Source organism: Anopheles nili, chromosome 3 (genome assembly GCF_943737925.1).
Source record: "Anopheles nili chromosome 3, idAnoNiliSN_F5_01, whole genome shotgun sequence".
NCBI lineage: Eukaryota > Metazoa > Arthropoda > Insecta > Diptera > Culicidae > Anopheles > Anopheles nili.
The window spans coordinates 65,596,272-65,874,315 of NC_071292.1; the positions used below are offsets into that span (position 1 = coordinate 65,596,272).

Sequence of the window (278,044 nt, forward strand, 5' to 3'; positions counted from 1 at the left end):
CGCCCCCGGACTGTTTCCTGGAAGGGATATTTGTTCACTTAATAACATAATCAAATATCTGTCCTTCGCATGCGGCCTACGCACGAGGACATGTGGCGGCATGTGCGTGGGTGCACGTTACGCCTGAATGTGTCCTTATCCAGTGTCCTTTTGCCTCGCGTTTCACCGTCGGCAAAGGCCCGTTGGTGTAGGTAAGTGATTGGGCCACGGTAGTTATCGGGCTATTGAGTGATGGCATTCGTTTATTTTCGTCTCGGCGGCTGTACCGTGTGTTTGTGTGTGCGTGTGTGTATGTGTGTTGTGCTTATCCTTTGCTAGCGAGCTTGTTCCGTGTGTAGATGAAGTTTATCATGCGCTTATGAGCCACGCCGATTGGAAGTATCCGACGCGCTGTCTGGCACGTGGGACGTGACGGCTACCCGGGTGATGGGTTTCCTTCCGAGGAACAACACTAAAATGAATCGAAAGACGATGGCCCATGCCCGTTGGGTCGATTAGATGGGCTGTCTTCTGCTGTGGATTGATATGGGTAGCTTTTAAAAAGCTGTAGCAGACATTTCAACGATGGAATGTTACCTGCTGTTTCCGGGGAAACTAACGTTAACATTTTGTGAAATTCTTAACAAACATTTGATTGTTCGTCAAGCTGCATTAGAGAAGCACGTTTACCCATAGTACATAGTGTCACTTTAAGTGATTTACTCGTGATTTACGAATAAGTTAAACCCAAAAATCTAGCAAGAATGTTTGTCAGGCTGACATATTTGAAAATCTTTTGATCTCCTGAAAGCCACCAGCATGCAGGATGACTGTTGACTTTACCAAACAGATTAAACCGGTTGCATCATAAAGAAGCCGTTTGAGCTGGAGAAAAATTCATGCAAATCCACCATCGCATGGATTGCCTTTCTGCCGGCGCATTTTCATCGCGACATATTTTTACTCGTGAAGCCGACTAATGGGGCGCGTGTGAGCACGGAAGGATGCACGGGACGCCCGTTTCGTGTGCTGCGTCAGTAGAGCTCATTAAGAGGCCCTCGTCGCATTACTCCCCTAGCGCACGATGAGGACCGGATTTGAAAGTTTCGTCACCAACCTCATAAATCTCTGCCCCGATTTAGCCTTTTCTTGCGCACACTCATACGCTCACGCTCGGTCGAAGATTGATGGAAAACTTTCGACACCTCGCCATGGGTTGGCGGTTCCTTTTTTTCTCTCATTGTTGCCCGCCATCCTTCCGGGGTTGCGGATGGTGCATGCATGCTTTGATGCATACCGTTCCGGGATTCGAGCTGGTGGTCGAGTTGTGAACCGGTGAGGTCGAAGATTTGCATACGAAAGTGGCACCTTACTTCGGTTTCGTGTGAGGGGCAACCCGGGACGACTTTGACGGTTGCAACGATTATGCGCTGACGTAAACGCCATCCAGCTCCAGTTTTCCACGGCCTCCGTCTTTAACCGGGCAAGCTGACTCGTCCCATCGGAACTCGTGGCCCCGAAGAGTACTCGTGGAGGCAAAACCCAAGCGCACTTATGAAGATATCCTGTTGCACGAGCTCATAAATCTTCCACCACCGGGGTGAGCCTTTCCTTGTTCTGGCAGGGGCACATCCGACCTTCCGCACCTTCCGGGTGACTGCTTCCGTTTCGGGTTTTCCTTCGCAAGATCCTGCCCGGACGCCGAGCGTCGAGTTAAAGCATGTCCCGTGAAAGCACGTCGAGCGATGGAATTACGGCCATGCATTGACGGCCGGGAACTCCGACCGGATGATGAGGGTTTGATGAGACTAGGCTGCGTGGATGAGCCTGACTAACCTACATTCACTGTTCATTTGTTCGAAATTGTGCGCCGAAAACTTGCCGAAAATAACACCGCCGTGGGGTTTTCCGTGTAATGAGCCTTGCGGGAAGAAGTTGGTTGCGTGTTGGTTTGGTGGAAGGAATCTGCCGAAGAATTTCCCTGCTGCAGCAAACAATGTAAAGCGTTTCAGCTATTTCGCTGCTATTGGCTTCGTCTTGGTTGCTGCAACGTGCTTGATACTATCTTGGCAACTCTTGACTTTGCTTAGATGAAATAGTTTTAAACCGTGGTTTTGGACGTTCACGCTGTGTAGAAATTGGTGAAATTATTCACAAGCTGAACTATGCCTGATTTTACAACGTTCGTTTTATTATATTCTTACAAATAAACTAATCACGATCAAAATAATATAGAGATTTATTAATAAATTTTACAAAATTTACAAAGAAGAATGAAAACTCATTGCGGCATGATGAAAAGCATTTGGAATATACTTCCGCATAATGTATCCTTCACTGCAAGCCGTATAATGGGAATGGGAACATCTGATAAAGTCGGCGGAAACTACCGAGATGAAAAGTGGATAATGGTTCTTTTGCTTCTCCCACTCATCGGTGCCTTTTTATTTTGCTTCATCTCGCCACCCCCAGCAAGCCACCTTTTCTTTGTGCGATCGCCTGGTTTTGTTACTTACTTAATTCAGGCGCTCGTGGCCGGCAGTTTTCACCGCCGCTTGCAGCGACTTCAGAAACAAACCGACTTACAAGGGCACGGTTGTAAGGGCCGTTAATCATTCTTATGGTTCGCTGCCGAGCCGGGCCGGGCAAGGGAGCGAATGGGCGATGAGCGAGGCGAGCTCGTTTGGCTCCAAATTTATGACAAAGTTGAAAAGTTATTCGACAAACTTCTTCTGCCGCGCGAAACGGCATGAATCAGCTGCATCCGTGGGATAGAAATCCACGTGACTGGGGTCTTCGTTGACGCTCTTTCTTCCCTTTCTTGGTACGGCCACCGTAAGCTGGTAGCCCCAACCGACCGGGGGTGAGTTTTGGGCCGTTGTCAACGAGCAGCAATTTAGCTATGCTCCGATGGAGCTGCCTGCTGATTGGAGATATCATCGTCCCCGTTTGGCATCGGTATTCTGTTCGAGGGTCGGCTCGTGTTGCCAACCGCCTGAAAGTCCTTTTCTCCCTTTGCTCCGTAGCGGCTCAAGGTGAGCTCATCCTTGACGGATTCCACTTCGGTGAGTGTGTTTTTCATTTTCCTTGCTGTCCGATTTTTATCGTCCCACTCGTGCAACTCGGCGGTTAAGAAGGTTCACCCCGAGAGCGGCAAATCAATGACGGCTACCAGACACACTCGTCGAGTTCGAGTCTTCGGTCTTTGCTACTTTTCTTACGCCACGGATGATGACTGTAGTTTTTCAATTGTTTCTCGGCACTGATTGCCGATGAGCGACGTGATTTCCGTGAATCGTGAATCGTAAAATGGAATGAAGCGGTCTTTGTGAACAACTTGCTTGATTAATGATTTACATCAGGCGGTGCAAATATTTGACGGGAAGGTATATCGTCTCGAGGGCGATTTATAACGGAGTGCGATTGGGCAGCAATGAACGCTGCCATTAATTAGCCGGAAGGCCATTGTTGCATTCTCCTTTGACATGGTTATGCGGGTCAGTAAGTAACGTGAAGGGATAATGGCTTGATTGAATATGAAAATGTAGCGTATTTTTTTTTGTTTCAATCAAAGGCCTTCCAAAAAAATCCGCTAATAATATCTATAATACACGTGAATTGATTTAAGCTTCCACAGGAGTATATTTCTTTCACAATCTCTACCCCGGCCGTCAATCAATCACTCGCTCTAGGTGGGTTGCGATAACGTTTACACCTTCTGCTCCACGGTTGACGTAGCGCGTCGACATCCTTGATGGCAACAGAAATGTCTCCCATGCCGGTGCGGTAAAAAATCGAAAGCAAATTTATGCACAAAACACGTTACCAAAGTCTAAAAGCTGACTGACTGCGGGCTTGACGAGCAGCGGAAGGAACCATTTTGCTCCGTTCCAGCTTCCCGGCACTCCACCGATCCGGCCTCGGGTTCGGTTCGCTTTTCCTTTCGAACCCGGTACACTTGTACCGCTTTCCAGTTCGGTCGAGCGCCGCTTTTCTTTCCTACGGCCATAATGATGATCTTTTAAGTTATTTATTATTCATGCATTTGTTGAACATCGCGCACACACCGAAGAAGTTACAATGGAAAGTGCGCCTTCGCCGGGCCGATCCGTCGTTTTGTCGAATCGGGTCCGTGGAGGGATGGTTTTGAATTTTTGGGATTTTCCTTGCGAAGAAAAGATGATGGCGCACAGCCAGCATATGCACTCACCATCGGGTTTGCTAGCCCGAGCGGTGAAATGAGTTTTCTCGCACGTTCACTATTGTGCCGCTGTCTTGCCACATTATGCTTTCCGAAAACGGCCTCCGATAGAAGATGAAAGTTATCGTTGCATTCTCCAAGCACCGTTCGCAAACGTTCACCTGAATAGAGAGGCGCAAAAGGCAACGCATTCCCGTACGTGGACGACCGTCCGTCGGTTTATCAAAAGCGTCCCGACAGTTTCCACGGGACCGACTCGTCAAGACAATGGCCACCATCGGATGGGGCCTCAGGTTTTTTTTTTGTGAATGCCCGAGAGGACGAGCGAGAAAAATGAAGCTAAACCAATAAAAGATGCTCTCGATGCGAGGGGATGCCCACTCGAGACGGATGAAAAAACGGAACGAACCAACGAACGGGTGCAAAGGCTTATGATAGTAATTTTAAACCTTTTGTTTCGCGGGTGGAAAGCGCCGGTGGAGGGAAGATAAGCACGGGGATAAGAAAAATAATCTAAATTATGATGAGGGTAATGCCTTCTAGGAATGGACGAAATTGCGTTTCATGCCATTTAGAAAATGAAATTCGGCAAAGTAATTCCGTTTGCGAAGTTTATTTTGCGTGCATAAGAAATGGGAATTTACAGCGCGCGCGCGCGCTCGATCGTTCGCCTTCCATCCCCGTGGATTTACGAGCTGCTTTTGTTTTCGTTTGCTAAACCTCTCAAACCACCTCACAATTAACATTACCAGAAACGGGCGTGGGTTTCATTTTGTGTCCTGTCGCTCCGGTTCAGTAGGTTGATCATTCGTTGCGGGTAGATAATAATTCCATCACGATTAACCACAAATCTCGCTCCTTTTTCTTCCGTTTACCTGCAGCTTCACACACACACACATACACCAATGCAGCCGTAATCAGTGCCGGAAGATGAAAGTCAATTTGCTGCAGCATCCGTCAATCAAGTAGAAGAACGTCTGGCGTCCAGCGATGACGTCACAAGCTGTGTACTGTCTCAGTCTTCAGATACGTAAGTATTCGCCCTGTGATTGATTATTTGCGTTTCCTCGGGTTGTAATGAGCGTCGAAAATATACTGCCTTGGCCGCGATCGCCGGCGCATCGGTCCATATTTCAAAAAGGATCTTTTATGGTGCGCGTGTTTTTTTACACGCGCTCAGAATCGATTGGAATTTCTCAAAAATAAAAACCCACTCCACCTTATATTTGGCACAGAGCTCCCTTGCCCCTAGGAAGAAGAAGTTGATTCTTTGTTAGGGATGCATTGCTTTTTTTTTCTGTCGAGTGAAAGCTGCACACACACGCACAACGCCAGCAGCAGAACCTTTCGCTTTGTGCGGAGCGGTCGTGGAAAACGACACCCGCCAACCGTTCGGTAAACAACGCGCGTAAACAACCGAAAGCGGAACGATAATTCGTCCCAAGCCGGGCTAGCCGGAAAGGTTGTTTACGAATTTATGGCACTGGTTTATGGCCATCGGCAGTAGCAGTGAGCCCTTCCACTCGCGCCAGAGCGCACCAAAGCGAGCGTTTGATTTGCGCTTGTTTTCGCTCGCCAACATCAATCTCCGCTTGCATGGTGCTGCTGCTGCTGCCGCTTGGGTGCTGTTTATGATGAGGTGCTGTTTATAATTAGACGGAGCTGCTGGAGCGGAATCGGGTGGTCCGAAGGTGCCACGAGATGGATGTTCGACAAATGATCAGCCGTAAAAAAGTCAACGCTGATTCGTGGTTTGCTTCTGATTAATCGATTTCCATGCCTCGCTGGACAGGAAGCGTGTGAAGCCGATGGATGGTGGGATTTCGATGGGATATGGGGGTGGAACTCGTGTAACTTCCGATCGTTGATTGGTTTGTTGTCGCGATTAGAGAGCCATAACTGTTCGTTCGAAGTAGCGTGCTTTATGAAGTGAATGCGCAATGGAAAAAAAAGGTTATTGCGGCTTGCAGCATTGCAGCAAATTTAAATTTGGGATTGCGTAGAACTTTAACAAATCGGAATAAATATTTGATGATTTAACGTAATAAACCTTTATCAAGGAATGGTTGATAATCCGTTTTCTGTAGCTGAATAAGGCGATGATTAGAGAAACAGCCTCTTGATCTTGCCTAATGGATGTATATAAAATGTTTCATCCACAAAATTCCATTTAATTTGGCTTTTTTGGTAAATTGCTCCCCAGAAAAGAATTATTTGTTAGCAACACACACAATGTATTGGCTGCCCATCCCGCGGGTGGGTGTTTCACATTCTGGCATTCGGTTCGAAGTTTTCCACTAACCTTGTTTGCTCACGTACCGGTCGTGGGCGCATCTTGGGCCCGAGTAAACAGCGCGCCCGGATCCCGACGCCTGTTACCAACCGTACGTACGTGGCGGCATTTGCACGTACACCAGGCTCCGTATAAGCCGGCTCAAGTCCCGCGGCTTCGCACATGCCGTGCCGTGTGGTAAACGCATCGTAAATTACTTACGAAAGTGGGTGGATGCACTCCTGCAGTGCCGCCCGGTCGGACGGCACGGACCGCATTTTAACTGCTTTTCCACCCAACGGCTGCACTCTCCGGGCGTTCCAAGACCAGGGCGCACGAACAGCTTAAAAATATTAAACGATGAAATGGCTGCCTCGCTCCACGATGTGCCTCATTTTCCACCGTCAACTCGGCCCAAAACGTCGTACGGTGGAAACCAGCCCAAAAGGGCACACAAAAGTGCCGAAATAAAACAATGAAACTTTGCCCCCCCCGAAAAAAAGGGGGCGTAAAACTCGGGGAAAAGTTATTTAAAGTAACAAAACGGAACGGAAAACAAGCGGCACAAATGCAAAACAATTGTCATTAGTTGTTGTTAGCGCTGGGGCCGCGGCCACGGTGCAGACCGGAAGTAGGCTTCGTGTTGCAAGAAAAAAAAAAAAAAGCTGGCTAAAGAACTTGTCCAAAGTTGCTCATTACGCCGGGCGGCTAGGGTGGCTTGCGAAACCAATCTAATTTTGCACGAGAGTAAAACGCAACAAAAACAAACACATTCGTACAAACGCGAGCGAATGCGATGTTGTGTGCAGTTTGGCCCCAAAATTCCACTCCGTTCGCCGATCCGCTGAAAGGACGGTAATGGCAAAGCAACTGCAGCTTGTTTATAGGAATTCAGTCCCGTTGTCAGTTCCTGGAACCTTTCTCGGGAGTCGAGGAATGGGCTTTGTTTTCGCGGACAAAAATAATTAAAATAGTACTGTTGGGTTGGAAATGCAATGCAAATTGTATCTGCCTGACGCTATCGGTTGTAGTAGTATTGGAGTAATAAATTAATAAACGAAGAATATTCGTCGCAAAAACATCCTAACAAAATTGCAGGGGTGGATGAGTGCATTTCCCCACAAAAATTGAAGAAATATATCCTATTCAGCGCTCATAAAAGATGCAGTAAAATAATAAGGTAATGAATGTTTGCAACAATATGCTCTCTACTCATGATAAACAATCGGTGCGGGTTGTTGATAACGTTTCGTTTCTTCTTCTTGATAACATCTTCTATCCGCTACTCTCCTTGCATTTGGAAATCCACGTAATACCCTTCTAAATTTCATCCTCCTCAAGACGTCCAATTCTCCCATGCTATGGCGCTCGTGCCCTTGCGTGCCTCGTTTCCCAAACGAAACCCCTCACGAGGGAGTGATTGATTTCATTACTTACGCTCAATTTAATGCCAATGAGCTCGGTCTCGGGCGGGCGGAAAGTGAGCGGCCGTCTCACCGCGCTCCGACGGTTGACGTTTGCGATTAGTCCGTTAAACGAACGTCCCGGAAGACGCAGTCGCTTCCAGTCCCACGGTTCGTACGGCGTGGCATATTGGCCGTTTAATCCCAACCCCGTTTCGTCGGCATTCAGATTTTCCTCTCGCAAGAGCGCCCGGAACGATGGGAACGAACGGACGATTAGACGATTCCGATCCACCGCTGAAGCACCAGCTCAAGCAGCCGACACACTGGCTCACGTCGAAGGCGAAGAAGTTCACGATAACGACAACGACGACGACGACAACGACGACGACGACGACGACAATCGTTTTGTTCGTCTTATGGGGTGTACCAATTGTGAGGGTGAATAATAGGGCGTGTGTCGGCGTGGCTTCTGTGTGGCGCTATTGTTTGAGAGGAAAATCATTCGGTCCTCATCGTACTCAATTAGACGGCAAAAGAAGCGACCCTCGGGGGTCTAGACTTTATATATTTTCCCGGCGAAAGCGGGCCCCTTTCTCTGGGGTCTTAAGGGTCTTGCAAAAGAGTGAGAAAGCAAGAGAGACCGAATGGTTGGAGACGTTCTCTGATGACTGCCAGGAGTCGATAGGTATCGTTGATATGATTCCACGCTTGACTTTCCCATGGGATGCAATGCACACGGGAAATTGCGGGAAAACCCTCCCAAGACAGCGTAGGTGTGACCGAGCGGAGCGAAGCACGAACCCGATAGATGCCAATCCATGGGCAGTCACTTGCAGTGCGAAACCGGAAATATGGCATGAAATGGCTTTCGCTCAAGAGCAACTTCGGTGCAATTTATGGCTCTCGTTTTGTCTTTTCATGTCCCGAAGGGGGCTGGTAAAAGAAAAAGAAGAAATCTGCCGGAAAAGCCATTTCTAAGCCGAGAACGAAAACGCTCGTCGGTACGTTTTCCCACCGGCGTGTCCTTCCGTCCCGTTCCGTGCAGGCTTCCCGAGCGGTAAATAAATGCGATCTGCCCCAGCACCGGCGCCGGTCAGCTCGTGGGACCCACGGATTAGTGGAGCTTTTTTTTTTTTTTCGTCTGTTGCTGCCTCTCACTTCTTGCACCATCGTCCTGTTCGCGCTCCCCGAGCTCCCCCAGCGCTCGGCGTTCTGTGTAACGTTATTTTTTTAAGAGCCTCATAAAAGAAGTTAATTTTCTGGAGTGGAAGTCGGATGATAAAAATATCCGTAAATCTCATCCCCACCGTCTTGGGTGTGCTTACGTGTGTGTGTGTGCCTGTGTGTGTGTGTGTGTGTGAGCATTACATCGTCTTCTGCTTCTTGGGTGCTGCTTGGAGGAGCAAAAAGAGAAAAAAAATCCACGGCTCACACGGGAAACGAAACGCCATTGGGAAGTGGTACTAATGTTTTTCCTTCTCGGGAAATTGTGCAAATTATACACACACACACATACCCACACACGTGTCGATGCTCGGATCTGTAATGGGGTGTGAAATAGTGAGCGTAATGTTCGAGATCAAAGCCATACCGATAACGCTGGCCTGGCGCTTCACGCTAGGGTGGAAATGGCAGCGGAAGTGCGCTCGTACGAACAAATCAAATCGCTGCTGCCAGATTGTTTGCCATTGTTCGAGCCAAGGTCGTTAAATTACTCCGATAGCTTCCCGCCCTGGCCAGCAGCGCCGAAGCAGAGGCCAGAGGGTTGTTTTCGTTTTTCCTAATGCGATGATTACATTGTTCGGGTGTTGTGTGGTGGCTTTGGATCGGTGCAAATTCTTCCTCATCGTGCGTGAGTGAAAAAATGAACGCTCACCTTCACCTTTAAATATGCATCTACTATATGCGGTGGGTTTCCTTGCGATGGGTAAAAGAAAAAAGGAAAGCAAAAAGGCGTGACTGAGTCCGTCGTTTTCGCATGGACACGAAACAAATAAAGCTAATTTTCATCCCTACTGACATATCGCCTGCCGTTTACGTGGCCCGCTTCCCACTGCTCAGCAAAGCCAGGCCGCATCCATCAACCGGCACGAAACTGATGGTGCCGCGATGGTGGTTATGAATCCTGGCGCTCATTTTCGAGCGGGAAAACTAACCCTCGGGTTTTTTTTTATAAATTACACCCTGTCATGCATCGTACATCATCGTAATGAACACGAGGAAATCCGTTTTTTGCACAACCCAACCGAACTGGGTTCCGTTTCCATGCGAGTCGGGAAACATGTTGGGTGGTGAGAGTTTTTGTACGCTTCCTTTTCTAAACCACGCCGTCGGAATCGAAAACTAAACCACCAACCTGCGGAAAGCGTGGAGTAGTTTCTACGCTTTGGGGGGGGGGGTTTTAAATTACCACTTACCGCTGCAAACATTGAGCCGAAAAGCATCGAAATAAATTACGGATACCCCAAATGGCGGTGTTCTAAATGAGCACAAACTAGCCCTTCGTGGTTGCATGCATGTCATGCAGGAAGAGCGCCACCTGTTTTAAAAGCATATTTTAGGTGTGTGGTTGTTGCGATGTTCCTGTGTTTTGTAATGAAATGGCACATAAAAACATACTAAATGTTTGGTGAAAATGGTACCCTTTAAAGGTCTTCTAAAATGTCTTCTAAATTTCATCAAACCCTTTGTTGACCACTGGCAAGAAAGTGCTGATTTAAATTGCATTTGGCTTGTCACCTGAATGCATTCTAAGCCCTCTCCAGTCCAGGACAGCCCAAATGCTGCTGCGATATGGCCTTAGCTTCCGTTGCCTTTCCCAGCTCGGTACCGATGCCGGTCCCCGTGGGAAAAGTCAGATCAGATTGCTGTGGAAAAGTGCACCGACGCCGTTCCCCGATGCGGCAAGGTCGGGTCACCTTCTACGGACCAAACCACACTGAATCGTGGTTTCAGTTTGTATCGAAACCGGCCGGAAACGCGGCTATATGACTCTATCAAGCGCTGTAAGCACCGAGACCGTGTCGGTTTGTTTAGCAGGCTGGCTTACGGGCAGGTGGCAGCCCTTCGGGAGAGGGATGTTGTAAATGTTGTAACACTTGATTTCAGACACTCGTCTTACTCGCCCCTGGCCGATGAGTATCCTTTCCAGGGGGTTCCTGGGGCAGCGTATTGATTCGCTTGGAAGCCGTCCAACGGGAACGGCAGTCGATGGTAAAGTAAAAACGCAAACAGTCGATCGGAACGAGCTGCTCCGAGTCAGTCCGGTCGAATATCCTGCCCACTCGAAGGGGCGTGGGTTGGTAAAATGTCGAATTTTCGACGGGCGGCGTACGAGCTTGAGCATGATTTATTATGCACTTTGATGGTGTGTAGTTGCTTCCGGGTGGACGCACGTATGCGCCGTGAGTGGGCTTTTTCGCCTCCCGTGGGCTTTTACCGCTCGTGCCATTTTGTGATGAAGGCCGCGCTCGATCGCCCTGTAGGGTTTGATCCTAACCGGAACGTGAACGAGACGGAAAAGCAGGCCGTTTCGCAATGCAACAGGGAACGGTTTCGGTTGGAAGAAAACTCCATCGAGGGAGCTGGTATGAGGTTTGCTCTTATCGGGCGATCCGTGTGGAACATACCATCGAGCTACGTAATGAGCAATCGCAGTCGAATGAAATGGTGTTAATACCGTGCTTTGGTAGTAAGTGAACGATTGCTGCTTCACCGAGTGTGAGGATTCCGGGTTGGGAAATGTGGGGATTGATTTAATATTCATTAAAATGTGATCCTATAATCCAGCACTTTGATTTGCCATTATTTCCAGAGCCTCGCTCAGCCCTCGAAAGCCTTTTGACATAACTTTGGAGAGGTTTCAAGCTCCCGGTTGGCTTACTTTACACTGATTATGCATGTCTGCTGGCGCTCGCATGAATAATTGGAAAGTTATCATCGCACGAATAGAAGAAAAAAAAACGCTCCACCCGATGTAAATAAACCCCATAAATTGAATTGATTTACATACACCACCACCGTTAATCGATCGCGGAGGGTGAGATGTGCGCGACCCGACGCAACCTTGGGTGAAGGTCAAACCTTCCCGAGCCGTAAAAGAAGCCGTAAAATGTCCTCCCGGCGGTCGGAGCTAGGTTCTGTCGGAGCGCGTGGCCCTTTGCTGGTGCTTCGGAATGGTGAAATATGTACATAAATTGAACCGATTCAACAAATGATAAATCACTTAACCGCCGATGACATACACACTCACACACACCAATTCCTCGGGCTCCCCCGAAAGCGAAGCGGTATTGATTTATGGCCAAGCCTGGCATCTATCTGCCGTTTTATCCGGGTCGTTCCCGGCCCGAGCCGAGGCTGAGTTTGATTTAATTTATTTATGCACACGGCTCAGTTCGACAGCTCGAAAGCAAATCTGACCTCCGCACCCACGCACGCAAAATTATCCTTCATGGAGCGTGTGCGAACGCAATTTCCCCGCGTGTTACACGGAGCGGCTGTGGGTAAGGATGCATTGCAAGCATAGCCCTCCTTGAAGCCCGGGAGCCTCCTCAAGGTCCACTGTAACACGAGTCAATACCCCATTCGGGACGAGCCGAGGGAGCGCTGGTGATTGCCCGTTTTTGCCCCAATAAAGGCTAGGGGACGCGATCGCTTCGTCGTCCGCACGGGTCGCTCCATAAAGCCCAAAATCCACAATCCCACCACCCGTGCCCGGAAATGTGAGCAACTTGCGGAACGAAGCCCGCGCGCGCAACCGGAAGCGGAAAACCCCGGACGATACCGTACGCCCTGCTCCTGTGTCTGTGCCCTGGCAAGACAAATATCGCCGGAGCACATAAACAACAACAGGTACTTATGGCTGTATTATTTATCGTTCCATTTTCCAATTGGCATATTTGCGCCTCGCTCTTATCGGTGATGTTTCGTGGGTGGGGAAGGCAGGCGCATCGGACGCGCCACCGCCAACCATCAGCTGGGGTTTCGGTTTTCGGTCCCACGGAAAAGCTCGCCAGCGAGCAAGCGTCACGAGTGGGCGTCTAGCGTTTCCGGGTGATGACTTCGTTTGGCTACCTTCAAGGAGCTGCTCACACACGGCGGGCACCATAAATCATCGCTAGGTAATTGCACGGAATCGGTTTCACTCACGTCAGGTTGCGGTTTTGCGCGCTGCTCGTTGTGCTTTACCGAGAGGGATGGCCGCAAAAGGGCGCGATAGACGGGAAGACGTCCCAATCGGGAAATTGCACAACGCGCCGCGGGAGCGTTTTCTTCGAATCGGTTCAATTACTTCCACGGGGTTCGGTGCTGTGAGCAGGCAGGGGTATGTTTCGGAGTGCAACTGCACAAGGGCCGTGCCACCGGTTTCGAGTTCGGCCATCAATCAATTAATGAACTAATGATAATGAATTGGAACATAATACGCCCGCCGCCTGCACTCGACACCTGCGCGTGGGATGGGCGAATTAGTTCGACGAACGCATGGAAACCCTGGCAGATGCGTTTGGTTGCGAATCGGTTTCGAGAATTAGCGATTGATTAGCATTTCATTCGAGTAGTTAATCCTTGGGAAGGCGAGGAGACGGTGGCATTTGGTAGGTGGTATATTGGGATGGCGTGACGAGAGCGTTTGGCGAAGTGGAAAACGTCTTGTCTGAGAAATCTTCTCGATGGTTTGATGTTTGATTTCGTACCGAGAACGAAACGCGTCATTTACCGTGCAGGTTGAAATCGTTTCATCTTTATTGCGGTACTTGGTATAAATTACGCCGTTTAGTATATTTCACCAATAAATCGAATCACTCAAGTCTCTGTTTTCACGATACGTTTAATTTTGTTCTTATTTTTTAACCGGCCATATTTGATTCGTTTGTAAAGTAGTTTTTGTAGTCTTCTTCTTCATCTTCTTCTTGATTGGTTCGACAACCGGTGTACGGTCATGGCCTACCTTGCTATGCCTATAGCCAAGGCTTTCATGACTTTTTTATTACCCGTTGCTGGATAGTCAGTGCTGCGTAATTTTCATAGTATTTGAGATTTAAATTTTCCACAAAATTGTATTGAATGTTTTTCAGACGAATTCGAATCGCCGTTTAAGCTTGTCGCGTGTCGTATCGAGTGGATCCAATTTTCGTCACGTGCTTGATTTTCCATTTTCAATTCCAACATCGACCAGCGGAGGAAAAGGATGATTTTACATTTAAATAACATTTCGGTGGAGCGGAGGGAAACGATTTCACTTGAAGCAGAAATGCAAAGAAAAGTGACAACCCCAAAATCATTCCACAAGCCACTGGAAGGGAACGATAGCCGGTCGGCAAGCAAATCAAACCAAATCAGCCCAACCAACCAAACGAATCGCAACCAATCGCCCTGGACAGAAGCGGAGCGCGTGAAAGCAACCCATTACTTGTCGACTTTATGGCACCGCAATTTTTCAATTTACATGAAGAAAATCTGTTCCTGAACAAGATTAATCTGCCCGGGGCATGCCAAAACCCACCCACTCTGGAATGCGCTTCGTCTTCGCGTTCGACCAAAGTGATGGAATAAGTGTTTCCGATGCCGTGCGCCCGCTGCCCGGCGATGGTGGGTAGTAAATATTTGTACTTTATTGCGAAAGTCCAAAAAGATCCTGTAAAACGGTACGGTGTGTCCCGGCGTCGGCTCGCGTCACCACGGGTGGTGGCGCAAGGGGCCCAGCGAAACCGAGCGGATTCGTGGGTGCCAATTGGCACAAATCGTGCACCGTGGCGCGGTGGAATGAATGCCATTTTCCAGCGGCATGAATAATGCCACGAGTATGTTTAACATTTTATTGCCCCATTTTCGGCTGACCCACACAGTCGTGGGGTGTTTTTGGGAGGGGGGGAATGGGAATGACGAAGGCCTGGAGCGCAGGATGCATATATTTTGGGTATGCGATTTCAATTTTCCTCGTTGCATGTTTCATGGAAGCGCGAAACCGGTGGTGTTTGGTGGCACTGAACAGCGAGTTCGTTCAGATTATCTTGATGAGTTGAGCGTTTGTTATGTTTTAAATACCACGCAACGGCTGGATGGTGACGGTGGGTACGGTCGTTAGAACACTGGAAACGTGTTAATCCGGCTGTAAAAGGGTGCAAAAGCTGTTTAAGTGTCGCACTTACAACGGTGACCGGTCTTTGGACCAGGATTAGGGCGATTAAAGCGAATAATTGCGCCGGCATATCGTTTGATAGCTTGATGGCGATTAAAGAGACGGTGTTTGTATTGTGATTTTTGTGAGATTTATTTTGAAGAATAGTTTTATTAGATCCATTGATAGTTCTCTTGATAAAAAAAATACTTAATCTGTTTCAAAAAAAAAAATAATACACATCTGGTATAGGTCTAACACCATGTAGATTTAGCCATCGAAATTGCTCTGCTTGTTCCACAACAATCGGTGCCTTTCTCCGTTAGGACGTAATTGATCCTCTGTCGCTTTGCGAGCGTTTTTTCCGCATAAAACCCAGCTGCCATAACTTTAAAAAAGAACACCCAAACACCGATAGCACTTACTTTTGGCTACCTTCGCGCGCCGAGAACGTGTCAACTTATTATTCGGTGCGGTTTTTGCGGGCTCGGGGTCTCCCGGTGCGACCAACCAGTGCCGCAGGTTTTGAGCCCCTACATTTTTTCCCGCGCGCACCATCGCAAAGGTTTCGAAATAACTCCACGGGTGTCGTTTGACGGGCGAGCAAAACGCTCTCCGGCACGAAAAGTGGATAATTTTGTCCGCGCGCACACACACACACACACAGAAAGACTCGCGCACGTGCGGTTTCCGCGGAGAGGGGTGAAAGCGTGCGTGGGGTCCTCCGCGAGTCCCCAGAGTAGTTGTTAATTTTTTATTAACTTTTCCGCAAAGTTACTGAATCAGTGCCGGCACAGGCAGGACGTTGTGTCCGGGCGTTGGTGCGAGTGAAAGTGTGACAAGTGAATCCGAGGGAGAATGGTGTCTTTCACCGCCTCGTCGCTTCCGGGAAATTTGATGCCTTTCTCGTGGGGGTGTGCGTGTGTATGTGTCGGTTGTGTCAGGATCAAGCGGACGATGCGAGACGTTCGCTGCCATCTTTCTACACAGTGTCGTCCCATGGGAGCTTGAAGTTGTTTCAGACGCGAACCAACCCAGCTGGGTACTGGGTATGGTGGCGAGCATTTTGGAACACATTTTCTTCGACAACGAAAAACCGGTGCTGCTAAACCACAGCATCGGCTATGGTTCGCGTGGGACGAGCCAGCACGCAAGCGAGTGTCCTTGCGTTTGAGTGCTGGTGTTTGCGACAACGATCAGGATTTGAGCGATTAAGCGTGTGCGTAAGCGTGTAAGTAAGAAATACGACTGCTAATAATTTCAAATTCTACAATATTTCGTCCCCTGGTGGCGTTCAATGGTTTGGAAGGACATGGGGAACCGAACCGTGGTTGGGGACATTTTTTCTTTCGCTCTCTCCTTTGCGTCAAACGGTGAATCGAACCGCGAGTTGCTTGTTCAGCTGGCGTCAAATGGAGGCGCATAAACAAAGCAATCGCAGAGCGAACCGGGGGGCTGCGAGATGAAGGCATCGAGATTTATCTGAGCTTCGCGTGGTGGATCGCTAAAATTCGAACCAAGTGGGGAATGTTGTGTGATAATATCTTGTCCAAACACGAAAATGCTGGATGCCGAACTATGGGAATGGTGGAGCATGAGCGGATGGATATTTTTTGAGCATTTAAGAAATAAGAGACCAAAAATAAGACTATGAATAAGATATTCACGAGCCATTGCATTAATACTGACTAGTAAAATTATGGCGGAAAACTGTTAAGTTTTGGAAGTTAAAACCCCTTAAAATTACAAGACAAAAATTTTTTCTATAATTTCAAATTTTCTGCTCATTTTCTGGACATGAAAACTTTCCTTTTATCCCGCAGTGTGATTTGAGGAAATGCCACGGTGTTTTGAACATCGGCAGCTGAATTCGGAATACAAATCGCTGATTCGCCGCCGGGGCACTTTACGGAGTGAGCGTATTAGAACATATTTTCGTTAAGGGTTACGTGAGGGGTAAATATTTAATTGGCGAATCGCTTCGCCGTGCCATTAGGGTGCGACAAGATTTGCGAGGATGTATTCGAGCCAAATGGAACCCATGGGGGCCTTTTTCTGTGTGCTGTGAATCCGAAACATGAAAACAAAACAGTTCTTGGAGACCTTTTTGAGTATTTGTCGATGACGAGCCTAAACGGAGCAGCTTAGCAGAATCATAAAGTGTCAAGCTTAGCCATAGTCTAATGTACCACATTGCATAGCATTCGTTGTATGAGCTGTGCTTTCCGAACCAAAAAAAGAAACAATTTTTAAACAATGCCACTATTGTAGCAACAATAAAGTTCCATGATTTATGCATGATACGCTGGCCGAAAATTCATTTCGTAGCTACACACGCAAAAGGGGAAAAACCTAAACGAGTTAAATTTGTGTTTCCCAAGCACTGCACGGCACTATCCATTCCGCTTCCATTAGCAGCAGGAATAAAATTTCTATTAGCCATCTCGTAAATGTCACCATCTCAATTTTCAACCGATGCCCTCTCGGGCTAGTGCTCGGGGCCCTTTCGGAGCCACGTTATTTATGGTGCATTCTATTTATTAGCCATTGGTTTATATTATTGGTCAGCAATAAATTTTCCCACACCGGCCGAGCTGGCAGGCTGGCGAGCTTACAGCGATACGACAACCGGCCGGTTTGGTCGCAAGAGTTTTTTAATGTGACTCAATTATGGAAACAGATTACAGTTTATGATCGTTCACTTTCTATCTATGCTTGGGGTTTTTTACATTTTTATTTCCCACCGGAAATGGATGGGTAAATTGTTTCTTCCGCTCAGCGTAGAGTGTAGATGTGTTTGTTCCAAAAAGATGATTTTGAAGGCACGAGCGTTGTACGGCTGAAGAAAATGAGGCGAAAGGAAAAGCGATATTGAAAGATAAGGAGAAGCTTTGATGCTGGTTTTCAAAACGAAGCACGTAAAGGATAAGAAGTTAAAAATTTAGGAAATTCACTTAAACGTGTAACAAAAAAAGACCTTCCATCCACGAGGGTTCCCGGAAATGAATAAGGATACCGTAGAAAAGGAAGGAATAAAGACCAACACCAGCTTACAACGTTTGTTGCGGTGCAAAAGATACGACGACAGGCAACAATTGCCAGCCCATGCATTTGCGGTTCGTTCGCCTTTCAGCAAATTAATAAAATAACAAGCCCGTTCCATTTATCACCGACCAAAACCCGTGGGTCACGTGAGTGCCGTCCGACGACGTTTAACGCTGACCAACGGGTGTTTTTCCCCACGGTTCGTGGCTGTGGTTAAGCCGGACACCTCGAGTGCAGCGGTATCCTTTTTGTCCGGCAGCCGTACTCGTAACGTGTACGTTGTCCACTTTCTGTGTTTTTTTCGCCGTGCATTGTTTTATCGTGCCGCTGGCTTAGAAAAGGTGCCTTTTCGATTTCCCTGCTACAGAAACGACACCGCGGAAGGATTCGCGGCCCAACGGAAGGGAAACGATGTCGTTGCTTTTTCCCATCCTTCGGTGGTACGATGTTGCTGTAGCAGCATACGGCCACTCTCGGGTAAGTCCAGTTTTTGATGCAAACCACCTCAAAGCGGTATGGTCGGCGTGGAACAACAGATCCGCCAGGATCTGCTTCCCATCCGCATGCAGCATCCTGCGCCGCGGCGGGTGTTCATGTTTGTGGAAAATCCTTACTTTTAGTGTTCAACCCCTCGACGGGCCGATATCGAGCGGCCACCGGAAGCACTGGAAAGCGACGCCATCCTTAGCGAGCCACGAAGCTAGCATAGGGGGAGCGCTATTGTTTGATTGCGGGATGGTGTCCTTCTAGCAAGCATCCGGTTCGTGGTGCTGAAAGCCATTGGCTAGGAGTGGCAACTAACCGACAACGGCTCACCGACGAGTGGTGAGGATTCCGAGAAGCGCAAAAACCGCACAAAGTCATAATTAGTAGAACGCGACGCAGGCAAGTGGCTAACCAGGCAGGCCATCCGGGTTTGCTTGCAGGAAGTTCGTGATCGTTTTTTTTTCGACTGCTGAAGGTTCCATATTCTTATTTCCGAGCGGCCCATTCAGAGCCCCTAGCAGTGCAAAATAAATCCATGTGGACGTAATTTATGCGTTTAATTTCTTATTAATGCATTTATTGCTGACGTTCTTCCTTTCAATGGTGGTACGCTGGTCGAGAGCTACCGGATTGAGGGGAGCAGATAGTGTGGCGATAGTTGAGTTTAATTAGCTTGTTTAATTAATATTTGAAGCGGGTGTGCTATGGTGAGGTTAATTTATTCGAGTTACAGCCGTTTATGTATCTTCCTGGCATTTTATATGAATGTGGTATTGTATAAAACATTTGCAGAAACATTTTATCGTTTTACAGCTCGTTTACAAAACCGGTTTCTATTCATTCGACTGAATACTTGTTAAACAAACGCACCGTGTTGAAGACGTGTGTGGTTATGTTTTTCGACAAAATCATTTCATAAATACAATGAATGGTTTTGTTTTGAAAATTGGATTGGATTATCACTTTACATGACTCGAATATTGGATTCTCAATATCTGGCAAACGCTTCACAAAACCGAATATGAAACACGAAACAAACACGCGTAAAGGAATTTGTCATGCTGAATAATTGTCGGTCTGTTTGCTACGTGAATGCTCCGGCGAGCGAATCTCCTTCCGTTTAGCAGTTCACGTGAGTAGGGAAGAGTCCTTCAAAGCACACCATGCTTTTTCGTTTAATGCTCGCATCGCAGTAGGCCGAAACAGCGGAAAGCAAGCCGCCGAGTGGTGGCTAATAACGGTGAAGGCTTTTTTCCGGTGTGCTAAAACGATGGGATCAGGATCGTAGGTCACGGCATAACGGAAGGCAACGTTATTGCTACCCATGGTGTCAGTTCCGGTCGCGGGTTTTGGGTAATATTTTTCCCCTTTCCCCACACGACCCACCTCAATGAAACAGCAACATCCTTGCCGATGCTCATACGAGCATCCCGTTTGGGGGGCATCAACCGCACATTCGGAAATGACCAAAGGATGCGAGCCTTTTTTTTTGCTTGCGCATCGCCATGGATGCTGTGGGAGACAGTGCAAGAGAAGAGGAACTGACGAAAAAAAAAACTGGCGTTCGTGAAATTCCCATATATGGCTGTGAGGCGAGCAAAAAGGACGAGAAAAAAAAAACAACGTCGGCGATTTCAAAGTTCGCGATGCTCTTTATTAAATATTTTTATGGCACTTTTTGCGGCATTCCGTCCGGATCGTGGGAAGCCTTTTCCGGGTGCTGCTGCTCCTTTAGGTCGCTGTTTCGTTGAAGGAGTGAGCCTTGCTCCCAAGCTGCTGGTTCACGGTGTGCGTGTGTGAAATTTCGTGTACGTGTGGGAGCCTGGCTAAAACCTAATGTGGGTGAACGAGGCGCGCGACCTTCAACGCAGTTGCGTTCGGGGTTGTTAGTGCTTCGTGGCAAAATGAAGCCTGCGTTTTTGGTTACTGTTTTCCCTTCGTGAGGCTTTTAGCTGTCGGGAAAATGCGTAAATCACATCTTTATTTTGATGTTCTCGCAAAAATGATGCTTTGGAGCATTAAAAAACATACGAACGGAGATACGCTTTAAAGCCAAAATAAGATAGGGTTGTTTGTTGAAATTGAGGGTACGTAGGTCGTACGTGTTCAACGAATGAACGTAATCAGATACGTTATTAATGGAACGAAACAAATAAGGATTGTATTCGTGGATCGTTGACTTTTGTTCGATGTTGTCGAGGTGTATCTCTTGTTACCTTATTTGATTCGGATAATTCCTTTAACAGAACACACTCTACGTTGCAGTATGAAATTATGATCGAAATGCTTCTGAAGCACAACTGGTTTAGAGCATACAAATTCGCAAACCTGTTTTTTCTCGAATTCGGCTTTTTCAGCATGCAAATCATCAACGCTCTTCTCGCGGAACCGATAGCGCCAGTTCCAACTGGGAAGGGGAATTGACAAACAGAAAAGTCCTATTAACAAACTACTCCACACTACAACTACACTTGCCGGACACAATTTACCACACGTGTTTGAGTTCCCCGTCCACCACATAGTTTTTCCCTGCTTACCATTGCGACCGCACCACTTGTTTCATGCATTCAATATGGCACTCCAAAAAAGTAGCAGTAAAACACTTAAAACAGCGACCATAATTCAGCGCACAGTGAAGCCGTGGAATTTAATTTTCCACCCATAACTTTCCTAGTGGTCGCTAGTTGTAAAGCAACATCGCTAAGGATGTGTGTATGAGCAGCTTTTTGTTGTAGTTCTTTTTATGCAACTTTCCTTCGCCACGTGCCACGTTCATAGGTGGTTTGTTGCGCGAGAAAACACTATCGTTTCCTTTATTGCATCGTGTTTGAGCAGAACTGAGGGGTTTGGAGGATTTTTTTTTCTAAACTCTTGGTCGTGCTTTCATTTCCAGCAAACGATGGCACATCTGTCGTCATTATCCATTCATCTCGAGGTCGAGCTTAGACAAAGTTTACGACGATAAAATACTATTTCAACTACTGCTACTGCTGCGCCGGAGAAATGTTCCCGTTGGCGGTGACGAGTGTTTACGTTGCTGTTTTTGTTTCATGTACACGAGTTTGCTAAATGTCTCGCAGGATATCGTGGAAAGGATTATAGCACTGATAAAAAAAATGCCTTCTCGCATGCAGGAGGAGCAGTTTTTTTTCATTATTCTCTTTCCTTCTCTTTCTGTTGAAATTTTCTGCAACAAATCGTTACCCAGCAGTCGTATTTCTCGACCGAAATAATTACCGAAAGTTCCCAATTGAAATCTGCGCATATCCATTTTTTTTGTCTTGATCTTTCTGTCGTGCAGTTTTAAGGGCAGTTCCTTATTGCCAAATCCTCCCACCGTCCGGGCTGACTTTGTGCGGAGCGTAAGCGTCTAGCGTCTTTGTTGTATTTTCTCATTTTTGCATAACATTCACTATGCGAAAGCACGTACGCTACCGTCCCGGGGGCCGCACGAATCGTGGTCGGATTTTTGTGTGAAGTTGACTCAGGCTAACTAAACTCGGCGCCTAGGTGGAAGAGGAAGCGAATGAAGCTGCAAAAGAAAAAACGAACCTTATACGCTTCGTGATACAAAACCTCGAAGCGGTGCATTACGGTTAGCCGAGGGTTTTCCCGATTTTTATTTAATCCCGTCCAATCCGCCCGGGAAAGGACTGCTCCGGGGGTCCACATGCGACGACCAAAGCGAGATGAACGGGTGGATTGGAACTCGACTCTTTCGATCGGCTAACTCGGGGCCCACCCGGGAAGCTACTCGCAGCTCTTAGATTCAATTATCATATTCGTGATGATTGCCAACGGCTTTGCCAGGTCGAAGCGAACGGTCGGTGTGCTTCCTCCTGGCAGGGAACAAAAAAGAAAAAAAAAATAATACACACACACAGCGTTAGATGACCAGAGCGACTGAGCCTTGATATGCTTGTCGCGAAGAAGAAATAGTCGTGCTTGTGTTTTTTTTTTGCTTCAACTCAGCTCAGCTTTTCCCGGGGTAGCTCATTTGCGTTGCGAATGTATGCGACTCGCGGACACCGATGGGGTCATTTAGTGGTGGAAATGAGAACGGATGCGAGTGGTGGAGCAGAAAGTTTTAATTATAACCCTTGAGAAGATGTTAGGCAAGCCTAAAGGGGACATTTCTGCTCGGTTGGTCGGGAACCGAGCGCACAAGCCGCTCGTGTAGGCAACCGCACTAAAGAAAGCGGTGCACGTTTAGCCGAGCCACTGGACCGTTGTTGCCGGTGGCTAGCAAAAGGAAGAGTCGCCGAACACCGACACAGGCCTATGCCCGGGGTGAAGGTGTACGTGACCTGCAAGAGAATGTCTTATTTTTAATAAGTGACTTACCCGTACCCGTACCAACTCGAGCCGTTCCGGTTGCCGTCGCGTTCGAAAGGATCGATTCGTCCTTCGGTTTCATGGCATGGCTCAGTTGACAGAGTGGCAACCGGAGGCCTCGGAGTCGATGGTTCATCATTGAAGATGCGATCGGTATCGGAAGCGTAAATTTTCCGCCAACGATAGGACAGAAACGATGCACGGCGGGTTTGTGCATGTCCTTTGGAGCGGGCTGCGTGACCGCGTCGGTTTCATTTCGGGATGCTCATGACGCGGTATTCATTACCGGTTCCGCGTCGAGGCACGGTGCGACGGAGAAACTAGATCAATCTTCGTGCAATAAATCTCCAGCCGATGCTAGCTTTGCGAGGGACAAATTTTACCGAAACAGATTTTATTGCCCAGTTTCGTATGAATATTCATTCACGAGAGCCACTTGTGTGGAGATAATAGATGGCTTGGGTGATGGGGAATTCAAGTTATACAGAGCTGGTCGATGAGATGGATTGCGTAACAGTGCCAGTAATAAATGCAATGAGCTTCCTGCTACCACGACTGACAGTGTAGTGTGTTTGATGCGGAACTGAGATTAATACACGGCTATTAATATTCATCTTCTGCACGGGATAGTATCGGATTTCATAACGTTGAAAGAGAAATTTTCCAGCTATGTATTGACGTTCAGACTTACTGCAATTAAATTGAAATAATAATTACCAAAGATCAACTCGCATTTTTTACCACATTTTGGAATTCGTTCAGAGAATGGTGATGGTGTAGAAGGTATTCCAACATATGCTTTTCGTTCATGTGCAATTAAATTTATAGAACGATGCGAGCCCAACCTCATGGAGCTTATTCAAACTGTCTAGTTGATAATTTTTCCATGCTCATCCGGTGACCAATCGGAGCGTAAATTGCATCCCCGGAACTCAGTGCATGCACGATCGTGGCGTAACCCCTGGCTAGTTTTCGAACCGAACCCACTGCCCGGCCACATCCCACGCGATGGACGCACTCCAAACGGTGCGATATTTATTGGTTGTTTGTATCGTAATTTACTTCCTCGGCGGTTTGAGAAAACCGGTGAATTCTAGTGTGGGGTAGCCACCCACGAGCTAAACGGTCGTTCGAAGCGATAGTTTGTTTTGGGAAAACATTCACCGTCCACCGTCGCATCATCGGCCCTACGTTCATGTTTGCACACCCAGGGCTGAGTCCGGCACCGAGAAGGAGTCCAGCAACACTTCACTCGTCCATCACTCGTCCACCGCTCGAGAACCGGAAGTTTATCGATGCTAACTGATTTTACAACCTGCCACGGGAGCGAAACTCGTTCTACCGTTCTCCGAGCCGGCTGCAGGGATACCAGCGATGCTGGCCCTTTCGTGCCAGGGTGATGATGATGATACCGGCACATCGAGTTTTCCCGTCGCGTGGTCATTAAATCGACCTCGAGCACCGGTCCGACAACCGAGCATGTGCTCCGGAAGGCGGGTAGATAGTTTTGGGGAAATTTTATAGCCCAACGAGCTATTTGTAAATGATCGAAATTAGTTAAATGTTCCATTCCGGTGGGAAATTAATTACCACCGGTGTGGCTATATTTTGGGCCATTTACCTGTTCCGATATCCGGTCCGTGATCGCCGTTTTCCTGCCGTTTATTGTGCGTTGGAGCGTGTATGCGTGTAGGGTTGATTTTTCCACGTGGTAACTCCCGTTCCACTTGCTGGGATAGAAGGCTTGACTGTGGGTAACGTATCGAGCGATGGTATTTGATTACAGACGGATATGGGAATGCGTATCGGTTGGTATCGGTAAAAGTGCGTAAACGTGCCAAGTTTGAGTAGGCTGCGAATGTCTTTTCCTGATTGATTTTCCCGTGTAGCTGTTGTGTGACGAGAACTAGTTGCCATCCATTCATTCTTTGTAGATTAAAATTGATAAAAAAAAGTTGAATTCACATTGATTTAAAGAAATTTGGAACTATAAATTTTTATTGAAATTTCCTCTTTACTCGCTTGAATGATTTTTAAATGATTTTTCCCCATTTCTGGCTCCTTACGCAGGTCCAACGGCCGAGGAGGGCAATGCAACGGCAAACGCAGGCAACGGTGGCAGTGAGCAGCAGCAGCAGCAGCATCTGGTCGGTAAACCGGTGGCGTCGGCCCCCGGGACGGCTACGGTGGTCTCGAGCACCCCAACAATGGTGAGCGCAACCACGGGCGGGACGCTGTTAAGCGGGCTGGAAAAATCCGGCGTCACCATCTCCGCCGAAGCGTCCCGAGCCCTGCAATCCCACGCCATCCAGATCGCCCACTCACAGATGGTGACGACGAGCTCGAGCCCGGCAACGGTGACCGTGGCAACGTCGCAACAGCAGCAACAGCAACCTCACAACAACATCATCCTGGTGCGTGGCTCTCGATCCGAGAACGGTCAGATCATTCTGCAGAACACGCACGAGCTGCTGAGCCTGCTGAACGACGAGGACAAACCGATCTTCCTGCAGCACCAGCGCCTGACGACTGCCACCGCCGGAACGACCACCATCGGGAAGGCGCACACCGCGAAGGCACTGAGCGAGACCTCTGGAGGGACTGGTGGCGCGAGTACGATCCTTTTCCAGCCCGCCATCAAGGGTGGCACACTCGAGGGGCTCAGTGGCGTGGGTACGGGAGCCAGCACGATCCTGCTGCAATCGGATGCACTCAAAAAAGGCACCACATTGGATGTCGGCTCGACGACAACGGTTGGTGGCGGTGGTGGTGGACCGATCTTTCTGCAGCAACGTCTCAGCAAAAATGGCACCGAGGGTCCGATTTTGTTGCGCACGCTCAAGCGCCTTGATAAATCACAATCGATTCTGGTGATACGCAACGCGACGACCGCTGGAACGGTGACGACGGCCGGAAGCACGGTGGTGGCAGCTTCGGCGGCTGCCGCTGGAGGACTTTCCGTCTCGACGGCTGGTGGAGCCACGCTCGCGAAAGTGAAACCCATTTCGACGCCCACGACGACAGTGGTGACGGTGACGGCTGCTCCGGTTGGTGGTGCTGCTGGGAGTGTGGCTGCGGTGGCCGGTGGTAAGGTGCGACGTGGACAGGATGATGCGGAAGAGAAAAAGGAGACGGTTACGGTGACGAAGGCCGTTCACAAATCGAGCAATATGCCGTTGGGAACAGGTGAGTGTGGATGGGTTGTTCGAAGGATTTGTTGGATAAAAGGGATTAGGATTCGAAGTAGAACAATCACTCGAATTGTTCTTTGCATTTTAGCAATTAACGTTGATATAAATTAGATTCAACTTTCTTGAGCTCAACTTTTACAAAAAGCAGTCATAATCCTTCCATAAATAGGTTTATCTTACTCGAGCTTAATCTTAAGGTTGGTTCACTTATTCCACGAGGATACAAAGCATGATAAGTGATGATTAAGAGTTACACACCTTCGCTCGGTTTGATGAATTTATTATAATATGCACGGTGCAGATTAAGCACATTTACCAGGAAAGTCCCACCATCAACGTCGAAAGGGTAAAAAAACAACCGGTTTGACGTATTGAATCGCCATCATCCACTCGAATCACGTTTCGCGTCCGCAGGTGCACGGGATTAATATTTTCACTCTCGACTCAAAGCCGTTAATAATGCGCCCATTTTGGGGACGGGAAAGGACAGAAATATTGATCACCCTGCGAAAAAGCGCACGGAATGCGTCGCTTAACGAACGCCGATATCGACGGTTCATCATTACGGAGCTCGCTACGATTCGGACTGCTTTGCTGCGGGACTGCGAGTGAAACACCTCATAAATTATGAGCCGTTTGCCCGAAAATAAATAAACGAGAACCAAATAAAAAAGCAACTACACTCGTACAAGGCCAGGAGACGACATAAATCACCGTTGCACCCGCGTGACGTGTCGGATTTGGAACCGAACCGAGCGATTGCTTTTATCTGGGCTCGTTCGGGAAGTGGTTTTTCTCCGTCCTCGGCAACACGCCGTTAGGCGCCGGTGGATTGGAAAGTAAAATTGATTTCGTTTTCTTCCATCCACTTCCGGGTGGACGGAATTAATTCAACACCTCTTGTTGGGTCGTCGAGGATCGCAAGGAATCGCGCGCTTGTTGTGCTACATCAAACAAAGCAGGGTGACCGTTGGAGTCGACGCAGATAAATCCTTTAACGCCCCATTTCCACCCCAAACCCATCTACCGTGGATGGGAAAGCATCGTGAAAGTTAAGTTTTTGCGCCACGACCTTTCGCATGTACAAAGAAAGCAAGCACCCACAACTCGCTTATTTTGTTTTTTTGTTTTTGCGGTGAAGCTCGTAATTTGGAGCTAGGAAATACTTGCCGGGGAAGTGATTTTCCGCTCTGCGGGAGTGATTTGCGATGGAAAACAAGCGGGCAAAGGCTGGCAAGTAAGGCCAAAGGGCAAAGAATAAATTGAACAAATCCTGAAGCCGACCAAACGGCCCTTGGAATTGGAAGAGACTGTTGAGTCGCGCTTAACTCATTGTTTCCGGAGTTTGTTTGCTGACGATGAAGTTGTGCCGAAATAAACCAACAAAAAAACATTTTCTACCCCTGTCAAGCCCGGGTCTGATAATGAGTGTTGTACGAGACAGTAACCGTGCTGGTTTGTTTTTTTTTGCTATCGTAAATGCGAAAACGATTGATTGAGAGAAGAAAATGTTGTGCAAGTCCCTCCATCGACAAGGGTTACATTTTTCAACACGACATTTTTCAAACCCTTCGATGGGGTGAAAGCAACCGTTAGACGTCAAGTGAAAACAAACGCCCGAGTAGGCGTATTTTCCCCAATGAATATCCTTCCACCATCGTCCTAGAACGGGGTATGGATCGGTACGGGAAGTGAGCGAAAGTGGAAGAAATATGGTGCAACCGGAAGAAACTTCGGCAATACTCTTTGATCCAGCGCCACAGCAAGATGCTCTTTCATGTTATGCAAATCGAGCGTTACCCGCGAATGGAAAGGTGAGCCGGATTTCGAAGGGGGTGCGAAATGAAGCGACAAATGAGTCCGTAAATTCGACAAATCGGCGATTGCTGGTTGATTGGAAATGGGTGTTTTTGGTGCCGGGCGAAACATCGATATGGCATAAATTTATTGCCCCTGCCGCTGGGTGACAGTAGTAATTTGATTTGATTTTTCGTTCGATGAAAATCAGCCCTCATGAGGTGGTTGCAGAATTTTTAAAATAGAGAAGTATTTCGAGAAGTATTTTTAAAAATATATGATCACAAATAAACTAAAATCAAGATTTCTAGTATTTGCTATAAATATGTTGCCTGCATTAAACAGCTTTAATGTATTTTTCCATTTTTCGTCGCCTTAAAACTTACTTAAAATATGTTGTGTGTTTAAGGTATTTCAGATTTTTTTTACCCCATGTTACTATGCCTTTATCGTATTGCAACCGTTGCACTTGTTAAGGTTTCATCGTTCGGACCCTAAAATTTGTCTATGTGGCCATTTCCAAATTGCAATAACACCCGACTGGACTCGAAATGCGAACCCATATTTACAACATCAATCCCTCCAGTATCGCTCTACTCATCGTTTGTACAGCGCGGGTTGCTTCGATTGCAACCGTACCGTGCGAAGGACACAAATATTATTAAATAAAATCATCACGAGAAACATCTTGAGCGGTGTCGAGAGCTTCCCATCTCGTTGGTATCGCTGGTCGATCGGCCAGGATTGGGGGGACAATTTGTCAGTCCCAGCCCAGCCAAGTGCAAGTGCAAAAGTTCAATTGCAACCACTTGGCAGGATGGCAGCCTTTCCCTCGTGCGCTTCGGCAGAGCAGCAGAAATGGCGTCAAAATATTGTACAATCATCGGACTTGTATGTGAGGGTTTCCCGAGCATCCGGGTACTCGATGGTTTTTCCAAGCGAATGTTGAAAAATCAGGGAAAATAAAAAGAAAAGTAACGACATGCCAATACAGCGACGTTCGTTGCAATTGAGCGGGAACGGAAAGGTGTTAAGGAGTCAGCAGTTTTTGCTCTCTTTCGTTGCGTGTTTCTGATGCGCTTGCAGAAAACATCGTCCTTGCTTCCTGGGAGTCTGGAATTTTGCCTGCTTGTGGTAAAATATCTCTTCGGAAAGAATGGAATCAGCCATTCTTATTCCTGCTGAGAAGTATTGTAATTTTCCCGCATTCTATGATTTAGAGCAATGAATTCTACAGTTTGCTGTGATTTTTTGTATCTAAATTTGCGTGTAAAATGTGTCTTTACATGAAAAAATATCAATTTGAAACCTTCCACTCATTAAGCTCATAGGAGGATACGAATGTGAATTGATTTCACCGAATCTCCGACCATCCAGCCTGTGCGCGTCAGAGGGCCGAGGCGGCCCATCTTTAGGTAGCCCTCTCACGTATGGGCAGAAAATCCTACTTTATCAATTTTTGAGCGTAAACCATAAGCACGGCGGGCGGAAATTGAATTACTAGCACGACACCAAAGGGCCAGTCAGCGTCCGGCCGTGTGACACCGGCCCGAAGGCGAAACGATGCTTCGTTGCCCATTTTTCTTCTGGCCCAACCATTCCGGGCCGGTGGCAATGGACACCATCGGAGCGGCGCAATAATCTTCATCATCGTTGGTGTCATTATCGACACCATCATCGATGGAACCAATCACCAGGATACCGGACCCGGCGGGTCGATTCGCCCTGCCGGGAACCGCCGTTCAATTGGTTTCATCAATTTCGCTCCATCGCATCGGGTATTTTTGCCACCCCCTGTTTCGATATTTTGGCTACTATTTGTCTATCTCGTTCCCGTTCGCGACCGCTCGGGATATCACGTTCAAGGACGCCAGGAGCTTCACATTGGAAAGCCGTCCTCATAGCGCCAATCGCCTTACGCCCTTGCCCTTTCGGTGTGCTAATGAATTAACTTGTCTAAATAAGAAATAATTAGTGCATGCGATCGTGGTCTCGTGCCTACGTTCCGAGAATCGTTCCGGTTGGACTTTCTTACACTTCCGGGCGAGTTTGTGGTTCGAACGCGCGCGCTTTCGAAGGGATGGCGTGCCCGAACCGGGTTTTCGGCATGCCATCTACCCTCGGGGGCAAGGAATCAATTTGCGGCCGACCGGTCGGCTTCCCGGTTTGCCGATCAATAATTAATTGAATTTCGTTTGCCTCCTTTTCACGCCAGCGCTGTGGGAGGGGCGTACGTTGGCTAACCGTATTTGGTGGGTTGTTTCCAAGGGATGCTAGTTCTTTATTTGCGGTTCTCCCGACTAGGCAATCCTGCGAGACTCCCCTGGCACGAGCCGCTGAACGACGGTGTAGGGAAAGTCTGAGGAAGCGTGTGGGACCGGTTGCTAATTACGTGTTCCTGTTTTCTTTTGTCACCTGCGATAAACCTATTTTCATGCTAGAAACGTGCATATTTTATCAAAATTATTTGCTATTCTATTAAAGTACATTTGGGAGGGCATTTCACACTGCATTTCGTTCAACTAGACGCAATTTTTCTTTTAATAGAAGAAACTGTATCGTTTAATCAATGTTAAAAACCAATTTGTTACATTGCTTTTTTTACCATTTGCTTTTATCATTACCTTCCATGTTTATCAGAAATGTTCAACGTATTGTAGAGAACGATCAAACTATTAGTGTGAAGAAAGGTTTTCTGTTACAATAAAAACCTTTCTACATCAAAAATGTTTGCTTTGAGTCAGGATAACAAAGGCACCTACCAAAAATAGCGTAAACCACCTTCCAAAACCCCATGAATACAAATTACTAAGCGCAAAGTTTACATTTGGTCGAAAATTAACACTGCAGTCTCGTAAACAACTCCCTACACTGCAGACCCATGAATTGTGATTGATTTCATTTCGGTGTGTCAGGACAATGCTTGGAGAACAAAAACGCAAACAACAACAAAAAAAATACCATCACGTTAAAAAACTTCTTCCCTGCTGGCTTGAGCCCACCCAGAGTCAACTCGTTGACGTTGCAAAGTCTTAATTTCTTGTCAACATGATCTCGCCGGCACGGTCGACCGTCACCCGGCGAGCGACCGTGTAAACGTTTCCAAACAAATCGGTGAAATCCCTCCAGGACCTCAGGGTGCTGCTGGAAGGATACCGTGCCAGAAGTTGACCCATGCCACCCGTCAACGGTTTGACCTGCAGTTAATTTGCGATCATCATCTGTATCCCTCCGCTTACAACGGCCTGCCGGGCGCACTTACGGGCGAAACGTTGTACCGGCGTTCTGACAAGGACCTTTCGTCACTTATCTGTCAGATGCCGTCATCATTCATTGGGTCCGGGTCGTCCGGGGGGGGGGGGGGGGGGGGGGGGCGAGAAAACGACCTTCGCATCCGCTGCGCCACGGAAGATGGGGTTTGTATTTTTTTTCTCCTTCTCCTGTCTGTCTGTGTGTTTGTGTGCTTGTTTGTTGCCTTTCGCCTCATCTGGAGCGAATGAGTTTACATGAAGACATTCCCTGACAATGGAGCAATTTCAACCTGTGTCTCCCGGCGTCATCCGCCCCCGACGGCCAGTTAATGGATCCGGCGTTTGGGTCGACGGGTGAGCAAATTTTCCCGGCATCTTTTCGCTCCCTCATCTCGCTCGTTTGCAAGGTGTCTATGATTTTGTCTCTTTTGCTCGCATTGTACGCAATCTTGGAACGCTGGGTTCGAACGTAGGACCACTCTCCGGGATTTCGCCTGCAGGAAGGCTAGGGTTGGCCGATGATGATGCAATCCGAAAGGCAATCGTCATCGGATTCGCTTCATCGCACCCTCGGTGCCTTCATTATCGGGGATTTTGTCATCTCCGCGACGGCCGCTGGCCACTTTTGACCTCGAGTGGGAGCTTCCTATGAAATGGGAAGCCGTATACTACAGCGCTGGGCGGGATCGAGGATCGTTTCGGTTTGGGCAAAGAAAAATGAGAAACGTTCCGGTGTGGGAGTCAAGTGACGCACGAAAAGGTGAAAAATACAACAACACCAAAAAACGGAAAAACACGATCAAACGAAACGCGCTAGAGGGCGCTTCACGGGCAAGGTGCCCTGAAGGAAGGACATAATAAACCGTTTCACCGTGACAAAGCGTGAACAAGCGGAAGAAGCTTATGACATTACTCGCTCCCTATTAAAGGCTAATTAGCTTTACACTTTTGTCTCGTCAACCCTCACGAGTGGTTGGGCGAATTTAGTGCCAGTTTACGATGCGCCACCCGCTGGCGGGTTGCGTTTTTTTTGGATGAAACGACGCCATCTCCGTGCGAGATCTCGTTGCAACCGGATACCTTCAGATGGAGCGAAGGTACTAATGAAGCTGGCTCCCGACCGCCGGAAAGAGGTGACGCTGTGGAGCTACATTTATCAATTATCCGCGGAACAGGTGCAAAAGCCTGCTCCCCAGCTCGGTACTCATTATGCGAGCGCATAAAGCACGAGATGAGCAGAATAATGAAGGTGGATTTTACAGAGCGACTTTTGGCAAAATGTGGAGAAACATTTGGTTTTGTCTCACCCGGGGGTTTGGGAGAAAATTTTTAATGATTTTTCTTTATAATGAACCATCTGAAGGATCCAGTTTCTCTGCCAATTGTGTACCATTTTGAGCAGTGCTTGACAAATGTTTTACAAACGAGAGTTTTTTCTTCATGCTGGAACAAAACGGTTGCTAGTGAACGTCCTAAACGTCGGTTGCTAGTGAACGTCCGTTGCGGTTGTAAAAACGCAAACCAAATGTAAAATGCAAACGATCTTGTCCGTGAACAAAACGCGAATGCAATTTCAAACGATCGTTGAACCATCTTGAATCCTTTCACGGCTTACGATGAGACGATGGGCGCCATTAAAAAGGACCGCGTAGACGAGTCGCGATAATATTCCCATCAATCGTGGGACCCTCGTGACGTCCAGGATCCTTCCGTCGATCTCGTTGCCTCCTTCAGCGTTAACCGTGGATTCATTTTCCTATCATCTCGAGCAACCCAGTGCCTGAGGGTTCTCTTTTTTCTTTCCTAAAGTCACTCGTGCTCTTTTGTGAGCTTTTGTCGAAAATTTGACCATCATTTTGCGCCACCATAGCGGGAACGGTGGTTCCCTGGGGCGGGAAACTGTTTATAAAAATGGGACCACCCGGGAGAAGGGCACCCAAGAAGGGAGACAAATTAAAATTCAAGTCGCATCTCGAGGACACTAATTACTTAAGCCAGCAGCGTGAGGCATAGGCCGCCAGCGACGGTGACGACGACGGCGGCGATGATGACGATGGCGAAATTTCGTGTTTCTCTCCGGTGAAGTGGCGATAAAAAAAAGACGAAATATAAAGAGAGAAAGAGAGAGAGAGCGAGACAGTGGGAGGACTGAAATCGTTATTAGTTTTACCATCCTCTAAAGGTTTCCGGTGCACTTTTTTTCTTCTTCTTTTTGTCCCTCTCGGGAAAACGCTCCGGATAAGCACCCCCCCAGAAAAAGGTGATGGTGAATCCACCGACAACAGGGAGGATATTTCTACCCTCGTGTTCGGTAAATCGTTGTTAATTAAATTATCAACTCGTGAACGGAAGAAAAGAAGACATGACTCCGGGTCGGCCGACGTCGCGTTTTATCGCTTTTACATTACTCGCTCACCTTTTTCCTTTTGCGCGTACTTTTCGGCACCACCGGGCCAGCCATTTTGACGGGGCCATTCCGTGCATTTTCCCCGAGGCTCGTGTCGCCCTAGCCCGAGCCCATTCCGCGAGGCATTTATCTTTTACGGCAAGCGGATGAGGCAGTCGTTTGTTCGCCCTCCCCGCCACAGGAAAGCCGGTTGGCGATGGGAAAACGCCGCGACATGATGACGGTGCTTAACGAAATTGAACGGAATAAACGGACGGGATGAAGCGAAACGAAGCGGGAAACCAAGCAATCTTTCGTTCCGCTGATAGGGCTGTGTGAAGCGCGGCCTGAGCAAAGGGAAATGACAAAGAAAATGGGAAAGAAAAGCCCACCGGTTTCCCAAGCATCGGGAGGTGGTCATTCAATTTTCTCTCGCAAACCGCGTGCCGCCAGTGTCCACGTTCGAGTGTCTCGTCGACTTGGGCCTTCAGCGAAGCAAAGCACTCTTGTTACGCCACGTGAAAGCCTACTCGTTACGTCTTCTTCACCGGGCCCGAGGGAATGATGAACCGGAAAGAAATAGATGACGATGGCGAGAAAAGAACGGCGCAGCATCGCTGACGGACACGGTGTGTGTGTGTTGTGGAAGACGGAAACCATCGAGTTCACGAGCTTTTGGGCTTTATTTTGATTTATGGCTACGGTTTTTGGGGAGGGTAGAAAAGCAGCACCAAAGGACATGCAGCCGTGTTCCGCAATGAGTGATGAGTTTTCCATTCAGCACACCGACAGAATCGCTAACCGGAGAACGCGCTTCACGGAGGTGAACTGCTAACCCGAGCCTGCTTACTGCCCCGTGCCAAGCGATGGCTAATCTTGGTAGAAATGGGAAAGCCTGCCTTCGGAAAAACGGTGCGAGATTATCTAAGCGGATAACGGTATCGATCGAACAGGTTGAAAAGGTCGCTCGGTTGCTTCCGCAAGCGGCGTGTCGAGCGGAGTTCCGAAAGGTTTCATCTTCCCGGGGAGGTAATTGTTTGAGATGGTGTAAATCTCGTTAACTTTGCCGGAAGATAAATGTTTGCCTGTTGATCTTGGAGTTTCCGGCGGTGCGTGAACTGGGCGATGATTGAACGGGTTGATGCATCATGAAGCCGTTGCGAATATTCTCGAGCGTAAATACGATTTCAGATTAGAGAGGTGGCTGTTGAATAGGAAAAAGGAATCAACGTGAGGCTAGGCGAAGATTGCGAGAGATACATTTGAGATGTTCTTCCGTTGCCTGTGCTTTACCGAAACAATGTGCAATGACAGATAGGTAACTTCCGGTAGCGAACAATCAAAAACAAACGAAGTTAGTAGTTTTGCTGTAGTTCACGCGCTCTGCCAGCTGCGCAGGAAAAGTTTCAAATTAAGCAATAACACAAACATTTGAAAGGAACAGTTTCCCGCCTGCGAGCCTCAGAGGTCACCGTTTCCGCTTCTCGGCGGGAAGACGCTCGTGCTCTCGCAACAACTCTTAGATGGACTGCACTGCGTTCTCCGTGTGCATACTGATAGGGCACCGGAGCCCAGTGGTGGCAGCAAACGGAATCCGACACAAACCATGCCATCTCGTACACGCCGGGTGTAGTTTTAGTTACCAGAAGTGAGTTTGCCATTTCATGTTTTTTGTCTTGCCTCTTTCCGGCCGGTTAAACTTTCTTCGCTTTTGCTGCCGGTGAGCGTGGTTTGGGGTTTGTGTGGAAGGAATTTTCAATTCCATCAAAAGACCTGCTCAAGTTAAACCACAGACTTTCAAATCGGGGGGGCCTTGGGTGGACTTTTTGCGGCCAATTGCGCCCTCGTGTGCGGTTGTGTGCTTCTTTCATCTCAAAAATGCATCAAATTGGATGGGAAGCCAATAACAAACGGTTTTCATTGGTTTCTGAGAACCGAAAAAAGTACTTCAATCGGAAACACACACAGCATAAAAACACGACCAGCAGAGCATCAACAAACTGGAGGAGGTTTTATTTTGTGGCAGGGATTTAGCAGGTAGTTTGATCAATGACCTTTAGCTTGCTTATAAGCATAGACATACGTTAACTCACAACGGTAGACCTGCTAACCCATCACGGAATGGATGCTTGAGTTCAGCACCTAAAGTAAAAGAAAGATTACTTACGCTTTACGCTGGATAACCGCTTTATTGTGTACCAAACATCCCAACATCGCCATAAACCGTGGACGAAAATACGATCGACAGTTGATGTAAGAAATTTTGCAAAACAATATGCGAGTTCTACGGGGCATTGTTCTTGCTATCGTTTCAGAGAGTGTGGGGGTTTTATGAAGCGTATTTATCATGCTCGTCTACCCAACCGCCAGACGACATCGTTAAAATGGATGTTAAACTCCACGTGACCCTCGTTACGCACCACTTTCGATAAAGACATAAAGTCTATCCCCGGTCTATTGTCAGTGTCGCAGGAGGCTGTGGAAAGAAAAACGCCAACCTTTTAATAACTTGATAAAAAGTTTGACTTTCGTGCGGTTGAAGTGCGGGAGGCGACACAAGCACAATGATGATAAACTTTATGTGTTAACGCCACGGCTAATAATAGCTTTCGATTGGTTTGATGGCGTGGGCGCGAAAGGACAACAAGAGAAAAAAAAGGAAGATTGGAGCTTTAAAAATAACCAACGGTCGTGCGTGCTTGGGAGCTTGGAGAAAACGGCAACCATTGCGTTGGTGGGTCCACCCCTCGGTCGGCTCGGGTCCGGAAGTGTTTGTCAATTGGTTTTTCGTGCGATTTTCCATCCACTTTTGGGCAGTGCCACGCGTGCAAGCTGCGCACCCGGACAGGGCAGGGATTTGGTTTGAAACTTTTAGCCACCACCACCACCACCACGGTCCATCCGGTCGTGGAGGATGTCGCGCAATAAAATAAGTTATCCCCCGCACCGCATTCTCACACGCCGGTTGACCTTTTTTTATGAGTTTTCTTCTGATGGAAATTCTTTCACACTTTTATCTGCACCCGCACCGTTTCCGGAGAGCTGAGCCTTAGTGTCTTTGCAGTGCCATCTTCCGTTGGACGACGCAGGCCATGGTTTGGTGATTATTTGCATTTTATTTCGTTAATTTTCGGAAACATCATTAACGTCGTGCAGGTCAGAGCATGCCATGGTTTTAAAAGGGGGTTAAAAATCGAATCTCCTTTTCGAGAAACCCTATCACGATGGAGACTCATGGAAGCGTGGTTTATTTTTAGAATGTTTATTGTTTCACCACGAGCCCTTTACTTCACACGAGCATCGATTGTGTTGAGGATGCCGGTGACAGATGTAATTTACCCAACCCCCGTGCACGGGCAACGGATCGCGCTGACGTCGTCAAAAACGATGCCGTGCCAAGGAAGGAATGCCTTCAGGAAGGAAGAAATTTATTTTATCAGTTTCAAAAGTTTACGACTCTAGTTTCTACTCGGGGAAACTTTCACCCACTCACGCTTCCGAACCGACGAACATATGCTGTCGAACGGAACGGTGGTCCCCAGCAGGAACAGAGCGCGAGAACGCTGTTGCAGCCGGCTGAAGTCGTGAAAAGATGTGTCATTTTTCCTCTCGCTTTCCACCCTCGGCTGGCTCGGTGTGACTTCCGATGTTGGTTGGCGCGAGGAGGAAATCAGATTTGTGATAAACGTACAGGACGGGATGCGAGACGAGTGTGGTTCCACCCTCGTTCAAGAAGGAGGTCGCATTTGGCGTCCAAGTCAAGCGTACACGCGAAGGACGGAGCGGCAAAAAAAAAAACGGATGCTATCGAATTGATTGCACTTTAACGTACGCCAACCGCAACCGATGGCAGTTACGACTTCGGGCGGTGAAAAATGTCGGAAAAAATGTAGTCGGTAGCAGAGGTGGAAAAGCAAACTGTTTGCTTTACAAACTTCACTCCAGTGTGTGTCTGGAAAATGGTTAAAGCGCTAACTGATGCTAATGATTTGTCTTTTTTGTTTCTCATTTCAGGTGAGTTTCGAGTTCGAGCTGAGGGTGATTCCAACGAACAGGTTTGTATCACATTGACCCCTTTGGCTACCTCAAACATAATGCAAACAACAGGAAATATGAGTACCCTTTACAACAAATGGCCATCCATTTGAGAATGGTTCCAACCACCATTCGCAAACAGTCATTAAAACGTTGCACGTTATCCGTTTGGCATCTGGGGTACGATTTAATCACCTAATGCCTGCACAGCGTTTCATGCCAATTAATCATCATGTGGCGGCGCGTTTCCTGTCGCTTTCCCACGGAAAGCACCAAACCGGCTGGCTTATCGGCTGGCGGTAGTGTCAAGTAACAAACAAATTAATTTCGCCTGCTATCGGGATCGAAATCGCGATCGGGAGGATTCAAAACTAGCAGCAAAAAAAAAACGAACGCGCACAACGAACGCTGTGAAATGTTTTCCATCGTTGCGATACCGGTCAATGGACCAGTAAATCATTAAACGAAGGGAACGAATTTTTATTTTGCCTGTTTTGCCTTTTTGCCGTTTTTTTTCCTGATCCTGTGGACTAATGCGTGAAAAAGTCCATCGTCCCCCAGCCCCGAAAAACCCTTTTGTTTGGTCCCACACCGGGAATGGTCGGGGTGAAGGCTGACGCGTGGCGTTCCACTTTTTACCACTAATTGTCGGTCGTTTATTATAACCGAAACCATTACCGGGAAATAAATTAGCCAACGGAGGCCACTTTCGACGCCCAGCCGTGCGCTGACCGCAACCTCGCGAATTTGGCGACCAATATTTTACCGGTAGCACGAGGTACAACAAAATAAAAAGCCAACCAACCGATGGGGTGGTTTGCATAGAATGCCAAAAAAAAATAATAATAAAACAAGGACCTTCTAGCCCTCACTGGTACTCGGTCTCCGCGAGCCGTGTCGTGTCGATCTTTCGCGTATCTAATTTTTATGTTGATGTTGGTAAATATTTCATAAGCAGCGTGGGTGAAGGCGGGCGTCAGCCTATTCCTTCACTCCACAGCCCTTTCCGGCATCGGTTCACTACCTACCTAACACCCTAACAGGGCCTGCACTGGATGGAAATACCAAAAAAGGGGTTCGGATGAGGCTAATGGATGGGCCTTTTTGGGGGGTTTGCCCGAGGTTGGCGATCCGTGGCGGAAAAAGTTTGTTTGGTGTTTGATAAGGGATCGGCGTTTTATAATCTGAGGCGTTTACCCGGGCACGGGTAGGCACTATCGGATGATTCAGACCAACCCCCAGCTTGTGGGTTGAGTTGACGGAACGCTAACAGACCGTTTAGAATCATGGCTACACCACGGAAAGGTGGCATTAAACATTAACCAGTGGTGGAAGTTAAACCATCAAAACGCACTGAATAATATAGGAACTTGAGCGAATAAAACAAGCAAACACCAAAAAAAAAAAAGAAAGACTCACCCGCACTGCGAGTACTCGCACCACGGGCACGGGTGAAAAAGATTTAATGACCTTGTTAGCGACATTACGCCCATTAAAATCTGTCCCCGAGTGGTCGTTGCCAGTCGCTGCCGGGGCAGGGACCGCAAATGAACGGTGCACCTGCCAGTGCGCGAAGAAGGTGGCGTTTAATTTGCTATCATAAAAGAATTATGCTGTCCGCAAGCACCCGCCAGCTAGGCAACGGATTTGTGTCCGGTGGTTCGTGTGTTTTTTTTTGTTCCACGACTCGCTCAAACGCACGTGTGACAAATAAAACAGTACGATGCGACTGCCCGAGAGTCGGCTGCCGCGTGAATCGTAAAAGCCGTCAAATCTTGTAATCATAAAAATCAACCCCAGGCCCTCCGTTTGTACAATAGAGCGTCGCGTTTGGTTGGATGTCCCCGCGTGGCGACAAAATATGTGCCAGCGTTAACGAGAACCGGTACGAAAATTCATTGCCTTTTGATGTCCGGCATCAGCACCGCGGGAGATAAGAAAACCGAGGAATGAACTGGCACTGAGTGGTTTGCGGGTTATATTCGCGGAGCGATTGACCAAGCGAAAGGAACTGTAATACTTACCTCTTGTACAACCTATATTTATTATGTCACCTTTAGTTCCTTCGATTCAATACGAAATCATGTAGGCTACAGCTTCGTATTAATGAAGAATTTTACACATTTTTTTTGAAAAAATATTCGTTGGAATTAAAATAGAATTTACGAAAATTTTGTCATTATACTTATTAATCGTGTTGAAAGGATTTATTTTAATATCTGGAAGCATATCACTTTGATTGCATATATCTTACTCAACTCTTAGCGCGAGTAGAATATTTAGTCTCAAACAACTCTGCAGAATCGAGTGTATCGTCCAACAAGACCAATTAATATGACACTCTCCAGTGGCAACCGTCCACGAGAAAGACGGCTCGTGCGCCCCATAAATGACCGATAGCAATTATCTTTCGTGCGTCTCGCGTGGCTTATCATCACGGCTGCCCATCAACCGAAACGATCACCAGCTTGATAAGCCCACCATCGTGGGCTGTTGTCTTGCGATGGCGATGACAGGGCTCCGGAATGACAGTTCATGTCCATGACGGACCGCGGTTTCCGTTAGTTCATTTCAAAACCCACCAAAAAGACGGGCCGGAAATGGAAAAAAAAATCCACCAAGTTTGAAGCTAATTTGCCTCCGAAGAAGCTCGGTTTATTTGATGGTGGTTGGTTTTGAGGTTAGGAGATAGTTTGCCGCTCGGCTTGACATGTTTTAAAGCCAGGCAAGGTGCAGTACGTTCGGTGATGGGCGAAGGACATTCCAACCACCCTTTTCCGGACGGCTGTCGCACGACAAACCCACCCAAGCCTGCCAGAACCCGGTGTCTAACCTCCGCGAAATCAACCGTCTCGACAGCTTACCCAGGGCAGCTGAAGGCAGGTTCCGTTCCAGCAAATCCGGCCCCTCGGTGCGAGGAAAAGTTCGGGAAAAGTTCCCTTCCGCGCGGAGGCCTGCAACTGAGCCGGTTTCAATTATCATTCCTCAGACTTATTATTAGCTCGTTTTACACGAGATTATTTGGGGTGTGGTGGCGTTTCAGGGTTGCCGGTTGCCGGTTGCCAGCGAGCCCCCGTTGTTTGACCTGACGATTGTTGCTATCCGGCCAACGATGAAGGGTTAATTTTCCCAGCCGAGGTCGAGCCACCGCGAACACAAGTACTAGCCGACTCGGTGGAACGGACGTTCACGGTTCATTTTCTGGCGCGTTCGGCGCGTGCTACGGTGGACGGAAGAGCAACGAATTTAATTTATTTCACCCATTCAAACCGGAAGACCGATGGCATCCGCGAGTTTTCCGCGAGTTTCCAGACGAGGCCGTTTGCCACGAGCCGGTCGCCCGGAATGATGCTCTTAAAATAAGCCAAACAAATAATTTACCGTACATTGTGGTCGAAAGTTTTTGCCTCACTATCACTCGTGCCCGCGTGGTAGATGACGGGAAAACTTACTCAAATCGTACGGTGCGTTCTTGGGTCGTCATTAGCATAACCGACCGGTCAGCCGCCCGAGCATAGGGAACGGTCTCGTGCGTCGTTCGCAGAACCATTTCGCTGGGCGTTGTTCACGGACGGGTGGGTTTGAATAATGAGGAGCTCGTTGAAAATTTGTAATAAATTTCCTTCCATAACGAGCCACCGTTCTCGGTTTGGGCTTACGTTTGAGAGGCGCTGGATCCTTGGCGTTAGTTTTCAACAAGTTCCCAAGTTCCCGTGGACCACCACTTGTGAATTCGGCTGGCGTTCATCGTTCGCTTGCCAATCAATCAATCAATCGGTGCAACTTGATGATGGTACAATATTTCGTTGCTAATATGCTGGCTGTGTATTTTTTCACGCACTCGCAGCTGTTTTTCATCGTTCATTTTGAGTGATGCTGAATCCAAGTATGCCCTGTCTTTTGCTGTGAAAAAATTCCTCTCACATACGCCTGGTAATGAGCTAATCGTACCGAGCAACTCATCACCAGTGCGTCATTTGTGCACACGCTTCTGGTTCGGAAGGGAAATAAAATATCACCACCGATGCCATCAAGCAGCAGCAATGAGCTGTCGCATTCCGCAAATCACATTCCGCGGCCCACAACCGGCTGCCGATTCGCGTAAATCTCTGCAACAATAATCAAATTATCGCACACTGATGAAGGGATAATTCGGGAAAATTGCTCCACTAACAAACTCCACGCTTCACCGGTCGGCGCTCGGCGTTTCAGTCACCCGGTGGTCTCCCAGTCTCAGGCCAATGCTTATGATTTATGATCGAAATTGGATCCGTCGCGCTGCCTCGCGTCCAGCAAACGCACGTTGGCTTTTCGGCTTTCGTCCTTTGCGGGGGTGGAAGGACGCCTGAGAGCCGTTGATAATTTATTGCGATGGGAATAAGATGGGTGGGCCGCGAGCACACCGGAGGAATTTCCCGACGAACACCTTCGACACCGTGGGCACATTAATACACCCCCGGAACGACGCCTTTTCGTCGTCGTCGTCGTCGCGCTCGGCCACACGGCGGCGAGGGTGGCGTATTTCCGTGTCGTAAAGTATCCGTTTTTGGTCACCCGGTGCAAGTGATGGTGAGGTAGCGAGTGCGACAAAGTTTACTTACTTCCGCGGTTTATCGAACGGTCGCATGGGTCGTCCGGAACCGTGGTCGTCCGGGGCGTGGAGTGTTGGTTTTGTCGCGCGGGCAAACCGGATTACTGGCTAATTGAGTGACACAAATGATGAATCGCACGTGAAAGGTGCAAATTGTTCCGGTGGCTGAGGCGATGGGTGGTTCGAGGAAAGCGCCAGGAAGGCGCACGAATCGAAAGCTGACATCTGGAATCCGGCGGGGATTATTCGATCATCGGCTGGGGTTTTGATGGGTCGAGCTTTAGCCAGAGCTTATCGTAAATAATGCAACGCGTGGATGTTCAAGGGGATTTTGGAACAAATCTTTTGAAGGCTTCCTGAAGAAGGATGATTCGCAAGGTGGGCTGTCGCTTACATTGATCATACTTAATAGGGACGATACTGGTGGCGTTATGCTGCTAGCTGGGCAGTGTGAAAGAAGTTAGAGCCCGTGGAAGAGAGCTGATTAGCTATTCAATATCAATTAGAACTTGATCCATTAGATTTGCTGGGTCAAAGCTTTAATATCATGGTAATAACCACATTTGAAAATGTTTAATGAGTAAGTATAAACATATTCATTGAAACAGCGTATATTAAGCTTAAGAGCAACATAAATGTATTTATTGAAAGTTCAAAACTACTAATGTTATACAAATTCATTAGCTATATTTATGAAAGGAACGGATTTCGATCTGACGCGATGTTACTGATTAAAATCATCAAATTCATTCTTGAATGCTGTGTTTCGTTTTGATCTAAATAATTTTTAAACTATTCACGTTTACGTTAAACCAAGTATTACGCAGATAAATAAACTCAATGAATTGAATCACAATCTCCTTTTGCGCGACCAAAACAGCAAAATCTACAAACTTCAACTCGTTTTCTTTTCTTCGCAACGTAAAGCAGAAAGGAAGTGATAACAAAAAAATAACGAAATTTCCTTTTTGGCAAACAACTTGCCCGTGCTTTCGTTGCCTGTGTTGTCACGTAAATCACCACCATGCGCACCCTTCTAGCTTCTTTCGGCCCTCAAGGAGCCTTCTGTTCAAGTTGCAACCCAATCGTTTTTCATTTCACTACCAAAGTCACCGAATCGATGAACCTCAAACGGTTGCATGCAACTTTGGTCGATTTTCCGTAAAACGCTTGCGTACAAGTCGCGTACACCAAATGGACTTCAAGCAAGGATTCACTAAGGAAAAATCGACGAAACCGAACCACCCGAACCGTTTGCTACACGAACGCTACCGAAAACGCACGAGTTCGTTCGCTAAGGAAAAACCACAACAAAACAGCTGAATGTGCCGTGTCGGAATCCTGCTCAATCGTTTCTTCCCCACCACACGCGGTGGAAAGCGAATCCTTTCGGGTTTGGTGGTCCACATGGGTAAAAAACCGGAAGCTTGTTCTGTGTATTCGCTCACTCGCTCCTCCTGACATAGCGCGAACGATGGTGTCATCTTACTCGGTCACTCGTAATCGTTGCTCCCCAGGATAATTATCCTCGCAGGCAAATAGAGACGGTCCTTTGACGATCCACTCGTGCACGTACGGTTGGCTCACTCGAGCACACGCCAATTTCCTACGGACGTGCCGTCGTCCTTGTTTTTCGTCCCCTTTTTCGAGTGGTTCTGTGCTGCTAGCCCCACCCTGCCCATCCAAACCCGTCGCCGAAGGGGGGAAAGTTGGTCCTGCTTCGGAATTTCGGGACCGGAATGCTCGGGCTGGCGAGAAACTGGGCTTTTGTCAACCGCGGGCCAACCCGTTACTTTCAGTGCCGTTTATCCTGCCGCCGGGATAGGAAGCTCTTAACGCCTGGAGCGTGCGCGTGTTTTCGCCCACCCTTAGTTTTTTCCTCGCGTCTTTCCACACACAGTCTCTCTCTCTCTCTCGCTCTCACTCTCACTCTCGTGCTCTCTCTCAACCTCTCTCTCTCTCTCCGTACATGTGTGTGTGTGTGTATGTGTAGTGTGTACGTCGTCGTCTCGTGTCCGTGTGTCGATCGTGTGTCCTTGTTTGTTGGTGTAAATGTGCCCGCAAATGCAATTGCGTGTCCAGTGACGGGGATACACTGGAAAGAAACCCCCCCCAAACAAGTCCGGGAGTCACCTGGAAAAGACCTCATCCAGGGGTCCTTCAGGAAACCGGAGCAGGTCCGCCAATGATCCGAAACTAGGGCTCGGTGGCGAAATGAAAAGTATCGCAAATGCAGGCCAATCTGTGCCCTTGAAACTGCACACATATTTTAGGGGTCGAAGCAGCCCTTCCAGCAGTAGCAGCAGTGACCCCTAGAGAAAGCCAAATCCAAGCAATGGATGGAATGGACCTACCTTAAGACCGATAGGAGTATGGAACCAATGAAAGCGAACTAATCGTCGCCGAAATAATCCTCGCTCTAAGCCAATCGAGCGCAAAGTCCTGTAAATATCTCGATGTATTTGGTTCGGTTTACCGGGTGAGAGAGAGAGACCCTTAGTTGCGATTCGATCCTGTTTCGTTTCGTGTGTTTGTGTACTTGTGCATCGATGTCGTGTGAAAATCGTAGAACGTCGGTGTTTCCGTGGTCTAGATGTGGTTTACATTGATTTTCCAAGTTTGAATGTCGTACCACTTGATGTCACTGTCGGAGTCGTTAGTTTAGAGCTGATCGAGGAACGTTTGAACAGAATCGAGCATTCAAACTGGACCTGGGCCTGAATAGAAATAAGCTCTTAGCGACCGTCGTTAAGACCGTTTACTGGTAAAAGCAATCTTCTCTGGACTGGAGGAGTTTTACAATAGATGTTCGTAGTAAAAATGTCACCAAACGAACGAAACCCACTAGTTTGTCGCTATGGGACCCCAAAGAGGCAAGAAGTTTTTTCTTAATTGTGGAAAGGTAGTGAAATTCTTAAAGTAAGTGTAAAAGGAAAACCAATCCCCATTCAAAGTCGTTGATCGTTCGCATTCACTGTATAGAGCAGATAATTCACGGTTAATGAAGCAATCAATTGCTTATTACTGACCCTGATAAGTATATCTTTTGGACCTTTCGAACGGTTTACTCGCATTTGTTACCGAACGTATGTTAGAAATTCTTTTGAGAGATGGATCAAAATGAAACGCTTTCCTTAGAAGCTGGAGACTTGAATATGCGCTAAGAGCAGGAAAAAGATGAAACGCTCTTATGGCGGGTGGAGAGCTAGTTTAAATCAGTTTGCAAATGAAACACAATCCATTATTTTGCCCGAAAATTTCACAAAAATATATGAAATAAGGCACAAGGATGCTGTAAATGATATACAGTTTAAAGATAAACGAAGATCAGTTATTAATTGGTGAAAGGATGTCTTGATGAAGATGGTGTTTTTTTATGTTATGTATTAAAATGCTACGAAACTGTGTACAACTTGTGCTGTATATTTTCCCCGTTTTGTTGTGAACGGATATATAGAATAACGGTCAAAGAACTTAAACTCTGCTTTTTCATACCAATATATCCCCGAGTGAAAAATCCTCCTCACAGAGGCCAGTTAATTACGGTCGCAAAAAAAACTCATACCGGAATTAGGTGAAATAAAACCCGAGTGCCACCGTTCAGCAAACTCTTGCGGGACTCATTAGTGCAAATCGGTTTCACCCAGTGGACCCCAATGATTGGCCCCTGGGAACCGAAACCTCGAACCGATCGGCGTAATTTTCCCACAATTTTATCTCCACCGCAAACAATTTTCCCAAATCATCACCCGAACAACACCGAACAAGCCCGAAAATCAAACCTCATATTTGAGAGTCAATGAAATCGAGCATATGTTGCATCTCGTCCCACAAAACCGATTTGACCATTGCAGCCATTGGGGAAGACCCACCCGCCGAAGGGTGAGATGGTACCGGTGTGAGTGACCAAACAGGGGGGCAAAATCTATCAACAAATTCCCATGCACAACAATTGATCTAATTTATCATCCGAAGCCAAGTCCGGCCCGTTCCGGTTGTTGTTGGGGTGGCTGGAGCTAGAGCTGTGCGTAGGTGACGAAGGGCCGACCGGGAGTGGTTTGAAAAACGAGAAACTAATTGCTAGCATGTATTCCGTTCCGTTTACCAACCGACACCCGGTTGAGTTTTCTCGCTCCCCCGGGATCAGGATGATGAAAAGCCGACGATTCTTCCTGATGATGTCAGGAGGAGGGCAATGTGTAGAAATCATTGAGCTCGAGCTGGTACTGGTGGTGTTGTTTTTCGGTGTGTCCCAAAATCACTTCGTTGGATGGTTGTAGCTAGAGTGACTACCTGCCTGCCGAGTGCTCGTGTACGTGTGAGCTCAATCGCGCCTCCACAAACACTCGATAGTTGCCAAATTAAATAGTTTGTCAAATGTGTACCCTCTTCTGTTCGTGTGCGAAACGGATTGTGGGGCGATGATTTGTTTCGCGCCATTAAAATGGGTCTATTTATCACATCCATTTGTCGGTCGGTTCCACCATACGCCCATATGTGGGTTTCGGTGACGTTGGGCTGCAGCGCAGATGCGTCCCGACAAAGGCAAGCGGAATCAAATTTGGAATATTTAAATTGAAATTGAATTTCACCGGGGTGGAGGAAAAATATTTATCCACCAGATTCTCAGCGCGAACGGGGTAGCCGGAAGCCGGCAGTTCGTGCCGAACGAGGATAGTGCCGGAAAAGTGTAATTGGAGACCCGTATGATGTCCTGGAGGGGGGGCTTCGTTACGGGAACGGATTCGAAATATAGAGTTCCCGCAAAACCGGGGGTGAATCGAATGGGCACCAGGCTTTGGGGCTTTGTCGGATTTTTGTCGTGCTACTAACACTGTTTTAATGCACCAGATAAATGCTCATTTTCATTTGTCTAATTGAAACCAAACACCGTGGAATGTGTTTTATTAATCTTCGAACCACCCCCACTGCCACCGTTGGCTGTAGATTGGGGGTGTGTTTTAAGCCCTACACGTTTCAACCTACCCTCCTACGAGACCCACTCAATTTGGGCATCTCTATCATTGAGATAGATTGCGAATAATCGTGGGCCACTGGGCGCCTCCATCGGTGCGTACGTGCGTGCTACGGATGACCCTTTTTGGGCAGGTGGGGGGCGGGGGGGGGGTGGAAAAATCTCCCACCCCAATCAGACCTTGGGTGAGGCGTAGTGTACGCCACCGTTCAACTGTTGTTTGCTGCGAGGCACTTTGTGCTAAACATTTCAGTGATTTATATTTACATATTATTTGGGAGGATATTCCAAATTTTCCAAACACTCCCCGTGCCTCGCCCCAAATGGCCCCCTCCGGGAGACTGGGTCCTCCCCCCCCACAGACCCGGTAAAGTGGCCAGCCGTCGAAGGGGCTGGCGGGATGTTGGGTGAGTTTCCCGATGGGGGCACACCCCAGGGTCGAGTCGTCGAGAGGAAACGCCACAGCATATGCTCACGCAGGGTACCGTCGACGGTGGGAATGGTGTTGCGGAATGTAAACGATTTATCCAATCGGCTTTGTAGGCGGGGGGATATCTCGATGTTCAACATTCGAACAAATGCTGATAAAGCACCGCACAGATTGGTGCCGTTGGGGGTGCATGGAACGAACATACCAGCGGCGTTGGGTTTGCGTTGGGGAGAGAAGAAAATTTGCTATTAAAATAAATTTTTCACTTCATCCACCCACACACCGCGGCCCTGTGAACCTCGGCCACGAGTGCGATGAAATCGTGAGGGAGGAGAAAATTAGAAAATTGTTTATTTATTCTATGTAGATTAGCTGGTGATTTGTGGTTTTTGTCGGATTTTAACAGATTTCCCACGATGGTGCTGGTTGCGCGGTTGGCGGACAGACCGGCTGTGTGGGTGGGAGATGAGGCTGGAAGATGAGCGGCAGCGGCGAAAGGGAAAGAATTTATTATTGCCCGCAAATGGGTCCATGATTTTGGTGTGGCGAGCGAGCAGGAAAGAAAAATATGCTCCAGCAATGATGCTGGGTTTAGCAATTTTGTCCCATCGGAAAGATAAATATGTGGCGTACGCAGCTTGGCGTTGATCGATGTTTGGCGGAAGAGTTTTGTTTTATTTCGTGCCACGTGGAGTTATGCCAGGCAGAGCGAAAAGCACAAACACGTGGAGAATGTTTGCTGTGGGCTGTGAAAAATTAAGCTTTAGCCAGACAAGCGATTGAATGTCATACAAAACAGGGCGTTGGGTTCATATTTCGATCCTCATGCTGGATGACAACAGCGCACTGTTGTTTGATGAAAGTGGTGACTTTCCTTTTTGTCCGCAAATATGGCCTTCGTCCTAAAAATAGATGCAAACGAATGAAGCAAAAATAAAATGAGGCGCAATAGTTCCAGCAAATTTGCGTGCACGCGCGTACCGTACCAATTAAGATCCCATTTGGGAACTTGTTGACAAACGATTGATATCGCATGCACGAACCGAGAGGAGCGTTAAATGAACGAACAACCATTTGCGAACGGTTATTTATTAGCACATGTTTGCCCGGCACGTCCCGAAAACGACAATAAATAATTCATCCAATTTATAATCCTCAACACGGAGTGAAGGTGTTGGCACCGTGACCTAGGTAGGTCGCAGGGTTCAGCTCTCGCAAACGGGAAGGTTCGCGGAAAGGCCACACCGGCTTGGTTTCGCCAAAAACATATCGACCCCGCACGTGAAGGATGTTATAAATATAATTAAATTTTCGCGTTATCGCCCTCCCACCAACGGCGACCCAAGAAGCGAGCTGTTTATAACGCTGACCCAGTCCCAAAGACCTTCTTGGGGTGGAGGTGCGTGTTTTCGTTTCGCCGTTTGTTTGTTGGTTGGATTTCGATTTGTTTTGGGGCGCCTTTTTTTTTCCCGGGGTTTTTGACTAACGTTGTTTTCCGGTTTTGGCATCAACGAACCTTTTTTCCGGGTCCGAACGCGTACCGGGCGGGCGAATTTGTGCGCGCCTGAACCGAATAACCGAAGCCCCACATCTGGGTGAAGGCATGCAGTTGGCAGCGAAAGTCAGGCTTGAAGGAACACCCAGCGATAAGATGCACTCGTGTGAGGAATGCAGCGGGCTAAAAAAAAACGGGGTGCGTTTTTTGGCGAAACACCAACCCTGAGGGTGAGCGTTTTTTGATCGATTTTGGGATGTACAACTGCTCGCGCGGGGTTTTGTTTTGCTTTCTTTCTTTTTTTTTTCTAATTCCACTACCGCCCGGAGATTCGCCATTTAAATGGGAAAGCGATGGTGGTAAAATAAATATGAAAAATAAGACAAACCTACGGACGGGAGCATTTTGCAATCGTTATTTCGATGTCTCGGTGGAAGGGCCAAATAATTTGCTCGCGATGTGAACGCACCCGCAGAATGAGGCAGCAAGGGTGTGTGGCAGATATCTGGTGAAGGGTGCCGACATGTGTTGACATATCAATGGCTACGGCCACCCGTAATATGTAGGTCTGCGGCGCGTTGAGGCGCGACCGATCGACAGTCCCGTTCCCGAGCCAATCAAACGTGGGACGGAAGGCTGGATTTGTGTGTGTGTCTGTGTGTTTTTGGTATGTCAATTCGGTGTCGTGTCGGTCGTGATGATTTTTTGGTTTTCGCTCATACTTCGCGGTGATGTGGCCAACGGCATGTGGCAGTTTTTTTTTGTGTTTGTTGCCACACCGTTGTTGCACATGCCAACCATATCGTGACCAGATGGGCCGGCACAAACGGCGCGAAAATCGTCCGCTAAAGCTAAAAGCGAACCCCCGCACAAATGGCCAAATGTGGGTCTCCTGCTGGTGGCAGCGGCACAAGCAACACCGAACGGTGACGCCAACTGAGTGAAAGTGTGGGATGACGCTAGGGAAACGGACGGTGGGTGGGACCGTGGGCGCGGCATCGGATGATCGAAATCGGGCGATTGTTTGTCATTGGAAGCCCTTTTTTTTTTGGGTCCGTGGGGTTTGGGGGTGTTCTCTATCTCGCGTACGTCGATGTGTCGAAACTAAAGCCACCGATCGAGCAGGGCGCTCTGAAGCGCTCGAAACACACGAATGCGGTGTTGGGAAAAACGGGCCCAAAAATGGCAGGTTATGTGACACCGAATCATTATCACATGTAAATAGAATGGCTATCAATGCGGAGCGGAACTTCACCGCGTGGTCTAAATTTGGGGATGTGTTTTTTTTTTTCCTTTCGGAGGTTTCCAACCCAACTTACCGATGTTTGACACTTCCAACAAACGGGCTGGTTCTTGTGAGCAGCTGTTTCGAGTGTGAGGGCAGGACCATTAGGCGAGAAGCAGTATGGGAAGAGCCAGAAAAAAAAGAAAAATGGCTCCAAATCAAACTGACACAGCCACTGACACACGGTGCAGCAGTGAAGCCGATCGGTGCGAGGACATGCCCATGGTGGTGCACTTGTTTTGGGCACTTGATTGAAACCTGTATGATAGCCTGGCACACTAACACACCGCCCACACGCTGCACTCACGCCACGCCATCGGTGACTATTGAGCTGCAAAACATGCGTCACATTTGCATTCGCGGATTCACCATGTGGTGAGTGAAATCGTGTGAAGCCGAGCAGGAACTGGGACTGGCGCGAGTCGTAAAAAATATCACACTTTTGTGGATCGGGATGGCTTTTCCTTCTAGGGATTGGCTTTTCTCGTGGTCGAACACGGTCACGTGGGTGTGTGTGTGTGTGAATGCGTTTCGATCGTTTCCATTTGTTGGCGGACGTGAGATGGGATTTTTTGTGATGCTCTCGCGGCTTCGCTCGTTCGATGGAGCTGTTTGCGGCAAGCGAGCCACCGGGCTCAACGTGTGACATATTGAGGTTTTCCGATCTGATTTGTGGCTCAGTGTGGCAGTGTGAGAGCTGCTTTCTGAGGATGCTATGCCATGTGCTCGATGCTACGGTGTGGATCCTGCGACTGAGATGTTAAAGTATAATGCAATGTTTTATGTCAGTTTGAAAAAAATTAAAGCTTTTGTTACAGAATGTTAAGGAAACATTCGAACTTGGAGAAAACCATAGCTCAATATGGAGGTAAAACTGATTCTCATTCAGCCTTTAAAAATGATTTAAAAATCTGTTTGTCCTTCATTCTTAATGTGATGTGATGCGTAAGGCTGCTTTGATGATGATGAAACATTCAAAAATCCTGAATGCAAAGCTGCATCTCCAAGGTCACAGTTGACGGCATCGAAGACAAGAAGCAAGACACAATGCTCCTTCCATTATCCCTTGTGGTTTTCACAGGCTTCTCCCACCGGCAACCGATGTGACAAATCGGTCACCATTTGTCTCGAGGGAGCGCTCTAGCTCAACAACCGGTTGCGTCGGCTTCGACTTCGGTGGGTCAGGCGTACCGTTACGCTGATAAACGACGCTCCTTAATGTGGGCCATCGGGCCCGTCGGGGATGGCGCACGTGTGGGTGTTGATAATACCGATAACGATGATGACCCGGTCCCATCCGGTCGACCGTCGATCTCCCAACCCAGCCGGGCGACACCAGATTGTGGGTGACAATTGATTACAGCCACTTTAGTCCTCCCTCAAACGCTTCCCACGAAGCAGGAGCTCGTACACTCGAACGGATATGTTAATGGACAATATCGTTCCGGCGATGGCTTCGTCTCGCTCGAGAAAGACTCGTCCGCGCGACGCATAGATCAAAAAAGTTTTTCAATAAAGCCCACCCGAAGTTGGTTGTTACCTTTTGGGGGTGAGGAAGAAAATCAAAACATGAATGGCCCTCCCCCCCCTTTTGGGGGTGTTCGTTCCAGTGACATGTGTTCGTTGCCGGGATGTCGGATGTGTTTATCGAAATGGGCTCATAATGTTGCAAATGCTGACTATGGCTCGCCGGGTTACGGTCAGTTTCACTTGCACTTTGTGCACATTTTGAAACGTGAAACGCACCACCACCGATGCTGCCGGGAAAACATTGGCGAGTGAAAGAGAAAGGAGGCATGAATGGAAAAAAAAAATAAATACGGAAAAACCTCACAACCACCGAAAAATCCCAAAATCGTCCCTGATAAATGGCGGCCATTATTCGAGGTACTTATGGCCAAGTGACATTTATCATACGGGCTCAGTGCATGAATCAAAATAGTTGTTGATAAATATTTATCATCCTCTTGCCAGCGAGCGGCGAGCTGATTTTTGTGCCACCGTTTTTCCCTCCACATCGCCGTGATTCGGCATTTGTGTCCAGAGCCGGTTGTTGGAAGGGCATTATTTTCTCGTGTTGGATCGGACTGTTTGTTCTTGTACGTGCTGCCACTGCGTGCCCTCGTCCGGTTCAGGGTGAAAGGAAATCATGAGTTATGAAATGAACGCCGGATTATGTTGCCTGTCCAGATTGTTGCGTAATGTAGTGCACTTGGCCATTCCGTTGCACCTCGTGGCTTTATTCTGCCGATGTTCCGCGCCGTTTGCACACGAAACTCTGCACAGAAATGCGTTGTTCGCGTATGTCAACGAGCGCCAAAAGCTTGTAATGCTTATCAACCTGGCGCAAGTGGTATATGGGTATTATCAACCGTACGTGGGTGAGATAACCGCGAGCATGAATAACGATGAGTAAGCGCCGTGGGTGGAATATGTATCATACCAGCAACAAAATACTTTTTATCTGGACGTCTTCAATGCCGATGAGTAATTATTCGCATCAGATTTTGCGGGATTACCGGAAATAATTCGTGTAACAGAACGATCACCTTGACCGCTAAAACCTTCAGCTAAGATTTCATGCAAAGGCACAGTTGTTGTAAATTTGTATGAACCTGGGCATGATGTAAATACACTATTGCGCAGTACTTTTGGGCTTGTTTTAGGCGATTATTTTATCACCTTTCGTTGAACTGTGCCTGAACTAGTAACTGTAATTACTGTTTGCCACTTTATCAGACACCTGCTGGTATTTCAATATTTTTTCAACCAACATACCGCGCCATTTAATTTTATATTTAGCGGCACCTTGCCAGAGCTCTGTACCAGCGCATCACTGAAGATAGTGGGTACACCGGCTGTGAATTTGCTATTACCAAAAACGCCGCTTCGAAGCACGTAGACTAACGCGACCCCTTTTTATGGTGCGTACAAATGAGGCGATTCTGGTATCTTGCCGCTGGCGCTGGAATTATCACTCACCACAAGATTCCACGGTGTTTGCTTCAATTAATGAATTGTGTTATCTTTTTTATTTATGGAGAGTCGAAGGGAGAAACACCAAAAGTAAATACTTCCAACATGATGTTCCCCTTGAATGTTTCGTGCTGTCTTATGTTGAGACGGATTAGATATAGATTTTTTTTTGTAGCTCACATGCAGGAGTCAAGTCTTTTTTTTCGGGGCACATGTTCGAAAGCCGGATTTTTTCGTATTAATCACCATCATCGCAAAAGTACATGATGGATAATGGACGCAATTATCAGACGAGCTGGTTTTCGGTGGTTTTCGTTCAAAAACGGAAGCAATGGTTTTTGTTTTGTACGATCAAACCTCACCTTCTTAGAGTGACAGAGACACATTTGACGAAGGTTCTGGCGCTTCGTCGCTTTATCGTGACTGGACGGCCGGCTAATGGGTTTTGAGTTTAAGCTAGATACACGTACGATAACAGATAAGGTCAGCAGTGATGATGCTACAACTACAACGCTGCACAAATCGCGTAGTATTCTTCGTTGTAAAGTCACTTACAGTGTGGAAAATTTGTCGAAAAAATATTCCAAAAACACAATGTGTTGTGATGATTGTTTTGCTAATTTTCCATTACATTGTTTCTTTACATGTAAGCTTTTGATGACGTTTTGGATGGTTTTGTTTTGGTTGAAAATTGATTTCGATTCTATTCAAATTGGCTATTTTATTAGAGTAGCTAAAATAGAAATACTGAAAATATCATCCACGACAATCAAAATATTGAAAAAGCTTGTGAAGATCATTTTTATTTTGTCGCTTTGATATTCGCCTGCCAGATGTCTGTACAACACTGTGCCCATCTTCATCTGCCTTCGTGGTTTTCGTAATCGTAATCGTCTGATGCTCCTTGACCGTCGTGTAGAAGCTCCAGCGGCGCTTTCCCAGTTTTGGGCGTGCAGTGATTTTTGCTCAGCCGTCGCGTCCCGTCGATATCGTACTCCGGATACTGTGTAGTGCAACCATTGTGGAACAATATTTCGGATTTGTTTATACCAATACATTCATATGGGGTACGATAGGCAATAAATTAATTAGCACAATATCGTGGCATGATTGGAAAAGGATTGGATTAGTCAAATCAGCTCAAGGGATTTTTTTGCTGTATTTTTTTTTAGAGTTTCAATAGGCGAGACGTTCTTATTCAAAGAGCGATAAAAATGTCACTTGTGGTGAACATGAAGCCAAGCAAAGTGAAGCTTCGAAGTATCCCCTATATCGCTGGAAAAGGGTTTCGTGAGTGGGGTGATAAAACCGAGATTCAAAGCTTAGCCGTGTCCTTCCATTGAGGATCCCTGGGGGTCACCGGTGTCTGGCATAAACCACCGTACTTTATGCTCAACGAATAATATGTCCGAGTGGTCGCGCAAAACGAAAGTTGAAACTAGTGCGAAATCGATACAAATCGTGTGAAGTGGAAATCTTTCGCTTTCATATTCAACCTCCTTGTGGTGTGAATGCTTATTTCAAGGGAGAAGTGCACAAAAAAAAATGTGTCCGCCAGTTGGATGAAACCATCTGGTGCGCCTAGCGGGCTCGTAAAGCATAAATGGCCCATCTCGGGACCCCAAAATGTGGGTCGTGTTCAAATGAATTCGATTTCGATGGTATGCACGGTAACGGCAGCCACATGCAAGCCCTTTTCATCGCAAAACTTAAACATAAAATATCGGGACCGCTCCGTTCCGTTCAGGGAAAAGGTTCGTTTTCCATGGCGGTTTTCGGTGGCAGAAGTCACCGGAACGCACGCCAAGCGAGGGTGTGCAGGATCATTTGCTGTCTATTTTTATGTTGATGTTGCAACATTGTTGTGAGCGTACGCCTTTTTTTGTGCTTGCGTTCCGGTTCGCCGAGAGCGTGTAAATAGAGCAATAAAATTTGAGCGAAAAAAAAAACTGTCACCACTGAACGGGCGAGGCGGATGGATAAATAAAATGAAATAGATGACATAACCCCTGGATCCGTGGGTTCGTGGTTCTTTTCACTATGCACGGGCTTGTTGGTCATTCTCACTTACCACACTTTCCCAGGCTCGTTTTTTGTTCTTCTTCTTTTGAGCATGCCCTACGGATCGTGGGTGGTTTGAATGTGAGAAAATATGACTTTAGGCCAGTGGGGGTGAATTATCTTTTCGCACTCGGCGTAGTGCTGTTTTACACACCCACGTCACGCCTTACTTGTTTTGCGATACTTTTGCAAAAAAAAAGCAGCTGACGTACCAAACGAGAACCCTCATTGATATCGTTCGGTTTCATTTATCTTTTTTTTGTTGCACTCGGCAAAATTTTAATTGAAATCGACTGCACCGGGAATGCTCCGGGCACTAAATCGCAAATGAGGCGCCGCAGTGAGATGTCAGCAATTGATACGGGCGTTGAAATGGGGCACACCACCCAAGCCATCGGGAAAGCTAATTGAGCAGGATGAATGGTGCGGTTTTTTCGCGATGGAAGGGTGTGTTATTTTATTTCGGGGTTTTTATTCTCCGCCCCACAACTCCACATACGTTTTATGGGTGAACATACGCGCTCGCGTTAACACAATCTGAAAGGGAAGTAAAAAATAAAAGCGACAGCAACCACACGCATCATTCCGTGCATGAGCTAGCGGCAGCAGGTGGCGATGAAAAATCAAAGCCATTTGGAAGAGGGCAGTGAAAAAGGCGTAAAACTTCAGCAAGCGAAGAAAGTTATAATAAAGTAAAGTCAAACAACAAATAATGCATAAAAACGGGGAAAAATATTAATAATAATAAAGAGTAGAGCAGTAAACGTGCAACGATTTCACGGGAGAAAGTGAAAGCGTTCGAGGGGACGGTGTTTGACGACGTATCCTCGGTCGTATCCTGTTTTTGGACAGTTTTAATTTTCCCCAAACTGGTACGGTTTGGGTGCGGCGGACTGGAAAAACGAGAGCGAAACCGGATCAAGGGAAATTGTTGCAAATAAACAAGGATCAGCTGCCTGGCAGGAGGAGAGCCTTGTGAATGTGCGTAAAAACCGATGTCACGAAGCGCGCCGTGCGTAAATGCAATAAAATAAAACTTAACAAAGTAAACACCGTTTCGTGACAGCCTGACACCGGGATGATGCAACCGTGCGGCCTGTGGCCCGGTTCGATGCGCGTCCTGCCAATAAACATATTTTATCTGCCCGTGCTTCAGTGTTTTTTTCGCGCTCCGTTTTCGCTGCCGATTGCGCGTCCGTTTGTCCGCGAAAATCAAACTGGTCAGCGAATCTGGTACCGAAGCCCGAATGCTGCCCATTGCGCGCGGTGCTGATTATAAATTTAAGGCCAGTGATAAATTCGTTCGAGTACGGCGCAGAATGAAAGGGGTGCAAGGATTTGTTTTCCCCTCCGATTCGGTCGTGGGGCGCTTCTAAGCTGGCTGAGCGGCAGTAATAAGGTTGTATATGACTGCTGCGATTTTAGATATTTATGAAACGGTGGGGTCTTACGTACGTGTTTTGAAGCGAGTTTGAAAGTTGCTTAGAGGTTGGGAAATTTTACGATTAGCCATAATGTTTGCGCCCATTTCTGTGTGATGTGTGCATTAGAAATATAACGAAGCTCATTTAGCTGCTTTTAGCGGATCGTTGTTAATTTTAATGATATTTGTTTCAATACTCATAAGTTATCACAAACGATTTCTCTAATTGACTAACGAACTAATGACGTGGTTTCCGAATCTAAAACGTCATCAACTGTTAGCGGTGTGAATAATATTTGTACACCAAAAATGTGATTTATGATTTCTAATCATGCACCGCTTTTAACCTTAACACTGGTTAATCTTTTCGCATGTCACATATTCTCTTATATCATATCTTCATGCGATTAGTTCTAACCGGATTTCAAGCTTCGGCTAAGCCGACTCGTGCGCTGCTGTTATCTTATCCGAGATTTTATTTTTGTTAAGAAACCTTGAAACCACCGTCCAGGTGAACCCGTTTATTTTTTCGAACGCTTTTGCCGAAAGCGACAAACGGCGCGACACTGAATTCACGTGCGTCGCTCGCACTTGGTCGGCGTGTAATTAAATATCCTGACCATTCCATGCGAGTGCACACACGCGCGTCCGCGTGTACGCAGCTGCCTGCGGGTCTTTGGCACCCTGGCAAACCGTTCGTGATCGAACCCAAGCCGTACTCGTAGCGAGGTCTAGCGAGGTGTATGCGAACGACCAACGGACCAACCGATGACCATTAGCACCGGTGGCGCACCTACCCAGAGTCACGGGTGCTAATGGACAAAGCATAAACATAACCAGAAATGAACGGAAGGAAGTAGGGAGCAAAAAAAAAAAAACAGTCCACCAACCGACAGCAATTAAACGAACTTCCATTTTAGATTATGTTAGATCGACCGATAAACGGTAAAATAATTATAAATCATCCCCCGAGCGCACGGGCGCACGGAAGCCCCGGGAAAAGAACGCTAAGTGAGAAAGTGGAGCCGTGAGCCGTCACGGTTGTCGGTGAGCGGATTTGAAACAATTAGCAAGTGGGCGAACGGAAAACAATAAAGCCGGTGCAGGCCACCAAGTGAACTGTTTCAAAAGTGAAGACATTTTCCGACGATTGTCGGCGTGACAAGAAGAAGAAAAAGTGGAAAGCGTGACACCCCTGGTCGAACGAGAAACGCGCCCAGGTTCGATGAAGGTGCCCTTCAACTGAACGCCTCAATAGAAAGGGTGCTGGTGGTGGTCCCAGAAAGTGCATTTGCACTTTGGATGCACGCAAGCTCGCTCCTGGGAGAGTGCAGAAAGAGTGCAGAAGCGAAGAAAAAGAAAACCTCCGTAGCAAACACATAAAAAAAAAATCCTCCACTCGACGATTCAACGGACACATCACGTGCGGCTTAGTGTCACGCGTGTCACGGCTCGCAATTGGCCGGTTTCCGGTGTGCTGGGCAGCATTGGCACCGATTGGTCGACATAATAACATAATTATCGGTCGAAGTGGTTCGGCAAAGGGGGTAGAAAAAAAACCACGTCCTCTCCCACCAAAGGGAGCGGTTTCGTCGCTTTTAACATAATGATATTATGCCGAAGACAATGTGCGCGTAATTTATGTGAACGGTTGCAAATGGATGAAGCGGCGTCCGTATTAATAACACAATAGTAAAGTAATATTAATGATAATCGGCTACATTATCCGTCGGGGCGCGTACGTGACGTTAATAGAAAAATGATGCGATATTGGGGTGGGGCAAAAAAAAGCGCACGAACAAAAATAAAAACACGCACCCCCTGATTTATCGACGGTCACCGGTGATCGTTGTGTGTGAGCTCGTGCGTGGATAATTGTGCCACCGGTCAGTCACCGAGGTTCTTAATTGAACGTGTTGAAATACTGAACAAACGTTAAAGTGGCGTTGAAGTGTGGCGCGTAAAATAGAACATTTTACGGAACAAATCGAATCGAGTGTGTGTCATCGTGTGATGTGAATTAGTAGATGGATGTTCGAGCATAATATCCCACAAAAAAAGGATCACAATCGTACAGCGCGCAAGGACGATCGAGTAGTGGTGTGAAACCACACGCACTGGGAGTTTCGATTTGCGTTTTCACCATCGAAGAAACATCGGAAAGCTGGACCACGCACCGGTTTCAATGATGGCCGGGTATCGGCACCTGCCGCCACATCACCAGGCCCGGCCCGGGATGTATCATCCGCTGGCCGGGCACGGGATGCTCTATCCGCCACAACCGGCCCATGGTGGTCCCCCGATGAGTGGCTTGCAACAGCAGCAGCAGCAGCAACAGCAGCAAGCACAACAACAGCAGCAACACCAACAGCAGCACCCGCAGCAGCAGCAGCCCGGTGGACAGCCACAGATGTCCTCGCACGGTCACCACGGACCGCAGCAACAGCAACAGCAGCAAGGTGGCTCGTCAGTAGGCCACCATCAACCACCGATACCTCCACCGATACCTCCGATGCACTCGATGCATCCGCAATCGCAGGCGCATCATCCGGCCGCGGCACATGCTCATCCACCACATCCGCACCATATGCTGACGCGGCACTACCTCGGTATGCATGCGGGCCATCCGCGGCTGCACGGGCTCAACATGACCTCCAGTATGCCACTCAACGCAAGTAAGTGTCGTTTGGGAATCCTAATCACCGCGCGCGCGAAGATAAACGCTCCTTGAAACGACAGTGCAGTGCAGACACCGTGGGGTTGCACAGTGATTGCGAGGCGTCGACGTCAGGAAGTCAAACAATCAATTACTAACGATTTTCCCAGCGCTTCCTAACGTTCAATAATGGATGCTCGGGAATGGAGCTGGCCGGGGGGAAACTTAAAGCACAAACCGTGGAGAAAGCGAAAGAACAAACAATCCATTCGAAAGAAACGGAAAGTTGAAACTCTTGGCTCAGCCATCGGGGCATTCGCTGGGTGTGCGAGGATCGTGCTCAACGATGTGTTTGTATGGCTTGTAAGTGAAAAGTCAACCATTTCCATTGCCATTGGTTCTGTTCCGTTTCGTTTGTCGGTTCGATTTTTCCAGCCGTCATAATCCATTCTATCGTCCGGATCGTCCCGTGGGTCTCTCGTGGGGAAAAAGTTCTCCCCGTTTTTTTTATTCCTGCCCGTGGACAAAAGCACTAGGGCCGAAGTGCGAAAGGTTGCGCGTGTGTGCCGGGAAAGGGAAGTGTAACAACATAACCTCCTTTCTTTGGGAAACTTTGTTGCAACGGTTTTTTTGTCGAGCGCTCTTCGCGTGCCCCATTCGTTCAATTGGTAGGGTTTTTTTTCTCTTTTCCACACAGTCGCTAGCGGCTTTAGGTGAGGATTGATGAAAAATTGCAATTTGTAAAGTAAATGAATGCGAGTCAGCCCTCGGACAGTTGCACGGAGCGGCTTAACTTGGGCGGGAGTTTTCTTTTCTAGTTCGGTAACAGTTTTGAACCCGAGCAGGGCGCTAAACTTTCCATCCTTTTTTTTCTTTTTCCTCTCTAACTAAGAGTTTGAAAGGTGGCCCAAAGAAGCGGTTGTTTACTTGCTCCCGTTTTAACGCAATTTATTTAAGCTTTGTTTTTCCGAGCGACGAAAACATGTTAAACTAGGTTAAGAAAGTTATTGATTTTTGAAGCCGGGGATTTATTGCATTTTTCGTTGCATTTACTTGATTGTAGAGTATTTAGAAGTTCTGTGCTCTTTTGTGTAGTTGAGTAAAAAAAATTGGAAAACATCCCATCAGGAGCAAAGATTTAAACGCTTGAAATGTTTGAACAACATCTTTACATTAGAGCAGCGTATTGTGCCGTTAAGTTGTTTAAAAACATTGCACTTGTATTAGCAAAAAAACAACAACAACCCACAAATATAAAGTCGCTGAATGTTTAATGAGCTGGGAATGTAATGCCCTGACCGTATCTAACCAAAACCCATGCACCCGATGGTGGTGTGATAAAACGAACGCAAAAGTCCAACCGACAGGCTCGGGCTGCAAAGCAAAGTAAAGCAACTGCCAGCACGGATTTCCGCGGTTCCCCGTTCGAACATAAAAGCGTTCCGGGTTGACGGACCGAAGCCACCTCACTTGCGAGCGTGAGCCGCGTTTGCTAATGCCGGCTCTATGGTGCTTGCGCTGTATAGCCGCCAGTCCCCGAAAGGATCGACAGATCGGTCGGACCGTGCACTTGTCGGTGGCGTTGGATGTCGGCTTTTCCCAAGCCGCTTGCCAGCAAGGGAATCCTCGCGTGGAAGCATGCATGACGGAGTGCCCGTTCCGGACCCCGGGCCGGTTCCGTCGACACATATGCGACCAATAAATGTCACCGGCATTCGCAAGTTGTGCTACTTCCGCTTATGCTTCCGAGTGGCGTTCCGGTTTGGCTCGCTGCACTCTGCACTCGCGTTGTAAGTCCACCTCCATAAGTAGTTTCGATGGTGGTTTGGTAGCGATGGGTTTTTTTTTTGCTTCTCTTCCTTCCTTTTTTCGCTTTCGAGTATCCTTCACGAAGTGTAGCTACCACTTTCTTTTACCGCTTTCCACGGTTTCCACCGTTTAAATAAGTATTTGTAAAGGAAGGTCTGTCTGACGCCGGTGGGAGAGCCTAATCGATATTAAAAACCCACTCCCATCGCTCGCAGGGAATGGAAAGAAATCCCATCCACTCTGGCTTAGAAGGTGGCAGGCTGCGACAGCTCTCGGAAACGCAATCGACATTCTACCCCTAGCCGAAAGGCCACCCCTGCAGCTCTTGCGCCATAAAGTGGCCACCGGCACCGGTACGCCGGTGGAAAGTGTCACTTCGGTCGGATGCTGTTGCGTTCGAAAAGGGGGACTTTTGCAACTGGTCAAAAGGAGTCGCGCTGTTCACTTAACCCGCTCGCTGACGCTCTTTTTTTTACCCACAGTCAGCGCGATCCGCCCGTAAATATAAAACTAAAGGCAATAAACCTGCGCCGTAAGTAGGTTTATATATATATATTGGAGAAATATCCGCTTCCGCTGCACCGGTGTCGGAAGGACGGTGCCTTTGCTCACGACGAACGATGGTGGGTCGTTAAACGAGGCAGCATAGTGCCATCGGAAAGCAAATGCCGTCGTCCTGTGAGCCGGGTGCCGTCTGTCGACAGGATTCACTTCCGATCTACCCATGGGAAGACACCATCTATGGCAAGGGTGACACCCTTTTCGGGGTGCGATGGTTGGGTGACGGAACAATAAAATCGTTAACTAGCTGTGAGCGAGTCGAAGCCGAGGGGACGAAATGTTTGATGCACACCGTCCTGTGCATACACAATCGATTGCTATTTTAAGAGTCGAGTTTTTATCGTTTGAACTATCACGTAAATGCCATTGTTTCGATGTCAACTGTGCGTACGGAAGGAGATCTAATTTGCACATCCTTCCGTTTAGTACTTGATTCGTTTCATTCGACTTACCGGGGTTGGTTCCGTTGTAACCATATTGATTAGACGTAGGAAATACAACGAAAAACAATGCTATTATTACGAGGAAATGAAAATTCAACTCTTTCCCTACACTCACATAGGTCAGGATAAACCTAACCCCTACACGTTGGTGCATTGTAATAAATCTTGCCGTTTGAAAACATAGATTACCGCGCGGCGAAACTGACGCTTTTTTGCATTAAATTCTAGGAGAGTCAGTTTTTTTTTCCTCGCCAGCCAACACGACTCCAAAAGCCGTCTGAGAAAGCTTCCTTTCGCGATTTACCACCATACCAGCTTGGTGGGTGAAATTCGCCCTTTTCACTGGGGTAGTTTGGGCAGCAAGTTTGTGTCTTTTTATTTTGCCAACTCACACGGCCAACGGAGAACGATCCATTTGATTTTTTTTTGTCTTCGTACGCCCTCGACCACCCTCACTACCACTATTCGAAACTATCGAAGCACGAGAATGGGCTTCGTCCGGCAGTCCCCGGTCTCTGTTTTTCCCATCTAGATAAAAAGTAATTAATTTCATAAATGTAATTTGTTAACAGAGTGTTCTGCGTCCGCCTATCGCACGGTGCCGTCGCTTGCGGCCGGTTTGGAAACGTTCGACTGGAATGGGCGGTAATTTTTCTGCTTTTTCGCCGTGTTTCGCCAACCACGGCATGGTTGCGATTTGTAGAATAGAATGCATTAACGATGAAAAAAATAATTCAACAGCCACCAATGCCGTTTGCAGTCCGAAAGACACTAAACTAACGGCATTTTTTCATCCTTTTTTCATCATGAAAAAGTTTAAGACCGTACCAAAATTGAAGTTGCTATTGATTTAATTATTATGTTTATATTAGAAAAATGTGTTTACTTTCCTAAATAATTTTATATTTACAAAGTTAACGCTATTAACGAAACTATCAAATGTTATATGAATACCGTCAACACTAAAACGAAATAGAAGGTATTTTCTTAATTTATGTGCTTCAAATATACGAACTCAACGAGGATAGTTACGTAGTGTTTCATAAATCCGCAACACTTGCCTTTAATTTTGCGTTCTGGATTGTCCCCTAAGTACGTGCGGACTGGTCTGTGTTTCTGTCGTTCTGTTCTAATTCAGTCCAATGTTTAATTAAAACCGTGCGCGCTGTGACCGAGGGGAAAATGGTCGGGAAAAATAGTGGTCTGGTAGTGAAAATAATTACATTAGGCAAATGTGTTGCCGTTTTGCCCGCGCGAACAGTTCCTACCAGCGGCGGGAAAGCCAATTCCATCCTTTTTTTTTCTTTTCTACGAAACAGAAGGGCATACAAACAGGCCCATCATAACGAGCATTTCCACTGAACAAGGTATGTTTTTCCACTGAACGAGGCTACTTTTTCGGTCAAGATTTTACCTTCCCTCGGTAAGCCGGTTGGCTTTGAGGATGCATTAGTGTGAGCCCAAATATAGATAGACATGATAGAAGTGATAGAATAGGAGCAAAAAAACGGATTGCATACCCAAACAAACCCATCGCAGTGGAATGAATCGAAATTTTTCCGCCCATTCAATCACGCTTTTTCCCACCCGCCTTAAATCGTACAAACCCCATTCCCAATAAGCGAGCGCCACGAATGAAGGTGGCAGATTGGAATTGCATAAATAAGACGTTTCAAAAATTGATGTGTGACTATTTATGCCCGTCCTTCACCACGGGCTTTCCTTACACCTCTCGCAAACTTTGGCTCGCCCGTGACAATGGCGGCGTGTCACTGGAGAAATAGCTGTTTCCTTGGAATACATTTCTCTCCGCCTCTTTCAGCTGGTTGAAGGCGGGCAGCAAGTGACACACACAAAAAAAGAAAGAAAGAAACGGTATACCGTGCATAATTTTCCACAAAAGCCAACCCGATAACATTCCCCGGTCGGGGAATGCTTCTGGTGGCGTGCGTTCGCGAGCCCTTGCTTAAGCATTTCGACGAATTTCCTCTGATTGCATTACATGCTCGAAACGGTACGGGACTTTTGCTTCGTGCGGCGATGTAACCCGTTCTGTTGTTCCAGCATAGTTGAACGATGAGTGAGCGAACGGTTTGACGAGAAATAATGCAAAACAATAATGCCACAGCTCGAACGAAGCTCGAACAGCGCAGGGGAAAATCGAAGAAAAACTGAAGCTCTGAAGCGTGTAACCTTCAGTACGCTAAATCGTGTACGGTTAAAGTGGCCCGAAGATGGGCTCCCTTATTCAGTCTCGTACTCGTGCCCGTACGTTTGCTTTGGGCCCGGCCCTTCGATGTGCTCCGGCTCCAATCTGTCCACCCTTCATTTTCATTTCAAATGTAATGCATACGATCTGCTTTTCGTGTTTGCTTCCAGTGCTCTCCTTTGCTCGCACACCCCAAGCGGTGTCGAATTAGAATTTTCCCTCCCAGGATGGCTTATCGTTATATTTTATTTGTCTCAGCTGCAAAAGGTTCAGGAGCCCAAAAGAGGTTTTTTTTTCGTACAGTGCATATGCAACAGCACCGATTTGGGCTTGAGGCGAAATGCGAAAAGGCAAACCAGAAAACGAGTTGAAGATGGAAGTGTGGTTGTAATTTTGGTTGCATATGGAATCAACAATGTCGTGGAATAAGTGCAATATTTTGACTTTCGATTGAAATCCACTTTAAATCGAAATTGCTTGTTGGAATGATGTTGAAATGACACCGAAGCACTTATGCGATAGGTAGTAATTTTTATTTTTCATTTTTAAAAGCATGTTAGTTTTCCGAACGTTTGTATCTAGGAGAATTCCTGCTAGCATGCTGCACTGCTTAATTATCCTCATGAGCGTTCCGTAATTACCTGGCGTAATTTATTGGCTCCATCAGAGTAGCATTTTTGAACGCGCTTACATGAAAGGGATTCATTCAAAACCCCCCAGGTCTAAAAAGGTGCCTTTTTACACCCTTCAACCTAGAAAGGTTTCCAGCTTTTGCTCTTTCCCAATGAATAGCTCCCAGGACGCTCGCTTGGTTCGAATCCCTCCGGCAAGCTCGGCAAGCTATTGCTAAACGTATTGTTCAGGTGACGGTCCGGTGCTTCAACCCGTAGAGCCCATTGCCGGCAAGACACACGCCGCTAAAAAGTCACAGTTCACTCGGGAAATGAATTGTCAAGCCGCGCCTCGAGACTCCATTCTGCGACCGGTGTGCTGGTCCGGTTAAATGCGTCCTATGAAATATTAACTTCACACCTCCCGAGCCCAAATGAGAATGTATAAAATATGGCACGGTCCATAACCGAACAGCGAGCGAATCAAGTGGCGACGTGCTTTGATAGCTTAATAAATCATAATCGGTAACAATAAAACTGATGTCGAACCGTGCCGAAACCGGGAGCAATCCTGTGGCCGGCCTGGACGGGCCTGAAGAAAGGGCAAAAAACATCGCACGTCCACACGCCACAGCCCGGAACAGGAAGGAAGTAAATTTATGGACCAGAATCGGGTCCACCGAGCATGTGTGAGCGGCAAATAGGGGAGGAAAAAATCATTAAAAACCGAACGCAGGTCCCCGAGCCAACCCGAGTGGCCGGCGTACAAATAAACAAACATTGACCGGCACCCGGGCATCGGTCCGGAACCGGGCACGATCGCTCCAAGGATCGCTCGCTAGCCTTGGCTCGTGGTTGTGGCCGTGCTCCCGGTGCAACTAATGTGCCGACCGAGCGTGTCCGTGTGCGAGTTCAGGCGGCCGGCAATGGCACGGGATGAGTTATTAAAATGAATAGATGTAATCAGCATTGAATTATGAAAATGATTAATTTCCACCGTTTGTGTGTGACCCACGCAACAGCACCCGTTCGATGGAACGCACGAGCGCCATTCGTGCACGCCGTGGCGCTGAATGGCGTGCGTGCGTTTTCGTGTGCCGGCGTACGAGAGACCATCATCAGAGGCCGAGAACTTGGGGTGCACTTTGTCGCACAAGCGAGATGCAATCGAACGGCAACCGAACGGTTTCGTTCCACGGGTGGTGAGGTTTTCGACATTTCCGCGCCTGCTGGCTGTGACCAAAAAATCACTCCTTCCCCGGTACGGAATCCCGCGCGTGTAGAATATTTATAACGAGAAAAAGCCAATTTATCGGAAAGCAATTCCGGGGTCGTTTGATTATTTATTTGCGTTTTAACCTTCCAGACCCCGGACGGACGGTCCGAGCCGGCAAGGTCCTGATTGCACCGGCCCGGGGTGAATCGTGCCCGTGTTGATACATTTTATTGAAGGTGTCCCGGTTGGGTTGGAGCACTCCCTTGCGCACGCGGTGTTGGTGCGTTCTAATGGCAGAAGGGTTGACGAGCCGCAGCAACGGGTGAACCGTTGCCGGGGTTGGGCTGTATCGGTGGATAATTTGAATTCGATTCGGGTGTAGTAGTTTCAAGTGAAAATAAAACTAAACTGGCTTGCTTCTGGCATGGGGAAAAGAGGGTTTTATTTTTAGTAGCAAAAAACGTCCTTTCTAAAGAGAAGAAAAAAAAACATCACGTCGAAGCCAAGCGACCAAGCGACAGGATTACCGCACGATGAAACCAAAACAGGTGAATGTAGGGGTAAAAAAAAGAAAAAAAACCACACCTCACACGGCAGCTTGAGCCCGTTTGTGGTCCTCGCCAGCAGCCAGGCTGGGTGCGGTTAACCGTTGGTGCGATTTGAAAAATTATAGCCTAGGCTATAAATTAATCTCTCCTATCTATTTGGGGGGTATTTTAGGTGATAAATTTGATTTGCAGCACCCGTAGGTGTGGTCGTTAGGTGTTTGTTTTTTTTTTGTTTTCGTTCATGTGGTATAAACTGTTTTTTTTGTGCGCGACCTCTGAAGGATTACGAGATACCGCAGGTATCAGCTACAGTGAGGCGGTTTTTGTGATAGATGTTGAAATCACCCATCAAATGTTCGAAGGGTTCGACTTTTTTTTAAACACATGACGAGCTGCGTGCAATAAACCGTATGTTACATGGTTTTCACCTACTAAAATTGGCTTTTTCTATCTCTTTTTTTGCAGGTAAGTGCCATCGTTCGTTGACCAGCACCGGTAGCATCGCTCCACAGGATGAGTATTTACGCCGCAATGTTAACAGAATGCAACGATGCACGCCATCGGTGGAGAATAATAACATCAATTTATGGCAATAAAAACGCATGTAGGACACATCAGCCACTTGACAATCTAGTGGCACTTTCTGCTCAAGTGTCGCTCACACTGCTGTGCCGTGCATGCTAATTTGCACCGTTCACGCACTCCTTGTGTCCCGGATCGTTTCAGTTTTTCACTCGATGAGTTTCCTTTCCAGTGCGAAAGAGAGGGCTAACGAAAAATGGGGGAAAAACAAACTCGCACACGAAAAGAAACCTCCCCGGAAAGGATGACCCCATGCATGCGGTGGGGCGAGCGAAGAACGATTGCTAAATGACATGCAAATGAAAAGGAAAAATATGCCACCCGTTATCCTTAATATCCCTGTCCGCCCGGCGAAGGGGCAGGTGCCGTTCGGTGCCAATAAATATGCGCTCGGCCTTCGCTTCAGCCGGGCATAAAAACAGATAGGACACGTTGACACGAAGCAATACCTAGGACCTAGGTGGATAAAGGACTCCACTCCGGGCCGAGATTTTATTCCAGCCGGTGTGGGCTTTTTTTCAGTTCTTCCGCCTGTCTGTGGGTGTGTGTGTGTGTGCGTTGACCCGTTGGTGTTGCCCGTTGTAAATGGTGCCGGACGTTCTTCAGATGTTGTAAACACTTCCAGCTCTCCGGTGGCGTTCCGGAAGAAGGATTGAGAATGAAAAATTCAAAAACCCACCCGTTTCGAGCCCGAATGGCAAATACCAAACGAACGCATCGATTGTGCGGAGCCGCGGTGCTTCCGGGCACACACACAGAAACGTTCGAGGTGGCCACCAGTCGACGCCATACGCTCAGGTCAACTGCAAATAAACCCGATCTTCGTGGGGCTGCCTGGGGAGGGCCAAAAACAAAGCAAGAAAAACTGAAAAGAACGAAAACACCCCGGGCCGGGTTACTGATTCCTGGTCCCATTCGCTACCACGCGGGGGACTTCGTGTGAAAGCGGAAGTATGACCTTTTGAATAAATATCCGACTTCAGTGGAAGCGCTGCGAAAGTGTCGGGCGTTTGTGATCCTTGCGCGTCTTACGGCGCGACGACAGGGGCGGACCGGCTAACCCTTCCGAGGAACGGAAAAAAGGAAAACGCGCCATTTCCCGAGGAGTTGGAGTGGGTGGGCATTTCGGGTGGTGTAAACTTCACTTTCCGGTCACCCTGTTGGCACCTTTATTTATTTGCATTCGCGTGCTGTGCCCGTGTCCGGAAGATGGCCCCCGGAAGCCCCGAGGTGGTGGCCACCAAAAAATGGTGCCTCGTTTGGAAAGGGGGACGGAACAAACCAAAAAAACAAAAAAAGCGAAACAAAAGCAACCCACCACTGGCCCACCGCAGCGACTGTTGACTGCGTTTGGGAGCAGAAGGCAAACGCCTAGAGTCTGGCACACAAGGACGACTCCCGAGCTCGGGACGCTTCTACCGTGGGCAAACGACGGAACCGGTTCGCAGGGATAAAGAATGAACAAAATGTCGAATATCGGGGAAATAAATTGGTGGTCACTCTCTCTCTGGCCCTCGCTGTATACCTCGAAACGCTCCGGGACGGGATTCTCGGGAGGTGCTGGCTTTTGGCTGATGAAAGAAAGCCTCAGTTACCGCTCCGTTGGGAGCCTCACTATCACACCCGGGGCTGCAGGATGTGTGTGAGTTAGTGTGTGTGTTTAACTTCACCTTCCGGGACGGGAAAGCTGTTGAAAATTTTCGGCGGTTAATTTGCATACCGTTTGACTTTACTTACCGGTATTTGGATCATTGTATTCACTGGGTTCTGGGTATGTGTTTTGTTTTTTTTTTGCTGCTCCACCAAGTTGCTGTTGCTCTTCCTTATTCATTCGCGGTAATCGTTTTCGGCTACATCCGGTTCTAGCCCTTTTTTTTTGGCTACCCGGTGGCCACATTTTTGGCTGTTTGGTCCTTTTCCTCGTTGGTGGTGGTTTATCACCACGCGGCAGAAGGTGTGGAAATGAATTATTCTCAACAAGTGGAGTTTATGTAAATTAGAGCCGAAATGGGAACACAAAACACTATCTTTAGGTTAATAACAATAAAATTATCGTCACGACACCGTGGGCTGCGTATTTGCTTAGGAGAACCCGCCAACAAAAAAAAAAACATCGCAAATTTGAACATTTTCCGTACCTTTTTTTTGTCCTGGAAATTTAAAAAACCAGGTCGTAAATATCTGCTTACATATGAAGCTACGCTAGCCGTTCTTGAGTGATAGCTTTACGAGCACAACGTTTTGCGGTGGAAATTTAACTAAACGTAGCGAAAAACATTCCCGAGGTGATGTATTGTGTGTAGATATTTAAATTGCTTTTCCTTTTCCCCCCGTTTGCGAGGCATCATTTGCACTCAATAAATATTCCGCGGCCAGCGGAATATACCCGCGGATAAATCAAAATAATTGGACCGACAGTGGCACACGATCGGGAAAGGAAACGGAAACCGGGAAATGTAGAAAGAAAAAAAAGAAACAAGATAAATACACTCCACCGAAGGATGCAATTGAAATGGACGCTGGGTTTGCATGCGAGAAGCAAAATGAGTACAAAATAGCGAAAAAGTAAACATCAAGAAACCGAGCCTCGGAAGGAACAGTAACGCTTCTCGATTACGCTACCGATCGGAGCCGGTGGAGGGGACGAAGGCACCGAAAAGAGACAAATTTATGGTCCCATTTGTGGAGTCGCCGCGGTCAAACAACGACAATTCTGGGGGCTCTGAACGGCAGGACGGAAGCTCAAAATTGAAATTCGAGGTTTTTTGCAAGGAGTGAAAAAAAAACCACATTTTAGTCCTTTTTTTATTCCCGCTCTTTTTCCCGTTCATTGGGGTTGGGAGCTGAAAATAAAACCCAAATTTCGGAAAAGGCATTCCCACCCAAAGGAGGTGACCGGGTGGGTCACGAACGGGTTTGCCCGGGGTCTCAAATTACAGAATAATTGCATTTCATCGTGTGGCCAGCGGGCAACGGTGGAATCACGCTGCGATTTTCCGGCAGGAAACAAAAAAAAACCACCCATGCAGGCGACTTTCTTTTGCGAGGATGGCGTTTTTCGTGCTAAATAAAAACAAAAGTAACGGCCAGCCAGCGGTGTCCTGGGCGGGGGAACTTGAACCGAAAGGATGGCCAGCCGCAGGTCACTTGTAGTGCCGAAATTTTCGAGGCCGGTTCATGAATAAAAACCTTCTAAACATTATGTTAAATAGATATCATTAGAAACCAGGCCGCTTAGGAGATCGGAGGTTAGAGAGAAAGAGAGAGAGAGAGAGCTGCAATGGTTTGTTTCCGCGGGAAGTCGGTAGTGGCAAATTATGGCAAATATCCGGACAGGCACCCGGAAGGCCAAACAAACAAAAAACGCCTAACCATATACACACACACACTCACCTTGGCCAACCCCGAAAAGGAACAGGAAAAGCGGCCTAATCGTCCCGGTTGGTGTTTGGAGGAAATAAATTACACATCTTGCATTTGATTACACACCGAGTGGGGCGGTGAATGGACGAGCTGGCAAATATCGGACCGATGGAGTCGCGCGATGGCAAAGGTTGTCTTGTTTTTGGCACCAATAAATTAGCAGTTCAAGCAGCTTGTTTCGCACCTACCATGGGTAGAGTTTGACTGGCTGATGGATGGGAGATGTCGATCGCGATATAGGACGCGAGTTTTTCGATGAATGACGAGTGTCGTTGTAAAGGTTGAGGCTCCATTTTGTATGCCACGCCGATATACCTTCAATCGTGCACGATGTTGCCTTTGGGTGAAGCAATACTCACCGACGTGCTGTGATGAATTACCGGCGTGTTGTTGTATTGTGGCAAAAACATAGTTAATGATGCATTTGAATAACTAATCGCGCTCTGAACGGCTTGAAGGCTTGACCTAGATGGTGAAAAATTCTAATGAGATGGCTTGACCTGTTTCATGTTTTGGAACTAATTTCTTTTAAATTACAGTGCTTTTGTGCAGCAAAACTCACACCACTAAATACGACGGCATTCAAACAAAATTAAAGCTAACAATCTTGTGCTTGTTAACGTGACTGCTATAAACTTTACGGAGGACATAAAACCCTTTTAAAGTTATTGTTTTTTTTTTATATTTTGGTCATAGCCTCTTAGTAGAAGAGTGATATTCTTTTCAAGAGATATGGACTACACATTGAGTTAATCACAGTGCGTTAATCATAAATCAGCTAACACATTCCTGGGCCATAATTATGCCACTCGCATTGAAAACGTACATCGCGCAATGCATTCGTGCTGTGGTAAGATTCATGATAAAATCGAAGATTGATCACAACGGTCGATTGCCGGAACATCAAGCAATTTCCGAGCGGTGTTTGTTTTTTAACTGTGTACCTTTACCAAGGCGATAGCCCATAAATGGGTCCCCACCACCCATTAACGGTACTGCCCAAATCGAAGTACCTCTCGGTCCACGGAAAGAAGTAATGAAACATAAAAAGGTACTACATTACCGGAGCATAAAATAAACATAATTTCTTTTTTATGTTTACGACAGCAAATTAATCGTACGGATAATTGAAACTGTCACCGGATTGTGTTCCTTTTTGGGCGTAAGAAAGCCCGTTCGGTGCGTTGCACTTGTGCCTGGATCTTGCACCCGAAGGTGGTAGTAAACAGCGGCAAATAGCGGGCTCAAAAAGCAGTTGAGCACCATAAACGGTAGTAATCGTTAGGGGGCTTTTGTTTTTTCTTTATTATGGCCCACTCCAGCGCGCGCGGGAATTACCGTACGTACCCAATAAAACCGTACTGGGCTCGGTGGGGGCTCAAGAAGCGATTGGTGAACCGTTTGGCGTTCTTTATTTCCACTTTCACTCTCAACGATTGCGGTTGCGGTGGGTTGCAGTTTGGCCAAAGAGTCGATCGACCGCTGGGAGTAGACTACCCCCTTGGGAATGGCATTACGCATTTCGCGTTTCAAGCCGCTTTCTTCCGAGTGATCTTTGAGGAATGTGGAAGGTTTATGCGATTATTGTTCAAATGAAATGGCGTTCGCCTGTTCTCAGGCCATCGTGTAAGGTTGGGAAAACTACCCCTAATGACGCCTCCTTGGATATGATACGCGCAGGTGGAAACAGACCCCGATCGGAATGTAATGAAGCGGTTCGTTTCGAGGACGTTCGGAAAAACAGGGCTGTTCCGAAGATTTAGAAGCGCCCATTTTTATGCGATGGTGCAGTGCCGCTAGTTTATTTCGATCGTCTAATAAATAAGCGCGATCGGAACCGTGCCGACATGATATTGGATCGTATCGCGTGGTTATTAACCACAACCTTTTTTCTGCATACCAATTGTGTGCCTCCCAGTGAATGGTTGCGTTTGTATGTCTTTTTTTCCGCTGTGCTAAAAATCTATAAGACTCAACTCACGGGCTTTTCACAAGCGATGAAACATTTATTGCAATTTATGTCGTGCAGACACGTGGTTCGACGCAATGTGCTAGACGCGCATTTAAATCATAAATCGCGCAAACTCTGGCCGACGCATTGAAACGAAGCCATTTGTGGTGGATCGGATACACCTTTGGTGGGGAGTAATTCATCCAAAAACGCGGATAATCGTTAGCATTATTGCTTGGCGCTGTCTGCCGGGGAGTTATTAGACGTTTTGTTCCGTGACGCGACCTACATTAGGTTTTTTTTCCCTATCTTTTTATAAACGACAAAGCACCTGCTTTTCAACATTTGCGTACGTGTGATATCATTCTATCGAACGGTAACACCAATCATACCAAAGATGCGAATCGTTTTGCAAATAAATGTACAAAAAAAAGGCGCGTATCAACCGCGTAGAAACCCCATAACCGGCTGCGAGCTCCATGTCAGCCTATAAATCAGCCGTAGATTAAGCAGACCCATCCATAACGCAACGTTTCAAACGCACCCATTTCTTCGGTTGTCAAATGCATTAAAAAGTGGCTTGATGTGCCTTTCGGCGAGGTCGTCAGAAGCATGGACGGATTAGGTTATATTGCATTGAAAGCAACGCCCAAAAAGGAGCCATGCGTGCGTTTGGCGAAATCGGAAAATCGGTTCGCCCTCGGCCCAAGCTGGGGTGGATTTATTAGGCGGGGTTCGATTGATGATTGACTGACACCGAACTGAGCCGGGCCGGTGTTCCTTTCAACAAAATACACATTTTTAGATAATTTTTCACGCTCACAATGGCAAGCGTGGGTAGAAACAGCACGCTAGAAAACAAAAACCTGTGGCCATTTCGCTATCAAGTGCAGGCATCCATCGATCGTGTTTTCCGTTTGAAAATGCCGGCCGCCAGGAAAAGTGCATCGTGGCTTTCCCAGCGCCAAGGTACTAGTGCTACGCTTCGCTCGCGTACATTCGCTAGCCATTTTCGTAGACGTTTTAGGTCCCTTGTCCGAAAAAAGGCTCCCCGAAAACTGGAAAATCGGCACACAAGACGAAACGCCGGGTGCCCGAGCGCCTGTCCCGGGCAGGTTTTTCGGAAGGTTTATGATTTATTTTCTATAATTTGAGTGCACGTTTAAAATATTTTTCACACATCGTCCATCCTGTCCGGATCGCGGCCCCCGCCCAGTGGTTGGATAAGGCAAGGGATTGGGGTTAAAGCGTCGTGACCGGTGACATGGCCGGCATCGACGGGTAGGCTTTGGTGGCATGGCCCTTTCAGCTTCTACGTGGGCGAAGGCATGGCAAAAGTTGGACGCGCAAAGAGGAGAGTTCTTGCAAAATTTGTTCTGCTCCCCTTGGGCCACGCGGACGCGGTTGAATGATTTATTGGAAATTTATTCTAACTCGTTTGTGAAAACGGGATCAAAATAATTGAGCTAGGTGCAATGGTGAACACGAATCGAATATTCGCCTTTGGTGTGGAGCATTTTTAAGTGTTACGTTGGGATCAATTAATGTGAATTTACGGCTATTTTCGCACTAAAAATAACTTAGCTTAAGCTCCAAAACAGTTGAATAAGCTCGAAGTGCTGGAGAGCTATTTATCTTCATCGTAAAAAAATAGAAGAATTCTGCCTTGTGTATTGTCAACCCAACGCCTAATCGATCAAATACTGCCATCAGTTACCTTCGTCACCTTTCGGCAGGTGGGTGAGTTTGTCGTGCACCGTGATTCCAAAAACTGTCATCGACATGTTCGCCTCTGTCAAACGGTGACTGCGAAGCGAGAATCGCTTTGACTGGCGAACGCCCGGGCTGGCCGAATAAAATAAATCGTCGACTATTTTTTCCCACCGTATCGAACAACGTCGGCAACATGTTGGGAGACTTTTTGTATGATTTATGGAGTGCATCTAGCGCTCCTTTTGGCAGCGGCAAATGCAAATCGCACCGATCACATCGCTTGCGCGTCGGATAGCTGGGTGCCTTCGGCGATGGCAAACGATTTAAATTCAATTATCCAACCACCGGAACCGGGTTTCGAGAGTGGAAAACCAACGAAGGAATTAAATAAAAACAACAGCACACGCTTCTCAAAGGAAGGAGGATATTCGGTTTCGGGTGAAATGATAGAAATACGAGCCACGAACCCTCCCACATTGGTCCAGGCATGATGTTTGCTTTCCCAACGGGTTTCCCAAATCTTGCCACGCTTCGCTTTCCAACCACGTAATTATGAGCGTAATCAAATTTGAATTATTTAGCCGAATTCGTTTTCCAACCGGACCGGTAGACTTCGTTTTGAATTGACGCTCCACTTTCTCACCCCGAGACACCCCGTGAAAGCATACTGTGTATAAATTTCGGAATAAATAAATTACAGCTCGCCGTTACTCGGCTCGTTGTAAAGTTGGGTCGACAGTGGCGGTACGCAAAAAAAACGGCCATACTTCTGGACGTTTGCTTCGCGGAGTCAGTTTAGGGTGGCTGGTGAAAAACGTACACGTTCCGTCGTTCTATACCGGCTCGGGTTTCGGTTTGTGTTCGGGGAAAATTGGTGATCGATGGGCCACGGCATGACACCGGCCTTTGCCTCCTGGAATGTGCCATTTCCAGCACCGGGTCTTGCGAATGGGGAACGCAAGCGGTCTGTTGAGTTTTCCGTTGCAAGCGAAGGGCTGTTTGTATCCGGTGTGTCAGGTTTGATTTCAACCAGGCGTGGATTGACTGTTGGCTGGAAAGGAAAAGCGAATCAAACTTGACCGAGGAGCGTATTAGGCAGGCGGGCTAGCTTCAATGTGTGAGGGTTGTTTACCTTTTCGTAAAGTGGAAATTTCCGGTTCACCCGAACAATCGTACAGGAAAGTAGCCTGAAGTCGACGGGGGTGAGAGAAATACGCTTCATAAGAAAGGAAAACAGTCAAACGTGAATATTTGTTTGGCCATTAGTATAAGAATTGCAAAAAAAAAGTACAATTCTGTTTAAAAGATGTAATAAGTGTTTAACTACATCGTTTAATTCATACGTTTTCATCATGTTCATACACATTTGAATGTAAATTTTGTACCACGATTCTGTTGCTCAGCTCGAAAATAGCTTCTTTCGGCTTACGACTTTCATGAATTTCAAACAATTTATACGAACCGCTTTGAAATGGCGACGCTGTCATGGCAACGCAGCCCATCCACGCAGTCGTGGCATTGTTGCTCATTAAAACAATTCATAAATTTAAATTGAAACTCTCGCGCACCGTGAGAGCAAATGCGTTCAACGCATCCGACGTACCATAAACCGAAACTTAACTCCGAATCTCGACCCTTGGCCAGCATCATTCGCAGATTGGGATGAATTTTCCAACCCACTGGAGCCATACGCATGTTCCTTGCCCTTTACGGGGGCTCTATTTTCCCAAAAGCACTCCTATGTGGAAGAGTTTTTTTACGCGTTTGTTTCAACCTCGCAAATTTGTCACCGCTTGCAACGGATGCAACGCACGCCGTGTTAACATTCCCGTTGATGGCTCGCGTTCGTCCTTCCGGAGGGCCGAGATTTTTGTCCACTCTGTCAAGCCACGTGGTCAGGCGAGAGTAATAAGCAGCATTTTAGTCACAATTTAATTATTTTATAATTAAAGTAAATGATACGGTCGGTATAATTTCATATTAAAGTTGCATTAATATGCACGCTGGGCCGGGAAAGTGGCATAAATTGTGCACGAGCCAACGGCCATCGGTCGCCGGGATGCTGGTAATGGCAAGCTTGGGATCTGGGGGGAAAATGTACGCGGAACAGTTAACACAAAGAATCCGACCGGGGTAAACGAAACTCTGGTTTATCTGGGGATGAAAGCGGTGGTGGGATTAAAATTGGGAAAATGTGAAAATTGATATTGAATAATGCCCTTTTCAGCGAACCGAACCGAATCAAATGCATCCTGTTGAGCAGATGCTCGCAGGTCCAGGGTCGTTAAATTAAAGTATTCATCCTAAAAATATTCAATTAATAGCACCAGAATCGAGTGAATTGGTAGAGAAATGTGTGTGTTAATGGACTGGCTGCTTCAATGCTGGACGTATAGAATGGGCGGAAAAACGGCACGAGAAGCATCCTTTTTTTTTGCGCGTGTGTGTCATACCTGGTGTCACCCGCTACCCGCACGCGTGAAATAAACAAATTGTATAAATTATTGATGGAGCTTAAATTGTTATAAACGATCGGTGGATTTATTGCTGAATTTATTATAAAAATAAATCAAATCATTAGCTAGCTAGCTTTCATTGCGCGGTGCCAATTAAAGGGCGAATGGAAATTAAATTTCCGTTGGGCTCACGCATGGGTGCAGAGGTGTCCCGTGCCTTTCACATGTCCTTTTCCAATGGAAAAGCGTGACATACATTAGTTCAACCATTCAATGGGACACGTGGGGCTTAAATAAACGAAAACCTGACATGAAAAAAAGGCCACACAATTGCTTGCTCGCTCGCACTCATCGTAGCGGATCCTCGTGGGGTGGGTGGGATTGGAATAAATAACAAACAAAAAAATGCGTGTGTAAAAATTTGCCACCGGCCAAGTGGTGGCATTTGCTGATAACTTAATTAGCATTAAACTACCATCAATTACGCCGCGTCAAAGCGCTGCCTCATCGAGGGGAAATAGAATCAAAGCCCCTAGCGAGTGACAACCCGGAAGTGGGAAAACTATTGGCCCCCGCGTTACTGCCACAATCCCAACCACCCACTATCCCACGGTACAGGATGTTAAATGAGAGAGAAAAAAATGCCTAAAGCAGTGAATGCAAAAAAATACGGCAAGCCATTTCAACGGGAAATTAGTTTTAGTCTGTGCTCCGAAAGGATCAGTGAGCCGCGCGAAAGTTCCTACAGGGTTTTTATTCGATCTCGGATAAGACTGACTCGCGGGAGCGTAATGAATCAAACCCTACTAAAACACACGATTTTCCATAACTAGGCAAAGTAAAACTCACCAGAACTATCAAAATAAAAAAAAGGACAAAAAAGGCCGCCTAGCCAACTTTGATCATTAAGCGAAGTCCTTTTGGCTTTCCCGGTGGGTTTGTGTTGCTTCCGAGGCAACGAATTCCACGAGTTTCGCGAACCGGCTGGAGGGAACGCTTAAAATTTCGCCCACATTCGCCAGGTCCGAGGGAAATGGAAAGGACCCGCGGATACGAAATGCTTTCATTCGACAGCGTGGTTTCCCAGCCATGGGCTGCGGGAAGTTAATAGCATTTTTATTTGAATATGATAATGTATACAAATTAAAATTGTTTATTATAGAATTTTAGCATGCGAGTTTTAAAGCCTCGTGCCCCGCGGAGGTCTCCCGCTGGCCGACGCCGGCCACCGGGTGCAAATGGAAATGGAAATGCTCGATCGGCACGGCATCCAAAGGGGGTAGCGCTTGTGGCTGTGTGTATGGCTGGTCAGCGCGTGTCGACCATGGAAACCACGGGTTGGGTTTTCTTTGTTTGGGGCGGAAAATTAGCCACCGGCGGTGGTGCCCGTGAGTCGCCTGAAGTGGCCCGCGGACTTATGGCGTCACGTACGCTGGAGCAAGCGATTTGGGAAAGGGTTCACTCGAAGAGCCTGTGATGTTTGCCAGCGGTGCTAATGATGGGTCTCGTAATGACGGGTGAAGAGCAAACAGTTAATTTGGCCCCCATCGTCATTGGCTTGGGAAAACTAGTGCCCACTGGTGTTGGATCGCCAGGATCGTGAGTTCAACAGGAGCACCGGGCTTTTTTTGCCCCCCCAAATACCCGGATCGGCTGTTTCCGGTTTTCCAGGATAAATACTGCGAAAAGTTCTAAAGTCTTTCGAATGAATCATAATTCATTTTAATAGATCAATATATATATATATCTAGCCACCGAAAATGGAATGTACATCGCTGCACTATTTCCTTCGACAACGAATCTAATGGCTCGTAAAGCCATTAGGTCGGCGTGATTCACAGCTGACCTTTTAAGATAGTGCTGGCCCGGCGAAATGAACCCGCCATTACGTCGGCATGTACTCAAACATCGTAAAGAAAGAGCAGCTGAAGCAAGTAAAAGAAAAACAGGTTAAAAAACCCCCAAGATGTCCATCAAACATGCACTTTTGTCAAGCGGATTCCTTAGCCCTCGGCGGGCAGGTTGGACCGCGCTCTAATTCAATTATTTTACGATGTCTTATCAATTAAAAGTGGCAAACAAAAGTGACCTTCCGCTGGTTTATTTTCGGTAGCGCTTGCCTTTTACGGTCCCCTGCACGAGATGCCCCCGGGGGCCGCGAAGTCGTGACCGCTCGTAAAGGCGCTTCCTAATTTTACGCGACCACCACACGGGGTGGTCCCTTCGCCCTTGCTGTGCGTGTGTGTGTGTGTGTGTGTTAGTGGGTCCACCCAGGGAGCCACGTTTTGAGGAGCCGGGAACCGGATTTACGACCGCGAGCGGCATAAATCATCGCCTATAAATTATGGCATTTCTTACATGCAGAACAGTAATCTGTTATAGTTGGGCTCCGGTTCGCGAGCCGTGCGGCCAGATGGGGTATTATGTCCCGCTTTTTTTTTTTTGCTCTACCCTTCTTTTGTTCCGTTTTTAGTTTCGGCTCATTTTATTTCCCAAATGGAAAGCCTCTCTCTCTCGCACCACGACCGCGAAGGGAATTTAGTCGACCGGGTCTCCCTCCACCCTCGCACTCGCATCAAACAAAGTGACGAAGGAACCCAGCCCCCCGATCCGATGTGCTCGTTTTTTTTTTTGCGTCTCTTTCTGCTTCACTTTCACCTCCCTGCGAAGCAAGGCATCAGTGATAGTGGAACGCTCTATTAGAGGTGTTTTTTTGTTCCCTCTAAATGACCTTAATTAATGAGTCCTCGCAATGAGCGCTCGAAGGGAGGCGACTTTTCCCCCTGGGGCAGGGATAACGTGGCTCTATCTGTAGTTCGCACGTTTTAAGTGGCTTTCGTTTTATGGTGCCTCGTTTTCTCCTCGGGATAATCTGCCTGTGTGCTGTCGAAAGTTATGACCTCGGTGGCCCTAGAGGGAGGAAAAAAAAAGAAAACGAAAGAAAACTCCACCAGGAAGGGTGCGTTAAGGACCCGCGCTAAGTCAATCGGTCACCGAGGGGTGAGATTTACAACTCCCCGTGTCGGGTGGGAACCGGAACCAGGGAGGAAACGTAGCCCGCGCGAGGCAATAAATGTAAAAATTACGAGCCCTTCACGCGCGGGTCCCAGTGCGCGAGTAATCCATCGTCGGCGTGATTTGGCGTGACCATGAGACCGGATGGGACCTTAACGACGCCATCGCTTTGACAAACGGACCTCAACCAGCCAACCAGGTGGATGATAGAAATGATGAAATCCCACCGCCAATGCCGGATAAGGATTGGCATAACTTACCAGGGCGCTTACCAACCGCTCGTGGGGCAGATGAAAATTAATAAATTTAATGCCACCGGTCACGATTTTCCGATTTGTCGTTTCGCGGCACCGCACGCACTCGCAGTTTCTTTCCCGCACTTACCGTGGTTGTTTTTCGTAGGGTTGCTTCCTTGTTTTACGACCCTCATTGAAGGATATTTAGGTGGGAAAATGACCGAACCATCGATGGAGCTGCCTTCGCATGGGGTGCCGAGGGAGCAAAAATCCTGACACACATCTTGCGCGCACGGCACAATCGGCAATCGAACCCCGGCCTAAGGGTGATTTGTGGCGGCCACCCCCTGCTGAGGCACTCGAGCAGTTGCGGAAGTCAATCTCGCGAATGTGTGCGACCACAAGATGGCGTCGTGGTAGGTGGGGCCATAATTTCGAGCAATAAAATTAGAATCAAGTCGTTAAAGTTCACAATCGAAAGCTATTAATCTGGCTCACCGTAGCAGCACTGTTTTTCGGCTGGATTAAATGTGTCTTATTAGTTTTTAACACGTTTTTTGTTTGTTTCTCGGAAACAGAGGGAAAATGCTTGTTGTTGTTGAGCGTTTTACATGCGGTGAACGTGATTTTACTTCCGCCTGCTAGCACTACGGGGTGGTAATAAAACTGGGCCATCGTTTTATAACTGTTTGTTGAATTTAAAACAACCGTCTGTGATGGAATCTCGCGGCTGTAAACTTGTTGAATGGGATTGGAGAAATTTCTTAAATTAGTTCTACTTTAGCCGAGAACTATTGTGAAATTTTGTGAAAGCTGTATACGTTCATTCCATTTGAAAGTATTCTCCTAAAAAGTTATCTATCACCGGTGATAAACTCGGTAAAAAATACAAAAAACTACTTAAAAAAACTACAATATGTTTAAGCCGCAAAAAAAAAGCAGGCCATAAATCATGCCTTGTTTGACATATGACAGTTAACAGTCTCGCGGAAAACGACGGAAATGATAACGACAAGTGAAAATAAAACTTTCCCCTACCGCGGCCCGTAAGACGGAAATAAAAGTGGAATAAAAGTGGAACTTGCCCTTTCACAGCGCCCTTCCTTGTCTCGCGGACACGTTTTATTGTCATGTTTGCCTTTCGCGTTTTTATCCCACGGCGTTATCCGTTTCATCATTTCTATCCAGGCCGCGAGCGTGCCCTTCCGTGGTTTCTGCTGCGGTGTGGATCGCTAGCACGGGCAAAGGGCATGCAAAATGGCCCCGTAATAAATGCGATCCTTCCTAGTCGAGCCGGACGAATTTTCCCGCAATCCACTGACCCACCCGTTCCAGGCCGGGGCCGTAAAAAGGGGTGGGTTTCGTCAATAAAAACCCGCTAATTGTGGCAGCCAAAGCCAATGGCGGGTGAGCGAGGGCCGTAAACTTTCATTTCACGACCTCCGCCAGCCACCCGGGGGGTTTTCGGGTACGCGAAATAATTCAAAACTTTTCCGTACACCCCAAAGCAGCTAGCAGCCAGCCAGTGATCCGATCGGGTGGCTCGGAGTTTCATCAGCATAATGCATACGAGCGCGCGGTGACGGTTCAGGATAATGAAGCTAAAGCTTTGCGATCTGAGCCCCGGTGGCTCATTTCATCGACGACCACGACCCTGGCCATTCGGCTGGGGTGACGATAAACGATTTGAATTCCGTGCCAAATTGCGCCCGCCATAAGGAGCCAGCTGGTCGGAAAAATGGGGCTCGTTTTCTTTTCGCTCGAGCATCCATTTACCGGATGAGTTCTCAGATTAATTCGGGCCTCGTAATCCTGCCCGTCAAAGGGGGCTTTTCTCTCTCACTCGCCTTACCGATTGCACAACGCTTAGGGATTCCGCCCGGAAAAGAACGAAAGCATCCGTCAATCGTGTCACGATCCTTCCGTAAACTAACAGTGCGTTGTTGTATGCCGCCCAAGTGCACGAACGCATTACCGAATTCATATCGCACATCAACCCGCTCTTGGGACGCTCTTTTTTATTTTCGCAAACAACACACCCCTATTCGGAGACCGGCAGGCCTTTTCAATCAATCTTCGTTCAGCCTGCTTTAGAATTCAGCGTACCAGCTCCATCGTAAAGTGCGCCCAGCCACTGGGGGTCATTTTGTAATTGTGTGCAAGTTAGTTTCAATTTAGAAATCCGCTCCCATTCTCCATCCCGCTTGGCCAAAGCAGCCAATCAGCCGGAATCAGAAGGCCGGACCGTAGGACTAATTTAGTGGGCACCCGGATTGGTTCGTCCTTCGGCGTACCCGGCGTCACACACGGACCATGTAGGGCCGCGTAAATCGACGTCTTTCGTAGCGGCGCGTGAGAGATTTACAAGTCTAATGCCATCCGTGTCGCCGTGGGGCCGTTTCTGGCCGGCAAGGATCAAGCATTCCAGGGCTCTCGGTGCGATTGTCAAGTCTTTGCCACCCCGTTCCTGCCCTCGCATAATGGATCGAATAATAATTTGCTCCCTTTCGCCCGGGTGAGTCCTTGAACCATCCGTTGGCGATCGGGGTTTGATTTCGAAACGCCGATTTCGCTTAACCCGACAGCGCTTCGTAGGCTGACGGGCTTGAGGCGAGCCTTCGCCCCGGTGGTATTATTTATTCCGCTCAAGTGTGTATATTTTACGATTATGGGAATTAGAAATAGTAAATTTCAGCCCCAAGCCTCCGGTCGGTGGCGCCCGGCTAGCCGAGCCGACGCGTCGTTCCGGCCGTCGTCTCGGGCCTCCGGGGAGGTTTTCTAACCAAACGGATGGGTTCCGAATCCAATCTACAAATTCCCGCCAACACCGGCACCATGTGTGTGACGACGGGCACGGGCTCTGCTCGGAAATGTACAACGTGCGACATTCGGCGTTCTTGCAGTTGGTGTAGGGTGTTTTCTGGGGTTTCTTCGTTGTTTTTTTTTCTCGTTTTTGTTCGATTGCATACGGGCTCGCGAACCGTGCCGTTGGGTGGAATGCAAGCCTTTGAGCCGCTTACGGCCCTTTTGTCGATGCACCGTAGGATTGAGGGGAAACACAGTTACATTTCCCAACAGAAACTAAGCTAACATATCGATTAGTATGGTGACGGTTTCGGTTAAAATTACACACTTAAGTTTGAGAGAGAAACAACAAACTTTTGCTCATGCTATTTTACTTATGGTTATGATTTAATTTTTTCTTTTAACTTTCTTAAACTCTGTTGTTTGTGTGCAAACAATTGTTTCTTCTTTTGAAACAGTAGAGTTTTGTAATCTTAAAATGCTCATTTCCGAGCAAATCCTCACTATGCACCTCTAGGAAGTTTTGCGAGCAACACATGTCGTACCGTATGTTGCACAAACGTGAGTCAAAAATGTGTTGCACTTTTGCACCGAATTTTGGAATCGCTTTGGTTTCTTCCTGTATTGCTTCGCAACTCCAGTTCCGCCCCCGAAAGGGCACACGTTACAATGAATTTGTCCCTAATTCAACGCCGTCCAACCGACACTCGACGCATACGTGCATTCCACGCGCCCTAGCTTGGGTCGTGTTCGGGTTCGCGTTGGAGAAAAAGAACCTACCGTCGAGCGAATAGCGCGACACGGGACATTAAAGCACACAAGGCTCGCGGGCCGCACATAAAGGATGTCTTTAAGAGTGCCGGTGAAAGAATGGCTTTAGAACGACACAATGCTGGCTGGTGGAAAGGACGATTCGTCCTTTCACACTCGCGAAAGGATACCCGTGGCTTTTCGGCCGTTTGAGTGCGAGTGCTGCCACCGTAAATGCACCCTTAAGCCGCACGTTTGGTGGAATTTATATTTCCCGCTTGGTCCTTGTACTCGAGTACGTGTATGTGTGCCTGAAGCGAAACACAGTACTTGGATTTTTTTTCGACTTCGACCTCTGGCGTGCCACACATATGCCAAGCAGGAGAGAATCGACCAGAGCCATATGTGTTTCGGACTTGTTGGCCACACTCGGTAGGAAACGTAACAGCTAGGGGTTGATCTTGAAGCTATTTTTAATATGAACGTATACTGTGCTCCTAATTCGGAGCGATAAATACTCTTTTGTGGCCGGCAGATGCTAATGAGAGCGCTTACTTCGGCGCCTACTTAATGACCATTTATGAATCGTTTTATCAGCAACATGAGCATGCCGTTAACATGTGAGATGTCTCTAGTATAATCTTCTTAAAGCTATTCATTTGCCTCCGACAATGATTGTGTGTATGAGAATGATTTCCATAACACACATAAAAATATCGTTGGCTTTGAAATGCTTTAAAAAACCCCAAACTTCCTGGAACGATTGCATATCCTTCGACGTATCTTTTTGCATCTGAAAGAGCTCGTATAACAACCTCGCTCGCTGGCCGAATGCTACCCTGCACCGATCTTGAAGCGGCTGCTCTTGCATAAGGGTTCTTTTGTGCAGCAGCAAAAAAACTAACACACACACACACACCGTGAAAAGAATTAGCCACCTCAACGGAGATTGGTTTCGTGACCGAAAGTAGCCGCCATATTTCACGCCTTTAACCGGTGCGCGCGAGTTTATGGGACCCGCTATCTGTTTCGGCCGGGCAACGGCCCTCCGGATGGTGCTAATGTTGTGTAAACATGCTCCCGTGCTAATAGGGGCAAGCCATTTCATTTGTCGTTTTTAATTCGCCCCGGAACGATAGCCGGCGCTCCACCGACACGGTGTGGCGCATAAATGGCCCCGAGAAACGGTGGGAAGCAAAAAGCGAAACGAAACGAAGGCGCGATTGCAGAAGATCGCACACAAAGCACTCCTTTCACGAAGGGCTGGACGAGTGGACGAAAGTTTTTGGTGGAAGGAAAAATTTTACACCAAACGAAAAAGGAAAGAAAAATCGCCCGGTACACAGGGAGCGTAAAATCAACACGCCGAGTGGCGCACGATATAGAGCGCTTTCTCGCCCGTGACCCGCTCATTATGAAATAATAATAAGTTTTTCCTCTAATTTGTAATGTTTTGCTTGACGCTTGCTCCGAGGGCAGTCTGTTCCGCACGAGGCGGAAAAGCCACCGTTTGTGGGCGCGAGAAAAAGTTGAATTTCTTTTCACTCGCAAACACCTCCAAACGGTCCCCCGGAAGGAAGTGGAACATTGAAACTCACCGCAAACGGGAGGGCCGTAAGGTGACGAAAGGGAACTTGGCCCTTGCGCTGGGACCGTGAAAAGGCTCAGGCTTGGATGTTCGCTCCAGATGGGCCACCAGATGGCCAGACGGAAATTAAAAGAAAACCCACCGGCCAGCAGCAAGAAAACCCGACAAAGGTGACTGGATTAAGCCACTTCCTTCGGCGTGGCGCTTCGGGTGGGTGGACTGCGAGAGTGTGGGTGGAAAATTTGCTCAAGAAATAAAAGACTCTCAACCAGCTCAACCGGCTCAAGCACCGTTGAATGAATTCCCAGTGCCCAGAGCCATGGAAAAGTGCTGGTTCGTTCCTAACCGCACGGAGCCACATTCCGGTCGGTGTCGATGCATTAAAAATGTATGTCCTTTTGGGGGCGACGAAGCACGGCTGGTGGCTTGCCTCGGTGGGGCCATCAATTTGTCATCTTTTCAGCTTCCGACGATGGCGTTCGTGGCCAATCGGATGAAATGTGCCCGCTGGGACGATGCCAGCACCGGTTAGGTGCTCAAAATCTGACCCGTTCTTATGCGATTTTTCTGCTCGCGGTTAAGCTACACGGGTTACAGGAGTTCTTTTTTCCTTCTCCAAATCTTATCATCATTTTTTCACCCCACTCTGAACTGTGGGTGTATGGTTAAACTTTTCCGAAGCAAAGCGATTTCCCAGCGGCCAGTGAGCTTGTTTAATTTGTGCTCATTTAACTGAGGGATCGATTTTTTGCTCTCCTTCACGAGCAAACTTCTCGTTGCATTCACCGTTACCGTTCTCGGGTTGAGTTGTTTGGCAGTATGTTTGTGAAAAGTTTCCCCTCCTGAGAGTCAGCTCCCGATGTGAAGCTGAACCAGCGCGAATCAAGATGCAAACAAATTCACACACAGAAAAAAAGGGCAAGCGGAAGGGTTTAGCAATCCGACGACAAAGTTCCATCGTTCGGCGACATTTTCCGGGCGTCTGTCACGGCAATTACAGCATCAGCTACAACTGTTTCTGATTGTCGGGAAGTCATCGCATCGCTTGGCATGCGAACGGGGAAACTCGTTGAAGCGACCGTGGCTTTTGAGGCGGGAAGCAAGTCCTTAGCAAGTCCTGGCACGCGCTGCGAAAGACAGCGGAATTGATCCTATCAATTATACTTCCTGAAGTGGAAATGACGATTTCTGTGCTGAGACAAATAAACCAATTCAAGAGCAGTCAATCGATTTGAAGAATATGTTTTAAGGGGTTTAGATTGAGTGGAAGAAACGCATCAAACAGCCGACTAACAGTTAATGAGTTTTAAGACAAACGGCTTGAAGATAAATGTAGTTTATTCTAACCTATTATCATTACTAAAAATGCAAAAGTAGGCTGTTAATATGAGACACTGTCACAACAATTTAAGAACCAATTGTTCATTTGGCGCCCGTCATCGTTATCGTCGAACGTCACCTTCCCTAATCGCTAATGCATCGCTAATGTGAAACCTATGCCAAGAGCTGTTCAAAAATTCATGGCTTTCAAACGACGGCGCGTGACATGTGAGGGACGTGCGGTCTAGCATCATTAGCCCTTCGCACTCGGCGTTTTCAGTCGTTCTCACACGCCACACATCCGTCACATTCGAACCGGCACTCGTCCATTCAGCGGAAGCGAAGAAATTTCCGCTCATTTGCATCGGAATCGGTTCGCATCGACGCGAAAGTTTGCCCAGTCTGAGTGGTGGTGCCCGTTTTTACACGAGACCCAGTTACATCATAATCAATTATTAGGGGCTTTAGGGGAACGATTTGACGTCGAAAGTGGCCGTCCAAGTGGTGTTGACACAGTGACATAGTTGACACGCAGTGCTAGGAGCGTGCAGTGGGTGATGCTAACTAGGTTAAGGCAGTCCAACACCCGCCACAGGACATCAATCACCGTCAAGGAATGGTTTTGGCGTGCTGCACCTGACAAAAGGACCTCAGCCTGCTTTCCCTGGCGCGCTGGAAATCGTTTCGAAATGAAAACGAAGTGTTAAAATGAAGCGATGTTATTGATAAAGCGAATTAACGGAATACGCGCGTGGAATGTGCCGGAAAACAGGGGAAACACAAACGAAAGCGATCGGTACCGTACGGGTCCGGAAGCGGAAGGAAATTTGCTAACGATTCGGGTGGGGATTAGCCTCGTTAAGGTGGCAAGTAAATTAGCCGCTTGTGTTGTGTTGTCGTAGTGGAAAGGAAACGAATTGGTTAGGCACCGAATTGCGTAGCATTCTGCCCAATGAATCCAATGAGCTAGCTGACCCAGGCTCGACCGGAAGCATACTTCGCCTTATCACATCCTCGTTATCCTTCGCTGGCTGCCGGAAGCGAGTCGACGCCTAAAAGTATGCCATTGCTAACGGTTCAAATTTGGACCGGTTCGCGTAGGATTCGTGTTTAACGGTTTCTATGCCACTCTGTGGAAGACTCGAAGTAATTCATCATGTGGCATCGAAAAAGGCACCGGAAAGAGCAGGAAATTTGATCTTATCATGCAAATGAGCTGAATGGTTCTACTAACGAAGGTGTTATTTCTTTTTTTTTTGTTAAAATGCGATGCATTTTTCTGCAACTATCTGCGAACCCATTGTTAAGCTTTTTTTTGTAATTTAATTTAAAATGACATCGCTATTTTGAAATCTACAACCATTCAATGTTATATAAGATTAGTTTCCTTTAGCTCCCATTGAAACCATGTCTTATCGAAATGTTTTCCCTGTTTTTTTTCGGATTACGTTCGTTACAGATGGTGAACCGATCAAACTTCCGGATAATTTGGAGAGTTTACCCCGGGCGGACCATTTCCCAACCCAACGACACCGGTGGAATACTAATGAGGTAAGTAAAGGGCAAACAATTCTCCGCAAATTTCAACCATACCGCTCGAACCCTGAGGGAACGAGATGCGTTTTGCAAGATTTCACTGCACCGATAAGTTTTCGTTTCGTTCGCGTTCGTTTAAAGACGAAAGTAGATGCTACAGAGTGTATCTGCGCTTCGCTCGATCATTTGATCGTGATTGTTCGCCATTACGAGTTTCGCTTTTATTTCATTTGAAATTGAAAACGAGCGAAACAATGTCACAAATGCAAAAAAGGAAAAGTATGCACCCGCTCGTTCGGTTGTTTTAAAAAAACACCTCGAAAGCTTCCACCCCGAGGAGTGAAAAAAGGTGAACCAAGAGTATGGGCCCATTTCAACTTCAAACCAGACACGCTCATGTGCACCCTCGCGTTCGGTCTCGTCGGTCTCTTAAAATAATCAATCCCAGTTCCGGCAGCAAAGCGGTGTGCCCGGTTGCACTCGTTTTGTTTGCTTTCCTGCCCACAACCAGGGCGACGTGTGGTCGATAAAACTGGCTGCCGGCAGGGAAGCGGTTCATATTTTCGAATTGAATTGTTTTTATACAGCCCGCTCTTATTGGATTACACATCGCCCTTTGGCGCGTTTTTAGGCGTGATCGGCATTATTTGCGCCCGACGAAAAAGAAGCAAACCGACACAACGGAGTGAGAAGCACAAACATCTTCCCGTGCTGGAGGCCCACTTCTTTCGAATCAAAGGTGGAAATTGTTAACTTTGTATCCTTTTTTTTTGCGGGTTGCGAGTGTGTGCCACCCCCCCAGTCTGGAGCGGTGCTTTCTTCAATGGCTTCGTTTGTGTTCACGTACCAGCACCGAGGATGCATGGTTGCTGTTCGACGTCAGCATAAGTGACAGGCAGGCCGGAGGGATCGCACGTTTCAACCCATTGCCTGCGTTTGTGGGAGTGGGTTGCGAAATTTTCGGCGAAGCGCACGGGAAAACTCCAAAATCGGCGTCTTGCCGTGCACATAGCCGTGTGTCTCAGGGCTTCGGTACAATGTTGCTTGCGATCCACGCACGCGGCTTCCGGAAGTACCCGACGTTCAAAAATACGTCCGTCACATCCAACTTGGATCGATGCACACAGTCGTTGACGAAACATATGCAACTGACGTGCAATGCAAGATGATTTGTTCTGGTTGTGCCAATTAATTTATCGCTTACCCACAAACAGCGATTGAGCGATGTGAATGTTTCGCGAAAGAAAAGTCCCTTCGATGGCTGTAGGGGGTGTTTGGTGTTGTCACTTTTTTATTTTCAAACTTATTTTGGGTGCTGGGAACAAAGTTGCAAACATTCGGCCCATTACTCTGCATGCCGCTGCAGAGTCACAGTTTGGTCACGGAATGTGCATGCCAGAACGTTCGAACGAGCGGACGGAAGCAACTCGAACCCCGAGTGCTGGTATTATTGTGAACCCGGGGTGGAAAATGCGCTCCTATGCTTTCCGCCCACCGGGAAAGGTAACCCTACCTACCGAAGTAAATAGCCTCCGGGGGTCGTTTGGTGTTTCGCGGTCGGCTGGAAAAACCACTGGCACCCCATCCAGCTCAAACGCGATTCTAGTGCCGCGTGAAGTGGCTGTTGATTTTACGCCCGGCAACCTTCCGATGTGGGTGGAACGAACGAAAGAGGGATGGGAGGGATCTGAAACACACGAGGGGTGAACCCGAATTTTCACCTCCATCTCGCCGTACCAAAATATCTCCCAGCCCGAAGGGACGGAACGTGAGGGGTTGCTTATTACGCGAGTCGAGCCGGAAAATGTGTGTACGCGAGCAATAATAAACTCCTGCAACGGATTACTAGCCGACAGCCAAATACAGGGGTCGTGATAGAGCGAGAGCGAATGCTAGTGAGAGAGTGAAAGAGAGAGAGAGAGAGAGATTGCGAGAGATAGCAAGGACATAACGGTGCTACGGCAGGTAGCAGCTTCCAAAGGGCCGTTTTCCAATTGCTTGATCCCGGGATGCGCGCTAGACAAGCTCACCAATGAGTGTCCTTATGTGACCGAGTGTGGCGTGGGAGTTTGGGCGAAAGCGTTGCGAGGTGTAGAGCGGCTCCCACAATGAATGGCTCGATAGTTTTCCACCGTTCCCGTGCGGGAGCATTCACTGGGATGTACGGACACCGGTGGCCGTGCCTCGGGTACTTATGCAATATCGGGCACGCGAACTCGGCCAAGAACGGGTGGCTTCCCAAACACCGAACGGTTCCCGTGGGGGATGATGATGTGTGGTTTAATTTGGTGTCCTTCAACAAATCGCACGGTGGGGTAACAGCCACCGGGATGGTGCTTCCGGTTTCCCGGGTGGTGATAAAATTCATATTTTATATGCTCATTTAGGCGCGAGATGGCCACTGGCCGCTTCCGCGCTCGGTACGAGGCTGGATTGTGTTTGGCCACTCGGGTGCTAATATAATTATTTGTCAATGTGTGGTTGGGCTGCTAGTGCTGGTGCGGGAGGAAGTTGCCAAATTTACTTACGTTTGCGTGTGAGGATTTTTGAAATGAGGGCAAACTGCTTCGCTTTACAACACGCAAAGCTACTCAGGAGAAGATTGAATTATTTATTGCGGATGAACAGTGTGCATTTTTGCAACAAACATTAACGTTTGCTTTCTTCTGGTTCTGTTAAGCGTCATGTTTTGGACGTCATTTAATTTTCAAAGGTTCTTAATAAAGTTTATATTAGTTATAACACAGAAATGCAACCATGAGACATGTTTTGAACAAAGGTTTCCAACAGTAGTTTATAGTGAAATAGCAAAACCAGCGGAGTTGTCTGGCATAAAGGCAAAAAAGGACTCTTGCCAGCAAAAACCACACCACTAACATATCATGCATCCAGACAACGTCATAAACGTCACACGGGCGAAGGAATTTTGCATTTTACAGCTCTTGAATAAGAGATCAATGGGATGCTGCTCTGTTTTGTCTGTTTCCCCAAAGCGGCACAGTGGCATTCACAAGGAAACAAACAACAAGGAACCAGGCGTTTGTGCCACGCCAATCGCCAAGAAGCCACAACTCAACTCCCAGCACGTTTCCGGCGATGACTGTGGCTTCGGTTCGATTTCCACATCCGGCGTCCAGGCGTTCGATTTAAGACCCACCGAACCAGGTTCGGTTGGGCTGCCATGGTCCAGGGTCACCGCAATCGTCCACCGTCCCGGTACGATAAATATTTAGCCTCGGGAGAAAAATTGTCTCCCAGCGCGGCGTAAACACAACGAAACGAAGCACTGTCCCCAGACGAGGTCTGGTGTTTGCGGGATAAAGTCCTTACACAAGGAACGACCTAGGCTTGTGGATACGTGCAACAGCCGCCGAGCCTGCGTTGAAAACCGACGTGAAAAATGTCGCCTCGCTTCCGGGAAACGGGGCGAAAGTTCACATAACTCTCACTTTGTTTGCATACGAGTCAGAGAAAGTTATTCTCCGGTTCGTTCGTTTCGTTCGAGGCTCATCGATTTGGGTTCATCCTTCTATCCGCGATCCTGTAACACCCCATGCCCAAATCCCAACAGTAAACACACGATACCAAGGACCCGGCTTTTGGAAAGATGGCTTGCGGCCAAATGAGCAAAAGTTCCGTCCTGCTGACCTTCGGTGTTGGGGATGGTGCTTGTGGTAACGCAGCAGGGTTGTTTTCCTTTACGCATGGAAGAGGCATTCATCCTGTTACAAAAGTGGCGATTAGCTGGCGTTGAAGTGGATGATCCGATTTCGATTGGAGTAATCGTCATTAATGCTTTTATAATCTGCTAATCTTGTCGAACAAGGATTTTTGCATTACTGTTTGATGTTGTGGCGGAACCATTCGGTGAAAGGATATCGATAACAAAAGATTATTGAATTTTGATTCATTGATCGCTTTCGAAATTGCATTTTTAGACTGAAACTTGTCTATTCATATTATGATTGGCAAACTTATTTTCTTCTATAGAATTAAATTGAATAAAGGTTCAAGATAATATACAGAGCTGCTTAACTTTGACTTCTGCATTTTACTAGCAATCAATGAATGAATACTCTGAACGATCTTTTCTAGGGAAAAAAAAGATTCCAAACGTTCTAAATGTGTATAAAAAACGCCACCAAATGAGTACATCTCTCCTGTTTCACGACGCACAACGATTCCCTTCGTTATCAGTAATGCAAACATTAGGCATCCTTTGTCACACTTTCCGAAATAAAGAGCAATACTTAACGAGGAGTCCCCGTGACTGCACAAGGATATCATTTGCGCGCCTTGATGGCAATTTTACGACCCGCTGACCCGACGAACCGTCTCACCGACGTGTTTTAGAAGCAACGTATCAATTTACCGGCGGAGAGGTACTAAACACCTTTTGCTAATTAAAATTTACACACCATAAATAACGTCGTTTCGAAAAAAAAGGCAACAGAAATACCTGAGAGGTCGGTACCATTTAGCTCTGCTTTTTCTATCTCACCAGGAGCAACGGTCACGGGCACGACGTGGCAATGGTGCAGTTAATTTCGCACTTGAAGGCACTTACGAGACACCAGTTGAGCAATAGGAATGTGATTTTAATGACATCTGTCCGGTCCGGATCTCCCTGTTTTTGTTTGGCGTAAGCACTCTCCTCCTCTGTCTCTCAGAAGCTCGTTAGCTAATCCCGCTTTGTTCGGGGGGGAAAAACAAGGTCGAAAACGTGAATGCGGAAAAAGGATAATCCCAAACCACTTCCCCCTTTTTCCCGGTCTCACAACCTGGCCACAGGTCAGCAGGCTAAAAAGCAGGCTCCGGACAAAGTTTGGTTTTTCCGGGTGGGTTGGCCAAGCGCAACTAAAAACCCTTCACTAAAACCCGATGGCACCGAGCCGGGAAGATTGTGACCGTATGTTTAGATTGTTATGTGGTCATTTCTGGGGTACGTTTAGGAAACACACAGGGACACGTCGTGCGACCAAACGGGTCGAGATTGCATCGCTATCACCGTTGGTCGTGGCTCTTTCCGTGCACGAGCTTTGGCTCACTTTTCCGACCAAGCACTGAAAATGAACCGGTTAGCATGAAGCTACTCAGCCGGTGGCTTTTCGAGTCCAATTAGACGATACCCGGGCCTTTCATCGTGATAACCGAGGCGCATAAGTTTACGAGCGGGTTTTTCGCACGCGCATGAAACCATTCGAAGCTTCTCGGTGCTTCGGTGACGTGGAGATGGCTTCACTCAATGAAATGAGACCGCCGTTCGCCCGGCACCATCCTTGCGCTAGCTTGGCGGGCAAGTGCATGTTACACTAAATGATCTCATATTCATCATCGGTCCCCGAAGGGAGATGATGTTTCTTGGCAGCCTATGGAAGGAAGCCCGTGTGGTTTCATCAGGCCCGCGGCTGACTTACGACCATGCCAATACGTTTAGTGCGAGTGCCGCGAACGTGTTGGTACACTGAGGTACGACATTACAGCAGCTCGATGTGGAACGGTAAGGAGAAGATTTAATGCAACTCTTGGGTTAGTTTCATTACTCTTTATGTACTGTTCAAAAGGAGTAGTTTGACAATTGACAGAATTGAAACATGAGGTATAAATCAATTCCAACAATTCGTCAGTGCAGCATGCCATGATGTTTCGTATTCAAAAACGCTTCACGCTAGTTGCTCCAAATGTTGTGCGCACGACTGTGAAGTCAATCGTTATCGCATTCGATTTCCAGTTACCAAAAGCGCCCACCAGAAGGTGCATCAGCAGCAGCAACCCACCGACCATCGGAACGGAGTCGATTTGTGGTAGTTAATGTCGGTGCCTTTCGGGACGCTCCTTCGCGCCACTGCACTTTGGAAGTCATGTCGTAAAACCCACCGCAACCACGATCGGGCGAGGGAAAACACCTTCGGGTGGTGTCCTTCCGTCACCGTCAACCCAACACCACCCGTCCACCCCCACGCAAGGACACCGCGAGAAAGCGCACACGAACGCGAACCGCATGCAAATGAACCTCCAGCGCGTCCGGGCCGGTTCCCGAGGCCTACTCCGTTCGAAATAGCTCAACCCGAGTTGTCCAATTTCGGTATGATGCCAACCCATCTCCGGTTGACGAGCGTATGGAGCGTCTGGGGGTGGAAATGTGGAAAACCGCGTATGCGCGCCCGCGAAAAAGGATTTCCGCCCCGGGTCGGGGGCAGATGAAACAAGATAAGGTAATCAACCATGCGCCTCCATATGTACGGGTTTTTCTCTTCTCTCTCTCTCGCGCGCTCTTTCCTCGTTTGTTGCTTCGTGCGAGCTGCTGCTGCTCGCATAAAAAAGAAACACATTTCCCTCGCGAACACCGGAGCAGCCAGAAACGGGGCATGGCGATGGCTCGATGGTGAAAGTTTAGTTCCGAATTAAGTTATTCTAATTTGATCGTAAAAATACACGAAATTGAAATGGTTTTCGTTTGCTAAGGGCATAAAATTCGGTAAAATATGTGGAACGGGCCCTTGGCTGGGGCCAGACTAGGGCCAAATAAAAAAGAAGAAGCACCGAACCACACACACACACACACACATACACACATAGTCACACGCAAGGACATAAAAAGCTAAACTTGGAGCAAAAATCCATTCCTCATCGGGAGTGAGAGCGAGTGGTAAAGGCAAAATAAAAAAAAAAGCAAACCGCACAGGACACGGGCCAGGAAGCTTGCTTAGAGCGCCGAGTGTATGAGAAAGTGGATATGATTGTGTGGTTTCGTAAGAGGTTTTCACGGTTGAGCATACTCCCTTGTCTTGTTGGTGTGTTTCTTTTTCCCTGCCACAATACTTCCTCCGCCGCTTGGTTTGTGTGGGTTTTTGTTGCTTCTTTTTCGCTCTAGTTGTTTCTCTCTCTCTCTTTCTCTTGCAACCCTTTGCACTCCTTTACCGGAAGTGCTTCCAGAAAGGGTATGAAGTGGAAAATTGAATGACCACGTACTGTACTGTTTATGATAGTTTTTTTTATCTTCCCATTCCTTCATGTTCTTTTTCTTCTTCGTTCTCGTTTCCAAAACATTCCGACCTCACCGGTTTTTTTTCTCTCCAAATAGGAGCCGGTTAAAGTTTGCCTTTTGATGCTGTTGAGTTTGGCAGTTTGTTTGCCCTTTCTGCCGGTCTCCTTCGGTTTCTTCACCCTCCGGAAAACCACGCCATGTTTTGATCGGTGCCTCGGAATGTCTAAGAGTGGCTTTTTTTTCTCTTTAAAGAAAAATTTTGCCATTTTTCCTGCCCGTTTGGATGAGTTTTCGTATTTCTTTATCAACGTAAATAATTTAGTGCAGCGAGCATGAACGGTTCTCCGGCATGCAAGGGTATCGGGAGTACGGGACTGACATGGGAACAGTCTGGCCACCGGGTCGATGGGTCTGCTTTTTTCCCTCTACCGTATACCCGTTTGTGTGCGCCGGGATAAAAGAATCTCGAATACGATCAGATAAAAGGCAATGAATGTGTATATCGACCATCGTTTCGTGACGATCCGAACGCCATCCAGACGTGGAAAAAGCTCTTCAAAGGGCGCAACACACGGACACGCTCGTGCCGGGCCATCTAATGGAAAAAAAGAAGCGAGTGAGTGAGTGAGAGAAATATTTAAACGAAAAAAAAAACGCTCGAATCTCCACGTCGGAGGCAAAGAAACGCCGAAACGGTCGCAGGGGTGGTCCATAAATTTCCACCAAACAAAAGGATGGTTAATTTTATCTCTTTATTTTTGTTTGCCCACCTCTTCGCCACGATGTCGCGGGATGTCCGTTTACGGGCGACAAGTGCTTCATTTTTCTCATGCCTTTTCTCCCAAGTTCGTTCTCTTTCGCTTCTCCTTAGGGTGGGTTTGATCGTAGGTTAAGTGATTCTTCGCCCGCGAGAGAGAGCCGGTAAACATCGCCGAGTGAAATATTGGCCGAGTGGTCGCGTCTCCGAACGAGTTCTTCCTCAGGGAGCAGAAGAGGCCATCTTGTGGATGGTTGAAGCCAACCCCCATAGCCAACGAGCATCTTATCTCCGGCCTGGCCCGCCAAATGGACACATCTATTTGCAATTTCGCCTGGCGGTGCTTGTTGTTGCGCACCGTTCGGTGCCAAGAAAAATGCCCAGATTTTGCCTCGGCCAGCTATGGCCAGCTTCAGCGCGAAACCCCGGAAGGGTGAATTATGTCTTAATTTATGGCGATCCGTGCTCCCCCGTGCTAGCCATCCGGTCCCGTCACCAGCGAGGGAGCAAACATTTTTCCACACTGACCTCGGGCTGGAATTGTGTGGGCCACGAGCCCGAATAGGTGCCCTGAAATGGCCGTCGATGGGACGGGGACCGATTTTTATGGACGACGTGAGGTGCTTTATTTGCCTCGCTCCGTTGCCACCGGCTGCCACGGGGTTTCCGGGGCACTCCGAGGCACTCCGAGGCACCGGTTCCGGTTATCGGTCGCCATCCAGCACCGACGTGAAGCATATCGCATATGGGCTACGTTGTGGGCCGAGCGATTCATTTGTGCTGTCATCATGGCCCTGTGGCCGGGGTGTGGCCACACTGGGGTGCGGGTCAGAAAAATAATCTAGGAAAATGGATATAAATATAGGGACACATTAAAATAAATTTCACATAGCGACCCCGACAGGCCCCAGCGGGAACTAATATCAAAGGTTGCAAACGATGCTAAACGCTTCGTCCTCGATCGGCGATGGACACACGCAAGGACATCACTGGCAGCGTCTTCGTAGGGGTGACGCTGGGACAGCACCAGCAGGATTAGCGGAAGAAAGCTGCTGAGGATAAGGCTTTCGACTCGTGTAGGCGTAGGTCATAGCTGTGGCTGGATCGTGTAAGCGAGCTGTACTTGTCGTAGGGCATTTACTTCCAACCACGAAGAATGCACCCTTGAGAAGGGATAAGCCGTGTGTTTTATGGGAATTGACCGCTTCTCCACGCATTCCGTTGGGATGGGATTTTGTCAAGTTCAGAGTCCACTTATGATGGAACGATGGAAGACTCGTTCCATACAGCCGCACAAGCTTCCAGATTGTTAAAGAGTTATGCCATTATGTTAGCATGTTAACCTTCTCATACCGTGGTTCCATCCAGTAAGACGGCAAAGAATCGAGTCGGCTCATCGGTGAGGTGTGAAACTCAAAACGACCCTCATCCTGACGCTCATCGACCTCTCAACTTTGCGCGCTTCTCTGTGAGGCTGATAATGAACGCATAATGGACACGAATCATTGTTCGGTAATAATTTATCGCCCAAACCAGGTCTCATAATTGACCTCAATGGTCCGATGCAAAATTTATGAACTTTCCCTGTGCTCACTTTATCACCACCGGCGATATCCTTCGCTAAGCGTTAGGAACCCGCTTTTCGCTCGGCATCCCGAAGGGACGTATCTCCTCGAAGCTGTGGAGCTGGGAGTTTCACGCACGAAAAGCGAAGTGACAAAAGCAACTAACACGGAAGAGAAAGAAAAAAACATCACAATGCCCAAGCGACCTGGAGGCGAAAGGATGCTGCCAACGGTTCAGGCGAAAATTTACAACGTGCAAACCGGATGTGCAAGTTGATTTTTATCAAAATTCTCATTATGTAATAAATAAAGTTTGCCCGTTCCGTGGCTCGATTCATGGCGTCCCGGCGTGTGTCCGGACGCTTCGCAGGGGGTTCACACCCCGCCAAAGGGTCCAGGACCTGGGACCTCGGGTCGGGACACAAAAGTCGAAACGAGGATGAGCAAAAAATAAATAAGAGTAACACACGCCACCATACCAGGCAGTTGATCCTGCGACGAGGCACTCGGTCGAATCCTCGCATGGGGCTAGATTTGGCGACAAGATATGTCAGCACCGTGGCCGTAGCTTCTCTCCATTCTCTGGTACGGGACAAGTGCATCCTACAGGTCAGCGGCCACGAGCAGTACGAGCGGGACTCATCCTTCCGGAGTTGCTGCTGGTTGTAGTTTTTTTTTTTTTGCGTTTCGCTTGGTCTCGCCATTGACTGAGTGAACTAGCTCGGTATCCGTTTGTTCGAACACACGAGGCTTTATCTTGCTCGCTGGAGGAAAACAACCCCATTTCGCTGGGTTTCATTTTCACGGCGAGGCCTTTTTTTCTCTGTCCGCTACAACACTGCCTCGTTGATGCCATTGTGTGTATGTGTGATTTTTTTTTGTTCTACTGTTCTTGCTCCTTGTTCAGCGTTCTCGTCCGGTGGTTTTTTTTTCATCTGCTTCTCAAACGACGACGATTTTATGCGTTTCCTTGCTAGCTGGCAGCGTTTGGCTTTTGCCGCGGGATCGTGGTGGGATTTTTTTGTGTGTGCTGTTGCTTTCCTAGCTCCCTAGGTCCGGTTCCGGCGAGTGTCAGAATGCTTCACGGGATGAAATTTATGCGACTTGATGTCGTCACAGCAAGCAACAAACAGTTGCAAACGGTGCCGATTCCGAAGCTCACTGCCTGCTGGGAAGCCAGCTGGGCGAGTTGGTCCCCTTTTTTTTACAAATGTTATTCTACATACACATGGTTTTAAAATTGAAGAACAATCGAAATCGGAATGAGGAAACAACTATGGTGCAGTCGATTCATCTTTATTCCGGTGTTGTCGCTGCCGTTAGCTGGGAATGATTTAGATGGAGTTTGACAAATTTAAAACAACAGCGTCGTTACATTCTAATGAGATGAAAATTTCTCATTTTTTAGCATCAAAAAATGGAATAGAATAGTTCATCCGATACATTAGAATAATAAAATTCCTTCGTTCACCGGTGTTGGACTCGGTACAACTCAATATTCCGCCCTTTATCTTTCATTCACCCAATTATGCTACCCGTAAAAAAGAACACAACCGTCTCTCTCTCTCTCTATATCAATCGACTTCCGGCAGACAAAAAACACTACCCACGTGGTCACGTGCCGCACCACGAACGGCCAGGGCCATTAATTTATTAAGACATTTTGAGGTAAATCTGTTCTGACGGAAGTATTCGGCCGCGAATCACGATAAATGGCCATAAATTAGTGCCCGATTAGGACGGCCCGTGGCCGAAGGTGACGTGAGCCGAAATACGCGCACGTGGGCCGCCTTTTCCATTCTTTACGCGATGGGGCTCAGGATGGGGCCGGTTCGGTGGCAGAACGGAAAACAGGAAAAATTAATCACTGCGCCCTTAACCTGCCGCTGCTCACCGGTCGAATTTTACGGCACTGGTTGGTCAGAAGAACGGAGCGATACTTTCGATTAGTGGAGCGTACCCAATCCGGTGGGGTTTTTTAAGGGAAACTTAAGAAAGACCGACCGTTTCTTGAAGGCAAGTTTCACGTTCCTCACAGGGAAAGACCGAACAAAACGCTGTGTCCTTTCCTTGCGCTGGTCCGAAAAGGAGGTGCGGAAAAAACACCGAACGAGTGGGAAGAAAGTAAAAACAGGCAAAAACACACCTGAATGACTGCAACGCACGGCAGGAAGGCTTAGTGCAATGGTTGTAATTTTTATGGGTTTTGCGATAATTATCGAAGCGGAAGAAATGTGCCACGAGCCGGATCGGGGCCGGCATTTCACGCTTTCGTTTCACAGTGGCCGTGCAGCACGAGCTGATCTTGGATAAAGTGATTAAATTGATTTCGATAAGCCGTCCGGGCGGCGGTTGTGGTGAAGTTTACGGCACGAGAAACTGTGAGCAGGAGTTCCTTTTCACCCCACAGGACCGTGTTATCGGGTGGTAGTTTGTAGCGTGGGGCCGATTGCCCTTTGCTACTGGACGGCCCTGTGAAACACGTCGTGGGTGCTTTTGTGATGGTATTTACATAATTTCGTTATGATTGTTTACCGATAAGTGATAATTAAACACACGCAATAAGCACGTGCACGAGTTCTAGAACCGACTACCATTTATCGAAACCCTGAGCGTAGTGAACGAACCTTCTAGAAAATAATATGGCTAGAGATTGCTAGCAAATCAGGAAGATTCTTCTACTCACTAGATGTCGTCAGGAAAGTCCGTTGGCAGCAATGAATTTTAAAATAAACTCCATCAACCTTGGGGTGGCAAAAGCCTAACAAACACACCGATCGATGTTGATTAGTTGAAGCGCAAAAGTTAGAGAAAAATGATCCCTTGCTCCAATGCGCCCAATTGAAATTCATGCCTATTCGTGGCCAGAATTAGCAACGCATACCGGCACAGAATCAGGCCACCGGCACACGTAGGATACCGGGCGCACCGTTTTATTGCCGAAGCGAGAAAATTTTCCTAACGGTGTGCATTAAAATTCAGCTGAGATCAGCTTTGGTGCATGTGAAATTGGAACCACCGGCGAATCGATCAAAATTGCATCATCAAGCGAGCCCCTAATGCTGCGATTGAGACGATGAGAAACCAAAAGCAAAAAAAAAAACACGACTGGTGATCAAACAAAACGAATGGCTGGGGCTTTGGTCGGGTGACCGAATAATGTGCCGATGTTCGATTTATTCGAAACTCGAAAGAAAAATGTGCCCAAGGCAAGGGACTCCCGATTGAGCCATCCATTATTCGGGCTAGCGATGATAACTATTTATCACGACGGCGTGGGTTTGTCTTGCACTCTTTAATCACACGAAGTGCATAAAATACATCTATTTTTTTCTGCAATTCCACCCTAGCGGAGGGCACCACGCTAGATCGGAGTGGGGAATTAAATACGACGTGCCCGGGAAAGCAAACGTTCGGCGTAAAGCGGCGAAATGGGTTTTTTTCCGAGCGGTACCCTTACATGGCCAGTCGTCTGCACTTACTCTCTCTCTCTCTCTTTCTCTTCGTGCATTAAACGACGGATTGAACGGTGTGGAAAATTCGCCGAAAACGGTCTACCGGATCTAGCGAATGGGTTGGAAAATGGGAATGATCCCTCGTCCCATCGCACGCCATTTTCGGGCATCGGTGCGCCAGCTCTAGCCCGCTCTAGTTGGCATGCCGCTTTATCAGATTTATAAAATCCATAAAAACAATAATACGGTTTTAATATAATCATACATTAAGTTTTATAGGACATCATTCAGCGTGTTATTATGTGCGAATGCGAGCCAGACCGGCGACTAACGGGTGGCGTGAGCGCGAGGAGTCGGAACCGGGGTCCGATATGGCAAAAATAGAGCCAACCGGCGCTAACGCGGAACGAACGTTGCACTCTCGCTCGAGCAGAGATGCCCGTTCAAAGCCGTGCCTAGCGGAGAAAGCCGCACGATGCCTGGCAGCACCCGTACCCGTCGGACGGAGGCCCATTTTCCCGACCCAAAAGGTGCACGAAACACCGATCCGATGAAGATATAGCCCCGGTTTATGCCATCGGGGAGCCAAATTGTTATGGCCGTTGTTTGCCTATTATTATTGTCGTACAGTCGTTGGCTTTTCTCTGCTTTGGTCGCTAGCAAATTGTTGATGCCACAGGAGAAATTCCTGAAGCCGGAAGAGGCACGAAAGAAAGGCACACACCGAGCCCGACGTAAATGGTCAACAATTCCTGGGAGGCTGGATCGGGACACGATGTATTACATGATTTATTTTACTGTTATTTTATTGTTCTTTCCCAAGCAAGGGGTTAGAGCTCTGTGTTGGTGGAAATGGTAGCAGAGAGTACTACTGAGAGTACGTATGATTACGTTGCCGATGATGTGGTGATTGGTAGGGCTTATTGTGAGATCTCAAAAGGTTATTAACCGGTCAATAGACAATCCACAAATGTGCAAAACCTTCCTCAAACAAGAAGGTTCAATCACAAAGTGCATCGTGGTTGATATCAACATCCTAAAGGAATACGTACAGTTTTTAAAACAACTCCTTGAGGTGCGCTAAATGGAAAATTTCTCCCTTATCTATTTGAGTAGGATAATCTCGTAAAATGATCATGTTTTGTGTATAACAAAATAGCGTTTTTGTAATCTCTCAGCACTCTGCAGAGCATAATCCCCATTAAACGTTTGCATGAGCCATTCAAGCGTCCTTTTGTCGTTTTCCATTCTTTCTTTCTTCTTTGTTTGGAATAAAATTAAATTACCCCATACGTTCGCTTTGCATTTCTTCCCGTTGACGATCCGTTCACTTATCAGATTACTAGCGTTACACGACCGGGCAGCACCATGTAAAACTGCTCCCGACGAAACGCAACGCATCCTGTAGCCCCTGGAAGTGAATTCCGTTGAACAAAACCGATGGTCGTTGAAATGGAGATGCTTTCAATTTACCCGATTGCACTCGCATCGTCGCAACACGTTAGCTTTGCTTTTTAAGAAAGCGAACCGAAGCGGACCATCATTTGCATCGGTTCATCGCTTCTCAGCGAGACGCATGCCTTGCGATGTCCCATTCCACCGTCAAGATTGCCATTTGCATCTCATTAGCCCGGGAACCCGGTGCGAGCAACAAGCGCCATATGTGAACCCGGAAGCTTCCTGATAGCTGACCGGATTTGGCGGCCGAAATCGAATTTCATGCTTACAAATGCACACGGCTAGTAACTGACGCTTACTTTTGGCAACCAGTCCCGACGTCTCGGAGTCCTTTGAAGGTCCGGGGTCTTCGCTTCCGGCGTCCGCTGGCACGGCCAGTAACGGGCATGGGTTTGGCCTGCTTCCGGGTTACTCAACTTACTAACTTGCCAGGGCTAACGGGAAATTTATTCCATCTCCTTTTCCCGTATTCCCACGGTTACCACACGACCAGCAGAAGGCGAGATGTTCGGTGGTGCAAAATTGTAGAAAAAGGATCATTACTCCACCCGCGAATGGAAGAAAAAAAACACGAAAGCAGCACGAAAACTGCACCCTCGTGGGGCGCAAAATCGTTGCCCGTGCGCTGTTATCGCTGGCCCCGTTTCGGTGGCCGATCGTGTCGCGAGTTTCGTACTTCCCACGCCCATCCACGGGCGGTGGGCCGGAAAATGCAAGAAAAATCGTGAGAGAGAAAAAAAAACAACCCTACGCCACCCCCAATCGCAGCCAGGTCACAGGTCGCTCCAGGTTGGTCGTTCCAGGATCTGTTTCCGCGTGAGCTTACGAACCGGAGTGGCTCGGCAGCGCATAAATTTACCCGTGCGCCGTTCCCACCGAGATAATTAGATAAACGGTTCCTTTGCACGGGGTCTTGGATCCGGGCGGGACGAATGAACAAAAAAAAAAAACACACGAACGGGCAGAGGCAGCGGCTTTTCATTCCTCTGCGCAGCGCAGAAAAGAGAGCTTCGGCGGAAAAAGCTCCAACCTATTGGTAGGGGGGAGAAAAAAGTACCCCAAAAGCACCCGTGCGAGAGCGAGAAGAAGAGAGTGTTGCATTCGGTTGAACTGAAACGGCACAAACGCGCAAAAAAAGGATCACTCAACACACACACACACACACACACACACACAGCTCTACACGAGAGGCTAAGCGGTAAAGATAACGTGGGCGAGAACGAACGAATCGAGAGCCGAGAGCGAGAGGTGACGTGTTTCGCATCGTGGGAAAAAGCTGCCCCGAAAACGGGACGACCTTAACGACGGTGAAGCTGATAACGACGGACGGCAGCGTTGGAGTCGTTTCGCCGAGCCCCGAATCTAGGACGTGCTCATCGTCTCGTCTTTATCGTGTCGGGTCGGCCACCCGCGCCGGCGTCGGTGGGTGTGTTTGCGTGTGGGGTGGAAGCAAATAACACGACTCGTCGGGGAAGGAAATGAAAAAGAAAATGAAATGACATCCCCCTAACAAGGAGGTGGCGTGAGAAAAGCGTGTTGTTGTAGTGTTACGGAAAAATGTGACCCCACTTGCGAGGGTGGATGCTTCGGGTGCGCGAGCAGGATGGCAAGATGGCGAAGAACTCCCGGCTGCGCAATGAGAAGCGAGCCTTAGCGTGGGTGGGTGGGTGGGTTGGGTTGGGTGGGGCTCCCAAAGGGCTAAACTTTGATGAGCGCAGAAAGCAGAAACCGAAAAATAAAAGTAAACCGAAGCACGGATCCGTGCCAGCACGTTGACAGTGTTTTCGGGTCGTCGCTGTTTTTTCCTTTTGTATTTTTCCCACGCAGAGTGTATTTGTGTGCATGTGTTTGGGTAAATTGAACGCCTCCAACTGAGACGAACCGCGCCAGGTGGACAGATGGTGGACGGCTCGTTAAGGCAGCACAGGGTGGAATGGTTTAAAGAGAGCTGTTTTCAACCCATATTTTAAACAGTCGTATTTTTCAGAAAGTAAGTTGATTACTCGCTCACGTCGTTAGGCGCTTTATGAAAACAGCTAATGAATTTGAATGTTGGCTTTACTTCAAACACCGGGTTCATGAAGTGGCTTTCCAGTTTATTCAAATATACTTCGTAAGAAATAGCTTCAATATAATTATCATGCAAAACAAATTATATTTCTCACCTCGCTTTAAAGCTCGTTAACTCGTTGATAAGCTTTCCGAAATTCGTCTACGACAAATATCTACAGTTCTAAAGATGTTTAGTACAAAAATGTCAACATAAACTTCACATACACCTTTATGCCTCTACCCAAACGACAATTATGTTCATCGTTTTTATCCCCCCCTTTTCATGCTTGCAGGAAATCGCGGCAATCCTAATCAGCTTCGATAAACATTCCGAATGGCAGTCGAAGGAGGTGAAAACCAGGTAAGTCACCAACCAGGCCCGGTCCCGTTTTGAAACATCCTAATTCTACAGTCACTCCCACCATCCCGGCACCGGTTCGTGAGCATGAACAAATTAATAATAAACCGACGAAGGCGGTCCCGTTCGTAGGGATCGTAAACGGCAAACGAACCAAAACTAAAAGAACCCGGGATGGGTTGACTACGTCCATTGTACGGGAGCTCACGGTTTGTGGCCCGTGGGAGAAGCATGTCGGGCATAAAACGAGGACATTCATAAATTTGTCAGTATATGGCCGTGAGCGAGCTCGCGAAGATGATGCCTGGAGGGAGCGAACGTGTTGCGTCCTGAGCGCGCGACACGGTAAACGGTTTATGATGATTTCCTTTCCTGGCCGTAAAAAAATCCATACCGAACTCGAGCGTTTCGGCGCACAGCTAGACAGGTGCCATCCGCCAGAAAAGCCCACCCTGCGGAAGATAAACGACTCACTCACCATCTTGGGACATCTTGTTCGTCGACGTTTCGGTTTCGGCTTTTTCGAGCTCGATGCTCCAGCTCTCTGTTTCGGCTTGGCGTCACCACCCCCGAGGGAAGATTTATTCGCACAAACACATATTAATTTAATTTTATCACTCATCTCACCGCCCACTGGGCGCCTCCATCGAGCACGTGGGTGACCCTCCCGGGGCTCATTTCCCGGTGGGAATCGCACCGTGTTGGGTCGTCGGGCCCAGGGCACCTATTTATGATTATTGTGTGATGTAATTTTAAACATTTTATTTCCCATCCGACGTTTTCTGATGATGCTCGGTCGTTTTGTCAGGATGGACGCTTATCTTATCCCTTGGCTCGACCGCAGACGACGATGCGCTGATGAGGTGTAAATAAAAGGATCAAACAGACAAGAGCGGCCCACCTCGGAGGGCTTGCTCGCAAAACATCGAGTGTTTTATTGGGTGTTTGCATTAGTTGACAAATTTATTGCCCAGTCCTTTTTTTTATAGCTGACGTAGGCTCCGACCGGACCCGATGGGCACGTCGCGCCGTGGTCGAGCCCGATGGTCACCCCTCAGGAGACAGGGCGACCTAGTTTTCCGGACACCGATAAGGGTTGTGGGCATTTTCACTTTATTTTTTTTTTGTTTAGCTACTCCCGTCGTTATGCTGTATGCCGAGCTACACTCCATAACTCAATGCTGCTGTTTGTAGTGAGGGGATTTAGATAAAAAAAGCAGCATCCGTGGCATTTATCGTTGTCCCTTTGAACGAGATGTTTGTGTTGGTTTCCATGATGGGAAAGTGAGAAAGCATCAGCATAAGCCATCTACGTGTCGAAAATCAACCATCACCTTTAAAACCACCTATCCTGGTGTCGTCGGTGGGCAATTCATTCAAAAATTAACTCCCTTAAGTGGTCACGCAGCGCAGAGCCACAGGTTTTCTTGCCAATCAACAAGCCGTGCGGGTGCGATCGACCGGAACAATTACTCAAAAATGGAATGCAAGCCCCTGTCACAGACCCTCAGGGTGGCGTTCGTCCCGGAAGCTCTACGCCCGGCGACACCCGATGCGATGTCCGACATGCACTTTTCCGCGAATTAATTAAAGACCGACGCGGCGTGGCGAACTTTACCAACGCATTCCAGCACTCGCACCATCGCAGAGCCGAACGCCAGCGTCCTGGTAAGGACCGTTTGCACGAGGCCAACGCGTACCGAGCGTAATTTATATCCTTTCGCGCGCTCAGAAATCCCGCTTCACGGTGGCGGGTTCGCGAGCCACCCAGCGAGGTCGGCCGTGGCGTGATTTTCTCCGACCGTATTTTCGTGGGAGGGAAACACCGCGAAACAGGGAAAACTATGCGAACCGAGCGGAGGGAAAACTACGCGCCCACACGTGGCTTCTTTCGCTTCTGGCGCAAATGAACTGGCGTGAGGTGCGGCCGGATGCGTTCGCTCGTGCGGCTCGTGTTGGTTGGGAAAAATATGTGAGAAGTTAATTATTCGCTTCCACCCGGAAGTGTGTCTTGGCGTACGAGGCCGCGTGGGCTGGTGCGTCGGTGGGATTGGAAATTTATTAGCATCGCTGATAAACGGTCGGCCTTTTCACGTTCGGTTGACAAATAAATTGGGTTAAGCCAGCAGAGCCAGCTCGGTTGGCGTGGCTAATGTATGCAACAATAGTTTTGCGTGTAATACGCCACAAGACACCGACATCGCTAACGCTACACGGAACGGAACGGAACGGAACGAAGCAGTTGAAAAATGGCACCACTTCCGGCTGGAATGGTGTGGGATCAGAGTAAATTAACGGCGGCAAAATAGATGAAGATAGTTCCCGGTCGTGAAGAAGTAATTAAACGAAAAAGGCTTGCTGCTGTAATTGCGGCACAGGCGTTGTGAGCGAGTGGTTAAACAACTGCGAACCTTCCGGGAAGGTGTGCGAGTCTGTTCGAAACCGGAACTCGTTCGTTTCTCTGTACACCCATCGTCCCATCGTCGGTCTTGATCGGTGTAGTAACATTTTTCACGCCCGATAATTACAACGCTCTCCAGCTAAAGACCATCTCCGTTTCAATCATCAGCCACATCAGTGTGTGGGTACGTTAAATTGAAACGCTCGGGTGTAATTGATACTCGAACACCAGCGTGCCAGCAAGAGCAATTGATAATTATGTCATTACCAGTGGCCTGACCCCGAGATCGTTCCACCTGCGATAATAGCCACCGGGAGATTGTCTCCTCGTTGGTCCGTTTATCGCCCGACCATCGGCCATCGGTGTCAATATGATTAAATTTAACAACACCCAACCCCACGCGGCCCGTGGGAAATTGCCCAATTTTCACATTTTTACTGCCCCTGCCAGGTAGCACGTGCTCGTAAGCATAACCGCAAAACCCCGAAAACCCCCGAACGGAAATACATTCCCGTGCGAACCTGCGTGGGGGTAGTGGTTTTTACTCCGACACTGGGAGCAGAAGGAAAACGTTAAGGATTATCATCGCCACGTGCCCGGGTCCCCCTAGGAAGCAGGGGCAATGGAAATTAAAACGGGCCATTAAATTTCATTCGACGGTAACGATGCGTTTCTTCAGTTGCTGCCTGCTCGTTGTTGCTGGTTCAAGAAATCACCCCCAAAAAGGGATCGTACCGTACGCTGGAAGGGAGTTAATACGGTGAAAAGGGCTGTTAGGCAGGATAGAGGGTGGATGTCTGGAATACGGTTCAGGAATTCAATCAGTTGTAGTATGTTAAATGAGGGCTACGTTGACAAACTCCAGATATTTTAAAGCCGTTTCTGATTACGAGCAATCTTCTTTCTATGGGGTTTTCTTGACGAGTGGGAATTGAAGTCCTGTTGATAAAGTTTGATTGCAGGGGTTAGAAATATAATCACTCCAAAGGCTATACACTATGCTATTTATATAGCATACTATTTCAGCTTTTGTAGCAGTTCTTTATTGCAACGCATTAGTACAAAATTGAAGGGGAATCGCACTGGGTATAGCTGATGAGGGATTCACGTAGCCTATAAATAGCAACATTTGGCAAAAGACTAAACTCGATAAACTAAACTCAAAACAGTTTCCTAACCTATAACGGGTTTACTTTGCCGTGTACGATTTTTCCTATAAAGCTGCTATGTTTCAAAGCTAATTACAGTAAAAGTTATTCAATTAGAGCTCGTCAAGAGCAACAACCACTGATAAATTTTAATGCATCGAAAGCTAGCTCAAAAAACGTGTTCTTTTCGGACATTTTCTCGTAGACCCAAGAGCGGCTCGATGCTGCTGTACTCTCGCAAAAAGGTACGCTACCGACGCGATGGCTACTGCTGGAAGAAGCGCAAGGACGGTAAGACAACACGCGAGGATCACATGAAGCTGAAAGTGCAAGGCACGGAGTGCATCTACGGCTGCTACGTACACTCGGCCATCCTGCCAACGTTTCACCGGCGTTGCTACTGGCTCCTGCAAAACCCAGACATCGTGCTCGTGCACTACCTGAACGTACCGTACCCGGACGACAACAAGATGGCAGTCATCACACCCAACCTGGCGCTGTGGGGTGACAAGAAAGAGTGGACAAAGGAAGAACTCGTCAGCCAGCTGAAGCCCATGTGTAAGTAAAAGCCCCTCACCGAATGGCCGACCCGAAGCGTGCTGACACGCACTGACGGAGCGCTTAGTTTTTCCCACAGTTTTCAGCGAGGACGAACCGGACGCGGCGAACGAGATCGAAATCTCGACGGCCGAAACGGTCGAAGCGATCGTAAGCCAGCTGATGGAGAAACAACGAATGGCGCGCCAAACGGCGCTGGTGAAGCAGCTCGAATGTGGCTGCCCGGATGCGAACTGTGCTGATGGCAAGTCCTGTTCCCATCCGATGAGACGCATCAGTGCGGCAAAGGGCGCTCAGGAGCTGGGAAAACGACCGGATGGACATGGTACCGGAACGGCTCCAAACGTGCTGATCGGCTCACGGGTAAGTGTGTTGGGTGGCGTTCTAGGACGTTCCGCTTAGCAATCTCAATCTCAAACTGCTTCGATGCTTTGGCAGATGTATCCCCGTTGGTTGGACAACCGACGGATGGCCACTGGTCGGCAGGTGGAGCAACAACAACAGCAGCAACACTCGCAACAACACACCATCCTCGATCCAAACGGAGCTCGCGCCATCACACCCAAGACGCTCGATTCGTCGATACACTTCCAGGTCATTCCTACCTCCGGGCAGAACCTCACAGGACCGAATGCAATTAGAGCTGGCCCTCAGCCGCTTGGTGGCGGCAATGGTGGCTCACAATTGACAAACGTCAGCAATCACATCACCAACGGCACACCGGGCAATCATCTCGCGGCACACCGATCGGCGATGATTATCACCAGCAATCAGCACCAGCAACAGCAACAGCAACAGCAACAGCAGCAACAACAACAACACCATCACCCACAGCAGCAGCAACAGCATCCTGGCGGCCATCCACACCAACATGGGCTCACGATGAATGGCAGCAGCAGCAGTGGTTCGGGCAGTAGCAATCAGCTGACCACCATCGGGCACGCAGCACAAGTGGGACCACCAAATGTGGTCCAAAATGGGGCAGGATCGAATGACCAGCGTACGAACGCACCCGGTAACAGTGAGGCTCATATATCACTCATCAGCCAGAGCCAACGTACGGCGAATGGGCTCGCGGTGAGTGCGCGTCTTCAAACCGTTGAAGGACCTGCTGGAGTGGGTTCGAACGGTGTCAATGGAACCGGTGGGTTGATGGCGAATGGAGCCACCAATGGGCAGACGAACGGTGGTGGTGCGACAGTTCATCACAATCGAATTTCGGTTAATAACACCGTCAGCAGTGCGTCGGTCGTAACGTCTACACCACCGCTGGTGCTGAGTTTGGGTCAGGTCAGTATCGTGTTCATGAAGGATAATCTGCTCCTTGCGCGGTTGTGGTTGTGCTTTAAGCTCCAAGCTTGGCATTGTGATTGAGCTTTGCCTTTTTCATTCTCTCTCTCTCTCTCTCTCTCGCTCACAGAACATCGGAACGCCGGGAAGTCTGCTGATCCTGAACGGTCAACAGCAGTCGTACGTGTGCCAATCGCAGCACCAAAAGGCAAAAGATTCCGTTGACTCATCCATCAAGACGGAAACCGGATCCGGAACGATCGCGAAGCAGGAAATGATGGACGCATCGTCCTCGCCTGTTCCATCGCTAACTCAGCAACAGCAGCAAGTTCGCCAGAACTCAACGCAACCGTCCAGCGGTTCACCATCGTCCTCGTCGGTTACCACCGGTGGCACATCCTCGGGTAGCTGCTCCGACAAGCAATCGTTCGAGAGCATCTTCGGGTATCAGGATCACACACCGATGGCGAGTCCTGGCCAGGTCGGTCTCGAGAATGGTGGCACGACGCATCAACACCAGCACCATCATCATCAGCAACAGCAACAGCAGCAGCAGCACCAACATCATCACGATAACTTGCCGTTCTTCAACGAAACGCTCGATCTGTCACAGGAGGACATCCAGAAGACGCTGAGTGCGAACATGCCGCTAGGTGGGCATGTCACTGGTCATGACACGACACCGACGGATGACGCCATGAACGGTGAGATCAACCCGATGGACTTCATCGAGAATTGTGGTGATAACCACGGTACGGTTGATGACGATGTGTTCGTGAATCTGGACGCGTTTGACATGCTGGTGGAGTTTCCCGAGCTCGAGCTGGATGCTAAGAGTGAGTTTTTGCGCGACGGAACTGATGATGGTACGGATGACGGTACGACCGACGAGCTTGCTAGAGATGGCACTAGCCGGCTTGGTCAGTACAAGCACGTCCAGAACGAACAGCAATCGCAGCAGCAGCAGCAGCAACAGTCGCTCGCGAATGCGTCCACCATAACGGACTTTAGCCCGGAATGGGCATACCCGGAGGGTGGCATCAAGGTGCTGGTGACCGGACCGTGGAGTGCCAGCTCCACCTATACAGTATTATTCGACTCGTTTCCGGTGCCGACGACGCTCGTGCAAGATGGCGTGCTGCGGTGCTACTGCCCGGCGCATGAGGTCGGTGTCGTGACGCTGCAGGTCGCCTGTGATGGTTTTGTGATATCCAACGCGGTCAACTTTGAGTACAAATCCCCGCCAAAGCTCGAGACGAAGTGTGAAGCCAACGGTAACGATATGCTGTTCAAGTTCAACCTGCTGAATCGGCTCGAATCGATCGACGAGAAGCTACAGATCAAGGTAGAACCGGGGGAGTTGGTGAGTAGTCAGCTGGGCTGTTTGCCGTGTTTAGTTCCTATTACATCTGGCCTCTGCCGCCATATTGCAGCCCGAGGACACGCTCCTGTTCAAGCAGAGCAACTTCGAGGATCGGCTGGTGAACTACTGCAAGACACTGACCGCGAAGATGTGGCGCTCCGTCACGCCAGGTCCGTTCATTGACAAGCACCAGGGTGGAATGACGCTGCTACATCTGGCTGCGGCGCTAGGATACGCCAAGCTGGTGCGTACGATGCTCACCTGGAAGGCGGAGAACTCGAACGTCATCCTGGAAGCGGAGATTGATGCTCTCAGTCAGGATAAAGAAGGCTACACGCCACTGGTGAGTGCGAGAGTGCGCTCTGTTTTGGCAGATCTCTTGCTAAAGTTTGTTGATCCTCCTTATTTCAGACACTGGCTTGCGCTCGAGGCCACACCGAGACGGCCATCATGCTGTACAAGTGGAACCAGAACGCGGTGAATGTTCGCACGATCGCACAGAAGAGTCCGGTTGAGGTGGCCCGAGATCATGGTCACACCGAGCTGGCCCGTGAGCTGGAACGTCAGGAGCAAGAGCGCGTACACCTGCAACAGCGCACGCCTACGAGTGCTTCCATTCCGACGCTTGCCTCCATCGCGTCCTCGACGACATCCTCCGCCATCGGTACGACGGCCGCATCCTGTTCCGCTTCGCCAAACGTCCTGCCAAACGCCGCCCGCTCGAATCACTCTTCCAGTGCGTCCTCACCGGCCGCATCACCCTCGCAAGCGTCCTCGGGGGTTGACGGTTCCAACGGGTCAAATCGGATCGCAGGTACCGAACTCCTGAGCAACCTGAACGAAAGCAATAGCAGCAACAGCAACAGCAGCACGAGCTCTGGCAGTGGTAAAACCCCGGATGGGAACAACAACAACGTGCATCCGTGCAACACCTCGAGTGATCTGGCGTCTCTTGATGGCGGTTCGATGCACAACTTCCTGAACCTGAATCAGATCTTCAGCTACGGTGAGGGCCTGCATGGTGCCAACAGTGACAGTTGCAGCAACGACAACTTCGGTTTGGTGGCGGCCTTCAATCCGTCGCTTTCGCCAAACGCCCTTTCACCGTACAGCGACATGAAGGGTTCGTGCTCGTCGAGTAGCTCGCAACCTGGTGGGCTTCATTACGGGCTGGAGAACACCAACTCGAATCCGATGCTTTCGAACGCACTCTCGCCCAATTCGGACAGCAATCGGAGCCACGATGGTGTTTTCCTGCGACCCGGTGCCGTTTACTCGAGGTAAGCTGCGCACGCTTTGATCTGGAAAACAAGCTTCGTCCTTACAGACACGTCTCTCTCTCTCTCTCTCTCTCTCTCTCTCTCTCTCTCTGTTCACTCCACACAGCCAAAGTCCTCCCGGTGCGCGACTTTCGAAGCGATCCTCGATCGACAGTGGCATCAACATGGACAGCCGATCGTCGGGGCTTGGTCGCACGGGCAAAGCGTTTCGTGAGGCGCAACGTGGAACACGGATGGATCGCAGCATGTCCTTGCCGTTGGCATCGGGCACCAGTGGTCCTGGTGGAAAGAGCCAACCAGGCACGCTGTCCGGTGCTGGTGGAAACGATCGGGACACGGACAGTTTCTCGCTATCACTCAGCGAACGCACCACGGAATCACCGTCGCAGATCTCGAGCAACGTTTCGCTGCTATCGCCGCTGCGCAAGATGGACTTTGCACTGTGTAAGTAGCTAGTTGGGTTTGGATGGCATCAGATCTGATCCTCCGGGGCATCGATTTGTTTGGTCTTATCTTATGGCTGACCCTTCGGATATCCCGAGCAGGGCCATCCACACGCCATTCGGCTTCATTCACGTGGCTTGGGACACGTGTCCATCTGCGTGTCCTTTCACGGGTGCCATTATGTCCTTCCTAAAAAGTAACGTGTAGCGCAGTTCTATTCTATCTCAATTCATCAATTCGTTCACCCACACGTACCTACCCGAAAAAATAAACACACATACACACACACATCTCTAGCGATAGGATGCGCTTTTTTATTGCATTGCTGTTTGTGAAATGTCGTTTTGGGTGGTTCGAGCTACATCACACTCGAGCTGGAACGTTCTCTGGATGCGAATAGCCAGCAGGCTCCATTGCATCGTTTCCTTCGAATTCGAAACTACCATTATGCATTATCCTTTTTTGCTTTTCCTCCGTTCTTAGTAGCCAACATTGTTGCATCGTTCGTTTTCCGTTCCAATTTACACATTTATTTCTCGTCGCTTTATTCCCGCATTCGTTCGCTGGCAAGTAGTAGTCCATCCCTAGTGCATACCACTCTGATGCAGATTGATGACAGTCAAGACATGAAATCCTGCAGACGAGCCTAATTTCATCCACCCCATCTTGCATCACTTTCCTTTCCACGTGTTCGCTGCTCGTTTCTCGATACTTACCTACGATTGCTGATAATGATTGCGTTGATATTTAAATTTTTAATTTTTTCTACGTATTTCTTTCACAACCGATTTTTTGCCAAAACCTTCCTACCTTTATTTGCGTTTGACAACAACAACAACAACAACAACGACTACTACAACAACAACCAACAACATACAAAAATGACATACCAAAAATACGTTTGCTCACGCAATTGAACGCGTGCGTGCGTGCGTGCGCGCGCGAACGCTTCCACGCTGGACAATGTGCGCCGTTGCGTGCAGGTGAGGTTTCGGCCACGGAAACCAGCCCCATGTGCGAGGACGCGGACTCCCTGCAGGAGGACGACTGCCACCGACCGCACCATCAGCATCCTGATAGCATGGAGCTGGGTCAAGGGGGCAGTGTTAATGGTGCGGGCGCCGTTACGAGCGCCGTAGGTCAGTGAACACAGCCCACTCGGTTTAGTTGTTATGTTTTCGTTCATTCGTTCGTTTGTTTGTTTGTTTGTTTGTTTGGTTGTCGTGTTTAGTTCTTCCGATCTGCCCTGTGTGTCCCATTTTCCCGCGTATTTGATTTGTTTTCGTGCGTTTCCGTTTTTAGAAACACTTCTTCTCGGTGTGCGCGTGTGTGTTAGATGTTTTCTTTGTTTCCTTCCATTTGTTATTCCGTTTTTCCTTTCGTTTTTCCCAATGTGATTCTCCGTTCACGTCCATTTCTCTCTTGCGTTATCGGTGCTGTTGTAATGATTCTCTCCCTGTTCTATCGATGTGTACTATTGTTTTCTACTAGATCTCCGTGTTTTTAGTCTCGATCTACGGTTAGCTTTCGTTTCACTGAACCTCTCGATGTTAGATGACAAGCACCTTACGTTTTCTCAGTTAATGATTTCTTACATCAAACTTTTCGGTTCGGTTTTGTTCGTTTACCCTTCGGGTGATGTACATACGCTGCGTACGTTTTTGTGTGTTAGAAATCCAATCTCCGATCGAGTGTTCAATTGGAGCATGGATCAAGTGCCCAAGTCGACTAAATTTCTGCCACCAGGCGTATTGCTCGGTGTTGAGCTGAATTTGGTGGAAGTCTTGTACAAAATGGATTTTATTCGCGTGTCTAAGTTGTAAACCTTTTGAACCAGCGTGATCGTCATGGAGATCGCCGAGATCTCTTCACGATAACCAGCACAATGCTAATCATATGAGACTTGTTCGACTCGATAGCTAGCAGAATGTTAGCACATCGTAAAAGGGTCACCGTACAGAGGTATTTATATCCTTTCCATCTTTTTCCCGACCACCGCAAGGTAAGTTCGGCACGAATGCTTGATTGTGTTTCGTTTCTTTTGTCGCTTTTGCTTGTGCTTCGTAGTGGAACGTTTTGTGTGTCGTACGTGTTGTGAAGGATGTTAGATTTATACGCGTTTTCTGTCTCCGTTGGATTTTGCTTCTAATTTTTGAACGTTTTTCTTCTCCCACTCTACCCATTCCTCAACTTGCAGGGGAGTCCGATGCGAAAGTGCTCACTCTGGCGGAGCAGATAATAGCCGCCATGCCCGAGCGCATAAAGGTTTGTTAAGAAGCTTCTCTGTGCTGACGATCAGCGTAAATAAGCAGGAATTTGTTTCGCATTCTAATGCCTTCCAGAATGAATCTGAAGATACCATGTACCTTGGCAGCCCACTGCCAGAATCACTGAACGAGGACACGTCCGGAATGGGTATCCTGAACGACACGTTCATGGAGCCGCTGCTCGATTCGCTGCCCTCATCGCAGTTCGATCAGGAGTTTAATTTCGAGTTCAGTGATCACAATTATCGGTATGGAGCTCGGAACTCGATTCATTCTATGCTCGATTGCCACTGGCGTGATCATACGGGTCTGTTTGCTTTATTCTGACAGCTATCACGACGTCGGTACGCCCTGTTCGAGTCTTAGTCCCGCATCCTCTGGACCGTTGCAGTCGCCCGCCAGCTACTCGATACCACAGGATCATCCCGTAGGATCGCCGAGTCCTCCGCCTACCACGCAGGACTTTACGGAGTTCTTGCAGTCCACAAATAGCACCGTGCGCCCGTTCGAAGCCGACTTCTCTAATCTAAAGCTCAATGGTGAGTAACACTTCAGTGGTGTTTTTTTTTTTTGCTTTTTTGTAACAATTCCATTTGCTTCATTCGTAGATCGTGAACAACGCGAGCTCTACGAAGCGGCCAAGTGCATCCAGAAGGCGTACCGATCGTACAAGGGCCGTAAGAGCCGCATGGAGGAACAGGACAAGGAACGCACGGCAGCCGTCGTCATACAGAACTACTACAGGCGCTACAAACAGTACGCCTACTACCGGCAGATGACGCAGGCCGCACTCGTCATCCAGAACGGCTATCGGTCGTACTGCGAGAACAAGCGGTTCAAGAAGTCCCAAAGCTCCCAGCAGGGCCAGCAACCGGTGACGAGCAGCGAAGAGGAGAAAGCCTCCTCGCAGTGCATCGAAACGTACTACCAGAACTTTCGCAACGAGCAGAAGCAGCAACAATCGCCTCAACAGCAACAGCAGAACAATCAGCAGGGTGGTTCCGCCTCAAAGGAACCAAGTCCATCGGGTCCCTTGAAGTGAGCAGTTCTTGCAGCGACTTACGTGAATTGTGGTGACTAACGCCTTTTTTTTCTCTCCTTTCTTCATAGACGAACTTATTCGCAACGAACTCAAAATCAGGCCGCCAGGAAGATACAGCAGTTTATGAGACAATCGAAAAACAAGTAAGTGTTCGAGCGACCTTCGCGAACTCACCGGAACCGGCTGGAATTGTGCTCGACTAATCACTAACATTCACATATATCGCTTCATTTTTTACGCTTACCATCAGTACATGGGATGAGCAAATGACTAACTTGGTGAGATATTCATCCTAACGTCGTCTTCGTCCTTTTCTTTCGTTGATATGATTTTTTTCCCCACTGTCTAAGCAAGTAAAATTTAGCTATCGACATGAAGAGACCTCTCCTGGATTGTTTCGGGAAATTATTTCTTTCCATTTTGTTTAAACCCGTTGAATTTTCGGTTATTTGTGTTATCATTTGTGTTTCGTGTAATTTATCAATGTCCTGCCAAAATGAATTACTGCAACACTGATGATTAATCTGTGCTATCGTTTTCCCCGGACAGGCTACAGAGAGAACGAGCAGAAAAAGAGAGGCTGGTCCACCTACGCAGGGTGGAGTACCTCCAAAGCTTGCAGTGCCCCGAACCGCCCGAGGTACCACCTACCAGCGCTCGAAGGTGAACTGAAAGAGGGTCCGATGTGCGTGGCGCTCCTCGCAAGGATAACCGTTCGCCTCGGGCGCCGATGAAGCCGCAACAATCAGCCAGTGAGCGCTGCAGGACGCTCGATTACAGCCCTGCGAGCTCGGAAGGAACGATTGTTAAAGGCATTCGGAAGCCGCCCGCGTTAGACAACCGTCATTCTGCCGTTTGTAGGGCCTTTAGGATGTGTTCGTTATTGTTTTAGTGCCATTCGATTGTGTTACTCGTTTCTGGGGCTGCTTTCGGCCGCAGCAAGCAGGCGTTTCGGTCTCGCTTACGCAGCTGACATGTAGATGGCGCTGTTAAGCGGTTCGTTGCACAGCTGAGCGAGCCAGGCAGGCAGGATCGGTTAAAATGCCATGCTTCAAGGATCAGTTAAATGAATCGCACAGTATTAGTTAAATCGTTAATTGTTTAGTTAGTTCATAGCTTGTTTTCGGGTTTTAATGTGTTTAGAACAATATTTTCTTCCCTGTTTAGTAGCTGTTAGGCGATGAAACCGTCTCACCGTTAAAGCAATGGTTCAGTTTGATCGATTTGAACATTCAAACATTAGTGGCATTGGTTTTGGTTTCTTCTCACGGCCGACAAACCGAGGAGTAATATACGCTAGGCAATTTTTATCAGCAATCTTTCATAAGCAAACGAACGTGAATGAAGACATTGTTAAGCAAGCATATATGCAGCAGTCATTTAAAGCAGCAGTTAATGGGAGTGTTTAATCTGATACCTGAATTTTTAGTAGAATTATCTAGACGAATAACGCCCTATCCGTGGGAGGAAACGGGTGGCACTCACACACTCACATGAAAGAAGAAAAAGAAGAAGAAGCAAAAATGTAGAAGAAAAAACAACGGAGGAACACTGAAAAATAATGTGATTTCAACTCTTTTTAAACTCTTGTAAAACACTCGCTATCTCGAGTACTGTTATTGATGGAGGCTAGTGGTGGTTTTGAGCAGTAGTCGGTAGCACGAAACCAAAAGTGTTGCCAATGTACGCATTAAGCAGAGGACTTATTTTAACGATCAGTAGAGAAAAGTAACGGTGGCAGTGCCGCGCGGGGCACCGTAACGAAACGAAATAGCTAAAAGAAGGAGGGATACCGAACTGCGGTACAAAGTAGCATTAGAGTCGATTATTTATAGACAATTTCCGGATGGCACAATCCTTGCGATTTCCACGCCCGTCATAGGTGATCGGTAGTCAGGCCAGCCGAGGGAAGCTAGCACGCACGGAGACTGCCCATAAGCTGTACATAAACCGAGACAGTGGGTATCATTTGTGAAGCAAAGCATAACGGGCGCGAGAAGCTCGAGTTTAGCAGCGTAAGGATACAAGTTAGCGCAGTTGTTACGGTTCTTGATTACTTTTAATGATGAAACCCTTTTTTCCTTTACCTACTAGAACACGTAGCAGTTGGACAGCAATCTAGCAATCTATTTATTAATCTATTGAGATGAGATCAACACAATTTACAGAGCTCCCTCCCTTGTGCAGCACATGGCAATGGGTTGGCTTGGGCGAAAGATTGTACAGCATGTTACGCGGCACCTTGGCAGGATTCCGTCCCGTTCAGGTGCCGGGTCAAAGTGAGTGTGATTGGTGGGCTGAAACGAAACGTAAAATGTGAAACGGTGATTTTCTATTTGATTGTTAACTTTTGTTAAATTGATCTAGTGAGCGACTAGTGATAGGGTGTGCAAAAGCACACAAACAACACACACACACGGACATACACATTAAACCTAGCAAAGGGGGTGCAGTGCCACACTGCAGGTCGATAGGGACGTGCGTGTGAAAAATCCGCACGATCCGCGCCGGTAGCAAAATGCGACGGTAATGGAACGAAAGCGATTAAAGCTAACTATATATATATATACATATACATAAAGTGACATATACATATATATACACATTAAACTATTTATCTCTTTTTTACAAAGTCTCGAAACGGTGAGGAAAGCAGTCACAAACCAAACATTCACGATCACTCAAAAGCGACAAGCGAAAACCCTTTGCTAAAGCCCGCGCCGAAGAGGAAGCTAAAGCTGCTGAAGCGTGCTGGTTTTTCGTCTCTCACGGTGACACTCGTGTGCGTCCATCTTATGACTTTCAAGGAGTTAAATACAGAAACCTATCTACAGCAGACGGCCGCCGCCGGAATCAAATCAATGCACTGCTCTCACCTGACCTAAGAGACCGGGCGTTCCGTACCGGAGCGGGTTGGTTCCCGTTGGGAAGGTTGTGCACCGTGAAAATGGGCTACCGTAGCGTGGAGCAAGTACTGATAGTTTGCAACCGTTTCGCGGCACAACGCCCGACGCCGGGCGAAGGACGGAAGGCGTAGAACTAATGTGACAAAATTTTGAACTTAAAACAATTTACACTCTCAGCTACTGGCCATATTGCACCCCGCTGTAAAGCGCGCATTCGAACTTTCCAAGCCACTGCGATCGCGGGGCGGGCAACTAATCTAGACAACTAACCGCAGCAAGGATGCAGCAGACTCATGCGTACGTGTAAAAGAACAAACTATATATTTGACACAACGTGGAAGGATGAGAGCTATATATATACATACATATATATACATATACATACCCATATACGGTTTAATGAGTAAGGCGAGTTAAGACGATTTCCAGTTTAAACATTTTCTCCATTTGCAAAAAAAACCCACTAGCAATTGATAGATGACAAATGATAGGTACGGTTAAGCATTCTTTGCATTCTTTGCGAATAGAGTAGAATAGCATCAACAAAGTAAACGCGATACCAGAGGTACTACAAGCTATAACCAGCATCAAATCTAAAATGCATTACACACGTCAGATTAAAACAAAACAACAAAAACAGCAGCAGCAGCAGCAAACACATATGAAACCACAAATAGGATAGCGCTAGGATAAGGTGAAAATTACGGTTGCGGCACGGAAGGAATTGCCGAAGTGGGAGAGGATTTTTGAATTCAGTTTCGTCTGGGGCTCAAAACCGGCCTTGCGAAGGCGATGGTTTCTTTTTCCTTTCTCTCTTTGGTGTTCGATCAACGCCCGCAGCACAAAACTATCTCTTATCTCTTGGAAAACGCTACCGCAAAAGCACGCTAGGATAGGGTGCTGGCACGTTCGGAATCAAGTTCGCTTTCTAAATACAAAACCTGCGGCCCGTTGCTGCACTTACTCTAGTAGTCGACTACTTAACACAGATTAGCGCGTAGGAGCAAGCGCTGGGAGGGAAAAGATGGCGTCCGCCAGATGGGAGGAGCATTGCGGGAAGGGAGTGATCTCTTCCACCATGGTGATCGAGGCACCCGGGGACTCAGGGTGTCCAAACTGCTTTAAATACTTACCACTTTTTAAAAACTCTGTCTGCTTCTAAAGCTCTCGTTCGCCGTTCACGAGGATCGATTCTGATTACTTCTAGCTAGGATAAATAGGTGATCTCTACTCGTAGACCAATCGAAGGTATGCTAGTCACTGACCGTCGGTGGGGAACCAGGGAGGAGTATGGAAAAGGAGGGAGTTATCTTAATTTGCGGGTCAGTTTTCGTGCAATAGAAGAGCACATTCGATCTTGTTTAAGGCTGCTTCCGAACGGGGTTCGGAAGATGGGGGCGTTCCCTACCCGAATGAAAATCAAAACGATCACGCTCCGCCATGCCAAAGCACAGGGGTTGAGGGAAAATCCTCTCTCAACAAGACGAAAAAGAACATTCCACCATATCAGAGTGTGTCGCGCTTCGCTGGCGCAATGGGTCATGGCGTGGCAAAACGCGCGCAGATTTTTACTTTCACGCGTGTAGGAAATCGAAACGAAATGGTTCAAAGTCAGCCAGCCCGGGCAGGTGAAAAAGCACCACCAAACCCCAGCGGGGCCATCCCTAATTGGGTGGCGCCTGTCGATGAGACAGAGCCTCCAACGCAAAGGAAACGCGACCGCGTGACAGCACGTTGCGCAAGCACGTGCACTGTGGCGTGACAGCTGAGACGCGGCCAGGGTGAATAAATTTATCGTATCGAGTTTTCCATCGCTCCCGCTGCCTCGTTAATGCCGATTCGCTGGTTTTCGATGGCCAGATTACATCGAATGTTCGTCCTCGGGTGCGTGTTTTTTGCGGCAAAAAAAACCACACGCAGAAAAACCAGTGGCAATTGATAAGTGCGCGCGTGATCGATGGGCTTTACCAGGCGGATGGGTATGAGCCGCAAGTTGGATAGCTTTTGTTGGATTAATGTTACTTTTAGCTTAAGAGAAGAGGTGTAAACATAGGTTCATTATTTCGGGTAACGTAGAGAGTACCATATCAGGGATTCAGCATACGCAGGCAGGTGTTTGTTTAGTCCGTTCGAGTGAGACGGAAAAAGGATTCGGCCAGGATTCGGTTGCTGGTTGCAAATTAAACTAAACGAATCAGCAGAAGAAAAATCAACAACATACGTCCATGAGAGGTACAAACTCTCAACATGTAAACATTATTAAACAAACAAAAAAAAAATCAACCAGATGCAATTTCTCAGATACAATCGAAGAGAGAGGCGTGATTGGGACTAGCCCCAGAAACCAAAACTCAAAGTAGACAAAACGAAACAAAACACAAAAAAAATTCATAAATATACTTCAACAGCAAATGTGTGATCGTAGCGGATGCGGATGAAACCGGTTGTGGATGATTGGGGGATGCACTTTTCCGACACTGTTTTTCTTATCGAACAAACCCTTACCTAAGATGAGTAGAAAAATCACCACAAATCATAAATCGAACTTCCTTCCCTAGCTGCAAGGCCTAGAATTGAAAGAAGCCATGATTAGGAGGCGTTTGATAAGGGACACTCCGCGATCGGAGGCAATTTCCGGCAGCACCCAGGCACACCCTTTTCCCAGCTGCGCAACTCTAGAGTGATCTATTGATGAATTTATCTAGCTAGGTCCCGGGTAGTTTTTCGGGCGAATCGTGAATCGGGGAAATAAATTTACTAACCTTTTGCGTAGTTGAGAGCAAACTCTAGCAAAGCGGAAGCAAATAAAAAAGTGAGCATACACAAATAAGCACATTCGTACACTCGTAGAAAACAAGGACTTGCCGACACGCCACGTTACACTCACGTTACACAAGATTTACATTGGCGAAAGGCGAAACTTCATAGTGGCATGCGTGCAAATTTCTTCACTTTTCTTCTTGTAGGTACCACGCCAGGTAGACGTAGAAATGGGGGGAGGGAAAAGAAAAACTCCCACACACAGCCACACACACACACACACACACACACACACACACCCACAAATGCCCGTATCTTTTATAGTCGCTACTAAATCTCGCAGGGGACAGAGAAGGTCGCATATATACACGAGCATATATACATATAAACATATATTTTTATACCGCAAAGTAATAGTTCACTGCGCAGCGGGAGGTTAGCGATCAGGCGTAGAACGTTCAATCGCTCCAATCTAATCTGCACCTTCTTACTAGTCCAGTAGTTCGCTCTGTTAAAGCAACCACTACTTTTCCCAGGCATTGGGCTGATGATCTTACGTAGTGTAGTCACATGAACCACACGACACCTGTTCTTTCTCTAGACTCGCACCCACATTCAACACTCGTTCTCGGTCCTAATGTTAAGGTCCGTTGGTTGATCCTATTTTCCACACAAACAGACACGCACTCTCAGTCGCACTTTTTTCCCTCCATTCGCTTGGGTACTGCGATAAAGCCAAAGGAAACGATCGTTCAGAGTAGTAGGCGCTGAGTAAAGCAGTGGTGCGAATAAGCACCACAGGTCACTAGGATCTAAGTAAGCTTCTTTAGCTACTTACTATGAGAGGAAGCAAGAGCACAACAGAAAGGACAACAGATGCTGGTATAGAAGGGTTTTGAGAGATTAACAAGCAAGCTTTAAGATATTTTTAAATGAATTCAACGGTCATAGGATATCCACTGTCGGAAAAGAATGCAAGTACACAAGTAAAAGGACTTCTTTTCTTTAGACAACGTGTATGTACTCAGACTATTTCCCCTCGAGATGGTGGTGTCGATTGCGTTGGTATATTGATTTCTGCGCACCCTCAAGAACAATGCTCCACACCTGTGTGTTCTTCAACTGTGCGCTTTCCTTTGACTCTGTCTGCCAGTTACCTGTAGATTGCTCAGTCGTACATTTATGGTTCGTTTTTCACAAGCAAGAGGTACTGAAGGTGTTGGAAGAAAACCGCAAAATACACGATCGCCAAACCAAAAGCGCAACCACACACAAAAACCCTGACGGCGGCATCCCGCAATCACCGGAGAGAATTTTGAGAAAAGTCTGATAGTTTTGGCGGTTTCCCGCTGCTCGCCCCGGTAAGGGAACCGCGGCTGGAGGCGTCCGTGGCATTTTGTCGAATGCCATCGAATGCTTTTGGTTGTGATGATTCTCGTTTGCTACTTTTGTTGCTTTGGTTTGGGTCTCGTTTCGTTCTCCTTTCAACTGGCCTTGGGTTCATTTGATGCGGATGCGATCATCAGCTGCGATTACTCTCCGACGTGGGGGATGACGTTTTCTCGTTAGATACTGTTGATGATCCGACCCCAGTGGGAGGGAAATGCACACTATTTACTAGCGGAGCAGTGGGTGTTGCACAGGAGTTCACGCGTTCCCGTTCAAACGAATAGTTAGACTCTCTTCTCTTTCTTCCATGAGCAAAACGAAAACAAATTTAAAACAAAAATCAGCATTAATAATATGAAACAAGTAACGAAGGAAAACACACACACACACACATTCAGACAAACAAGTAAACATCAAACTCGTATAAGATTGAATGCAAAACTATAGCTTTAAGAGTTCTTCGACACTGCACTCTAAAACTGATCTTCGCTCGGGTGCAGCTTACGGGTGAGGGATAGTGACTGCACTCCTCTCGTTCGCAGCGTCACATGCTTTATCGTTAGATGGGGAAAATGAGTTCTTCTTGTCTCTCTCATTCCTTACTGCTGATAGGGACGATCGAGAGAGAGAGAGCGAGAGAGCGAGAGTTGCTCGGGGGGAAAAACCAACAGCTGAAGCCATGCTGAGTGGAAAAGCAAACAATTTAAATCTTCTTCTAATCTAGCAGTTTACGTGCAAACCGTGTTAAGATTGGTAAAGTTTAACGAACAGAAATTAAGCGACCGTGTGGAGTAGCTTGTGCCGAGAGACGTTGAAGCCCATGTACACTCAAACGAAGGAATGCGATACAGTAAAATCTCCCGTTTCTTACTAACCCTTAGAGCATTATGGTAGGAATAGGAAAAGCAGGACGAAGGTGAAACCAGGCGTAAAGCACCCAGCTAGTGTGTATAAAGATTTAAAGCGAGCGAACAGCAAAACAATATGATCCAGCCCCATTTATGCGCGATATGCACTTAAACGCACCGTTAAGAATTAAACAGAGAGCACCGGAGGTGGAAAACTATCGGCAAAAGAGCCACCGACAGTGGTTTGATGAGGAATAACTCGAACATTAACAGAACAGAACATAAAAACACCAATCTAAATCCGCACGAACGCTGGCGCGTGCTTAATTTAATAGGAGACATGGCAACGGCAGCCCAAGGCAGGTTCGGGAGCGCAATGGAGGGCTGTTTTAAAGATTTCCCACGCCCCAATAGGGGTGCAGATGGGGCACAAGTATTATGTTTCGGCTCCGAATAGCTCGTTCCTGCCCATTCGCAGTTCCTTCCGGGCGTGTTCGATGTCCGAGGTGAATGTTTTTAATTTCGTTTTCAACACGAAAGGCAGAAAAAAAAGCACCCAAAATATCCTAAAGACATTCGACGAACCGCGGAGTACGCTTTTGGGGTTATATAATCGAAACCAAAAGCAGGCAAGAATGCATTCAGCATTGCACGATTGCGGGTCGCGGGTTAACTTGTGGACATCGGAGGTCAATCAAAATGCATGTGAGAACCGAATAATTAAACTGTGTCACCAAGCGAAGCAACTTGAAGCAAGAGAAGAAAAAAAACAAGAAAAAAAGACAAAACAAAAATGGGTACAATTTTTTAAAACACAAGATGAGTTTGTTGATAATAATGAAATTAATAACGATATACATACATATATATTATATATACATAAAAAAAGAAACAAACACTCAAACACACACACGCAGCAAACAAAAACAATGATTCGCAATTGGCATGATATGCGCGTTTACATTTATGAATACTTTCTTCTGCTTTTGCTACTTCTTGGAGCTTGGTATGTAAATAATGAGAACCTAAAGGACGGGTCTAACTGGTACAGCAATACAGAATGGTTGGAACGAGTCGTACTCAGCCTCACATGGTCAAAGGTACTCGATGTCCTTACTGTGGTGAAGGATTGGCGATTTTAGGGCTCGCTGTAGGGCTAAACAAGATGGTTGCAAATGTTAGGGTCGATTCGATAACCAACTACTGAAAAGCATATCCTTACACCAGCTTCCTGTGGCAAAACGTGCAATAAAAGGAACGAAATACAAACAAGCAGGAGTAAAGCAACGTGTGCAATTAAGGATGAACGGATGAAAGAGACAAAGCGAGAGAACGGAAGCGCGATAAATGTTGAGAATGAGAGGCAAAAGTCCATGTTGACCATGTTGACCGTTGGTAATGTGAGAGGAAAATGTTGTAAAAATAATCTGCATATAAGCCCCTAATACACACTCAAACACAAACCATTCAAAGAATGACTAATCAATGCGCGAATGCGTGCCAGTTAAGCGGTAAAGTTAAAGCGCACGCGATCGAACGCTTCTTGATTCTATCGAAGAGCCATTTTCCATTTTTTGTATTATAAAAAAAACACACACACACACTCTATACAGAAACACACACACACACACACACACCTACACAAAGAAACGCTTCCACACGGCACCAGTCTGGCCCCGTCCGGTGTGTGCATCCGCTTCCGAGCCGGACGGTGGCTGGGTTGGGCGCGGGTGCACGAGAGATTCGTTGGCGCTGGGGTGATTTATCATGGCTACCGATTTATGAGATTAACCCCCCAACAGCCCCCTTCTACTCTACGATTACTGTGAATTAACTTGGAACTCAAACTCTACTATAGATTGTTTTATTATTTAATCGCTGCTGCCGAGCGGAAACGGTGTGGGGTAAAACCAACAAGTGAGGAATAAAAGAGAAAAACTAGCAACAAAACAAACCAACAAAAAAAATCATTACAACAATTTTAACGATTTCAAAAATAAAACACATTTAAAATGAAGCTACGTTGGGTGTGAGTGTGTGTGTTTTTTTTTTCCTTCTTCGTTTTCCTTCCTTCCTGCGATGAAGGACATCCGATGTGGGTGGAGCCGCGTGGTAACTGCTCGACTGAACTGCTCGAATTGCGGCTTGAGCACGTGAGCCTTCAATATTGATACGCGTTGGAGGCGAATATAACATCTTTATGCAACCGGAGAGGCATAACAGTTTGTCGGCTAAACATTTCCTTATTACTGAACGATAAAACAATAGTTAAACACACAGACACGGTGTACGCAATCAGCAATACCAGCACTCGGCGGCATTTTACCAAACACGGTTGCCTGGCAACCGAAAAAAACGAATGCAGGTTTGACAGGTGACCAATTTTACGCCATGCGTAACGTTATTCGGGCTGCTCGAAACATTCTCAAACTCCCAATGGCCATGATCGTGGCCTTGTTGATTTCAATTCATTATTCATCGATGGAAAGAAAACAAAGACACATTTTAGCTAAGTATATCCGTACACGCCTCAACCGAGTCGCGATGGCGCATCATCTGCCTCAAGGCAGCCCACGGAAAGAAATGCCTCTAGGCCGTCGGGCCACGGTCGAACCGGTTATTTCCGTTCGAGCAGCAAATCTTTCATATCTGCCGACGAATGGGCTTCCTTATCGGAAACCATGCGATGGACCATGTTCGACTTCATGTGGCTCAAGGACATTGAGACACACCACCCGCTGGGCTTACGTTGTCTATATGGTTTTTCTTGTCCATTTTCTTGGTACATACTGACGTTTTTTAAATGGTCCGATTGCACCGGGCCATATACGAGCCATAAATTGTACCGCGAAACAACTTAATGTTTTTATTGCAAATCTAACTGCTGCAAAGCTTAATTATTTTACAGACCAACAAAATGGAAGGTCACTGGACGAAAGGGGCAGTTAACATCGATTTATGCCTCATCTTGAGGTATCATCAATGTTCTCACGTTTCACGAGTATACATTTTTGGGATTTTTTTTATAAATTTACATACCACCTCACATTGCGTAAAAAACACCTTTTTCCCCCTCTTTCACTCATGCAAACCAACGCCTTCATCTCCCCGCATGCTAGTGTGTGGAAAGAAAATGGCTCCATTTCCTCCCTGATCGCTGGTCCTTGAAGCGCCGACGCCGCCGTGGCCTCTCATGGTCTGAAGCAATCGGAACGCTCTTGCTCGAAACTGCACTTTGGCCCCACGGCGACCTTCCTCTGGCCAGAAAATCCAACCATCGTGCCACCGAACGGCGCTATAAATATTAATTAAAGCACGATGCGATGCACGCCTCGATCAGCGTGCCCTTCGGTTGGACTGTCACCCGTCGGTGGGTCCCATTTTCGGGCCCACCCTTTCGAATATGGGCCAGCCGAAACCGCGTAGACGAGCCCGGGTGTGGATGACGTTCCGATTGGGTAATGTGTTGGATTAGGCATGATTATGGGCTTCAAGATGATCGCACACCTCGTTGGAGCGTGGCTCAGGGAGTCAACGTCTTCAGGCTCTAGCGTAGGCTGATGCGCGGAAGTGGAACGCGTGCGCTGGTGTGGGAGAAAACGCCAATTGACCTTGAGGCTAACGAGAAGGTGACATGATGGAAGCGATGATCACAGGCTGGGCTATGGTTTCATATCGTGCTGTTGGAAGAACGCCTCTATTTGAGACTATCAAGGTTTGATCTTGGTGAAATTGATCCATATGATCGATTTCTAGCTGCCAATGTAACAATGTATTATTATCGCTTATTCGTATGGGAATCATTTTGTGGGTTGTTTTATTATACGATTCTGTGTTTTCATCGCTTCTTTTGTAGATACATTTTTTTCCATTTGGCAAGTCCATTTGGCAGCCAAAAACCATACGTTTCCTGGTTTTGAAGGAAGATTGAGTTAGTCGAACGTGTTTTCAATCCGTTTTTTTAGCGAGTTTTCCTTCCCGGCTACAATGAACATGGCAAATTAAACGCCGTCAATGGAAACTCTGCCAATCGAATCTGAATCGATGGCGTAACGAAGGCTTCAGCTTCCTTTGTAAAACGTTCGATCGCGTGTTCGATGCGGATCGGTAATATTTGAAATCCCATTCCGCTCAGTTACGCATCTCGCGCCGGTGTGCGGTTTAGCACAAACGCGTGGACGTGGATAAGTCGCCCGGTCAATGCCATCCCTTTCAGGGGTGGCTTTCATTCGCCCAACCAACGTGTGACGTCAGACGACGGGTGTCCGTCAGCGTGATCGAGCAGAAGATGAATTCGAGCCGGTTCTTAATCACGCCCGGGCTTAATTACTAACTCGCGGTCCGGAACATTGCGCGATCGCTTCCCGAGCTTCCAAGAACGTGCGCTCGCGAGGCGCATGAAGCTAATTTCCTTGTGCCTCCCTTGGGCACCAGTTTCCGCACACGGTTCTGTCGCCGGAACGCGGCCGGTGGAATCGCTGACCGGGCACATACCCTGGGTGCGTTCAACACCCACCGAACGGGTCAACACTGCAACACTGCACCTGGCCCAGCCGAACAGCCCACACTGAGCGGGTTTTCTTTTCTTGCCGAGTGGCCTACTTTGGTGAAGGTGTTTGTTTGTTTGCCCGGCTTGGCTCCGGCCGATCGGGTCGGATTGAAGCGCAACATGGCCATGTTTGCCGTCCATGAGATTGAGGCGCTGGAGGAGTGCTGAAACAAAAACTGATATGAAAACAACAAATGAGCCGGGAAAATGGGCGCGTGAAGCAAATTTGTGCTGACCCGGCGGAAAAGCGTTGGACTTTTGGGCTCAAGAATGGCCTGGCGGTTCCAGTGGGTTGCAAACCGAACATAGAGTGCAATCGATCGGCGTTATCGACGAATCAGCTGGATGGATTGTAAAGTTACTGGAACAAAGTGCTTACGATCATAGAAATAAATATCCAGCTGAATACGAATGTGCTGCCGGTGTTTGAATAGTTTTAAAGCAAAAACATTTTCATTGCATATTCACAAGCTATAAATTATTTATATATGTTCCTTATCAGAATCTTTCCTTTCAGTTTAAATAAGCATTCTCAATAAATAGTAGCACACAAAAATATCAAACTAGGCATGCTTTCCAGTTGCCATTTCGTTGCCAGTATGCACATTCTACAACCACTAGAGACGACATAAGTCAGCTATAAACTGCTGGCAATCTGCTGTAACTTGCTAAGACTCTCTACCGGTCGGAAGCTAATCGCAGGATCACTCGAGAGCATTATTTTGGCCTTTCTCAGCCAGCACATCCAAAGAGCTACGTCCGTACAAGCGCAGCAAGTCAAAGTAGTCAGCAGCATGATGCCTGATTGCTTAACGATCGTGGCCTAACGCCTTCCCACCACCGACCGCGGTCCAGCTCCGAAGGACACCACTGAACTTGACGCCGAATGCCATCTCGCTCTTGATGCCATTCATCTCTCTCTCTCTCTTTCTTTCTCTCTCTCTGTGTCTCCTTCGCTTCCTTAGCCCCATCACGGATAGCGAGAGCTTTCGTTTAGACATCTCGACTAAACGATCACCGCACAGACCGAAGAGGGGACTTGTGTATGTGCGTGTGTTGGCTCGCGAAAGCTTTTGTCTTTTCCGTCACCATCGTTCGCCACCGCGCCCCGTAGCTTCGGTGGGTTTTGGTTGTGTGGGGGAAATTCGCGACTGTGTGTGCGCCATCCGTATGAACATCTCACACGGGTCAGATCGATCGATCTGTCGCAAGATCGGCACGCACGGTGTGTGTTACCGCATCCCAGCGCCTCGGGTGGGTTGGAACCGAAATTTTTCCCTCCCCAGACCAGCACCCAGCCCTCGCCCTTTCAGCCCTCGGAGCTTTGGGGTGGTCGGACGAACGCACGTCAACTCCGTCCGATCAGTCGTTGGTGTTTTGTCGCGCGGGACGGTCGCGAGTCGCCTTTCGTTCGGTGTGCATGTGTCCTTTCTGGTCCTTCCGCCGTGTGCCGCGTGACGTTTTGTCGGTCTGTTAGAGTGCGCTTGTATTCTAGCGAGAGCAAGAGGCGAAGAAGCGAAAAAAAAGGGAAAGCGATAGTGCTCCTTGCTCAAAGGATTTGCAGCGATCGTCTAAGTGCCGGCGAAAATGCCCAGCGCTTCCGGCGCCAACGGAACGCATTTTGTGAAGCGAGTGTGTGCCCATCGCAAGTAGGCCATCGCTTAACGTGTAGTGATCGAGTGTCCTTACGGTGGAAAGCGAGCCAAACAAAAAAAATAAAGAAAGCGAGTGTGCTGGTGTACGCTTCTGTCGGTTATCGCGTACCCACTTCCGGGATTTACATCCACGTCAGCGTTGTTAACCCTCGCGGACCCACCCAGTGTTCGTTGTCCGTTTGTTCGTCCGCTCGAGCCAACCAGCAACATGGGAGTCGCGGATAACTTTACCGACTTCTACTCCGGCACGTCGTTCGTCTTTCGGATGGCGGTGGACGAGTACAACACCGAGCGCAACTGGACCGGTCTGATCGATCGCTACTGGCTGATCGTGGAGGAGCTGATCGCCGGTAAGTCACCGACTGGTCTCGAACAAACGGGCGTTATTATCAACGACCTTCCGCCTGGTGCCACCGGGGGCTACACTTCGCTCAACGCCACCTGAATGCCGGCTGGCAAATTATACCGTTCGTAATACGGGTGGGTGAGTGTGAAGAAAGGGCCACACGAGCAAACCTTTGAACCTTTTCCATTGGCTAGACCTTCAACTGGGAGAGCAACAAAAAAAAGCGTACCTTCGCGTGGGTCTCTCATCGAATGGAGATAGTTTCGAGACGAACGATCGGAGTATGGGTGCCGTGGAGGGTTTTCTAATCCGCGTGCGAGCACAGCTTCTTCGCCCAGGAACCTGTTTTGCGGATCCCTTTTCAGCTATGCGTCTAGCCGACGTGGATTGGCTTATCGTGGCGGTGAGCTCGATGAGAGAAAGTGAAATAGATGGTTTTTGGTCAATGGCAACGCTAGAAGGTTTGGTGATTTCTTACGGAGTTTTGCATTGCGTAGACTTTTCACTGATGAATGCGAATTAAATTTCGATCATACGTTGGATGTGATAAAAGTCAACTACACCATACATCAACATGTATCCCTTAATGATCGTTTCAGGATTTCCCCTTGGATCCATAGACTGTTGTAATGCTTTGATCCGTTTGCAGGATCTCAAACGAACGTTGATTGTAACATTTTTGCGATCCAAAGGAAACAGAAATAATCAATGATGTTAATATATGATTAGAAAATGGGCCACGGCCTAATTTTGCAGAAATATTACCATAAAGTGTCGAACGAGCATGAGAACACGCTACACAAGCTTGAAGCTCTTGCAATTGCACGCGTAGGATTTTAAGATAAGTAAATTCCACAGACAATATAAGTATGCTCTTTTAAAGGATGATTTGTATTTAGCTTCATGGATGCAAATGTATGCTTGCAAATGCAATTGAACCAACTAGACTAACATATTTTGCAATCAAACCACCGAATTGTGACGGCGTGCCTTGAAAATTACTACGCTAAAAGCCATACCACAAATTAGCGACGGCTGTAAAACGTACGATTTCGAGCCAATTAGGCGAGCGGCGCGTGAGCTTATCGTACCGCGCACTTGCTTCCTATCCACTCACGCATTCCGCTGATGTCGTCATAACCGTTGATAACGCGAACAATTTCACATCTTCCAAAATTAATGCGCTCAAAAATTAATAACGAAACCAGCGCCTTTTGCAGTGACACAATCCGCCCGGCTGCGTGATCATTTCGCTATTTCCATCACGCTGGGGAATGTCGTCACCAACCCGTGGGTGGTCGGAACGTTATCAACGGCCCCGCGGGTGAATGGATGATTTTCCGCGTTTTCACTTTCCATGCCCCACAATCCGGTGGGGCGCACTTGACCCAAATGTATTCGTTCGTTTTCATTTTCCATTCATTTCCACGCGATCGTTTGAATGCGTCGCAAGGCGTCGAATGCGTCGAATGCGTCAGCTGGCCGTGATCCAATAAACGAACACGGAACCACCCCCCAAGGCTGCCGAAGGGCTGAACTACACGCATTTGAACAGGCTGTCGAACAAGCGAGCAGTGGTCGGTGCTGAAGCAGAAAAAAGAAACAAAAAATATACAATCAAATGATTAGAAATCGTTAAATGGCCTCAACGCAGTCTTAAGGCGTGGAAACAAGAGCCCCATACGCAGATCCAACCGAGAGCCAACCTTCCATTGGTGGCCTTCGTCAGTGAGCCGATGGGAGGCTTTTAAAGACCTAAGCGGAGACCGAAGAAGATGTGTCATCTTTTCGTCATAGGGGCTATTAATTTTGGTAAGGAAGAGAATAGATCACTTCATGATCGCTTAAAATAGGTTTCATGGCATAAAATCAACCTGAGGTTCTTGATTTGTACGATAGATGAGCTTTTCTTTCCGCATAAACGAACGGTTCATTCGAATTAAACATCATAAAAAGTCGACTAGAAGCACGATCACTCATGCTAGACCTTTGGAGTCGCAGCAAACGAGCCAATAAACTTTTTCCCTGAACCGAGCAGAAACTCCATGCTGCAATGTTTCAGGTTGGCACCACAGCCTTCTCCATGTTGACCGATCAGCTCGATCGGTGGACTAAACGATTCACTTTTTCTTACCAATGCCTACCACCAGGAAGCCGGACCGACGACGCTCGATCACCTGGTGCCTCCGGGTCGTTATCTCACGGGCCGACCGACCTTCACCCAGAAAGCGAGACCAGAGCGGGAAGAAAAAGAAAAAGTTTCCCCAAAGTTCAAAAGAAACATACGATCAGCTCTCGTGAAGCCAAGCGGACACTGCACCGCTCCACCGTTGCGTGATGGGCTTTTGCGTAGTGCGACGCGTTACGGCACCCCCTTTCGGTCGGTATGCGGTTTGGGTTGGCGCAAAGCAAGGTGGGGACATGTTTTTATAATTTGTTTTTCCTCCGCTTTTTTTTCGCTCCTTTTCTCTCCACTTGGTTGTTGCTTCAAACGTTTTTAAAATGGTGCCGGTTTGGCGAGAAAGACCGCCACGTGACGGCCCTTATTTCATGCGTACGCGTGGGCTATATTGGGTTTAGCCTCATCCCTGACCAGCCGTGCTCTAGATGCAAGAGGAAAAACAAAAAAATGGAAGAAAAATCAAACAAAACCCTCGCATGGGACCGTTTCGATGGGTATCGGTGCCGGTTTGAAATGGAACCGAAATGAAACACATTTGAAACATAATACATCACGTAAGCATACCACACACTTGCGCATTACAAAGTGCAACCGATGCAATTATGCACCACCAAAGCGCGCAGTCAACACTGCGATCGGAAATTGTGTCGCAGGTCGGGGTTTTGGGGAGGAAATTGAAAAACAACCCTAAAACGGATTTCCAAACAGGACTCTGATCGTGAGCTGGATGCATTGATCGGTGGACCTTCTCGAGTGGTGTTTATAGACAAAATGTAACACAAAAAAGTGAAGGAATAGTGTGAGGTAACACGTGCGTGGCTGGATCGATTGGTCGATTGGTCAACGGATCGGCCAGGGACTATGGGCATTTTCTTTTCTTCAAAACCCCCAAACTCGTCGATACGTAAATTGATTGATTTATGAACATGTTTCCATTTGCTCATTTGCTTATCACACTCGATCGCGGGTGCGTTTCGTGTGATCAAACCAATTGTGACCATCGCATCCAGCCTGTGTGTATAGGTGTTTCATGCTGATCGATCGAGCATGGGACCCCTTGTTTGAATAGCGATGCAGTTGACATTGAACTCACCGATCGGTTGTGTGCTCCCGAAGACCCGAAGATTTCCATCAAGCGGTGTCCATCGATTTGAATATCGTTTCCGCCAAGGAAGGCCACAACGTCAGCGTCTGGTGTCGTCAGATTCGACTCCTTCGGCGCTGCTACGTAACGGCACACTGGAACCGGTATATTCGGTCGCATCTCGCGCACCGTGTCATTGAGCGTATGATAATGATGTGCCTCGGTTGCTGGTGTCTCAGCTGTCGAAACTACTGCTGCTGTTCTGAGACGCGTTTCTTCAAAGTATGGTGCGGGAAAACGAAACGAACCCCCCATCCGTGACGGTACGCCGGTAATAAAGGCGTTAATTTATTGCGATCGATTTGTCGGAAAGATCGATTTGGGGCTTTTTGTTTTTGCTTTTGGGCGATTTGGTTGGTTTTATTTACCTACCAGACCAGACCTTCAGCGTCGTTGCGCAATCCTGGCCGTGGCGGATTTAGTGCTTTGACGGATCGCAAATCGCGCTTAGGAAAGCGATGCCTGGGACACATGTCTGGCACTGGGGCAACCGCAACGGGACCAAACACGTTCGTCTACTTTCGCTGGCCACGGGGTCGTAAATAGAGCAAACCGGGCAACAAATGAAAGGGAAAACCACCCCAAAAACCTGTACGTTGCGTTTGCCGAAAGCACTTTTTTTCGTGCGTTCAAACGTCCCGATGAAAGGTGGAAAAAGAAGTCCCTAAAACAACCAACCAGGGCATTATGTCAAACACCAGAAAAGATAAAGAAGAAAAAAAAACCAGCAAATAAAACGATCTCGTTTGGTTGGGTTAGCAATTTCATGCCCGCTTTCCGGCTCAACCGCCGGCTCGACTCGAAACGTAATCTCGTTCGATCGATCCGTGCCATTGGCCGGTGCGAAAACGTTGCGAGCTCAGTAAAAAGCGTCAGAAGAATGATCTCTCCCAGCGAATGATCGGCAGCAAATTGCTGTCTCGATTGGGCAACGCGACCGTCTGGCGACTCGCGCGCCTTCCAAAACCGTTATTTTGCGACGCTACCGAGCCTTGAACTCTCGAGGACCCTTTTATAAGTGCAGGTGACCTTCACTCAGGAGACCCCGCACTTGAAGGCTCGACCGTCTGTACCGTCTCATTGCGCGCAATTTCACCCTGACTGGCCATCCATCTCATGCCGCTCGCCACCGAGAAGCATACTTTTTCAAGACCATACGGTGTGGTTGCGTAGTCGAAGCCACAAACGATGGTGGGGTTCGTCGCTACCCAAGCGCGCGTTGAAGTCTTTCGTGTGTGCCGTTCGAGCGCGGGTCTCTCCGACGACGATCGGATTGCGCAACGGCCCCACAGCATCATGGCCGTTGGCGGTGACGGTGCCGCATACCGGACCGCATGGTCCGTTGTGTCTGCTCTCGCTTGGACCCCGTCGGTGTCGATGGTTCACATTTTTGGCTCTCCGTTTCGGCTCTCAAGAAAGAGCAAGCGAGATAGAGAGCCAGCAACTGTGTGTGCCCACACACGGTCTCGTGCGAAAGGCGAGTGGATGAATGAAAGTAAAATCGATCTTCCACCGATTACGAGCCGGCGGTTTGTGGTGAAAATGGGAGGGTTGAATTTAGTTGGGGCTGCGCGCGCATGTTTGCAAAAGCGCAACCCTCGTAGCGTACGATACGCGCCCGGTACACTTGCACCAGGCGAATGATGGTGCACTTGACTTTAAACAGCAAGCGTAATGGTAAAGTGAGCATACTTACCCACCGGGAAACCGGTTTCGTACACCGTACGCACACGCAAAACACGACGCGTACTCTCAGTTTCATGATCATTACCACGCGGTCGAGCGGTCAATTACGGTGTGATCGTCCGCCCATGTGTGACGTAGGGATCTGCTTCTCCGCGTGGCACCGGGAAGTAGGTTCTGCCTACGAGCACGTGGTGGTTCGCTTGCTTACCTGTTTGCGATCGCGCACACTTCCTGATCGTGCTGGGTGTTTACTTTTTAAGAGAAGGTTTTACAGGACTTGGATTTGCTTGACAGCTTTAATTTCATCACACTAAATGTGAGCTTCATTGAACAAACTAGCTCGATCAGTTTAAGATCACTTTGTTCAAGCTAGCCGTATTACTCTCTTCCGGACCCTTTTCAACACATTCTTTCGCTCGGTATTTGCAGCAATGAGCCGTGGCAATCATTGGAAATCAATCTCACCAAACAGCACGTTGCCGACGATCTCAGCTGCTCCACTCGGTGCGTTTTCTCGACCATTGAGCAACGTCGCTAGCAAACGAACCAAAATGATGCCGGTTTTTGGCCAGCCAATCGGTGACCTACTTTCGCAAAAATATTATAACCATTTCAGTCCTACTCGGTGGCGTCTAACTTTACGCCGTCACAACCACGGCTGTTTGGAAATGTTCGTTCGGTGAGCGTGGATAGTGAGTGATTTGCTACACGTTTTCACGATTTTCTTGTTTCACTTGGTTTCTTTTTTCAAAAGATCCATCTTTCGTTAGTGGCGCTTCCTTGAAACCTTGAAAACAATCCATAGGCCACGGCTACCTTACAGCCTCGTATGCGTTTAATAAACACGATCACAGCGAGCTTTAATCTGCGCGGTCAGCCAGGGCTTCCTCAAAGGAGCAACCGGTTAATGGTACCTCTGTTAGTGTGATGGCAATTTGATTAGCCTTGCGCTCGCTTCAACAGGCTGCCGGACAGACGTCACACCACAAACGCTCGCGGGGTGCTATTTTGCAATCCGTCACGGTCTGCGCGATCAGGGTGCGTACGATCGCAAGCTAATAACCAGGTGGAACGCGATGATCCACTGGCAATACGGGATGGGCAATCAATTATCTTGCCTGCAGTAAACTAATCAACGATCGCAATCAATTCACAATACCGATCCGCGATGGGTTTATACCACACGCACTCAACACTCCGGAAAATTCATCTATTTACTTTTATCACTTCACACGTTGGTGTGATTGTACCGAATCATTGTTTTACGACACCTCTAAGTGCACCCGGTTAATGGTGATTTTGCGCACCGTAAACCTCTCAAACAAGCGCTCGATCGTTCAGCCATATCCGTTTTGATGGAAACGTTTTTGAGGTAGACCTTGCCGGAAGCCCGCTGGGAAAACCGTCCGGTCGCACTCGAGCTGCGTTGCGAAATACTTGTGAGGTGCGTTTCACATTTGCCTCGCGTACGGCGTAGGCGGCTCGTTATGCGGCTGCCACCCACCGTAGATTAACATAAACGCCAAGCCATAATGCCCCAAGGGGTGGCTCATCTCGCCCGCGTGATCGTCCGGTTGAATAATTTCCATTTTCCACTCGATCGCCCATCGCGGTCGCGCCACTAACGAGGGTTACCAGCGGGTCCGTTCTTGGCGCAGGTGCACCTACACCCAGCTGCTTTCAAGTTCAAGCTCGAGCTCGCCCGCAAGGGTGGAAAGCTTGCGAAAGCTGGCCCCCAACCGGGTGCCCTGGCGTCAATTTTCCATTGCGTGCCATCGCACCGGCCAGCCAGCCGTTTTGTGAGCCTCCCTACTCTGGTTCTTGCGCGTCGGTTCTACCCACAGCTGCTTCTAGAGTGGGTGGTGGATGCTCGAGCTCGCTTATCGATGCGCCGAATATAATGACTCCGTACGCACCAGTTCGGCAGGATTCAGTGCGTTCGCTTCCGTGGCAGTGTAAGGAGCGTGTAAGAAGTTAAACCAACCACCAAACGAACGCTGGTGTGCGACTCGTTCTTATCATCATCGGTGAACTCCGCAAAATGGCTGCGCTGATCGACCAACTCACTCCGGTCGAAATGATCAAATCGGAGGTGTTGCTGACGATGGACGACTACATGCGAGAACCCTCCATCTCGTCGCTTATCGCGCACTGGTTTCGCTCGATAGTGGACCTGATCGCCGGTTCGTATAAGGGTTGATGCTGCACAGGGATCAACACGAGGGCCGTTGATGATCCTCCGCGCACGAGGCCCGCGTTCAGGGAATTGATTGATGATGAAGGTGATGCTGGGTGAAGGACTGGCAGTCGTAGCTCGTTCGTGCTTGTCTAATGGTAGGCAGGTGTTGGGATGGCCTCCGATCGGAGAAGCGAATAACAACGGGCAGTGACTATCAGCGTGGCTATCGTAATCGAAACACACCATTGGACGAGGTGCTATTTTGCTGAGGCGATGATGAACGTTTTGTTGCTCAAATCGAGAGCTGAAAGGGAAAGGATCGACATTGTTGTCTAGTGACATTTCGATACCAAAGAGTGGTCTGGGAGTGGCTAATGTTTCTATTCTTTGCTGTGTGGCAGACATTAATAGTGGTCTTGAATTTTCGTTTCTCGTCAACAGATCCACGAGCGAAACATCTTCCCTTCATGGACAATCCACTGCCGACGCTCGGAATGATCATCATCTACCTCTTATGGGTTCTCCTGATCGGTCCGATGTACATGCGCGACCGGAAGCCGATGGACTTGCGACGAGTGATCATCTTCTACAACCTGTTCCAGGTGCTGCTGAGCGGTTACATGTTCTACGAGGTAACGAAGCGTGGCGCTTTACTAGCGTAAAGGCTCTAGATAACTGATTCCGTGCATCCTCCACAGCATCTGATGGCCGGTTGGTTGCGAGGCTACAGCTTCACGTGCCAAACAGTGGACTACACCGACAGTCCCCTTTCGCGAAGGGTAAACTCCATACACAACCACACAAGCGTGAAAGGTCAACACCCTAACTGGCTGTTTTTTATTTGTGCCCTCCGTAGATGTTCAACCTCTGCTACGTGTACTATCTCTCGAAGCTGTCCGAATTTGCCGACACGGTGTTCTTCGTGCTACGCAAGAAGCAGTCGCAAATTACCGATCTGCACGTGTACCATCACTCGTTGACGCCAATCGAGGCGTGGATTCTAACGAAATTCATTGCCGGTAGGTAATCGGGAGCAATTTTCGCACATAATTCGCTCGCTGCGGGAGCTACGTGAATCAGCAAGTGCGAGTGGAATGGTAGAAGAAGAAAAAAATGAGCCCGTTGAAAGGATAAATCGTTCTGGGTAATCCACGGTGCGGTATTATTTATGATTCAGTTGAATTGATAATGAAAAAAAATTACGCCACGCATGATTTAACCGGAACCAAAGAAAGGAGGACCTTCGTGAAGGAGCAGGAGGTGGAAAATTACGAAACCACCGTGAACCGGACACAATTGGTGCTTAGCATCCGGTGTCGAGCGCAACGAACGTTCGCTTTTCCACGGTTGCGTTTCGCACGACGTCAGCGCCATCTGTTGTTCGCTCCCGCAAGCACTGCTGGTTTCGTTGAAACGCACCCGACAGAAGGCTGACAGGAAATTAATTTTCCATTTTCCCATTGCATCTGTGTGTGTGCTCTCTTTCGCTCTCCCTCACTCTCTCTCTCTCACGCATACATTCTATCTCCGTTTCACACATTTACTCACACCTTCGAGTTCTTTTATGTTTGCCCAACAGGTGGTAACGCGACGCTGCCGAACGTGATTAACAACTTCGTGCATGTGCTAATGTACTTCTACTACATGCTGTCGGCGATGGGACCCCGCTACCAGAAGTACCTCTGGTGGAAGAAGTACATGACTGAGGTGCAAATCGTAAGTAACCGACGATTTCCCGGGACGATTTATGGCCGCCCCGCAAACGGCACCGGGCCTGCTGTCTCCTTCCCGTGGAGGAATTAGCGGTTGATTGCCTGATTGGAGCGCGAGATAAAAGATGCTATCTGGGAAGGGCGCTTTCGGGTGGCACTTGTTGGATTTCGTAAGCGTGCACGGAGCACGGAATCGCTTTCCGGTTTGGTGAACGAATCGCGCCTAATGCCGATTACGGACGGATTCCACTGAACGTACGGCGTACAAAGCGAGACGAATCGGAAGCGCACGGTTAGGGAGTTTTTTGTGTGTGTGTTTTTGTTGAGGGTGTGTATTGTTCTCGCGGGACCGCCACATTGGCATTCAGCGTCACTTGGTTAATCCGCTCATTTACATTCCACGGTTTGGGGGAAGTGAACATTTTTTGCAATCAAGCACAGCCCGCTTTTCCTTCGGTGCTTTTTTTTTCTTTTGTTCGCAGCACATCTTTTGATTTATTTTTTGTGCCGCGGATGCGATGCGAGCTAGCGGTACGTGGCACGTGGCACGTTTGTCTTCAGAAAGCAGACACAGCAGCTGTGCTCAGTAATATACGCATCAGGGTTTGAATAAATATGCTTTATTTTAACATAAAAAGCACGCTTCAAAGGCAATGTGACGGTCCTTTGAAATATTTCAGCGGAAATATTTCATGAGCAAACGTAACAATGTGTGGCTCTTGGCCGATTTCAATGTCATGCAATTGTAGCCGCATTCAGCCGAGGTCTGTTCTAATGATACTAAAGCAAACTTCACGAGTGCGTGCCTCTCATCGCATTGTAATCTTCTTTCAACTCACCTGAAGAGTTGTTCGTACACCGTGCGGCCCTATTTACGCAACTTCGCGAGGTCTCCAGGAGTTTGCTGGCGCTTCAGCACGCATCTACTTGACGCGCTCCGTACGCTTGCCATTATTGTAGTAAGCTTTGCTGGGGGGGGGGGGGGTTGGTTGGTTCGCTGGAATAATGGTACACTCGGTAATCAACTACTACAACGCTCACTTCCCTTTTTTGCCTGCAGATACAATTCATCATCTGCATCGCGCACTGCATCAACGCCCTCGTGACCGGATGTCCGTTCCCGCGCTTCATCTCGACGCTGCTGCTCATCAACGCCACCATCTTTCTCGCTCTGTTCATGAACTTCTACATCGAGAGCTACAAGCGCAAACCGAAGGGTAAGGTCACAACCGATGCGGCACCCATCCCGATGCCACCGAAGGCAATCGAGCAATCCGGCGTGCAGGAACTGCCAGCTGACCTGCTCCCGGTGGTCGCACTCAAGGACGAAACACCGGTACCCGCACCCGACGGCACCCTGCCCGAGGACATTAACAATAACCTCAGCCGGACGGTGCTAGAGCTCGAGAAGCTCCCGGCTGGGGATGCGTCGATCGATGCGGCTCTAAATCTTTGCACGGAATCCACGGAACTTTCTGCGAGCGAGTGCACCGAGGCTGCCACGGATGCTACGCAACAACAGCAGCAACACATTGAGCACGGACACTCTGGCGGGCTGCGGCATCGGATAGTGGGTGTGGAGCAGCTGGCAGAAGAATCGCGGACGGGGTCCGGGCAACCCGTGGAGCTGGCCAGCGGATGAGCTGAGGTTTGCGGGAAAAAAAAAGGGCGTACACCCTGACACCCTGACACCTAGCGCCACGGATCGCCACCCCCCTCGAAGGGGAACCGTGCTTAATGTATGTGTATGTGTGCGTGTGTGTGTGTTTTGTGAGTTGCTGGTGCAGTCGCATTTTGTTTGTTTGTTTGTTTGTTTTTTTTAACCAATTAAATATTACTCTCCACTCAGTTAGTCAGTTAGTTCGGAGCTCGTTTGGAGCCTCCAAGGCAGTGGTGGAACCGCTCGAGATTAAGGTAGATAGGTAGATAACCGAAGCATGCCATGCTGAGAGGCAAACCAGCGTGGTCCGCCAAGTTGGCCATGGAACAAACAGAAAAAAAAAGCAAACGGCGCCTTCCGTTTGAGTAGGGCTTGCGACAAGCGCGTTGCTTAACGATGCACGAGAGAAACGGGTCGAAAGGCGAATGTTGGCAATACAAGAGACGATGAAAATGCAGTACACGTTTGCGTTTGCACTTTTTGCGTTCCCAGCAGCCTCGGTGGCCATTTCGTTGCACCCCGTGCACGTTCCGAACGTAGAGCAGTATCGATCGGGGCCTTCTTTTTTTTGCTTGCTCCTTTTTTCCCCCCTTCAACCGTTTTCCAACTGTTAGCCACTTCAAATACAAATTATCGTTCGCTTTTCTTTTGTAAGCCACGCTCGGAGATGCATTAGGGAGACGAGCAGGCGGAACGAAAGATGCAAAATTGCACATAAACACACATCCACATGTACAATGCCCACACAGGGATGCTTTGGGTTCGTCCTTCCGGTCGTCGCTCCGTTTAGAGCGTTTTATAGACGCTTCTCGTTCGCGTTGGCAGTCCCTTACAGTGGAGTTCTTTTACTGGCTCTGTCGTTTCTCTGTGTTCCAAACCCTCTCAATCTACCATTCGTTTGTGGTTGCTTTAAAAAAGCCCTAATGAATGCAGCCTCACTACACACGCCACTTGACGAGCGCTGGATCCGCTTGAAGAATGCCATTTTATTTCACCAATTTTTACTCGTTTCCAGGCTTCAAATTAAGAAAAAAAGGAGCACTGCCTCCTGCGACACAGGAAACGTTCCCCCACATAAGTCCCCATGCTTAGCTTTCTGTCTGTCGCTTTGCGCTTGGTGGTATGCAATATAACAAAAAAAATGCACCGCTCGATAGCGCTGGTGGTGTTAGCACTCTGATTCCGGGATTTGCTCTTTGCATCATCCGCGGAATCCATTTTGGCTGGCGCACATGGCCGGTTATCATGCAGCCAGCTAGTCGCGCATCATTCGTGGTGCAATCAGAGACACAGAAGGAGAGAGATAGAGTGAGAGAGAGGGAGAAAGAGAGAGAGAGAGAGTGTGTTTGTGTCGTGGAGAGAGAAACTTAGCCTTAGCTCGTAGTGTAAGCAAAAATATACGTACATGTGTAAGCAGTTTAGTTTGATAGAAAACGTTTGTTGGCTCGGGAAAAGTGCGAGATGGAAAAGTACTTGAACGTGCCCTGTCCAGACGCTGTCCAGAATGTACCCATGCAGTAAGGATGAAGCAGACCCTGGAACTGAGAGCGACCGGTACTCCGAAGACTGAAGGTGGCATGCCACTCGATACGCCGGACGGAAAAGCGTAATCACCAGCGAAGTGCTGCTCTTTGTCCCGAGTGAGCTCAGTTATTCCTCTGCGCCAGATCCATACATATTGCATTAGGAATATTTCGTACTTCTTCCGATGATCGGGCAGCTTCATAGACGCGCTATTGATTTTACCACCCTGAAAAGACTACAAGTTGGGGGACCATTCGATGGTGCGTTACTACGCCCCGTAGCATACATGGTTAGGACTAGCAAATACATAAACGAAATTGTATAAAACAGGTAGCTGCGGTACTTATTTTAAATAAAGAATTTAACAGTTTTGTGCCTACAGAAAGCATGTTTCGGTGTACATCATGTTTGGTGCAAGAATTGTGATGTAAAATTCATCACACCCAATCAAATACCTTTTACTCCTGTTGGGATGCAACACGCAGTACACTAATGGCGTAAACATTATAGCCGAAGTAATGAATTACTAATGCGGGATGCGTGCTGGAATGGCTCGTTTGATTCGAAACACAAATGAAGCTGGTAATGGCAAATAATTGTTTACTGTACTGTGGTGCTTCAGTCCTTTCTTCCCTGCACAATATCGCTCATAGTATGGGACGGCCAAACGACATGTGCGAAGTTTGCGAGTATCATCATGGATCACCTGCGATGGAATGATAGATTTCCAGAGCACATGCAAGGGAGCGAGCATCTGCTGAAGAGTGCAGCATTTTTTATTATACATCCTTGAAAGAGGGAAGAGCATGCGTTTCCAAATTAAAATTCCATTAATGCAAGATCCTATACAAAGCTCGAGCGACGAAGCAACGTCACTGAAAACGAAAAAAGAAATATGCAAAGAAAAGTGTTCGAAAGCAAGAAAGATGCACTTTTCGAAATTAAAAGGCACATTCCGTACGACTCAGTATCATTTTATTTCTTCCATCAAACACTTTGTCCCAGTGAAATGTCAGGTTTCACCATACAAATGAAACCGCATTCTTAGCACACAGGTAGGATAGGACACATCCTGTGGCATTCCGGATCGCCGAAGAATAGTGATGCCATTCTGGCACGTTGACGATTTCTTTTATCATCGTTTCGTTCATTGGAAAGCTTTCGAGGAACGCTTACCAACAGGTATGAAAAAAAAAAATGTGAGCATAAACCGCACTTGAAACGAGATTTCGAAAGGCCACGCTACAGCAAACAACAATTCCTGGTATTTTCACCGATGCATTTCTGGGCGGTAGTCACACACGGTTGGTTGCGGAACATCCCACGAAATCGCAGCGTGTGGTACTGCGGGTATCGTACATCACCTGCCATTTGCGTGCAACCAGAACGAGCGAGATAAATGAAATCGATGGGTGACATTACCCCGGGCGGGATTAGTGGTTAGTGATTGAATTTCGGATGCATTCCCGTGTTGGTGGATCCTGCGCGAAAGAGCGAACGATAGTGCAATCAACCAAACGAGCATAAGCACACATGCAGTTAAAAACACACTCGATCGCATTGACAAACTTCAGAAGAAAAAACCTTTATTCCATCTAACTATATCTGCGCGGAGCCACTACAATAATATATGGCCATTAGTGGCAATGGGCGGCAGAGCTTACATTACATTTTATTAAACTAGCAAGCATGGTCGGTGTCGGTGTTTATGGTGTTATCAAAACATGCGCTCTTTACCGGCGCGGGTGTTTGTTTGTAGCAGATAAAGCTCAGCCACGCTCAGCCCACTCACCGGTGGTTTAGGTTTTCCTGCGGTTCCACCAAAAGCAAAAAACCCCCACCAAAACCAAACCGCCACGGTGATTTTGGATCCCGCAAAGCTAGTTTCACGTTCAAATGCGACTGGAGCTAAATTTTGAATAAGCAAAGTCTTCGAGATAAAATCAAAAAAAAAAAGGCACACACAGTCACATAGAGCAGCGCTACAATCAGCTCGATGGATCGGTTGACTAATTGACGTTGATGAATTTCCACCGAAAGAGGTTTGCGGTTTTGCGGACCTCAAAAGACCTGCACGCGATGATTTTCGCGATCGCACACCAGGATGTTGCCGTTCGACATGATGGCGACCCCTTCGAGCCCCTTGAACTCGGCATCTCCGGAGCCCCAGGAACCGAACGCACGCAGGAAGCTGCCATCCGGGTGGAAGATCTGGATGCGGTTGTTGCCTGAATCGGCCACGCAGATGTAGCCCTGGTCATCCACCGCTACGCCCCTGTTTTGTGAGGAAAAGAGAGAAGAAAAAAAACAATGTAGAAATGAATGAAAGGATGTCAACAGTTTGGTGCCAAAGACGAACAAAACATCAGGTGTTCAAGCATACAAAATGTCCAGAAATCCCATCGATATTTCCTTCAATGAATTTTAATTATGTAGATTCATGCAACGCTTTTGCAGGCGCTAATCAATGCGAAGCGTTTCCAACTGGAGCTCGGCTTCAGCACGCCCCAAATAAAATGCTCTATTCATTACGCTGGAAACTGCATATTTTCATCGCTGGATACTTCCACCTGGCTCCCGCTGATGCCATTTCGTGCACTTTTCGATTAGCTTCCACGCGGATTAGCTCTCTCTCTCTCTCTCTCGTGCGCGCGCGGAAAGATGACACGAACATCGAGAGGGACCAATTTGAAAGTGTCTCTCCCGGGGTGAACCTTTTCGTGCCCGTGTACTCGCACTCGCAGCTCGATGACATTGTGCCTATGAAAATGAGGAAATAATTTCCAAAAGGCCAAATTCAATTACCCACGCAAATTGGATCAAACCAGCAGCGGCCCGGAAACGTGCCATCGTCGGAAGGCTCAGGGGACCTCAGGGTGGAGAGCGAACACCAACAACAACAACAACACCACGGTAATGAAGGAGCGCTCGAGAACCGGGCCGCGAAGGTCGGGTAGTGGGCAATTTTCCGATACCAAGCTCGGGAAATTGACCGCTCCCCCCTGGATGTAGCCGGGAATGTAGCTTAAAGCCGACCCGGTGATGGCTTTATTTTCGTGTTTGCCCTTGATACTCCCGAACCAGCGGCCTTATTCCGGGGTTCGCTGGTTTTTTTTCTTGTCTTCTCGTGGGAACAGACACACGCCCTTGGCTTGGGCTCATTGCAACGAGATTTTCCTGGCCGCCGTTCGCCGTTTTGATTGAATTTTATCGCACAAAGTAGGCACGCGAGAATGTCGCGCTTACCGAAATTAAACGCCAATGACAATCATCAATCATTTCACCTTTCGCTTCGTGGGCACCTTGCGTAGGCTCCCTGGTGGGAACAAAGCGACACGCTTTACACGCGCGTAGTGATGAGGGAATACTCCCACTCCCGTGGGTGGTGGGTGGCAAAATGGGCCACATGGGCAATGTAAGGCGTTTGCTTACTTTTTTTGTGTGTTACCTTTCGTTGTTGTGCTGACGGAAAAGCCGTCGTGGAAAACGCGAACAAGTAAGTCCCGGCGTGCATTTAAATGTGTGTGAGAGCGAGAGAGAGAGCTTTGCGTGACTTTAACCGCGGGATACAAAGCCAAAACACCATTCATCACTGGTGGATGCTTAGCGAGCAGGGCTTTAGAAACTCTCGGGTTCGTCTTTTGAGCTTCAAAAAGCATTTTCAGAAGGTTGATTTTAAATGAGCCCTTTAAACCGAGCGGAACACCCAGCTCAAAGACAAACGGAAACCAGCAGTAGCCATGATACATGGAGTATTATCACACTGCGTTATCGATAGCGTTTAAAATAACGATTGATTTCGTACAAAATAAAAAGAGGGGGAAAAAACGGAGACACTAAGTAGGATGATTGGATTGGTTAGACAAACAAAGAATCCTCTTGCGAGCTTCGTGGTGTAACGAGAGACAGAGCAACGGCGAACGAGAGATGGAGTGAAGGTATTGTGAGAGTTAACCACGCCGGGAACATGATTGAAAAGCATGCTCTTAGATTGGTACATGATTTCATTTCAACATCACGTAAACCTGCCTGCCGCCTTGCATCACAACGTAAACGAATAAATCCGCAGGACCCTCTGCGAGGCGCTTTTCTGCGCTACCTTTTGTGCTTTATCGCGCAGAAATCCGGCGACAGTTTCGCTCCGGAACAGCTCGAAACGGCGAACGAGACACGTTCCATCCGTCGCCTCACAAACACTGGCTGTACGCATCGTGCAGCGTGTAATTGCATTTCGATGGGCAAACGGCGGCAAAGCAGAAACAAAACCACCAGTGAGCCACGGTGCTCTATTTTCGACGAAAAATGCGATTTTCGGATGCTTCCGTGAGGCACACGCGATAGATAGATGCCAATCAGTGGTACCGACAGCAGCTGCCGCAAAAGAAGGTTGTCCTGTCCCTGTTTTTTTTTCATTCCCTCGAGCTCGTTCATCCAATATCGATCCGTTCTCTGACTTCAGCCGATCCTGCAGAGCTCACCCTGCAGAGGGTTGCGTGGATTCAAAAATGGAAGCGACTTCGAAAAGCACAGCAAACATAAAAAGTAACAAAAAAAGGAAAAAGAAAAAAAAAACACCCCCTAGCCCATAATGCGACCTCCACTTTGATCTCCGTCCGGTCCGAAATGGAACAAGAGATGGATCAAATTATTGCTTAAATTTAATAAATCATTCATTTCGGCTGCGAGCCGTGGCACAGCTGGACCGAGGTAGCTAATCGCCTATGGCGAAAAGCCCCCGGCACGGAGTCTCTTCGACAGTCAGCAGTTTCAGCGGCAGGATATTGCTCCCGGGATGTGCCCGGGAGGTGGATCGGGTATCGGTGACAAAATGGATTCTGTGGATTTTCACGGACTTGCGGGCACATGGCGGCGTCCATCATCGAGCTCACATTTGCTCGAACCCGCGACGGCCTCCCATAATCCGGCTGAGTGTGCTTGTAATTGTAAAACTTTCCCCTAACTATCGCACTCACAAGCCACCGGCAGGATTCATCGCTTTGGCCGAGCTGTCGCAAACGATAATCCCATTGCTCGGTGGGAGAATTAAGCTGACTGGACGCCATCACGAGCAAGCAATCAGGCTCGATGGGCGATTCGTATTTTTCGCCTATCCAGCGCACTGTGCCATGAAAGTGAGACGCTTCGTTACAACGCCTCAAGCCTCGTCCCCAACTCATCCAACGGCACCGGGGCTGGTGATGAACTGCTGGTGGCATCGGTTGGAATCGATTAAGACCGAAACACACCGTAAGCTTGTTAATTTGTCCGCGCAGTCCTTCTCAGCTGCTCGAACAAAGCATCATCCGCAACGCCATCGGTAATCAACCCTCGTGGAGCTTTGTAATGGTCGTGCGAGTGTGAAAGAGACCCACTGCAGAAGCATCCGATCCGCGTTGGGGTGAGTTTCTTTCGTCGGTTAGGCGTTTCACTTCAAACTCGTTTTGTAATCGTCACCGCACAATCCATTTATCGTTGTGAATGCTTAAAACGTGGACGGTAAAATGGACAGCGGCACTTGGCACTTTGTATGGGTTCGATTTAATCGAGTTAAAAGAAAATATAAAATTAGTTTAAAATTGTCCAACCTTGAGTGGGGCTTGCATGCGGACGGCCGTTGCTAAGCAACCGCGAGTTAACTTTCTGACGTTCCCGAAGCATTTATTTTTGCTGTGACAGTTGGTCCTGTGCTTATGCCCACTGTTTGCTCCTTCGTTGGCTTCTGTAATCCTGCGGCTTGAGCGTTCGCTTTTATGTTCAGCTCTACACTTTGCTTGTTCGACTTCAAACGCCATCCTAAAAGCCGTCCACGAGCTCATTTGAGCTTTTTTTGTGACTGCAATAGGAGTGCTGTTGAGCTTTGTTTTATTTTTTTCGTCGCGTTTCTCCGCCTAATGTGGTGGTAAAATGGATTCCAATTTTGGCCCATTTTTCCAACACACCCTCCTATCCCACCCACCCATCTGCCCCTTCGCACGGCTTCATCCATCATTTAATTCAATGTTGCCAGCAACCGTGCAACATTCATCAAACGTAATCCATCAACCCGGCGGCATTCGAGGGGCTTCCGAGCACCGTGCCCATTAGATGACAAATATTTGCAATCGCGCAACGCGGCCCCGCACGCAAAAGCGCTACACCAAAGCCATACTGTTCCTTTTAAAAAAGGCAACAAAACACCAAAACAGGGCCAAACTTATGTTGACCCTCCGCAAGTGGGAGGCGAAATCGTAAATAATTGGAATACGGAAATGATCGATCTGTGTTGCCCTGGCTTTAGATGCGAGAGGAGTGCTACCGAGTTTTTTTTCCCCAGCTCCCCAGCCATCCTCACAGCCATTACAACTTCCCACCCCCCCGGCTCGTGGGAGCTGATTTTCCCGAACCGGAAGTGCCGGAAGTGCGGGAAAGTTTTCCGTTTTTGCCCCGCTCACCAAGGAGCCTAATGAGATTCGGCATCGGCGTGGTTTTTTGTTTCTTCTTCTTCTTGTTCGCCTTCCCGGTCTGCGTTCCCGTTTACGCGAGTCCTGCCGTACGATGGCCTCTCCGAGTCTCTCGTGTCGCCCAAACCATCTAGCGTTATTGTTTATCGTTTTTGTTTTCCACCGCGCGCGCGGCTCGCACCATCACCGCGTCGCTTGATTTGTTTCGGTTTAGTTATTATTGTCCTTTTGCTTCCCTCTCTTTCTTTTTCTTTTTTTGCCCATTGCGGCTCACCATCCCACGAAACAACGAACGCACAGAGTCACGTCAGCCCTGGCACTGGATTACGATGCGTCCCGGGACATCTCGGGGCATCCTCGAAGGGCATCCGAAGGGCACTCGCCCCTCTGGTACGGGCGAGAGGGTGACAAAAGTTTCGTCCACCATCTTGTGTGCACTTGGCGTGGACGAGTTCACGTGTCGGCCGGGCGTTTCTTCTCTCCTGCTTCAATCCCACCGCCTGGAAGGGGAGAGCCCGTGGGACATGTGTTGTAATTTAGCGGAAAATTAATAAACAACGGCGCTCCGACGCGCTGGCTGCGGCTGGCTGGCGCGTTTTGGGTGGCTAATGGGGCGGCAAAGTTTGCCGATAAAAATATCTTCGACATGGCCCTTGGGGAAGGGCGCGAGCCCACGAGATGGATTGGATGGGAAATATGCGGAAAATGTTGTAATGAAAAACCGTGGCCTTTTGGGTTCGTTCCGGGGAGAATGTTGTGTGTTTTGTTTTATGTTTTCCACATTTTCCTTCGCTAAAACATTTTAACCAAACTTAATGAGGAAGCGCAAATTCTTATCCCCACCCACGAGCGACGTAAGCTCGTTAGCTTTCTACTCGGGATGTGACGCATCCACCCGATTGGGACGCTCACATGGTGCGAGTTTTATCCGGCAAGTCCTTTTTCTCTTTTTTTTTGGTGTATCCGACTCGCTGCTCTGAAACCAATTCGGGGAAATATTTGCTTCGGCTAATAGACTTCCGGAGAAACCCCACGCCGCTTATCGCCGGGGTCCGTGCAACAAAAAAAGGGGAAGAAATAAAAGGAATCGAATAGTGAAAATTCCTCCCACTTTCACACACACACACACGCACCCATTCGTTGTACAAATATTGACTCGTTTCGATTGATGGAATCCCGCCAGCAAACAGCAAATGGCAAATCATCTCCGTTCGCATAAAAGCACTAAGCGATGCGATCGATTTTAAGGGGCCGCTTTTTCGGTGGGTGTGTGTGTGTGTGTGCCTGCATCAAAAGATATCCCGCCCGCCATCCACCACCCGGCGAGGGTGAATCCCCGCGCAACGGAATGAAACTTTGGGCCGGTGTGGAATGGAAAAAGGATTTTTCGGTACCGGGGGAGCCCCCGGTCAGTTTTGGGCGGTGTGGGTTCGAATTACTTCATAAAACCCCCCCCCCCCCCCTCCCCCGTAGACCCCGAAGGTTTTATTTTATCTGAACTTTGGCCCCAAAAACTCGGCATTGATAAAATACCGGAGCACCGGTATGGGTGGCGGTGAACGGATAGAAGGGGGTGGGGATGGGGGGGGGGAGCATACCGTGTCCGTTACGGACCGCTGGCCGTGTAGGGTTTTGCGGGTTGAAGCAATTGCTCTCAACTTTGGCAGGCGGCTTTGGTTTGATGATCCCTTTTTCGACGCATGATGAATAACTGTGGCAGGAATGCGTGAGCCGTATCGGAGCCTATCGGTTAAGGGGGAGGGGGAGTACACGGGGGGTGGAGTGGCCCTCTCCCGGAACGAAACCCGTTGGCCCGCTGGCCGTAATTAAAGCTTCCATCAGTTTGGTCGAGCCAAGCTACCGAAGATACCACTTTATGGCAGAGAGTTATCTTTATGCATCGGTTACAGCTCATCGTGCGCTCGTGCAAATAGTCGAGCAAACGGGTAGCACCTAAAAAGGCATTTTACATTTAAACCACGCAAAGCGAAGCTCGCAGGAAGCTCGAGCGAAGGATCATGCACCACATGTACTCGCAAAGGTTGTTTCGTGGTTTCGTTTTACCGCCCGTGATTAGTTTTACCAGCGCTCGTGTTTATTGTGCTAACAAAAGGCAAGCAACACTACATCCGTTACATTTCCCAGGCATTCCGATCCGTTGACATTTGACGCTCGGCTGGAAATTCGGCCACAGCATCCGAGCACCACCGGCAACAAAAGACGGTGATCGTTGCTAGGCAACGCGTTGCAACCGGAGGCCATATTGGGCGTTTTAATTGGCTTTCTGGTTTTTCATTGTCGGAGTAAACAGTCGCGTTTAAATTGATCCACGAGAAATGTGCAAGCCAACGACGTGCTGAAGCAACAAACGTGCTGGGAACCGTGTATTCGCGAATTGCAGGGATTAAATTACACACCGTAATTGATGCCCTCCGGTGTGCTCCCAGGAAGGTGATCGAAGTAGCGCGCCAGTATCGATCGAATGCTTGACAAAACAAGTTGCCACCGGTGCTATGGCACGAAGCCAATAAACTAGCTGCTCAAGAAGCGTCCGTTCACCGTTCGAGGAGAAGTGGCCGCGTTAGGATGTGAATTTTGATGCAGGAACGATTTTCAAGAATCACCCAAACAGGCCACCTGTTCCGACCTGTACGCTGACGCTGATTGAAGCCAAAACGAGGTCCATTGCTTGGGCCACCCGCGTGCGTTGATGTCTTTGCTCGCAATACAAACTTTACACCAATTACAATCACTCCCAATCCCCCCTATGCAGCAGGAGATCCGTCAGCGGAAGGCCGTTAGTCATTGGCGAAGAAAGGGGTTCCTCAGCGCAGGCAGAAGGTTTTTGGGCCGCACGTCAACACGCGGATGCCTCTCGACAGCTTCCAATTATCGCCCTGCCAGTGGCAGAATGCCGGTGTAAAGGAGTTTTTGTTTCCGAATGGAGATGGAGTACCAGAGCGAGTAGAAGAAAAAAGCAAACGAGAAACCAAAGCATCCTGACAGCGCCCGACGCATCATGCGACCCCATTGAGCCACACTTCCGGCGACAAACAATTTTCGGGCCTCGTCGGGTGCCTTATTCACGTCGTCCTTTTTCGCTGCCCTGTGATTGACAGCTGGGTGAGACGCAGATTTCTTCAAAGAAAGGCAGCACTGATGGCGCGCTGTTTGTTCGCCGGTACACGACGGTACAAAACTTCAGTACACGAGAAAGGATTTGGATGTTTGGTGTGGCATAATGGGCGCTTCCTTTTTTTTTGCCCTTCCGGTGAACGCAAACCGTTGACGTCAGGACGCACTGCCGACGGCGAAAGGGCCAAATGAAGTGTTTAACATCCCACCGAGCTGCCGACGAGTGTCTACTAACGAGCCGAATTTGTCTCGCGTAGATGAATGTCGCGTAAAAGCACACACGCACACACACACACACACACACACACACACGTTTCAAAGGTGCTAAAAGGGCCATAATTTTTCGCAAATGATCCCCGTAACCACCAGCATCGGGTGATCGATGCATGCACAGGTGACTCTTAAATGCCGCCCCGTCGAACATTGCTGACCCGATAATGTTGTACGCCGGAAGCATTAACGCCCGTTGGCGCTCGTTGGCACCCGTTGGCATAACCGGCGCGAGATAATTTATTCCCTCCCTTCGAATCGAAACCGAAGCGAACCAGCTGGTGGATCCCTGGGAGCTGGGAATTTGCTGCTGGCGGGCACGAACATCCCTAACATGCTCGTGTAATTTACTCGGTCACAAATTATCCGACCTTCGCAGTCTGGGCCGGGGTGCGTGTGTTTGCGAAGCCAAATTCCGGCACGTCGCCAACGTACGATGGCGCAATCAACGCCACCCCGGGTGACGACATCACCGGGCTGGGTTGGGTTGACTTTCCGGACTCACCCGGAAGCGCACATTGGGCGTGATTTCGACTTGGTGTGACCATCAATGGCCGTCTCTCTCTCTCTCTCTCGAATTCCAGTTGCTTTCCGTTCGACTTCTTCGTCGTGTGCGCTTTCACCTGTGACTGATTGTGGCTCACCAACCGGTTGGTGGGGTCCTTCTAAACTCGATGGGGTCCTCTTCGTCTCGCCACAAAAGAGAGCTGAACAGAAGATACCACAAACGGCAGGTCCGAAAGGGTTTGCTGGGTTTTTCTTTTCGGTCAGCAGGTCAGCGTTTTCACGCACGGAACGAGCAGGAATGTCGGGCCCTGGTTTGGAATGGAATTGGATTCAAAAACTACCGTCTTGTCGGCACCGGTTCGAAACCCACCCACAGGACACAGCCCGGAATGTGGCTTTGGCTTCCGCTGGCGCTGGGATCGACCAACCCGAAAGCTCAATGTTTATTGTGCCGTGGTACAAACATTTTCATTCCATTCTCCGTCCACCCACCGAGTTGGTTCGAGTGGACCCGACCTGGTTCCGTTTCGTTTTCGATACCACCCATGCCAGAAGGCCTCCCAGTGAGCGTGGGTTTGTGTGTGTTCGAGCGCACGCGAGAGAGAGAGAGAGCGAGAGAAAGAGAGATGCTGACAGTGGTGTCTTAATTAATGTTATTTTATGTGATTGTAATCAGTATTTTCCCGGTGGACAGGGAACAAACGATAAAATGCGACCTCGGTGGTCAGAAAAGTGAAAAACTACATGGGGTTTGTTGAAATTGAATACCCCATCATCTCACCCGAGCAGATGGGGGCGATTTTTCGGTGCACATGTGCATGCACGTATGTGTTTTCTGTTGTTGTTTTTTTTTTTTCATTTCATTTCCAGAGCATTCTCCGTGGGAAAGTTTTCCCTTAGTAATTAACGGCATGCGATATTCGTTTCGTTCGTAGGACCGATCGCATGTCACTTCCGTGCCATCAGCAGAAGAAAAAAAATAGCAAAACAAAAAGTTTTACTAAACCAAAAAAAAAGGTTCCCCCATACGCAAGTGAATACGTCAAAAAAGTTTCGCCTTCGCCCGTTCCGGACAGCGGAACGTTCCGTTTTCTATTTGCCCGTGCACTTTTCACACACGCTTTACTCCAAGGATCAAGGATGCTGGGTGGGAGGAGAACGACTTAAATAAACACACACACCGCGACAGGGACGGTGCGGTCTGATTAAAACTTCACTCTCCCGGCGAGACAGCCAGCCGTCAGCGGATGCGTGTCTTAATAAGGCATCCGTCTCGCGGGAAACACGTCCTGCATTTGGCGTGTCCTTGCGAGCCCGCGTTTTTATTTCCCCCCATACTGTGCTTCTATCACAAACCGAGGCAGGGGTGACGTTTACTCTCCCAGGGGGGGGGGGCGGAGGACTCTCCACCCAAGGGAATCGGGGTTCATAAATCAAATCTGAAGCCCACCCCGCGTGGGTTCGTTCGCGTGCCCGTGGCGGGAAAAATGTTTCCATCACCCACCAGTTTTCAAGCAACAGCAAAAAAAAAACAAGGAAAAACAAAATCTCGCTGTGCTGTGGAAAACTGGCCATTACCGTGGGCCGCAAGGAGTTTTGCAAGGTGGTCCCCGGTGGGTTTTCCGGGCGTTTGTTTCGAAAGTAAGCCCAACTCTCCCAGCTGCACGGTAGCGGGTAGATTCCGCAGGCTCACAAGGACGCATGTGGTTGAAAAATGGGCAAATAAATCCCGAAAAGAGCCGAAAAAAGAAAGCATCAAAGTTGGCTGAGAGAAAGAGAGTGAGAGAGGGATCGTGTGAAAAACAAAACACATCCCCATTTCGAGTACGAGTTTGCAAAAAGAAGAAAAGAAAAGAAAAGAAAAGGAAAAACAAAGACCCCCTCAAATCGTTCCGGTTTTGGAAGGATACCGAGCCGGCCGACTGGACCGCTGCTGCCCGACACACGTGTGGAAGGGTCACAAATGCGGGAAAATAAAAGTTTAAAAAGTACAAATCCCCGACGTGTTTTTGATAGACAGCCGAGGGGCTGCCGTAAAATCGTACCGCTCGCATGCGAAGGGATGCACACGTTTGATTTATTCGTCGCGTCCGCTCTGGGGCGGCAAGGGTGAAGCAGTTTATCGAGAAATAATGCGGTATGATTGCGGTGAAGGCACTCTGGGCGGTAAGTCTCGGTGGTATCACGGTGGTTTTTTTTGGTGTTCCTGTTTTTTTGTTGTTGGTGTTTTTGTTGTTGTAGCTTCATCCCTTGGCAGGCAGCGATCGCACCCGGTGGTATATTAAAAACTTTACGCTACCATTCTGCTCACCCTTGGCCGGGGTTTCGTTTTATTGATTCGCCCATAAATTTCCCCCGAGATGTGCGCGAACTGCTTAAAAGGCACACACACATACACACACGCACACACCAATTGGCACACCCGTTATCGATCGTGGGCGCGATCCTGGTACTCATTCCACGCTGCAGCACGAGCACAAGACCGCGCGCTTCGGAAAGGTAATCAAGGGGTGGCGTAAAAAAAGAGACGAACAAAATGGAAGAAGAAGAAAACAAAACAAAAGGAAAAGAAGAAAACCGGTTACGTTCCATTCGCCATCCAGCGAGGATTGTGGGGGAGGGGGGGGGTGGTGCAAAACACACACACACACACACACACACAAACAAAAAACCCAAAACTCCCACGGATGGGGCTCCATTCCCGAGATTTCCCTCGACAGGATCGAAGTCGCTTTCCATACCACAGCATCGAATCAAAAAGAGCGAGAGAGAGCGAGAGAGAGCGAGAGAGAGAGATGCACAGACGGCTAACACAATCACCCACTCTGTTCCACCCACCATCAACCCCATTCCTCCCGTTCACCCTTCTTGCGAGGCGCCCGAACGAAGGGCCCAGGATACCTTTCGCCTGAGGCGCGCAAGCAAACGCGCGGTCTTACTGCTTTGTAGCTTTCCTTACCACCCTATGCCTTCGCAACAACAACCCTACTCCCATTGCGTTGCGCGAGAAGAACGATACGTGCGAAAGCCTTCGCTGGGTTGCTGCGGTATCGGTGCGACGAGAAAACACCGCTGTGGGTGGAACCGAAAGTAGCTCGAGCGCGAACACAAGGTGAAGGATTATGCTGGCAAACTTCAGCTCTTTCGCTCTTGAATGAGGTGGGTGAGTTGGGTGGGAAAACCACCAGAAGAGAGAGAGAGAGAGAGAGAGAAAAAAAAGGAAAAAATGAAAGCCCCCGTAAAGCATTCGTTCTTCCAGCGTCGCGCGAACGGTTTTGGGTTGTGAAAATAAAGCGGGAATAAATTGCGCCGGATCCGATATTTCCATGGTTGCCCTTCAGCGTGCGTGGTGGCCGCACAAAAGGGCGCACCACGGGGCGTAAGTTTGTGCGCAACAAATACGACGAATGCAATAATAACAAAGCACAACCTCTCCTGCGGCGAATCAATTTATTAGAAATCCGCTCGTGATTGCTGTCGGCGCTTGTCTGCCGCCGTTGCCAGAACCGACGTGACCGGAACCAGGAACACCGTTCCCGAAGGACGAATGGAAGCGACGAACTCCGGCCGTCGAAAGGCGCCCGAAGGAAGCATCCGTCCGACCGACGCGCACACAATTGCTCGTGTGCGTCCCCATCATATTGACGTTATTTCCTCATAAAGACAGCTTGTGATGATAATCGGAAAATTATCAACAAACATGTACGCGACCACGGTGTGTGGGGGATTGTTATCGTCGCAATTGGACGCGGCTCGTTGGCCCGTTTGCTTTCCATTCATATTCATAGCAACCGTGGCATGGCGTGTGTGAGTGTGTGCGTGCTCTAGGGTTGCGAAAAGCTTCAGGCTTAGGGTGGCATTCGTATTCGCTTGCGAGAAACACTCATAGCGAGTTTTGAATGAGGTTAAAGTCACCCCCGTGTGGGGTTCGGGCAACCGATTCCTAGGCAACCGCTAGCTTGTGACCGCTTGTGCATCGCATCGTTCATCGCAGCAATCGGCTTTAACAATGGAGAATTCGCGAGCTGTTATTGTGCGGCGAGTTTTGCGATACATTTGCGCCCAAAAGGCGTTCGTAGGGGGTCCAAACCGCCCCTAGCCGGAGAAAGCGCGCTTTCATTTGCAACATCAGAGCGTGAAACGCAACTCATCGGCTTCGCTTGGAACCGATCGGATGATATGGCGTCCTTTTTTTTTTTCATGCAAAGCACCACCATTCATCGATGGAGTTTAGCTTGTTCTCGAGTGGTTTTTTCCTCTTTTTTTGCTCAACAAAAGCCCCAGCTAATCCCACCGGAACTATGGTTCCGTGTAATGTTGGAGAAGTTTCATTCTGTTCCAGTGGTTGTTGGTTTCTGGTTGATCCTTAGTGGAACAGATCATTACGCTGATGATGATGATGATGATAATGATGCTGATTTCCACTCCAATCAGTCGTGACCAATCTGATGGATGGATTGGCAAAAAAAAAAGCCAACGGTAAAAACCTGAACCGTGTGTCGATAAAATGTTCTGCAAAAAAAAAGCCAACCGCGAACCGACACAGCAGGCGCTGCCAGGTGGTTGCATCGTACGGAATGGTAATTTTTGTGGCATTACTGCCATGGAAAAAGAGGTTAAAAATATCACAAAAAAAAGGGCTTGAAGCTGTTGACCGACGAACCATTGAGTGCTGCAGCGCAACGAATTCCCACGAATGCCATTTTTTAATATGGCATTAATTAGCTACATTTATTGAACACACAGACCGGTATGGTTTCAGCGGTTGGATGGTTCCAGGCATTCGTACACGTTACACACGATGCGCTTGTTGCTGCCGGTGGAGTGCCATCAACCACAAATTACTGGCACAGCTACAATGCAATGGTTTGTGGTGAGTTTCCAGCTACATGGACAACCCTCCTTTGCAGCAAAATGAAGAACACCGACCATATCGTGCTTCGGTTGCCGTTCGGTTGAGTTTGGGGTTTTTTTTTCGCCTCACCAGAAACGACACAAAGCATGCAGCAATCTGTGCTTGCTTTTCGTTTTTTGCTATTTTCCATGTATATTACTCCCTCCTCAACACACACACAAGGACGTGTGTGTGTAATTTTCTCGCCATTTTCCTATTCAGCCGTGTTCGTGTTCGAGTCTTCGTTGATAACCCTCGCTAATGAGTTGAGCGCAGGTAATTTATCGCCGCTTAATCGCCGCGGTTTTTTTTTGCTTCATCCGAGCACAAAGCGTTCCCTTTTGCTGAACGCTTTCTGCAATGCGCAACCCATAATCGGAATCGGTAGCGGACGAAACGCATCGCTACTGCAGCTGCAGTTCGGTGGCGGGGTTTTGCTTCGACAAACAGAACCCTGCTCCGTGATAATGGGATTACGCGTTTTCGCGCAAAAGGGCGCACTGGATGGGAAATAAATAGTTCCATGTTGGTCCAGTGGAAAATTGCACCTGCAAAAGCAAACCATCGGACACCGGTTTTGAGACGGGGGTGTCCGCGTGCCCTACGGCAGAGTGGAATTATCTCAACGAGCTGCGACGCTTATCCGGCACTATCGCATCTCGAAACCGGTAAGCGTTCTTCCAGCTGACGTGCGCTGCCGAGAGAGCCGAGAGCCGAGAGGTTTTCAATTCTTTCCGCGTGGTATCTCGTGGGCGATATCCTAAGCCGGACCGGCTGTCTAAGAGCAGGGTGGTTTCGCGCTGGTTTCGTGAGGCCACACAAAGGAAAAGAAGCCGGAGGTTTGGAAAAATGAAAATTAGACCCACAGACCGGGGCCGTTCGTACCGTGCGGTCTAACACGGAAACGGAAACGGAATTTCCGCCCTTGAACCGCTGAACGGGACCAACATCGTACGCCAGACCCTAGAAAAAGGGGTCTGAAATGTGTAGCATCGGGGCCTCTTTTTTTTGCTTATTTTCCATTCCAAGCGTGATGGGGTTTTTCCCTCGCTTACTTACCTGGGGAATTTAAATTGACCTTCCTCGGAGCCTTCGCCCCCAAACGTCGTCAGGACGCGACCGTTGACGTCAAAAATCTGTTGCAAAACGAAAAAAGGTGAAAGGTATGAGAGAGTGAGCGAGCGAGAAAGAGCGAGTGAAAGAAAGGGTGAAAAAATGGTGCAAAACGACACGAACTCGCTCGTGTCGTTGGGTAAACGTGAGCGAATTTTCCGGTCCGTTTTCTGTCAGCGTCGTTGGAAAGGAGCATGAAGTCCCAGGGTGCTGGATCGAGGCAGGTGGGTCATAATGTGTTTCGGTTTTTCCGACCCCCAGCCTTCCCCAAACCCAACTTCTCGTTGCGCACGGTCCACCGAGCGCTGACGGGCAGCTGTCAGCGACCGGAAATTCAAATGAGCAGGTTCGCCGTTCACACCCGAACCACTCGGCTTCCGGTTTGCGCTCGGGAACCCGGGGGTAGAGGGGTGGGAAAAAAAATATGGCGAAAGAAAAACTTCCGCCGAACCGACACCGGAAATTACATATTACATGACCGCCCGCGCTTCCGGTGCAAAAGCGAGCGTGTGCCCGAGCGCGCCCATTCGCGGGATCACGCCCTGACAAGGGTCTTCCGGTTGGGTGGACAATTTACCCCCCCCCACACCCCCACCCCCCCGGTGGAATGCAAATCAGCACGCTTACCTGCACACGGTGGTTGTTCGAGTCGGACACGATGACGCGGTTCGTGTTGGAGACGGCGATGTAGTGCGGGTGCTCGAGCTGGCCCTTTTCCTTGCCGCAGCTGCCAAACTTGCCAATAAACGATCCATCGGATTGGAATACCTTGATTGGGAGAGTCGAACGCGGGTAGAGGTTCGGTTAGAATGGGGTTTGGTTTTGGGCCGCCTTCGCTAGGCGATGCGGCAGTTGCGGGACCCCTAGAATTGGGTCACTCGGAATGAAAGATCATCAGTGTCATGCTCCGCAGCAGCAGGTCGGGCGACATTCTCGCTTACGCGAAACGGCCATCACGGTAATCCTGGTTCGCTCTCGAGTTGCTTATCGAGCCACGAGTGAGTTGGGGCTGAAGAAATATCGGGTCTAAAGAAGCGGCCTGCTTGATTAAACATGATTACATGCCCGTTCGGGTGACCGCTTTTTTGTGTCGCCTTTCCGAACGAGCCGTTTGTTCAATCAAGCAATTTCGATTTGATAACCAATTATGGTCGATCAAATGAAGGTACCGTACGTTTGCCGGTGTTTCACGAGCCCTAGGAAGCAATTTAAACTGCCGATGGGCTTAACATGCGGATGAAGTTTGCATAACGAGCTGTTCCGGCCGATGTGGTCCTACACCTCAACTGTCGGCTATAAACGAGCTTGCGGTAGCTTCGGTCATCGAACGGGCAGCAAAGTAGGCCGTGAAGCATCCCCAGCTTCTCAAGGCAACCCCGTACTCACCTGAATTCTGTGATTTTCCTTATCGCACACGTAGATGAACCCGAGCGCATCCGTGGTGATGCCCCAGGGATAGTTGAATTTCCCATCGGTGGTACCCTGCGAGCCGAACGATCGCAGAAAGCGACCGGCCGGGTCGAGCACCTGAATCCGGTGGTTGTATCTGTTTTATAAGAAAACCATGTGAATTGTGAGTGTGCGAAATGCAATGCTGCCCAACTCACCTGTCGGCAATGATGAACTGGCCGATCCGGTTGACCGCTACACCGGCCAAACAATCGAACTCGCCGTCCCCGTTACCGTACTGGCCGAACTCGCTGGCAAAGATGCCGTTCGAGTCGAACACCTGCACGCGGTGGTTGGACGAGTCCGCCACGACGATGCTGTTATCCGGGCCGACGGCGATACCGCGCGGCCACGTGAAGGAACCTGGTTCGCTCCCCCGACCTCCTATCTGGAACAGCTGCCGGCGCTTCTGCAGGTACTGTGTCCTAGGGGACATACCTGCTGCCCCGGGTATACCGGCTGCTGCCGCTGCTGCCGTAGGAGAGGTAGGGGAGCCTAGCCCGTTTTTTGAATCGTCATCCGAGCTAAGCAGATCCGTCTGCCGCAAGGGCAGCCCGAGGCTGAGCCGCCGAGCGGCGGCCGAAGCCGACGCACTCGACGTGCTCGCTGAGGATGCGGATGGTGACGTCAGCGAGGACGACCCAACGCCCGACGAGAGGCTACTGGAGCCGGGTGAGTCCTTCCCGTCCTTCGTCGATCGGTTGCCGTACTTGTTCTTGAGGTAGCGCGCCCACGAACTGAGCGCGGCACCATCCTTATCGCCACCGGAAGTCGCACTCGAGCGTTCGGGTGAGGGCTCGCGTGATTTCAGCGCGTGTGTTGAACGACTGCGTGACAGATCGGCTGGTTGTGAGGCGAGCGATGAGGACGCACCGTATCTGTAGGTGGGATGGGGGGCAAAAATACCCACAAAGCGTCATTAATGGAGGCGCCCAGTCTTTGATGCACGCGTGCGTTGACATATTGCCTACATTCAGGCGCTTAGTACGTACCTAGCCGCCAGATAGGCTGACGGCGAGTTGGTGGTTGGTGAGACGGGTTCGTCTTCCTCGTCATCGTTGCCAAAGTTGTGCGAGGAACGACTGCGAGCCAGACGCGTACGTCGATCCTGCAAAGCGCTAAACCGACTGCGTCCACCGGCACCATGCCGGCTGTCCGAATCATCCGTCGCATCATCATCCGGGGCCACGACTGCCGTGCTCTTGCTTTTGTTCAGGAACCGGCTCGTGTACCTGTAATTAAGCTGCCACCGTGAGTCACCCCGAGGTCACGCAAAAGGACACCCCTACTTTTTGATTGTCACTTACCCCGAACCGGAACTGCCGTATTTGTTGTCCTCGGGCTCAGCCGCGTGGCTCGTGGTTCGCGATCGCAACGCTGACGAACCGGAACCAGTTGAACCGTACTTTGGGCTCTCATCCCGCTCGTAATGGTTCGCGTGGCTTCGGTAGCTCGTTGGACTCGAGTATCCGCTCGTTGTGCGTGGCTCATCACGCGAAGTCTTGCGCGTGCTTTCGGACGAGTCCTGACGCGACACGCGCCCAAACAGCGGACTGCTCGGGGAACGTGAAGCCGAAGCCGCCGTTGAGCTGGCCGTCGGAGTGACACTGACCGGACTGGCCGGTTTCACCGCTGCCACCACTGGTTTCTCCTCTTCTTCTTCCTCTTCCTCCTCGGAGTCCTCCTCGGAAGAAGTTTCCTCCTCGGAGCTGCTTTCCGATTCGTCCTTTTTCTCAGCGGCCGCCGGTGCTGTGGCCTGCGGTTGCGGCAGGAAGCGACTCTGGAACGGTTTCTTCACAGCCTCGGCAGTGGTGGTCGTGGGACTGGCCGTTCCATTTCGCTGCACCGACGATTCGTTCGCGTTTTTAAGGATCGTCTTGGGTTTCACCTCCGTTGCCGGCGATGGTACCGGTGAGGCGCTCGAGCTTTCGCTGGACGAGTTTGATTCGCTACTCGCGGATCGAGCCGCCGGCTTTTTGGCACCGGTGGTTTGACGCGAGCTGCGTCGGTTCGCTTCCGAATCGTCCTGATCACTTTCGGCCTGCGGGAGGACAGTAAACGAGCATGGTTAGTATGGTGAACGGTAAGGACGATGATGCTTTGAGCGAGCTGGCTGTCCTGCTCGAGCAGGCACGAGGGCACGATCTAATTACAGCCGGGATGAGAGTGAGAGCGAAACGATCGAGTGGGAAGGTGTTAAAAATGCCCCACGCGTCGTATTACGGCGTAAAAGGATCGTTTAGTGAGCCATTGTTTGTTTGTTTTTATTTTTTGGCACAGGAAAATGGCGGTGCGCACGCACGAATGGAAGGAATGTGCTCATGAGTTTGTGTGTGTGTGTGTGTGATGTTAAAAAAGAGGTTCGAATAGAAATGAAAATTAATGTCCCCTAACATGATCGCGAGCCTCATTCGTACGACAGTATCCCACTCCCTTTCCCAAAAAACAAATGTAAAACAAACGATTTAGCGTATGAGAAAGACAAGGCGCGAAAGGGACGATGGCAGAAGGACACGAAACATCCCTCGAGCCCACCCCCGCCCTAGACCAATAGCATGACACCAACCCGCATCCGTCCGCTTTCCTGGCGCTTCATCGTCCTGAGGGTCCACGCGCGCACGCTCTCTCTCTCGTTTGTGTCAGTGTGTGTTTGCGACTGTGTGTGACCGGGATGTCCTTTTTTTATTTGCATGCATCCCGAGGCTCGTGGTCCGGGCGTGAAGGGCGGTGAAGGTGTTCCGCTAGTTTTTTTTTCGGGCCGAAGTGACTAAAGGTACTGTGTAGACGTTTTTAAGGGGCTAATAATACACTCTCGTTGCACGTGGAGCGTGGAGCTTCAGCGAACGAGAAAAAGGGGGCTAGAAGATAGAGGACATGGAGCCGAGATCCACGGACGGACCCCGAACGAAAGGGCGAAGGAGAGAACGAAGAAAGAACGGATGGCTGCCTGCGGGAGAGGAGACGCTTCACTCCTCCTCGGGTCTCACCTCGACGTGGGGCGATGAGCGGCGTGCGCCAGGTGACGCCGGGCTGTCACTGTCATCGCTCGCGGCCGAAGTGGGTGTGGCCGTACGGGTCACCTTGAGAGCGGACACACGATCAGCGGTGGGTCGCTCCGGTTCGGGAGCCTGCGATGAAGGGGGAACCACACCCGTGGCAGCTCCAGCACTCGATCCAGACGCACCCTTATTCTGGCGCTTGATCCTCGCGATCTCGTCGTCCTCGGAAAGCTGACGGCCGGCTGCTGGAGCCTTTGGTTTCACACCCAACGGCGAGGGCTTGGCTGGGGTGGGTGTAGCGGTGGTGGCCGCCACCGGTGCCTTCTTTTTGCCCTTCTCCTGATCCTGCAGACGTTTCATGACACGCGGTGAGTCCATCAGACGGAAGATGCCACTGAGAGGGCCTTTGGCGCAGTCCTCCGTGCTTGAAACTTTGTTACGTTCGCGCTCGAGCTCAGCCGCCGATTTGGTGGCCGGTTTTGACTCCCCATCGGAGTCGTTGTCGAGTTGGTGGGATCGAGCGAAACGTGACCGGAAGCGGCCTTTACCGGCGCGACCCGACGTCGTCGAGTCATCGTCGTAATCGTAATCGGTTGCGCCACGACCATAGCGTGACTCACCAGCACCATATCGATCGCGTTCGACCGGTGGCTGAGGTTTCTGTGGTGGCCGTTCACCGAATCGACGCCCACCGAGCAGCGGTTCCTCGTCGGCATTCCACGGTTGGGACTCCTGCTGCTGGCGGAACTGGGCCGCTAGCCGGTGGTCACTCTTGGAGCGCATCAAACCCGGCCCAGGTGGTGCCTGCAGCAAACCCTGGCTCTGGCTTGTGGCCGCTCCGGGACCACCGTGGTTCGGGAGGTTTAGATCACCGTACGACGAAACCTCCGCGATCAGCTTGCCCGGGTCGATGTTCATGATGAAGCGCACCTTGCGGCTGTAGTCCATCGTTTCGCAGTCAAAGTTCCGGATGAAGTCGACCGTGCGCAGGAAGATCTCCTTCGCGTCCATCAGCTCGCAGTCGTCCCACTCGACCGTGTCGTTCATGTACTTCTCCGCCAGGTCCGCGTTGCTCTGGATGTTGGCGATCTCCTGCTCGAGGTTCTCCTTCAGTGCGACCACGTTCTTCAGCTCGGTCGACACGTACTTGTCCATCTCGTGGCGCAGGTGATCGGTGCGGTCTTTGAGTGCCTTCTGCAACCGCCGGTAGATCTCGTCGATCTCCTCCGACACGCTCGTGCAGTTGTTCTGCAGGTTCGAAGCGTTCTTTTCGACCACCGCAAGGACCTCCTTCAGGCGGTGCAATCCGCGCCGGATCTGGTTGTTGATGCGGCTGATCTCACGCCGCAGGATATCCATGTGGGCGCCCTTGCAGTCGCCACAGATCTTCTTGTCGCAGTGCACACACATCGCACAGTACGCCTTCTCCGAGCACACGTTGCACCGCTCCATTATTTGGCCTAGAGAGAGAGAGAGAGAGAGCGAAGTGAGACTTGAGCGAATAAGGTGGTTCTTAAGCAAGGGAAAACGGTACACCTACCGGACGTGGGATCGGGTAGCTCGCCTGTGATCTCGATGTGCAGCTCGAGGAACCGCTGCAGGGTGACGTTGGTCGGGAAACCCTGCACACCCTGGTACGGTATCCGATGTTCGGCACGGCATTCTGGACACTTGACCTGAAGCGAAGCGTACGAGATGATTATTATTAGGTTAGGACAAAGCTGTAGGCTTCAGATTTCAAGCGAATGAGAGCCAGAGAGAGAGAGAGAGAGAGAATATTTCAAATCGCATCACCATCTCGATGTTGCGATGCACTTCCATGAAATCGCATCACCAGATCGCTCCATCCAACTATCTTGCATTTTTCTCGATACCGCACAAAAGAGCTAATATCATACTCCAAAAAAAAAAATACACCCACTCGCACACAAAAGAAAAATCACATAACGGAAACGAATGCTGAAACGCATGCTGAACGCCTTTAGGTATCGCTGTATTGTGCTTCTCTCCATTCCGAATGGCATTTCCACGGGTTGGGGGAGAGCGAAAAAAAAAATCACACCCAACTCCCAAGCCGACGATACATATTGATGCCAAAACGGGCAGATCGAGCGGACGTGCTGCAGCGGATTCACAAAATTGGATTCCGACCCGTGTTCGGCGTGGAACGTGGAACGTCCTGCTCGCGGTAACGAGCTGAACCGGGTTAGCCGTCTGCTGCGATTTTTCCGACACTCGCAAACACTCGCAAGGCACATCACACAGAACGGTTGGTGCCACTGCGCATTTATTTGATGCTTATTGCTGTTATCATTCGCCGATGGTGCCGGATGCAGTTGCCCGCCTCGCAGGACAACTGGCTGGGCAGGATATGCAGGAGGTTCTCTAGCTCTGCGGTCGCTAGCTCGAAAGTGATTGCGACAGGCAGCGGAATCGCTGGCGTTTCCATCAAACGCAACGTCGTCAAACGCAACAACAAAAAAAACGCATCCTTTCCGGGCTTTAGATCTGGCGCTGATCGACATGCAGGGAGATTGAATGCAGACACCACAGTAAGGTCAGCATGCTAACTCTCTCTCTCTCTCGAGAGAGAGAGATTGTTTACTTATCAAATTCGAACAGTGAAAACGCTGCTCGTGTGTGGGGACTTTCGCGAGATCTTAAAATAAAACGAACACCAAATCGAACCGTATCGTATCTACTATCCCTTCTCCTTTCCCCCCACCCCCTTCATCCCTCTCTCTCTCTCTCTCTCTCTCTCTCTCCATCTCTATCTCTATCCTTTTCTCTTTGTTTTTACGTAAGATACAACAGCGAAAACAGAAACATCGTAACTCTGGAGGAGAAACCCGGTTTGAAGAATTTCCCAGAAACTCTCTCCTACTCCCTCACCCCACCCACCACCCACCACCCACCGCCCCATGGGGTCGGGTTGGAAGACGTCACCCTACTCACCTGTCGCTTGACGTAGTCGATCAGGCCGTCCATGCACGGCTCCATGCAGAATGAATGCTGACATGGCAGCAGCTTCGGGTTGCGGTATCGATCGAGACACACGCAACACGTCAGTAGTTGCTCAAACTGCTCCATTTTTCACTGCAACGAGGCGAAAAAAGAAAGGTAAAATTTAACGAGCGTAACGCGGTGCGGGTGTGTGTGTGTGTGTGTGTGTGTGCGTCGGAGAGAACATGACTTATGAACTACAGGCATAAGCACACGCACCAGCGCATGATGGTAGCGGCAGATATTAATATTGAACGGTATAATTGAGCAGGAAACCGAGCACCGAAACAGCACGTTTCAGCGCTCGTTTGTTTCTTTTTTTGTTGTTGCAGAAAGCGCAAGGCACTCGAGTGCAGGCGAGCAAAAATGCAATAGTGCCAGGACGAAAGAAGCAACCAAAAATCAGCCACCTCAACATGGCACGGCATGCACGCGAAAGGCATGCAATTAATTTTCAATCAACCCTCTCCGATTGGGGGACACGCACCGGCCCCGGTGTATTTTGTGGGATTTTTTAGTGGGTTTATTATTTAAATTACACGCTTCTTTTTCAGCCAGCGAATTTTAGCTGATATCAATTTTCCCCGGAAAATCTCGCTTTCCTTTGTGCCGACCGGGGTGCATCGATTGCTCGAGCTCGAACGAACAACGGAATGATGGTACGTTTGAATGTATTTTACCATTTCGATGGTTTCCGCTTCATCACGCCTTCTCAACAGTTGGCCGTCGCTTCTTTCCATCGCTCCGTACATTTTGTATTTAATTAATCCCTTCACAGTTCTTCAATGTTGAAACAAAGGGTCAAAAAGTTGTGACCCTTTTTTATTTGTGGTTTGGAAAAAAACCGTGCTGTAAAATTCATAAACTTGAAAGCTTTGTATTCTTTTTTGATGAGATTTTTTGCGAAAAAATAATCTCATTGGTTCAGCGTTTGAGACAATTAGTTAAAAACTGTTTGATTGCATTCAGTATCAAAGTATTCTTTATTTTTAGTTAGAACATAATTTGAATTTCATCATAGTTTTCTTTTGCCTGGAGCAAGGAATTCTATTCAAAGTCTATTAATAATAAACAACTCAACAAAACCTTTCCAAACGCCCCACAAAAAGCACACAAATCCGTCAATCCGATAGTTTTCAGTCATGCCAAAACGCCGGCCGAGTTGCACCAAATGCACAAAAATCAAGCCCACGTGGCTCTCGTGTCGCTAAGCGGTGTCGATTCGGCGTCGCATTTTGAACGCCAAAATCGCCAAATCTGAATTCGCTAGTAACAGGAGATCATGCGTCGAAGAGGTTGCATGTACCAGCTGGATTTCGATCCAAACATCACTTGTCACTCAAGGGTTACCGAATGTTATCAGTACATATCGTCGATCTTTCCGGCGCATGATAATCAGCATCCCATCTCGTTTGCTCTATTTGCACACTGTAGGATCTTTTTGAGCGTCGTATCTTTCCGGTCATAATTCGGTCGCAGTATTTTGTCGATCATAATAAATTGTCAGGCTGCATACATTAAATCCATTTTCGATACAAAACAAAGCAGCAAACGGTGTGCGATAAATTTATATTATTTAAATCACTGCTCCACTTATCATTGAGCATCTTTTTATCACAAAACTATATGAAAATAGTGGGATGATCAAACACGTTGTCCATTACGCACGCATCACTCCATAGTGCAAGCAATGTCACCTCCTACGCGCGCCTGGTACAAAATATAGTAGCTGCGTTCCTTGTTACGCTCACGTGCTGCTCCCTTTATCCGAAATAGTAATCTTTAAGCCCATGCCGCACGTGTTTTATTAGCAGTGCCAAATCCGGTGTCGTTGCGCGTGGTTCATGCGCACGAGGATTTCGCAAAATTCTTTCGATTAGCCACCATGTCGGAACGATTTGAACGCACGCTGCTAACCGGGAAAATTTCGAGGGCGATTTTGAACGCGAAAAGCGACAAATTTGATGCCGTGAGTAACAAGAGCGCACGTGCCGAGGAGGTTGCATGTAGCAGCTGGTTCATCACGCTATATTATACATATCGTCGATCATTCTGGCGCATGATGATTAGCATCCCATCTCATTTGCTCTCGTTTGCTATCGACCGCCTTGCTCTATGCACACTGTAGCATCTTTTTGAGCATCTTATCCTGCCGGTCAAAATTCAATCCCAGTATCAAGCCGGTAATAATAAATCGGTGGAGAACAGTGGTTTGAATAACAGAAATTTATCGCACACCGTTTACTGCTTTGTTTTGTATCCAAAATAGATTTAATGTATGCAGCCAGATAATTTATTATGACCGGCAAAATACTGCGACCAAATTATGACCGGCAAGATAAGACGCTCAAAAAGTTCCTGCAGTGTGCAAATAGAGCAAATGAGATGGGATGCTGATTATCATGCGCCGGAAAGATCGACGATATGTACTGATAACATTTGGAGGGGCAATCCATTAAATTAAGCGCGATGAACCAGCTGCTACATGCAACCTCCTCGGCACGTGCGCTCTTGTTACTCACGGCAACAAATTTGTCGCTTTTGGCGTCCAAAATCCGTCCTCAAAATTCTCCCGGTTAGCATCGTGCGTTCAAATCGTTCCGACATGGTGGCTAATCGAAAGAATTTTGCGAAATCCTCGTGCGCATGAACCACGCGCAACGATACCGGATTTGGCACTGCTGATAAAAAACGTGTGCCATGGGCTTAAAGATTACTATTTCGGATAACGGCAGCAGCACGTGAGCGCAACAAGGAACGCAGCTACTATATTTTGTACCAGGCGCGCGTAGGAGGTGACATTGCTTGCACTATGGAATGAAGCGTGCGTGATGGACAACGTGTTTGATCATCCCACTATTTTCATATAGTTTTGTGATAAAAAGATGCTCAATGATAAGTGGAGCAGTGATTTAAATAATATAAATTTATCGCACACCGTTTGCTGCTTTGTTTTGTATCCAAAATGGATTTAATGTATGTAGATAGATAATTTATTATGATCGGCAAAATACTGCGACCGAATTATGACCGGAAAGATACGACGCTCAAAAAGATCCTACAGTGTGCAAATAGAGCAAACGAGATGGGATGCTGATTATCATGCGCCGGAAAGATCGACGATATGTACTGATAACATTCGGTAACCCTTGAGTGACAAGTGATGTTTGGATCGAAATCCAGCTGGTACATGCAACCTCTTCGACGCATGATCTCCTGTTACTAGCGAATTCAGATTTGGCGATTTTGGCGTTCAAAATGCGACGCCGAATCGAAACCGCTTAGCGACGAGAGCCACGTGGGCTTGATTTTTGTGCATTATTTGGTGCAACTCGGCCGGCGTTTTGGCATGACTGAAAACTATCGGATTGACGGATTTGTGTGCTTTTTGTGGGACAGTTTGGATTGGTTTTGTTGAGCTTAACCCCTTCACAGTTTTTGCATTGAGGCACATTTAGCGTGCATCTACTGATTTGCACTGCTCGGGCAAAACTGTGAAGGGGTGTTGTTAAGTCAATTGAAACAAAAAAATAACCACCTCGCCTACTTCGTTGCTCAAAACAGGGATACGTTTTTATTAAATGTTGAAACAGCAGAAGTGCTACAAATAAAAAAAAGCATGCTGAATGCACAGATTGGCTCCGAAATCAAGTCCGTTGCCGTTTACCGAACGCGTTCGTGGTTTCCGTCGAGTGGGTTTTGTTTTCGTTGCCATGATGTTTTTGTGTTGTTTTCCACCCACTCGGCAGAGTTTACCGTCCATTCATCTCGCAATTTCCGCCCGAAATCCGAAACACAAATATAACCGTGACGAATCCGAACGAGGAGGACGAAAATGTTGTTTGCCTGTTCGCTTTCGCGTCGCGCCACCACGAGCGCAATTAAAGATGACGAATTAAGCGGCCCACTCTGCGTTTCGGAGCTGCAATAAGCTAACGTTTACATAGTGACGCGCTAGCACCGGAACTGCGCTCCACTGACGCAGGTAGCGTCGGAATCGAAGAAAAAGTAACGGACGGGACACGGTTTTTTAAGCATCCTTCGACGAGGGTGAATCGAAAAGCGTTCGTTTCATTTACAGACGAATGGGCGGGAGTGTGCCTCGAGGCGCCTTAAATCAAGGCGACCCGCTTTATGAGACGATTATTACAGTTTTTGGGTTTAAGTTTGTTAAAAATATTTTGTAAGAAAAAAAAAACCACAACTACAAGTAACACAAGCCGTGGAAAGATGAAATATTTGTTCCTTGATTTTTTCTCGTCCTACAATTTCCCTGTGGAATTTTAAAATAAGTTGCTCTCAAGGCGCGGCTGCCATTCTCGATCACATCTGGCATCGAAAAGCGCACCATCAGTTTGGCGCACACGAGATAAAATAATTGATATGACAAAACCATGGCCCCACGGTTCACAACCGATGCGCGCCGAAAGCGATCTTTCGCTGCGAGACGCGTCCAAATGTGCACTCCAAAAATGGCACATCTGGAAGCGCTTGTCAGTGGGGCCGCATTTCTTTCTGGAATATGAATGAGCTGCTCGGCAACGAAACGGAACCCTGTGCACTCCGTAATACCCTCCGTCCACCAACCATCGTCCCGTGGGGGTGGTGAATTCGGAAAACTTTTGTGTGAAATTTAAATAACGTGTACCGAGAGGACGCGTTCTTCGTTTGCGTCTCGTGGTGCAGCACGGCGAAAGTTTCAGCGCGCAATGTTGCATGTAGCTATTTTATGAACTGCGAATGTTCCACTCCGTCGGGTCTTTGCAGGAAATACGGACTTCCGCTTCTCGGGCGCTGGTTCCGGGGCGTCTGACATGATGGCTTTGTCATGTGCAGCTGCATCCAAAAAAAACTGCCGGCAACCAGAGATTGAACGCGTGCACATGCAGTTCCGATGGTGTACGGTACGGTTAGACAGGGTGCGCCACCGGTGCTTGGGAGGAATTGCGTTGCTTTTCAATCTACTTAAAACTGTGTGCCTGGATGCACACACACACACACGCAGCTGCATATTTGCGCTGGTTTTGCAATTTTCAAAAGTATTGCAACCCCCCCGTGCGAGGTTGCTGTTTGGTTTGTTTTTCGCACGCGGTGAAAACCCACCCTCGAGTTCTCGAGCGATTTCCGAACCAGCGCCGGGTTCGAACATTTTATCCATCGCGATCGCATCACCCCAGCCATAGCGGCCATTTCTATAAATACAGCACCGCCATGAAATACCGATACCGTTCACGGTCAGCAGACGAGCGGGCCTTTTCCAAAGCCGCCCATCACACGCCGCAAAGCCATTTCCCGCACCCCGACAAATCGATCGTGTGGCCCTAAAATAATGTCATTTTCCATCTTTAACGGACGTGCGTCAGCGTGGCCTTCCACCCGGGGACGGAGTTGCGAATTGGTTTCAAGATCGTTCGGGTTCGAGCCGAAACGGAAAGTAGAACACACGCCGCTCGATTTCCCATTATCAGCACTGGGAAACGTTCCTTCCGTCCTTCGGGCCGGATTGCTCACCCGACAGGTCTTTGAACTGGGTGTTGTTCGCAACGGAAACAGATTCGGTTAGACGGCATTGACGGTGCGTTGAGTGAGCAGTCAAGGATTTTGCACTCGAAGCAAGCAGAAAAAAAAAAACGAGCGGCAGGACATCGTGTGCCATGGCGTACTGAAGTGTGTTTCCGGGTGAAGGTTATGAACGGCGAGTGTCTCCTGCGGGTGCTTGAAAACGATTAACATTTTCAACGCCTTTGGGGTGATGAAAGGGATGCTTTGACACGTAACCAGTTTCCATGGCAACCTATTTTTGAATCAACACCACAGCGTGTCACAATAAGTGGTGGATTTTGAACGCTACCGTTAAAGAGACATCCGCTACATTTGCTTGCTGCGTGAAATTGTTTCATTCGCACTGTTTTCAACTAACCCCCGCATGGGCGCATTGTGCGTTTTCCAAATCCCACCCCCGCAGGGTGCTTGGTGTTCGCAAAACTTCCCTTTTGGTTTCGAGCGTTTCGAGTAATTTTCGGTAACCACCAACCGACCGACGGGGAAGCGCAAAAACAAGCGCCGAGCAACGAAGCAACATCCAGCTCGCTTCGGCCATCGGCCTAAAATAAACAAAAACTTCGAAATCGACCGAAGGTTGTTTACCTGTGGCGGGCAGCGAAGGCGCAAAACAAGTGCCGAGCGTCGAGAGGGCCACCTATTAATAGCGCCGGATCGCGATCATTAGTCACGCTCTTAAATAAATCGCCGATTCCGGGTGTAACCGAGAGTGTACCGAGAGTCCCTTAGCCCATCGCAAGCGAATGTTCGCGAACGACTACGGGCACTTTCCACGTCCGCATGCTTTGGAAATCAACGTCATCAAGTGTTAGGTACTCCTTCGCATCAGAGCCAAACGGAAGTTGCTAGCGTGAGCTTGGGATTCGCGAAAGTTTTCCCAGCTCTAGCGGCCCGTCCGGAACGTGTCGGGTAAGGTGAAGGAGCGAGGCTAGGTGAAATAGTTCGGTATCGTGGTTGAAACGAGGCACATCCACACGTACATAGACGTACGCATACAGCGGCACATTGCCACTCGCTACGTACACTAGGCGGCGAATGCGCCGAATCCTGACGTCTAAGTGAGAGGAATAAGTGGTGAAGCAAATGCGCAGGATGCAAAGAGAAGCGAGAACGGTAGGAACCAAATGAAAAACTAACTCCATCGTCGATTATAAATGTACACACCACCGGGAAAGCGCACACTTGGGCGCTCGATTTCATCAGTCGGCAGATGCGCCAGAACGTTCCGGTAAAATGGAGGGCGCAAAGCATTCGTGCGGCAAATATTCCGTTTTAGGCTTTGAGCTTTAAGCACACTTAAGCATACACACACACACACACACACACACACACACACACACACACACGCCCGTGAGATCGCCCGGGTTGGCTGAAAAGCACAAATACAAAAAGCGATAGGGCAAGCACAATTTCATGCTGCCTGCTAACGAGCGACAGCGTAACTAGATTCATGCCACTTGCAGCCTTGCGAGTCGGGGGTTTTTTTTTGGTTTTTGCCTTTGTGCAACTAAACTTCACTACCACTCGCAAAAAAAACGCTCCCCTGCAGCCGGTGCATTCGTGCCGTCCACCTGTGTCCGCCCAGCTAACAACAGCAACAGGAAGCAGAAACGTACTTGTATTTTGCTCACGGATGGTTGGCTTCGGATGGTTCTGTCTTCTCCACGATCCGAGAAGAAGCGATATTGGTTCCGGTTGTCGTGAAAACACACGAAAATAAAACGCGTCAAAACTTTTTCTTCCCTTTCCGGCACGACACCACCAGTGCTCCGTTTTACAAAACTAAGCAAAACGGGTGAATAAAAACTAACTTCCGGATTGACGGTGCGTGCGTTCGTTCGGTTTACGACCGGTCGTTTAAGGTTCGATTGCTGCAAGCGGCAGGTATTTTGGAGCGAGCTCGACAAACAGTTGCAACGGTTGCTCGAGCGTTCGTACTCGCGAACTGCGACAGATCGACTGGTGCAGCCGTCCCAAGGTGCGATCGACGCGAGACAAAATGGCTGCCGTTGCGGTTGGGTGATCGAGCACGAGACTGGGCCACGATCGTGCGACTCCCACTCGCAACTTCGTGCATGTGTGTGTGTGTGGTAGGGTCGGGAATGCTCCTCACTCCAGCTTCAGTCCCCGCTGGTAAGCTTGAGCTGTGCCGACTAAGACAACGCCTAGGGCAACACCGAGCCACTAGAGAACCGCACGCTCTGTGGGGATGGTTTGCGCGCGTCACGATAGTGTGTGTTTTTTGCGTTGGTCTGAGTGGTTTCCACCGGTTCGTGGGGTCCCTAAAAATAGCGCTCTCCTAGCTGCTACGCGATGGAGGGTGAAGGAAGCGTGCTTTGGAAATGGCGACGCAAGGGATCGTGGCCACGATCGTGGCCGTTGAGCGAGAACTATTAATAGCGCGAAAACTCGCCACAAATTTTTGGACATACCACGTACGCCACGAACGCGGGACGTTCCTCGCGAGATCTGGCACATGCTTTTCCGCTTGATTTCCCACGCGTTTGCGTCTGCTGTGTGTGCGGTTTTTTTCTTCCCCCGCACTCTGCAGTGCGTTCACGGTAGTAACGCACCTGTAACGCTACTAAACGCACCGATCGGGAAGGCGACAAATCGAAGAATAACAGGCAGGCAGGCAGAGAGCAAGAAAGAGAGAGAGAGAGACATAAAAAAGGTTCGTGCAAATGGGAATCTCCACCCCATGGCAAGATAAAGGAGGCAGCGATCACCCAGGAACCTAACGTGTACGCCTTCTCTCGGTTGACTGACCGGGACGTTCGTGAAGTGGGTCAGCCGGCGAGTGGTCGCCAGGCGTTCCTTTCGGACCGGTGTTGATGCACAGATGCACCACCATCGCAGACGCCACGAGCGCACGATGATGAACGAGAACGGAAAAGATTCTCCGATGCACGAGCGGCATTAAAAATATCACACCCAGCGCGGAAAGAAAAAGCGCCCCACGAGTGCCGAGCGCAGCCCTGACGGGGGTTGATCGGTTGAAGCGGAAACCATTCCGGACCCGGCAATCCAGGGTCTGACGTTTGCGACATCAAAGGAGTGTTCGCTTTTCTCATCACCAGCACCAGCACGGCTAGCGTTTGTTGCATTTCATGATCGCAAGCGCTCGGCTGCATTTGCATACTTAAATAAGCGCGTTTTTATTTGCATTTCCGCAAAGCAAGCAAGAGTAATAAGGATACGACACGGTTTCGTGTTGTTCATGGAATTCCTCACAACCCATTGAGCGCGTTTTTTCGTTGTTGTTGTTGTATGCCGTAAGCGAAGAAAGCTTGCTTGCATTTTTTATTCTGCCACAATGACGCTCCATTTCTGCTGCTAAATATAGATGGATTTGTTTCTTTTTTCTTCCCCAATCAAAACCGCTGCCCAGGATGGCTCGAGGCGAAGCAAATTCTGGGAAGGTTAGTTTTTTCTTTTTCGTTTTGGTTCGCCAACAAATCAGAAGATTATCGCTTCCACCCCACTGGAGCGGCCCCATCGCGATGGACGTTAATCCGACGCAGCAACGCGTTCGCTTCAACGGTGAAGTTTTCGCGAACTTTAATCGACACGGCGAACGGCTCTCGAACGCAATGAAGCCTGAACGGAGCTGATAAACGGAAAACCGAACAGTGGCCTCGCATTTTCGCTGACCCGCGGGGAGAAACAACCCTGTTCTGCTGTGGCAACACTTTTCTGTCGTTGCCCGATCGGTGCGATAATATCACCAACGCCAGCTGGCCGGTTTCCGGGGGTCCGCTCGTCTCAGGATTGCGACCTTCGCCCTTTTTGGTGAACGAAAGGCAGCTCACGCACGCACACAATGGCACACACACTGTGCTGAGAATAGAGAATCTTTAGGGGTAACAGCAAACACGCGCAAGCTCGACCGGGCTGGCCGGAATTGTGGAATTTTTGTCGCGCGAATGAATTAACGTCAACTCCAGCGACTCGTTCGGGTGAAAAACAATGGCAGGGGAAAGAGAAAGTTTAACTTTTGCAACCCTCCACCGTTCTCGACGATTTCCGCGGTGCGGTAACGAAAGTTTTCCGATTAATCTTTCACCGTACCGATGAGTAGGTGTTTCTGTAGCACTTGGTGTTTTTCTTTTTCTCTTTTTGCTTTAGCCCTCCATCTCAATGTGCCCAGGCGGCCGCTGAACAACGACCAAAGTTTGGTCTATTCACGTTCGCGTGATTATTATTTCGTTATTGAGATGATTTTCCATTCACGAAGATCATCAAACGGCACAGCACAATAACAAATTGTGTTCGCCGATGTCGCGCCGCGTGGTGTGGAAGTTTTTACTGCGAATTCATAATCTGTTCATTTAGTAAACTGATTTTTCATTCATGCTCCTGACTTGACTATGCAAATCATTAGGGGGTTGGGATAAAGTGTCTTTCTGAGCATGACAACTTTAAATAACGACAACGGCTTGACAGGATCAATCACACCACACATCAAGTAGGCGGCGTATGCGATCGTTTTGTCACGTTTCGAGTTCTACTCGCTCTACTTGTCGGACGTATCCCATTCCCATTCCGGTGCGTTGCAAAACAAAAAAACCATCAACATCACTTAGAGCGTTATACACCTGCGAAACGAGCGCAGGTTCGCAAGTTCTTGCGCCTCGTTTTTCCTCCTTTTTGTTGTTTTGGTCTCATTCTCCGTCGCCTTGAACGTGCACTTGGGTATTATTTTTGTCCTCTTCCACGCGATCCTTCTCGCGCGGCTGAAACCGTACCACCATGACAACGATCCGATGGTGGGGTGAACCTGTGCGGAAAAACAAAACCACGAAAGAACGAACAACAAATCGCTACATTCCAGCCGGTGTTGCAGCCGGTGGAAGCATTTCACACCCACTAACCCGCGTCCCGGTCACGTCCTTTTGCTGCTGGTTTCGCCCGCCAGATGGGTGCGTCGATGCGATTCGACATGCGGGCAAGTAGATCCAGCAGACACCGAACACGTGCGCCCAACCGTGCGATGTGTTTGTCCACGTACGCGCCCAATCTCGCCCACGCTCACCTGCTGAGGGTGAGCAAAAGAGACCCCGGGGCCGGGTTTCGCGTGTCTGCGAAATGTGATACATTATTATTTATGACGATAAAAATTTATGACTTTGTTTTTCGTTTTCTTTTTTCGTTTTCTTTTTTTTTTTTTTGAGGAGCGGTTCTGGCCCCGTTGGGCTGATTGATAAAGCGTCAGGTTGCCTGGTTATCAGAAGCTCTATTTTTGTGCCACTCACGTAAGCGAGTCCTTGCCGGAACGGAACCGTTCGTACACTGTGACTGGCGAGCAGAGTTTCGTGTAGCCCATACATGTGCAGGGGGGGGAGTTTAAAAACTTTCTTTTGACGCGCTTAACAACTTAGTTGTGTTAAAATGTTCGCTCATTCTCGAATGGGTGCACACCTATTACCGCGATCACTGAGAAACGCTCGCCAAACGCTTCACTTCGGTGTGTGAACCGTGGTGCTTTTTCCTCTTTGCTGCTCTTTGTTACGGTGGCTGTGAATCCGGTAATTCAACGCAAATGGAAAGCGAGAGGAACAAAACAAAATGGCGCCTCGTAACCAAGGCAACCGGGTAGCATCGGCCAAGCGCGCACGGGATAATTGTGCGTATCAAAACGGCAAACTTTGCACATTTTGCCACAACCAGCAGCGGCCATTTGTTTCCGCGGTAGTTCCGTTTCGGATCGGCCGCACGGAAGTGTGCAGCTCGAAACGAAACCGAAACTCGGTGCCGGAAGCCTACAAAGCGCGCGTTAAATCTCGTCCAACCGCTCGACCGATCGCTCCCTAAGCCCGTGCAATTACGGTGGCGGATCGTAAACCCACCATATTGACGCCCCGGTCGGGATGGCGAGGAGCGAAAGTTTGGGCTATATTTGCCTGGGTTTGCTTGTTGGGAGTTCGCTTCATAAATCAACCGTGCAATCGGGCGGGAGTTGATGGTCCCGCGCTCTGGCTAATTGAGCTGGTTCCGGCACGCGGAGGCGTGTACTTTTGAGCGACGAACGTTTGCACGCGGCAGCACAGGACAGTTTCGTTTACTGGGGTCGTAAAACGGGCAGATAATCGGAGTTTCGATAATCGGATTTGTGCATGATCACGTCCGAGATTGCGGAAGTTTTTTGGCTCAGCAAATTCAAGTTTAAGTGTCGTTTTGTTTCGGACTGTTAAGTTTTTTTTTGTTCGTTTTGAAAGGGGTCCTTTTCTTCCTATTCGTAGCCACTTATGATACCAATGGTGTTTGGAACAGATTGATATTTTTTTCGAGTACATTTAATGCTCCTCGAAATGTATAAACCATGTTTTTTTTCTTTGGAAGAACTTCTGCACCACGAAGAACACACTCCACATCCCTTGGCGTATCCCAAGCATTTAACATGAAAAAAACACGCCGCACCTACAGACCAACCACACGCTAATTGTTCTCCAGCGTGTAAAAGAGCCATCCCTAAGCGCCAGCGATTCATCTGATGGTGCTCATAATGCCCGCTGATAGCTCGTTTCACCTTCAAACGGAAGGCTGTGCAAGCGTGAACGGACCGTGGTCCCGCTGGACCAAGGACAATGGACCATTCTCTTCTTGCGCGGAAAAAGTGTCATGCCGCTGGCAGCCACCGTGTGTTTATTTATTTAACTGTTCACCCCTCGTCCCACCCACGGTTCGGTCGGTTTAGCGTCCGTTCTGCGTTCGTGCTATTACGTTTCACGCGATGGTTGAAGCGATGTCAGGCTTGACATTGCCTTGGCATTGTGTGTGCGATTTTGTTTTTTTTTGTTTTTCTCACCCTACTTCATGCCCACTTTGCCGCTTCTCTCCATTAAGCAACATGATGGACACGCAAGGACACGGACGGATCGTAATGTGTGCGCGCAAAGCGGCACAGAAAAAAAAAGCGACACATCTCACACACCACTCTCATCGGAACAGGAAAAGCGTATGTGCGCATTTACGCACATCTGATTTGTTTTTTTTTTTATACATTCCCTTTCTCATTCTCACTCTATGGCTTTCTCTCACTCTCTCTCTCCCTCTCTGTTGTTAGCAGTGAACGCAACGAGGCTCCATGGCCCCTATGGTGGAATTCGATTATGTCCTTTTACTGTTCGTTTCATGCATACGCGGGCACGAGTGTGAGTGTTTCGGACACCCGACCGATGTTTCGCACACATGCTCGTATTCGCAAGGGAGCAGCGATACGATTGCGGTTTGCTGGTTCAAGGACATGTCGATGTGGTCGCCCAACGCCAACTACTGTTATCTTTGGTTTCTGTGGTTTTCATCGTTCTCTTGCTGTCACTCTCTCACTCTCTCTCTCTCTTGCTCACCCGGTCTATCTTTCTTTCACCAAATCCTTTCGACGCCGTTACCGGAAGCCATCGATAAAATAAATTGATGTCACAAAACCAGCCCGCCGTTGGCTTATGCATATGTAGCTTGCGGCAAAGCATCAGCAAACGTCGGGACCATCCCTACAATGGATGGCCCTTGCCAGGTGTCGTTAGTGTCCGGTGGCCCATCGTCGCACTAAATCCGCCCGAGCACCTATTCAATCTTGTGTTCCCGCACGCCCTTCTCGCAGCGCAATCCGCTGTGCCGGGTATTGATTTTCCCATTTTCCATCCGTTGCTTACTGCCACGTTTGCGCGAAAGGGCGTCGTCGGCGAGCGTGGCATTGATAACAACGACAATTAAGAAGATGAATTGGGTCGATTAACTGTCGCCGTTTGGCGAAACTTCAACACGCTGTTTGCTCCGTGGCAATGGCGAGTCGCATCCCGATGAGGAACTTCCGAGAGGACGATAGTTTTTGTTTTCTTCTCTACCACTGTGTGCGTGTGGCTGTGTGGCATGGCAGTAACCGTCGAGGTTGAGGTTGAGGTTGAAGTAAATTCCGATTTTTCTCTTCCACTGGGTCTCACAGTGAACCGGGTGGCTGGTGGCAATTTATAGGTGCACAATTGACACAGAACCCATCACCGAAAAGTTGCTTCGAATGTGATCAATTTCAATTGAACGGTGGTGAAAAACGCGACAACACATGCGACAGAGCGGAGGCGGAAAAATGGCCGCCGCAAAGCCCGTGCTGGCTGGAAGGGTCGAAGTCGGTGATAAATGGTGCCACCGGATGTGTAATCGGGTTTTATCGCCGTGAAAACCGCCTGCAAGGGTACCAGCCACGGTTCATGGCTATTCGATGCGCGCGATGTTCCAAACCGCTATCAATCACCAGGCGCCTCCATGCCGAGGTAGTCCACACTTCGCACTCGAAGTATGATGTCAGCGGCAGCCCGCGAGCTCACTTTCTCTCCCTACATTTTGCCAGCACTGCGCACCGAGGGCTGACGATTCGATCATATTCGGCATAAATGGCGTTCGTGGTGTATGGCGGTGAAAAAAAAAACAAGAAAAGAAATGCGCCTCCACCAGCACCGAACGACATTTGGTCGCGTATCGCGCATTGCCGCCATCCGGGCGCAACAGGTTGTGCTTTGCAAATAGCCTACCCTACCAGGCGCACGATTCGGTGAAACGTTCGATTTTCCTTTCGCTGGTCGTTTTCGCATAGCCCACAGGCAGGAAAGAAAAAGCGGCTTTGTTTGCCAATCACAGGACCCCGGAGCAGGTTGTAGTGTGTCTTTTGTGGCACCAAGCACGACACTTTCCTCGCGATTCGGTTTGCGGTAAGATGGCGAAGAAAAGCGTCTCGCGGCACTAATGCTGCACTCGAAAGCATGCATGCGTACACCGTACACCGTACACACACGACCATACGAAGCTATTTTCCCGCAACGAGTCACGCTGAATCATATCGCCCTTTTCGACCGAAACGACGGCGCGCACAGTTGCCAAACGACGCTCCGTGTGCCAAATGAGCCAACTCATGGACACACGACCATGAGATAACAGGGCCGTTTTCCTCCTCATAACCATCATCGATAAACAATCACCGGCGGGGCGTAATAAATTGGTCTGTGATCAGTGCGCGCTCATCATAACTTTGCGCGCCGTAACGACCCGCAATTCAGAAGATTGCCGCTCAATTGAAAATACCAGCGTACAAATTGAATCGCGCAAAACAACTTCCCGCCTCGCCCGGTCACTCGAGACCGTTCGATGATGGGGATGGAAAACTTCCACGCGAAAGCATCGTTCCGGCAGTTGATCGACTTTTCATGACCCGGGCGCCATCTCGGGTGCCCACCCGTGGTTTCATCTTCACATCCCGCACCCAAGCCCGCTCGTTGATTATCATTTTATGTTTCCATTGTGGCGCACAAATACCGTTGCCGTAGCTGGGTGCCGCCCCTGTTGCATTTCCGAACCCGGGGCGATGCTGAAGCGAGCAGCATAATCCGTCTTTTCGCACGAGTGACACGAAAAACTGCCCCCAACACCAAGCCGATAGCAGTCGGTACGCCACAGTTTGCCTACCAATTGAGATCGTTCGGTGTGCGGTTTTTCGTGCACTCATCTCCCAACCCACCGTTTGGCATTGTGTTAGTGTATGGGCGCCTAAGGACGACTCTCGAAAGGGCATCCAAAGCTGGAACGAAGCGTGTCTCCCGCAGTTCGAACCATTCCTCGTCTGCTCGACCCCGTTTGGGTAGGATGACGATGATGTGACTCTATTTTTTTTTATTACATTGCGCAACATATCTTCCACAATTGAAGCGTCTATGGCAAGAAACTATCGGTCGTCGAGAGCGAATCACCACCGCTTGCGTTCGAAGGAAATCACCGCGTACAAGGACCCGACCAGACTATGGTTACGAGGGAACGAATACACCCACCCACACACAGACAGAAAAAAGAAAATAAAACCAAAGGAAACTCCGGCGTTACTGTTACGCCATCGGTGCCATCGGTAGTTTGACTTCACCGAAATGAGGCGGTTTGGCGTGGTTTTTATTTGATTTCTGTCTTCTTGACGTCGCAAATTCCGGAAAATGTTGCAACACATTCTGACCGTTCTTTCGGGGCACTAGTTTGCATGGCGGATTGGCAGGCGTAAGCGAGAACGGCAAATGAAACCGAAACGTGCCGTTTCCCCGGTTCGCTCGGCAATCAATCTCCACCGGACAGGGTAAGATTGGCGCTGGCAAGTGGCGTGGAATCGGCAACGGAAAATTAGGGCAACAACAGAGCCCAACACTGGCGGCTTGGCGTTGCATTTCACGGTCAATTACGGGGCGCGCAATCGAGCGGGGCTGTTATTTGCAATGCATTACGCAAGCACTCTTCGGCAGCGGAAGCGCAACCACCAGCACCAGACCACACGCTACCCGGGGGACAAAGCGCCACCGGAAGTTCCGCGGGTGGCAAACCCTTGCAATCAGCGCAGAGACGCTGATGATATGATACGCCCACCCGGGCCGCCCCGATGCATAAGGGTGCCAATTTGTGCAACAATTTCCCGAGCATTTAGCATCGGCACCGGCGCGCCTCTTAATGATGGTTTGCTTGTCCACGGGCGCGATGAAAGCCACCGTCGATTACCGTTCACGCGTGTTTGCGCTGGAATGCATCATTACTGTTGCGCTAGCAATCACACGCTGTAAGAGCAGGGGAAGACCAAGAACTAAGTGCTACGGCATGGGTTTTTGCTAGGGCCTGGCTTTGAGTCACGTCTCCTTCGCTCGCAAAATCATGCAAATGGAATTTTCTGTTGCGCATCACTCGATTTATCTAGCCAGGTTTGAAGCAATAGTAGGGAAGCCAGCGATGGGTGTTAACCCGAGAGGGTGCCATCTAACACACACACACACACACACACACACACAGAACGAAACGAACGCGCACAGTCGTGCGAGGAAAGCAGCGGGCGCTGTTACACAGGTACGAGATAAAAATAAATCTTCAAAAATCCGAAGTTCTTCCGTAATCGCGAAACTACCACGAACGTTCGGTCGAATTGCGAGTGCTCGTTTCTTTAACGCTTGTCCTCTTATAATTCCCGGTGGTATTTTCTCTCTTGTTTGCTCATTTCGTGCCAAAGATTTGGCGACACTGGCACGGGGTTTTTTGTTTGTTTTTTCGTCGCACGATAGAAAACAAACACAGATTCCACAAGTGCCGGCAAACTGTCCCCAAGCATTGCGTCTATTGCTGCCGTGCGCCGGTAGTAGTAGTAGTACGGAAAATTTGCCATAATTGATTTGCAAACATCGGTTCCCACCACGAAAGCCAGCAGGGCAGTAGTTTCTACAAAACGGCATCGCAGCACCGCAGAGAGCCGGCCTCACCGATCGTTAGGACCTTTGCGAATGTGCTGCTGAATGCTCGGCTACCGAGCCACGCTCGGTGGAACCGCTTAAGATAATTTCCCACGCAAAGTGGGACCGCCCGTAACGACGCAAGTGCGAGCGATGGCGTTGAAAATGAATCAGACGGTCGGCTAAAAATAAAGCACCCTCAAACGAGACGGCGAAGGAAAATGAAGACGAACAAAATTTGAATGAAGAAAAAAAAAATTATCCTGCCGTTAAATCACCATCACCACTGGCTACGACCGTCAACGACGGTGCGGAAGGCATGGGCACTGGGCCCGCTTGGTTCATGTGTAACTCTTTCGCAATGATCTTCAACCGCGAGGGTGTGTGCCCTTTGAATGATTTACTGGCACAGTGAGGGCGATTAATCTTTATCATCTCACTGTACCTTTCTAGCTTCCGGCGGTTGTCGATGAAGCCTCCAACAGAGAATTAAACCACGCGCCGATCCTCCGACGGGTGGGAAATGTAAAAACTCTCGTTCACCCACTTGCTTATGTTTTATTTTCTGTACACCACCCACGAGCGCTCGCACGAGCAAATGGGTTGAACAATCTGCGATTAGTCGGTGTCGTCGGTGTGCTGTTGGGTGTTGCTGCCTTTTCGAACCATCCGCCAAGGAATCGGTCAGCACTTTTATGTGCTTCAAAAATAAGCCAACAGTACGGCTGCGGCTAAGACGAGCCGGAAAATCCACCCGGGTGACCAACCACCCCCGAGAGAGAGAGAGAGAGAGAGCGTGGTGTTTTGCTCGTGGTTCGTGGTTCGTGGTGGTGGGTTAGAACTAAGCGGTAGCGGCAAAATTAAACAAAGCTTGAACTTCACTTTCGGTCGGTTTCAGCATGATGCTCAAAAGCCATTTCGGTGGTGCGGTTCTACTCACTTCTGCGGTATGCTACGGCCGATGGGTTCGGTGGAAAAACGCCCCGGTAACAGCTCCGTGAGTGTCTGTCACGACACCCACGGGCAAGTGGTGGAGTAGCTCGAGAAAAACCACTGGGCGTAGGTGGCTGCTTTTCACTTCACTATTTTATTTGAGGTTTTTATTTTACACTCTTTCACAAAAACACCCACACACACTCCTTTCTGGCGAATTCAATCGCCCTGCCTGCAACGTGGTGCACGCAAATGCATCACCGGCACACGGCACCCAGCAAGAGAGCGAGAAAGCGAAAGCAGAAGTGAGATTAAAGTGTGCACTTTATAGAATCTTTCCACACCAACGCACTGCACTTTCAGTGATCGTGCACAAGGGTCACTCCTAGTTTCCATTAACGCGCTCCAGCCCAGCGCAGTCTTGCGTGTTTGTGTTAGACCTACTCTAACGCACGGTGCCCAGCGAGCCTTTCAGTGCATTCTTGGGAATTTGTGCATTGCATTTGATGGAATGAACCAGTTTGCAAACCGTCAGCATGGGTATGTGTGGTGGAAAAAAAACACACACACGCAAATAATGCCGCTGAAAGGCCCGCGAGGTACTTTTGCTAGCTTTTGTCTAGCCAAGTGGTACGCCGAGAGCGTTGGAAAATAAAATTGAAATAAAATCCCCGCCACAGGTTACGCACGAAACGCGAAGGAACGGGCCCGAAGGCCTGCCGTCGTTCGACTGATGGCCCAAATGGCCGGCCAGGCGCGGGCGAGCTCGATGCGTATCGGTTTTTGCGCAAGTGGCATGCGCACTCGCCTATGCTGACCGTGGGTAAGAACCGCCGCCCGTTTGCCGTGGAATGTTGACGGTGAATGGCCGGTGAATCGCAGAGGAAACATCCCCAAAACGAGTTGGGCGTAAAAGCGTCCACTGTTGAGGTCGCTTCCCGAGGGTGATCGAAATGTGGCCCGGCGTGGCGCATGTCGATGTGTGTGTCGAACGCACATTTTTCGATGCCACCACGAGCACGTTTCGCGACGCTTGAGAGTATGCGAACCTGCCGCACTATGTTGCCGCGTGTGGTGTGGCTGCGAGTTCGAGAGATAACGAGCGGGATTTTTGTTTCAGTCTGATCGTAATTTTACTTATGCTATCAATCCATTCGTTCGTTAGCTCTGCAGTAGTTCAACCGCAAGGAACAGTGCGGCAGTTCCTCTGGCCAAGCTAAGCGATCGTTACGCCGTTGCGATCATATTGGCGAAACGGAACAACCTTGCTTTATGAGGAAAAAAGTAGAACGTTTAATATGATGTCATGAAAATACGCCTCGTTTCACCATAGTAGGCGGGTAGCTTTTCTAATAAAAAAAAAAAAGACTGACCTGTCAAAACGGACCACGCCGTTAATCATGGCAATGGCATCATTGCGAGGCAATCATTGCTGTCAAAATAATACGCAAGATGGCGGGTGCCATAAATTATTAGAACATGTAAACAAATTTGCTTTAAAATGTTCGCTACAAATTGCACTGCTGCTGCAGATGCTTTAGTGCCGCGATATTACTATTACTCCCACCAATCGGTAAGGACGTTAGACAAAAGATGAAAGGACAACCATCGACAGATGGAGATAAGTTGTTGTCGAGTGCTCACGAATTGAGTGAAAGTTATGCACCATCGCCTTCCTGGAAAGCTATACAAAATAGATGCAACAACCGTACTATAAATGGAGCCTTAGAGCACTTTGGTGTCCTTGCTTTATCTGTCGGTTTACTAGCATAGTAGTGCGCTTGAGATACAGTTACACGTCTTTGCAGGGTGGCGCACAAGGAGCGACTCATCGCCTTCACCGTCAGCATCCGTTGATGGCATTGAACACGTACCGGTTGAGCTGCTTGCACGTCGCCGGCTCCCAAACTTTCCCTGTCTTTTCGTGGTTAAATTCAGCTTCAATCCAATACCTCGGCGTGTGTGTGTGTGTGTGTTTGAAAGAAAGAGTAAGAAAAAAAAGGAAACCAACAAACACGAAAACACGGTGACGAGGTTGCGCATGCCGTCAGACGGGCGGCAAAAGTGTACCATCAACGAACCAAGCGGGCGAGTTCTCGAGCACCTTCTCGCGTGATGGCGGCCCAACCAGTCCTGCCTTTTTGGCGCATCGCGCGTATGATGTAATATGTGGCCGCGCGCTAGCTGCACACGGCGACAGTCGATTTGCGGGAAACTCGAGTACCTGTCTTGTTGTGGGCATGCCTTTTTTGCCGTTCGCTCGTCACTTTGCGCCGACGGTGAGGAAAATAATCTACGAGACGCATCGATGGCCACAAAACAACACGTGCAGTGGAACGGGTCCCTGGCAGGAGGGCGAAGCTTTACGATGCATCAGATGCTGGCGGTGGCAACTCTTTTATCTGAAGCACTACAGCGGCCCGCTCGTAAATGGATGGATTTTTCCACCACGCTAGCTGTCGCGGCCGTTGCAAGTGGGAAATGCTTTTCCCGGCGTTGTGGGAAAAACAAAATCATACACCTATCATTATTTCCTTCGCTCGTCGCCACGAAAGTGTAACGTTCGTTTCGACGGATGTCCCGGAAAACGCTTTACGCCGTTACGGAAACCCCTCTCATCCAGAACGCACGAACGAAAGCGGCGGATTAATAATCACCAATGCGTCACCGTTTTTATCTGATATCCACGAAAGCCACTGCCCTAAGACCAACGTGTCTCCGATTTGATTTACAAGCGAATAGCAAAAGCACAACGCAAAGGTCACAAGGCGCAGTGTGACGACACGATGCGCGATTTGTAATCAACACGCAAACGTAACGAAGTAGCGTGTTCGATCGAGAACAGCAAAAGAAACGAAAAGAAAAAAAAAAAATGGTTGAAATAAAACAGCATCTAGCATGTCGCTGGGGCACCCGAAAATTGGGGGGCCCAAAATTCACTTCCCCACGGGTGACGCCCACAGCCCAGAGCGACGCCTACGATGCGCTCTCAATTCCATTTTCCCATTTAATCTGATTCCGGATCATTCCTCGGATTACACACGTTAAATAAACATTATCTAATCCCGACGATGATGTAGAAAATGTTGGCCGGGCGTGGGAGCAAAACGCCGCAGAGAAGGAGAGAGAGAGAGTGAGTGAGAGAGAGAGAGAGAGAGAGAAGGAAAGAAAAAAAGAAAGACGCCCTCCGGAATTCACACCGCCATTGGCCGCATAGTTCGTACTTCACCGCTGGCGTGCTTCGGTCGGTCGCAAGGTTGCATCTTGGCGGGTGGGAAAAGTGGGCCTCCTTTATGAGGGGGAGTGGGAGTGGGTGGTGGAGGGAGCTTGGGAGGGCTCCTAAAAATAAAATTTCAATCAAAATCCACCCCACGCCCGGTGTGTGCCGAGCCGCGTGCACAGCATTAGGGATGGCACTTTTCCTTCCATCAATTCGCTGCTTTCTTTCATCGTTCGCCGGCCATAATCGCGTGCCGTCGAGACGTTTTTTCGCGATCCCCGCCCGCGTTTGTTTATTAGCGCGCACATTTTCCACCGAATGTGAGCTGATTGTGAACGACGCCTCTGGTTTAATTTTGATAAATTGACGTTCGGGCCCGCCGACGATCCGACGATCCGAGGTGGGAGATGTTGTTATTTTCATTCAACTCGCCCCCCCCCGAGGGACCAATCCTTCCCGGGTTGGAACCTGGCGTGGGGATGGCTGGGGAAGGGGGCCAGGTACCACCACTCACCACCCCATACAGGTAGATTTTCCCCCCTTCGGGGGACCTTCGCATGCGTGTGTGTGTGTCGGTGACATACCGGTAGGCGGTAGGATCTGTTGCTTCTTTTCTCGCACAAAATCCGACAACCTTGAGCTGAGGCGGCTCAAGCATCCTTCGACGGCTTACACTCCTTACCGTATAAGCTCTCTCTCTCATTTTTTTCACGTTCTCTCTCTCTCTCACACGCACTCTTCTTTCTGAAGCTCCTATCATCGTGAACGATTTGCCTTTGAATGTGCGAGCCGGATTCGAGGTCACGATGAAATTTACAACAAAAAGCGATACCACACGCTCACGCAATTGTTGAGCGCTAGGAACAAATCGGCCACCGATCGACCGCTGGTCGCAAAAACCGCTGCCAGTTTGCATGATTTGTGCCATTCCGGATCGTTTAAAAGCAAGTGCGGCCTATCGGCCACGGTTGATAGCTAGCAGCCCGGCAGGCAAATGTTGACAGACCATTAGCAGGATTGACCTAGGGTTCGGTCGGTAAACCACGGTGTCTGATGCGTTCTGGTGGCATCTCGACACCACACCACATGAGGATCGTCTCGCCTGCTAGGGTTTGGGCAGCTCGCAAGGAAATCTGGAGCGTTGTCCTTCGAGCAGCAGCAACAGCAAATAGTTTCTCGTTCTTCGACAGCACACACCTAGACGGGCTCCCGGAATGGTGCGCGTACTTACTAACACGGCTCATCGTAAATGAATGGTACTTGATGTAATGGAAAGCTGCAAATCTGTGTTTTCGTTGCTCTTGATTGCGATGCTACCGAGCGTACGCACCGTCGCGCCAAAGCGAGTGTTTTGGTAGTCCCGTGGCTCACGCCGAAGAAGCTCGATGGTTTTACGCTCTTTTCTGCAAACAGTAAGCAGTGTGATTGCGAAATACGCGGAAAGCTATGTCAATTTGCAGTAATTAATTACGTCAGTTTAAATTTAACTGAAAAATGTGTTTCGCTTGTGTGTAGAATAAGTTGCTCTTGAGCTTGGCTCAAGCTTAAGCTTGGTGTCACTGGAGAATCGATTCTTCTATCAAACATCATTGCTGCTTCAATGCGGCGAGTGTATTTAATGAGACCCTCCGCATAACACTGTAACAACTGTAACAAGACTCTGCAATCGTTCTGTGGCGGCGTGTAATGGGTTTCCCGATTTCCGCTACATACTTTGGTGATTTTACGAGCAGCACTAAGCCAGTCGTCGATTAATGAGATGCAATTTCTCTTCGGTTTCCATTGACGTTGAACAACCACTGCCCCAGTGCTCCGTGGCGTACTGTGTTAAGACAAATATTGTTTTAACGCTCACGAAAGTTGCATCACAAACGGACGGTGGATAAGCGCAACATGATCATTCCGTACGACGAAATCCACCGTTTCTCAGCGAAGCACAGGCTCTACATTACTAATCCTTGTGCCATGCCATGTCCTTGAGAAGTATGCGTCAACATTGCCCTTGCTTTTTTTTTTGAATCAGCTTCGACTACTGGCTTAGAAATGAAAATTGAAAACGTAAACGAACGCCAAAGGCTAGGTTCACCCGCAGAACGAGTGCAAATAAATTATGCATTTTCACAACCCACCCCCCCTAGGCGCCCAGCGCTCAGCTCAATTGCGGAAAGCGGGTTTCGTTAAGTTATGCGAAATTCGACTGCAACCGGAGAGTGCAGTAATAAGGGCTCATGAAAAACAAAAGAGGTGTGAAAATAATAAACAAAAAGAAAACGCTCACCGATCGGAAGAATGGCTCCCGAACAAACAAACCACCCAGCTTGGGCTTGGGTGTGAGATTCTTCTCACGAATCGGCACCACCGGCAGCATCTCACGGTGAGCATGTGTCTCACCATCATCACCGTCATCTCACGGTGCACAACTCACCTGCAACTTCACCATTTGAGCAGTCACTCACGGTTCGCATAGTTCGCAGGACGCATGCGTTCGAATCCGCGCGATGGCTTTGCTGGGTGTGTGCCACGTTTGAGTTCCGTGTTCGGGTGCAACACTTGGCAGACACATTTTGCCCCTTCGTGGGCCGTGGCTTTCCCCAAAACGGAAGCTGCTGGAGGCTCGCTTTATGCGAGACCTTGAGGGAAAACCCACCCTCGTTGCTCTATTCCCACCGGGTGCGTGTGCGTGAGACTAGACATCGCCATTACTTTCACCACTCATCCCGCGGCTCCTGAGCATGAAAGGGTTAATTAACGCTGCCGTTTTGTTGGATTTCCAGCACACGGTTCGCACGGTGGCTTTCCCCAACTTCCACGGGCGAGCACCCGAACGGAAATGCGGCATCGTTTACTTAACGGCGCATAAAAGCCAGTCCATCCCGCCCACCAGCATTAGACGGGATTTCTTTGGTTTGATGCGTGCAGCTGCAGCTTTGTTCTGGCCGTGCTGGTAATGCACACTCTCCCTCGTTCTTTTTGTTTTACCCGACCCTTCATAGTCGTCTACAGTTTAGGTCTCGAGTTTGGGTACCATACGGGACGGGTCAACTTCGTTGGACTTCGTTGTTGACCGATGGCGCGCCCGCTAAAAGAAACTAATGGTGGGCCATTTACACATGAATGGATCATTACTGGCAGAGCGAGAAATGATTAGTAGCCGCAATTAGTGTTTCATGGCGGCAGTGACTTGGTGCTGCCTGTCCGTGTGGTCAAAATGTTTTGCCGGCAAACGACAAAAACCCACCGAATCCTCGAGCGGAAGGAACCTACGCGTACGTGGATGGGCCCGTTAATATTGCGCACCATCCACAGGTACAGCGAGAATGAGCTTCCAATCACACACGCGCACGCACACGTGATCCGGCCAAAGCAGAATAACAGTGCTTAAATATTAACTACCTCATAAAATGTTAGTTTGCTGAAGCATCCCAAAGCATGCTCGTTTAGTTCTCATTTATTGCTTACCTTGGATGACTTTCGGCCAACGATATTGCTATTGGATTGGCATTGGAACATTGTGACTCATACATGGTGATAAAAGGAACGATGCGGTCCCGTAGACGGATCGTACGAATGAGCTTTGACATTTGAAACATGCATTTGTCGGTGTAAAATAAAAGCTCTTCAATCAGCATACCTTTGGGTTATATCATTAATCATCGTGTGAAGAGCATTCGTTAGGGAGGAATCGAAACCCTCCAGATTTGTTACTGAAGCACCCTTATCTCATAAAAAGCCTGCAATATCTATATATATACCTAGCGAAGGCTCTAGCTGCTCTATCGACACAAAGAGAGAGAGAGAGAGATACGATGTTTCGCATGAACATGAGTAGAGGTCCTTGCATCCTTAATCAAGGTGCCAAAGCAGAATAGACGTAGGGAACGTAGGGAACTGGCAAGTGCTTTAATTATAATGTTAAACTTTCTTCCACTCAAAACCAATTCGTTATCAGACATCAATCCTCATATCATCACACACATATCGCCGGCGATGAGCAAAGACGAGCTCACACTTTCGCCGTGCGTTCTCAATTCTCATTCAATTATCCGTAATCCATTTTCCAGCTGCACCCCTGGGGTGCATGGGTGATGGAAATTATCCAATTTTTCTCCTCGCCCGCCAGCAACAGTTGTTTGGCGAACCGCGCACCAGAACTCCGCGCGAACCCAGTGGCGTGTCGTTCGGTTTCGACTCTAAATTGTTGCACGCGCCATTCGACCGGAATCGAGCCGCCGACGCTCAGTGCGTCCACCCATCTCAGGATGGGCTCTCAACCACCCAGGCGTGAGGGTGCCCACAAGAGCCCACGAATGGGTGCGATTTTCACTCTCGTTTTCCACCGAACTCACCGGCTCCGGATGCTGCGTTCGCGCCCAACCAACACCGTCATGATCATCATTAACAGCATCACTATCATCAACATCATCATCATCAGCGTCCCAGCCGTTGCAAACTCGGGACGCTCATTGTGGCGAGTGCTCGCGAGCGTCTCTGGAAAGCGAGACCCCATTCGAGATGGCTTCCGATGGGTGCGATCCGACGGCCGTGCGTCAGTCCGTCAGTTCAATTCGGTGCGCTCGGTTTGCTCTCGAAATTCCGGCACGGTAAGCACGACCGCCGTGTAGGCAGGCACACCGGAACCGATATCCTCACAAGTCCTGTGCGTTTTTGCTGCTGTGGTCGATTTTCTGGTACCCCCGGTTGGATGGTGAAAATGAACAAAACTCACCCGGCGTGCGGGCGGGTGTGTGTGTGTGTGTGTGGGAGAGCTCCACAAAATCGTGACGCAGCTGTTGTGCAAAGTCCCAGCTAAAAGGAAGGACCTCGAAGTCGGAGGGCAATGAATGGATCGCCTACTGTGATGGCTTCTGAAGGTGTTGCTACGAATGAGGCTCGTCCAAGTAGGCCGTTACCCGAGGCTACTAATGTGCCAACGGTGTGAACTGCTGCTGGTTTTTTTTTTAAACACGGCCAGTGTTTGTGTGGTTTCCGCGAGTTTAGCGCCGAATTTCCGGCCAATGGATTTGGATTTGGACACCGCCCGGTGGTGCTGGCAAAGTGAGTGACGTTGGACGTGTGGCTTGCGAGTGTGCTTGCGCGTGACAAATGCATCCAATCGGTGAAAAACTGTGCTTGTACGGTTACATGTGTAACTGTGTATGTACGCACGCGTGTGTGTCTGCTCAAACCCACTAACAAATGCTGCAAAGGAAGCCGGTGACAAGTAAAAAAACACGTCCGGAGGGTGCACGCAATAGAAGCGGGAGCTTTTCCTACGACCACTCCCGTTCGTTTCGAGTCACTCGCATTCTCAAACTTTTGCGCCCTTCAAACCGCTCCGATTAAAAGCCCCGAGTTGGATAAAAACAGTGAAGGGGAAAAAAAAAACCGCTCACGAAACGGATCGCGGGTCGGGAAACAAAAATCGGACCACAACGCGATAGGACATGCACTGACAGTGGAATGGAGGGATGGAAAAACAAAAAAGCTCGCTGGAAAAAAAACAGCCCCAAGCATTAGGGTTTTGTTTTTCTTCGCTGATTGGGAAACGGAAACGGAACAAAGCATGAAAAAATCTGCCCAGTCTCAACTATAACGTCAATAAGCAATCTTCGGTGGGTGGAACGAAAAGTGGAAATCAGTGCGCTTCCCTCCAACTTACTTCCTTCACCTTCTTCCACCCAGATGTAAGGCTCGACTTGCCGTGGACTGCAGTGTGTGCGCTTTCTGGCGCGATCTTCCGGTTTTTCTTTTTTTTTTTGTCACATATTTTATCCCCTTTCGTTGCTTCGCTTTAAGAGACTGCTCCTCGCACTAGGTCCTTCCGGCTTGGGCAAGGCCGTACCGACTCCTCCCCGTGACACACACACACACACACACACACACAAACACTCGTCCATCGACCCTCGTGGACAAATAGTGTCACCGGTAACGCGGCATCTCACCACGGCTCGCCGTTCGTTTTTGCCACGAGTGGATTTCCGGGTGTGCCATTTTACCGCTTTTACCTAGTCCCCCGCTAAGCCCACGGTTTTTTACTACTTTCTCTCGCCTTCCTATCCCTCCACCCCCTCTTTCTCTCTTTCTCACGGATCCAATAGCACGTGTCAGGTGTAGCGCAGCGCCGGCAGGAGCCAGCCGCGGGACCCCAAGTGAGCACAACACCAACGAACGCACACAGCAAACGAATAGCAAGAACAAACAAAAAAAAAACCGCATCCACAGCTAGCCCCCAAACAATCCTGCTGTGGAGCAGGTGGTGCTGGTGGTGCAGAAAACCGGTCGCGTGGTTCCGTGCCTGACGCGCTAACGGTGGCAGCGGTGCGCGTGTCGACGGCACCACATCTTACCGGGTCTCAGACACGTACCGGAGAAGTGCGCGCGAACGCCGATAGTTGGCACCATCGTGTGGGTTACCAGTTTCCAGTCAACCGTGGCGCAAGGTAAGCAAAAACGGGTTCAATTTCAGCCCCGTGCCGTGTCCGTACGCCGGTCGTGGTGATGGGAATCGATCAAACCGCAGCCGGTATCCGCACCAGGTGGTTCACGAGCGATCACATGTATCGGCCGGGCGATACGTGCTCACAGGTGTAGATCGTGTGGCCACCTTCTCCGAGGTTGACAGATGATCCCTGGGGCCACATCACACGCGTACTGGATGCACGTACAAAGGTCGACGGATTGTCACACCGCAGACCTGCTGTATTGGGCATGGGAGGGACTCACAAAGAGATTTGTTCAAAAATTGCTTCCCAAAGTCCCCCCATTTCACGTGCAGCTTTCGTTCGTGCACGGCTTAGGATGTGTGTTCTCAAAATGCCCCGCGGTTTCTCAAAAAGTCCCCGAGATGCCTTTCCCATCGTGTGGCTGAAAGTTAATTACATGCAAGCGTGCAGAAACGAGCCGACCAAACTTCAATTCGGTGAAGGTAAATACGAAAAATCTCTCCTTATCCCAACGCTCGAACCCACTCGTTTTGGGAAAGAACTAATTCGAGCGCTCTTGGGTGGAGCTAAATCCCCGGCCTAACCTCGAGATTTTATCGTCCAGCCTTCGAGATGGCCAGGGCGCGTCGTAAATTGAGCCAGCCTCACCCGGCTCACTCGAGCTTACCAGGACTACGAGCTGCTGGTTTCGGGTTCGGTCAACCGGAAAATGAGAATATTTTAGCGCGCGGCCTCGCCATTACGCCTACCAAAGCCCCCACCCCCGAGTGCCACGATTGACCGCACATCGATTAGACCGCATCAGCTCACGGCCCGCGAGGAGCTTTATCCTGCGAGCCGCAGCAGGACCGCCTCTTTGGGTGCTATTTGAATGGCGCACTTGCAAACGAGTGCGCTTGGGAAAAATGTGATCGCGCCAGACGAGAGCGCGAGTCACACGGGTAGACATGAACCTCGAGGGCGCGTCGTGAAAGGGATGTATTTTTTTTTGTGTTTTACTCTTCGTTCCTGGCCACACACACACACACACACACACACACACACACACACACACACATACATACATACAGCAACCCCGTAGCCTGCAAGCGTCCTGACAAGTGTCAAGTGCACTCGGCCCACGAAATCAGGTCGAAATGTGTTGCCAACTGTTGAGCGGTCAGGACGCGGTCCCCTCCCCTATTCTCCCTTTCCCTCTCCTTACTCCCCGCTCCACAAAACCGCAACGGAAGACACTTGCTGTCACCCTCTTCCAGTCGCTTTCTCTTTCAATCTCACGTGCGAACCAACGCGAGCATTTCGTGCTCCACCCGTCTGCTTTGTCTGCCGTCGGGTGGTGTTTTAGCAATTGTTGCAAAATAAAACACTCCGGTTTTGAAGCCGCACAGCCCTTTTTTCAACCACCCGCCACCCATCGTTCTGGGTGGGTGGAAAATGGGATGACTTATCTCCCGCGCGCTAGCTACGCGCCCGGATGTCACCCGATTGGCGGAGTGAGTAAGACAAGGTCAACCGAGAGAAAGAGAGAGCGAGAGGAAGCGGCATTTAACGACTAGATGGCAGGCAGTTTCACTGGTTCCCGGCAGCTTCCGGGCCTTCCATCCGGTGTGAGACTTGAAAAAGATCAGAAGGCAGGGCTTTGTGCGCTGAGCCGTTTCCGCCCGTCGAGAGGGTTTTATCATTTAGGGGTGCCATTGTTTCGGGTGGCTTACATCGCCATCTGCCCTACACGTGTGGCTTCCAGGGGATGTTTCATCGCTGCGACGGATAACCGTCATGATGGATGATATGCCCATGAGCTGGTTAGTGTGCTGGTGTGCTGGCTGTAAAATATGCATGTACGGCTGCGTGGCACCGTGATTCCGTTTGAATAAGTCATCGATCGAATATGAGCGACCGAGCGCTTGCTTTGGCGCGAGACCAGCGCCAAATGTTGGCATTGAATTCATTTTCCGTTTTTGAGTGCGATTATGTGATTATTGCTACCTTTCCAAAACTTTGCGAACGGCTCATTATGTTTGACTTTCAAGCCGCTCTCAAGAGCACAACCAATTAGCAATGAAGAAGTGAAAGCCGTGGTATACCTTCATGCATAGCGAATGATTTCCGCACGATTGAGCTTGTAGCCTTCGTTTTGTTCACAATAAGCGCAAAATGATGCCTCTTGCAATGCTTGCATTTTCAGAATGTCACCAAAAGCCGCGACCTTTTTGGTACGCCATAGCGTACCGATGGAGGCGCCCGGTCCTTCACGCGCTGCAACGAAACACACTCGAACGTGTGGTGCAGATGATGCCCGTTGAAATGGCGCATGGACGTGCCATAATGGTGCACAATTTTGTTGCTTTTTGTAAATTTTTAAACCGCTTCCCATCAATTGCTGTTTACTCTGTGCAGCACGTTTAGCGAGCGAACGTTGTGAGCCGCAAGTACGAATGCACGGGAAGCACTTTTCCGCATGCTTCACAAGCGTTGAAATTTACTTTCCAAATCATTTCCAAACGGTGATTAATTTTTTGTTTGTTACTTCTGAACGACGGGCTACTGAAGCTTTTTACAAAACTCGCACAACAGCGGCACTTTTTGGGTGCACGTTAGCTCACTGAAAGCAGCTCCGCTTGAGAGACGCGCTTCCAGTTCGATAACGGGATCAAACTTTCAAGTTGTAAAATTGGGTTTCATGCTAGGTTTCGTTAGTGACATTCGTTCATTTTGCCAAACACACCATATTTTCGTCTAAATAAGCGCTCCAGTGAGGGTCATGCGATACCACGCGATTAATTAAAATGTAAACTCCGTGCGTTGTGGGTTTGAGCGGCTCTATAGCTCAAACGTTTGTTACTTGAAAATCCGAAATGTACTTCAGAAACGACAAAGTGGATCGTAGCTCATGCTTGATTCCGAAATGAAGTGGTTGGTTGAAGAACACTGATGTTGGATGTTGCAAGTGCTTCATGGTTCTTGATTATTTTTTTTTTGAATCTGAACATTCACATTCAGGCGAATCGCTACACTATCGCTACGCTACTAGTGCTTGGATGGACCATACGTTCAACGGTGACTGGCATTTTGTGAATTTCGGAAGCCGAATTCTCCGTGGGATCGCTTCAAACGCATCATCAGCGCAAACTGTTTGTAGGTAAATCAAACAAGCACTTTGGGGAAGGATCGTCCGTTCGAATTTCGCTCCGTTTGATGTGCTAGCATTCGCAAATGAACTAGGCGCAAGCGAACCAGCGAGTAAAATTGCTTCATCATTCACGGAAGGACGATGGGTGGGGCCAGCAACTCATCAAAGCAACGTTTGTGACAGCTCAATTGTGGGGGGTTTTTCAATTCGATAACAGTACCAATTTAACCTGTTTGGTACCTGATTTCAATGTTCTTAATTATTCAGGGTCTGAGGAACAGGTCCATACAACAGTAGAAAAAGGGCGCAATTTAAACATGGCAAGTAATACCGAACGCACCGCTTTTATCCAAATGGCATAATTTATGTAACGCCATTTTCGAACGCATTTTTTTGGCCTCAACATCAACGGAATGCTTTGTGTAATTTCACAGAACAAACAGTCCAACTGTCCAATAACCAGCTTGCTAAATTAATCCCATCAACAAATATAGCGCATGGTTTACGCAGTGCAACAATCAACAACGTACCGGGCGCTTTATAATTGATTGAATTATGTAGCGATACGCGGTCCCGGAATCAATCACGTTCACCCGCGTGCACGCAAATGCACTCTACCAGGTGGTTTGCGAGTTTGAATCGAAACACTGCTACACCGTTCCGGCTCAAAATTATGCCCATTGCACTGCCCGTTGGAGCACTGTTTGATGGGGCAGTATTTGGCGTACGCCAAATCTAATTTCAGCCCAGATTCCAATCGTGGCATTCGATTCGATTAGCTGCAGCTGTTGCATCCGGAATTACCGGATAGGGCTAACCGCTATCAAATTCACGTTCGGCTCCAACAGCATGGTAGGATGGCTTGGAAGCCTTCATTTGCTACAGGAAAATCACCTACCCGGTGCGGGCGCCCCGTTTGAGTTATGGTTCGCGGACGGTGATGGAGAGTAGCGATTTGCTACCGACGCTACGTCGATCTCGATCGATCTCGCTAGTCGAGCGTTACGATCCGCGTGGGAAAACAAGGTGCTACCTCGGGAAGGTAGACTCTCGTTTTCGTGAGCACCAGAGCCCACCGAAAGGGCGCGCCCTCTTGGAAAAGCTGGCCGAAACCAGCGTCCCGGAAAGACGTCGCCTGTGTGTCATCCGCTAGCCCGGGACGGCGTTCCTCTAATCTGGCGCACGGTCAATTTATTCTAAGCCGATCAACATATTGAGATTGATAGGATCGTTCCGGTTCGCTCGGCCCCCGCCCGATTCGGGGACCGGGTGGGCAAAAAAAAAAAAACCGGAGACAGCAAACGCTGGATTGTGTCGTTTCTGCTCGATTTGCCTTTGCGAGCCACCGGCTGATCTCGGCACCGAGGCGTTCGATGGGGTCGAAAGGATTTAGCGCCGGGCCGGTTCGGTTGTCGGCCATTTCTGTCGTCGTTTTGCTCCTTCCGAGTGTGTCGTTCGTGAGGGAAGCATTCTTTTTTGCTGTTGCTCTCACTGGTGCGCTGGTCTCACCCAGAGTCGATGATGGGACGGAAATCGAACGGTTGTGCCATTTGTTTCCCACACCGGAAATCCCTTGTGAGGGTTGGGATCTCTATTTATATCACGCAAGCACACACACTCGAGCTTACGGACACGCAAAAATTGCTTGCGTACGCTGGTTTCAGCGCCGAACAGCTTGCGATATTCGAAAGGTCTATTCAAATTATTTCGTTCGAGAAGGATTAGCAAACTGCAAGGAAGCAAAGGAATTCGTGGCACATTTATTTCTGTACATATTTTCACCCGTTTGCACGCTAATGGATGAGAGCATTATGCGCTTTCCAGCACCAAAAGCAACGTCAACTTCTGAACGACAATGTCACGGCGCAATACGTGAGACGGATCAAAAGAAAATCAATACGTTCGGTTCGCATTATTCATTCCACGCACGTCTTTTTCGTTTTTTTTTTCTTTCTTGCTACCCCACGGGATGAGGATGCTTTTCTTTTTCCCTTTAATATCCGATTTTCACTCCCATTTTCCGTTTTTTCCTACCCTACCTTCGCCCTTACTCCATTACGCAACCGTGGGCCATCAATAACGCACAAAAGCATCCCTAGCGAGCGGCAAGAAAAACGACACACTTATGCCCATGACGGCCGGCCACCGGATGACCCTTCAGGAAAGGCTCCCTCTCGGGTTGCCTGGTCAGGCGCTGCGTCATTCCGAGAGCCGACAAGTCGGTGGCTTTCCGATAAATCGCCACCCGCGGGCGCATTGAGTCCACGCACTTCGGTGGGTTGACCTCGACGCCCGGCCAGGAAGCCCCGTGGATTTGTCAACGCCACTCGGAACCCTCCGGCCTCCGTCCGGGTGGCTTTCCGGTACGCGTGTGTGTGGTTTTTCCGGCGCAACACCACGTTTCATGCATTTCCCTCACGTGGAAGATACATGACGGGAATCGACAAACAGCGCACCGCTGGGATGGCTTTTCTGGTTTGACGGCACGAAACGGAGGCATCTGTCAATGCGGGAACGGTGAGGAAAAACCGACGGAAAGCCCCCTTAAGGCGCCCGGGGCGATAAGTTTCCGTCGTGCGTTTGGTCGGCCAGATAAATGTTTGCCGAGCGTGGAATCATTGCCAACGCCGGACCGGATTTGGTGAGGAACCAAACAAACCGCACGGAACGGGCGCCATTCGGATGAGGGCCGGATGGGAGGAAACTTTACAATCCAGTTCCAGTGAAAGCCACCCCAACCGAAGGCGTGCAAAGGAGTAAAACATGCGGGATAGTATTTTATTTATCTTGCACACGAGACTGTGCGCCGTACCGACTCTTAATCGGACGCCGTGTGGGTATTACGGTGTGTGAGAAAACCGTCAAACTCTCGGCAACGGCTTTTTTTTTGCTGAACGATCGCGAAACTCTTTCCTTACAAACGGCTTGAATGGGCGTTTGGAGAGCTAATTGTGAGGGTTAATCAAGTTAGCACTGGGAAACTTTTCAACCGCACGCCCAGCTGCATGCGCTTTAAAAGTCGCGTGGATGACTTTCCACTCGGAGACGATTGGGGTGAATGAAGCTGTTCTCTCTTCTACGTACCCTGCGGTTCCTTTGAATGCCGCGCAATGACCTAAAATCACCTTGATGATGTTCAACCCGCTCCGATCGTATGATGAGACACAGGCGTCTTATAAATAGCGCAAAATACACCACCGGCGTGACTCACGTTACTGCGTAGCTGGCGTGCGGCACTACAAGCGTGCCAATTACTCCAAACAACGCGTTAACTCCTTATGAAACGCTTCATCGCAATGCGTGTGGCGTGTGCGATCGCGATAAATACTGTTCCAGCGACAGCAAAAGTCGCCCGGATCGAAACATTTTACTCCCGCATTCAACGATGATTCGCTCGGACGCTAATCCATCAGCGCAGTGTGAGTGGATGTGAATGTGGCGCTAATGATATCGCCTCTCCATCGCTGCGCGAGTTATGCCCACGAACCGAAAGTTCTCGCATGCACTTTCAACATGGTGCCATTAAAACTTCCCCCCGTTTGCGGATGCCTGCACCCGTACGGGAGAAAAACTCCCTTCGTCCTTGTTCCGGTTTCGCTCGCCGGCTCCCCGGCTGTGAAACTCTGCGAGCGCACGCTAATGGGAGCGTTGATTTCGTTAAGCTGATTCCCGGCATTATCCCGGCGTGGTAAGCCCAGGAAATGCGAAGACGTTGCCATCTGCCCTCTGCGAACTGGCGCTGTGTGCGTGAACCGATGCCGGGCCGGAAGCTGGTGAAATGCCAGCCCCTCTGAAGGGTCGCCACACGGCACGCCATTGAAAAGTTAAGCTTTCGGAAAAGCTGCGAGTGCTGCGCCCTTTCGTGCAGCGAAACTCGCTGTTGCGGTGAGGTTTTTTTTTTTTTTTGGTTATTGTTTCTTTTCTTTCTTTGCTCCCGCCGAATTCCATGCTCTTGAAAAGCCAGCCGCACGAGACACATCTCGTCGCGCCGTGGGCAGGCGCTTTGTTTGCGAAAGCATTCCTAATCTCTCGCGTAATGATATTCGTTGTTAAAAAGTAAGCTGCTGCACGAAGCAACTGGTTGGGGGCGAACGAGCCTGGTGGCGAATGAAACACAATCGCACTAATGCGACCGAGGGAAGGAGGAAGGAGGAAAGGAGGAAAGGGGAGAAGCGGAGGGTTGGAATCAACACCAACAGCGGCGAAGCGGCCTGTCCTGAGCGAAGCGGCCCCAACGAGATTCAACGAAGCGGAGCCTCTTTATCACGTTCGCTTTCCCGCAAACCCTTTAAATCATTCCGTTCCGTTGCGCCTCATTTGTAGGGCTGACGTACGTGTGCGTGTGTAAGTGTGCCCTAGGACGGCCAGATGGGTGGCAGACATTATCATAGCAAATCGGCGAGTGCAATCGCCCGGTCCCGGGGGTGGCCATTGTGCCGGGTTTGGTGCTTACGGAAACACACCGGAAGTACGCGTTCGTTTGCCAATGCGGTCGGCTCCGGGGGCTATTTTTGTGACTTGGGCCGTTTTTCCTTCTGCGCCTCTTATGCCCCATTGATTGGTGTGTACGGTGCGGCCCCGGTCACCAAACGGCCACCATTCTGCCACGGTCCCGGCTCGGGTCGGATGGATGGAAATGAATAATTCATTCCCATTCCACGTGCAGTGCGGTTCGTACCCTACGCACAAGGGTGGCTCATTTTTATCATCAACAACGAACCGTGGCCCACGGTCATCAACGCACCCACGTCCAACGCGAGCGAACAGCACATGAGAGCTTTCACATAAAATAAACTACGCGCAACTCGAACGCTCAACCGCGCTTGAAGGCAGATAACGGAAGTGCTCCCGTCGGTCGAGCTGAGGGCAGCGGTCCCCCGAATGTGCAAGGATCAACCCGGCTCGTTTAGCGGGCATGCGTTGGGACGTCAGTAACAAAAGCGAAAAAGGACCCACCACACACACACACGTATCCGTTGTGATGAATTTGGCATTTTTCCCTTCTTTCTTTTCGTTTTTCGTAACAAAAACGCCAAAAGGGTAACGCGGGAACCCTACGGCAATCGGCGTTTAATTTTGGTCCTAGTGCACGGAAAAGCCCATCGACCGGGTCACGCAAACAAACAAACAAAAAACCACGTTCCATATCCGCTCGGGAGGCTTCCTGACAGGAAGTTTTATCCAGCGTTTGTGTATTCAAAAAAAAAAAAAAAAGGAAACCCAAAAGTGCGCCATCAGCCGGACTCCGTGCTCTGTCCCTTCAGGGCCTTTGCGCTGGAAAAACTGATAAAGGCAGACGCGAGCGCACCGTGTATCGGAGATCGTTTCCATCTTTTGGCGCCCGTCGTGGATTAAATTGAACCAATTATGCTAATAACATTCACGTTCCGGAACGAAACGGAGCCGATGCGGAGGCTTTCCCCGATCAGCCGGGAGATTGATTCACCACTTGCCTACTCGTGAAAGCGGTCGTAGCTGGGTTTGGGAAAATGGCGCCCAGCTTATGGCGTCGTTCGGTCGCTCGCTCACTCGCAACGGCTTTTCTCCCGCATCGGTTGGGTTTTCCTTGGAACGTTCGTCAACTGCCACGCGGTACAGGTTTTTGGGTGCAGCTGCAGATACCGTCTTTTGACTTTCCCGAATCGATTGGTTCGTCGGTGTAACGGAGCTAGCACGTTGCGAAGCAGTTTCCAAGCATCGAATTATTCATCAATCCCTCAAGTGCGCACTCACGAACGCGCACTCTTCGTAACGCGTAAAAGTGATGATAGTTCCATGAATTGCAAAAGTTCACTGGATGCACCGGAATTATCTCGGGAGCATTACTATTCATCATTTAAATGCATCATTGCTGCCGCTACTACTAGCTGGAGATCTCATCCGTTTTGGATTTCTTTTCATTCGGTATTTGCAGTAATTTTCAATTCACTTAAAAGGGCAGTTGATGCAGGCAAAAACCCACTTCTACTTGCGAATCAGAGAGATCGCGTTATTCACAAAATGACCACTCAACGAATTCGTAACGAATGCTTGATTTAATTTTTTAATACCCTTTTTAAGAGAGATTAAAAAAAACGCAAATTTATACGGTTCCTGCACACTGCATATCAGTGCCCGATGCAGTGGTCATGAGCGAGAACCAATTCAGCGTTATGAACGCCACTGCTTGTTAACACTTTGCATTATAATAATCATCTATTCATTGGTCGCATCGTTTATCCTGCCGCTGGCTAGTGTTCTGTGGGTTTTCATGCGCCGCATTGATTTTCATAGATGCATACATTGCTGTATAGTTGAATTTCTAGGACGCTATTGCTTGCATCGGAGTACCGGAAAAAAGCAAGTTGTGGAAGGCAAGTATGTCGATCCTAATAGGGATGTAAATAATTATCCCGAACAAAAGCACGAACAATCACTCTTCGTCAAGCGAAAGTGATAAACCGTGTGAGCCATGTAATTCAATTCCAACCCCCCGACGGGATATCACACCGTTACGGTGATCCCAATTCGTGCGAAAGCATGCATCAGATATAGAGGGCCGTGTTCAAGGAGCTGCAGGTTGTTGAAAAGTGTCCATTTCAATGCTTTACAGTGATGGTTTTATGTGATTCCGAACGCATGCTGTTGCTGCGATAAAGGCGAAATGTCCAAATGAGATCCACTCTTCACGGCAAGCAATGCGTTCTCGTTCACGATCACTTTGGCGCTTCCAACGGTTGGCAGAAACAAAGCTGCTTCAGCCATTGAAACCACCCGGAACGACATCCACGACGACATCCACGATGGTGTCGATGACGCGTCGGACGTCTAAACCGAATCCGTTCATGGGATTCTACCGACGATTCAATCTCGCTCCGCTGGAATTCTCCCGCGTTCCAAGACCAATCCGACCATGAAAAAGGCCAAATGCCAAATGTAGGCCATCGGAAACGGAAACCAGCAACGTGCCTAAAGCACTGTGCGCTTCAGCTCCCACGGGGGCTCCACGAGGGGTTTGCTTGGAGGCGCTAAATCTGCTCCTGACAGCACCCGAAACGCTCCGAAACCCGTTCCTCTTATCGTCACTTGAAGCCCACTTGTCGGCAGACCGAACCCGCCAGCTCTTTAGGTTGACTGCCCTGGACGGAAGGCTGGGCTGGTCGATTTTCTTTGAATGTGCGCTCAGGATTTGTGAAAGCATTTCCCCATTTTCGGTGTGCTGGATCGCCGACAGAGACTCTGGCGCTTAAAAGCGCAAACCCTCCACGTCAAGGCTCAGATTTTTATAGCCTTCTAGAGCCGACCGAGGCTAGGGCCAGCGAGCAGGGCCATCCGGTGATGAATGATTGTTGTGCTTCATACGCTTGGCTTACAGTGGCCACCGTAGAAAAAAAAACGTCATCGTCATCATCGTCACCGAGACCGGATGCCTGTTTGCGTCGACGCTGACGCTATTGCTTCGGGTTTGAGTTGTCGTTCTTTCACTCGAACCACAGACTAATCGCCGCTGGCCGCTGGATCCTGCGATAAAGCGAACGTGCGTGATTCGTGCGCGATTTGTGGTGACGCTCGGATGCGCATATATTAGGCGCCTCCATTGTGGGCGAGATTTTGCTCCCGGGCAGTGACGTTTTCCCACCACCGGAACCGTACAGCTTAGAGCACAGGGACGCACGCACGCACGCACAGAATAAACTCGGACGCACGCGATGCCGGTTTTATAATGTCGTAAAATTTATTTATTGCTTTCATTTTTACGCGCCTCCGGGGCCAACCCGAGGGCAGTTTAGCATCGCGATGGAAATTCACCACGCTGGTTTGTTTTTGGGTTGTTTACTTTAGTCGTTCCATTTCGACGGTCACCGGTCAGCAGATGCTGCATCGATGCGGAATCGCACCCAGAGGTCACAAAGGGAACTCGTACCAGACTGGACCAGACTGTGGTGGACGGCCGCCGCCGTTAAACGAGTGTTTTGGGGGGACACCAAAAAAGAATAGACCGCTTTCGTGGGTGCAATTTTCTAGAATCCCTTTTTGCAAGGCACTCGGTAGCAACCACTAGTGTCGTTGTTCACAATACACCACATCAGCTTGGGAAGCTTCCAGAACGGTGCTGTACGTTGTCAAAATGAACACTGGTGGTGCTCGGTTCAGTCTCACCTACCGAAATGCACATGTCACGCAAAGGGAAGCTAACCATTACCACAATTGACGTTAACGGGAAATCTCGAGAAATGCCGGCAAGTTCCGACACCAATGTGCGAGCGAGCATTCAGACGATGGCACAATTTCCACCTCGCTCCAAGGGCAGTTGTCACACCCCAACGACAGCAATATTTTTCCAGTTTTACCTATTAGCTACAACCGGCCGACACCAGCACGGGCTACCACACGGTTTCCTGACGATTTACTCGATGCTATTTCACCACAAAACACCACAGCATCGGAAGAATGGCGTACATTTACCTGCTTGTTTAGTCGCTTTTTTCTGCAATCACAGTACCGGTGCGATTCGGTTACCTGCTCGTAGCACGTTGCCAGCATGTCCGGAAGCAATCAAATCGGAAAGATTATAGCAGATAAACTTTCGAGCTTATAGATTTGGTAGATTGTTAGCCCTGGCAAATCAGCCGATTGCGATTGACTGCAGCCGGATCACGTTTCAGTCCGCATCAAACTGCACGTGCATTTGAAACACCCAACATCTTCAATGCCACTGATGGATCCATTCGTCAAGGGTTCGATCAATCCATCCAAGATGTATGTTGCACGAGATTCTATAAACAAGCCACTGATCTGCACACAAAGTTGCTACCGTTCCTACTCCTTTGCACGCGAACGTCCGTGCGTTAGTAATTACTTTGAAGTTAATATAATGGAAAATTATTTCTCCCCCCCTCCCCATCCCTCTCTCTCTCTTTCTCTCTCTTTCTCTCTCTTTCTCTCCTACACGGCTATCTTGCTATTGAATGAACTGCACGGGATGGTTATGGTGGAATAACTTTCTTCCTTTGAAAAACACATGCTCGCCGATGACACGAGCAACCACGCCACCCACTACTTACACGCGATGAAGCTGTAGGGCCATCCTTTCCACTTTAGATCCCATTCATGCTCGAAGATGAAAGATTTCCATGTACCACCGTCTAAACACCCAGTGGTCCAGCTCCAGAAGAGACCCTCCGGCCAATAGAAACCACTCAGCCCAGACTCGAGCCTTCCCAACTGTCCATCATCCGCAGAGACGGTATATTACGGGGCGCGGTGCTGAATGGAAATGCAAAGTGGCAACCAGCACGGTGCTCGTTTCCGGTTCGCCAAGCCTATTGCCAAGGTGCGCAAGGTAATATTCTATGGTGAGCTGATCAAAGTAAGCGTGGCTTTCGAGACGGTCGCGCTCAAGGGAAAGCAGACGGGTTGGTTGCTTGCCAAACAAACAAACACGTGCACACCCACAGGCACAGGAGTGGCACAAATTGAAAGCGAATTTGGCGGTAAAATTTAAGAGCACAGGTCGTGCAATCGCAACAGTGAGCCGTAATAATGCGCCCTCAGAGTGCCATGTTTGGCGTCCTATATCCTCTTGACGCTTGAGCTCGACAGTGGTGAGCTCTTTAAAATTTAAAGTGCATGTGAAATCTCACAAAAAGAGAAAAAAAGAGAGAATTTATCTATAAACCACTGTATTTATCTCGCACATGCCTCGCGGTAGATAGTTTGGAAGTGCACTTGCAAGAACCAGCCGCACTCAAGCTGACATTATCGTGTAGTAGCTTGTGCAGGAAAAAAAGCAAAGAGGATAATGGAAATGGTGCTGGTTCTTTCTCCCCAGCGGAAATGAAAACGACAGGAGCGAAAGAGACGAACTCAAGATGGTCTCTGTCACGCTCGCACCGGCAAGACTCTGGCTCAATTATTTTGCAATTTTTCACTACTCGACTGTGATTTTCGGTAATGTTTCGCGATCGCCGTCAAGCACGTCACGACCGACGGCAGCCGCTCGGCGTCATCAACGGGGCGGCCACGTGCATCATTAATTTCCATTATGCTTAACGTCATCCATCAAATGGCACCTCCCACCCCGGCTCGGTGAGAAGATGTATCGACAGCGCCACGCCAGCAGCAGTGCTGGAATTGATGGTGTCACATTTTTCTTACGGCATTTATTGCTTGCTCCAGCGGTGGCGTACAGCGCGGGTTCCGGAGAGTGCTTTTCCTCGTGCAAGTGATGGAGAGTGAAACAAAAGTAACGACCAAAAAATCAACTTTCCTTACGGAGCTCGAGCCACTTGGACGCTGACTTGGACGCACGCGAGCTACTTTGATGTGTCAGATTTTGACAGCGCATGCTGGAGATGGAACACGTGACGGAATGCATTCGAGTCTCGATACAATGGCTTTGTGTGTGGCAAACGAAGTGTGCCACATTCGCAAAGGCACAGTCGAAAATCGAACGACGGATCAGAGCTAAATAAATTCCGCCGCACGAAAAACGGCCACCGGTTTCACAGGCTGACGCCATGCTTGGCAACACTGTTGCGCGGTTGAAACGACCGAAAGCAAATAAATCTCATCCATCGTCCGGCACTCTTCCGAATCTCCCGACCGGGATGCAAACTCATAAAGAGCATCGTTCTCGTCCCTAACTGGGCACATGGCACCATCGCCAAGACGTCAGGTTTATTTCATCGACCGACCGTACCCGGTCCAGGACCAGAACCGTTCCAGATTGCGCTGCTGTAAACTTGCCCATCTTTCCTGTCACGTAAACAACGCTTAACGACCCGTACTGGCCGGCCATTCCTGGATGTCGGCTCGGTCGTCGCCTGTCACCAAGGCGGACTCGTACCACGCGTGGGGTCCCACATCTCGGTTCCCGGTGCGGTGGCAAAGTTTCCCTACGAAGTAGTAGTACTTTTGCTAAAATAAACACCGGATTTATTGGCAACCCGGTTCAGCCGGGTTCGCGGTAAGCCGGCTGACGATGTCTTTCCTGTCGCGGTCTGTCTTTCGGGGTAATGATGCCTAGGGGTTTGGGGCACCAGGCGCCTCCATCGGTGCACGGGAAGCGACTGAATTCCCATCACGTTTATGACGGGCGTTTTCACGGGTGTCACACGGATAAAGGATGAATGGTCCTTTTATGACGCGATCGGTGGCCACTTTTCAGCCCCCGAATAGCAGCTCAGCCCCCGGAAGCAGGCAGAACCCGGGGCGGCCAATTTATGATTTATTTATTTATGATTCAATTTGCTGCTTCATTCGCGCTTCGCGACCGAAGAAAAGAAAACCGTTTGTCTTCAACGTTTTGATAGGGTTGTTTTGTAGCGGTTTTTTTTTTCTTCGCTCGTGGTAGGTGCGTGTGAGATACGAGCAACAGTGAGAGAGAGGGAGAGAGAGAGAGATAAAGAGAGGGCAAAAGAGTAGAAAAGCACCAATGGTGGACCCTGGGGCGCATCGTTAACCGGTTGCGAGCGAATGAAATGCGCGTATCCGTGTCATCCGGCGGCAGGGAATCGTTTCGGTCACCCGGGCTAAGTTTATTTAGATAGTAATTTAGTGCATATTGGAATCGGAAGGAAGATTTATTGTTTTCCGGCACTTTTCAGCGGGCAACGAAGGCACCATCCGTCGAAGATTTTTGTCGATTGTATTTTATTTTTTTTGCTTTCTGTACGCCCAAGACCAATCGCCAATATAATCGAACCGGCAAACGGCGTTGATTTACGAGCAGCGCGAATTCTGGCGTGCAAATAAACGAATGACAGATTGTTGGGTAATGGACAGTCGCGTTTTTTCCCTGTTTTCTGTTGCACTCTCTTGTTCCCATGTTTCACATTGTTTTTACTTTCTAGTCCACTTTTTCTCTCTCTCTCTTTCTCTTTCTCACTCTCTCTGAATCCCGATAGGTTCCTGCTTAAAAAGTAAAAAACATAAACAGCAATGGGCATGATATGTTGCGTTGCGTTGTTTTATGCAACCGAAGCTAGGTTTATTGATTTTTTCGAGATTAAAATCCATCCAAACAAAGCGCTACGATGATGCGTTCATTGAATGGTGCCAAAATCGGCATGTTTGCTATTTCCAACATTACACGCCGAAATTTCTCATTTTGTCATCCAAAACCGCACTTTCCAATTTTACTGCACGCGCTACGGAACACGTTGTGGTATTTTGATTGCTTCGCAAGCCACAAACCCACAACGATTGGGCTCGAGATACACCGCGAATCGGGCACCCCGCCAAAACCAGCAAAGAATCGAAAGAATGGAAAATTTGGAACGCACAAAAAACCCAACCGAACTGTTTAATTAAAATCAGTCCCAAGATCAAACGCTTGCGGCGCGGGTTTGTTTGAAGCTCGTAGCGGTCACAGCGTGTTTGATGCGAAGCTTCTTGCGGAATGAATATTGTTTGGAAAGTTTTTGGAAACGAATGGAAAACGATCAATGGTTTGTGCAATACAAATAAACACATATGCACGCTCAGATGTGTGCTGGTGCGGCTGGATTAAAAGCGAACGTACCAGCCACTAATGCACCTTGAAAATACTCCGCTGATTGTCTACTCGTTTGGAGTTTTGAGCCGTTCACGCACCCATCACGTTCACGCGCCTCTACTGCAAACAACACCAGAACAATAGGTATCACGGTAGCGGAAAATAATACAGGCACGAGGCAGCGATCCTGCCCTGTAATCCAAACGCCCTTAAACCATGGGTAATGGTGATTGGACCTTCCGAGCTGGCTCGGAAGCGACCTTCGCCGCGTAACAGCGGTAATATTTTCATCGCTTCAATATTCCACTTAATAGCGCCGGTACGCCGGCAATTCGACCTTCCAAACCTCTGTAGCAAATAAGCAACACATAGCCACAAACAAAAAACAAAAAAAGACTGACAACCTGCACAAAATTATCCGCTCATAAATTTATTACGGTCCGTTTACGAAAACCCGGCCCGATCGTCGGGCAGGTTCACGAAAAGGTAAAGCGGACCACTCGAAACCGGACAAGAGGAAAATCCTTTCAACAGCCACGGGGATGGGAAGCCGTGAAGCAGCGACCCGATGCGTTCCGCTTTGGCACGCCGGTGGTTGTTAGAGAAATAACAAACAACAAAAAAAAATCACACAAAAATAACGAACCGGATCGCTAGGCCCCGATCTCGCGTGATGCGGGTTTGGTAAATGGTCGCCGGTCGAACTTTTCTCACGTGAGCAAACGCGTTCACCTGACCGGGGTGATGGAAGCAATTAAAAGTGCAAAAAAACCGTTTTTTTTTTTTGCGCGATGGCACGGGGTGAAAACTTTCCCAAAAAGGATATATTTTTTGGTCACTTCGGTTTTTTGGACGAGCTCCCTAGGTCCGTGGAGTTGCGTGCTTACAAACGGCAAAAAAATGGTGCTCGAGTTGCAACGGCTTATTTGCTGCTGGCTACATGGAAATTAGAAGGAATTATCCATTTTCTCTCCCTCCGAGGCGCTGCAGTTTGCCTTCGAGGCGGTGGTTTGGTGCGCTTCTAATAAAACAAAAAATATTCCGCTCGTCTCGAGGGCGAAGACGGCCGTCCTTTGGAATGCTAGAAGGCGGTAGTTTGGTGAAACGCCAGAACAATGGCTAACGGGGAATATATATATATAGACGCCGTTTGCTGGCGGGCTTGTAAAAAAGCCTGTTTAAGATTTTTATGGCATCGAAGCGGGATATATGGTGTATAAAAAACGAGGAAAAGAAAAACATCTAGAAGGAAAAACATAATTCCTACTACAACGCCCGCTGGTCGTAAAAAAAAGCACAACAGCCGCACTCCCGGCGTGCTCCATCCGCTTCCATCCGAAAGTCCTTGAGGCATCCTTGGGCGGTATCGGCCAGCGGGCCCCCAACAGCTCGAAGGCGGCTAAGATATTCCTTCAGACAAAAAAAAATGGCCCATAATCGTTATCATTCCATTTCGATCACTCCGTGGCCGCCGGGGTCTCACTCCCCTTTTCATCGAGCTCACTTCCACCGGTCCCGCACAGGGCTGTAAAAATCGGAAAAGCCGTCCGACCGACCGACGAAAAGCAGCACTCAAGCGCAGCGCTCAAAAGCCCGCCAGAGAAGGGGCCCTGCGAGAACATGCGCGGGAATCGAAAGTGCCACGCAAACGACGACAAACCAGCGGGGGCGCACTTTCGGTCATTACATAAAGTCTCATACTTCGCAGTGCGTGGAACAACGAACGTGGGTAGGGTGCTTTTTATGCTTCATAATATGCGAGTCGCGTATCTCGATAGCGTACGATCGAACGGCCCGTCCATGAAGGAACGGGTCGGGCAGGGTTTTGCAATATTTTCCACGATCCTTTTACCCGTGCCAACAGCTCAAACAGGGGGTTTGCTCCCTTCACTGCTCACGTTCCTTCGCTTTCCGTTGCTACCACCTCGCACAAAATGGACCTCTGTTTGGGAGGTTTGATTCTCACGACGACGACAACGACGGTGACGAAAACGCACCCAAAATCGTGGGGAAGATTTTTTATCCTCCGTCTTCTGCTTCTTTTGCTCTTTTTCAACCACCGAAAGGGTGCCACAGCTCGATGCTGGTGTCTAACGGCCTGTAAGGGGCGGCACTTTCTCGATCACGACTGGGAATTGAGCCCCCGAGGCGAAACCGATCGGGTCGGGATTAGAACATACTTAGGCTCATTCCGCCGAATGGAATCCCGTCGACCTCGATTAAGATCCCACACTCACGCTCACACACGTATACACACATAGTACACCCCGAAATGCCATCATCACCCATTTTCCAGCCCCTACCCAACGCCAATGGCTGGCTGGTTGGCTGCGTTGCCATCAGTGCTTTATGGAGGGCGATAAAATGGTGCTGGCGCTGACCGAAACGAGCGTGGTAACTTTGCGCATAAAATTTTTCACGAAAATCCGCACCATTCCGCATAAATAAGAGTTAGGTGAAATTAAATTATTACCACCGCAAACAATTACCACCCGCTCGTGCGAGCCGGTGGTGGCGATTTTACTCTTTCGCTTTTCTTCGCAACAAAAGCTTTGGTGCCGGAAGTTCTACTAGCACGCTAAATGAATGTTTTATTCCGCTAAAGTTTACCCACTTTAGCCACCGAGCGTGGTGGGGCGTGGGCTAACTTTATTCTGCTTTTATTTGCACTTTCATTTGTTCACGCCGGGTGCGCCCTTTTCCACGCCAGCCAGTGTAATGTCAGGAACGATTTTTTTTTCTTCATCTCACCCACCACAAAGGTTTGGCTGGCTCCGTTTGCTCTGCACCACTTTCGTTCCAAAGTATCGCCTTCGAGCACTTGAACGCCTGCGGGCCGAATGGCATAATCGGGAGCACTACGTAACATTTTTTTGTTTTTTTCTTCCTGCTTCGTTGTTTCTCGATCGTTTGGCGACGATGAGTTTACAGCTGCCAAAAAAAAAAACCACCCATTCACGGGCAAATACTCTTCGCTTGGTCTCTTTTCAATCGTGGTGCCGAGCGACAAATGTTCGGCAGGAGTTGAAATAATAATTTCAATCACGCTACAAACCCGGAAACCAATCAAACCCAAGCAGCATCTCAAGCCGAGTACCTCTCCAGCACGCTGCCGTCAGGTGCCAACAGTCGCGTCTGCCGACAAGTAGGTCAGCAAATTCTGGCATTGCTTCTCACGCCTAAACGAACCGGGCGATTCAATAGTTCTTTAAACAATTGCTCATCCGGTGCGCCTCGATAGTGCCCGATTGTGCAGCCGTCTGGGTAAGCCTTCTGAAAAAGGGCTGGTCGACTGCCGATTGTGTCTGCTTGGCTCCCACCAACCGCACTCTGTGGCATGCAATCGTCGGTAGAAGTGCACGTACTTTTCTTTTTTCTCCAAACATGTAGCGTGTTCGTAATCGTCCGTAATCGGGTTTGGATCGTTCCGGTGCTGCGAGCGGAGGCACACCGGTTGGTGCGATTGCTGTCGATAGTTCATTAGACCGGTGTGGGAGCTAGCTCGGCGAACCACCAGTATGCATCGGCGAATAAAGTGTACAGCATCGGTAGAACGGACAAGCACCGTCCTGGAAACCCAAACCATTAGCATTACAAAATGGAACAGCTCCGAAAGTTAGGCAATCCGCAGCACATCTCCATACGAATGCACCACCTATTTTTCGACCTGCACGGCTCTGTCTCTGTGTGTGTGTTCGTACCAAAAAAGGAGCTTTTGCACCACGCGGTGCCCACAATGTAGTTGGGATCGCGTAACAGGCGCCTCGATCCATCCGGGAAAAGCGCGTTGCTTCCAGAACCAGCGAAATCGTCGTCCTGATGCACCGTACGCGAGGATCGTCTGTACGTGTGAGTGTAGTTGCGAGCATCTCATGAACCCACGCGAGCGCCCCGAAGGTGGGGCGAGACAATTCTCGTGAAATTGCAATTTCCTTCGGTAAACCGGTGTGTCCCGGCGGTGAAGGTGGTCTATCGTACCGTTTCCGGTACGGGTGGCGCTTGGTGCGATAAGTAGAACGATCCTGTTTGCCGTACAACAACAGCCCACGGTAGAGTTTCGAGCGGAGTAGAGAAAACTTTCCGTCACAAGGCCCCTAAGCTGATGGTATCCTTTGCGATTGAATGTTGTTGCACAGGCGGGTCGGTTGGACGGTATCCATCGACGTTGAAGCCCACGAAGCAGAGGATAGCGATCACCGGAACGCTTCCATGGGTTCGCCTGAACAGTACTGTTTTACGTGTTGGGATCTGCATCGTTTCCACGATGATTAATATTACAGGAATTCACCGACTAATTGTCCGCATGCTTCGTTGAGTCCGCCATAGTTTGTTCGAATCCTGTTCCCTGTTTTTTTTTGGTTGCATATGCGTTGATAACGCATGCTTGGGTACTCTCGGAAGCATCATGGCAGCAGGGAATTCTCTACGATCGCGTTTGGTTTCGCGTTTCCGAGCAGCACACACAGAAGGAAGAAAAAAAAACAAAAAAAAAGAAAAGCAACACAAATCCCTTACCACTCCGTGCACGCCAATGCAGCTCACATTCAATAGGTAATTGCGAACCGAATCGAGTGGGCACTCTGCCGGGGCTTCCACATCGATGCGCTCGGTTGTGGAATTTAAATAAAAATGCGATTACACACTCCACGCAACGAGCACGCGGGCGCGAGCGCGTAGTTGAAAATGTGTAACGCTGTTGCCGGTGCGGCTCTCGACATGAAAGAACCGCGCAGACACGCTTGGGAACAATTTTATTTTCTGCAAGAACACTCGCCCCGTTTGCGGCGTGCTTGAGCTTGCATTACATTCCGTGCCGTGTTTTCGCCATGTTTTTCCATTTTCCCCACCCGGCTGCTTTGTGGTGGGTTTTTATTTTTTGTTTTCGACCGCCCAAGCGGCGCACAACTATGCGCGATTCCGCGTAATGCACATCAAACGAGTGTTTCACCCGAGCGGGCTGGGCTTCGCGGGACGGCGCGGGTGAAAAGAATCTGCACGGATTCATTACCATGATGAGCTATTTCGGGCCCGGTGCACCTCTGTAAACCCGGCCACCGGAAGGATTCCTTTTTCGTGAAACGTTAATCGCCTGACGGAACGGCACGGCATACGATTCTAATAGGATCAAACGGCGCCACCGAAGGCGCAAGCAAACCACCGGGTTCGCCAGCCAGTTTGTGATGGTTCGGAACTCGATTCAGGATTGTATCCTTGATTTACGATGCGAACAGTGGCGCGGCAGGGCACCAGAGTTCGCCTCTACGCCAAACGCTTTTTACGCCAAACATTTCTGCGAAACCTTCTGGTTGCAAGCTGCGAACTGGCGATGGCTGGCGAAGGCTGGCGGGTTCAGCAGAAGAAAGCGAACTTTCTTCCGGCGTAGTCACTGCCGACGTAATCGCTTTCGGGACTGTACCGTACCGGCAGCACGCTCGCTCTCGGGAAAACGCTTCACGAAAGCGAGCCCTTGTCCAACGCCGTACGTGCCGCGTTTAGCGCTGCGTTGCCAGCAACCGCCCGGTGGGGCTACTGGAAAATCCACCATTTTCCAGACGCCGATCCCATCCCTCCCACTCTTCACGAGCTGATGCTCGCCCTATTGTTTCGGCCGGAAAGGCACTCCACTAACGAAATTCCTGTACCGAAGCGTCTTTGCGGATGCGGTCGAGTTAGTTTTGCCTCTTTTGTTTCCGACTCGGGGCCGGTGGTGACGCCACCATTCTTCTTACTCGCTTTCACGAGCTTCCTTTTTCATCACAGCTTTTCGTTTTTCACTCCATCCCTCTCACACACACACACACGCAGACACACACACACGCACAGTACAAACAGTGTATCGGGTTTTGTTTTCCCTCGTTAACGTCAAGCTCCGCTCCGCTCGAGCGCTCCCGAATTCCGACCCCCGGCTTGTTAAAGTAATATTTTTCTCGCCGTTAGCTGGCGGTCGCGCTTTTGTTGCCGCCTAGCGCCCGCTCGGCACTTCCCTTCGCTCGAAGGACAAGCTCGATTGTAGCGATTCATCGCTCGCCCAGACCACCGACCGGCGGGGTGTTGTTGCTGATTTTCGCTTGCATACGCTTTTCCAGCCCCACCCCTTTCAGTCCCATCGCGGACGGTGCTGATTGGTATAATGGGAAACTAATCAGCACGTCCTGGGTGGGATGGTAGGGCGTTTTTCGTGCTCGCGCTCGCTTCTTCTTCGCCACGAGTGGAGCTTATTTGCTTCCGGTGGTTGCGCGTGGCCGCGTAGAGCTAAAGTTGGCTGGCCCTAAGCCGATGGTGAAGGCAACCTGAGGGTCCTTGTGGCGTGGGGCAGCAAAAATATGGCATGATATATGGCCGTACGTTGTGCTTGTTGTTGTCTTTGATGAATTATAATCCCACAAAAGGCGGTGAAGGCGATTTTATTTATGCCTTTCGTTAGAGCGGCTCTCTTTTCGAACCTCGTGAAATGCGACGCTGTCCTGAGAACGGAACATATTTGCATGCGTGTGGTTGTGGGTTTTCTTCCATTCGATGCCATTTTTCACGGGACACGCTCAACAATGGAACGCGAGCGAATTAACGTCATCGCGGTTTCAACGATACGTTTGCTCTGTGAACGAAAAACCGCCGGTTTTTACTGCTTCCCCCCAAAGGCTCATTTGAACCGATGCTTTGTTGAGATAACGCCCGGACAACGTCGCTCGGAAAAGCGTACAGTTTGCTCCTCATTTCTTCACTCAACACTCAAGTAATTCCAAACACCACAAAATGCCGACTGTGCAAGGCCCCGGCTTAATTGGGTGCTTAATTTCACGCCCAGCTGCTGACGTAGAACGCTCTTTTGGGGGTAAACTATTAGGCATTTGCTCGATGATATATTTAGTTCTTTGCAGTACTTCGGTTGTGCGAATTTTCAGCTACACTAGTAGAGCACAAGTTGGTATCGCGAAATTCTTCGTATGAAATAATTATGGTGCCAGCTTTCTACTCCCTCGAGACATCCATACGAGCCCGTTGCTAGTTTCAACCCACGGTGCTGCGAATAAAGTACGCGCTTTGTAAAGCTGTACTGTTCGCTAAGCATTCGCACGTTCAGCCAACCCCGCGCTAAGAGCGAACGCAATCAACGCACCGTAAATCGGCATCAGCCGGTGCTAAATCAATGATGCATGAAGTTGGAAGAAATTGGATAGGCTTGATTCATGAAAATGGGCCGCGCAGGGAATGTGTTTCGCACCGGGATAAAATGAATCTCAATGAAACTAAACCAGTTGATCCGTACGCCAGAAGCACCGGTACCAGAGTGCGCCGGCATACGGTGCAAGACGCTAGGTACGCTTTTCACCGTGTGCCGTGGAGTGTATTGTAGAAAACAACGAAAAAAAAAACAAGATACCTCAAACGCACGAGCCAATGTATGAGCCTACCCTTCGGCATATCTCATTCGGACTGGAATTATGGCTCGCTTTTAGAAGAGCCTTTCTCGGAGCGCCGGCAAATCGCGGTGAGCCTGCACGCCCACCTAAGTCTCTTATCGGACCGGCACAGCCCTCGATCGTCCGCCCTGGGGAGAGCTTTTTCGGCGGCTATCGTGGTGTCCGATGGTACTCAAGGCTGAACGCTGGTTCCACACGCTGGTACCGATAAATACATGACGTAAAACACTATCTCACACAACCCGTTCGTTGCTGGTGCTCAAAAGTCGTCCGGAACGTGAGCGAGAAACGATCCGCCTGCATCGAAACGCGAAATGATGACGCGGACTACCGAAAGCCGTTGCGAACGGTAACGGAAATGCCGTTTTGTCCTCACGAAAGCGGAAAAAGGCTTTGAAAGGCTGCGTACATTCATTCCGATTTCAGTAAACTAGGCGATTTTTCGTACATAATACTGACGTACGATGTTCGATCAAACAAAATGGTTGCCAAAAAGGATTCCAAACAGTTTCCTATTAGTACTTAAAAAAATTGGTCGTCTTTTTTTATTAGTGCTATCTTTAACAATAATTGATTCAATATTAAAGTGCAGATAGAAAGAAAAAAAAATTATAGATTAATAACATAGTGCAGAAAAAGGTAGGAAAAGCTGCGTGAATTCAAAGCACAATTTGGTTATCAAAAGAAATTTAAGCATTTGCATTGCAAGCTCAACCGACATACCAAAACACCATTTACAGTGCTTGTGGCGGATCATTTACACTGCAATGGCGATTCTTACTCTGCTGTGTGACAATCGCGCGGCGAATGAATCACCACATGTTAGGAATTTGTTTGATTTGCGAAGCATTACCGCATCATAGAATATTATTTGAAACATAACCGACGCGATTTTGTAACGCGTTGCCAGTACATGCGATTCCACTCGCTAGTGCCAAACGAGTACACCCAAATGCAGCCTTTGGCTCCGCCACATTTGAAACGAACGATTACTTGATTGGATTACCTCGTTATTATTAGCGCCTGCTATTGAACGAAACAATGCCCGCTGCGTATCGCTCATGCATAATTCAGCAGCATCGAAACAGCGACCTGTAACTGCTTGTTTTCCTTCCGCTCCATTAATGGTGCCATGGCGTTTATTTAAGCGGGATTAAAATAAATTATTTCTCTCGAAACAAAACACAACCCATTGTTCGCTGTTGCTTGCTGGTGGTTCATGATCTTTTTATTTTGCGCTTTCACCCGCTTTCGCGCGTGCTCCGACTGCGATCGAGTGGGAACGATAAGGGAAAAAATATACTCAAAATGGCAAAAAAAAGAAAGAAAAGCCAGTCTCATTCAAGTGCCCTGAAAGCAGACACATTCAGCCGAAGCACTGCCATCGTTTCCCTGCCAAACACGCCCATCGAAAGGCGGAAAAGCTGCAAAGCGACCATCCTTCCAAACCGGGGCACATACAACCAGCCACTCACACACACACATCCATCGGTAGGGATTGTTTGGCTTTGCGGAAGTGTCCAAACTGCGTCTTTCGGGCAGTGGATAAGGGTTTTGCCATCCTTGCTCTCGAAGTGGATGAAAGACGAGTGAATGACGAAGAAAAAAATAGAAAAAAAAAACAGACACACACACACAAAATGGCACAATATCGACGGCAGGATAACGGCGAGGCGGACACACAAAACCGTCCGGCTGGGGATAATTGAAACAAAGCAAAACATCTTGGTATCGTAGACCGCTAGTGCGCTGGATAAGACGGATAAAGAAAGCATCATTTTCCATCGCACACCGCACCATTTGGCCCTGTTGCCGGTGTACCGGTGCGGTCGGTTTGTAATCGTGAACGATTCCTTTCCGGCTCGAGCATCCTCACTGCCGCTCGATTGTTCTAGTTGTGAGGGCACTCGCAACTCTCGACGGTTTGAGGCCAGCACGACGACGACGACGAAGTGAACCGTTGTGCTTTTTATTTGGTTTCCATTCCAATTCACCGTCGGGCACCACTCGACCGCGTGGCGTGCCTTGCCATACCTGGAACCGATCTTATCTCGCACCATTCGGTGACCAATTTCCGGTGACTACCAAGCCGGGACACGTCCTTGGCCGGAGGCAATCTTTGGCAAATGATGCCACTCGCAGTAAAAGGCTCCCTCGTGCGGCAAATTGCACGCATCCCAAAGCACGAACCAAACTCGTTCGCTCTGTTGGGCGGCCGCACTAATGACGCGCCATACTTTGGACCGAACTGGGCGAAGAGAAACAACACACAAACTCACACACACACATACACACATGCCCCCTCATGTCAGTGGGCTGGATGAAAAGTTATAAACCATCGTAAGCTGGCCACTCGAAGAAGAGCCCATGTTACGCAGTGTCGAGATCGAGCGAAGGATGCAAGCGCATACTCAAGGATAGGCGAGCGTATTTTCACCGCAACTGGCCAACTGTGTGGAAATTACTTTTCATCGGCTGCATCCGGAAAGAGACAGTCCTTGCGCGAGCCAACACGACCAAAAGCATGCAAAAGGAGTTGGAGGATTCCAGATTCCTCGGACAGAGAAAACGTAGTTGTAATGAGCATAAGGGAAAGGGAATCTATTTCTCGATTTCGTCCTTAAATGCAATAAACTATTTCTCTATCACTATATGTGGAAGCGGTAGGGACCGGTGAGAATTCATTCTTTCGCTGCTTGCTTTATGGTGTCCTGGAATACCTGATGCTTGATGCCGTTTATCAGGGTTTTCCGATACGTGTAAGGGGATACATGTGTTTATTCAGGTATGAGAATTCAAATGATCAGACAATTGGTCGATTTCTAGATAATTGGATGCACTGTTGTTTAGGCATAGTTGTTCGATTCTTTAGGTAGCGATCATAATAAAGAGCACGTCCGGAAGAAGGCTTGTGACGACGAGTTGTTAAGTTGCACAAATAGTGAATGTAAAGTACTGCGCGAGGTCGTTTGTTTTCAAATCTAATAGAGCAACATTCAATGGGGGAAAACAAAGCCAATAGTTTGAAACCATGGCTCGAGGTTGGTCCTGTTTCTGCCCTGAACGTTGCTCGCATTTAACGCCATTCGGTTGGTTTACTCACGCGATTAATTCATGCTCGCGCAACGCTGCGTATTGTTGATTAGCGGATTGACTTGCGATTCATGGTTCATGTACGTTTGTTTTTTGTATTTATTTTCCTCCAACCAAATCACTCGTTTCAGTGCATCGCGAACAATGTGGGTCCTTCCACGTACCACTCGCTGGATTCGCTGGTTGGAACATCTACACGATGCCGCACCGTTTTCTATCGCATTTGCGAAAAAATACCGTGGATGCCTGCCTCATCTAATGGCGAATCGGTGTGAAAGTCCAATTAAAAACTTTTACTACCCCCCTTCTGGTGGGGAGAGTCCCGTAAGCTAAGGGCTAGCGTTTGGTGAGCCCCTTTTGGAGTGCTTGAACGGCTTCGTGTGCGTTCATGCGAAGGTTCTCCATCGCCTGCCAGGAGTGCGAAATCCTTCGAGTGGTTCGCGCGATAAGTTGCACGCACGTCTCGCCTTCCGGCTCGATTCCGCACATTTGTAAGCTCGTCAATGGTCGCGCTGCTTTAACGATGCTGAACATTTCCTCGCAGTGCATTTTCAAGGGCGCGTTTTGCAAGCTGCGCTTGCCAAGCTCACTTTGATGGTGCGAGTTTCCATGGTTGCGTTGATTCGAAATCGTCCATATCATGCAGCCGCTTACTGTTTGACAATGTGTTTTCCCGTTTTTAACTGCACGCAGTACGCAGTAGCGCTTTAATGATGGGAAGTGCCATTCGTGGCGCAAAAGCCACACGGCATTTTGTCTGCATTCCGCTGCACACCCACTTCAACGAGAGCCGAGACCTAACTACGCGTCTTCGAACCGCTCTCATGCCAACATCAAAGCATGAATAGCACCCTAAAACGCCCTACTTACAGTCACCGTAAGTCGGGAGCGCGGTAGCGTCGACACAGAACAGAACGAAGGCAAGCGTTCGCGCTACCGGGCTTGGGGTGGATCCGGTGGGTTGCTTTGGTGAAGGGATTATTAAAAATGAAACGCCAAGGTGGCCGCGCAAGCTGCGGACTGACGATGGAGATGCGCCCAGCAAAGGCGAGGCACTTCGAGGCGGCCGAAAAAAAAACCGGAAAGCCGGTTTGAAAAGAAAGTAAAAATCATCAACCGAGCCCTCGCCGGCGAACAGTTTGGAGCTCATCCGAAACGAGTGACAAGTCATCGTTCTGGAAGCACCGTACGGGAGCAGTTACGAACGGCCCGTGGAAAGGCACGTTTTGGAAAGTTTCCATTTTTTTTGCTCGCGCTCCTTCTCACTCACTCGCATCGTTTCGCCTATGGCGCCTCACCTTTCGCCGGCCATGTGCCGAGTCGATGGCAGACGGCAACGTCACCGGATGTTGGACTGGCTCCGTTTCTCATGCGCATCAGCCAACCCGCCCTCAAAGGGTGCCATTGTTAGTGCGAAGGTTTCGTTTTTTTTTTCAGGGAAAGTGAAAAAAACCCGTCCCAACGCTTGATGTCGTCCGAATGCGGTCCTGAATGCTTTGAGACAATCTGGGTTGCTGATAGGACAGACATAGAGCTGGTCTACAGTATCGTCGGGTGGCCATCTCATACTTCAACATATTCGAATGGTTTTAATTTACCGAAAATCCTCACAACAATCCAAACCCCACGCACCACTTCTCAGAGCGTTTTTGGCAGGTGCAGGCATGGTTGAGACTTGATTATGTGTCCTCCGCCTGACCTGCTGGTACCCGGAAATCCTTCCACACCTTATCAGCAAGATTATAAAAATCACGAGTCTCTCCCTGGCTCCGTATCTGTCTCCAGATAGCTTTAATATGAACCACTTTCCGAGCGCAAGCCTTTGTCCTTGCTCTCTTGCTTGATGGAAGAGTTGACGAGACGCTGCCGAGCTTTTAATTAGAAGCATGAGCTTCCAGATGGGGCATTAATAACCGCAGCTCAGAACGGTTCGGTGCCTTGTGAACTCGAGCATTTTGGTGCGCTTCACAGTGATGCTTTCATGAACCCCTAGCTACCGAGTTTTTGTGTGCAAGAACCTGCGCGTAGCACTAGCCTGCTGGTAGCAGTGGCACTTGGCATTCCTTGCTCGTTTGTTTCACTTGTCGTGCTAACAACAGCACGTTCGCTTTTTTATAACGGAGCAAAAACGGGCTGCTGCACGAGGTGTCACGCAGCAATAATCTCTCATCGATGTTCGCTGTACCGGGGGCTAATAAATGGAAGGATCCATCCTGTGGCAATGGGCATCTTCTGGGAGGCTTAGATGAAATATTTATTCGACAGCCGTCGGTACAGACCTGGCAAAATACAAACGAAAAAAGAAGGCTTATTTGGCTTGCTCAAAACATCAGTCAAGCGCTCGCTGCGGTCGATAAAAAGATGGCGAGCTTTTTTGTGGTAGCCAATAGGCGCTTCAAGAACACATTTTGAGACATCCTGCGTTGAACGGTCAAGAGCGATAAGCATATACGAGTCGAAATTTTTATCACAATTGCACGAGAATAAATCAACAAACCATCCGTACGTGATGGTCAATGTCCTTGGACGGGAGGCGTTGTTTTGCGTCTAGTCTGTTATTAGCTTTTTCCATAGATTGAGGTAGTTAAAACTACTTTCATGTTTTTAAGTGATTAAATGTAACTATGTATGTATGTTTTTTGTGGGCTCTAAGCTGTGTAGCACTAATGGCTGTGCATTAAAATCTAAACCGTTCTGATGCGAGACATGAAGAATTGCTAGCAATTATTGTTGTAGCTTCCGTATTGGTGAAAAGCATCAGTGAGACATTTGCTGCACTGACACAAATAATACAACCCATCACAATGCGCTACCCAACTCCGCGTCAATGTACCGTAGCTCAAACATCCAACCATGACTGGTGGAAAATGTCAGCGTCCTTCGTTCTAGCGCTTCCACAGTACGAAGTACACTACAGTAGCGCTAGTTCACTCGGCTTCCTCATTGAAACGCACCACTGAAGTACTTCCCATCACAAATACAACATCACGACATCATCAAAATGGTCCTTAATTCTGTTGGTGAAGCAAAAACTCCCCTTTCAATCAGCCTCATTCGCCAACCGCGGTCAGCTTCTGTGGTGTGTTCGTGACGAAGCTCGCGGTGTGGGAAAGTTTCGACAACAGCAACCGATTCGAGCTCGTCGTTACCATCGATTGCTCATTAGCGAAGCACGGCCGTGTCCGGTGGCCACTGCTCAATTGCTTCATTTGTGCTTACTCTTGACTCGGACGGCTCCCGCGTTAAGTCCGCTTATTCGGTGCCGGAACCTCTCGTTCCGTACAGGCGAGACTAGCGAACAAACCCACGCAGGTCATTACGGCATCGTGTAAGGGCATTAGTGTCACATTTTCTGTCCGCCGTTATGGCAAGCTTCTCACGTACGGGCGCGCAGGATGCATCTTCAGGCACGGCTCTTGCGTTGACCGCATTGCAAGGAGTGAATTTTGGGGGCGAACATGCTCGACATGCTGCCTCGACAAGAGACCATCCGAAATAATGACCCCGTGTAACAGAGGGTACGCCTACCGACGAACCGGCTGAATCTCGCACAGAAGCAAGCACTAATTCACCACGCGTAAATGTGCAACGATCAATATTCAATGGTTCGAGCGAGGCGTTTATTTCTGCACTTCAAGCTCCCTTCATTTAAATTAAATTCGGTTAGTTTTGCTAACGTTCAGTGTGAAATAAGAACAGTTAAAATACCAAGCAGGCATTGGGCGCCTCCATCTTTATCGTTATTAAATGCCGTCTTTAACAGTAATGTGACATTATTCAGTACGTTTTAATAAGCTCTCGAGCATTGCTAAACTCGTTATTTTCAGCTCAATTTTGAACATCGAAACATCAAAATTAGGTTAAAATTAACGCACGCCTTCATGGAAGGATATACCGTGCCGTAGAAAAGAGTTTAAAATGTTTCTAAAACCATTTCCAGTAAAATTTTTCTATAATTTGAAATCTTGACTACCATTTGAAGGAACTCAAAACGTTCGTAAATACACAAGTCAGCGAAAGAACACATTCACAGCTTAAACCATGATTCGATATCCATTCGTTGACGTATTCCGTGAGTTGGCATTCGTTCTCCATAAAGTGGACCAACACCCGATTAAGCAAAATCAAACTCCACGCATCCGCAAAAAACTGGCCAAATGCAAAATTAAAAAACTTGGTTTGCTTGTACGCATAGCAGAAATACTATAACCAACGCACGGTTCTCGTCGGTTGTCGAAGCGAAGAAAATCAATTAACAAGCATTTTGCATCGAAGCAACCGATTTTACTCCCAGCTGGTTGATAAGGTTTCACTTTTCTCAAATGCTCTCACCCATTCGGAGCAAGGCAAGAAGCACGAATAGTGCGGGATCTATTGTAAAGTTGTCACTTGCCAGGGCCGGGATTCCAATCAAGGGCTGCGGGTGCTAACTTTGTACGTCGCTGTCCGTTGATCCGGTTACCGTCTACCGCTACCGAAAAGACTCAAAGCCTACGGGTAAAACGAACCGCCTGACCGCACGCAAATTAGTTCTCTCCCACGTTTCCTCATTGGGCTGGCGATATCGATCACGGGACCCAAGGGATTCGTGTGGTTTTGAGCCGTTCGCGAAACTTGCCTGAAGTGGCCCACAGCGGCCTGGCAGGCTCTGGTCCAAGAGCGGGTTTTACAAAACCGAGCCGAAGAGTACGCTGACGGTACAAATGTATGGTATGAAAGTTCGTCATCGGTAGCGTGCACGAGTAACGACCAACTTTCTCAAAGGCGAAACCGAAAACGCAAAGGATGTTGGAGAGCAAATCAGCACAGCTAGTGCTGATCGGGAACGAGTAGTTCCATCAAGTAATTAAACATAATATTGATCATTCTCGGAAGCATAAATTGGGAATAAAGCAAACTGCGAGAGAGAGAGAGGCGCACTAGGGAAAAAGGAAGCACCGTTTGTTTATTCCTCCATATGTTCGTGAAACCATTTTTCAACGATAGTACACTGCAGACGAATTAAGTAAGCTCGAAATATGATGGATAGTAAAGGACTATCTACCGACCAGATGATTATCTGATAAACTGTTTTTCTATAATGAATTCTATGAAGAATGCTTCAAAGGATTACAAAAAAACCATGCTAGAGGTATGCACTGTCCCGAATGGATTCGGCAGTCTCAGCATACGGCACATAAAATGAAATCCCGAAACAGAGATAATCCGGATGTTCTCTGATGCAGAAAGCTTCACATCAGTTTCACTCCGGATGTGAGCTCCTGTATCAGGAAGTGCAATTATGATTAAGTAGTTTTGAAAAAAAAGGGCTTTCAATTCTTCAAATCCCACCTTCTAATCCACAAACGGTCCTTTATTTTTATCGGAACACTATTCATGTTTATCCGCGCGGTACCGTGTGCAGTGCTCAGATAGACCGCAGAAGCTTGCAGGGCTTCCAGCACTCACGTTAGCTACAGCATGTTCGTAGGGCTTTCTGCTTTGCCTGGGTTACGGCCATCAAGCCATTTTCCAGTCGAATTCAATCAGGTTTCATTCGAGATGGATTAGATGATTGCACATGTGCTCCAACCGATACTCGATACCGAAACCAAACGGGCGTTCCGTGCTATTTCACCGCCACCACCGTTACTAATGGGTACGGAAAGGTTGATAGAAAATCGAGCAAACGGTAAGCCGGCAAACGCTTTAGGGAGGCATTCGCAATTCTGAATCGATTCTCGTGCGCATAATTGGCTACATGTAAATGAATTGTGCGTAACATATGCGACTGATGACACATGGCTACCAAGGAGTCACGTTTGCTGTGGAGTTGGGAAACGTTGAGCTTTGATTCATTTCCCACACACAGCTAAATTTTCTCTCCAGCACTTGTTACAAGCATGTGCCTTTGAATGAGATCTAAATAACGTCTCATTACCTGTGGGACACGAAATGGACCACACTGGGAAACGGCGCTATCACAACCGGTCCTGGGCACAGCCGACAATGGTACTATCGTGCAAACCGGTGCAGTTAATCTTCCCGGCACCCTGCAATATGTCACAGCCGGTAGGCTAATGGGACTGGATTTGTCATGTCCGCTTGCTGGTGTTCGAGGGTGTTGCGCTTTTTTTTTATTTGTGGCACGATGCTGTCGCCCGGGAAAAACGCCACAACATCACAATGCCGACGTCCGGATGGACCGTGCCCAGTTGATAAACTAGTCACAACAATGCACAACGGCCGGGCTGGGAATAACGGCTTCCGGTACATGTTCCGATAAAGGCGTTCAAATTTTTTACCGCTGCCTTTACGACGACTGCCAGGTTTGAAGTGCATGAGCATTTACGATGCTCTCTTTTTGATGTGCTTTTGAAGTATCACAGCGTGAGCTTTTGAAGTAGTATATCCCGTAAATGGAAACGTGTAAAACTCCGCAAAGTAGGGTCCTTAAATTTGTTTAGATATATTTTACTACCATGCCTTTCCCGAAGGCGCCAACGCACCGAACTGACAAAAAGTGTAAAAACGAGAGCAAGCAGCAGAATTGCATAAAATGCAAAAGAGCTTTTGCAACTGCCTCATAATGTCAGGCTCACTCGGGTGAAACCGACTAGCGATAATGCAATAATGCAGAAATCATGGTACTATCTTTACATCTCAGATGCTTGTCGATATATCACGCTCAACACCATGCTAGATGCTTTTGGGCTGACATGTCACAAGAAACCAATCGAAAGAATGGAATAAAACCGAAAACGTACTCTACGCAATTTCCCAGGCACTTGTACGAACGTTTCCCATCACATGCTAGCTATTTGTTTTGTTCTTCCGGAGACTGAGCCGACGCAATCTTTTAACGTACCGGATATGGCGTAAAATGTGTTATCTTTTTCCCCTCAAGCCTATCCAACACTCGACCAGCAGGCTGAAAAGCTTGTGTGGTAATTATAACAAAAAATCGGATTGCTCTAACCGGCAGTTGCACTACTGCAACTTGATCCCAAAGCCAATCGCGTCCTCGCAGCTAAGAACGTATCGTAAACTTGTTTTCCCATCGATCGAACCTACTTTCCACACATTGCACACATCCATGCCCTTTCTGCTTCATGGTCATTTTTAACCAATAATTATCATACAACGACGTTCAACCATCGATAAGAATGCCTTAAGTTTGTGTTTCGATTCAACACCACCGAAACTAGCCATAAAATAGAACAAGATATCGGTTCGGGTATCTACGGTTCTTACCCATTTTTCGCCGAAATTCTCCCGTTCCAACATGTGCCACGTGCGTTCCCGGATCCTGCTTCGGCCATACGGTTTGCTAACAAACGATCGCATTCGTCCGTAAAGTGAACCGGTTTATGAGTAGCCGGTGCGTGTGATACCCGGGTCTTTGTCACGTCTTCAGGCAGACCATTGCTGCCCGCTAGTGTTGCCAAAACTCCGTACTTTAGAGTGCGTGTATGTCCTTCAGTCCTCGTAAGTTGAAGCCCGAAAGCTGAGATTGCCGGCTTGTTTGAGCGACGGGTCTAGGTGGATGGGTTGCTAACTAGCTATCTCATAAGTAAACCATTTTAACTTATGGCTTTGATGTCACTTATCACAGCATATCCATCGCAATCGTCGCTCAAAGCACGGCCATTAGCATGCTTCCCGGTGTGGAGGTAAAATGGTGGCATCATACCAATGCCACGAGGTGGCATAAATTGCAGTAGTTGCGTTGAATTATGCAAAAGTGTCATCGAGCCGATGGTTATGTGCAAGCACGACCCAAACCATCGCAAACGCCCGTGCGTTCTCGTGCGTCATTCTTGCTCCTGCGGCAAGCAGCCACAACACAAGACGGCAAATAATGGTGGTTGCATAATATTCGTTTCTCCCAGCCGTCCGGAAGCGAGCCTAACCGTGGCGAAAGTTCACACCAATCGGCGGCAGGTGGATACCGATCGCGGTGGTTCCGGCTAAGAATGAACGAAGAGAACTTTAATTGTAATGGAAAATTCCAACCCCTTGCCCGGTGGACCCAGCTTGCTTCTCTGCTCCTTGCATAATCGGTCGCCGTCGCCGTGCCCGAGAAGGATGCGCTTCCTTACCAACCCACGCGGACCGATGCCACCGTTCCGTTTTCTCATCCATAATGCATTGTAGGCAGGCAACCTAAGTCTACTCCCCGGAGGGAGTTGTGTTTACTCAGCACTTCACCCCGACCGGCTCGCGACGTGGCATCGATCTTCTTTTGCCACCAAATGGCCAATCGGCGATCGGAGTTAAGCGCTGGCTTTAAGACACCTCAAATCACCACAGGAGCACCACAATCGGGTTGCGCAATCACAGTGCCGCCCTATTTCCCGCTAACCGCATTCGGCTTCGGGACCGCTTTGTCCATAATTTATAATATCGCTTTATCTCCCGGTTGCTAGCGGACACCTCCCAGCGGCGTGGTTCATTTGGTATTTATTTATTTCCGCACGTATATTTAAGTGCCGTTGACGATAATGAGCACACCGGCTATCCGGTCGCCGATGGCGAATCGACCGACCGTGATCAACCGCCCCCTAATGCTCGGCTGAGCTTTTCTTTGGGTGTTTGTTCGGGCGTGCGTGTGTGTGCGTGTTTGTGTGGGCGGGATGATGGATGTGTTTGGGCCGCGGTTAAATGAATGGCTTCGTCTTAACCGCCCCGAATGTGAGCAAAGTTTTCCCCGGGGCAAGACACGAAAAAGCGTTGCGGTTAGTGGCCGCCAGCGAGGCGAAGGCAGAAATTTAGGATCAAGCGTGTGGCAATTAATCCTGCCACTTGAAAGCACGGCTACCACGCGCCTTGCCTGCATGGTTGCTGCTGCTGCTGCTGCTGTTCAAACGAAATAAAACCTTCTGCAACCTTGGGTGTTGTTTCCTGGCAACCCCGTGCTCGTGTTCGTGGGAGAATGCATTCACGGATGTCACATTGTTACCATACGGATTGGATGTTAAAACTACACAACGTCATCATCATCATCATCATCAACATCCCATCAGCTTTAACATGCTGAGCGCAAACAATTGTGCCCCGTCGTTTGTGGAATGTAATTTACCTTGTTTTCCCTGGACTCGGCTCGAGATTGCCCTGACATTGGTTACAACAACAGTAGCAACAGATTATGTCCTTTGTGGTTTGTTTCTGTCATTAATTGCTTTGCTAATCTCTAATGCAGCTGCTTCTCGCATGTACTCATCTATTTCGCTCACATAGATGCACAAACTAGTGAGTTACAAGCTTTGAAACACTTATCCTTCTCTCTCTCTCTCTCTCTCTCTCTCTCTCACTCTCGCTCTTTCTCTCTGCCCCGTTCCTTTTTGTTCTGTTGTTTTCAGAAAATAATGTCGTGGTACGCCCCACCATCATCCTTCAAACTTGAGTAGATGAACAATTATTTTCTACTTTACCATCCGTGCTGCAATTCCTGGGGCTTCGTTTTCCCTGTTGTTTCAACTAAAACCTCGGGTCCGTTATGAAGCCGCTGAGGGGAAAATATTCCGTTACGCTGGCTTACTCGCCATTCCCGGGAGAGCAATTCTCCCCCCTGGGATTCCTGCCATCGGGGCTGGAGCTTGTATTCTGCAGGGTTATTGAGCTGACGTTGGGCTTGGTGATTTTCAAATTAAATGGTCTTGATTTAATTTTCACTGGTAGACAAATTTAATCACTCGCCACGTTGGAAAAACCAGTGCTTGAGAAATGCTGGTTAATGGAAAAAGTTTTCATCTTTTCATCCCTTCCATATCAGGCACGTATCGTGACAAGTTGAATTCAGTGTACCGCTGTCAAGTACCAACGAGATGCATTTGCCATACAAAACTGTGGTTGCTGAAGATAACTTTGAGGAGCAAAAAAACGGCCCGAAGAATTAGTTTATAGGAAATGAGCGTCCGAATTGAGTTGCGACATCCCAACATACCAGATCCTGCTTTAGCGCTCCATTGCTTTGAAACATAATGCAGTGTGTTGGATTTGGCCCGAAAGTTTTTTTTTATCGGAAAAACTTTTTAGAAATTCGTTACGCCCATACAACTGTAACAACTGTGTTGAAGATGTCCTGTACACTGTAGTTTGGGCATTATTTATTGCAGCTCAATCCTGCTGATGTGCTCTCGCGCGAGGGGGTTGATTGTATTTCAGCAGCTTCAACGAGCCTGTCTCCATGCGCACTGAAGTTGTACGTTCAATGTAGCTACTCCATACCAAGCATGACTGCACCTTCAGCCAGAGAAACCACGACATCACGGCTGACTTCCACGCTTTGGCACCGATGTTTGCGCCACGCGTTGGCTGCTTTGCTGGGATCGCGTCCCGTGCCTTGGGAAATTAAAAACTTTTCCAATAAATTATCCAACCAGCCAAAACCCACGGCTGGTTGGTGGGCAAATGGTGTTTGCAGCTAGTGATAGATTACGGCATGGTCCTAGTGCAAAGAGGCGTCTGTGTTTGTGTGCGAAATAGAGAGAGAGAGAGAGAGAGAGAGAGAGAAGACAAAGGTAGGGCAATGAAAACGCCCACAGCGCAAGGAGCGTCCGCGAGAGCGCGAGATTGTTAGCGTAGTTTATATTCAATCGACGCGCACAACCCCAAAACGCAGCAAAGTGGTGGCAGCTTAATCATGGTCGTTTTCCCGCGCGAAGAGAAGAGGATTGCTTTTCGAGTGCAGCAAGCGCTCGATACGTGCTGCGGTCCGCGGGGAAATCAAGCAGAGCGCCACCCAAAAGCAAGTGGTGACGTGAAGGGCTTTTAAAGATGCACGAGCACATAATTTGCGATGGTTTCGAGTGGTTCACCGTTACGTCTTACCTTCGCATTCTTGGTTGCCCGGGAATCCCCGTGCCTGGCATGATTAATAGGCTGTAGGGCCTATGAAAGAAGGTGGGAAGGGGGGGGGGGAGGAGGAGCAAACCAGGAAACCGCAACCCACCGGAACCGGAACCAGATGCCTCCTTATCGCTCGAGGAAAGTTATGATTTGCCGGGAAACTAGCCGCTACCTATCGCTAGAGCACAGTTGATGACCTGTGTGTAGGTGTATGTGTGTTTATGCGAATGCATGACGAGGATGAACAAAAGAAAAAGCGAAAGCGAGAGAGAGAGAGAGTTAGTTTTTCCGAAAGAAAAACACAAGTGTGGCGCTTCGCCATTGCGCGGTTCAGTTGGATGATGAAAATGAAAAGTCCTTCAACCACGGAACCTACTCGTTGCATCAACGTGAGGTTGATTTATGGGGCAGTTTCATCAACGAAGCACCACGAGAGGGTGCTACTTCTTTGCCGGCTTTACCAGCTTGTACATAATAAACACTAGGAGGCTCGCACCAGAACACTTAGCCGAAAATATCGAAATGGCTTGTTAAAGAGCTTCGGTCCATTAGCGATCGAGTGGCGCTACTTTTTTTTTTGCATCTTCACTTTATTTCCCAAATTAAGCCTCACCGGGTAGCGGGTAATAACTCTCTTTTGCATTCCGTTTGATCGTTTCAGCTGCTCGATGAACAAACGCACCCACCGATAGCAGGCGGATCCATTGCGTGAAAATCAGCCGCCCACGCCACCAATCACCCACCTTCATCCGCGAAGGTCCACAGCAAGTTGCATTCACCAAACGGGCGGTCATTTGGCGCTTTTCACTTCCGAAGCCTCTCACCGACATCGGTCACTCCCGATGGCAGCCGCCCGGGGACGACACACCTTATAGTAGCCGTTCGGTTCCGTAGCACCCGCAATGGATTTCCATAAAGCCCCGCCACCCCGTCCGCCAAGCCTGGCGGCCGCCCTGTCCAAGGCAAACGGTATGTTGGTTTATGGTTTCGGAACGGAAGCACGACAAAGGTTGCGATCGAAATTTTAGGGTCACTGAGCGCAGCTTCGGTGGTCAACAATGACAAAGCCCACGCAATTAACAACAAATCTGTTAGTACGGATCAGTACGAGCAATTTTTCCGCAACGCCGTGTGGTGTGGTGAAAACAATATGTTTTAAAACGGTATGCGTACGCGTACCGAAATATGCGAAGAAATAACGTGGAAAGGGAGGATTCCCTTGGGTTTGTTTAACGGCTTTTCCGCATAAACACACACCGCTCGCTGGAGCTTTTATTTGGAGCTTCATCGCTCATCCATTTCAAACCCGATTTAAGCTCTTTTGGTTCATATATCCGTTTGATGGATGTTCAATGCTATTATAAATTCATCCGCGCCAAACGCCAATCGCCAAAATTCGATCCACGTATTTCGTTCCGGCTTGGCAATGTGGTAGTATTGTGCAGTGTCCGCATGGGTGCTTACTTCAACTACCACAACCGGAAACCCACACCACACACAAACCCGTTGGTGCTTACCCGATGCTTCCTTTTCGTTCTGTTGTTCGATCTCGGTTGTTATTTACCGCACCAAACCACCTAACAAAACAATCGTTTTCTCGCCCCACCACTGCAAACTCCATCAAACCCACTCACCCGGGGGCTGACTTTCGGCCGAAACTGCTGCGTGAATGAAACTGGGCGCCGGAACCGGAAAACGACCCCGTGCGTGCGCACCCAGACGCGTACGATTATATATTCATCGACAGCGGTAGCCCCGATTCGTACCTGAGTGCAGACGTCGGCAGCATCGGTAATGAGACGTTTTTCAACGAGTCGACAAACGCGTTCGCCAACACCACCGACCTCGGGTTGGGACTGGCCGGGTTTAACGGTACCGCCGAGGAACCGCTGGCCGACGTGATCGTGATGGCGATCACCTCGCTCGTACTTGGACTGATGATTTTAGTCACCGTGATAGGTGAGTAGCGTCGTGATCCACCAACACCGGTGAGTGAGGCAGAGATCCGCCATCTGCGAGCAAGCGAAAAGAAGCGATAATTAAATATGCAAAGCAATCCAGTGGCCGCTCGCGATGTGTGTGTGTGCGATCGAATAATTGCGCTCGTGTTTGAACGCCACCAGGCGCCTCCATCGTGATCATGCCACTGGTTCATACGAGAGAAGAAGCGAGAACATAGGCTCAATGGGATCTCGCAAGCATTCGTATTGCAAGCATCGGGTGTAACGTGCATAATAGAATGAGCTTTGAGCACAAACGCGTGCAAATAGCATGTGAAACTCATGAATATTTTCGTGCGCGTCCCTACATCGTTCAATAATGTCGTAATACTGCGACTCGTGTTAGCATAATTAACTCACCCGGTACAGCTTCCACCATCGTTTGGCTCGTAAACGCACAACAAAGCGGAAGCTTGATGGTGTGTTTATGGGCGCCCGCTCAAACATTAATGTCTAGCCCGAGGAGAGCTGGCAATAAAACAACAGCCATGAGCACGTGAGCAGAGTCACGTAGAGTCAAACGCAGATGCTAGATTGCACGACAACGCCTTAATCAAGCGCCCTGGGAAGCGCAATTGAATATAAAAATTCTTCTTCGTCCCAGCGGCACAAACCAAGAAAATAATTCGCTTCACTGGCAAACTTTGAACGGACCATTTACACGTCATACAAGAACGCCGGTGCTCCGTTGGTTGGCATCCATAATTTGCATCCACGGTGCAGTACGGTGGCTCCTGGTTCGCTTGCCTTTCTAATTGAGTGCACTTCCGTCGGACATATGATGTCGGTCCGGAAAATGACGAAGCTCTTCCATTTACGGTTAAGCTCCCGTGAGCGAAACCACCACACGGGCGGATTGTTTGCGAGATCCCAGGTCCCGGTTCCGGCTCCCAGCGCTAACTGCTCTTCTCTAATTTTCCTCCAGGAAACGTTTTCGTAATAGCCGCCATCATTTTAGAGCGTAATTTACAAAATGTAGCTAATTATCTGGTCGCCTCGTTGGCCGTGGCGGATCTGTTCGTGGCGTGCCTGGTGATGCCGCTCGGTGCCGTGTACGAGGTAATTATGCGCTGCGCTTTAATTGTTTCCCTCCACTTTCAGTTGCTCTTATCGTTACGCTCGGCGAGCGCTCTTTCGCTTCAGCCCCGTCATAAGCCACTATTTGTATTACATTCCTCCTGTTGCAAGTTTATTTTTTTTTTGCTTTACTTCATGTTATCTTCTGCTTTTGATTTCACCACACAAAACACACACTCTTGCCCTTTGTGCGCCACGTCAATTCTTCAAAACGATTGTCCTGTAGTTCTTTGCTTACAAACGCTTAGATTCCGAACTTGAGCGTCAAAAGCAGCTAAAAAAAACCCCTCCATAACCTAATAGTTCTTCCATGCCCGAGAACTGAATCTAATTTGGTCCACTCCTGTACGCTTTCCGCCTTCGACAGATAAGCCGCGGTTGGATCCTCGGACCGGAGCTGTGTGATATATGGACCTCGTGCGATGTACTCTGCTGCACGGCCTCCATCCTGCATCTGGTTGCCATAGCGACCGATAGGTAATTTGTCATCCCCTTCGGCTTCTCGGACCGCACAGTTGGCTCGGTTTTTGGTCGAAAACGGTCGAACGAAAATTCAATTTAGCAACGCCTCGTAGTTGCGGTGACTGACACACACTATCTCTCTCGTTTTCTCTCTCTCTCTCTCTCTCTCTCTCTCTCTCTCTCTCTCTGTCTTACTCTACGGTGGATTGGAAACACTCGCCGGTACAGGTACTGGGCGGTGACCAACATCGACTACATCCACTCCCGGACCAGCCGGCGCGTCTTCACGATGATCTTCCTCGTCTGGTTCGCGTCCGTCATCGTATCGCTGGCGCCGCAGTTCGGCTGGAAGGATCCCGAGTACCTACAACGAATAGAGCAGAAGAAGTGCATGGTCTCGCAGAACATCTCGTACCAGGTAAAGGTTTTTAAAACACACGCCACGCCACGCCATACCCTGCGCGCAAAGCTAACCAAAAAATTGCGTCCACGTTCCCGCAGGTGTTCGCCACGTGCTGCACGTTTTACGTTCCCCTCTTTGTTATACTAGTGTTGTATTGGAAAATTTACCAAACCGCCCGACGGCGGATCCACCGACGAGGGCCCAAACTGCCCGCAACGCCGAACAGCAGCAACCAGGTACGTATGCGAGCACGCGAACGCAAATGCGCGGGTCCTAATTCTCGCCATTTTCTCACTCGCACCAGCAGGAGGAAACACCAAAACCAAAGTCGAAGATACGATTTCACCTGAAGAAAAAGTTTGCCAATCCCACCAAATCGGCCGTTTCGTCACTTGGGTTGGTCGAGGGCAACTCGACTAATACGGTCAACACGGTCGAGGACACGGAGGACAGTACGAACGCGGACCGGAAGGGTCTCGAGACGACGTTCAGCGGTGACGAGGTGAGTCGTTAAAATGCAACCAGACACTCAGAAACACGCACAAACGGTTGTGTCTGCCGATGTCACGTTCGCTCGATTTGAAGTGCTGTAGATCAGATCGCAGTAGGCACGCGTTGGGAACAGGGTTTTCTGTGCATTTATAAGCGCGAGTCGAAGGCGGTGGCTTTTTCACTATTTTTCACCGAACTGTGGCATCAGTTTTTCACCATTTCCACTCCATTCACACTCACTGGTGGTTTTCTCTTTCCTCCCAACGGCTTGGCAGGGCAACAACGCGTCACAGAGCAACAACCACCAGATACCGACGGTGTCGTACGAGGTGACCCATGGGCAGTTGGCACAGCAAACTGGTCCAGCCAACGGTGGAGCCGGTTCGGAGTCGAACAACAACAACCCAAGCCGGGTGGTGGGTGTTGCAGAAAAGAGTAGCCCAAGTGGGAATGGTGACACCCTGCCGGTGGTACCCAACCCCAACCAACACGCTTCATCACCGCTGCTATCCCAACCGGCCCAAGCCGATCAACCACACAATCCAACGCCAAAAGCTACCACCACCACTGGACCGGGTGGGCATCTAACGGTGGCTTCAGCTGGAGCGAGCCTGCAAACGGGTTCCACCGGTGGTGGATCATCACTCAACATCTCGAGCACACCGAACCCGCACGCGCAGGTGTCCAAACGCAAGGAAACGCTCGAGGCAAAGCGCGAACGAAAGGCGGCCAAAACGCTCGCCATCATCACGGGCGCGTTCGTCGTGTGTTGGTTGCCGTTTTTCTTGACTGCGCTGCTGCTGCCACTGTGTGAAAGCTGCTCGATCAACGACACGGTCGCGTCGCTCTTTCTCTGGCTCGGTTACTTCAACTCGACGCTTAACCCCGTGATATACACCATCTTTAGTCCCGAGTTTCGGCAGGCGTTCAAGCGGATCCTGTTCGGCAGTCACCGGTCAACCAACTACCGGCGTGGCAAGCTGTAAGCTCGTGGGATGCGTCTTCGTTTTTCGGTAAGTTCGGCGAATACTTCAACGCGAAGGAGGTGGCCAGTACGGTGGCTGGGAGATGTCCTTGAGTGGCCGTCACTCGGTGACAGGCTGCGGGAAATATGGCCCACTGAAGCTAATCAAGAGCTCTAGCGTACGCTTCTCCATCATCATTAACCACCGTACTAATGGGCTCGAGAGGATGCAAAATTAATAAGCGAAACCGGACAACGGTAGCCTGGAATGGGAAAACGCTTGAGTACCGTCGTAGTGTTAATTGTCGACGATAGATGGCGCTCGCTGGGCTGGTTTGAGCGTGATTATGACGCATTTGCGTGACAGCACTCCATGCAGTAAATCAAACGTAAATCTAAGCACTAAACTGGCGGAATTAGTTTAAAATACCACGTGTGGATTGTAAGCAAATGAAACCAACCTTACGCCAACTAACTGATCTCTAGTTTTGCGCGCAAACCCCGACGATTTGTCGTTGGTGTCGAAACGATATGATTTCCATGTTGGATTTTACATAAAATCATTTTGCTTATTTTCCCTTATTTTTTTTTGCTTTCATCTCCACGTGTTGACAGTATCATCTTACAGCCTCCATATTGGATCGAGCAGCTATAACGCTCTGCCAAAATTCACCCGGTAACGGCAATGTTCCACCCAATTAATTACACTCGTTATGGGACGATGTTTCGTCGCCGTTAAACTGCGCCATTTATTGCCAACTGCCATACAAAATTGCCCAGCCCTCTAGCCCTCGTTGTGGTTTTGAATGTGTAATGAGAAGCGGCTCCCGTGTGTGCGCCTACTCTTGAAGCACGTGCCAAGACGGGGGTGAAATTTTACACTCAATTTCGTGCCTCGCATCAATGTCTTGCCACTGCTCAATCAGCACGACAGCGCACCGGGTTTTTCTCCGGACGATCTCCGACGGACGCGAGAAGCCGTTACAGCGGGAACCTAGCAAACCTTCATTGCCGGAATTATCTCTCTAATTAAGATTCACAATTGGTGCTCACCGTTTGGCGTTCTCTGTTCGGGCAAAGGAAAAGCGAAATTATTTCCACCCACCCGGGCGAGCAACTGTGTGATTGGAGTTTTCCGTGTTGTTTTTTTTTTTTTTTTAGCTCAACAGAATTTTTTTCTATTTCGCGCGTTTTTATTTCCTTCTGTGCCTTTGCATTCCAACTTTCAAACAATTTTGCTCGGGTCTTTTTCCGCGACGGGCGTCGGATTGCAAAATTAATCTCTCCCGCCTTGAAGGCCAATGCCGTTGCAGCAAAAACGACAACTAAAAAAAGGAAAACGAATCTCCCATTTCCGCTTTCCGGAAAGGTCGGGGTTGGTTTCAATTTTCAAAAATCCGCTCATTATCCCGGGGCTAGGGCCGGGATCACTGTTGGCCCTGATTAGTAGCTCATAAATGCGGACAGCTACCCACCGGTTTCCCGACGTGGATTCATTGCGTTTGCCCGGTGACTTTCAGTCGATTCTGGAGTAGGGGTAGCGAGAAATTAATTTCACCATCCAGCCTGCTTCGCGCTTCCGTTTCGAATGGGTTCGCTCTCCGTGTCCTGGCACAAACATCCGCAAAAAAAAACGGTGCAACCGGGTACGAGGTGAATCGATCGTCGAGTGCCTCTGAAATGAATCCACAACCCGGAGGCAAACCGTGCTCGGAAGGACGAGCGAAAAACGGAGGGCAAGAACCAGTTGGCCACTCGACGCGAGGACACAACGCTTTCGAATCCTTCCGAACCGGCCAGATGATTTCCCTCGTACAACAGCACGCCAGGAATTGTCCGGAAATAATGCCGCAGGCAAACAGTTGCCTGCGATATCTCCCACAGCACGATCCTTCGTCCTAGCTGCCGAGACAAGCTGCAATTTACTCGATCTACGCTTGTCGCCTCAGATTCCAGGGCGCTCTTCGATTATCGTTCGATTTCATCTGGGGGAAATTAGCAAATTTTATGATTGAATTGTATTCCGCTGCTTTGTGTTGAGTTCCCCCGGAGGCACGGAGACGTCGTAACGCTCGAAAAGCTGTTATTCCGACATGCTCCCCAGCCAAGGAAACTCCGACAAAAGGCTACCGATTCGTTTACGTTCGCTTTCGTTCACACTTTCGGCAATTGCAATGACTCTCAACAACTGAGACGGAAAAACGAAACCGGTGACCCGACACCGAGGATTCGAGGCCCCGTAGGGGTTCGGATGATGTCATCGTTGCGTCGAATTGATTGTCTTTTGCACATGATTGCGCCGCATTTGGGAGTTGCTCCGCAAGATGGTGAAGCACGTGCGGATCGGTGAAAAGAAGAAGATGCAAATGAAACCAATCGCAGCGTGCCATGACAACGGGCGTGGGAGCGATTTCCGATGCTGTCGGAACGGAGAGACGGATTTGAGTTTCGTTCACGGTACGGAACCTGGGGGCCAAAAATAGCGTTCCCGTTTTGGGTGCCGAGGAAGCCATTCTCTGAGGAGCGGGGAAGGATTTACCGGGAAAGCTTCCCCCCAGCCGTGGCAATACTTACCCCAGCAAGAGCTGGGAGCGATTGTCAACGTTCGCGTTGCTACGGGAAACCGAGCATTTGAGATGGGGCGGAAGTTTCGGAAGCTTGAAAATCGTTGCAGATAAAAGTGTGCGATTTTGCCTGCTCGATTTTCTTTTTGTTTTGGCTTGCTTTTTCCCCCCCCAGCAAATGTAATCATTTCGAATCATCCAATTGTCGTGGCTTACAGCGTTACAAACGGCCCCTAATACAAATTCGTTTATTGTGCTACAATGCGATGAGCCGATGTTAGCACCTTCTGTTGTAGGGTTGTTCATTTAGCAGCACGTACACTCAAGTTTAAACATCGGTAGAAATTATATTTCCACGCTGGTGGCATAAATTTACGATGAGCGTGCGGGGAAAAAAGAAAAAAACGTTCATCGATGCTTCCTGCTCCATTTGATGAGCCGATTATGTCAAACAAACAGGCTCCAGCCCAAGAACACATTGCAAACCCCATGCCAAACCTGCGTCGCTTCATTCGCCGTTGTGAAATGTATCTTCCCTACAAGAAATGCTCAAACTAAATAACAGCACTTAATGGGTACCGGCTGCCTCGCTGCACATGAGCGCAGCTGCCGGTGGCGATGGTTAAGCCCGTAGGTACTGCAAATATTGGCACACAATTTCGGCCCCGGCCCGGTTGAGTTTGCCACCATCGCGAGCGTTAAGTACGAGCGGTGGAAAACGTCAGCCGGCGCGAACATCAAACATCAGCGATCGCGCGCTCGGCTCGTGTTTACGGGACGTTTTTCAACTTTTAAAGACGCCTAGCGATCGGCTCCAGTACGGGTGTGCTGATTTAGTTGGTTCTTTTCGGAAGTTCAAATGCTAACAGCGATGTTCCAGCGTGCGAGAAGCAAACGGGCACCCGCTAGAATTCGTCGCTGAACGGTGGAAAACTGTGATGTGAATCAATATTTGTCAATTCTATTACCGATGAGTGAAGACCCCGTTGTGTTTGACGTTTTCTCTTCGACGGTTCCATGGAACAGACGGGTAATGCAGAAGGGCTGCATGCAAACGTTGCACACATGGCGCGTACGATGTCGTGTTTGCCTTTTCATATGCCAGCGGGTCGCGAATCCTGTCGCATGTGAGAAATCGACCGATCCGGCAACGATGGTACTCTCCATGAAGTGACGACGAGGGTGTACGACAGACTTAATGGTAATTGCATCGCAACTAGGGAACTATCAGATAGAACACAAAATTATCAGAAAGAGTACGAAAAGAAGTTTAAATTTGAGTTGTGTGCTCGTTTCAAATAAATGATCGATAAAATGAGTAAGCTTGTTAGTTTTGAGTCTCGTTCAAGCCGCGGATCGGAAGATGCACGCCAAAGACCGGCAACAATTTAAGTCGGTCACGTGTGGGGCTTTTTGGAAATTATAAAAACCATTTTTGCGCTTGAATAGCTGAATGGCACGCAGACACCGCGAGGCATCTACGAAATGTTCAATTATTTTGCAGTTCAAATTGCCTCGCTTCACGTGGGAAATCAAAATGTAAAGAAAACTTTCTCTCACGGCGTCGATCGAAAGTTGGCTCCCCCGAAAGTTGGACGAGGGTAGACATTTTTCGGATGGCTTAATTTTCCAGCCGATATCGTTGCGCCTTCGTTTGTCCCTCGTACAAAAACGTGCCATGCGAAGGGACGAAACAGGAACCGTCACCAAAACCAGCGCGAAAATTGCAAACACCAAAACAACACTTACAAACACAAAGTCCCCTTTCGTCGGTCGATGCGTACTTCCGGCTAGTGCTCCAATCTCGGTCCTGGTACTGCGTTGAAGGAACAACAAATTTGCACTCTAAAGCCTGACTCGGTACTGCTCTGGCACCGGTTCTTGGTACGGTGGTGTAAACATTTTCCATCTTTCTCTCCGAACCGTGCGCACTCGACCGGGACTCGATCGAGACCTCGAGGTCCTGCGGCCATCTCGATAACTTTTCCCGCTACTGGCATGCAAAGCTGCTTTCAAATCGGAGCAGATCCCAAACCCACTGTGCCGGATGAATGCGAACAACAACAAAAAAACAAAAAGATATCCCATGCTCTTTTTCTTAAAGTTTCAAGTTTTTCCCAAGCAACACCCCGTTCACGACGGGCTAGCCTGCGACGGAAAGCCAGCAAATGGAGAGCTTCAGAAAATGGTCTATTAATTAACGCTCAAAGACGGACCCGTCCCCGGGCGGTCATCGGCGCCAAACGTGCGATCAGATACAGCCATCCTACCATCACGATAACGGGCCGCTCGTGTCACAATATCCCTCATGGGCCCGAGAGGGCTGTTCCCAACCATCTCAAGCAACACTGAGACGCTGGAGCAGCCGCACCGCGTTGCCAAGTTTTTCCTTCATTTTCCGTTTCTTGCAATCCACCGTTGTTTGCCATAAACATGTCCTGTGCGAGCGATGGAAAAGTTTTTCACCCGGCTGAAATGGCCACCCCCTGTTCGGTTTGCTTCACCGACGGGCCGGGTTTATTCAGCATAATTCGTTACTTAGTACGCCTTCACGCAGCGCGACTGTCGCCAAACGCGACGGACAAAGAAGCGGTAGGCACTTTTCTCGGAATGAAAATGACGCTCTGCTTTTATCTGTTTGAAGCAGCACTCGATTTGTGCAATTTTCACTGCGGCCTGGGGTTCGCATTGTCGGTCCCTAATGACGGCTTAGCCAGAAATGGTACGGTTGTGAAAATTTGCTTTTCTCTCCTGGATGCTTTTAAATTGGTCAAAACATTGAAACAATTCAATCCAATCACTGCGTTTTTGTGGGGTTGGCTTAGTACACAAAATGTGCGACATCTGTAAGTTGGCTGCTTTTAGGCTACAGTTAGCACGGCAACACTATGAGCTATCAGCGTTCGTGCTGATTTGCGATTCTTCAAGCGCCATATTGGCGCATGCTTTAATGTGTAATTTATTGCTTGCTTCACTCGAACGACAAGCGGTACAATAAACGACCACGTGTTCGTCTCTGTTCCAAGCCGATATGCCCGCGAAATCGATGCCCGCCCACCGATCAATCGGCGCTCCACAAACGTGTTCGACAAGGGACGTAATACCTACGATGCTTACGAGCGATGCTTCCTTTGATGTTGGCAGCTTTTCTCGAACTCGACGACTGTCTCCCACAAGCTGCCTCCCGCTTCCAACCGCGGGCGAAGAAACCTACCCCCTTGGGCAATGCCCGCAATGCCAATTTTAATTAACATCTCACTGAAAATGTTTGCATTTCCGTTCGTTTCCGTTTCGCTTTCAGGGCTACCATTATTGTCGGCTGCGATTGTGTGCGGTATCGGGAGTGCTGGAGCAGAGCGCGGTTATTTCCACCAAATCGCTGTAATCAAACAGAAATCGTCTCGGGAGGTCCCGCACTACCATTGGCGAGCGTCTCCCGCGAAGCAATGGCAGAACCGGAAAGCGCTCGGTAATGATGATGTAAAAATGCCACCAGCGGAGAGAAAAAAAAACCCGCGAAAGAGTGAGAGCGAGAGAGCGAGAGAGCGAGAGAGCGAGAGTAAGTACAACACACTCACCAGCTAGCTTCGTTTGCTAAAAGGACGATAAAAGTACGGGACACAGGTGCACAACGAAGGTGGTGGAACGGAGATCGAGAAGAAGCACCTTAGCGACACGAACGCGAGATTCATCGAAGAGGGATGGTTTTATTCTTCCTCTAACCCACCACCCACTCCTGTATCCTTCGTCCCGTGTTTCAGTTTGGTACCATGTAACCGTTTTTGCTCTTATCTTTTGTCACGAGCGCGACGAGCCCGAGACCCTTCGTGCGCGGCTACGCGGATTTATATATTCACGTCACACGCATCAACTCAATTAGTGTCCACATGTCCTTGCCGTGGCTAGGTATACTATAATGTGTATATATATACTCACACACACACACACACACACACACACACGATTCTAGTACAATTTATGAAGATGTTACCACACGAGAGAGCGAAAGAAAAAGGACACTCGTCTTCGGAGGAGTTGCCATTATCCTGAAGTGCATTCCCGTTTTGGGGTGGGGTGGCTACATCGTTCGCTCGAAGGCGGCCGGACGAAGGAACACGCCAAAGCGATCGCACAGCAACTGCAAAAAAAAAATGGAAACCCTTCGCTTTTCTTCCACCAACTCCGTCCCTTCGCCATCTCCCGTTCTGAGCTCCACGGTGGGATAGCGAGGGATGACCGGGTGGAAGTTACGCGAAATATTGGAAAGAATTTGGGGGGGTGGGGAAATAAGGAAAATGAAACGGAACGAAAATCCACCCTGCACACACACACGCGCGCGCATACCGCGTTTAGTAGAGGAACAACACAAAACTGGAAAAAAAAGAAGAAATAGAGAAAAAACGCGAATACTATGAGTAATGTCACCGTGGTCGTGGCTTTGCTATTATCCTTGCGCTTGTTACGATCGTCCTTACCGGTTGTTGGGTGCGAGCACGCGCGACCCAGCCCGGTTTGCCGTTTTATTCCGCTACAAACTGGTTCCCCGTGTAAGCTGGCTAAGCGAAGGACGCCGTGTGCTCTCCCGGTTTTTCTACACCTCCCTTTTGGTGGCTGTTGTTGGCGTGCCGTGTTTCGATCTCTTTAGCCCCTATTATTGGCATTCTTTATTATTGTCACTCGCCAGCGTCCTTTCTTGTAAAGGAAATCTCTGCCCACGGGTGGCAGAGGGGAGGGGGGGGGGGAGTGGGTGGATAAGCAACCGCTGGCGGAACGGTGTAAGTGACCTTCGCCCCTGCGGCGGTTTGGGCGACTGAATAGAATAAGGTGCCTGAATAAGGTTCGATTTCGCAGCAAAACCCTATAGCGAGCATGGAATGAAAAGCGGACTCAAAAGCGGGCGGTCGCGTCTTCGCTTATTGCTATCCTGGGCGTTGCCACGGCAGAAGTGTATCGTGCGCGCACGTTCACCGGTCGTCCCGGTTCCGGGAGCGGAAGAAAATCCGGAGAAAAGTCTTCATTTTATCAAATCCTTTTCAAAGTAGGTACACCTTCCGTATAATGCAAGTCACATTGGTTGGCAATGGGTGGCTTTATCGTCCAGCATGAATGCTGCGTGCTGCGCGCTGCTTTATCCACATTATTTAGCTCAACTTTTTGAGTTAAATTAAGCGAAAAGCTACGGTAACCCGAAGTACGTTGAAATCGTGCCTATCATTTGCATACTTTTAGGCGCTTTGACGTACTACCGGTACCGCAGCCGTTAGTTCACGTGCAAAAAGTGCTGTATTTTTGCCCACATCCTTTCCAGATGTGCGTCATATTACTTCACCATCCATCAAGGCACGCACTTTTCTTTTTGTCGTGTGACCCCCCCCCCCCCCACACACACACACATCAATTTCCTTGTGTCTGTTCTCTTTCGTACCGTCGTATTCTTTTTCGCTGCCATCACCCGCTGCTGTCTGTCGCGTGGTGAAAGGTTTAAATTTGTACCTTAAGAGCTTTGCCCTTGTGCGGCTTGATGGATTTCGTTATTCGCATTTCACCATTCGGCTTATCTCCCGCGCATCCTTTCAGCGTACGAGCCGCTGGCTCCCTCGTGCCACACTATATTCGTGCGAATCATCCCGATGGGAGGAAAATATTTCCCCAAATTCGCAAACCCCACCCGTTTCTCCGACCTTCTCCCCCAAGGGCGGAGGCTGATACGGAAAGCGCACTAGAATGCACGTAATTCAAGGGCCACCCTTATCCCTTATCCCACTGCTGGGATCCATCTTCAGCTTCTCGGCTGCCGTCGGCTCGGCTGTTCGACAATCAATGTCATTTCGAGGGGACGGAGAAAGCGACCGGGACAGTGGGATGGCACGGGGAGAGCCCAAAGGACGAATCGAGAAAACGATGCCAAACCTCGCCCGGATAAAAGCGTCAGCCAGCCTTCAATCATCATTTAAAGCATAAGCTTCACGCTCGTATGATTATATATGTACGGGGCATAATGCGTTGCGCTACCGGAGCCGGGCGCGGCTAATGTGTGCCCTTTTTTCGGGGTGCCGCCTTTCGCACGGTGCTGTTCACCGACGCGCGGGTTCAGACAACCAGAGGGTAGGGCAACGGCCAGGAGGCCAACCTCCTGCCGGTAAGGATCAGCTCGACGCTTAGACGTCACCGAACCCGAGGACGAACCCTGCGAGACGGCACCGCTTTGTCCGCTGCGGTACAATTTATTTTTATATTACATTTTCATTGATATTACTCGTCATTTTTTCTTTTTACCGTTGGAAAATGGTTTCCTCCCCCTTGTTTTTTGGTTTTTTTTTTGGAGAATATATTTTGACATGCTACCTCACCGGCCGGTCCATTATGCCGATGAATAAAACATAATTTTGCAACCACGCAACGGCCGCCCGGGTGGTGGACTCGGTTCCCCAGCACACCGATGGCCTGGCCGAGGATAAACGATCGTTTTATAAGCTACTCAGCTTTATTAGCGTTCCCCACATTCGGTGTGCCTCATTTATAAGGTCGTTTCTTGGGGGCGGGTTTCGATCGGTTGCACGGATTGGGGAAAAAAAAAACCTTTCGGCCCACCCAAAGAGCGGCAGGGATTATTGGAGAAGAAGAAGAACCCACAAACCCACAATCGAACGCCGTGCCATTTTCCACGCTCCCCATCGTGTGGTCAAATAGGCTTGAAAGGGATGTGCCTCCCGTCGATAGCGGCTTTACAAACTCATCCGCCAGGGCGTACCTTCTTTTTGTACAATTTTCTACCACCTGACACAGTGCGGTGCTTTAAATGGTAATTACGTCGTGGCAAATGATCTCACCGATGGTCAGCATCCCCATCTCCGGGCGGCTCTAATTGACGCGTGACGGGGAAGTAAATACAACCGACGAGAGTGCCAAACCAATCGCCGGTCCGGTAATCGATTAAAAGTGACATCCTTTCAAGGGTCGTTGGGTGTCTGTGCCCTGAGGCTGGGCCAGGATGCGACTGGAAAGAGAGGTTTAGCAAGAATGAAAGGAAAAATAAAACAAATCAGAAACCAAGCGATCGAGGCCGATGGAGGCGCCCGGTTGCGGATGCCTGATTGAATTTTAACCGAAGCCTCATTAGCATCGCTAATTTTGGGCACAATCGTACGGGCGCGCTCGAGGAAGCCTTAAATTAGTCGACTCGGGCAGCCAGCGCTACGCCACGGGTGGTTAATCAACTAAAATTAGCATCCAGCCGCTCGTCCGCTTCGGAAAAACGCACCCCCTTCGATTCCTTCGCTCTCTCTCTCTGCTCTCTCTCTCTCGGTATCTTTCTGTTGCACTGTCTTTCACGCATTCGCACAAGCTGATTAGATTAGCCTTGGAGCCGCGGTTTCACTGTCACTGGTCGAACGGAAAAAGTTACACTTTTCCGGGAAACAAGCGCTTTTCCTTTTCAGTTCGCTTTCTTCATGCTCCCGGCCGGGATCCTTTCTCGCCCCAGGCTGGAATCGAGACGCTTACCTCGGGCACTGGCCGGATGAAATGGATTCGCAGGAGCGAAACATTTCCAAAGCAATCAATCAACCATTTGAGTTGATGTTTCTTTTGCCGTGTCCTTGCGCGCCCTATCCGCGGTCCCTTCCCTGTGGCTGTGGCGGACAAACAGCACCGGTGGTTCCTCGCGCCGTGGTATGGCATTTCAATAACGTGCCCTCGTCGTCGCTCCCACCGAGTGTGAGTGTGTGTAACGAGCAATATGAGCAACAAAAGAAAAAAAAAGACGAACCCAAACCCGGGACCTGGAATCCAACCGCCCGCAAAAAAACCACCCCTTTCTTTTTGCCCGATGGCGAAGCTACCCCCTGTGAAACGATCGATGACAGGGAGAGCTTTTAGAGCAGGGAGTGTGTGATTTTTTTTTGCCACCCCTTGGGAATGGTGAACGTTTCGCTTCGGCTGCTCGGTATCGATAAGCGAATCTAACGTGCGCCCCAAAGTTGATGAGAGATTGATGGCCCACTGTGTGCCAAACGATGCCGTGATATACGGATTCTGCTTTCTTTTCTCGATTGCCAGTGGTTTTCGCGCTTTTGGGATGGTGTTTTTTTTTTTTTTTCGTTGTTGCCCCTTTTTTTGGATGCGTGGGTGCGTGGGTGAGTGGGGTGTGGAGTTTTCTTCGCATCGAGCCGACCCGAACCGAACGGAGGCAAACGGGGAACCGACCAAACAAAATCGGAAACAATAAAAGCCCCACGCAAACAATGGCCAGGGTTTCGTTCGTTGCAATCAAGAAAAATGCACGGCACGCGTGGGTGAGAACGCGAGAGCGAAAGTGAGACAGCGATACGAAGGCTGATCGAAAATGGGTACGCAGAAAAACACCCCGCAACGCAAGCTCAACCCGTTTTTGTGTGCTTTTCCAACCGTTGGCGGTTGGCAAACAAAATAACGCCATGTCGTTGACGGCGACATCGATGGCGATTGATTTGGGTGCGTGGGGCCGCTTGGGTGGGGCCAGGTGTGGTGGATAACAATGACGAGAGAGTGTGAGAGAGAGAGAGAGAGAGAGAGAGAGAGAGAGAGAGAGAGAGGGAGTGCGCGAGAGACTCGGCGCCAAAAACCGCGAAAGGATCGATTTTTATGCTTCACGCTTTCTCGGTTCCATTCGCCCCGTTCGCGAGTGGAACGAAACCAGCAACCGGAACTGTGATGAGGGGGGGGGGAGGGTGTGGGCGGAAGGTTACGCCAGCGGCACGTAAAATGATTTGCAAATGTTCCCTTCCCGTGTTGCAGCCATGTGCTCTCCCACCGTCCCACCGATTGGTTCGGTGTGACCTGCCAGCACAACCCAATAATGATTACGTTGTTACGGGCTAATTTTCTGATCCTTTTTTTTTTTTTTTGTTTTTGCTCCCATTTTTTCTCCACCATTCTTCAAACTTCAACCCAACAACGCCCTCGCTAGGGTTCTCCACCCACCTCATCACTCATTGTTCTTTGTTGTCAAAGTTTTGCGCCCACTTCAAGCTCCTGCCAAGGGTCAGTCATTGAGGGTGAAGGCAGCTAGAAGAAAAACAACAACAAAAAATCCACACAAGAAGAAAGGGGTGTAGAAAATGAAAAACAAAAAAAAAACAAACGCGCACACACACACACACACACCAACACTAAAACAAAAGAAAGAACCCCCGGGAGTAACTTTCGCATGCGGTCCTTGCGAACCTTCCGCAACGACCGGCAGATTGGGTTGATTTCCCGAAAACCGCGTGGCGCCGTAATGAGCGGCGAACCTCTGGCGCAACTTTTCCGTTTGATCTACTACCATTGCCCTGCCATCGCGTCTGCCACCTTCGGGAGTCCCCTTGCGACACCCCGCAATGGACGCAGCAATTTGATTACAACTCCCTTGCAGTGGGCCTCCCGTGACCGTGGTCGTAAGTCTGCGGTTGTCGGTTTTGTGTGCTGCTTCTGTTTTCGGTTGTTCTTCTCCGGTCTGCGAAGGAAGTGAATAGCGACCAAGCGGTATGTTTAATTAGCACGACCAGGGTCGCTGTTGGCATCGTTCAAAGCGAGTGCTTGACAGTGTACGAACCGCTTCGAAATGCGGTTAGGAGTACGCGCACTCGACGCATCCTTCCAAAAGGCGAGATGTAAAAAGAAACACCCTCACACACGCTTTCAAAAAGGGAGCCTACTTTGCTTTCACAGAGCCAACGGTATGGTTTCCTGTTTGTTTTCGCTGCTTTCCCCGATGGGGTATGTGTTTTTTTCTTCTTCTTCTTTTATTCCCTCAGATATGTCCTTTTTCCCAAAAGGCCCCCCCCCCTCTACAACTTTGCATTTCTATTAGCGCTCACGAGGACGGGGGTTATTAAATTTCCTTACTATTGTAAATTACACGTCGCGCTGCACCACCCACGCTGGCTCCATTAGCTGGCAGCGTGCGCGGGTAGTCTCCAAAGCCAAAACCACCCCAAGAGATGCCAACCCAAGAGATGGGGCCGAAGGAAGCCACCAATTTGAATGGTTCCATGTTTTAATTATTTTATTTTCGGAAACCCCCCGTCCCCATCCGAAACGCTCTCGCCCGATGTTTGGTTTTTTGGCGGACGCAGCCAAATTAAATTAGCCTCCTGTGGTGATGCTTCCGAGCGGCCATCTTGTCGTGTCGCTTTTTTTTTGCTTACTCCCCCGTTTACTTTCTTGGTTTTCTCCATTTTTTTTCTCTTTTGCTTCTTCACCGCTACCCTTAGTTAGCTCAAACTTTCTCACTTTGAGGCGGATGGTTTGCCGCTGCCGAGAAATGGGCAGAAAGCGTTCGTCCCTACGTTGCCAAAAAGGGCACCAGCGAACGTGTCAATAGTTTCCACATGCTCCCGGGCCGAACTAATTAACCGTATTCGATCGGGGTTTGCCATAATGGAACCATAATTTGACCCCTTTTTCGGACCCCGGGGGTGCGATCGGAATGTTGCGCCAGCGGTAAAGCAACGGGATGGAAGAAAGAAAAGAAAAAATAAAGCACCCTACTCACAGGCACGCGAGAGAGCCACTCAAGAAGCTCGCAAGAGCTCGCGCCCCCCCCCCCTCGTTTGGTTGCTAATCCCGGCATTCGAGCCGAATCACGGGCACCACACCTGGGACCGCGAGCGCCCGGGGTTTGTGTAAGAGCGCACTTAAAAAGTTTCCGATTAGCATAATCTCCTGCTTGCTCCACGGGCAAGCAAGCGACTTGCAAAGGACACACACAGCAAAGTGCCCTCGAGGAGGTGCAGGAGACTGGTGAGCATGTCGTCCGGTGAAAGCGTCGACCGGGAAACTTTCGCACTAAAACCTGCTTAACAGCAACACCTCCGAGGTGCCGGTCGAAGCACTTGCCGTGAGGCTTGCGCAAACGGTCGCCATCGGAGTGGCGGTGAAGTATTTCTGCTTCTCGCTCCGCTTAAGGTTGCTAAAGTATTTCCCTCCGGCGAGCTTAGCCTGCGTTTTTGCGTTCCTTAGTTTTCGATTACAACTGCATTACCGGTTGGTAAGCTGCAGTTGGTACTGTGCAGTGAGTTGAGCTGACGCGCGAAGAGCTACAATGAAGTCACCGACCAAGTGCTTTGCTGACTATTGTGTACTTCCGTTTAAAATTACCATAAATTGTACGTACGGTCGTTGAAATTAACTCCCTTCGCAAAGATTTCCCACCACTCTAACCGGCCACGAGCGAAGCGACTCACTGCGAATCAATTATGAACTAAAAACTGTCGGGCCAAGGCGACATTTGACAGTTTAATTTGAGCCTGTCAGTGCACTGAAAGGGCATCTCGGCCAAGGGCCGTTTCAGCACCCCAGTGCCCGAGCGGATGTTTTGCACCTTGCAACGCTCGTGGTGAAATCCGCTCGGCAAACGACCGGAAATTATCCATCGCTTCTGGCTTGCCCCGAAACACTCCGAAGCTGGTTGGCAAGGCGCACTCATTATGGCGATGCCACCCGCAGCAAAACCTTCGACCAGCGCCAGCCAGAAGGCGTTGACAGGCACTTCCTGTGGCAAGAGGAAGTGGACCGTGGAGTTGGCAGCACAGTCCAGACCGGATGCTTGCCTTATTGGATTATGCTCCGCTGTCGGATACTACCGGCGACGGAGCGCAAATGGCACGTTTCGTTACTTCTTGTAGCGTTGTGTTTCGTTTCATTTCGTCCTTGACATTTCCTCATTGCACGTAAATTTTAATCGTCCTGTTAGGCAATGATTGCTCGTGCATTATGACACCCCAAGCTGTACGAGCTGGCAATGTCGCTGAGCGGTGAGCGGTGGTCATCAGTTGGCCAAAAGCTTCCCCCCAAAAAACACCCATAAAACACCGAAAGTACTGACAACGAACAATTGCGAACGATAAAGCCGACGGATTTGCAAGCATAAAAGTCGCCCAGCCGGCTGTTTCCCAGCAAAACCCACCGACACGACACGACACGACACGCCGTAATTTAACTGAGCCCGCACTGAGCCGATCCACTCCGGTTCGCACTCGGAAAAGCCGGGCAAGGTTCCATCTCGATGAGACAATGGTGCCCGTACCCGAACGAAGCACGAGGCTAATCGTTAAAAATAATGATCATTTGGCCGGGTCGGTAGCGCACGGTCGGTTTCCCCGGTTCCGGTTGGCAGTCGTTTCTTGGGCCGTTCTTAAACTGCGCTAAGAATGGCTACGACAAAACGACCAACATGCCGATTAATTTGCGATGGGTTGGTGCCCCCGGTCGGCCATTGTCGCGTGCTGCCGAGAAGGTGTGCTTTATGCGTTCGGACTAATGAAGCGACTCGGACGCTTTCCCGGCCGGCTTAATTAGTGTAAAACAATAGACTGCTGCAATGGAGCGGGTTTGGTTGCTTCTTGCGGGGTAACCTTAAAGAGGCCAATCGTACCACGCGAGTACCCAGCCCTGAAGGCTCACTCGAAAAGAAGCGATCGAACCTGGTGTCCCCTGGCCTGGCGTGTGTGTGCTTGGGAGAGTATGCGTGTGTGTGCTGTTCGGTGTGTCCCCGGTATGTGCGATCGTAATCGAGCGTGGTGTAAATCACGAACAGCCACGGTATGATGGAGACGCCTGGTACCTTTTGGTGATGATAAGGTGGTTTAAGTTTTCCATTTAGCGATAACACCCACCCGGATCGGTTTCAAAACCGAAACCCAGCTCTCGGTGCGTGGCACGTGTCATGGATCCTTGAAGCTACCCCACGGGCAGGCGGGAAATAGCACGTATTTTAGCAGATATGAAGAAGCCGTCGTGTTCATCGTGTGTATCGCGCAAAACGATATCATTCGAGCGCACGCATGTACGGTGTACACATGTGTGCTGCATAATTGATGATGCAAAACCACACTACCTAGGAAAGCGAGAACAAGAAACAGCGAATAAGAAAATATGTAACCACACACACACACACACACACACACACACACATTCAGCAAATGCCACCGAGAGTCTAGAGCTAGCAGCGTTTAGGTAGAACAGCCTCGCTGGGAAGGAAAGCGTGTGACCGCGAGCTGGTGCGGCGTAATAAATATTAGGCTTAGCGAGTTAGCGTGTACTAACACTTCTTTTAAATGGTTGTTAAAGCTCCTGCGTCACGGATATACCGGATATAATGGATGTGAACGTGTGTCTATCGAATGCATCAATACATTTTATGCATTTTGTGCTATCTATGCCAAAACAAAACCAAACAAAATCATATACAAAGCAGACAAAAACTTTAATCGTACGTACGTTAGTATAAGGTGATCGACGAATTGCGAGTCGCACGGGGAAGACTGTACATTATCCAAAACAAAACAAAACACAAACGAACGATGCGGGATGATTAGTGTAAGCTGGCGCAACCGGACCACGGTGTGCCGAAAAAATAGCACTTCAAGAGGGCCAAAAGCGTGCACCAGCACGAAGGGCGTCCAGCAGCGTAGCGCGTTAAGCATATGTGTATGTGTCTATAGTTCCGCCCATAGTGACGAAGCGTTGGTGGGTGGATGCCGCACACCACCGTACAGGTTAAGGAAACTAGTAAATTTGCCAAACAAAAAAAAATGTTATCGCTTGATGGATGGAACCGCGGTCGGTCGGTGCTTTGTTCGACGTGTGTCGAGCGAACCTGTAAATAGGAATTGGGAATCAAAAATCAAGCTCGTACGTACGACACGCCTCCGGGTGAGGGTGGCGAAGAAGCACCACTAGGTATAAATTGTATATATAGTTATCCACGCGGTGGTGAGACGCAAAAGTGTAGCGAAAAGGGCAGACAGAATCATTCATCCCGTGGTAGGTTAGATTGCCGTGGTTAAGTCGTTTGGCGGCAGAAAGCATGTGTGTATGGTGTAACATATTTTAAATATATTTATACATATACAGACATACATAAATATATACATACATACATATACACACATCCGCACACATAACAAAATCCTATCAATCGACATGATGTCCTGCGAGCATTAAGCTCGTGCGATGTGTGGGACGAAAAAACGAAGCGAACGAAACCTACGGGATACGCGTAGGTCGTCCGGTATCCCGATTCCGATCGCGATTGGATCCGGATGGATATGCAGCTTTGACAATGCCGAAACCCCGACCCATGGGATGACAATCCCACCGCCAAGTTCTTCATGTAGCTTACATTAATCTATCGACAACAAAAAAAAACAACAAACATACACACCGAAACGCAAGCCACGCAGTTACGTTACGTAGGGGGAAAATGTGGGACAGAATCAAAACAAAAAAAAACTAGCCAAAAATAAACAAAAAAGAAGAGTAAGATATAATAGATCGATAAGGGCATCGTACAACCTAATCAATAGGAAGAAAATGAAGAAAAAGTAGCGACACAACACCGAACGACGAGTTCGACCACACAGGAACAACACAAACTAATAACGTAAACCGCAAAGCAACAAACTAAAGATTGTGAATTTGTTAAAGGTTATTGATTATATTGTTAAGATAAACGTACATGTTGGAGCAAAACGTGTTGCAGCACACGGAGGAGAATTGACAAAACAAAAACCGGAAGAAGAAAACAAACGAACAAACTGAACGATAAAAGAAACAAGCAAACTAAGCAAGCATAGCATACAAACACTCACAGTTCCAACAGCTGAACGAACATACAAACCATCAAACAAATAAACGAACAGTGATTAAACACAGAGCACGGTCGTGTGATTATGTTTGGTTTATGGTATACATATGTAGGTAAAGAAAATGCGCTTAAATGGTAAGTAACATTTTTTGTTTATTTTTATCAAACCACTAACCGAAATCAATCAGCTAAATCGGGCGTATAAACGCTCCCGAAAGAAAGGAAACCATCGATGGTCGGCGTGATGGTTTTGTCTGAAATGACAATTATTATAATGAAAACAATTATTTGCCTAATCCACTAGTGATATCACCAAACCCAGTCACGGCAAACCAGAAAGGCCTTAATTACAGGCGTGTGCCCGGCCAGGCACCAGAGATAGTGTCAATGTAATAAATTTCACGCCAAAGCAAAACGCTCACTACATTCCTGTGTCCAAGTGCGCGCGCCGTTGGAATACCTAATGAAGTGGCAGTGAATATTCATCGGTCTGGTAGGGGGCGTCTCCGTGGTTCCGCCTGGTTTCAGTCGCCTGGGCGCTTTTCTTCTGCCGGTCATTGGCCGGCGGTTTGGCACGAGACGAGCGAACGAAGTGGAAGCGTCGCATCCGTGATTAAACGTTTAATGGATTATAATCTCACCCTAGCATGGCGAAGGCCTATTAGGTGTGTGTATTCGGGTGCATGAAAAAACCATTTCGTACCCGGTGACGGTGTATTCATGGCGATATCAGCACCAAGCTGTTCAAGTGGTATGTGCACTCGAAGGGCGGTGAACCGATGAATTGGACTGGTAAATCTTCCATTGCTATGTGGTGCTCGAGGGGGGGTGTAGTCGCACCTGGAATGTGGGATGAATTGAATGGTTGAAGACCTCGTGGATGGCATTAGGAATTCGAGGCATTAGGCAAATGGATGGAAAGAATTTCGCTTTTCAAAATGCTTTCAGAAGCCGGCGTTGTCTTACCAAAGGGGGACAATTCAACTTACCAAAAATTGAGCGTTGTAACGAAGTGTTTCTCAATGTAAGCTTTCCATTTGACCAGAATCAGCAAGCCTCTCATCGATGAGGTGCATTCACGTGACAAGTGTAGAAAGGAAAATTCTCATCGTAGTGAGCTAACCACTGGTGAGAAACACCAGTGAGACGCATCTCACTATGCCACGAGTGGACTTTCTCTCCACAGATGGCGCTTTTCGAATGCACCAGCTGTAAGCGCCATCTGTTGGATACTACGCACAAACATACTTAATAAGTAAAACAATATACTTAATAAGTAAATGTCATAAAAGTTGAAAAAGAAAATCACCGGCTAATTCGAAACTAAATGAAGATGATTATCACAAGTAAAACGTGTTTGAAATTTCACTTGAAAACATATTCTTTGTCTGTTGGGTTGGCAAGCGTGCCCTCTGAAGTCTCGCTAAGACGATTGCAGCATCACAGCATTTGCAGCAATTAGGTACATGTGGCATGGCAGCACTTTTCTTCGCAAAAACGCGCTTAGAAGATACATCTCTAAATATCTATTTATATTATCCCAAAGCCTGTTTGTAAGAAACTTCATAACTCACATTTCCAGTAGATGTTGAAGTTAGTATGGAACAAACCAAACATCCATTTGCGTTCAAATGCACGCTTGTTTCTCCGTGGCATGGGGATACCATCGGACACATGCAGAGAGTGAAATATATGTACATCCATGCGACGACAACCGACGAGTCGGAAGTGAGTGTCGTTATCGCGTGCCCTTAAGAAACGATGCCTCACGGCAGCATGGTATGCGCTATCCACCCTGCCACGGGAGAACTATGTCAAACGCCGGGCGGAAGCATAAAACAAACGGAAATCAATAGCACCGGGACCGGCGTCTAACAACACGCAGAACTGCCTTATCGTGTGTCGGAGGCGCATGCCCCATTCTGAAACGATACACTCGCTTGCAGAATGCTGCCTGACCATCTGATGGCAGAACGGAACGACACCAACATGCACTTCGTGTGACGCAATATGCTCGCTCAGCAAAGTGCACCAAGCGAACGTGTTGCATTCAGATTGTCAACCGCTGTCCGTTAATTGGTGGATTTGAATTTGATGCTCATATCACCGTTAGAGGAGATATTTTTAAATTATGTTACAATGGTAAATGAAGGAATGTCTTTGTCACAAGAGCGCCTAACATGAAAATACCTCTGGCGTATAAGTTGAATTGAAAATAGCTTATTTGAACCTACGTACCCTCGTATGCATCCATGCCCACGAATAACCGAATGTACCCAACAATGAGCGTCCTTTGATAAGCAATAATTGTTTCACCTCACCGTCTCTCTGTCACTGTTGACAACACTCCGGTGCCTGCGATGAGTCATGCGGTACACGCAAGGGAACCCCGTCTACCGCATCAGCTTTCCATTACTGACGAGTCAGTGGGTGGGAAGGAACGCAACCCCCATCAGCTAGCCCTAGCGAAAACACGGTGCTGATAACGTTGCGTCTGCTGCCGTTGTGACCGAATCCATGTTTGACGTGTAGAATGTGGACGGTAAGGGCGGTTGCGATAGGGTGCGAAGTAGCGCGAGGGCCCACGCACATGCGCCCTCCGGTTCTATGCTGCGAGGTTGTATGCTTTGTTTTTTTTTGTTATGTTTGCTTGACTCAAAAGACAACCAAATTCACCTGCCATCGTGTGGCGAAATCAAACAATGACATCCGCGGTGGAGAAAGTTTGAGAAGTGGCCACAGTTTTAGAGAGACAAGAGAGAGCGTAAGAGAGAGCTCAAGAGAGAGCGTAAGAGAGAGAGAAAGTTTAGAAAATACGCACTCTCTGTTGGCAGAAAACACGCAGCCACACTATGGTATCTGCGTACATGCGACTTATCAACAAGTGTACAGGTTTTGTTTTGCGCTTAAAAAGAACGTAAGCATTTGTCGATCTGTTTGATATGCAAATATCTTAAAATACGCCAAATGAGTTGTTTTAAATTGCTGGGCATTCGAATGCAGCATTGATCTCTGTTTAATTAAATTTATTTATCATGGAATGTGTCAAAGATAGCTATACGAATGAATCGTTAGATGGACCTGTATATCGTTAGGTATTTCAATAAATAACATGAAATTAAATTCACCACCAATAACGCATTGTTCGGTGCGAACGTTCTACCTTATCCTGTGCTCATGTTCGTCCTTTTTCATGGTTTTATCCAAAGTTGTGAAACACCGTTAGTAGCAACTGAATAGTAGACGATACTAAACCTCCGAGAGTGAGAGAGAGAATAAGAGAACGGGAGTAAATCGGGAGATTTACTGCTCCGAGAGCGTGTTTTTGGGGCTCTCGAGAGCCCAGCGGGACACGTTCGCTCGCAGCCGTTTCAGTTCCGTTGTTATCGCGCACGAGTTCAGACCGTTTCGGTTGGTGTCCCCGTTTCCAGTGTGAAATCCATACCCACAGTAAGCACAGCAAAAAGGCTCCTCAAACCCCCGCAACCAGCGAAAGCAGCTCGAACCCACGGGGAAAAGCAAGCCAAAAAGGACATTCGTCAAGCTGAGTGAGTGACACAAAAGGGGTGCGATTCGGTGCATTCGAGTCGTGGCGTGAGAGCAAGCGAGCGAGAAATGTGTTTGTGAAAGCGCGCGCGCGCGCGCGAGAGCGAGCGAGAGAGAGAGAGAGAGTGCGATAAAATCCTTTCCGGAGCTAATGCCTCCCGTTTTCCCGTTACCGTGGGTTCCGTGGGTGGTTCACCCCTCGAATTTACCGACAAACGGCGGCGTGTAGCATCATGTGTGCGCGGGACGGGGTCCTTTTTTTTTGTTATTCTCCTACCCGATGCGGTTTTGCGCTGGAATGTGGCTGTGTGTTGGTGCTCGCTTACGAATAGGTGTACGACGGTTGTTGGTTGTCCACCCATCCACCCACCCAGCGGAAGTGAAGAGCGAAAGTGTGGGTGTGTGAAATGTCACGACGATGCCGCCATTGAGCGTGGAGTGGAACCATCGAAGGGCAGGTTATTGTGATCGCAAGCGCGGTATCAGAGCCCACCCCAACGAGTATGGCGCCGAATATGGATGGAAGGATGATGCTGTGTTTTGTTTTTGTTTTATTTTGTGTTGCGTTTACCGTACTATCGTCTATAGCCCTATAAACAACTTGGTATACAACTAGCCAGTGTGGAGTGTAAATTCGAGAGTATCCTTTTATTTGTTTTTTTTTGCTTATCCATGCCATGATTAGCACACACCCAGACACACACACACACTCGCACACGGTCGAATGTTGTGTTTCGCGAGTCGAAAAAAGCGGTCCACATCGTAGGGGGTGGACAAAAAACCATCCCACCCTCTTGTGTGCTGTTTCGTGTGAATGAACGGGAAAGGATGGGCAAAAAGGCGAGCTGTAGCTGCGAAAGTGTGCGTGCGATTCGAACGCCTTTTGTGAAGCGAGCGTGTGTGTGTGTGTGCGTTTGTGTCGAAGCCTCCTTCGATCATGGTTCCAGTGCGTGCGCATTCGAAGTGTGTGCGTTGGTGTGCGTACCCGACAGAGCAGGTGATGGGGTTGTTGGGAGGTCCTTGTTTCCACCCACGAACGAATCCTTTATTTTTCCCCGAACCGCACCGTCCGCTTGCTGAAGTCGAAGCCTAAGGAAGTGTTGTTTTTTTTTTGGGCAAACGTGCATAAATTGAATACATGTGGCATGGTTGGAATGTGTTCGAGAGAAGCTTTCAGAATGGCGCCTTCTATACGTAGGGGCCCCTCTTGCACGTCCTTGATGATGGCACCCTTTTTTTTTCTCCCTCCTCTTCCCTCTCTACCACAGCCCAGCCCAGCAGTGTGCGGCGTGCAGCAAATAAGCAACAGCAACAGCGAAGTGGTGAAGTGAATTGTACAACCGCAATAGAGGCGTGCGAGCTTTTCTCGATAAAAAAGAAAGCGAAAACGAAAAGAAAATTAGAAATATTTCAACAACCTGCAGCCGAAAACATTCCTGGTTACCTGGGGTGGTGGTGAGTGGTGTGGGCGAAGGGTTCGGTTGAAATTAAACAAAACTAGCACCCGGTCTTCTTGGTGAACCGCACCAGCTGGCACCCATTTGTGGAGAATTTGTTAACGAGGTAAGCAACCAAACTCGCGCTAGACACGCGAACTAAATTTAGTCCACTCCCTCCCCAAAAAAAAGCATAAAACCATACGGTGGGATGAAACAAAAGCAATTGTCCCTGAATGTTGGTAGTGGAACTGGTGCAGCGTAAACTTCAGCCATTGCGTCCTGCTTCTCACACAAGCACTCCAGTTCTAGTTCACTGGAACGCGTTTGGTACGTGCGTGTGTGTGTGTGTGTACCAAAAGCCCTCACAAGGAAGCAATTCTTCGCCACAAATAAAGATCAATATCAATCTCAATTGTGCGCTGCAAGTGAAGCCCCGGGAAAGCAGGAGCCTTATACCGGTGGGAATCACCCATCAAATGTCTGTTTGCCGTTCGCCAACGCAAAACTAAATTCACCCTAGAAATGCCGTTGCGTTGTGTAGCTGTCGTTTGTTTTACTCTGCGGAAAATGTGCGATTGAAACACGGTACATGAGGATGAGCGTCAATAACTTGCGCGCGGCATCTGATAAGACAATTTATTGCTTCTCGAACCGCGAACGACGACGACGTCGAAGGATGACAAATTTCCATTCTACGATTGATGCTACTGTCGCACATGGAGCAAAAAGAAAATGTCCCTGCCGAGCGAAAACAAAACATCACAATCCGATTAGCAGCAGTTTTGCTGAGGGAAGCAATGATTGAATGCCCGGCAATGTGAAGGAAACCATTTTCCCCGCACATGTTCTGGCACGAAGGCGTCCCTTTCAAGTCGCCAGAGGCAGTACGTGCAATTACGTCCATTGTGCCCGTGCGGCCATTTATCAGGCCCTCGGATCCATTACAAACAAGCCAAACGTACTCATTTTCTACGTCGGTTCCTTTCGCGCACACAGAAACCACCGTAACCGTTGATTATAATTTTATTAGCCACCGAAACAAAACCCTCCTTTGCATTGGGGTGGTGCTGGCCGACTGACTGCCAGTTTGTTTGCAAGGGGTTGTTGAAATGACGGGCCGCCTACACAACGGCTCGAACGGGTCTCTCTCTCTCTCTCTCGCTCTGTTGGCTTTGTATTGCACACGGTTGCAATAGGGACGGTGAGCGGCCAGAGAGATGCTCCTAGTTGTTGCATTTGCGTACGCAATGGGTTGGACGTTGAGCCCCCGTTGCTTGACTACGCCGACACGCCACCGTAAAAAACTTTCCAAGAAGTTCCTCGAGGAACAATAAACCCCTTTTGCAAAGCTCGCCACGCCACTTTTTTGTTGTATCTCGGCATATACTTCCGAAGCGATTGGATTTGGATTTTCATTCATTCATCCTTTAGCACACTCAAACCTTCATCAAACGGAATTGATATTACTGTAGCTCCTAGCTCTTGTTGGGTTTGACATGCATTTCATTTGAACGTGAACTGCATCCCATGGTTGCTTGCAACATGGCCCCAGGGGGACATTTTATTAACCAGCTCCCCTTCAGGCTCCCGGATGAGGGCGTTTGCTGGCTGTGATGCAGATGAAAATGGCGCTTGCGTGGAGCCAGTTCGTACCTCGAGGAAGGCACATCTATGAGTGGACCCATTCCGACTGGGGTTCAATATATGCAATATTGCACGTTCGTAGAACCAAGACGCGATTGGAGTTGCAATCAGAGTGTGCAGTTGGCGTGAATTCTGAGTAAAAAAGCTTCCCATGGAGAGGGCTTCATATCGAAATGGAGCTAATTGATGTTCGACTGCCTTTTCAGCAAGTCGTTTGAGTATCGTGCCGATGTAAAAGCTCGAGTAAATCGTGGTACAAATTATTGTGGTGCTTCTGATTCAGCTTAAACATCAACGAAATACAAAGAACTTTAAGCTTGACGTGGGTAAGGAGCACCATAAGAGCTGCTTCGGCTAAGCCTAACATTCGGCAGAAATCTCCCGTGGCGACTTATTGAAATTCTCACATCGCAACGAAAGCCCTGCGAAAGCCGTGTTCCTGTGAACGGGAATTCAAGATACAAGAATGCGACGCCTAATGGAACGCGCAAATAAAACGCTCCTTCGAGAAAACGCGCGCGGAAACGACCAATCGCTGTACGCTGTCGCACAAAGTCCCAGCTGTTTGCGCTCCGGATGTCCCTCTAGAGCCGCCGTTTCAAGATTCACGCATTGTGCCGGTGGGTTTGGGATTTCGTTTCAAAACCACCGCATCTCGTGGTCAGCCGATGGAACGAAAATAAAATGTCACTTAGCCTCAATTACGGGGCGAAACCTGTAAAGTGGATCAAGCCAGCGTTAGCACGCGCTGTCCGTCGGCCTCGCGCGTCGTGGGATTGTGCATTAGACATTGAGCGCGAAAACTGGACGCCAACATGCACCATTTCTATGCTGCTGCTGCTGCTGTTGCTTTTTAATCACATTAACACATCCTCGCATAAGGTGAAAGTGTGGAACAAAATCGAAAGGGAATGGTTTTTTTTGTTGTTGCTGTTGTATGTTGCGTTTCACTTCGTCCAGCTTGATTTGAAAGCAACTTTGTGGCACAATTAGCGAAACCATTTGCTGCCCAACACCAGAAGGCATTCCGTGCTCCTGACGGGAATGGTAATTTCAACGGGGGCAGGGGTTCATTGGATTAACTTTACGACGCTCGGATATTGCAATCACGCTGCCAATGGGAACGAATAACGTGGCCGAGAGAGAGAGAGAGAAAAAACTGTTTGAAAATCATAAAATCATAAGCAAACATAGCAGCAGCAGCACCAGACCAAGGACGAATCGGCAGGGATCCCGTGCGAAGCACTTCTTCTGGCAGGAAATTGTTTTTCGAACATTTTTTTTCACTCTGTTTCTTTTCCTCCATCATGCTTTCAGCCAGTTGGCTTCTGGGAAGGAAGTTTTTTTTATGGCCAGCATGGATACAAGCGCTCTTGGTGGGAGCTGTAAAACATTAAAAACCTCACACTGCCATTTTGGCAATGGGCGTGAACATCTAACTAATTTTGAAGCATATTCGTGCACTTATTATTATTTGAAATTCTTGCATTTAAATCGTACAAGAAGGCATTACGTTAACGGCAGAACAAACACGATAGCAGCGGCGAATAACCTTCACTCGTGCACGTGCAAATTCGTCAAAGGTGACGATTTTATAGTGACGTATCATACAGTCTGAAATTTCAGCTCACCACCGACAGAGCCAAGGTGGCGCCCCGAGCGGTCCATTTTGCCATTTTGCCAGCCCACCAAAGGGGGGAAGGGGATCGTATTTTTGCACGTCACACGTTCGCTGCATCGGCTCATGTTACGCCGTTTTTTCGTTTACGTTGCTCAAATGTTATAGTTTTTTTTTGTGGTTTTTCGCTTCATCTTCATCGCCCTCCCAGCAGCTTCACGTTTGCTCGACGATGTGAGATTGATAAATGTTCGTCCACTCGATAAATCAAACAAAAGCGCAGCCTCCGATCGCCACGCTACACGTCCACGGGGGTGAGCGCATGATTTAAATACAAGCGCGATAGAAGTCCCTCCCCCGGCAACAATTCATCCATGGCAGGCTTCATTTGTCACGCGCAGTTGCTTTAGTTGCGTTGCCACATTCGTGCTCCCGTGCCTTATCACTGAACACGCTGGGAAAGTGCTGCACGATCGCTGGCAACGAGAGAGCTGACGATCAAGGGAATTGAAGCAAGCAAGTGGCAGTTGCAAAGACCACGAGCACCACTTCACCGGGCGGGCATCACTCATAATCCGTGTTCCGTAATTTAATTTGATTGTACAATAATGCTTCTCGCGCGCGCTCGTGGAGTCGAATTTGTCCATTTACCGGTCGCTAAAACGCACCTCGTACGCAAGAATGGAAAGCCAGACCTTCGCAGTGGACACATGGCACTCGACGAAATCCGTGACCGGACCGTAATTGAGTGCGCATTCGTCTAGCGGACGATGCACTCTTGGTTTGAACAAATGAAAAAAAAACACACATCCCGAGGCGGAGAACGGTCAAGTCTCAGACGGAAATGGAGGCTTCCTTTTTCTCCTCTCAACGGGTGGCTTTATTAATGCTAATGGCTGGCACGGGAGCACCAATTCCAAGCGTTATTCGAAGGGAATACTTCTGTGAACCAATCCAATGAGAGTGGAAGATACATGCAAACAGAAAATAACGCACCTGCGGTCGCTCATGCAATGCGCACATTCTGCATTACCATCGGATGGTTGAAATATTCATCCAGCACACGCGGGCCCTTCACATGCCACAGCTCTGTCGCAAGGTATTTTTGATGTGTGTCTGCAGAACCGAGAACGTTTATTAAATGCTCCTCCCGGTGATGTCGCCACAAACATGTCTCATGGGGCCGGCCCCGAACCCGGTGGATTCCGTGCATATGTGCGGTTCATCAGCTGGAATGCCGTCCGTCTGCTGCTGTATCCTAACCGGTGGCATATGCTGGCTGATGCTGAGTTGTGCTGAAAATATTTAGAAAACGTTTTTCTCCCTATTTTCTGTACCACACCCATATAGCTGGTAGAGAGTCGTCGTGTGGTGGAAAGTTTGCGCGAAACAAAAAACATCCGGTCATGCGAAATAGACTGGTATTTTACGGAACTGCCATTTTATTAATGTAATACCCAACGGTTGCTTGCACGAGAATTTCTTCACGATAAATTCGGGAAAATTCCGATCCGCTTCCGCGATTTTTCTCTCACCAGTGGGCAGATTAGCCTTGTTCGATACATTATGCAAAGTAGCTACTACATTCGGTGTGCTAACGCGCTTATGCAATCAACGTTGGGAGGATAAAATCCCCATCTCCATCGTATGGTACGGCTTTCTCACGCATTCCGATGCGAATCCAAACTACGTCCTTTCGAGAAAGCCCACACTTCACGGCGAGTCGAAACAAGGCCCGGCCGAGGATAAAAATAGAACCCGCCTGATGTAAGCGAACGCTGATATAACATGCGGCGCCTGCACATTGCTACATTTTTCTCCCATTCCATTCAGCTCCCGGATGATACCGCTATCCACGCGCACATGAATCCTCGTGGCCAGGAACGGCTCCAAGGGAGGACGGTCTTTGGCACGTTTCTCACACGTCCTGCGTCAAGAGCATCGGTATCGATTTTCGCATTAAACGCCCGTCGGGGGCCAAGATCAACCCACCAGAGGCAGGTTTCTCGAAGTAGGGGGAGGTTTTTTTTCTTTCTCGCGTGCTCTTTATCCTTGGCGCCTCAACGATGCCTCGGTTGGGCCTCTTCGAGCTAATGAAGCAGCCGACCGGTTGGTGCTATATGGAGTAATTTTCCCCATTTTCCCGGTTGCGTGCCCGGTCGATCGGATGATCGGTTGCTTCCGCGGATGAGACTAGCGCTCTTTTGGGCCGAGATCGAAAACGGGACTCGAATGCCCACGCTGAAGGCGAAAAAACGAATAAAAAAAACCCCCTCGAATCGAATCGTGAAACGGGCGACTAGAATATTCAATTATCCTTCCGCTCGAGAACATCCATCATCCGGTCGTTCGGATGAAACCAGTTCGGTACGCAACACACCACCTCTTGGTTGTTTTGCTTCCTTCCGCTAGGCTCGCTAGTCCTTTTTATCCGGCTCATGCAGGTGTTGCCGGTGTGATTAGGCGATCCGATAGAAGCTTGCTTGTCTTCGCCCGCTCGGGAGCGTTCTCCCAGCGAAACGAATGTGGAGTGAGTAATGCAGGTGTGCCGCGAAACAGAAATCGGCTTACCAAATGAGGCTTTACTTTGGGCTGTGGAAATGGGGTTTTTTCTCTCTCTCGCTCTCTCCTCGACGGACTGAAAAAAAAGCCTTAATGCGATGATTCACTTCAATGGCAGCTAAATTGTGTGCAAGGAATGGACGAATGGACCCGCAAGAATCGTATGGGGCCATTTGTTCAATACGAACAGGAAGGTCTCAAAGAATAACACGTTGCGACATGCAAGAGTTATAAATTGATTTTATAAACTCTGATACGTCTTGAGAAATGATGTTTAAAAGGCTTGCAACATGGTATTGATAATTTGCAAGCAGTAGGTTAGGTTCCTAATCCCATTAATCCCATTCTATCTTTTAGGTTTTATATGCTTCGGTTCTCTTTATTCCATTGCTTGGTTACACATCAGAATATGTCAGAGACTCAAACCCATTGCTATTGATTTAGTGATAAATTTTGTTCCCAACACTAAATCAACATATATGCTTATTTTGTGTATGACTTTAATAATCAGCTCTCAATATACCGCCATGACTCATGCCTCATGACGTTAGAAATTCTTAAAACTATTTCCTTCGCTCGTTCAAGGCTTTTTCTGTTATTCAAAACACGTCACCCGATCCAACTATCGAGCCGATATATCTTATCCATTTAGTTACACACGAGTTATGCCACCAGTAGCACGTCGGTCGGTTGTCAATTTGTGTTCATATCTTCGCATGATGTCCACATGTACCGCGCCATGTCCTGAATGAATGCTGATAAGATATGAAAATAAATTAAAGCTGCAAAAGTCGTGCTCAGTCGACAGCATTCCGTCAACCGCTCGACAGCAATTGCACTTGGAAGTGTGTTACAACCACCACCAAGCGGTGGAAAGCATCGAGTCGATGCAGAAGTCGGACCGTTTCATGTTTCATAAGCCTGCCTTAAATACTGGCTTGCCGATTGCTCCTCCACGCTAATGGGTACCAAAGTTCCCTCAGACGGTCGGCTTTCGAAGGCTAGTTTCCCGGTCTGGTGAAAGAAGCCACCGAAGGTGAACGTTGGCTTCCAGTCGTGAAGGCCTGTCCCCCGTTACCTTTTAAGGCTACATTGTACGCTAGCGCCAATTTACCGGCAAAAAGGCCGGTGCAGTTGTACAGCATCGCCAGCGCGATGGGTGAACGTTTGCGTAAAGCCTCGCAAAAGGCGGAGCAACGGCAGTGCAACAAACGGAACTACTATGACCATCGACTAACACAGCTGTGACGGGGGGTTAATGCTGCACTGGCTGGTACATAAATTTATGCACCTTCACTAGAAAGGGTGTGCCAAACGAGGCTTAACTTCGCTAGGCCACCGCTGACTCGCTGGCTATCAGCGAGCGTATAAAGTACAATTACATTATGATTGCACTGTCAGATAATTGTGTGTGTGTGCGGCCGGGAAGAAGGCTACACGGAAGCTCGAAAAGCGGCTCTCAACTATCTGTACCCGCGCACGGAAACCCAACCGCAACCGGAACTCGAAGAAACGACCAAATTGGACGCTCCGGAAACAATCGAAACCACACCGGCATGAAATATGGCTCGACGCGTACCCTCGCACAAAGCGATGACTCACGCTTTTGTTTTTGCGCGGCGATGGGGATGGCTAGCGAACGTACGTACCGTGCGAACATGCGGCCAAAATGCACCCTTTTCAGTGTGCGGGTGGCAGAAGGTGTCAAAATATTTGCATTCAGTGCGCATGAGCTTCCGCATGAGGTTCGCAGTCGTGCTGAGTCGACGAGCGTAACAGATCGTTCAGGTCGGGGGTTTGCTTCCGGACGGTGTGCAAAAATGAGGCAGGACTGTAAAGCTAACTGATGATGAGTATGATTTGCAGCTCGAGCTACTTCCGCTCACGGGATCGGGATCGGTTGCATCGTTGCAATGTTGGTGCTTGAAGATGCAAATCGCAAACAAATATGGCTTCCAAGCACCGCATTTGCAGCGTTCGATCTGAACTCTGTTTTTGTGTGCTCTTGAAATGAAAGGGTGCATTTTTAGCCGTAGGAATATTGATTAACCCCCTGCTTGGGGTGTACACGGAAAACGGAGTTCCTTTATTTTCCCTACGAAAACACCTGCCCGAAAGCTACGCTACAAGAACGCCATAATCAAACTCAATTCAATCACCACTACGCCAGTGGTACGGTTGAGCACACTAAATACACGCAAGACCCATACAAAAAAAAACCGTAAAATCCAAACGTCATTCCGAACCCCTTTCATGTGCGCTTCAGACCGTGTGCACGTTTCTTTTTTTTATTTGCCAAATTTCGTTCGCATTTTTTAGCGCTATCATCAATCATGTAAAGCAAACATTCGCGCACTGTTTGGCCGCTTCTCGAGCCGGCGCTTTGGAAAAGAGCGAGCGAATAAACTATCCCATGCGCACTGATTTACTGCTCGCACCGGTGCGCGCGAATGTTTGATGATTGGAATCGTAATTAAAAATGTACCCACTCCACTCCACAGCGTGTTTATGTGCGGCACCGCGTAAAAGTTTAATTTCATCGTCGGAATATTACGCGTAGCGCGCGCTGCGAACGGTTACGGGTGCGCGAAGGATTAGAACGAACGAGTGAACCCACGGTGTGCAACAGTTTTCCACCGTTACAGCGTTTCCCGATTAGGGTCCTCATCAGCCAAGGTACGAGGCGTAAAATGCTCAGCTTGCGGGGTGCTGGGCGATGATAAAACCAAGAGAAAAAGGACCACAAAAAACATCTACAACCTCCACCCACTCATTCATGGCGCGCAACGAAGAGAGCCTTCTCGGACGTTTTAGAGTTTTCGATCGATTTTTCTCCAACACACCCGATGCGGATGCGAACACGCCCGATGGAGGCGCCTAGTGCTTTGATCGGGTAGAGCGTGCTAGAGCGAGATGCACGAACACGGCCTACTTTACTTTTTCGTGATGCTGTGCAAGAAACCATGCATCGTTTGCATAGTTAGCACGAGTTTTCGCATTCGTGTTTTCGAAACACGAATCGCTTGCTTGCTTATCAAACATTCGAACAAAAACAAGCACCACAAACCCTCGACTTAAGACAAACAACTTTAATCGCTCGAACGTCATGCGAACGCCCGTTTGGGTTGAGAAGTTTCTATAATCGCTAATCGTTCGCCAATCCAAATGATGTGAAATCCATCAACGCAACCCACCGGTGCACTGGGAGTCACCGGCTGTCAGTGGGAAAGCGGTAAAAGCGCTCCCGAAAAAAGGTCATCTCCCCTGGAAATATAAGCCCAAAGCGAAAAAGCGTAATCGGGTCTACTCCCTCACCAGGCTCTTGTGGCTTCGATCCGCACAAAAACACAAACCCAGCGAAGCTTTTAATGGGAACGGCCATTGTGTGCGAATTAGGATTGACAGCGCGCGTGCAGGGAAAAGTTCACCGATCGCGGTGAGTTGCGGAAAGGGAATTCGATTTTTCCACCACGCGCAAAAGCGAAGTTTCGAATGGCAAGCCGTTTCCGTGCCCGCGTACCCCTCACGCAAACGAGGGAGTGGAAAACTTTTCCGTACGCAGCTCGGTGATGGGTTTTCCTTTTATATACATTTTATTTTTCGCGAACCTCAACTCTCCTCATCGGTGCGAATCGATGGCGGACGGCTAAGGGCTAAAGCGAACGAGCCAACTGGCGCGCGCATTTTGTGGATATTGCACTGAAACGCGAACGAGCTGGGCACGGTGCTTATATTTTTCACCGCGCTCGTAACCGTTGCTTTGCTTTCCCGGCAAAGTCCCATGAAGCTTTGCGCTACCTGCGTCACAACCCGCTGACCAACAGCGTGCGCTAAGCCGAGCCCATTTGCTGGAGCGTAAAGGAGAGGAGCAACAACAATAAAAAAAAAACTAGCGAAAGCCTCACCCCCGCAGCGGACGCAAGATTACTTTTCCATTAATTGAACTCAGGTGGTTTTTATTACTTATGAGGGGCTTTTTTCGCAACCAACCTAATGGCGGCATTCTTGTTCAGCTGCCTCGGCTCGACGATCGGAGCGAATGAAATTCCATGTTTTTTTTTTGCATTCCCTTCACAGGGCTCTTTTTTTCACCCAACCTTTCACGCTCGTAGCCATGATTTAATCCAAAGATTTGCGCTGTTTTTTGCCACACGCTCGCTCTCTCTCTCTTTCTCTCTCTCTCTCGCTCTCTCGGGAAGGATAGGACGACTCAGGACGCTGTTCGCTGAAGCTTTACAGATGTGCTTTTTTATTCTCTCTTTCGTTTGCTCCCTCCACGCTATTTAGCATCGGTTTATCTTTCGACAGCATAAATCAACATCAAACAAACCGTTCAGCGTTCGTCCTGCTTGTGAACCTTTGCTGGGTTTGTCCTTTCTCAAGGGTGAACGAATAGCACAATCAATGGCACAGGCACTCGTTATTTTGAGGAGCCCATCCTAAGGTTGCACTGTTTTAAACCAATCAACTCGCACCAAAAAATCTCAATCCAGCGTCAAACCCGCAAGTGCGAGTTCGAATGTTTTATTCATTTCCGAAATTCATCGATAAATATGGTCCCATTCGCCCCCCCCCCTCGGAAGCCATCCCTGCCATGTAACACAAAGCCTTTCTCCCGCATTATCGCACGGTCGGGTTCGTTCGCTCGGTTGCCGCCATTCCCGCCGTAAATATGGGATTATTCAAATGAGTTTTCATGAAGCTCAACGAGGCTTTCTACTAGCTTCGGTGACCTGAAACATTTCCTTCGTGCTCGCGTCGTCCGAGCGAGAAAAAGCGAACCACTTGAGCGGAAAACATTCGCCAAAAAAAGATGTTATCTCGAAGTCGGTCACTTTGGCCCGCCAAAAGCTCGACCCGAAATCGCGCGTTTTTCACTCCCCCTCAACCTAAGGATTCTAAGGCAATGGGAGCTCATCCCCGGGATGGGATAGGCCGTATAAAATGATTTCTTTGCCCGTTTTTCCGAAAGGATGGCGGCACCACCACCCACGAATCGGGCGAGATTCCGCACCCGCTGGGTGATAAAAAAAGAAAGGAATCACAACCCGATGGTGTGGTCTGGTCCGTGCTCAAAAGTCCTGCGATTCGCTCGAATCGCACAAAAATGCCAACTGTGACCGTGGCGGGGTCGGTTCGGCGAAGGAGCCCATTTCCATAAAATGTGCCGCCCTCGCACCCAGCACGAATTGGACACCGCTCGTGGCGCAGATTTTCGCTGTCCGCATATTAACATCGCGATAAGTTTACGGAGCTCCGTGGTTGCGGATTGTGTCGTAATCTGTGTCGTGTTTATTTTTACAAGCAAAGCAATGGAGGACGTTTGCGTTCGCTGGAACAGCGCCCGATGGCACTGGAGTTTGGAGCTGGTGGTTTAGGTGGACCGGAACGATGCGAACCTGGCGAATGAGTTCATTAAACGGTGTCTCAACGATGCTCGACGTGCAACAGTGCGATGAAGAGAGAGAAAAAAACCGGTGGGGTGGCACCAATTAGCGTATCAAAATCGCAACACGAGAAAAAAAGGCTCTGACTCGTAACGGCACTCCCGCGTGAGCCCATTCATCGGAATGTTGAGTTCTCGTGCGAGCTGACATCGCATCATTAACATTCCGGACCGGGCGCGCTCGATTGTCCCAAAGTTAAAAAGAGCTTCCCTTTCGAGTGCTTTAGCCCTTCACGGGGGCGTCGGCTCAATTTGTTGCGACGTGCCCTAGAAACGGCCTCCAATCAACGGTTTTGGGGCGAACGTTGATGCGCACGCGGTTCACGGAACATTTCTCCTGTTTTCTCTAGTTCGCAGCTGGCAAGGGTGAGAAAAATATTTCCCATTCACGCTGGTTTCGGTTTTATTTTTGTCAAGCGTTTGAATTTATTTTTTCGCTTCTCGTTTTCGCGGAAAAACTGCTGATAAAGTGCGAACGGCTGGCCGAGAGAGGCAATACAGACCTCCGGGAAAGCGTGCTTCTCGCGGTTGCTAACGAGCTCCGGGTCGTTATTCGGGGATGAGCTTAGCGCTGCGTCATGGCATGCTATTTTACGGCGGGAGTGTTTTGTACGACATTATATTTTTGTAAGCGGTTTTTTCTTTTTACTCACAAGCTGCGGTGAAAACATTAGCTGTAGTTTTTTTTTCGAGTTGGGTGAGCCATCTGAAAAAAGTCAAGATGTGACATCATTAAGCGTTTAAGGATAATAGCTTGTGCAATTAACGAAAGGATAGCATTCATACAAACACACGAATGGCTTCGGGTTCAATTCTTGAATATGATTTCCCTGTACGTAAGACGGACTATCTGGCTACGTGAAAGCTTTCGAGTTATAGAATGCCCTAACAAGGCAGGCCATGACTACAAATCTATTGTGAAGCCCTTTGAGAAGCAAACGAAGAGGAAGAAGAGCATTCATTCTCCATACCAGCAATTGAACACGAATTCATCGACAAACTATTCAGCTGTTTCTTTTTTTGCTCTTACGCATTCGGAAACCCCAACACCATCGTGTGAGGAATCAGTTCCAACAAACGCAACCATTTTCCAACACCCATAAGAGCCGTTTCCTGCTGCTTTCGTGATTGAAACATAATGCAAGAAAGAACGAAGGAAAAAAGCTCCATCTAAGTAAGCGCCCGTAAAATGTTGGTGCGCCTAAAGTTTCCTTCCCAATTATCGCACTCTCCACAAACAACGTTTCTGCCAACCCGACCCGTACCATTACCACCGGAGAGCGTCTCACTTCCGGTGGTGTACGAAAACAAAAAAAAAACGATTCCAAGCCATATGCAAAACATCCGAAAACTTACTGCACAAGGTTTCGATTCTGATTACTTTCTCCCACCGGTGGGTCCCACCTTCCGTGGCGAGCTTACGGCGTTCATTTGTATTCATAACATTCGCCTTCATTTTATGCCATCACACATTAAACCACCATCCGCTTGTGTTCCCGCCCTCTGGCACCCGTGAGGCATAAATTAAGCACCGCCGGTGTATGGATCGAAATTAGCGACGAGACCGAGCGAAGGTGTGGCCGCTACCGTTAGCACCGAGAACGCCAAAACTATCCGAAACTTTGAGCACCACTTTAAAGCGACCCCAAAACGGCCACCATCGTCAGTTTCCCGGCGAACCATTTATGGCGAACCGTTCCATTAGCACGTAGCGGCCGACGTGTCCTACGTCGGGAGCGTTTTTGGGTTTTGCGTGGTACGGGAAAGGCACCAGCACGAACAATGGAATGCACAGCCATTTCCGGCTCGGATCGCGGAAGTGTTGCCGTTCTTGGTGCAAAAGTTTCCCGTCGAAAGCTTGCCCTCACTCTGCCGCTGGTGTTTCGCAAAAGAACCGCAAAAAGTAACGTTAGAGCGTTGAATTTAAACGCTGCGCCCTTCTCACGTAATGGATGGGTTCCATCGCACCGGACCGACCGGAGAGAGCCTTCGAATTGGCGTATCGTTTTGCCCTCGGTCGGTCGGTCGGTCGGTAGAAGGAGTTCGTCCCTGTCGTTTCAAAAACTGACCGATTGCGGCTTACAGGTTCCGTTCGTTTCCGTGGGCTGACGGAGGTCGAAACCCCCTTTTGGCATCTTAATTTGGTTTGTGCGCGAGCTTGGGTGGCCAAATTTATGGCATATCCTGAGCCAAAAGCACACCTCGGCGAAGGAAAAAACCGCGAAACCGAAAAGTCACTGACTGAATAATTAATTCGCTCGCTGGTGCAAAGTTTGCGCGCAGAAATGAGGAAAATTCTTTCCCACTCCTTCAAATCCGTTCTTTTTCAACGCGCGTGTTACGTGGAGAAGAGCTTTTTTGTGGCGTTTTTTTGTTTTCAATTAAATTCAAAAACCCTTCATCGTGAAAGCGCTGTCTTTAGCTGCGTTCTGCGTGCGAATTGCTCGTGATAGTTCGGGCTGGCGGAGAAGCAAAAACGTCCTCCAAAGTGTCACATCCGTGGTATCCTTGGGAAACGCCTTAATCGCCCTGCATGAGGCACGTTTCCATGGGCACCCCGAATGATGGTCTCCGAGTATCCTGTGATTATAGCGTAATGTTTCCAACGAACGAGGAGAGCGCTTCATTTAACGAGTATGTCCTCCCGTTTTTGACACCATCCTGGAACACGAAAAGCCACTCACTCACTCACGCCTTCTCACTCTCACTGGCTCACTGGCTCACTTTCTCTTTCGAGGACACCCGTCTCAGGATAGCGTGCTGTAGATTAACAGTCGCATTAACATCCTTAATTGTCCGTTCATTGCGTTGCTGGCTGAGAGAAGGGCCTCGACGCGAGCCTGCTATTTATAGAAACTAAAACTCACCACGGCTCAAGTGAGGCTGCGCAATGAAGGTATTTGGGATAATTCCGACGCGTTATCATACGCGTTTGAGTTACTTTTTTCGAAGCTTTAAGCACCTGCATCGTGGGCATAGGTGCGTCTGTGTGTCGGGATACACAATAACAAAAAAAACCGACCAGCCGAGTCCCATTGCTAATTAAACTAATTAAGGTGTTACACCGTGGCTTTATTCTGCACCAGCGAACACAAAAAAACGCCACACTCTACACGCAAACAAACAAGCTGATGAAAAACTGGAAATGCTCCAGAAGCGTCCCAGCGCTACCATACGGTGTGACCGGTGCGCGGCGCAAGGATTCGGTCCGTGTTTGTTGCGGAAAATAAAACACCACGTTGACTGCGCGTTACGGAACAGCGAGATGGTCGGTCGGAGATGGTGGAAAATAAAACCCACCGAGCCAAACCGCGCTTGCGAGCAACAGCGGGCACGGTCAACGAAATCCTTTCCACCTTGGGGCGGCCATTTTTCACAATTAACAACTTGCTAAATACTCCGCCCTCGTTCGGAGTCGCTCACCTCCCCCCGGGCGGTCACCTTATGCGGGAACCGTGTGGCTGTGTTGTGCCCGCCAGGATGCTGGCGAATGAGAACGAACGACGGAACGAATCGGCACGGTGCTGTGCATGTACATTTTTGTTCACCAAGTGGAAAAGTGAGCGTTAAAGAAGAAGTAGAAAAAAGCTGCCAATTCAGCAGCAGAAATGTTGACACGGTAGTGTGATTTGAAAAGTTGTTAGAGCGTATGATATAGCGCATTTTCTTTCCTTTTCACTAAAGCTGTGGAATCATTCGTAAAACCACGTTATCTCAGAGCTACTTTGAATCGTCAATCACAATGCTGGATCTTCTTTGGTTCAAGATTTCATTAGATTGCTCTTGAGGCTTTACTTTCACTGGAAAATTATGATTGATCCGTTTACCTACACAAAGAGCCGATCTATCGCCCAGAATCCACTTCGGAGGCAATAAAAATAGTCACGTTTATTGCGTCGATCGTTGCAGGATAGCGCAATGACACACCCGCGATGCAATTTTCCACAAAAAAAGAAGCCAATCGATTCCGGGCGGATTAACGACAAAATCCCGTTCCCGAGGATGGCAAAAGTGGAGCTGGCACACCCACACCTAGCAAGGATCCGCAACCGAATGCGATAATCCCGGGTGCGGGATGAGTAAGCGACCAACTATCTTTCTCCGATCTCCCGTCATGCTGTTCAGTTTGCTCGCCCCCCCGGGCCGTGAATGTCAGCTATCTTGAGCGAGCCGGGACAGGTCGCTATTGGAAAGAGTTTTCTTTTTCCCAGATGTGCTGGTAGCAAACCTTCGCGGCTGGTGAATGACGGTGGTTTAAAATGCAAATCCACCTCATCTAATTGCACTAAATGATAAGCGGAATGATTCATACACCGATGGGGAGGAATTTTAATTTTCCTCGTTGCTATTCATCCTTCTGCGTCAATTTTTATTTTACCGAGAAAGACTTTGTTTACACAGTTTAACTATCAGCGTGAGTAGTGAGTGGAAGCGATGTGAAATGGAAATTACATCAAGGCAGAGATAGAAAGTGAACCCAGAAAGCACGAGACTGCAGAACATAAATGAAACCATATAAAACGAGCGCTGTACAAAGCGGATAATCCGAAACGGATGAAACGAAGAGAAAATCCGTATAACTGCCTTTCGCAAAAAGAAGAAAAAAAAACGAGCCAGCTTCTCAAAGTCCTTCGCGCATCCGGGGGAAAGAAAAATATTATTGACGTAGTTTTATGGCGCCGGCATAAATCGCGCTTGAACTGGCTATCTATTTTTACTGCCCGCGCTCCGGGAGCTCCATAAATCCGGCCACATTTTGTTGCGTTCCGTCTCGCTCCTGAAGCAAATAACAATTACGCTCCATCGTTTCCATCCATCCATCCTGGCGACCAGTGCCAGTGCCGGTGCAGCGAAACTATTTTGGCTTTTGTGGGTGCGCTATTTTCCAGTCCGCCTCGCTGGGCTGGTCGTTATGTCGGGCGAACTTTGCCAATAAACCAACCAACCAACCAACCGACCGGTCTGTCAGGATATAGAGCGAGAAAAGCTGCACCCCTTGCCGGTGGCCATCTTGGCCATCCAAACGTAATTAACCTCAAAACCAATTTAGACCACGCTAACTAACACGCCTTCGCTCCCCTTTGTGTTGGGACATTTTCTTGACAAAACCCCCCTTCGATTGCACAGCAGGACGTTCGGGGTGGGTCCTTAAAATTTTTATGACAAACGTACTCCTCCGTCAGTGATCCTCATATCCAAGCACCACTTTTAAACCACTGCTTTCCGTTCTCGCTTCTGTTCGTTTTAGATATAAAACCCATCCACCCAGGACTTCACCGGTGAGGTCGTGTTCCGGTGAAATGTTCGAGTGAAATCGAGAGCCCCCGAAGAGGTGCAATCAACACAGCCCCACCACAAGCTCGAATTCAACCGCTCCAACTCCAATATAGCACCGGGCACACGAACTGCAGTCAGCTTCCGATCCACTGAGTGAGGTGAGTAAATCAACAACAGCCACGACATCACGGTTCAGGTAACGCAATGCGAACTGGAGTTCGGAAAAAAACAAATTCGAACCTTTGCCATCTGCTTCCGGTGCACAAATGTTACGCACGAATGTGGAACTGATTGGCGGTTCGTGCACTAGCGTCGTTGCTGGTAGCAAAAAGGATATGAACCTCAACATCGCTGCTGAGCTCCGTGGAAGCACGACCGATCGTTTTTCTTCGTTTGGTATTTGACGGAGCATCATTTGAAGCCCCAAAAAACAGAAAAACAAATCCACACAATAGAACCCTACGGTCCTGGTGCCAGTTTTCATCGTCAAACAGCTTCGATCCGGAGTTTTGGCTTTGTTCGAAATTGTGTCGTTATTTCTGACGAAACTGAGCGCAAACTTTGCGGCCCTTCGTTGCCCTGGGGAGGAGATCTGTTTTATTGGGCGTTCGCCAGCAAAACTTTACCCGATTTTCCCCCACGGCTCACAAGGATTATGGGATGTTGTCCGGTCGTGAAGAAAATCGATCATCCTCCGCTGCTAGCGGCTTCCCGGGTTGAACCGGGAGATTAATCACACCGGAGTCACATCGAAGTCACAGCCGGTCAAAGGATTAAGTTCTCTTTTTTCTTCTTCTTCGCCCTTCATTTCACTCTCAACCCCGTAAAAACCCCATTCCGGGCCACCGGCTTCCGGTGCCAATTCTCACCGCGACTCTAGCGACCCCGGGGACAGCGAGGCTGAATGGGACGTCCTGCCAACGCCAGCCAAGCCCTGCCAGCGAGCCGGGCGAAGCCGAAGGATAATTGAGTTCGCGTCGGATCGGAGCACGATCGGACCATCGGACGAAAGACTGCCCGCCCGCCCGCCTGCCCGCGAACGCTCACGCCCGCTGTTGCTTTGCTTCCAAAAAATTTTCCTGCCCGACAGCACCCCGCACCACCCCCACACGAACGTTCGATGCTGGGGGAGTTTCACCGGATATTTGAGAAGGTTCTTTTTTGATTCAAAACGCTTTAATCCACCACTTTTCCGCAAAAACAAACCTGGTTAAAAAACAAAATTCAACCAGTTTTCCTAGTACTAGCGCCTTCTAGCCGTTTCGTACCGTTCGTGTAGCCTGTTGTGCCCGTGCCGTTTCTTTTTTTCCTACTTCTGTTTCTATCTCGCTCGCCCCGTGCTTTTGTCGTCGCCCGTCTCTGTCGCCCATCTGGTTCCTTCAAAAACCCAGCAGGGAATAGCCATAGTCGGTTCTGGGTGCTTCCCTGCGGGGAAAAGCTCGAAATTGCCTGCCAAACGGCTGAACTCTCTGGCTCTCGCTGGAAGCGCACTTTTCCGTCGGTTCTAATTGCAAATTTCCCGTCTCCGAGCGGCGAGGTGACAGCGAGTTGGCTTAACCGTCCATTACGGACCGTTCCGTGCTTCATTAATTGTACGTTAGGACTTTCATCCCAACGGAGGGCTTTTAATGGAACATTTCCATTTCAGGGCTTGAAAAGCGCATGAATGTCCTTGGGTCAATGCTGGGGGACGCCTTTTCGCGCTTAACTATTTCAGGAAGCACACCTTCCGATTGAACCGATTCACTCCGTTATCCCATCTCTAATTGGCTTGCTTTCGTTTGTCGATGCGCTTCTTACCGATGTCCCCACGCTTTTGTTATCCTTTTTCCATCTCCCTATGACTCCTATGTCCCACCGTGCGATCTGCAATTCGATTCCCCTTCATTAAAACCGGTCGTTGTGTTATTTTCCGTTTATTGCCAATTAAGTTGCGGTTGCTTTCTTTTTGTTTGTTGGTACCTCCAAGTTCCGAGTCCAGCTCAAGTCTACTGAAAATGTGTTCAAGCCAAACTCACACAGCGACGGGCGCGCAAGTGAGGGCGATCGCCCTTCTTCCGTAAGGGAGGATTGCAATCATCTTTTTTGTTGTCTACTCTCCAAATCCAGTTTGCTAGTTCTTTCTCTTCTTCTCTCCCACTAGTCCGTTTGAATGTGTTTTTTGCTCTCCGGTTTTCTACTTCCAACTACTACTTTTCGGTAGATTTGTGCAACTCCATAATGGTTTCGTTTCGTTCTTCTTTGTTTTTTTTTCTCTTTTTTACGTTTTCTTTTTCCACCTTCCTAATCGCTTTATGTAGTACAGTTTTATCGTTCGGCCTACTTAGCTAGCGAAGATGCAATGTGCTTTAGATTGGAAATTAACAGTAGTGCATCCGAAACAGGCTACTGCGATGGGTGTGCACACACGCGCACTCTCACACACGCCGTTGCTCGTTTCGGATACGCCTACGTAATTGTTGCTCAATGTGGTTTTTTGGCTTACTCTAAAATTCGTACCCTAGCTAGAACAGATATCAAAATTTACCGTTTAAATATAATTTTTGTGTTTTCACTCAAACTCATTCGTCCTTTTTGTAACGTTATGATTTAAGCTGTTTATTTTCCGTTCTCAGTTCCCCCACACGTAAACTACCAGTTTTTGTTTC

General features: G+C 48.8%; 4 protein-coding genes across 4 annotated transcripts; 3 read left to right on the forward strand and 1 right to left on the reverse strand.

The window, feature by feature from the left end:
* The first annotated feature begins 5,170 nt into the window (after positions 1-5,170).
* Positions 5,171-117,266, forward strand: LOC128724834 (uncharacterized). The gene is made up of 20 exons (XM_053818556.1): positions 5,171-5,210; positions 24,915-26,030; positions 88,092-88,183; positions 104,737-104,804; positions 108,556-108,908; positions 108,976-109,271; positions 109,347-110,198; positions 110,329-110,707; positions 110,762-111,561; positions 111,632-111,904; positions 111,973-112,841; positions 112,948-113,285; positions 114,269-114,424; positions 115,483-115,550; positions 115,628-115,800; positions 115,883-116,091; positions 116,161-116,590; positions 116,663-116,737; positions 116,845-116,872; positions 117,144-117,266. Exons 1-20 carry the CDS (start codon positions 5,171-5,173, stop codon positions 117,264-117,266), a joined length of 6,738 nt encoding a protein of 2,245 aa, XP_053674531.1.
* A 20,864-nt stretch (positions 117,267-138,130) lies between these two features.
* LOC128724835 (elongation of very long chain fatty acids protein 7-like) lies at positions 138,131-141,592 on the forward strand. The gene is made up of 6 exons (XM_053818557.1): positions 138,131-138,242; positions 138,680-138,870; positions 138,937-139,017; positions 139,095-139,257; positions 139,818-139,954; positions 141,011-141,592. The coding sequence occupies exons 1-6, from the start codon at positions 138,137-138,139 to the stop codon at positions 141,590-141,592; spliced, it is 1,260 nt and encodes a 419-aa protein (XP_053674532.1). The 5' UTR covers positions 138,131-138,136.
* Positions 141,593-144,689: 3,097 nt separating this feature from the next.
* On the reverse strand, positions 144,690-184,802 carry LOC128727265 (RING finger protein nhl-1). The gene is made up of 11 exons (XM_053821160.1): positions 184,684-184,802; positions 166,897-167,037; positions 165,482-165,617; positions 163,930-165,401; positions 162,250-162,983; positions 161,935-162,174; positions 161,101-161,820; positions 160,880-161,039; positions 160,121-160,261; positions 159,440-159,516; positions 144,690-145,409 (listed from the first exon to the last, which is right to left on the reverse strand). Exons 2-11 carry the CDS (start codon positions 167,029-167,031, stop codon positions 145,196-145,198), a joined length of 4,029 nt encoding a protein of 1,342 aa, XP_053677135.1. The 5' UTR covers positions 167,032-167,037; positions 184,684-184,802; the 3' UTR covers positions 144,690-145,195.
* A 47,391-nt stretch (positions 184,803-232,193) lies between these two features.
* Positions 232,194-236,711, forward strand: LOC128727543 (5-hydroxytryptamine receptor-like). The gene is made up of 8 exons (XM_053821466.1): positions 232,194-232,260; positions 233,011-233,250; positions 234,217-234,350; positions 234,736-234,845; positions 235,059-235,248; positions 235,332-235,469; positions 235,541-235,735; positions 236,001-236,711. Exons 1-8 carry the CDS (start codon positions 232,194-232,196, stop codon positions 236,709-236,711), a joined length of 1,785 nt encoding a protein of 594 aa, XP_053677441.1.
* The last annotated feature ends 41,333 nt before the right edge of the window (positions 236,712-278,044 follow it).

Bases quoted from the DNA above. Each gene is read 5' to 3' on its own strand.
- LOC128724834 (XM_053818556.1), top strand. From the start codon at position 5,171: ATGACGTCACAAGCTGTGTACTGTCTCAGTCTTCAGATAC. The intron at 109,272-109,346 runs GTAAGTGTGTTG...ATGCTTTGGCAG, and splicing joins ACGTGCTGATCGGCTCACGG to ATGTATCCCCGTTGGTTGGA. The intron at 110,199-110,328 runs GTCAGTATCGTG...TCTCGCTCACAG, and splicing joins TGGTGCTGAGTTTGGGTCAG to AACATCGGAACGCCGGGAAG.
- LOC128724835 (XM_053818557.1), top strand. From the start codon at position 138,137: ATGATCAAATCGGAGGTGTTGCTGACGATGGACGACTACATGCGAGAA. The intron at 138,871-138,936 runs GTAACGAAGCGT...CATCCTCCACAG, and splicing joins GCGGTTACATGTTCTACGAG to CATCTGATGGCCGGTTGGTT. The intron at 139,258-139,817 runs GTAGGTAATCGG...TTTGCCCAACAG, and splicing joins TCTAACGAAATTCATTGCCG to GTGGTAACGCGACGCTGCCG.
- LOC128727265 (XM_053821160.1), bottom strand. From the start codon at position 167,031: ATGGAGCAGTTTGAGCAACTACTGACGTGTTGCGTGTGTCTCGATCGA. The intron at 161,821-161,934 runs GTACGTACTAAG...TCCCACCTACAG, and splicing joins TCAGCCTATCTGGCGGCTAG to ATACGGTGCGTCCTCATCGC. The intron at 161,040-161,100 runs GTGAGTTGGGCA...CTTATAAAACAG, and splicing joins CAGTTCATCATTGCCGACAG to ATACAACCACCGGATTCAGG.
- LOC128727543 (XM_053821466.1), top strand. From the start codon at position 232,194: ATGGATTTCCATAAAGCCCCGCCACCCCGTCCGCCAAGCCTGGCGGCC. The intron at 235,470-235,540 runs GTACGTATGCGA...TCGCACCAGCAG, and splicing joins CGCCGAACAGCAGCAACCAG to GAGGAAACACCAAAACCAAA. The intron at 235,736-236,000 runs GTGAGTCGTTAA...ACGGCTTGGCAG, and splicing joins CGACGTTCAGCGGTGACGAG to GGCAACAACGCGTCACAGAG.